The sequence below is a fragment of the Ranitomeya variabilis genome, chromosome 1, assembly GCF_051348905.1.
Source record: "Ranitomeya variabilis isolate aRanVar5 chromosome 1, aRanVar5.hap1, whole genome shotgun sequence".
NCBI lineage: Eukaryota > Metazoa > Chordata > Amphibia > Anura > Dendrobatidae > Ranitomeya > Ranitomeya variabilis.
Genome location: NC_135232.1, coordinates 334,674,478 through 334,962,835, shown reverse-complemented (window position 1 = coordinate 334,962,835; position 288,358 = coordinate 334,674,478). Strand labels below are relative to the sequence as shown.

General features: G+C 44.5%; 2 protein-coding genes across 8 annotated transcripts; both read left to right on the top strand.

The window, feature by feature from the left end:
* Positions 1-79,659: 79,659 nt before the first annotated feature.
* CARMIL3 (capping protein regulator and myosin 1 linker 3) lies at positions 79,660-210,187 on the top strand. Of its 6 annotated transcripts, none has more exons than XM_077299197.1 (40): positions 79,660-80,143; positions 81,292-81,389; positions 92,641-92,691; positions 99,402-99,461; positions 99,986-100,104; positions 106,331-106,431; positions 132,623-132,693; positions 154,010-154,083; positions 154,167-154,242; positions 154,339-154,427; positions 154,896-154,990; positions 157,597-157,683; positions 157,869-157,978; positions 162,660-162,737; positions 162,942-163,018; positions 163,138-163,242; positions 163,791-163,860; positions 164,661-164,742; positions 165,919-166,015; positions 167,050-167,104; positions 178,903-179,075; positions 181,419-181,487; positions 181,575-181,668; positions 188,717-188,812; positions 188,904-189,032; positions 191,872-191,985; positions 192,554-192,726; positions 196,496-196,583; positions 200,201-200,323; positions 202,974-203,037; positions 203,239-203,468; positions 203,549-203,646; positions 203,728-203,983; positions 204,126-204,215; positions 204,346-204,409; positions 204,672-204,754; positions 207,087-207,147; positions 207,589-207,678; positions 208,180-208,272; positions 209,990-210,187. In XM_077299197.1, exons 1-40 carry the CDS (start codon positions 80,104-80,106, stop codon positions 210,031-210,033), a joined length of 3,867 nt encoding a protein of 1,288 aa, XP_077155312.1. In that variant the 5' UTR covers positions 79,660-80,103; the 3' UTR covers positions 210,034-210,187. The 6 variants fall into 6 exon arrangements, 5 of the variants coding, with proteins under 5 accessions (XP_077155312.1, XP_077155317.1, XP_077155307.1 ...); XM_077299202.1 differs by having other exon boundaries at positions 79,663-80,143; positions 203,395-203,468; positions 207,087-207,273; XM_077299192.1 differs by having other exon boundaries at positions 79,663-80,143; positions 207,087-207,273.
* An 18,404-nt stretch (positions 210,188-228,591) lies between these two features.
* MRPL52 (mitochondrial ribosomal protein L52) lies at positions 228,592-255,301 on the top strand. 2 transcript variants are annotated; one of them, XR_013224180.1, is made up of 6 exons: positions 228,592-228,739; positions 244,375-244,480; positions 244,598-244,665; positions 249,151-249,215; positions 251,297-251,413; positions 252,975-253,112. XR_013224180.1 is itself a non-coding variant. In XM_077299186.1 (5 exons), the coding sequence occupies exons 1-5, from the start codon at positions 228,721-228,723 to the stop codon at positions 253,110-253,112; spliced, it is 396 nt and encodes a 131-aa protein (XP_077155301.1). In that variant the 5' UTR covers positions 228,595-228,720; the 3' UTR covers positions 253,113-255,301. The 2 variants fall into 2 exon arrangements, 1 of the variants encoding a protein (XP_077155301.1); XM_077299186.1 differs by lacking the exon at positions 251,297-251,413 and having other exon boundaries at positions 228,595-228,739; positions 252,975-255,301.
* The last annotated feature ends 33,057 nt before the right edge of the window (positions 255,302-288,358 follow it).

The following is a 288,358-nucleotide window of genomic DNA, read 5'->3' as shown; positions in this document are numbered from 1 at the left end:
AGGTTTTGGCGGGCCTTTTGTGCTAGGCTGGGCATTGATTTGTCTTTTTCTTCCGCGTTTCATCCTCAGACAAATGGCCAAACCGAGCGAACTAATCAGACTTTGGAAACTTATTTGAGATGCTTTGTGTCTGCTGATCAGGATGATTGGGTGGCTTCCTTGCCATTGGCCGAGTTTGCCCTTAATAATCGGGCTAGTTCTGCTACCTTGGTTTCACCCTTCTTTTGTAACTCTGGTTTTCATCCTCGTTTTTCTTTGGGGCAGGTTGAGCCTTCTGATTGTCCTGGGGTGGACTCTGTGGTTGACAGGTTGCAGCAAATTTGGGCTCATGTTGTTGACAATTTGGTGTTGTCTCAGGAGGGGGCTCGGCGTTTTGCTAACCGTCGTCGGTGTGTTGGTTCCCGGCTTCTGGTTGGGGATTTCGTCTGGTTGTCTTCCCGTCATGTTCCTATGAAGGTTTCTTCCCCTAAGTTTAAGCCTCGGTTTATTGGCCCTTATAGGATTTCTGAGATTATCAATCCAGTGTCTTTTTGTTTGGCCCTTCCAGCCTCTTTTTCCATCCATAATGTTTTTCATAGATCTTTGTTGCGGAAATATGTGGTGCCCGTTGTTCCCTCTGTTGATCCTCCTGCCCCGGTGTTGATTGATGGGGAGTTGGAGTATGTGGTTGAGAAGATTTTGGATTCTCGTTTTTCGAGGCGGAAGCTTCAGTATCTTGTCAAATGGAAGGGTTATGGCCAGGAGGATAATTCTTGGGTTGTTGCCTCCGATGTTCATGCTGAGGATTTGGTTTGTGCCTTTCATTTGGCTCGTCCGGATCGGCCTGGGGGCTCTGGTGAGGGTTCGGTGACTCCTCCTCAAGGGGGGGGGGGTACTGTTGTGAATTCTGCTCTTGGGCTCCTTCCGGTGGTTATAAGTGGTAGTGCTGCTGTCTCTGGATCGCAGCATTCATCAGGTGTGTCAAGTTTTTGCAATCCTGACTGGGCTATTTAGCCTTGCTTGACCCTTTAGTCAGTGCCAGTTGTCCATTGTTCCTGGAGGATTCACATCCTTGCCTGCTCTCTCCTGCTTGGCTGTTCCTTTCAACAAAGATAAGTTCTGGCCTTGATTTTTGCTGTCCACATGCTGTGGCCTTATTGTTCAGTTCTTTTCCATGTTTTTGTCTTGTCCAGCTTGGTCTGAATAAGGATTTGTTTAGCCAAGCTGGTTTCTCTGGAGATGCAGATATACCCTCCATATCTTTAGTTAGCTGTGGAGATTTTTGTATTTTCTGTGGTGGATATTTTCTAGTGTTTTAATACTGACCGCATAGTACTCTGTCCTATCCTTTCTATTTAGCTAGAAGTGGCCTCCTTTGCTAAATTCTGATTTCAGTCTGTGTATGTTTTTTCCCTCTCCTCTCACAGTCAATATTTGTGGGGGGCTGGCTATCCTTTGGGAATTTTCTCTGAGGCAAGATAGTTTTCCCTTTTCTATCTCTAGGGGTAATTAGTCCTCCGGCTGTGTCGAGATGTCTAGGGAGTGATAGGTACATTCCACGGCTATTTCTAGTTGCGGTGTTAAGTTCAGGGTCTGCGGTCAGTACAGATACCACCTTCTCCAGAGTACGTCTCATGCTGCTCTTAGGCCACCAGATCATAACACTCTCCATAAGGAGAAACATTACCCCTTAGACCCCTATGTAACTATGCTCTTTTATCACCAGAAGATGTATGCAGGACCCTAACCACATGGATGTTAGTGGAGAGATTATCAGAATTCCCATTCATTTGGTTTCTGCCACAAATTTATGAGATGAGAATACTCCTTTAAAGCTATGTATACTATCAGTACATACAGTAGGTGTGAATGCCGCCCAACGATGCCAGGCCTGTATACACCTACAAGAGCATTAGGCAATGGACAGATCATTAATGTGCTTTAACAACAAGCCAACTGGAAGAGGATGATGCACCTTTGAAGTAATCTGCCCTGAAGAAGAGAGAAAAAAGCCATAGGATTTCAATGTGCAGAAGAATGCCCGGGGAGTGTAGACCTAGTAGGAGAAAAAGGTGGCTGGTGTGTCAAGTGCAGAAGAGCGATCAAGAAGATAAGCAATGGAAAAAGTGACCTTTTCTTTCGCCTCTAAGATTTTTGTTCACTTTTGTTAGCATCACTTTCGTTAAATGTGCTGAGCAAAAAAACAAGAAAAAAAATTGAGAACTTGGCTGGATTTGCAGAATATGGTTGGTATGTTACATACAATACCTTTGAATAGTTTTTTTGTATACGTATGTGAGGAGGAAACTGCATGGTAATTGGAGTAGATAAAGGTCAAGTGAGGGTTTCTTCAGTATAGAAGGTATGATTGCATGTTTTACAGCAGGGAGAAAGATACCTATGTACAGGACGAGATCAAATACTATAGTACAGTTCGGAGATGGTAGAGTAATTGCACGAAGCGGAACAAAGTAAATTGGATCAAGCAGACAGGGAGTAATGTTAGATTTTGAGTGGACTAAAAGCGCTAGAAGAAGCTTTACAGATAAATTAGAAGGGTTACTAAATGGCAGGTGTGTTGATATGTCATGTCTGATGCAGGGACATAAGCAGTGAAAGCTGTGGATGGGGAGGAGGAGATGAGCGGTAGGAGTTGAAGTGTTTGTAATCAAGAAAATTGCTGCTTGGAACAAAATTTATCTCGGCTTTTGTAGAGTATTGTTCTCGGAAGGCAGGGACTGAATTTGATGGGCCAACAACAACATATTTGTCTAGAGCAGTGTTCCCCAACTCTGGTCCTCAAGAGCCACCAAGAGCTCATGTTTTCAGGATTTCCTTAGTATTGCACAGGTGATAATTGCATCACCTGGACAGGCAAGCATTCAATCACCTGTGTGATACTAAGGAAATCCTCAAAACATGACCTGTTGGTGGCTCTTGAATTCCGGAGTTGGGGAACACTGGTCTAGAGCAATGTTTTTCAATCCATGTCCTCAAGTACCCATAGCAAGTCAGTATTCGAGGATAACCTACAGCGAGAACACTTAATTTCTGAGGCGGTGCAAGTAATTACATCACCTATACAGTACTAAAGAAACCCTGAGGACATGACCTATTGGGAGTAGCTGAGGATTGGAGTCAAAGGAAATCTGACAGTAGGATCAACCTTAGAAGTTCAGAAAAGCAGAGGAACCAAAACAGCGAATTCTTGGTAAAAAAACTTGTCCCTTATTCCATGTCGATTAAAAAAATGAACTGGAAGACACAGCAGGCAATGTTACGGCCATAATTTGCCTTTACCAAGCCCAGAGAAAAATTCATAGAGCTATTTGAAATTGAATAAAATGATACCTTGATATCTGCGATCCAATGTCTTTTTCTAGAGAAATCCACTTGTTTCTTAATATTTAAATGAGCTATTAAGATCTATGGGCCAGACACTGATCTCCCTGAGATTCTGCCCCTAGAGCTTATTTGATATAAAAAGGGCAAGGAAGGCGGGCTGTCAGTCAGTACATTTCTCAAACTGCTAACACCTCCTTTCATTTAAAATAAGCTTTGGAGGGAAATTCTTGGGGAGAAAAAAATCAATCAGATATCAAGATATAATTTTATTTAACTTTTAATAATAATAATAATAATAATAATAATAATAATAATAACTTTCTATGACCTGCATGGCCATAAAACTGTCTGAGGGGGTCGATACTACTGAAAGATTCCCTTTAAGCACTGGTCTAGGATGACTTTATTCTGGGTAGAATATAGTGTATGATTTGAGGCAACTGGATCAAAAATGCTTTCCACTTAGAGGGCTCTGTGAAAATGATGGTGTAGCTACAACAACTGTGAATAAAACCAATGATATAAGGGCATGACTAATATTTAAAAGGGTTTTCCACTTCTTAGATATTGATGACCTGGTCAAGAGCCCAGTACAATGTGGCCTGTACTCAGACCAAGAATGTTGGATGTGTGAAGCTGGCATAAAGAGATGTGTCATGTGCAGTAATAATCAGTGCTAAATGTGGCAAAGAATTTACCATACTTTTCTTCATACACGATCAGCAGAATGTAGAGGCCATTTATCTTAGGGCTGTTGAAATCCATTCAGTATATTCAGAGGCGTAGCTAGGGTTTTGGTTCTGGGGGCGAAGCTTCTGAGTGGGCCCCTAACCAGGTAACCTTGATTACAACTCGGTGACGCGCCCTTGAAGCGATGGCCGGGGGACCACCACGGTGCAGGAAGACTACTGTACACAAGATGAGGTGCAAACAACAAAGGGTAGATTTATTGGAAGGCAAGGAACGAAGTGAATGAGGAAGATGCAAACAGGGGTATGCAATGGTAAAAGACAATTTACAAGAGTTATAAACTTTATCTTTTCCGTAAAATAGCATGGTGCTCCAACTATTACAGACTCAAAATATGTCTAACCAGCAAATGTAAACAATAAACAAGTGATGATGCTACTCTACGTATAACCTCCCTGGCCTTTACTAAGCAGGCCACACGGCTCCCGTGTACTGACTATTGAAGCCTACACTAGGCCCTAACAGGTGCACCAAACAGGAACAGACTCACAGTGATGTTGGAGGATCGGATCCAGTCCCAGGGGGGCCCCCAGCAGTCTAATATGGTGGTGCGCACAGCTTTCTGTCAGCTCTGTGAAACTTGGTCTTCTCCTTGCTTCTGGATCCTAGGGATGCTCCTGGTAACTGTAAATCCCTTTCTCTGTATCTTCGTGGCTCTCTTGCAGCTATGTCAGGACACAGTTCTTCTCTTTCAGCTATCAGCACAAAAAGTCCTCTCTGCAGCAGCCTCAGTTCACACACGCTGCTCCAGCTCCACACCTGCACTCTGCCAGACTAGTTCACCAGACTAGTTCATCACACTGACTATTGCAGGGGAGAAGCAGAACATTCCATCACGCCAGACAAGGGGGTGCAGCCTCTTAAAGTGACAGCGTGTTCCTTACTGTCCATAACAGCACCACCTCTTACATGCCTCCCTTCTTAAAGATGGTCGTCCTCGGCCATCACAGCATCAGGGTCAAAGTGTAATGCAGGAACGTTCAATGCAGAAACAGCACCTATAGAGGAGGCAATAAAGTTGCAAAAACAGACAGAGCACACTGTTCTAAATATCGGACTGATGGAACCCCTGCATTAGACCTCTGGGATCTCTGAAGCTCTAGGCTGTCAGGCAAGGCTTGACTATCTTCCAGAGGAACACTTGTTGCAGGAGACATTGTGAGCTCTTGTCTGGTCTCGTCCTCGCATGGCGGTACTGGTACATCCATGGGATTACCGTCTCTGTGCGGCTGAGGACCCCCTCCTGTTTCAATAGTGAAGTATATTGTGGCACAACTGCGTCGGTGCACAAGATAGGTTTCCCACACCAGTAGATAAATGATAGATAAGTAACTTGGCACTCAACTTAGTAAATAGTGATGAATTTTATTCAGATGGCAGTCCAAATTAAACGTTTCGGTCAGAAATTAGACCTTCTTCAGTAAACCGACTGCTTTATGTAACAAGGATGGAGGATGTCTCTAATTGTGGAGTAGGTCCTAGATTATGGTTTCAAATGGACCTGTCTGGGAATGGTAATAGCCCAGGTAAGATACCAGGGAAGAGTATCGTGTATGGGCCTGGTGTTCCAGGTTTGGAAAAACACTAGTGTAGGTAGCTTGCTGATAACTAGGTACAGGGTTATATGTCCACTGAGGTATCATAGGAAGTATAGATAACAAAGAGCATAAGGAAGAACTGTCCGCCGCTAGTTGAATGGTATGAATAGATTCAACTAGCGGCGGACACCGCATTGAGGCATACCAGCTATACACCACATATGGGCCACGTTTTATTTCAAGCACGCCCATTCCATCAGACGCCTCTCTATACCTCAAATAGTACCAGTACTACTCAATTGAATTACCTGGCTCTTGCGGCCATAATATATGATACACAGTTCTTCCTTATGCTCTTTGTTATCTATACTTCCTATGATACCTCAGTGGACATATAACCCTGTACCTAGTTGTCAGCAAGCTACCTACACTAGTGTTTTTCCAAACCTGGAACACCAGGCCCATACACGATACTCTTCCCTGGTATCTTACCTGGGCTATTACCATTCCCAGACAGGTCCATTTGAAACCATAATCTAGGACCTACTCCACAATTAGAGACATCCTCCATCCTTGTTACATAAAGTAGTCGGTTTACTGAAGAAGGTCTAATGTCTGACCGAAACGTTTAATTTGGACTGCCATCTGAATAAAAAACATCACTATTTACTAAGTTGAGTGCCAAGTTACTTATCTATCACCCCTCCTGTTTCAGGGACGGTCCACCACTCCCCATCGATTTCACCATCAGGCATGACAGATTCAGGAAGTGGAGTAGCGCCTTCAGGCGACAATGGCGTAGAACATGTGAAGGAACAGATGATTGGCCTCGGGGAGACCAAAACATCCAACACCGCGGAGACACCATCACGTGTTTCTCAACGCAGTGATCCAGAACACTGCCCCCATCCCTTATGGGAAATATGCAAATGCATGTAGGATAGCTGCGGAGACACCATCACGTGTTTCTCGACGCAAGCAGTGAATAGCCAGACCTTTCCCCGGGAGGGAACAACCACGGGAAGGGCAGCATCCAATAACAGAAAACATCCAATACAGGAAAACCACCTATGCCAAGCATGGTATCCATCCACAGACAGCTGTTTCGGGGTGTTTGCCCCTCATCAGTGTGGAGTAGGAATCTGGCTATTAGGAGCAGTGCCTAGTAAAAGGCTGTGAAGGAACAGATGATTGGCCTCGGGGAGACCAAAACATCCAACACCGCGGAGACACCATCACGTGTTTCTCAACGCAGTGATCCAGAACACTGCCCCCATCCCTTATGGGAAATATGCAAATGCATGTAGGATAGCTGCGGAGACACCATCACGTGTTTCTCGACGCAAGCAGTGAATAGCCAGACCTTTCCCCGGGAGGGAACAACCACGGGAAGGGCAGCATCCAATAAAGGAAAACATCCAATACAGGAAAACCACCTATGCCAAGCATGGTATCCATCCACAGACAGCTGTTTCAGGGTGTTTGCCCCTCATCAGTGTGGAGTAGGAATCTGGCTATTAGGAGCAGTGCCTAGTAAAAGGCTGTGAAGGAACAGATGATTGGCCTCGGGGAGACCAAAACATCCAACACCGCGGAGACACCATCACGTGTTTCTCAACGCAGTGATCCAGAACACTGCCCCCATCCCTTATGGGAAATATGCAAATGCATGTAGGATAGCTGCGGAGACACCATCACGTGTTTCTCGACGCAAGCAGTGAATAGCCAGACCTTTCCCCGGGAGGGAACAACCACGGGAAGGGCAGCATCCAATAAAGGAAACTAGGCACTGCTCCTAATAGCCAGATTCCTACTCCACACTGATGAGGGGCAAACACCCCGAAACAGCTGTCTGTGGATGGATACCATGCTTGGCATAGGTGGTTTTCCTGTATTGGATGTTTTCCTTTATTGGATGCTGCCCTTCCCGTGGTTGTTCCCTCCCGGGGAAAGGTCTGGCTATTCACTGCTTGCGTCGAGAAACACGTGATGGTGTCTCCGTAGCTATCCTACATGCATTTGCATATTTCCCATAAGGGATGGGGGCAGTGTTCTGGATCACTGCGTTGAGAAACACGTGATGGTGTCTCCGCGGTGTTGGATGTTTTGGTCTCCCCGAGGCCAATCATCTGTTCCTTCACAGCCTTTTACTAGGCACTGCTCCTAATAGCCAGATTCCTACTCCACACTGATGAGGGGCAAACACCCCGAAACAGCTGTCTGTGGATGGATACCATGCTTGGCATAGGTGGTTTTCCTGTATTGGATGTTTTCCTTTATTGGATGCTGCCCTTCCCGTGGTTGTTCCCTCCCGGGGAAAGGTCTGGCTATTCACTGCTTGCGTCGAGAAACACGTGATGGTGTCTCCGCAGCTATCCTACATGCAATGGCGTAGAACAGACCTCAGACCGGCAAGGCCACAGCATATTTCTGTGAAGTACTCTAGGGGCGGATGCCCCAGTCTCAGTCTGTATCTTGTAGACAGGGCCGTTAGCATACACTTGCTCGATAACTTTGTACGGCTGTACTTCCCATCTCTCACTTATTTTTCCCTTGGGGCATTTCTCTCTGACTAATACTCGGTCTCCAGGTTGGAGGGGTAACTCTTGAGTCGGTTTGTGGCCCGTATGTTCTTTTTCTTGCAGCTGCTGACCCGCCAACCGCCATATCGTTTGCAATCATTGCCGATGCTCTTTCATCCATGAGGTGACAGTTCGCTCCATCAGCTCCTCTGGCTGTTCCAAATTCAGCTCAATGATCTCTCGTCCAGCTCTTCCAAACAACAGTAGATGGGGGGTATAACCCCTGGTGGAGTGGACCCGATTGTTGTAGGTCCAGACCAATTCCGGCAGATAGTCTGGCCAACACGCCTTCTTATCCTCCTCCAACGTTCTCAGCATTTGAAGTAAGGATCGGTTGAAGACTTCACAAGCTCCGTTGCCTTGAGGGTGGTAAGGGGTGGTCCGGGACCGCTTGATGCCATACATACGATACAATTGTTCCATTACCTTGCCTTGGAAACATGCGCCTTGGTCGGAGTGGATGCGCTTTGGGCACCCATACACCCGGATGAAGTCTTGACAGATGGCTCGCGCCGCCGATTCCGCAGTCTGATCTCTAGTCGAAGTGACTACTGCGAACTTAGAGAAATGATCGGTCATCACCAAACAGTATTGCAGCCCCCGGGCCGAGTGTCCCACGAGGAGATAGTCGATCATCAAGACTTCTAGCGGTTCCTTAGTTGGTATGGTTTGGATGGGTGCCCTCTGTTCGGTACTCTTAATGAGGTCACATACTCGATATTGCCGGCAAACCTCTTCCACCACAAACTCCAACCGGGGGCAATACACATACCGCTGTAACCATTGGTAGGTCTTTGTGGGGCCAAAGTGTGCTCCAAATTCGTGGGCTTCTTTAGCTACTTCTTGAGCCATTCTTCCTGGGATGACCACTTGCCACCTTACTTCCATATCTTTTGGCTGTTGCCTCTTACGATATAGCACTGACTCTCGCACTTCCAGTCTATCCCACTGGTGTAACACACTCCTCATTTCAGAGTCCAGATCATCTCTCTCTTGTTTGCCAGGCTTATGCTTTTGAGTTACCCACCATTTCATCTGTCTCAGCCCTTCGTCTTCATCCTGAACGTGTCCCCATTTCTCATTGGTTCTCCCCAGGGACCGGGGTAATGCGCAGGCCTCCCTTCTTGACTGGGCCGCAACCATTGGGGGCTTAAACTTACGAAAGTCTGGGGTTTCTTCCTCTTCGAGTTGCTCATCAAGATCTCCCACTGGAGTCTCCACAGTCACTCTTGACAGCCCATCAGCATTTGCGTTTTCGGTAGCAGAGCGATAACGGATGGTAAAGTCGAACTTGGCTAGGCGAGCCACCCACCGTTGTTCCAAGGCCCCCAATTTAGCATTCTCAAGGTGGGCCAGGGGATTATTGTCTGTTCGAACTTGAACCTTGGTACCTGTCAGGAAGCCTGCAAACTTTTCTGTCATGGCCCACATCAGGGCCAGGAGCTCTAACCGGAAGGAGCTGTAATTGTGAGGGTTTCTTTTGCTGTCTCGCAGGGACCTGCTAGCATACCCGATGATTCTCTCATGTCCATCCTGTATCTGAGAAAGTACTGCACCGAGTCCATGAAGGCTACCATCTGTGTACAACAGGAATGGTTGATCGAAGTCTGCGTAGGCCAAAATCGGGGCTGAGGTAAGGCCTCGTCTTGTCCCTGTGCCCAGGGGATGCACTGGGTCTTCGGCACTCCAGCGGTCCCCCTCAAAAACTCATTAAGAGGACCCACCACCTTTGTGAAGTCTTTAACAAACTGGCGGTAGTACCCAGCGAGTCCCAGGAAGGCCTGGAGTTCTCTCACTGTTCGAGGGACTGGCCACTTCTGGATAGCAGCCATTTTTTCTGGTGAGGGTAGAACTCCATCTTGTGACACTATGTTGCCCAGGTACTCGACCTCTCTCTTGAAGAGGTGGCACTTCTTTGGCTTCACCTTCAGGTTATGAGCCCACAGTCTTCCAAGTACCTGCCCAAGCCGGGCAAGGTGTTCTTCGAATGAGACCAAAAACACAATGATGTCATCCAGATAGATCAGGGTAGCCTCAAAATTTAAGTCTCCCAAACACTTTTCCATCAGCCGTTGAAATGTGCCTGGAGCATTGGAGAGTAGTGTTGAGCGATACCGTCCGATACTTGAAAGTATCGGTATCGGAAAGTATCGGCCGATACCGGCAAAGTATCGGATCCAATCCGATACCGATACCCGATACCAATACAAGTCAATGGGACTCAAGTATCGGACGGTATTCCTGATGGTTCTCAGGGTCTGAAGGAGAGGAAACTCTCTGTCAGGCCCTGGGATCCATATTAATGTGTAAAAGAGAGAATTAAAATAAAAAATATTGCTATACTCACCTCTCCGACGCAGCCTGCACCTTACCGAGGGAAGTGGCAGCGTTCTTTGTTTAAAATTCGCGCTTTTCTTTCCTTACGTGAAGTCCCGGCTTTGTGATTGGTTGCGTCGCAGTCACATGGGCGACGCAACCAATCACAGCAAGCCGTGACGTAATTTCAGGTCCTTAAGGATTTTAAAATTACGTCCCGGCTTTGTGATTGGTTGCGTCGCAGTCACATGGGCGACGCAACCAATCACAAGCCGTGACGTCACGGGAGGCTGGACACGCGCGCATTTTAAAATGCGCGCTTGTCCAACCTCCCGTGACGTCCCGGCTTGTGATTGGTTGCTTCGCGGTCAACCAATCACAAGCCAGGAGGCTGGACACGCGCGCATTTTAAAATGCGCGCTTGTCCAACCTCCCGTGACGTCCCGGCTTGTGATTGGTTGCTTCGCGGTCAACCAATCACAAGCCGGGAGGCTGGACACGCGCGCATTTTAAAATGCGCGTGTCCAGCCTCCCGTGACGTCACGGCTTGTGATTGGTTGCGTCGCCCATGTGACTGCGACGCAACCAATCACAAAGCCGGGACGTAATTTTAAAATCCTTAAGGACCTGAAATTACGTCACGGCTTGCTGTGATTGGTTGCGTCGCCCATGTGACTGCGACGCAACCAATCACAAAGCCGGGACTTCACGTAAGGAAAGAAAAGCGCAAATTTTAAACAAAGAACGCTGCCACTTCCCTCGGTAAGGTGCAGGCTGCGTCGGAGAGGTGAGTATAGCAATATTTTTTATTTTAATTCTCTCTTTTACACATTTTTACATTAATGTTGTTTCGATACCGATACCCGATACCACAAAAGTATCGCATCTCGGTATCGGAATTCCGATACAGCAAATATCGGCTGATACCCGATACTTGCGGTATCGGAATGCTCAACACTATTGGAGAGCCCGAAGGGCATCCGGTCAAACTCAAACAGCCCCATAGGGAGGATGAAGGTGGTTTTCTCTTTGTCTTTCTCTGCCACGGCTACTTGCCAGTATCCGCTTGCTAGGTCCAGGGTGGAGAAGTACTTGGCTTTCCCCAATGCTGTCAAGGATTCCTCGATGCGGGGCAACGGATACGAGTCTCGAACAGTGCAGGCTTTGAGTTTCCTGTAATCTACACAGAACCGGATGGTCCCATCCTTTTTCTTGACGAGCACCACCGGGGCTGCCCAAGGGCTCTGACTACTCTGCACCACTCCTGAATCCAGCATCTGCCTCAGTAATGTTTTCACCTCTTCATACATCTTGGGCGGGATCTGCCGGTATCATTCTCGAATTGGACGAGATTCCCCAGTCGGTATCTCATGCGTGATGGCTTCAGTACATCCGAAATCTTCGGCGTGACGGGCGGCCTGATTTTCCCACAGCATAGTTTCTATTGCTTGCACACGCTCAGGGCCCAGAGCCTTCACATCCACTTCCATTTGATCAAGGATGACCCATCTACAGTGACGCTGCTACCATGAGGCGACTTGAGCTCTTTGGCTCAGGCGGCAGAAGAGAGGGGGCGGCAGATTCTGTAACTTGATTTGCGCTGCTAGGTTTTTTTTTTTGTTTTTTTTTAAACTCCGGGGTCAAGTGACCGCCCCCCCTCCTCCCTCCCGCCCCCCTCCCTGAAGACGTAATACTCACCTTCCTCCAGCGGTGGCTGCAACTGTGTCTCAGCGCCGGCAGTGCGTCCTGTCTTCAGTGGTCACATGGTACCGTCATTAAGGTCATGAATATGCGCATATTCATCACCTTAATCAGCGCTACCATGTGACCGCTGAAGACAGGAAGGAAGACGCTGCAGAGATGCCAGGAAGTTCTGCGCCGCCCGGTGAGAGGTGAGTATGACAGGGAAAAAGTATGGGGGAGCCATGCCCGCAGGGGAGAAGGATGGGGGAGCCAGGCACACAGGGGAGAAGGATGGGGGAGCCATACACGCAGGGGAGAAGGTTGGGGGAGCCACGCACGCAGGGGAGAAGGATGGGGGAGCCACGCACGCAGGGGAGAAGGATGGGGGAGCCACGCACGCAGGGGAGAAGGATGGGGGAGCCACGCACGCAGGGGAGAAGGATGGGGGAGCCACGCACGCAGGGGAGAAGGATGGGGGAGCCACGCACGCAGGGGAGGAGGATGGGGGAGCCACGCACGCAGGGGAGAAGGAAGGGGGAGCCATGCACGCAGGGGAGGAGGATGGGGGAGCCACGCACGCAGGGTGGGAGCATGGGGGAGCCACGCACACAGGGTGGGAGGATGGAGTATAAATATGGAGTATAAATACTAGGCCCTATAGGGGGGACACAGTGTGTATAGAAAGGAGAGGTCAGTGTGAAGAGCATGTACCATAAGAGGGACAGTGTAGGGGTCATATTTTGTGCAGACAATATAGTGAGGGGCAATTTATTATACAGGAGCATTATAATGACACTTATATCTTTAAGGGCATCTTGTGGAGACTTTCTGCAAAAGAGCGGAGAAGATGGAAGTCTGCAGAGACGGCTGTGGATGAGAAAACTCATCATGGGGTCTGGACAAGATGAAGAAATGAAGGAGAATGATTCCAGAGACAACGTCATCTATAAGGTACCTGGATGTAAATGTTATTTTTGATACTGACTAACTCTCATGTTTTTATTTATGTTAGGAGCATTAAAGGGGATGTCCAGGTTTGTAATGAGTCTGCAGTCATTCTATGTGACTGCAGACTTCTGAGTTCTCACAGTGCGCCCTGCACGCTGTCAGGATTCTCTGGTGCTGGTGATTTACATACATGCGGTCACATGCTGACTAGACATGTGTGGCCTCACTCAATGAAAATGAACTGAGTGAGGCCGGGCACGTCTAGTCGGAATGTGGTCAGAAGTATACAAATCACATGCTTGTGCTGACATGACCGTCCACCGGCAAGGGAGAATCCTAAAAGTGTGCAGTGCATTAGTTGTGAGAATTCAGAAGCCTGTGATGTCAGGATTCAGCTCTGCAGGTTCCAGTCGTCACATGGACACGTCACTCATATGCGATTTTCATACTCATGGTCCTGTGACAACGAGCTTCTCTTCTGCTTCTCTCAGTTTTTCACTGAACATTGAGAGCATTAGGGAGAGGAGCTCGTGGGTACATGACTGAGTGTGCAAATCGCATATGTCCTTGGTGGAGGGGGGGGGGGCACCAAAATGAATTCTTGCCCCTGGTGCCAGAAACCCTAGATACACCTCTGCTGGTATGCTACTGTGAGCGGCGATTACCGGGTTCGGTGGAGGGATGTGTGTGCACAGGCAGTGAGACAGGGACTGTGTGTGTGTGTGGGGGGGCGCCATTTTTCCTTTCGCCTCAGGCAGCAGAGAGGCTAGGTTCACCCCTGCCCGTCTACTCCACTCCGGGGATGGCGTCTCTTTGTCCCCTGCAGCAACTGCTAGGGTCCACCCCGCACCTTCTTTCGGTGATGAAGACATCTCCTTCTGACTCACCACTTCACCCTTATGTAGGTACACCAGGGCCAGATCTGTCCCTCGTGGCAAGGTGACCTCCCCGGGGCCCACATTCAAAGCTCTTATGGAGACATGTCCTCGCTGGACCACAGCTATCGTACGAGCTATCATGACTTCTTGGTCCACCCCTCCGCCTACCACAGGCTGAACAACCACTTCCAACCCGTCAAGGTTGCGGTGATTCCCCACTGGAAGGTATACTATAGTTTCTCGCTCGGGAGGTAGGATTACAGGTTCTTTGCCAGAGGCCCTGATGACCCTTACCGTCTGATAAGATGGCACACTCGTCTGCGTCCCACAGACGCGGATCAGTCGTTGAAGGTCTTCTTGAGTGGGCTTATGTGTAGTAGCCTTCTTCCAATATCCAGGTCTCCATTTGGTAAACATAATCTGATCGAGTTCACGTAGGATATTAATTCCCAGTACTACAGGCACATCTTCCTTGATAGGCTCAGGGACTAGCAGGATCCCTTTTCTCCCAACTTCTTGCCCACAGATTCGAATATTCATCCACACGACCTCTGTGACCGGGATCGGTTGTTGGTTGGCAGCAAACAACCGGATCAATGTCTCTTTTTCTGGCTTGGCCAGGTCCTGGAAATGCTGCTTGAAATACGCTTCCAGCATCGTTGTCACTTGTGACCCGGTATCTATCAGGCAATCCACTAGAACTCCATCAAATTCAGCACGTAGGATGGGGCTCCCAGCAATCAAGTGTTCGTTATGATATGGAGCGGCCTCTCTTCTCGCCTCCCCCGCAGAGTGCCGCACTACTGCGGGGGTTGGTAGTTTAATGGCGGCTTCCGCTGACCTTGAGTATAGTTCCAACAGTCTCTGGCAAGGTGCCCCCGTCCTCCACATTCCCAGCATTGGATGCCTCCTCCTCGCCGGGGGGTACCTCGAGTCTGTCCTCGTGCCTCCGATGCCTGATGGGAGGGGGCTTGCTCCCACTGATCCCTTATCGGTCGGGCTGAAGAATGGTTGCATGAGTACGGTGGGTCAGACTGTTGTAGTTCCCCCACTCTTCGCTCCATCTGGGTCAGTTTCTCTTGCACGTTGACAAGGGACCGCTGCAAGTCCTGCACCACCTGGACCAGCACCTCCTGATGGTTTGGGTCCCCACTGGTATTGGCGCCCTGGACACGCATCACCCCAGACGCATAGCTCTTTTCTTTACTTCGGGCCACTGTTTCCGCCAAGATTTGACGAAACGTAAGAGCCGGATCTGCCCGGACCCGTTCTGACAGTGCTCGCCTCAAGGATGTGCTGTGCAGTCCCAGAATGAATTGCTCCCGTAGTATCTGGTCTTTAGAGCCCATGTCGCCAAATCCATCCGCCTCCTTTCTCTGCACCTCTGCTAACACTTCTTGCAGTGCTGTTGCATACTGAGAAATTCCTTCTTCCTCCTGCTGCAGCCTAGAGAAAAATTTGGCGCGAAGGTGTCCGGCGCTAGCAGTCTCGCCGTAGATCTCTTCCAGGAACTTCACTAGCTCCTTCAGGGTACTGCGGGTGAGCTCTGGTTGTAGGCAGACGTTTCTACGGGCTTCTTCCTCTAGGGCAGTTAACGCAATGTCCACTTCGAGGTGTGGGCTGATGTTATAAATCTTCAGGGTGATTTGCAGCCGGGACACCCAGTCAGACAGTGGCATACTCTTGCCGTCAAACTTTCGTAGCACACTAAATATGGTGCCCATAGGGAGTGTCCTTGCAGGGGTTCCACCAATGCCCACGGCATCTCCATTAACATTAGCATTCCCGCCATTGCTGTCGGCTGCCTCCATCTTGGTGACAGTACCCTGCTCGCAGCGCCACTTGAAGCGATGGCCGGGGGACCACTACGGTGTAGGAAGACTACTGTACACAAGATGAGGTGCAAACAACAAAGGGTAGATTTATTGGAAGGCAAGGAACGAAGTGAATGAGGAAGATGCAAACAGGGGTATGCAATGGTAAAAGACAATTTACAAGAGTTATAAACTTTATCTTTTCCGTAAAATAGCACGGTGCTCCAACTATTAGGGTATGTGCACACGTCAGGATTTCTGGCAGAAATTTTCCTGACAAAAACCGGACATTTCTGCCAGAAATCCGCATGCTTTTTTTCGTGTTTTTTGACACGTTTTTGATGCGTTTTTTTCGCGTTTTTTCATGCGTTTTTTCCAAATGCATAGAATTGCGGGAAAAACATGGAAAATCCACAAAATTAATGAACATGCTGCTTTTTTTTACCGCGATGCGTTTTTTTCACGGAAAAAAACGCACCATGTGCACAAAACATGCAGAATGCATTCTAAATGATAGAATGCATAATGCATGCATTTATTGAGTTTTTATAGCGTTTTTATCGCGAAAAAACACGAAAAAACCTGAACGTGTGCACATACCCTCACAGACTCAAAATGTCTAACCAGCAAATGTAAACAATAAACAAGTGATGATGCTACTCTACGTTTAACCTCCCTGGCCTTTACTAAGCAGGCCACACGGCTCCCGTGTACGGACTATTGAAGCCTACACTAGGCCCTAACAGGTGCACCAAACAGGAACAGACTCACGGTGATGTTGGAGAATCAGATCCAGTCCCAGGGGGGCCCCCAGCAGTCTAATATGGTGGTGCACACGGCTTTCTGTCAGCTCCTTGAAACTTTGAAACTTGGTCTTCTCCTTGCTTCTGGATCCTAGGGATGCTCCTGGTAACTGTAAATCCCTTTCTCTATATCTTCGTGGCTCTCTTGCAGCTATGTCAGGACACAGTTCTTCTCTTTCAGCTATCAGCACAAAAAGTCCTCTCTGCAGCAGCCTCAGTTCACACACGCTGCTCCAGCTCCACACCTGCACTCTGCCAGACTAGTTCACCAGACTAGTTCATCACACCGACTATTGCAGGGGAGAAGCAGAACATTCCATCACGCCAGACAAGGGGGTGCAGCCTCTTAAAGTGCGTGTTCCTTACTGTCCATAACAGCACCACCCTCTTACACCCTAATAGTGGAGGAGAACCTCAGCAGATAACCGCACTGTTACTGAAGATAATCTCTCTATAAATACCAACATGGATATTACCGCCATATGGTCAGTGGTAAATACTAGTCCTACAGAACATAGATCACAGCACAGTTACAGATAATGTCTTACCGCTGACGTTCTTTCTGATGGAATCGTTCATTTTTCCCGTCTTTTCCATCTGGCCCAGACCGACATGACAACTTCCAGCCATGACTCGGCTGCAGAAAATACAACAAAGACACATTTCATTTCTCATATTCGAGCCCCATCACCATCTATTCCCAACCTGCACAAACTCCTCATCCTGCTGATACCCCAAATACTGAGCCGCTGCTGCCGTATGTGTCCCTATTACTGCACCTGATACCCCAACACTGAGCCGCTGCTGCCGTATGTGTCCCTATTACTGCCCCTGATACCCCAATACTGAGCCGCTGCTGCCATATGTGTCCCTATTACTGCACCTGATACCCCAATACTGAGCCGCTGCTGCCGTATGTGTCCCTATTACTGCACCTGATACCCCAATACTGAGCCGCTGCTGCCGTGTCTCTATTACTGCACCTGATACCCCAATATTGAGCTGCTGCTGCCGTATGTGTCCCTATTACTGCCCCTGATACCCCAATACTGAGCCGCTGCTGCTGTATGTGTCTCCATTACTGCCCCTGATGCCCCAATACTGAGCCGCTGCTGCCGTATGTGTCCCTGTTGTCCATGATGTCATGATTAAGGGAGCTTAGTCTCCAGAAATGCGTTGAGATTCTTACCAATATGGCTCGTGCTGAAGTCTGTATCCTCTATGCTTAAAAGTTTTGTGAATAAAGAAAACTCTTTTTTACGGATTTGTTGAAGCTGGACATTCTTTTCTTTTTTTGGATTCTACACGCCTGGACACAGCGGGTCCGTGCTCCCGAAGATTGGTTTATGCATCACGGGTGAGCTGGTTTATATTCCTCCTGTCCCTATTACTGCCCTTGATACCCCAATATCAGCGCTCCTTCTCCCATCAATGCAATCAGCTGTATCAGCTTAATGCCGGTACAGCTGATCTTCCGATGATGGTGGGGGGCCCACTGCTGGCACCGCCCCCCCCCCCCCCCGCCTGCTCAGGGGCCCCATAGCGGCTGGACGGCAGAGCAGGGAGATCGATTCTCCCTGCTCTGCTGCAGAAAGTAACTGTATCGGCGCGGTGCGCGCACCAATACAGCTACAGTAGCGTAGCTCAGGGTGGGCCCCCTAAGAGCATCGGGCCCGGGGAGCCCACACCCTCTGCCCCCCAGTAACTACACTTCTGAGTATATTAAAAACTGTCCTGGTCAGAACTCTTTTCACTAGAGAAGATTGAGCCTTTTGAAACTGGATTTTGCCAGCTTCAGCAAATTCTTCCCAAAAAGCTGATGAACCCCAATGACCTCACTTATGGCACCGCTTCCTGTGTGAGAAAGTACTCACACAGCGAGCGGTGCCGTAAGTGAGGTCACCGGGGTTCATCAGGTTTGAACTCCGGTGAACTTTCTCACCGCAGCTCAGCTCTACACAAAGCAGGAGCGATTACACTCATGTCAGTGTGTTCCAGCGGGTGGGGAAAGTGGTCGCATTACTGATGTGACCACTAACCAAATCAGCTGAATCGTCATGGGACAGTATGGATTAGCTTCATGTTGGACAAGTAAGTGATATGGTTGTTTATTATTTTTCTTCTTTTCCAGGGGACATGGGCATTGGAGGATTATCCTCACATCAGGGACAGGTGAGGGATATGGTTGTTTATCATTTTCTGTCTTTTACAGGTGACGTGAGCATCAGTGGATTAGGCTTAAGGTGAATATAACTATGCTTTTTTATTTTGATTTAGAAAAAAAGGTGTATTTCTTTCAAATAAAGGATATTATTTTGGCTGTGTATTTTTAACGATCTAACTAAGGAGTTAGTAATGGGGGCGTTTTATGGACACCTCTCCATTACTAACCCATGGGCTTGATGTCAGCTGACAATACAAAGCAGACGTAAACTCCACAAATATTACTCCACTTGCCTCCGAGAGCGAGGTGCGGATTTGACGCATGTTATTGATGTGCTTTTTCTGGGGTGGCTGCGGGCTATTTTTAGGCTTGTGTGGGCCAATATCCATGGCCGCCCCTTCTCAGTCTGAGAATACCAGGTCCCAGCTGTTTGGTTTAGCTTTGTTGGTTGTCAAATATGAGGGGACCCCATGCAGTTTTTTAAAAGTATTAAAATAATTTTAAAAAAAAACAGCGTGGAACCCCTCTATTCTTGATAACTAGCCATGATAAAGCTAACAGCTAAGAGTTGCAACCGGTAGCTATCAGTTTTGCCTATGCTGGTTGTCAAAAATAGAAGAGACCCCACGTCATTTTTTTTATTTTCAAGTGCCTGCTGATGAATATTCCCATCAACAACGCCTGGTCCAGCTGTTTTCAGCTACAGTAGGCGTAGGCTGATGTTAGTAGTACACTCTCATCAGCCAATGCGTATAACCAGAGGTAACCTTTTTACTGACAGTGTGGGAACTGCAGCTCTCTGATTGGCGGTAGGGTTGAGCGAAACGGATCGGACAAATTCAAAAATCGTCGACTTTCGGCAAAGTCGGGTTTCATGAAACCCGACCCGATCCTAGTGTGGGATCGGCCATGAGGTCGGCGATCTGCGCGCCAAAGTCACGTTTCATATGACGCTTTCAGCGCTATTTTTCAGCCAATGAAGGAGGATGCAGAGTGTGAGCAGCGTGATTACATAGGTCTCGGTCCCCACCATCTTAGAGAAGGGCATGACAGTGATTGGCTTGCTTTCTGTGGCGTCACAGGGGCTATAAAGGGGCGTGCACGGCGACCGCCATCTTACTTCTGCCGATCGTAGCATAGGGAGAGATTGCTGCAGCTTCATCAGAAGAAGGGATATAGTTAGGGAGGGAAGATTAACCCCCAAACTGCCTGTGCTGTAGCGATTTCCACTGTCCAACACCACCTTTTTTTTGCAGGGACAGTGGAGGCTATATTTTTGTGCATCAGCTCTGTAGATTATTAGGCTGCCTTATAAGGCTCCCCGATAGCTGCATTGCTGTTTGCACCGCTGCTGTGCAAACCAACTGCTTTTTTAAAAGCAAAAATCCTGTTGCTTCTTTCTGCACCGTTATCTTGTTTATTTGTCCACACTTTTCTGTGCAGCAGTCCTTTTTATTGCTCCAATACTTGTCCTGAGATCACTATAGGGAGATTGAAATTGTACTACAGTCCTTGTAATTTTTCATATATCTTCCAGCCACTTTCTGCCACTTACATTGTGTTGTTTTATACACTGGGCCTGAGTTTTGGTTCAGTCTCCCCCCAAAAAAAGTGAGATTCAAATTCTCACAAAGTGGATATACTTCAGTCCTGTTAGTTTGTCGTATATCAGCCAGCCACTTTCTGCCACTTACATTGTGTTGTTTTATACACTGGGCCTGAGTTTTGGTTCAGTCTCACCCCAAAAAAAGTGAGATTTAAATTCTCACATAGTGGATATACTTCAGTCCTGTTAGTTTGTCGTATATCAGCCAGCCACTTTCTGCCACTTACATTGTGTTGTTTTATGCACAGGGCCTGAGTTTTGGTTCAGTCTCCCACCAAAAAAAGGGAGATTTAAATTCTCAACAAGTTAATATACACCTTCTGCCTTGTTTTACAGTACCATATAACGGTTGTTATTTTGGTTAGATTTTCCAAAAAATGTGGAAGTCTGGTGGAAGAGCCCGTGGCGGTGGTTGCCAGCTCGTACTGATGGTGGTGGTGGTGCATCTGGTGGTAGTGGCAAAAGCACAATAGCTCCTAAGGCTGGAGGTGTTGAGCCAGCGTCATCATCTGGCTACACAAGGCCTCAAAGGATCCCTTATCTGGGAGTAGGAAAACAGCTTTTAAAGCCGCTTGCCCTGCTGCTAGTGCAGCGCCCCACAGTCCTGGTCGTTGCAGTAATGTCGCTCTGCCACTAAGGGGAGTGATGTTACGTCTGATTACACTAAAGGAGTTTCTCTGACCAGGTAACACTCACACTACACTTCACACTCCGGCCACCAGGTGGGGTGGTTCTATCTAGTAGGCCACTCCTCACACTCTGGTAAAACTGGGGGTTGGACAGGAAGAGAGAGAGAGAAGTAGCTGGGAAGAGCTAGTGAGAGGACCTGTCAGGGATGGGATCCTGGCAGACTCCTAAGAGCAGAACTAACCAGTGAACAACGGGAATACAGTAAAGAGGAATTAGGACCAGAAGGAGTCGTGCTGTTAGACCGAGGCAACATCCTTCTGAGGTGCAAACAGTCGGTGGCCGGAACGCCGAGCAAGTAAGAGACTTTAAGTACTACTGCAAACCACGGCAGGACAGCCAATTATAGGTTGGCTGTCTCACACAAATCACCTAAGCAGACAACGGAGGCAGCTGTGGGAGAGGGGCGACTCTAGGGTCCCGGAAGAACTCCAGGCCTACCCCGTCATACGGGTGCGTCCTACCATATCACCTGGGGAACGGAGAGAACGAACATCAGAGACAGACACAGCAGTTGTGAGGACTATCCCGGGGTGCTCAGCAGGGAAGAACTACAACACCCAGCGCTAGAAGGTAGACACTGATTCCCACCTGTAAAGGGAACTCCTGATGTGCCTTTGGACCGGCCGGTCTCTGACAGCCCTGTTGACAGCGCTCTGGACTGAGGACTCTAAAACCTTCAGTAAAGAGGTAAAGAGACTGCAACCTGGTGTCCTCGTTATTTACTACGACCTACACTGCACCGCAACATCACCACCATCCACATCTATCATTGCGCGCCCCTCAGCAGGGTCACGGACCGGGTCTAGCCACCGTGACAACCCCAGAGCAGAGACTCAGAGGCCCGGTACCGGGTACCCCTCGGCCCTGCGGCAGTGGGGGCGCTGCAAACTTGGCGTCACGAACAGGATCTACTTAAGCCTGAAGAATCAGGTCATGTGTGCCTTGGAACTGTGATTTACTGTGCTTGGACTGTACTTTATTGCAAAGACTGTGCGTCGACAATTGCCGCCAAGAGTTCCCGCCACGATTCGCCATCGCAGTGTGCGGAGGGAGGAGCCACAGCTTCGTGGGCGGAACCGGCCAAAAGAAGCGCGGAACGAGAAAGCGCGTTAACGTGCCGATCCCGGAAGAGGAACCCCGATCTCCAGCAGGTTAGTGGAGGAAGGGCCAGCCATGTCCGAGTCGGGAGGAGCGGAGAAGGAGGCCGCAACCGGGGACGCAGGGGCGCCTCCGGGCCCCGCAGCGGGCGAAGCCGCGGCCCTAATACCACCACCGGCTGCCGCAGAACCCGCTGCCCCCAGCAGTCAGTCGGACACTGCCGCTACCACAAAGGCCATAATGCCCTTCTCTATGCCGTACCTGCCCGGAGCGGCCTGGCTCCCGCGATACTCCGGGGAGTCGCATACATTCACTGACTTTAAGGAAGGGCTCTGCAGCCTGCTCGAGTTCTATCCCCTGACAGAGCCTCAGAAGGTTCATATGATAACCGGCCAACTCTTTGGGGCGGCTCTGAGAGAATTGAAGTCCTGGCCCGCCGAGGATAAAGGAACTGCACAACAGATTTTCGCAAAGCTTAAACCCACCTTCGATACTCGCACTGCTACAGAAATTAAACTGACTTTCTATGGATGCAAACAGAGACCGCAGGATAGCTTACGGGACTATGCCCTTAATCTCCAGGAGGCGATGCGGGCCATTAAGCAGAGTGACCCCGGCAGCATGCAGGATGAGGATAAACTCCTGAAGGAGCGGTTCATTGAGGGGCTCCTGTGCAGTCACCAGCGGGGCCAATTGCACTTCTTGGCCATGCAAAATCCAGACTTGACTTTTGCGCAATTCAAAGATAAGGCTATCCAGGCATTGCAGGAGCGACAGCCCAGCCGTGCAGCACCTCCCCGGCGCCCCGCGCTCACATACCACCAGGAGGTGGCGTCGGATGCTCCAGTCGCCGCCGAGACCGATGCCCAGAGCCTAGAGGACGACTCCCCTGCAGGACTTCGCCTCCAGATGCAGGAGCTAACCAAGAGCGTTGCTGCCCTGGCCCGGACGGTGCAGTCCCTACAGGAGGCCCCCAAGGAGAAGATCCAGTTGGCCTCCAGACCAGAGGATGTCCCTTGGATGCGACAGAGGAGGACTCCGCTGACCAGAGGCCGGAACGACGATCGCTTCCACCAGGACGGACGACCCATCTGCCGCCGCTGTCACCAGGTGGGCCACCTTGCAAGGTACTGTCCTTTAAACGAGCAACCCCTGGGGCAAAGGGCCAACCCCCAGGAGTAGGATGGTAAGGCCCACAGCATTGGAGAACCAAGTACATTGGAGGACGACCAGTTCTCCCTGTAGTGGTTGATGGAATCCCCTTGAACGCTTTGCTGGACACCGGTTCTCAGGTGACGACTATACCTTACGTGCTTTATAGACGATATTGGGAGGACACCGATATTACTGGCCCTGACGATGATTTCACCATAATAGCCAGTAATGGTCAGCCGTTGCCACAAGTGGGGTATAAGGAGGTCACCATCAAGGTGGGGCGGGTGGAATTGAAAGCCCAAGGGATTGTGATTGTTGATATTGACCGTCGAGTATGTAATCCCATGATGACTCTTGGTACTAATGTTATAGAAAATTGTCTTGCAGAAGTTATTGTTTTATTGCAACAGGTGGCAGAAACCGCTGGCCACAGTGAGCAACGTGCCTTGCAGAAGGAAATCAGAGCTCTGATGCAGAGACAGCAGGTAGAGCTGACTGGTGGTGAGATTGGTCGTGTCACTGTGAGTGATTCAAACCCCATCGCGATACCCCCCAGGAGTGAAATGTTAATATGGTGTCGGGCAGCCATAGGGGAAAGGACTACCATGCCTTGGTAGAACCCATATATTCAGACAATAGGCCTACTGTTATGACCCCAATGGCAGAGGGTCTCAAAAGTAAATACCAAGTCTGCAAACAAAAAAAACCAGCTCATAGGGCAGTGGTAACTGGGCTGACCGTATATCTAAACCTAGCACCACAAATAGCAGCAGCCGGGGAACGTGCCTACGTTGGTTCTAGACGTCTCGCGCCAGCCGGAGAACTAACTAACCCTAGAAGGGAAAAGATAGACCTTTCTTGCCTCCAGAGAAAAGACCCCAAAAGTAGGATACAAGCCCCCAACAAATAATAACGGTGAGGTAAGGAGAAAAGACAAACGTAAGAATGAACTAGATATTTAGCAAAGAGAGGCCCACTGACTAATAGCAGAATATAGTAAGATGACTTATACGGTCAGCAAAAACCCTATCAAAATTCCCACACTGGATATTCAAGAACCCCCGAACCGTCTAACGGCCCGGGGGGAGAATACCAGCCCCCTAGAGCTTCCAGCAAAATCAGGAATCACATTTAGTACAAGCTGGACAAAAAATAAGAGCAATGCAAATAACCAAAAAACAAAGAAGCAGGACTTAGCTTAATTTTGCAAGATCCAGGACCAGCAGACAGGAGCAAACAGAAAGGAACTGATTACAACGATGCCAGGCACCAGACTGAGAATTCAGGAAGTTTATATAGCACCACCCCTGGACTAACGACCCAGGTGGGTGCCAAAACTGAAGAAAGACAATCCCAGAGTCATATCACTAGTGACCACAAGAGGGAGCCAAAAAAGTCTAATTCACAACAGTACCCCCCCTTTAAGGAGGGGTCACCGAACCCTCACCAAGACCACCAGGGCGATCTGGATGAGCAGCGTGAAAGGCACGAACTAAATCGGCCGCATGCACATCAGAGGCAACCACCCAGGAATTATCCTCCTGACCATAGCCCTTCCACTTGACCAGATACTGAAGCCTCCGCCTGGAGAGACGAGAATCCAAGATCTTCTCCACTACGTACTCTAACTCGCCCTCAACCAACACCGGAGCAGGAGGCTCAACAGAAGGAACCACAGGTACAACGTACCGCCGCAACAAAGACCTATGGAACACGTTGTGAATGGCAAACGACACCGGAAGATCCAAGCGAAAGGACACAGGATTAAGGATTTCCAATATCTTGTAAGGACCGATGAAACGAGGCTTAAATTTAGGAGAGGAGACCTTCATAGGAACAAATCGAGAAGACAGCCATACCAAATCCCCAACACGAAGTCGGGGACCCACACCGCGGCGGCGGTTGGCAAAACGCTGAGCCTTCTCCTGTGACAACTTTAAGTTGTCCACCACATGATTCCAAATCTGCTGCAACCTATCCTCCACAGAATCCACCCCAGGACAGTCAGAAGGCTCCACATGTCCCGAGGAAAAACGAGGATGGAAACCAGAGTTGAAAAAAAATGGCGAAACCAAAGTAGCGGAACTAGCCCGATTATTAAGGGCAAACTCAGCCAACGGCAAGAAGGTCACCCAATCATCCTGATCTGCAGAAACAAAACACCTCAAATAAGCCTCCAGAGTCTGATTAGTTCGCTCCGTTTGTCCATTAGTCTGAGGATGAAAGGCAGACGAAAACGACAAATCAATGCCCATCTTAGCACAAAAGGATCGCCAGAACCTGGAAACAAACTGGGATCCTCTGTCAGACACAATATTCTCAGGAATGCCGTGTAAACGAACCACATTCTGAAAGAACAAAGGAACCAGATCGGAAGAGGAAGGCAGCTTAGGCAAAGATACCAAATGGACCATCTTGGAAAAGCGATCACATACCACCCAGATGACAGACATGCCCTGAGACACCGGAAGATCTGAAATGAAATCCATGGAAATGTGTGTCCAAGGCCTCTTCGGGACAGGCAAGGGCAAGAGCAACCCGCTGGCACGAGAACAGCAAGGCTTAGTTCGAGCACAAGTCCCACAGGACTGCACAAATGACCGCACATCCCGTGACAAGGAAGGCCACCAAAAGGACCTAGCCACCAAATCTCTGGTGCCAAAAATTCCCGGATGCCGTGCCAACACCGAGGAATGAACCTCGGAAATGACTCTGCTGGTCCACTTATCAGGAACAAACAGTCTGTCAGGTGGACAAGAGTCAGGTCTACCAGCCTGAAATCTCTGCAACACACGTCGCAAATCCGGAGAAATGGCTGACAAGATAACTCCCTCTTTAAGAATACCAACTGGTTCTGCGACTCCAGGAGAGTCCGGCACAAAGCTCCTTGAAAGAGCATCAGCCTTCACATTCTTTGAACCTGGTAAATACGAGACCACAAAGTCAAAACGGGAGAAAAACAATGACCAACGGGCCTGTCTAGGATTCAGGCGTTTAGCAGACTCGAGATACATCAGATTTTTGTGATCAGTCAAGACCACCACACGATGCTTAGCACCCTCGAGCCAATGACACCACTCCTCAAATGCCCACTTCATGGCCAACAACTCCCGATTGCCAACATCATAATTCCGCTCAGCAGGCGAAAACTTCCTAGAGAAAAAAGCACATGGTCTCATTACAGAGCAACCAGGGCCTCTCTGCGACAAAACGGCCCCTGCCCCAATCTCAGAAGCATCCACTTCAACCTGAAAGGGAAGTGAGACATCAGGCTGGCACAAAACAGGCGCCGAAGTAAACCGGCGCTTCAACTCCTGGAAAGCATCCACGGCTGCAGGAGCCCAGTTAGCAACATCAGAACCTTTCTTGGTCATATCCGTCAAAGGTTTAACAACGCTAGAAAAATTAGCGATAAAATGACGGTAGAAGTTAGCAAAACCCAAGAACTTCTGAAGACTCTTAACTGACGTGGGTTGAGTCCAATCATGAATAGCTCGGACCTTGACTGGGTCCATCTCCACCGCAGAAGAAGAAAAAATAAAACCCAAAAAGGGAACCTTCTGTACTCCAAAGAGACACTTTGAGCCCTTAACAAACAAAGCATTCTCACGCAAAACCTGAAACACCATCCTGACCTGCTCTACATGCGAGTCCCAGTCATCAGAAAAAAACAGAATATCATCCAGATAAACAATCATAAGTTTATCCAGATACTTCCGGAAAATATCATGCATAAAGGACTGAAACACTGAAGGAGCATTAGAGAGCCCAAAAGGCATCACCAAGTACTCAAAATGACCTTCGGGCGTATTAAATGCAGTTTTCCATTCATCTCCTTGCTTAATGCGCACAAGGTTGTACGCACCACGAAGATCTATCTTGGTGAACCACTTGGCACCTTTAATCCGGGCAAACAAGTCCGACAACAGAGGCAAAGGATACTGAAATTTAACAGTGATTTTATTCAGAAGCCGATAGTCAATACAAGGTCTCAAAGATCCGTCCTTCTTGGTCACAAAAAAGAATCCCGCACCAAGAGGGGAAGAGGATGGACGGATATGCCCCTTCTCCAGAGATTCCTTGATATACGAATGCATTGCGGTATGCTCAGGTACAGACAGATTAAATAATCTTCCCTTAGGAAATTTACTACCTGGAATCAAATCTATAGCACAGTCACAGTCCCTATGAGGAGGAAGAGCACTGGACCTGGACTCGCTGAATACATCCTGATAATCAGACAAATACTCAGGAACTTCCGAAGGAGTAGAGGAAGCAATAGACACCGGTGGGGAATCACCATGAATTCCCTGACAGCCCCAACTTGACACAGACATTGCCTTCCAATCCAAGACTGGATTATGGGTCTGTAACCATGGCAGACCCAAAACGACCAAATCATGCATTTTATGCAGAACAAGAAAACGAATCACCTCCCGATGTTCAGGAGTCATGCACATGGTTACCTGTGTCCAAAACTGCGGTTTATTTTCCGCCAATGGCGTAGCATCAATACCTCTAAGAGGGATAGGATTTACCAACGGCTCAAGAACAAAACCACAGCGCTTGGCAAATGACAGATCCATAAGACTCAGGGCAGCACCTGAATCCACAAACGCCATAACAGGGTAGGAGGACAATGAGCAAATTAAAGTCACAGACAAAATAAATTTAGGTTGCAAATTACCAATGGCGACAGGACTAACAACCCTTGTTGGGCGTTTAGAGCATGCTGATATAACATGTGTTGAATCACCACAGTAAAAACACAGCCCATTCTGACGTCTATGATTTTTCCGTTCATTTCTAGTCTGAATTCTACCACATTGCATTAAATCAGGTGTTTGTTCAGACAACACCACCAGAGGATTAGCAGTTTTGCGCTCCCGCAAACGCCGGTCAATTTGAATAGCCAGCGCCATGGAATCATTCAGACTTGTAGGAATGGAGAAACCCACCATCACATTCTTAATAGCTTCAGAAAAGCCATTTCTGAAATTTGCGGCCAGAGCACACTCATTCCACTGAGTAAGCACGGACCATTTCCGAAATTTTTGGCAATACACTTCAGCTTCATCCTGGCCCTGAGAAATAGACAGCAAGGCTTTTTCTGCCTGAATTTCAAGATTGGGTTCCTCGTAAAGCAATCCGAGCGCCAGAAAAAACGCATCAATATTTGCCAATGCCGGATCTCCTGGCGCTAGCGAGAAGGCCCAATCCTGAGGGTCGCCCCGTAAGAAAGAGATAACAATTTTAACTTGCTGAGCTGAGTCTCCAGATGAACGGGGTCTCAGAGATAGAAACAATTTACAATTATTTCTGAAATTCCTAAACTTAAATCTGTCTCCAGTGAACAGTTCAGGAATAGGTATTTTAGGTTCAGACATTGGACTACTGGTAACAAAATCTTGTATGCCCTGCACACGAGCAGCAAGCTGGTCCACACTTGTAATCAAGGTCTGGACATTCATGTCTGCAGCAAGCTCAAGCCACTCAGAGGTAAAGGGGAGGAAGAAAGAGAGGAAAAAAAAAAAAAACTCAGAATTTCCTTTCTTATTATCCCACTTCTGCAATGCATTAAACATTCAACTTTGGCCTGGCATACTGTTATGACCCCAATGGCAGAGGGTCTCAAAAGTAAATACCAAGTCTGCAAACACAAAAAAACAGCTCATAGGGCAGTGGTAACTGGGCTGACCGTATATCTAAACCTAGCACCACAAATAGCAGCAGCCGGGGAACGTGCCTACGTTGGTTCTAGACGTCTCGCGCCAGCCGGAGAACTAACTAACCCTAGAAGGGAAAAGATAGACCTTTCTTGCCTCCAGAGAAAAGACCCCAAAAGTAGGATACAAGCCCCCAACAAATAATAACGGTGAGGTAAGGAGAAAAGACAAACGTAAGAATGAACTAGATATTTAGCAAAGAGAGGCCCACTGACTAATAGCAGAATATAGTAAGATGACTTATACGGTCAGCAAAAACCCTATCAAAATTCCCACGCTGGATATTCAAGAACCCCCGAACCGTCTAACGGCCCAGGGGGAGAATACCAGCCCCCTAGAGCTTCCAGCAAAATCAGGAATCACATTTAGTACAAGCTGGACAAAAAATAAGAGCAATGCAAATAACCAAAAAACAAAGAAGCAGGACTTAGCTTAATTTTGCAAGATCCAGGACCAGCAGACAGGAGCAAACAGAAAGGAACTGATTACAACGATGCCAGGCACCAGACTGAGAATTCAGGAAGTTTATATAGCAACACCCCTGGACTAACGACCCAGGTGGGTGCCAAAACTGAAGAAAGACAATCCCAGAGTCATATCACTAGTGACCACAAGAGGGAGCCAAAAAAGTCTAATTCACAACAGCCTACTATTCTGACAGCCCGGGGGGTGGTCGACGTTCGCCAGGGGAGAGTGCCCGTACGTGTCCTCAATTGTGGGGAGGAAGAGGTTCACCTCACCAAGTATGCTACGCTTGCCAAATTGTTCACTGTTAATAATAGTGTGATACAGACACCTGAACCCTTGGTCCCGTCAAACGTGGCGGAGGACAACGGTTCTGCAGAGCACTCGAAAGACTGGTGTCGGGAATTGCATGTGGGCACTGACTCTACCCCATCCCATCAAAAACAGGGGGCCTACAGGGTGGTACACGAGTACGAGCAGGTATTCAGCAAACACCCCTTAGATTTTGGGCAGGTGAAAGGGATCCAACACCATATCCCCACGGGAGATCACCGACCCATAAAAGAGAGATATCGCCCTGTACCCCCAGCTCACTACCAGTGTGCCAAGGACATGTTGCGGGAAATGAAGGAGGCTGGGGTGGTGAGAGACAGCTGTAGCCCCTGGGCAGCTCCGTTAGTCCTTGTTAAAAAGAAAGATGGTACAATGAGAATGTGTGTTGATTACAGGCAGTTGAATCGCATTACACATAAGGACGCATACCCACTGCCCAGGATAGAGGAGTCTCTGGCTGCCTTAAATTCTGCTAACTACTTCTCTACCTTAGATCTCACCAGTGGGTACTGGCAGGTTCCCGTAGCGGAGGCGGACAAAGAGAAGACGGCCTTCACGACACCAATGGGTCTCTGCGAATTCAATTACATGCCCTTCGGATTGTGCAATGCACCCGGGACGTTCCAGAGGATGATGGAGTGCTGCCTGGGACACATGAACTTCGAAACCGTGCTGCTGTATTTGGATGATGTCATTGTCTTCTCTAAGACCTACGAAGACCATCTGAAGCACCTGGCCGAGGTGTTTGAAACCCTGTCCAACTTTGGCTTAAAGGTGAAACCGTCCAAGTGTCATCTGCTGAAACCTAAAGTGCAGTATCTGGGCCATGTGGTGAGCGCTGAAGGAGTGGCCCCAGACCCCGACAAGGTCACGGTGATCAAGGACTGGCCAAAGCCCAGTGACCTTCACGAAGTCCGGCAGTTCCTCGGGCTGGTAGGCTATTACCGGAGGTTCATTAAGGACTTTACCAAGAAGGCTGCACCCTTGCAAAACCTGTTGGTGGGCCAAAAAAAGAGGACCAAGGGGAGGAACACCCCCTTTGAGTGGAACGAGGAGCTGGAGGGATCCTTCACTTGTTTGAAGTCGGCACTGACGGGAGAAGAGGTACTGGCTTACCCCGAATACGACCAACCGTTTGTGCTGTACACAGATGCCAGCAATGTGGGATTAGGAGCCGTACTGTCCCAGGTCCAGAAAGGCAAAGAAAGGGTGATCGCTTACGCCAGCAGGAAACTCCGTCCCACGGAAAGAAACCCTGATAACTACAGTTCCTTTAAGCTGGAATTCCTTGCCATCGTCTGGGCAGTGACAGAGAGGTTCAAACACTACCTGGCCTCCGTGAAATTCACCGTCTTCACGGATAACAATCCGCTAACGCATCTGGATACTGTTATAAATAACAAAATCCCAAATATATTAGATACCTTCAACAGAATAATTTTAGAACAGAATTCCCCTTGTTGTTATATGAGGAACAAAGGTATGCCCACAAGAATAAAATTGAAAAATACTTTATTAAATACCACATATAGTGAACATTAAAATCCACGAAAATAGCCAAACAAGGTGAAATCTCACTAAAAACAATCACAGAGCAAACACGATAACCCATGAACAGAACTTCAGCTGTTATGTTTGTAATGTATAAGAAACACTCCTTCAAAGTAGCGCAATAAATATGTATAAGCCACTGAGACCAATCAGTCCTACACACAAAGTCTCTATGAGAGCCTAGTGAACAGAGTTATGAAATCCCATGTGTGTGTGACAGTATAAAAATTGGCTATAGGACTATGTGCCCAAATGTGACTATGTATTGAAAGGCTACTGCGGCAAAAATAACTAATATATGCAAAGGTTAAGCATTAAAGTGCAACAATGCTACCAGTCTATGGTTGAACTGCAACCTAATAGATACAATATGCTTATGTGTCCTTAAGCTTATATAATCCTGCAGTGCCATTATATGAGTATAAATGCATGACAAGCAAGTCCATATCAGGAGTTAGTTTCAATGAATCTAAGAATGAACTTACATGGAGCTGATGCTGGGATCGTGTGCCTGTGCTGTAACCCCGACAGCACTGTTTCGCCACTCAGGCTTCTTCCATAAAGGGGGACAAGTGTGTTGTGTGTGTAGCAGGCCCTCATTTTAAAAGGCAACCAATTAGCCCACTACCAACAGCTGCTGTCTGCAGCCGCATCTCGGATATCGTCACGGCGCATGCGTCGGATCACAGCCGTCCGCGCAAACTCAGTGACTTCACAGCTACCGTCGTCACCCAATGGGCGGAGCTAGAAGACACAGAACGGCCGAATCAGGGGCATGCGCACTAATCCAAGTCAGCATACTGTGGATTTAACTAATGCTGCAGAAGTAGAGCGTGACTAATAGGAGGCATGGTAAGGGCAAGTTATACAAAGAGGTATGGTATACATACAATACCCTACAAGGGTATCAACATAATGATAAGATTTACCATAAGTATTTGGGGAATCCAATGCATATAAATATATTACTAATAACGTATTATATATCAATAAAATACAAAAAAGCATTATAATCCCAATACATGGCAATTGTTGAACACAATGAATACAGAATTGCAAGATAAATAATACAATACCATACAACATACAATTATGTATTGCCACTATAACTATTCAGAGAACCAAATACTAGTATAAAAACATGACAAAATTGGACAGCAGATAATATATCATATATCAAAAACCTACAGTATACAATAAATTGCAATACACTGTACTATATGCACATATTAACCATATGAATACATATGTATATAATAACTGTGATCTCAATTTTGATTGAAGATGTTTGGTGTAACTGCAGGAATCCATGACCATTAAGCTGACGTCCACAAAAGGCCTTAAGAAAAGACGGGGTGCCACTAACCATATACACCCTAAAGTGTGAAAGTAAAACAATTAGATTAAAAGACAAACAACACACTAAAAACTACATAGGATGGAACCCCGGGATAGACTACATATATACTTATAATTAGAAACTCCTCAATTTGGCCATTACAATAACCAAACAGGCAGACATTAAATTACATGGTAAAAAAAAATAAGGAAAAAATTAGGAAAAAATTAGGAAAAAATAATAATAAGGAATAGGAGACCAAAACAGAACAGGTATCCAAGCAATGGCAAATATCTGGACCATAAAGGAGAGATGGCCAAGGTGGATTTCATGTTCATAGAAATGAACTAAGGCCCATTGTTTCATTGAGTCCTTGTGGGGCAAGGGTACCCAACTGATATATCCACCTACTCTCTTTACGTGCCAGTATTTTGCCTAAGTTGCCGCCTCTATCGTTAAGAATCACCTGATCAATGGCCTGTATTTTTAGGCCAGTGGGGTTGGAATTATGGTGTACCCTAAAGTGTTTAGGCAAGGTTTTGAGCTGACTAGGATCTTTAGCTACCATAGCTTTTTCAATGTCAAGGATGTGTTCTCTTGTTCGTATCTTGAGCTCACGTGTAGTGAGCCCAATATATACCTTTTTACACGGACATTGCGCATGGTATATAACCCCTTTCGAACAACAGGTAAGATGTTTGCGTATCTCATATGACCTGGAACCATCATGATTGACAAAGGAAACACTCCTAATATGATTTTGACAAGCCTTACACTTTCTACATGGGTAAAATCCATTACCACTTGCTGTATACAAACCACCTATGGTCTCCATCCCTGAATAATGGCTATGTACCAGGATATCTTTAAGATTCCTTGCTCTTCTGGGTGTCATGGCTGGATAGTTGGACAAGGTCTTTTTAAGAACGGGGTCACAAAGCAAAATATTCCAATGTTTACGGAGGATTGCTGTTAATTCTGGCCACTGTTTATTAAAATTGGTTATAAACCTGACCTGGTTGTTATTATTTTTATTTTTATTGCGAGATGAACTACCGCCATATAATAATTCCTCCCTCCGGATACTGCATGCCCTGTTATAACCTTTTTTAATCTGTCTTTTGCTGTACCCACGATCTTGAAAGCGCTGTGCTAGGTCACTAGCCTGAGCTTGAAAATTGTCCTCTGTGGCACAGATTTTTTTAACCCTTAAAAATTGTCCAATTGGAATCCCGTCAATGGTTGGTTTGTAATGGGCCGATGACGCATGAAGTAGAGTGTTCGTGGCAGTTGGTTTTCTGAACACATCAGTCACAACCCTGCCATTGGAGGCCACCGTCAAAGTAAGATCCAGGAAATCCAAAGTTCTACCCCATTTATACGTGAGTTTGATGTTATAGGTATTTTGGTTTAACATGTTCATCAAGGTTTTTAGTTGATCTACACTACCCTCCCAAAAGAACAAAACATCGTCGATATAACGACTCCATCCTTGAACCTTATCAATTCCTACCAGTTGGTCATTCTGAAAAATTTCCTTTTCCCAAAAGCCCATAAATAAGTTTGCGTAGGAAGGGGCGCATGTTGCGCCCATGGCCGTTCCTTGCTTTTGAAGAAAAATTGTTTTGTTAAAAATAAAAACATTATGTTCCAAAACAAATTTTAACAAAACCAGGATCAACTCTATTAGGGCTTTATCCAAATTGCTTTGATTTAAATAATACGAAGCCGCATTCAAACCGTCACTATGCCGAATGGATGAATACAGGGCCTCTACATCTGCTGTTACTAAAATGGCCCCCTCGTCCAAGTATATAGAGTCCAGCCTTTGCAGGACAGATGTAGTATCTTTTGTGTAAGATGGGAGTGTCAACACTAGCGGCTGTAGGTAGTAGTCAATGACAGTGCAGATCGACTCACATAAACTCTCCTTACCAGAAACTATCGGTCTTCCAGGGGGGTCACTTGGATCTTTATGTAGTTTCGGCAATAGATAGAATGTGGCCATTTTGGGTTGTAATTTAACGATGTATTCAAGTAGTCGTTTTGGAATAATCCCTTTTTCATATGCTCCTTCTAAGATCTTGATTAATTCTTGTTGGAACTGTGTGGCGGGATTATACGTCATTTTCTTATAGCATGATCTCACAGATAAAATTTTATCTGCTTGCTTCTCATACAAATTCATTGGCCAGATAACAGTATTGCCCCCTTTATCTGCCTGTTTAATGACTATTTTGTCAAGATTCTGCAATTCAGTCAGTGCCAACCATTCTTCCCTATTTAGATTACTATTCCAACCTGGACTATTAGGTAGTGCCTCAATATCTTTTGTTACTAGCTTCGTAAAAACATCGATTGCTGGGCATATACTAAAATTAGGGAATGTTTTAGATTTAGCAATTAGGTGCATAGGAAACTTACCGGCCTCAGCTTGGGCATTTTCCTCAAGCAATTCCTCAAGATCCCTTAAGGCTTCACTTTCCATTTCAGTAGAAGGAGGAGAATCCAAGTCCGCTTTATAATGCATTTTTTGTAGAACTATCTTACGGGCAAAGAGGTGTAGGTCTTTTACCACCGTGAATTTGTCTAATGCAGAGGAAGGTGAGAATGTTAGACCCTTCTCCAACAATTTGATCTGGGTTTCTGATAATATATGTTCTGATAGATTGATTACCTTCATGCGGTCATTAGTCCGTTTAGCCTTCTTTTTAGAAAAGATATCAGCATACTTTGTGTTATTCCCGACTCTTGTCCGCATGAAGTAATCACTTGAACTCTCTGACTCACTACACGAGGCACCACTCTCTGAACCCGATGCTATCTCTTTAGACGCTGCCTCACCAATTGAAGATGTTACTTTGGATCTTTTTTTGGGGAATTGCCATTTATAAATTTTATCCATTTCATAATCTTTGGAGTCTCTTAAATATTTCTTCAATTTTAGTTGGCTGATATCATTCTCCCATTTGTCAATATCCTTCTCTATGGCTTGCATATAGCTCTCCAATTTCTCAGATGTAAGATTCTTTTTCAAACTTCTGTGTACCTCATCGATTTCCTTATCAATCAAATTTAATGATAGTGTATTTTTATCAATTATAATTTTGATGAATTCTAAGGAACAATTAGTGGCTGCTTTTTTCCACCTCTGTATTAGATCAACATCTTCTAAATCAAATGAGGGGTACACTTGCACCCGTAGGCCTCTAGGGATAATATTTTGTTCCACATAATTCTCTAAAGCCGTTTTATTCCACCATGTTTTGAGTTTTCTATGTACAGCATTTTTATATTGCATCGTTAAATCCCGATTTTCGAAGTTACCATCCTGTGCAGTAGAGATTCCCTGCTTGAATAAATCCGTGGCCTTGGACCGCCAGGTTGTTTCCCTAGCTTTAAGGTCCATCTTAAGTAACCAGGATAATCTGTTTGAAAACAGCAGCATATATATAAATAACAAAATCCCAAATATATTAGATACCTTCAACAGAATAATTTTAGAACAGAATTCCCCTTGTTGTTATATGAGGAACAAAGGTATGCCCACAAGAATAAAATTGAAAAATACTTTATTAAATACCACATATAGTGAACATTAAAATCCACGAAAATAGCCAAACAAGGTGAAATCTCACTAAAAACAATCACAGAGCAAACACGATAACCCATGAACAGAACTTCAGCTGTTATGTTTGTAATGTATAAGAAACACTCCTTCAAAGTAGCGCAATAAATATGTATAAGCCACTGAGACCAATCAGTCCTACACACAAAGTCTCTATGAGAGCCTAGTGAACAGAGTTATGAAATCCCATGTGTGTGTGACAGTATAAAAATTGGCTATAGGACTATGTGCCCAAATGTGACTATGTATTGTAAAGGCTACTGCGGCAAAAATAACTAATATATGCAAAGGTTAAGCATTAAAGTGCAACAATGCTACCAGTCTATGGTTGAACTGCAACCTAATAGATACAATATGCTTATGTGTCCTTAAGCTTATATAATCCTGCAGTGCCATTATATGAGTATAAATGCATGACAAGCAAGTGCATATCAGGAGTTAGTTTCAATGAATCTAAGAATGAACTTACATGGAGCTGATGCTGGGATCGTGTGCCTGTGCTGTAACCCCGACAGCACTGTTTCGCCACTCAGGCTTCTTCCATAAAGGGGGACAAGTGTGTTGTGTGTGTAGCAGGCCCTCATTTTGCATCTGGATACTGCCAAACTCGGGGCCTTGGAACAGCGGTGGATGGCCCGGCTGTCCAACTACGATTTCACCATCAAGTACCTGGCAGGACACAAGAATGCCAATGCCGATGCCTTGTCCTGAATGCCCAATTTGCCAGAAATGGGAGAAGACCCGGAGGCACTTGAAGAGGTGGAGCTGCCTGCATTCCATCGCCCCAAAGCCACTCAGAACTCTCATCATGTGAAGAACAGGCACAGGAACCAACCGGATGCCACACTGAATCCCCTGCCCCATCACGGATGGGCGGAAACTCAGGATGGTGACCCCGCGGTCCGTCGGGTGAAAGAGCTCTTGACGCAGGCAGGGTTGCATCCCGGCCCAGATGATCCACAAGAAACCCAACAGCTGTGGAAGGGGAGAAGCAAACTGTTTATCCATGATGGCAAGCTGTGCAGGAGGACCATCGACCCACGTACTCATGAATTGGTGTGGCAGATAGTGGTGCCAAGGCGAGATGCGCCCATGGTTCTGGGAGCCTACCACGATGGAGCCGGACACTTCGGATGGAGGAAGCTAGAGAGGCTACTCCGAGGGAGGTTCTATTGGATTGGCATGAAGAGAGCCATTGAGAAGTGGTGTCGGGAGTGCGGTCCATGTAGCCTGCGCAGGAAGGACCGTGGCAGCCAACGGGCTCCCCTGCAGCCTATCATCACCAAACGGCCGCTCGAACTGGTCGCGCTGGATCATGTGAAGTTGACACCTAGCCGGTCCGGCTATATCTACGCTCTTACCATCGTAGATCACTACTCCAGATTTCTGGTGGTTGTACCTGTCAAGGATCTAACGGCCAGGACTGCCGCCAAGGCCTTCCAGCAGTACTTTTGTAGGCCCCATGGCTACCCGGAGAAGGTACTGACTGATCAGGGACCAGCATTCGAAGCAGAAGTGTTCCAAGAGTTCTGCCAACTGTACGGGTGTAAGAAGATCCGAACCACGCCGTACCATCCTCAAACCAATGGGATGTGCAAAAAGATGAACCAGGTGGTGATCGACTTATTGAAGACCTTGCCCGTAGAGGAACGGAACCTGTGGCCGACAAAGTTGCCTGACTTGGTGGATATCTACAATCACATCCCAGTAAATTCCACCAACTGTACTCCAGCGTACCTAATGAGGGGAAGGCCTAGCCAGCTACCCGTTGATCTGGACATGGGGGTCCTAGTCCCCGAAGATACCTCGCCGGATGCGGATTGGGATGCAGAAAGGCAGCGAAGGTACCGCAAAGTACAGGAGTGCGTGGAAAGAAGTCTCGCCCAGGCTAGGCAAAAACAAGAAAGGGACTACAACCAGCACGCTCCTGCGATTCCCCTGTCACCTGGTGAGCAAGTACTTAAACGAAAGAGGAGACTACACAAGCTCGATGACCAATGGGAAGCAGAACCGTATACCATCCTGCTATCCGATTTCGACAACACGAAGGTCTGTCTCATCAGAAAGGACAGAGGGGAGACCTCGACAGCGGTATCCAGGGATCACCTTAAGGTCTGCCCCGATAAGTTGAGAGAGAGGGACACGGCCCCAGGAATCTCCCCGCCGGTGGAAAAGGAGAAGATGATCCATACCGTCCTTGGTGACTTTCCCCAGTCCTGGACTCAGATAAATCAGGCCATCGTGGTACCTGTTCTAACGTTTCAACAGCCGGACCCACCAGAAACAATGGTGGTACCAGATCATCCGGCCCCGCAACCTCAACAAGCCCTACCTGAAGATGCCATGCCAACCGTTGAACCGGCAAATCCTCCCTCTGCTATCGGTGAGCCTGCCGTACCTACTGTTGCCAGCAGCAGCAGCCCTGAGAGCTTCAGCCTGCCAGTGCTACCCAGACTCACTGAAAGTGTAGCTAGAAGGCAGTACACTACACCAGGGGTAGCAAGTATAGTGGGCCCTGTTAGGCCAGTAGCAACCCCTGTGCTGCGAAGGTCCACACGCAGCACTCAGAATCAAATTCCCCTCCGCTACAAAACTTAGAGATACTAATAAGGGCTGTTATTTAGTTGAAAATGTTTGTGTATATATCTTTTGTTACAGGTTTTAAAATGGACAATAGAGTAATGGACGGTGAATTGCTCCAAAAACTTCTAAAAGGGGACCCCTTTGTTTACCCGGGGTCCCCGCTGTTTCAACCACTGAACTGAGAGTCATAAACTGTGCATGACCTAACTTTCGCAATGTTCAAGAGTCCTCACCTCCCATAAAGGGAAGCACTGCAATGTTTAATTGTTTATGATATTTCACAATTTTGTGTGTTTTCTGTTAACATGTAATGTTGTTCTTGTTTTCCCAGTCCGGGAGTACTGGATTTAACCGGGGGGGAGTGCAGCGCCCCAGAGTCCTGGTCGTTGCAGTAATGTCGCTCTGCCACTAAGGGGAGTGATGTTACGTCTGATTACACTAAAGGAGTTTCTCTGACCAGGTAACACTCACACTACACTTCACACTCCGGCCACCAGGGGGGGTGGTTCTATCTAGTAGGCCACTCCTCACACTCTGGTAAAACTGGGGGTTGGACAGGAAGAGAGAGAGAGAAGTAGCTGGGAAGAGCTAGTGAGAGGACCTGTCAGGGATGGGATCCTGGCAGACTCCTAAGAGCAGAACTAACCAGTGAACAACGGGAATACAGTAAAGAGGAATTAGGACCAGAAGGAGTCGTGCTGTTAGACCGAGGCAACATCCTTCTGAGGCGCAAACAGTCGGTGGCCGGAACGCCGAGCAAGTAAGAGACTTTAAGTACTACTGCAAACCACGGCAGGACAGCCAATTATAGGTTGGCTGTCTCACACAAATCACCTAAGCAGACAACGGAGGCAGCTGTGGGAGAGGGGCGACTCTAGGGTCCCGGAAGAACTCCAGGCCTACCCCGTCATACGGGTGCGTCCTACCATATCACCTGGGGAACGGAGAGAACGAACATCAGAGACAGACACAGCAGTTGTGAGGACTATCCCGGGGTGCTCAGCAGGGAAGAACTACAACACCCAGCGCTAGAAGGTAGACTCTGATTCCCACCTGTAAAGGGAACTCCTGATGTGCCTTTGGACTGGCCGGTCTCTGACAGCCCTGTTGACAGCGCTCTGGACTGAGGACTCTAAAACCTTCAGTAAAGAAGTAAAGAGACTGCAACCTGGTGTCCTCGGTATTTACTACGACCTACACTGCACCGCAACATCACCACCATCCACATCTATCATTGCGCGCCCCTCAGCAGGGTCACGGACCGGGTCTAGCCACCGTGACAACCCCAGAGCAGAGACTCAGAGGCCCGGTACCGGGTACCCCTCGGCCCTGCGGCAGTGGGGGCGCTGCACTAGTGTGCTATCAGAAAGAGTCTTCAGTGCTGCTGGTTCAATACTGACCAAAAAAATGACACGTCTGGCTACCCAAAATGTTGATGATCTAACCTTCATTAAAATTAACCAATCATGGATTTCAAATTATTTTGCCCCACCTTCCCCTGCTGACACGTAGCTTGCCAGAAAAATGTCTTGCTTTTGGCCTCCTCTTACTGACTTCTCCAATTCCTCCATTTGCAGCTGCTGAATGTCCACCATAGGCCATTTTATACCTCCCTAAATGGTCTGACTCCCCCACAGGGCCGTGGTCACCACCTGGCGCAAGCACCCGTGCGAGCGCCGTTAGCCTGGACAGGTGGGTGGGCCCACTCTTGGGCGACGGCACTGGCACAGGGTCCCTCATAGTACAATGAAGTGTCTCTGACGGTGGTGGTGCACAACCAACGTCAGACACACCATCGTAATATGAGGGGCCCTGTGCCAGTACTGCCGCCCATGAGAGAGTGTTCCCCCCCAGCTTGAACAGTGCTCTACCACTTGCAATACTTACCTCTCCCTGCTCCACCACTGTGTAGTCTGTGCTGTTAAATCCTTCAATGGCACTGCCAATACAAATTTGTTGAAATGATAGATGATAGTTAAAATATACAGGGGCCCTGGCCTCCATTTAGACCAGTTAATACTTTGCGCCTACTACCACTGTCTGCTACTCAGCGGAGGAGCCCACCCCTGTACCTAGCTATGCCACCTGTTTATTTATGAACAATTTTTTGGCAGACATTTAGCCCACTTTATTATTTGGGCCTACTAACTGTGTCTGCCACTCATTACAGATTTTCTTCACTGAACAAAGCAATGCCGCCTGTTTAGTCCCGTTACCAATTTTGAACTGCATTTAGTCTACTTTATTTTTTGGGCCTACTAACTGTGTCTGCCACTCATTACAGTTTTCCTCCACTGAACAAAGCAATGCCGCCTGTTTAGTCCTGTTACCAATTTTGAACTGCATTAAGCCTACTTTATTTTTTGGGCCTACTAACTGTGCCTGCCACTCATTACAGTTTTCCTCCACTGAACAAAGCAATGCCGCCTGTTTAGTCCTGTTACCACATTTGAACTGCATTTAGCCTACTTTATTTTTTGGGCCTACTAACTGTATCTGCCACTCATTACAGTTTTCCTCCACTGAACAAAGCAATGCCGCCTGTTTAGTCCTGTTACCACATTTGAACTGCATTTAGCCTACTTTATTATTTGGGCCTACTAACTGTGTCTGCCACTCATTACAGTTTTCCTCCACTGAACAAAGCAATGCCGCCTGTTTAGTCCTGTTACCACATTTGAACTGCATTTAGCCTACTTTATTATTTGGGCCTACTAACTGTGTCTGCCACTCATTACAGTTTTCCTCCACTGAACAAAGCAATGCCGCCTGTTTAGTCCTGTTACCACATTTGAACTGCATTTAGCCTACTTTATTATTTGGGCCTATATTTGTGTTTCCTCCTCATCCTGCCCATTGCCCAGCCACTGCTAGATGAGTCTGCTGGTACATTGAACCAGACCACTACATTCCCCTTGCACTCTACACAGCCAGAATCTGACCCTGCTGAAAGTCAGGTTCCCCTTCCCGGATACTATACCACCTTACACGGGGACAAAGAGGAAGGTGCAGATGAAAGTGCAGGTTCCTTCTTCAGGTGGGGGGGCATACTTGTTGGCGACGTCACTGGCACAGAGCCCCTCATAGTACGTAAAAGTGTCTCTGCCAGTGGGAGGCGCCACCCGCCGTCAAACACACAGCCGTACTATGAGGGGCCCTGTGCCAGTGACGTCGCCAACAAGTATGCCCCCCCACCTGATGAAGGAAACTGCACTTTCATCTGCACCTTCCTACGAACGAGTGGGCCCCCCCTGCTTGCTCAGGATCACAACACTTGCAAAGTTGAAATACTTACCTCTCCCTGCTCCACCGCCGTGACGTATTCCGCGTTTCCTGGGCCCATGAAAATCTTGAGCCAGCCCTACCCCCCCCCACAACTTTAGCCAAATGACCCCCAGTTTTCAATGCCTAACTATTATTATAAAGTAAATTAAGATTGACAAGCTTAAGTAATAAGAATTGATGTTTTTGACATTAAAATGGGCACTGTAGGTGTTTTCCTGTCCTCCACTCACTGCTGACTTTGATTCCCCATTGACTTGCATTGGGTTTCGTGTTTCAGTTGGCCCCCGAATTTTCGCAATAATCGGCCGATTTCACCCAACGCGAAACCCGACTCGATCCGAAAAAAGTAAAAGTCGCTCAACTCTAATTGGCGGTAATGATCTTACCACCGATCAGAGCCGCCAGCATTTCTTGCGCTGTCATGCAGATAACAGCATGGGAAACACTCGATGTTCAGGCTGCCGAACCCAAACAGTAACACGGATTTCCGTGTCAGAACACTAGGTGTTCAGTACAGACCCCGAACTTTACTGTTCGGGTTCGCCCATCTCTAGATGTGTCTAACACTCTGAGGTCTTCTAGGAGTGTATGCAACTCCTTTTAATCCCTTACCGACATCAGGCATACATTTATGCCGTTTCGAGGTCCCCGCCGGAGCCCACATCTTTCTGGGGACATGTCAGCTGTTTTGAACAGCTGACATGTGCCCGCAATAGCCGCGGGTGGAATCGCGATCCACCTGTGGCTATTAACCAGTTAAATGCTGCTGTCAAAACTCTGACAGTGGTATTTAAATCGCACTTCCGGGCCATCGGACCGGAAATACGCACACCGGATTGCGGGTAACCGGTGTGTTGGCATGACAACCTGAGGTCTCCTGGAGACCTCTATGGTTGTCAGTGCCAGCTTGCTGTGAGAGCCACCCAGTGTAATAATTATAGGGGATAACTCAGGAGACTCTTTGCATGGAACAAGACAACTACAGGACACAGTTTTATAAGTGGTAAAGTCTATATTATCACATGGTGATTCAAACAGGAGCAGAGAGAAACTCAAGTCCACAACACTTGGTGTAAATATTAAACGCAGCTTAACAGTCTATAGGGAACTTCAGAGGAAAATGCAATCACGCAGAAAGTCTATGAAACACAATTATTCTTGAGGATACTTGACACGAATAAGTCCTTGTTGTAGTCCAAACACAGATAGATATGCTTATAAGGCAGTTCAAATAATATCTTAGCACAACCAGGGAGGCTTGGGTAATAGTCTCAGGTTTTTGCAGAGCAGCAACAGCTTACATGTCCAGCAAATGCAGATGGAGAAAACGCAAGCAGCAGATGAAGGAGGATTACTGGAAACTGGTGTATGCAGCAGTAACTTAGAGCAGAGTAGCAGGATAACCACACAGGTTCACAGGAGCAGGTATATAGCCAGGGAGTCACCATGTGTCACGAGCTGGATGCAAGGCAGAATTCTCTAGCACAGACTGAAGGCTGGGGTGGAGTTTTATAGCAGGAAGAAACGGTGCACATGAGACCAAAGACGCCATCTTGGAAAAGGGCAGTAATGCACAAAAGGTAATAAAAATGTTTAAAGTCCTGGCATTACTCCCTACTTAGAAGCGGCCTCAGGACGATCCTGGACCTGGGAATCTCTGATGAAAACGAGAAATCTTCTGTTGGGCATTGATGTTTTCCACAGGTTCCCAAGTCTTCCTCAGGGGGATATCCCTGCCATCTTATCAGATATTGGAGCCGATTCCTGGGAATCCTTGAATCAATAATTTCCTGCACCACAAATTGTTCTTGCCCATCAATCACCACAGGCTGCGGAGGTGGCACAACACGTCCCTGGAAGGTATTAGGAGATACAGGCTTTAGTAAAGATACATGAAAAACTGGGTGTACCTTCATAGTCCTAGGCAGCTTCAGCCGGCAGGCCACAGAGCTCACAATACCGTTGATCTTGAAAGGGCCAATGAATTTCTGTCCAAATTTTTGTGAAGGAATGTTTAACTTCAGATTCTTAGTTGCTAACCACACGGAATCTCCTACCTTGAACATGGGTGCAGGTTTACGGAATCTATCAGCCGATCTCTTATAACGTTCTTGAGCTATGGTCAGGGATTCCTTCAGAACCTCCAGATTTTGTCTCATCGCAGTCAGCCTTTCCTCCACTGCCGGAACCGGAGAATTAATTGGAGACCTAGGTAAGATACACGGATGATAACCCAGATAGGCAAAGAAAGGAATGAACTTAGTGGAGGCGCTCTGAGAATTGTTATATGAAAATTCGGCTAAGGGCAGTAACTCCAACCAATCATCTTGGAGATGGCTGACATAGCATCTTAGATATTGTTCCAACGTCTGGTTGGTACGCTCAGTCTGACCATTTGTCTGGGGATGGTAATCGGAAGAGAGACAGACATTAATGTTGAGTGCAGAGCAAAACCCCTTCCAGAATCTTGAAGTGAACTGTACTCCAATGTCAGAGATGATCTCATCCGGGACCCCATGCAGCCAGAAGACATTTTGAATAACCAAGTTCACTGTATCCTTAGCTGAGGGGAGGCCGGTGCACGGAACAAAATGAGCGGCTTTAGTCAGGCGATCAACTACCACCATGATCGTATTCATGCCCCCCGATGTAGGCAGCTCCACAATAAAGTCCATTGATATAGACCCCCAAGGGCGGGACGGAACAGGTAATGGTTGCAGGAGACCCGTAGGTGCCACACGAGAAGTCTTGTAACGAGCACATACCTCGCAAGAGAGAACATAGTCCTTAGTATCCTTCAGGCAAGTTGGCCACCAGAAGAATCGGCTCAGGAACTCTTGTGTCTTCCGTACGCCCCTGTGACCAGCCAACTTGGAGTCATGTACCAACTTGAGGATCTGCAGACGGATGACCTCAGGGACGTAGATACGTCGATCTCTGAACCACATGCCACCCTTAAAGACAAGATTAATATCCACAGGTGGGTTGGCCAGAAATACATCATTGTCATAAGCCTCCCTGCACTCCTTCCACAAGTCCTGATCGTGGATAACTCCGATGAAATTGGCATCAGATAGAATGGTCTTGGACGGGGCTCCAGGTACGGAATCCACAGCATGGATTCGGGATAAAGCATCAGCCTTCCCATTACGAGAACCTGGACGGTACGAGATAACAAAGTTAAATTGATTTAAAAATAAGTTCCAACGAGCCTGACGAGGAGAAAGACATCTAGCGGATCTAAGGAACTCTAGATTGCGATGGTCAGTTAGCACTATGATCTGTTGTGCAGCTCCTTGCAGATGATTCCTCCATTCTTTGAAAGCAATTCCTTGTCTCCCACGTCGTAATTCTTCTCTGCTGAGGTTAGTCTACGGGAAAAGAAAGCACAAGGATGTAGCAGACCCTTCTCTCCAGTTCTTTAGGAGAGAATAGCCCCCAAAGCATTATCAGAAGCGTCCACCTCCACAATGAAAGAAAGTGTTGGATCTGGGTGTATCAACAGCGGTGCTGAGGTGAAACAGATCTTAAGCCGATCAAAAGCTTCTTGAGCCTGTAATGACCACTTAAAGGGCTTTTCCTTCTTTGTCAAGGAAGTAATGGGACGGACAATATCAGAAAAATTTTGAATGAAGCGTCTGTAGAAATTTGCAAAACCAATAAAATGTTGGACCTCCTTAACGTTCTTGGGTACCGGCCAATCAAGGATAGCCTGAATCTTACCAGATTCCATGTTCAGCCCCTGGGGAGAGATGATATAAACTAAGAACTGTATCTCAGAACGATGGAACTCGCATTTCTCCGGCTTAATATACAGATGGTTCTCTTTCAGACATCTTAAAACAGTTTTGACATGTTCTTCATGTTCCTGTAGAGAGTCAGAAAAGATTAGTTTATCGTCCAAATAGATCACCACAAACTGGTCCAACAAATCTCTGAAAATGTCATTAGCAAGGTGTTGAAACGTTGCAGGGGCGTTACAAAGCCCGAAGGGCATCACAAGATATTCAAAGTGTCCATACCGGCATCTGAATGCTGTCTTCCACTCATCCCCTGAACGAATACGCACCAAATTATAAGCCCCAAGAAGATCCAGTTTAGAGAACACCTTAGCATGGCGGACTCTTTCCAGTAATTCGTGAATCAGAGGCAAAGGGTAACGGTTTCGTATGGTTACCTTATTGAGTTCCCGATAGTCAACACAGGGTCTCAGAGTCCCATCTTTCTTCTTTACAAAAAATATAGGTGCCCCTGTTGGTGAGGAAGAAGGACTTATGAAGCCTTTGGCCAGATTTTCATCAATATACTCCTTTAAGGCTTGAAGCTCAGGTGCCGCCAAAGGGTATACGTTACCAAAAGGAATAGCTGCCCCAGGAAGCAGCTCAATGGGACAGTCATAATAACTGTGTGGAGGAAGCTGATCTGCATTCTTCTTGTCACAGATGTCAGAGAACTCTTTATATGCTGAAGGTAAAGTAAATACCTGTACATGTGGTTCCGTAGCCGTGGACTCAGGGACAGCTTCTGTTAACGCTGAGTTGCTCCTTGTTGGAAAGATAATCTCCTTGGTATCATACTGCTGCTGCCGCCTCCTCGCTCGCTCCCGGCCTGTGCTTCTCGTGCGCGCGCATACCATGTTCAGTGCTGCGCGTGTGCACTTCTGATCTTCTGTCGGCATCTCCTCTATGGTCCTGGAGGACTAGTACCCGGAAGTCGGTCCTCCTTATTGTCCTCTCTATGGTTCTGGAGGTCTGTTACCCGGAAGTGCTACCCTGCCTTTAGGTATTTAAACTGCTTCCTGCCGTCCCTCTGTGCCTGGTTATCATTTGTTCCTTCAGGTGTTCCTGGCCGCTCTTAGTCTCTGTGAAGTTCGTTTTCCCTCTGACTTTGGGTTTATCCTGTCTTTCCTGTATCCTGCTAGCCTCTGTGTTCCCTCAGTTCCTACGCCAGTCCCTGCACTGCTGCAGTTTACCCACCAGTCCTGTGTCTCTGCAGTACTCACCTATCCTGTGGTCCTACTACCTCCACCTCTTCTTTGTCTTCTCCCGTCCTGGTACTCCAGTTTCCGTGGCGATAGTCCCTCACAGGCCTGCCCCTAACTCTCCCTGTATAGGGGGCGGTCTATCTGGTCAGCTCGTCCGTGAGGGGTTCGTCGTCGCGGTCTAGAGAGTCCACTTTCCGTTTTCCCTCTTTGAATCGTCACACTCACATTAGGACTGCACTCGGATGACATCTGAGTGCAGCCTGATTCTTACAGCATAACAGTATAACCAGGCCATGGACCCCACTGGTGTCTCTGCCACTCAAAAGGAGTTACTTTTTTTGCGGGAGAACCAGACTAGAATCATGTCCTTTCTCAAGAACATGGAGTCTCGTCTCGCGACGTTACAGTCTACCGACCCTGGTAACGCTACTCAGTTGGCGGCACTTCAGCAAGAGTTAAGTCATCAACGGGACACTCAGTCCCATATTTTGAATTTTATGGCCTCTGTCGATAATCGACTTCTCTCTCTTCAGACTGCTGCTTCTGCTCCTGTACAGGCGTCCGCTCCACAGCCCTCGCCCCGTCTTGCCAGGCCACCTCGGTATGGTGGGGATCCTAAATTATGTCACGGGTTTCTCAACCAGTGTCAACTACACTTTGAATTATCCCCGCTACAGTACCCAACTGACCGAGCTAAGGTGGCTTTTGTGATGTCCCATTTGGAGGGCGAGGCTTTGGCTTGGGTGAACCCTCTTTGGGACCGAGATGATCCAGTGGTTTCTCAACTTGCTCTCTTTTTAGACACCTTCCGCAAGGTGTTTGATGAACCTGGTCGTCTGGTATCGACTACTGAGTCCCTTTTCAACCTTAGTCAGCGGCCCCTTTCTGTATCTCAATATGCCATCCGTTTCCGGACGCTGTCCTCTGATTTAGGTTGGAATAATGAGGCTTTGGTGGGAGCATTTTGGCGAGGTTTGTCTTCTCGTATTAAGGATGAGCTGGCAGGGTGGGATACTCCTTCTGTTTTAGATGACCTTATCTCTTTGGCGACTCGCATTGATTTGCGGTTCCTGGAGTGCTCTCGTGAGGTTGTCAGAGAGAGATCTCCTTGTTTATCCTCCGTTACACGTGGTACTTCTCTTTCCCAAACCACTGCAGCTTTTTCCTCTTCTTCTCCTGAGCCTATGCACGTTGATCGCCTCAGGCCTGCCAAACATCGCCGAAAGGAGAGGCTCGCACAGGGCTTATGCTTTTATTGTGGCAGCGCTTCTCATCTTCTGCGTTCTTGTCCCCAGAAGCCGGGAAACGCCTCCGCCTAGGTCAGGTAAGAGAGGCCTCCCTAGGTAGCCATGATTCCTCTCCACCTTTGATTTTGCCTGTTATTTTACACATGGGTTCCAGTCGCTTCTCTTTTGAGGCTTATGTAGATTCTGGTGCGGCTGGGAATTTTGTTCAACTTGAGCTGGTCGAGAGGCTTGGGATTCCTGTCAGATCCTTGGAGGTTCCTAGGCAAATAGCTTCTGTCGACGGTCAGCCTTTGCGGGAGGTCGTTTCTTCTGTCACAGAGGAGATTGAGATTCAAATTGGAGCTTTACATCGAGAAAAGTTGGCATTTTATGTTTTACCGTCTTTATCCCATGCATTTCTTTTAGGACTCCCCTGGCTAAGAAACCATGAACCTACTCTGAATTGGCGTACTGGGGACGTCCTATCCTGGGGACAGTTTTGTCAAAACAGATGCCTGCTTCCCGTCAAGCCTGCTAGTTTCGCTCCCTCAGCTCCGGAACTAGCGAATCTACCCGCAGCTTATCACTCTTTTTCAGACGTTTTCAACAAAAAGGAAGCAGAGGTCTTACCTCCGCATCGCCCATACGACTGTCCGATAGATCTTGTATCCGGCTCTACTCCTCCTAGAGCTCGTATTTATCCTCTGTCACCCTCCGAGACTCAAGCCATGTCTGAATACGTTCAAGAGAATCTGGCCAGAGGCTTTATACGGAAGTCCTCCTCACCTGCAGGCGCTGGTGTTTTCTTCGTCAAGAAGAAGGACGGTTCCCTTCATCCCTGCATTGATTACCGTGGCCTCAATAACATCACCATTAAAAACAAGTATCCACTTCCTCTCATCCCAGAACTTTTTGATCGTCTGCGTGGAGCACGAATCTTCACTAAACTGGATCTCAGAGGAGCTTACAACTTGATCCGAATTCATTCGGGAGATGAATGGAAGACTGCGTTTAACACCAGAGACGGTCATTATGAGTATTTGGTGATGCCTTTCGGCTTATGTAATGCTCCTGCAGTTTTTCAAGAGTTGGTGAATGATGTTTTTTGGGACCTACTTTACACCTGTGTAGTGGTGTACTTGGACGACATCCTTGTGTTTTCACCGGATCTGCTTTCTCATAGGAGACATGTGCGGCAAGTTCTTCACCGTCTGAGGGAGAATCGTCTGTATGCTAAACTTGAGAAGTGTGCCTTCGAACAGTCGTCCCTGCCGTTCCTGGGCTTCATCATCTCTGATTCTGGTCTGTGTATGGATCCGGCTAAAGTTTCTGCCGTACTCAACTGGCCACGTCCGCTTAGGGTTAATGCGATTCAGCGTTTTGTAGGATTCGCAAATTACTATCGGCAATTTATTCCTCCTTTCTCCTGCTTGTCGACTTCCATCTCTTCTTTGATAAAGAAGGGTGCCAATCCTCATCTTTGGCCAGCAGAGGCTGAAAAGGCTTTTCATTCTCTCAAAGAAGCATTCGCCTCCGCTCCTTTACTCCATCGCCCTAAAGCTAATAAACCCTTCTTCCTAGAGGTTGATGCCTCTGCTGTCGGTGCCGGAGCTGTGCTTTCTCAGAAGTCTTCTACTGGTCGTCTTGTGCCCTGTGGTTTCTTCACCAAGAGTTTCTCTTCTTCTGAAAGAAATTATTCCATTGGCGACAGAGAACTTTTGGCCATTAAATTGGCCTTAGAGGAGTGGAGATATCTGTTGGAAGGAGCCTTACATCCCTTTGTCATCTTTACGGATCATAAGAATTTGGCATACATCCGTTCAGCGCACCGACTGAATCCACGACAGGCCAGGTGGGCCTTGTTCTTTGCCCAATTTGACTTTGAACTTCGCTTCCTGCCTGGAGAAAAGAACTTCAAAGCTGATGCTCTATCCAGGTCCTTCTTGTCGGTGGACACTGAGGAGTCCTCGCACATCATTGACCCCGCTAGAATCATCACACTTGCTCCAGTATCTATGACCTCTTTACCTCCGGGTATGACTTTCGTTTCTGAGAGGAACAGGAGACGTGTGTTACTCTGGGGACATGCTTCCAAGCTAGCGGGACATGTCGGTTTCAAGAAAACTCTTGATCTAATATCTCGTTACTACTGGTGGCCGACTCTTTTGAAGGATATCCAAACTTTTGTGGTCTCTTGTCCTTCCTGTGCCAAGAACAAAGTACCCAGGCGGCTTCTTTCCGGGCTTTTTCTTCCTCTTCCAGTGCCTACCGCTCCGTGGTAACATATCGCAATGGATTTCTTAACTGATCTGCCTCGTTCCTGTGGTTGTACCGTCATCCTCGTGGTTGTGGACTGCTTTTCTAAAATGGCACATTTCATTGCTCTTCCTGGTCTGCCTTCGGCTCCTGAACTGGCGAAGATTTTTGTTCAACATATTTTTAGCATTCATGGTCTTCCACAGCACATTGTTTCTGACCGGGGAGTTCAGTTCACCGCTCGTTTCTGGAGATCTCTCTGTAAGTCATTTTTCTTCGGCCTATCATCCACAGTCCAACGGCCAAGTGGAGCGTACCAATCAGATCCTGGTTACTTATCTCCGGCATTTCTCCAACGCTCATCAAAATGATTGGTCTGACTTACTACCATGGGCCGAGTTTTCTTATAATAACCACACCAGCGAAGCTTCTACCAAATCTCCATTTTTTGTCATCTACGGACAACACCCTGGTCTTCCTCTACCAGTTCCTCCTGTCTCTACTGTGTCGGTGGCAGATCTTCTGTCTAGAGAATTCTCCAGGGTTTGGCAGGAGACCAAGTCTGCTCTCGAACTAGCTCAGCATAGGATGAAGAGGCATGCAGATAAAAGGTGTCTCAATTCTCCTGTGTTCCATCCGGGGGATAAGGTCTGGCTTTCTTCTAGATTTATTCGCCTTAAAATCCCTTTCGAGGTTTTGGCACGTATTAACAACGTTTCTTACAAACTTAAGTTACTTAAGTTACCTGCCTCTCTTCGTATCCATAATTCCTTTCATGTATCTCTCCTTAAGCCTGTAGTTTTTAATCGGTTTCATACCTCGACTCTTTCTTCACCTTCGCCTGTTTCCGCAGACAATGTTTTTGAGGTTAAGGACATTTTGGCCATGAAAAAAATCAGAGGTAGAACTTTGTTTTTGGTCGACTGGAAGGGTTTCGGTCCTGAGGAGAGATCCTGGGAGCCTCGGGAGAATATTCAGGCTCCTCGAATTTTAGCTAAGTTTCTTTCTGGCCTAAAGAGAAGGGAGGGATGTAAAGACGGGGGTACTATCATACCGCTGCTGCCGCCTCCTCGCTCGCTCCCGGCCTCTGCTTCTCGTGCGCGCGCGCATACCAGGTTCAGTGCTGTGCTTGTGCACTTCTGATCTTCTGTCGGCGTCTCCTCTATGGTCCTGGAGGACTAGTACCCGGAAGTCGGTCCTCCTTATTGTCCTCTCTATGGTTCTGGAGGTCTGTTACCCGGAAGTGCTACCCTGCCTTTAGGTATTTAAACTGCTTCCTGCCATCCCTCTGTGCCTGCTTATCATTTGTTCCTTCAGGTGCTCCTGGCCGCTCTTAGTCTCTGTGAAGTTCGTTTTCCCTCTGACTTTGGGTTTATCCTGTCTTTCCTGTATCCTGCTAGCCTCTGCGTTCCCTCAGTTCCTCCGCCAGTCCCTACACTGCTGCAGTTTACCCACCAGTCCTGTGTCTCTGCAGTACTCACCTATCCTGTGGTCCTACTACCTCCGCCTCTTCTTTGTCTTCTCCCGCCCTGGTCCTCCAGCTTCCGTGGCGATAGTCCCTCACGGGCCTGCCCCTAACTCTCCCTGTATAGGGGGCGGTCTATCTGGTCAGCTCGTCCGTGAGGGGTTCGTCGTCGCGGTCTAGAGGGTCCACTTTCCGTTTTCCCTCTTTGAATCGTCACACTCACATTAGGACTGCACTCGGATGACATCTGAGTGCAGCCTGATTCTTACAGCATAACACTTGGTCTCCCAGTTGATAATTGCGTTCTGAAAACGCAACCAAGGAATGCCTAAAATCACAGGAAAATGAGGAGAAGAAATTAGCAAGAAAGAAAGTTGCTCCTGATGATTGGGCTCCAACAAAATTTCAAGGGGTACAGTCTCCTGATCCACAGGCCCAGAGATTAAAGGTGACCCATCCACTGTTTCCATGGTAATTGGAGAGGCTCTTTGCTGAATTTCAATACCATGTTCCTTGGCAAATGCGATATCCATGAAATTGCCACCTGCACCAGAGTCAATCATAGCTGCACTGGAAATCCACTGTCCTGTATACAGGATCATAATAGGGAGAGAACAGTGAGAGTTCTTCTCCTTCAGCTCCTTGGGGGGGTGAAGTCATAGAAAGTGAATGGAACACAGCATTTAAAGGCAGGCTACATTCAGAGACGTCAGATTCATCATCATAGTTGTCATTATCTCCTACCGCTACTAGTACCTTGTTAGGCCTCTTGGGACATTTGGGACAGTTAATTAAAAAGTGGTCAGACTGACCGCAGTAGAAACATAGACTTTCACGAAGGTGATGCTCCCGGCGCTCATTAATCTTGCGCCTCTGAACGGAATCAATTTGCATGGGCACCTCCTCCTCCTCCCGAGAGGTTTTACCTGCAGACTCTTTGGAAGGAAGGGAAAAGTTAGAAATATGGTTATATGCAGCAAACTTCTCCTGCCTACGCTCAGTAAGGCGAATGTCTATGCGCACACAATGCTGTATAAATGTCTCTAGCTCTTGTGGTGACTAGAGTGAGCTAGTTCATCTTTTACAATACTAGACAGACCCCTTTTAAAAATAGGCAATTGTGCATAACTGTCCCAATTGGTATCTACCGCTAATCTCCTGAATTCAGTAGCATACTCAATAACAGAACATTTAGCCTGGCATAAAGACAATAAAGCAGATTCAGCGGTTGCACGGCGATTATGATCATCAAACATTAATGCCATAGCGGCCAAGAAATCATCCAAGTTATTTAACCGTGGGTCACGAGACTCAATCATCAGATTCGCCCAGGCGAGCGCTCGTGAGGTCAGCAGCATTATTACACACAATACTTTGGATCTATCAGTAGGAAAACGGTCAGCATGCACATCAAAATATAGCATACATTGATTCACAAAGCCACGAAATTTGTCGCGATCACCATTAAATCTGAATGGGGGCAACTTAGGTGGGCTAGCTGGTGGCGGTTGCCCAGAGGGTAAAGTCGCTTGTGCAGCTATTTGCGTGCTTATGTCCTGAAAAGCCCGTCCATGCTGGGACTCTATGCCAGCAAGTTTGTTTTCCTGGGCTGCCATGCGGGTGCTTAAGTCCTGCAAAGTTTGTCCAAACACTTGTTGATTGTGTTCAATGCTTCCAAACTTCTTTTGCAGACCTTCCACATCTTTCTGCAGTGATCTAATTATGGAAAACACCTGCTCTAATCTGCTTTCTGCAGTCATTGTTCCAGCAGTCTCCTCTTTTCTGGATAGAGCATCCTGTAATAATTATAGGGGATAACTCAGGAGACTCTTTGCATGGAACAAGACAACTACAGGACACAGTTTTATAAGTGGTAAAGTCTATATTATCACACGGTGATTCAAACAGGTGCAGAGAGAAACTCAAGTCCACAACACTTGGTGTAAATATTAAACGCAGCTTAACAGTCTATAGGGAACTTCAGAGGAAAATGCAATCACGCAGAAAGTCTATGAAACACAATTATACTTGACACGAATAAGTCCTTGTTTTAGTCCAAACACAGATAGCTATGCTTATAAGGCAGTTCAAATAATATCTTAGCACAACCAGGGAGGCCTGGGTAATAGTCTCAGGTTTTTGCAGAGCAGCAACAGCTTACATGTCCAGCAAATGCAGATGGAGAAAACACAAGCAGCAGATGAAGGAGGATTACTGGAAACTGGTGTATGCAGCAGGAACTCAGAGCAGAGTAGCGGGATAACCACACAGGTTCACAGGAGCAGGTATATAGCCAGGGAGTCACCATGGGTCAGGAGCTGGATGCAAGGCAGAATTCTCTAGCACAGACTGAAGGCTGGGGTGGAGTTTTATAGCAGGAAGACACAGTGCACATGAGACCAAAGACGCCATCTTGGAAAAGGGCAGTAATGCACAAAAGGTAATTAAAAGAGTCCTGACACCCAGTGGTCGGCGCTCATAGCAAGTGAGCAATTCTGCTATATAGAGGCGATCTGAACATCGCCTCTATGTAGCAGAGCCGATCGGGTTGTGGTAGCTTCTAGTCTCCTATGGATACTATTGAAGCATGCCAAAAGTTAAAAAAAAGTTTTTAAAAATATGAAAAAAATAAAAAATATATAAAAGTTCAAATAAAACAATAAAAATAAAATCAAACTTACACATATTTGATATTGCCAAGTTCAGAATCGCCCGATCTATCAATAAAAAAAAGGATTAACCTGATCGCTAAACAGCGTAGCAAGAAAAAAGTAAAAATGCCAAAATTAAGTTTTTTTGGTCGCCACGACATTGCATTAAAATAACGGGCGATCAAAATAATAATAATAATAATAATTTTTAATTATATAGCGCCAACATATTCCGCAGCGCTTTACAACTTATAGAGGGGACTTGTACAGACAATAGACATTACAGCATAACAGAAATCACAGTTCAAAACAGATACCAGTAGGAATGAGGGCCTTGCTCGCAAGCTTACAACCTATGAGGAAAAGGGGAGACACGAGAGGTGGATGGTAACAATTGCTTTAGTTATTTGGACCAGCCATAGTGTAAGGCTCAGGTGTTCATGTAAAGCTGCATGAACCAGTTAACAGCCTTTTTTTTTTTTTTTTAATAGGCCACACAGGGATAGTTAGGTTAATGCGTTGAGGTGGTAGGCCAGTCTGAAAAAATGCATTTTAGGGCACGCTTAAAACTGTGGGGATTGGGGATTAATCGTATTAACCTGGGTAGTGCATTCCAAAGAATCGGCGCAGCACGTGTAAAGTCTTGGAGACGGGAATGGGAGGTTCTGATTATTGAGGATGCTAACCTGAGGTCATTAGCGGAGCGGAGGGCACAGGTAGGGTGGTAGACTGAGACCAGAGAGGAGATGTAGGGTGGTGCTGATCCATGGAGCGCTTTGTGGATGAGGGTAGTAGTTTGTACTGGATTCTGGAGTGGATGGGTAGCCAGTGTAATGACTGCACAAGGTAGAGGCATCGGTGTAACAGTTGGTGAGGAATATGATCCTGGCAGCAGCATTCAGGACAGATTGGAGCGGGGAGAGTTTGGTAAGAGGGAGGCCGATTAGTAGAGAGTTACAATAGTCCAGACGAGAATGAATAAGTGAGACAGTAAGAGTTTTTGCAGAGTCGAAAGTAAGAAAAGGGCGAATTCTAGAAATGTTTTTGAAATGCAGATAAGAAGAGCGAGCCAATGATCGGATGTGGGGGGTGAATGAAAGCTCGGAATCAAGGATGACCCCAAGGCAGCGGGCATGTTGCTTTGGAGTAATGATGGAACCGCACACGGAGATGGCAATGTCAGGCAAAGGTAGGTTAGTAGAGGGAGAGAACACGAGGAGTTCAGTTTTTGACAGGTTCAGTTTCAGATAGAGGGAGGACATGATGTTAGAGACAGCAGTAAGACAATCACTGGTGTTTTCTAAGAAGGTCGGCGTGAAAGCAGGAGAAGAGGTGTATAATTGGGTGTCGTCAGCATAGAGATGGTACTGGAAACCAAATCTACTGATTGTTTGTCCAATTGGGGCAGTATACAAAGAGAAGAGGAGGGGGCCTAGGACTGATCCTTGAGGAACCCCAACAGTAAGGGGAAGGTGGGAGAAGGAGGAACCAGCAAAACATACAGTGAAGGATCGGTCAGAGAGATAGGAGGAGAACCAAGAGAGAACGGTGTCCTTGATGCCGATGGAGTGGAGCATAGTGAGGAGGAGCTGATGATCCACAGTGTCGAATGCTGAGGAGAGATCCAAGAGAATTAGCATGGAGTAGTGACCATTAGATTTAGCTGTTAGTAGGTCATTAGAGACTTTAATGAGGGCAGTTTCAGTAGAGTGTAAAGAGCGGAAGTCAGATTGAAGAGGGTCGAGAAGAGAGTTATCTGAGAGATAGCGGGTAAGACGGGAGTGGACCAGGCGTTCGAGGAGTTTAGAGATGAATGGAAGATTAGAGACAGGTCTATAATTAGCGGCACAATTTTGGTCAAGGAAGGGTTTTTTAAGTAATGGATGTATGATGGCATGCTTAAATGAGGAGGGAAAAATACCGCAAGTGAGGGAAAGGTTGAATATTTTTGTCAGGTGAGAGGTGACAGCCGGGGAAAGGGACTGGATCAAAAGATCGTATCTGCACCAAAATGGTATAATTAAAAACGTCAGCTTTGTATGCAAATAATAAGCACTCACCCGACCCGAGATCACGAAAAATAAAGACGCTATAGATATCGGAAAATGGGGCAATATTGTTTTTTTAACAAAGTTTGGATTTTTTTTTCACCACTTAGATAAAAAGGAACCTAGACATGTTTGGTGTCTATGAACTTGTAATGACCTGGAGAATCATAATGGCAGGACAGTTTTAGCATTTAGTGAACCTAGTAAAAAAAGTCAAACAATAAACAAGTGTGGGATTGCACTTTTTTTTTGCAATTTCATCGCACTTGGAATTTTTTTTCCCATTTTCTATTACACGAAATGGTAAAACCAATAGTGTTGTTCAATAGTACAACTTGTCCCACAAAAAACAAGCTTTCATGTGGCCATATTGATGGAAAAATAAAAAAGTTATGGCTCTGGGAAGGAGGGGAGTGAAAAACGAAAATGCAAAACCGAAAAAAGCTCTGGAGGTTAAGAGGTTAATGTCAATGCCGATTCATCCTCAGTGATTTGGAAGTGAAGTGACTGAAGAAATAGATTGTCCTAATCTGTTTTGTGTGGGTTTTTTTTTTTTAGGTATGCTTGAGTTATTTTACACCTTTATCTTTTAGTCCCAGTAATATGATAGAGCAACATTGTTATCCTGAATTAGTTCCGATTAGGGCAATTGCATGTGGTCATCAGCTGGATAAGATAGCTGTCACCCAATTTACAGTATATGGAGAAGGAATAGCTCAAGATTCCAGCTTTGTAATGATCATCACATATTATCAAGGTGTTAGAAGATATTTTGGATATGTGGTATCTATTACACACGTAGAATACTGGGTTGGGATAACCAATAAAGTCACAGGACTCAATGTATGGTGCTATGTTGCCTAAAGTTTAAACCCCAAAAACCCGACTCTACTATATTCTTTTGAGACCTATGTTGTAAAGACTGTATGATAGATCCACTTTGTTGAGGGCCGAAGACAACTCCTTCTAAGGGTAGGTTCACACGAGCATATAAAAAAATTGTCATAGATTAATCTAGAAAACTCGGACAATTTTTTTCTGACTTGTTATGTGTAGGTAATTCTTTTTTTTTTACACTAGCAGATGTTAATAATTTACAAGATTATTTACAGTTTTTGATGTAAAAGAATTAAAATGGATCTGTAAAGTTCGGATGTAATATGAATGGAATCTGTTTTTTTTGTGCACTCATAGATTAGAATGGGTGATTCTCATCCAATGCACATCGCATCGTCCTGACACCATGAGGCTGCCACACTGAGAGTCCCACCGCCGGGAGGAAATTGTCTTTATTTTCCCCGGCAGGCTCAGTCTTTCAGTCATAGGGATGGCGTCAGCACCTTTTCAGTACCGTACTGTGCATAGAGAGTGGTGGCTATAACTGTGCTGATGAGCCGACTGTCAGTCAGTGCCAGGAGTGCGGCCACAGCTACCACTCTCCATACACAATGCGCTGACTGAAACTGTGCCAGCCCTCCCCTATGACTGAAAGACTGAGCCTGCCAGGGGGAATAAATTTAATTTCCTCCCGGCAGTGGGGCTCTCAGTGTGGCAGCCGCATGGTTTCAGATAGCTATTAACCTGCAGATTAACCCCATATCTGTAGGGTTTTTTTATACATGACAGGTTCCCTTTAACTCCCAGGTTATCACCATCAGAGACACAGGCTATGATAGTCTCTCTTGGTTGACGGCACTGTATGTGTAAAACGATTATGCTGTTTTTTATTTGCAATTTTTTTTTGCAATTCACATAAATCTTCCATGTTTCGAATTTGCTGGGACTCGTGTGTTTTATGAAATTCAAGCCGAATTTAATTTGCATAGAATTGATTTGATCATCTCTACCTTTCTTAGAATACAGTCTCTCACGTCAATACCCGGTGCTGCTGCCGGAGTGTGCGGCTGCATGTATTTCTACTGGGTGCATGTATTTCGCCGGGTATTGATGTGAGAGACTCGTGCAAGTTTCTTGCATCACACTCACAAGTGTGACCCCGACCTAAGGAACATGATATTAATAATAGTAATAATAGTAACAACAGCATATTGTAAGATTATACAACTCTCATCGAGCAGGGTAGTAAGGAGATGTATTATCACAATGTCTTAAAAGTTGTCATAACATTTTATGACACTTTTTATACTGTATATGTACAAAGAATACGATACCATACAACTAGTTGGTAGTTGATTCACAAGCCCTAGATTCAGGAAGAAGAAAGCCCAGAGAGTAAAGGAGTTGTCAACGCCAACACAAAGTCATAGTTGAAGCTATGAAATCACTAGCAAGACTGATCTTCTGTCCTGTAGAGGGAGAAGCACAAAGATTTTGACAGGTTTAGAGCAATATAACACAATGAAGGATAATGGAAAATTATGGTAATTTTCCTGGGAATGTACAGCCTGAGTAAGCGTATGGATAACAACTTAGTGGAGTTGTTAGAACAGCTGTAAACAGAGGTGAAACCACTAATGAACTAATCTTATTGAAAAAGCATTACACCGAGCAAGTATTATACAGCCTTTAACTGCTAGCTGTCCATAAATTATAGACTTACAGAGAGGCAGGCTTATTTAAAGGGAACTTGTCACATGGATAATGCTTCCAAAATCACGGGCAACATGACTCAGAGTACATGTATGAGATTTCTATACTTCTGGCCACATTCCGAATAGACATGTCCCGCCTCGCTCAATTCACTTTCATTGAGTGAGGCCACACATGTCTAGTCGGCATGTGACAACATGTGTGCAAATCGCTGGCACCAGAGAATCCTGACAGCATACAGTGCACACTGTGAGAATTCATAAGTCTGCAGTCACATAGAATGACTGCAGACTCATCACAAACTTGGACAACCCCTTTAATGCTCCTAACAACCAAAAATATGAAAATTATTCAGTATCACAAAAAACATTTGCATCCAGGGAACAGATAGATGACTTCGTCTCTAAGTGGAGTGGTTCTCTTTCTTTTCTTCATCTTGTCCAAACCCCATGATGACTTTTCTCACCCACAGCTCGTCTCTGCAGACTTTCATCTTCTCCGGTCTTCTGCAGCACATCACCACACGATGTCCTTAAAAATAGCAGTGTCATTATAATGCTCCTGAACAAAAATATCTGCCCTATGCTGTGCCCCTGAAAAAATAACTGTCCCTCACTATATTCCCCTCACAAAATATGACCCACACACTGTGCCTCTTATGCTCTCCACACTGCCCTTCCTATCAATATTGGACCCCATCTTCACACTGTTCTCTCACACTCTGTCTGCCTGTAAGGCAGCCAGGGTGGTAGTCGTCGCAACGAGCTGTAGTGTTCACACACCCTGGCGCCCCACAAATGAAACATAATGTCCCTTCTGCTGTGTGTGTGTAAAGTGCGTAGCAGAACACTCACGTTAATTGCCAGAGTCCCCTCTGCTTCTGTCATTCCGGCTAAAGGTCCACGGGCCTCACATATGACTCCAGACTCAATGTCCATTCTTAACACTTCAGCTTTACTTTTCAACAAGGTTTTCATTACAGATGCAACACAGTGTACACACAGTGACATTCCTGGGGCTTTCCCTGTCTCCCTGTAATCTCTGTTCTTCCTGGCAATCTCCACCTCGCTGGACAATCCCTGTTCTGTCCGGGAAATCGCTGCCTTGCTGGACAATCCCTGTCCTGTCACGGCAATATCTTCCCCTTCCGTGATGTCCGTGCCTTTAGGTCCACAAGCTTCCTCCCATTCCCCTTGTCCGGTTTCCAAATGAAAAGGTAAAAGGCTTGCCGTCTCAGCTCTGCCTAATCACGGCTGTAGGCCCCGGATCCTCCTTGGAATGTTTACTGTTTAAGATGGTGACCTCTTGCACGCCACTCAGCCTGGGGTCCCTTCTTGCCTCAGCAACTTCATCCCCATGGCTATCTGTCTGCTTTTCACTGCTGCATCACTACTGCCCACTAACCAGGAAGTGCCTTCACTATATCCCACTGTTCTGTACTACACCCATCCATAACTCCTCCCAGCCTGGAAAACCTCTTATACTAACTAAGCCTATTCTCACACTCTCATTCCCTATCTCTAATGTGCCCCCCTATTTTATTCCTAAGAGAATAAAAAGGTAGACAATCATATATACCTTTTCCTAATCCTATGCATAACACATGTACAGTACATATATATTACAGCAACATAACATTCAAGTGACAAGGCTCGTTAAAGGGTTGACATTGACTGTTAGGATTGCTACTTCCAATAGGTTGAACTAGAGTTCTAGTCCTCTTCCTCTCTGAAGAGACAATTTGCATATTTCCCAGAGGAGCATTGCGGCTTTATGTCTCCTCACCTCAACATGCTTAACATGTCTCTCTTCGCAAGGAGAAACGATACTTCTTGGATCCCGGTCAGACGCCTCTCAATCAGCCAAACCAGATCTCCACTTTGCACTGACGAGGGGCAGTACCCCAAAACACAGTGTCTGCAAATTGAGATCTGGTTTGGCTCTTATCTTAAGTCATGCGACAAGGCTCGTTAAAGGGTCGACACTGACTGTTAGGATTGCTACTTCCAATAGGTGGCACTAGAGTTCTAGTCCTCTTCCTCTCTGAAGAGATAATTAGCAACATTACATGAATACATAACCAGTCATAAATGCTATGGAACCGCACACATACAATGTGAATACTGTTCAAAGAGAGGGAGGCATATGATGGCCTCTGTCACCCCTTACACGCTCTATAGAGCTCAGTCTGTATACTGTGCCCCCTCATCATACTCCCCTACTCGACATACTGTCCCCTACTGGCTGTGCCCTTACACTATCCCCCCATGCTACCCCTACACTACTCAGTCTCTATTCTGTGCCCATTCACACTTCCCCAATCCTGTCTCCTTACACTATTCCACTCAATAGTTTCCTCAAATGTTTCCCCCTCCCTCCTCATACTGTCTTCTCTCACATCCCACCTGCTAACCATACTGTCTCCTCATATATTTATCCCCTCACTATCCATACTGCCTCCTCACAAAACCCCCAACTCCCCATGCCTTGTCTGCACACGTCCCATCAACCTCGCTCTCCATACTGTGTCTGCAAACATCCCATCACCGTCGCTCCCTATATTATGCCTGCATACATTTTTCCCCTCGCTATACATACTGTGTCCGCACTCATCCCCCACTCACCATACTGTGTCTGGATCCATACCCCCACTCACTCTCCACATACATTCTCCCCTTCGCTCCCCATACTGCGTTCACACCCATGCTCTTCATACTGTGTCTGCACCAAATCTCCCACTCACCATATTGGGTCTGCATCCACCCTCCATATACATGAAACCCATTTCCCCTCTTGCTCCACATACATTGTCTTCAAATTTCTCCAAACTTCACCACTCTGATCTCCTCACTATCCAACAACCCCAAGAAACTTTTTGACACCTTTCACTCTCTCATCAGGCCAAAAGCTCAAGCTCCTATCACAGACATTTGTGCTGATGACCTGGCCTCCCACTTTATAGAGAAAATAGACAATATCCGTCAGGAAATCCGCTCCCAATCACCAAGTTCAGTGACTCCCATCCCTCCCTGCATCTTCCCTGGCTCACTTTCTGCATTTGATCCCATCACAGAAGAAGAAGTCTCCAGACTCCTCTCTTCTTCTTGTCCGACTACATGCACTACCGACCCCATTCCCTCACATCTCCTCCAGTCTCTCTCTCCAGTCGTCACTACTCACCTAACTACAATCTTTAATCTCTCACTCTCCTCAGGCATTTTCCCGTCCTCCTTCAAACACTCTATCATTACTCTGTTACTAAAGAAACCCACCCTCGACCCATCCTGCACAAACAACTACAGACCGGTCTCCAGTCTCCCCTTCATCTCTAAACTCTTGGAGCACCTAGTCTACTCCCGCCTTACCCGTTACCTCTCCATTCACTCCCTCCTAGACCCTTCACAGTCCGGCTTCCGCCCCCTACACTCGACAGAAACTGCACTCGTCAAAGTGACCAACGACCTTCTGACAGCAAAATGTAACGGTGACCACTCTCTGCTCATTCTTCTCGACCTTTCTGCAGCTTTCAACACTGTTGACCACCCTCTCCTACTCTCTAGACTCCAGTCACTTGGCATTAAGGACACTGCTCTCTCCTGGTTCTCCTCCTATCTTTCTGACCTCTCCTTCAGTGTTCTGTTCTCTGGCTCCACTTCATCTCCTCTTCCTCTCACTGTCGGGGTAGCCCAGGGCTCAGTCCTTGGCCCCCTTCTCTTCTCCCTCTACACGGCCCCAATTGGACAGACCATCAGCAGATTTGGCTTTCAGTACCATCTTTATGCCGATGACACACAACTATACATGTCATCCCCTGGCCTTACTCCTGCTGTACTACAGAACACCACTGACTGTGTGTCCGCAGTCTCCAACATCATGTCCGCTCTCTATCTGAAACTCAACCTCTCCAAAACTGAACTTCTTCTGCTCCCACCATCTACTAACCTCCCTAAATTTGACATGTCCCTCTCCGTGGGTGGCACCATAATAACACCCTGGCAGCAGGCACGCTGTCTGGGTGTTATGTTTGACTCCGATCTCTCCTTCTCATCCCATATACAATCTCTTGCCCGCTCATGCCGCTTACACCTAAAGAACATCTCTAGAATCCGCCCTTTTCTCACTATAGAAACAACAAAAACCCTCACTGTTGCCCTGATCCACTCCCGCCTGGACTACTGCAACTCTCTATTAATTGGCCTCCCCCTCACTCAACTTTCTCCTCTCCAGTCTATCCTTAATGCAGCAGCCAGGGTCATCTATCTAGCTAATCGTTACTCAAACGCGTCCGCTCTTCGCCAGTCATTACACTGGCTGCCCATTCATTACAGGATACAATTCAAAGTACTTGTTCTCACTCACAAAGCTCTCCACAGTGCGGCACCCCCTTACATCTCCTCCCTCATTTCTGTCTATCAGCCTAACCGACCTCTGCGCCCTGCAAGTGACTTTCGACTAACCTCTGCACTAATCCGTACCTCCCACTCCCGACTCCAAGACTTCTCCCGTGCTGCGCCAATCCTCTGGAATGCTCTGCCCCAAGAAATTAGGACCTTCCACAATTTGCATAGTTTTAGGTGCTCCCTCAAAACACATTTGTTCAGAGCGGCCTATCATGTTCCCTAATCAGTTATTTTGTTTGTGTGTAGCCCATTCACTACTTCCATCTATCCCCCAATCCCTGAAGATGGCTGGACCATCATTGTAAATACATCATTGTAAATACACACCTGTACTTTGTATCTCCCCCACCTCATTGTAGATTGTAAGCTCTCACGAGCAGGGTCGTCTTGTGTTGCTTTAATTATTGTATTGTTGTCAACATTGTTACTTATGACTGTTGTGTTTGAAGCTGTTAAACTGTAAAGAGCTACGGAATATGTTGGCGCTATATAAATAAAGATTATTATTATTATTATTAAGGAAAGCTGAACCTGTTGTTGTTTGCATTTTTGTGTCTATATGAGGTCTTAAGGACCGCAAATACGGACACATGCCCGCCCACTGTATTCAGTGGTGGTGTGCACATGTAAAGTGTTTCCCACAAACTATGCGTCCATGTGAAAAACCCGCAGACATGACAGTTTTTCACATGCACCACGGACAAAATATGTGCCACACATGTGCACACTGATGACACATGGATGACATCCGTGTGTCATCCGTGTGACATGTACCAGCACCTAGGAAAAATCGGTACAGTTCGCGCTGTTCCCAGGCGCCGGGTGCTGAAGACAGCTTTGATCATTGTCGCCTGCTCTCTCTGAGATCAACACAACAATAATGGGAGCTGTATGTTGGGTTCATATTAATAGCCTGGGAACGGGCCAAGAATATTGCCCCCCTTTCCAGGTTACCAACATTAGCCCTCAACGGCCCCAGTAATGGCACATCCATACAATGCGCCAAATCTAGCACTTAGCCTCGTGCTTCTCACTGACCCTGGTGCGGGGGCAAGTGAGGAAATGGGGGGGGGGTTGATGTCAGCTTTGTATTGTCAGCTGACATCATGCCCAGGGGTTAGTAATAGAGCGACGCCCTGGTTACTATCCCCATAGTCATATTGTAAAAAAGACACCGCGAGAATAAAATCCTTTAATTGAAATAAACACATCCCACTCTCATTTTCTAATTTTTTACTGTAAAAATTAAAATAATAAAAAAATTTGTCACCTGTCCGACAACAATCCATTTGTCCCACCAAGAAGTCCAACTCTGCTACTTCTGGATTACATGGTTGAGCAGTGGCATGATGCCACTATTGTCTGTTTAGCCTTTGCTGGTTAGAATTTCTAGGGGGGCATTTTGTTTCTGGGGTTCCTCTGTTAACTAACCAGTAAAGGCTAAGCAAACAGCTTTTTTTCTCACTATTGTACACTCTACACCCGATCTTGACCTAAAAAAACAAATCAGAAATGTAGTAATTTTTGCAACTTTATTAATAAAGAGAAACTGAAATATCACATGGTCATAAGTATTCAGACCCTTTGCTCAGTATTGAGAAAAGCACCCTTTTGAGCTAATACAGCCATGTGTCTTCATGGGAATGATGCAACAAGTTTTTCACACCTGAATTTGGGGATCCTTTGCCATTCTTCCTTGCAGATCCTCTCCAGTTCCATCAGGTTGGATGGTTCACTTTTGTGGACAGCCATTTTCAGGTCTCTCCAGAGATGCTCAATTGGGTTTAGGTCAGGGCTCAGGCTAGACCAGTCTAGAATGGTTAGGCTACGTTCACATTTGCGGCCAGCGCCGCAGCGTCGGGCGCCGCAGCGGCGCCGCATGCGACATGCGCCCCTATATTTAACATGGGGGCGCATGGACATGCGGCGCACTTGCGTTTTGCGCCGCATGCGTCGCTGCGGCGCCCGCGTCGGTGCGCAGAGGACGCAGCAAGTTGCATTTTTGCTGCGTCCAAATTCAATGAAAAAAACGACGCATGCGGCGCAAAACGCAGCGTTGTACATGCGTTTTGCTGCGTTTTTGTTTGCGTTGTGCGCTGCGGCGCCGACGCTGCGGCGCACAACGCAAATGTGAACGTAGCCTTACAGAGTTGTTCTGAAGCCACTCCTTTGTTATTTTAGCTGTGTCTTGTTGGAAGGTGAACCTTCGGCCAAGTCTGAGATCCAGAGCACTCCGGAAGAGGTTTTCATCCAGGATTTCTCTGTACTTTCCCGCATTCATGATTCCTTCAATGACAACCAGTCCTCCTGTCCCTGCAGCTGAAAAACACCCCCATAGCATGATGCTGCCACCACGTTTCACTGTTGGGATTATATTAGGCAGGTGATGAGCAGTCCCTGGTTTTCTCCATTCATACCGCTTAGAATTATCACCAAAAAGTTCTATCTTTGTCTCATCAGTCTAGAAGATCTTATTTCTCATAGTCTGGGAGTCATTCATGTGTTTTTTTTTAGCAAACTCTATGCGGGCTTTCATATAGCTCTGACAAAAATTAAGAGATCACTGCAAAATGTTCAGCTTGTCTGATTTTTCTCTTTATAGGTATATTTTTGAGTAAAATGTAAATTGTTCATTTATTCTATGATCTTCTGACAATATGTCTCCGAATTTCCAAGCAATAAATTTTGCATTTTTTTTATGAAAAGGAGAAACGGTCAAAATTTAAAAAAAAATCCCAGTGCTTTCAGACCTCAAATAATGCAAAGAAAACAAGTTCATAATCATTTAGAAACAACAAGGCCGGGATCACACATATGCGATATACGGCCGAGTCTCGTGAAAACCCAGCTCTGGCATCGGCACTCCAGAGCGCAGCGTGCAGCCACACAGCAATACATGGAGCTGCACGCTCCGCTCTAATGTTTTAGCTCAGGAAGAATTCAGAAATCAATACTTTGTGGAATAACCATGATTTTTAATCACAGCTTTCATGCGTTTTGGCATGCTTTCCACCAGTCTTTCACTCTGCTGTTTCACTGTTGGGATTTTAATGAGCAGGTGATGAGCTTGCAGAGCACTAGAAAGGGGAGAACCGTCTGCAGCGTGGGTGAGTGAAGTGACACACCAGGAGCCCTGCCTGTCAGAGCAGGAATCTGGCGTGGTGCTAACAGTACCCCCCCTTTATGCCCCCTCCTCTTCAAGCTTTCAAGAACATTCCAGAGGAGAATCGGAGCATGATTATTCTCCTTAGGCTCCCAGGATCTGCCCTTAGGACCAAGCCCCTTCCAGTCCACAAGGAAGAAGGTCTTGCTTCTCACCCTCTTCATGGCCAAGATGTTCTCCACCTCAAAAACGTCATGCGAGGCCGTTGGCATGGGCGTGGTACTGGGATCCTTGAAGAAAGGGCTCAGGATAACCGGTTTCAGCAGAGAAACATGAAATGAATTTGGAATCTGTAATGAAGGCGGCAAATTCAATTTATAGGAAACCTCGTTGATCCGCTTCAGCACCTTGAATGGTCCGATAAAACGAGGACCCAACATGTAAGAGGGAACCTTTAGTCGGACATACCTGGACGAGAGCCATACCTTATCGCCGGGGCGGAAACATGGAGGATCCGGGCACCTTTTGTCTGCATGTCTCTTCATACTGGTGTAGGATGCTTCTAAAGTGGCTTTGGTATCCTCCCACAACTTTACAAAATCCATGGAGAGGACATCAGCAGCAGGAACATCACAAGGAACAGTCATCGGAAGAGGAAGCTTGGGTTGCCGTCCGAACACAACGTAGAAAGGAGATTCTCCCGAGGCTTCACCAACATGATAGTTGTACGAGAACTCAGCCCAAGGAAGTAATTTCACCCAATCGTTGTGGTGGGCATTGATGAAGTGTCGCAGGTTGTTGCCCAGGATCTGGTTGACATGCTCCACTTGCCCATTGGACTGAGGGTGATAGGACTAGGAGAAGTCCAAGACAATATCCAGATGTTTACAGAGAGCTCGCCAGAATCTGGAGTGAACTGCGAACCTCGATCGGACACAATGTGACGAGGAAATCTGTGCAGGTGGAAAATATGTTTGATGAAGCTGTTGGCCAGTTCAGGAGCAAACAGAAGAGCAGACAATGGAGTAAAATGTGCCATTTTGGAGAAGCAATCCACGACTACCCAGATGATGGTGCAACCCTCGGATACTGGCAAATCTGTAATGAAGCCCATGGCTATGTGCTGCCATGGACCAGATGGCACGGGTAATGGCAGGAGAGAACTGGTAGGAAGTCATCTGGGGACCTTATTGTGGGCACAAATCATACAAGCAGCCACGTAAGCATAAATCTCCATCTTCATTGATGGCCACCAGTAGTGGCGAGAAATCAGCTGTAGTGTCTTCCTTTGTCCCGCGTGACCAGCCACCTTGGATGAGTGGCCCCTTGACAAAACTCACTCCTTCTTGGATTCAGCCACAAGGGAATTAGCGACAGGCTGACTGGAGCTACAGTAACCATCTTGGTTGGTTCAATGATGAATTTAGGATCTTCCTCTTGGTGCTCGGGCAAAAAAGAGTGAGAGGGCATCAGCTCTGACATTCTTGTCGCCTCTCCTCCAAAGCCATCTTAATGGCATGTAGCTCCCGGTCCCTGAAGGAGGAGTTATGCTATGGAGCGGAGAAGGCCTTGGAGAAGAAACCTCAAGACATGTGGCAACCCAAGGAAGACAATCTACAAAGGATGGGTGAGAATACAGTAGGCGAGGGGTGAACTGGTTGTGCAGCGGTTTGGTGGTTGCTTCAGGTTGTAGGCTTGTCGGAAGAGGTAGGTCTTCAGGTTCTTTTTGAAGGTTTACACGGTAGGCGAGAGTCTAATGTGTTGGGGTAGAGAATTCCAGAGTGTGGGGGATGCGCGGGAGAAATCTTGTATGCGATTGTGGGAAGAGGAGATAAGAGGGGAGTATAGAAGAAGATCTTGTGAGGATTGGAGGTTGCGTGCAGGTAAGTACCAGGAGACGAGGTCACAGATGTATGGAAGAAACATGTTGTGGATGGCTTTGTATGTCATGGTTAGGGTTTTGAACTGGAGTCGTTGGGTAATGGGGAGTCAGTGCAGGGATTGACAGAGGGGAGAGGCTGGGGAATAGCGGGGGGACAGGTGGATTAGTCTGGCAGCAGAGTTTAGAATAGATTGGAGGGGTGCGAGAGTGTTAGAGGGGAGGCCACAGAGCAGGAGGTTGAAGTAGTCAATGCGGGAGATGATGAAGACTAGGGTTTTTGCAGATTCTTGGTTGAAGAATTTATGGATCCGGGAAATATTTTTCAGTTGGAGTCAGCAGGAAGTGGAATGGGCTTGGATATCTGAATTGAAGAAGAGATCAGTGTCAAGGATTACCCCAAGGCAGCGAGCTTGTGGGACTGGGGAGAGTGGGCAGCCATTTACTTTAATGGATAGGTCTGTTGGGGGAGTCAAGTGAGATGGGGGAAAGATGATGAATTCTGTTTTGTCCATATTAAGTTTTAGAGATCTAGCAGAGAAGAAGTATGAAATAGCAGACAGACCTTGTGGGATTCTGGTTAGTAGGGTGGTGATATCTGGTCCAGTGATGTAGATCTGTGTGTCGTCGGCATAGAGATGATACTGAAAACCATGGGACTCTATGAGCTGTCCAAGGCTAAAGGTATAGATGGAGAAGAGCAGAGGCCCTAGGACTGAACCTTGTGGGACTCCGATAGATAGGGGGCGAGGAGAGGAGGTGGTGTGCGAGTGGGAGACGCTGAATGGCCGGTCTGTTAGATATGATGAAATCCAAGATAGGGCCAAGTCAGTAATGCCAAGAGATGAGAGGGTCTGTAATAGTAGGGAATGGTCCACTGTGTCAAAGGCAGAGGACAGGTCTAGGAGGAGGAGGACTGAGTAGTGTCGCTTGGCTTTGGCAGTTAATAGGTGATTGGTGACTAGTTAGGGCAGTTTCAGTGGAGTGATGTGGCCGGAAGCCAGATTGAAAGCAGTCGAAGAGGGAGCAGGAAGAGAAGTCTGAGGACAGTTCAAGATGGACGTGTTGTTCCAGTAGTTTTGAGGCATAGGGGAGAAGTGATATGGTGCAATAGCTAGATGCAGAGGATGAGTCAAGAGAGGGCTTTTTGAGGATAGGTGTGATTGAGGCATGTTTAAAGCTTGAGGGGAAAACACCAGTTGTTAGTGATAGGTTGAAGAGATGGGTTAGGGTTGGAATGAAGACTGTGGAGAGGTTTGGGATGAAGTGGGATGGGACTGGGTCAAGTGCACAGGTGGTGAGATGTGATCTTGAGAGTAGAGTGGAAAGTCGATTTTCTGTAATGGTGGAGAAGTTGGTTTTGGAGGAGGAGGGCTGGGCAGTTAGGAGGAAGGTCTCTGGGGGTTGTTGACCAAAACTGTCTCTGATGTTATCAATCTTCTGCTTAAAAAATTAAGCAAAGTTTTCCGCTAAGATGAGTGGAGAGGGAGGGGGTGCTGGGGAATGGAGGAGAGAATTGAGAGTGTTGAATAACTGTTTAGGGTTGTGAGACAGGGAGGACATGAGAGATAAGAAGTAGGTTTGTTTTGCTGCAGCAAGTGTGGCCTTGAAAGTAGTGAGGGACTGTTTGAATGTGATGAAGTGCTCATTGGAGTGGGATCTTTTCCATCTCCGCTCAGCAACCCTGGTAGCCTGACTTAGTTCTTTGGTCAGGCTGGTGTGCCAGGGATGTCTGTTAGTTTTGCAAGCTTTGGTATGTGTGAGAGGGGCAACCGATTCCAGAGCTACAGCTATTGTAGTGTTATATAGAACAGCAGCAGCATCCGCATTGTGTAGGGAATTGCCTGTAAGAGAGAGAAGGGATTCTGACAGTGAGTTTAGATTGAGGTGTGAGTTTGTGGGGTGGGGATTGTGGACAAGGAGTGAAGAGGGAAGAGAATGTGAGTAAGTTGTCAGAAAGAGGGAGTGGTGAGGTTAGATAGGGAGCAGAGGCTGGTGAAGATGAGGTCCAATGTGTGGCCATCTTTGTGAGTGGCTGCAGAAGACCATTGAGCGAGGCCGAACGAGGAAGTGAGAGATAGAAGCTTAGTGGCAGCTGAGAGGGAAGTGTCATTGGGGGTGTTGAAGTCGCCCATGATGATAGTGGGGATGTCCGTGGAAAGGAAATGAAGTAGCAAGGTGGTGAAGTGGTCAAAGAAGGTGGCGGCTGGCCCTGGGGAGCGGTAAATGACAACCAGTTGGAGGTTGGAGGGGGAATAGATGTGCACAGAGTGCACCTGAAAGGAAAGGAGGGTAACAGAGGGTGGCAGTGGGATTGGGGTGAAGGCGCAGTTATCTGACAGAAAACCAGCTCCTCTACCATGCTTGCTGCTGGGGCGGGGGGGGGGGGGGTGGGAAAGGTGGAATCCACCATACGAAAGTGCAGCAGGAGAGGCTGTGTCAGAGGGGGTGAGCCAGGTTTCGGTGACAGCGAGGAAGGAAAGTTTATGATTTATGAAAAGATCATGGATGTAGGAAAGATTGTTGCAGACAGAGCGAGCATTCCATGCTCCTGTTAGTGGGACTAGGGAAGCAGGGGCTGGGCAAATGGGTATAAGGTTAGAGAGGTTACGGAAAGTTGTGATAGAGCTTTGATGGGAGGTATAAATGACTGTGGGAATGTGGTGAGGAGGACCAGGATTTGGAGCAATATCACCAGCAGTGAGGAGGAGCCAAAAAAGTGTTAGCAGGTGGGAGCAGGAGAGAGCATGATGAGACTGTCTGTGTTTGTAGACAGAGGATTGTATGTTGAGGAACAGTTCAGAGGAGGAGGTGAGATGGATGGGGTGGATTGAAGAAGAGATGACCAGCTCCTTACTAGTTGTAGGGATTAGGGTGAGAGTGAAAACTAGCAGAAACATTGTTTACAGTGACTAAGTATCCAGTTACCTTCAGTTCCCTTCTGGTTCAATTCTGGAATTACTATGATACATTTATGTGATACATGGGGCAGATTGACTTCTTGACAGACATGCCATGCAATATATGTGCAACAAAGTGCATTTAGGTGTGAAGCAGAGAGGAGTGGTCCATGCTCATCTTGGTCAGATAATTAAGAAAGCCAGATGTATATGATCAAGGCAGAGTAAACAAGGTCATAAATAACATTGGGGATATTGCAGGGATCAGTTGAAAAGCATAACAAGTTTTGCTACAGTCTGAGATAGGAAAGTTCAGTGTGGAAAGCTGGATGACATACCTGTAGGGAGAATAGTTAAATATACATGCTGATTAGAGTGTTATGATGTCAGATGGCAGGGTACAATCTGTATGCATCATTCTGGAATTAATTCTGAGCATCACACTTCTATGATACACTTATGTGATACACGGGGCATACATGTGAGAAAGAACATAGAAGACTATCTTCTCCGTATGGAGCATCCTGATACGGACCACAAGCGGCTCAGTAACCAGACGAACTGACTCCCGAAGAGTTCTCCCATCAACGGATGTTATAGCCAGAGGGTTTTGGAGTGGACGAACCGGGATTTGGAAGCTATCCACAACAGCCTGGAGGATAAAATTCCCTGCTGCCCCGTAATCCACTTACGCAGTCTCAATAAGTTTGGATTTACCGGTTGTCATGGCCACCATAATAATCAGAGGTTAAAGGTGTCTTTTCGGTCTAGGGAGGCCTCTCCTACCGACCCTAGACGATGGAGTTTCCGAACTTCACCGGAGAGGCACGAATGAAGAGGCCTATGACTCCACAATAGAGGCACTGGCCTTTAGCACAGTGTTCCCTCTGTCGCTGACTGGCAAGGGCAAAGCGGTCGACCTGCATGGGTTCTGGTGAGGCCTCGACAAAAGAGGGTGGAGGAACAAGCGGTCTTTGAAAGGATGGAGCCAGGTGCTGCGATTCTCTTTCACGTGCCACCTCACGGGCGCGCTCCTGGAAATAAAGGTCTATACGGATGGTGAGTGATACCAGGTCGTCGAAGGTAGTTGGTAGGTCACGACCAGCCAGCTCATCCTTAATGTTTCCAGAAAGCCCCTTCCAGAATGTTGCCACCAACGCTTCATTATTCCAACTGAGTTCAGATGCCAGAGTACGGAAGAGTACCTCATATTGTCCCACAGATGAGTTGAACTGGCGTAAGCAGAGAAGGGCAGAACCTGACGAGGTGGTTCGCCAGGGTTCATCAAATACTTTGCGAAAGGCTTCCACGAATACAGACAAATTAGAGATGATAGGGTCCTCTCTCTCTCCCATAATGGATTAATCCACACCAGGGCCTCACCTCAAAGATGCGACATAAGAAATGCTATCTTTGTTTGGTCTGACGGGAATTGATGAGGAAGGAGTTCAAACTGTAGCCGGCACTGATGAATCCGCGGCAGAGCTTAGGATTGACATCAAAGTGTGGTCGAGCTGCGAGTTGGGGACCTGAAGCTCGAACTAAGCAGACTGACTAAGAAGCTACTGGAGACGACACGGCTGCATGAACCCTGGGACGAGCTCCATCTGAAAAGATAAAATCATTACCTAAAAATCCTTGATTTTGAACATTCACCAATGGCTCTTTGAACTAACATTCACAGTGCATAAAACTGCCCCTCCCCTTTTTTTTTTTTATTATATTAATCATAACAAAGGCCTTACAATACCAATTCTGGCCTAATATACCTGGCGAAACAACGGGATCTCCATCTGCCAACTCGCTGAATCTCTGAGTCAAATAAACCCGCCCTGGAGGCTTCTGTGGCTGCCCCGATTCTAAAGGAATGAGTACCAAACTCCGCTGCAGGTAAACCCAAGAATGTCAAAATGCGCCTCATCACTGCCAAGAATTGCTCAGACACCAAAGGAGAACCATTCTCGTGAATAAAAAATTGATCCCCGCTGCTCCTGATATTTTTATAATTGTTAATTAATACCTATGGGCATATTTCACCCAGGAAGGCAAATATAGGAAACCATGTACCCCTCCCTTCCTGATCAGTCTTAGATCTGCATACTCTGATACTCAATCCATTGTCACAAAGTAATGCGTCGTCCTGACGCAATCCGCTTGTTTTGTTATGGGCAGGTGGGAGTATCTCACTGACACGCATGGCACCAAAAAAGGCCATGCCGAACGCTGCCGATAGTAAAGTGCCCTCGTAAACTGAATCGCAAAAAGATTTAGTAGCCTCCACTAAACGAGCTAATAGCTGAAAAGAAACGGGGCACCTGTTTTCTCCTCGAATGTCGCCGTGTCGCCATCCCTTCAGGGCTTGCCCATTCAAAAAATGCTCCGTGGAGTCCACCCAAACCCGCAATTTAAAATGAAATGCCAACCCCGATATGCAGTTCCATGCCACGGCCCCTGACACTCCATTGGCGTACATCAGCATTAAATATGCCATGGTGACGTGTAATCTCGACAAATTGGAAGCACCTACCGGGTTGTCTGCCACCAAAGCACACCACTCATCCTACACCTTACCATAAGCTCTCCACGTAGACGGTCCTACTGATGACCGTATCAAAGGCATTAATTCTCCAGGACATCCCACATCGAGGGCTGATAGCCCAAACCTTCCAAATGTTCCGGGAACTGCAGCCCTAGCTGCCCCTGTAACTCACACCAATGAACAGCATCAAACATATTATTGGTACTCTCTGGCACAGTCCTGGCTCTAAACCATATGTTCAAAGATAGACTTTTTAGAGCAATGACTCTGATTAGCTTGATTACCAGCGGGGAAGAAGATGATAGGTAATTTATCGCATGCACGGCACTGGCGTTCCTCAATTGCAAACGTATCCGCTTATTGCCCGAAAACCGACCCCAATTTTCCATAGCCAGTACTATGGGGAACAGCTCAAGGAGGGTAAAATTCTTTGTCCAACCCGTGGTGAACCGGTGTTCGGGCCATTTGCCACGCATCGTTGGTCACCGAAGCGGACGCTGAAACCAGCAGGTCCAGCTGCTTCAAAAAGCAAGTCCAATATGCCTATATCACACTCTTCCTCCTGAAAACGGGTTTGTCCGTTGTAATTGCCTAAAAAGCGTTTCCATATTACCAGGTCTCCACGCAGTTGTGAAGTAATCCTGATCCTATGGTGGAGTTGTTTAACCCCTCATGTGGCAAGAGCCAACCTGCGGGAAAAGATTCTCCCCATGGGAATAACTCTGCATGCGAAATTTAGGGATCCCAGTAGAGATTGCATCCGGGTAACACTCACTTTTCCAATCGAAAGGCAACCATCAAAGAGCTCTATTAAACCATCAATTTTATCGCTCGGCTACCTGAATTCCATGGCTTCTGAATCAATGACGATGCCTAGGAAAGTGATCACTGACACTGGCCGACTGTTTTCTCCGGGGACAACGGAACCCCGAAGGCGCCATGAGCGTTTTAAACTGCTCAAAAGCCTGGGCACATATCGCCGAATTAGCTGGTCCTACAAACAAAAAATCATCAAGGTAGTGTGTAATGGAAGGGAGGTGCGTGATCCTGCGAACAACCCATTCTATAAATGTACTAAACAATTTGAAATAATAGCATGAAATTGAGCAGCCCATGGGAAGGCATGTGTCATAATAGTAACACCAATCAACCATAGCACCCAGGAGGTGGTAACAATCGGGTGTACTGGTAGTATCCGGAAAGTGGACTCAATATCTGATTTCGCCATAAGGGCTCCATGTCTCGCCCTTCTGAACATGTCAACTGCCCTGTCAAAAGACACGTATGTCACCGTAGTGTCATCACTCGGTATGCCGTCTTTCACTGACCGACCTTTCGGGTAGGACAGATGATGAATTAGCCGGTATTTACCCTGTTCTTTCTTGGGAACTATACTCAAAGGGGAAATTCGTAAATTCGCAAATGGGCGAGTATGGACCGCGAAATCGGGTTAATTTTATCTCCTTGTCTAATTTTTCTTGCAAAATGTCGGGGGATTCCCTTGCTGGTTTTAAATTGGGAGCCAACGAGGGTGCCTTTGAAAAAACGAACGGGATGAGAAAACCGAAGGAAAAACCGAAACAGATTTGCGCTGCTGCTGATTTATTGGGGTATTTGTCTAGCCACAGTCCCATTTTTTCCACGTTCACCGGGGTCACATGGTTCACTCGGGGCGACCATCTTGGGGCTATTTGTTTTTTGAGGGGGTTGCGTACATCTTGCCGCGGCATGAGACCCTCCGCAAATCGAGTTTTTGTATTTACAGAGTCCGTAGAATTTTCTTTGTCCCTCGTTGAAGAGCCAACACATGCCTGGTCTCCAGACAACCACTGAACCAGCATTAGTGCTAGGTCCAGTGATCGTCCTGGGAAATGACTGTGCGGTCCTCCGTGCCATCATCAGGCGTAACCATGAGTCTGTAGCCTTGACTCCCCATCCCAATTGCGGGTTGACGGCCAGGCGGTGGAAATCCTCATTGTATTTCCACCAAGCCGACCACCCTTGTGCCTTGTACGAGCTGTAAATACTGTCTAAGTAAATAAACAATTCGGAACATCTCTGAGGGTGTTTCTCACCCACGACACATCTCAAAATGGCGAAGGCCTGCAGCCAATTATTAATTCTCTTGGCTACTTTGGGTTTCCTTTCGTAAACCTTGTCCCCAGCTCGTTGTTCTTTATTGATCGAATGCTGTTCGGGGGACACAAGGGACCATACCATAACAATGAAATCATTTGCCCAAATTTGTTCCTTTGTGCTGATGTCTAAATGCGACTCTAAGGGTGGGACTCTGCAAAAAAGGCCATCTTTGTAAATTTCTGGGCGAGGGGGGAGGGGATCTGGACACCACCGTGGCTTGTAGCATTTTCAGATTAACGAATATCTTAGTTGTTCCTAAATTTAGGCTATTGGCTGTGTCAGCCATGCTCATGATAACCTTGTCACCATACCAAGCCCCAACATAAAGGTACTCACCAGTTTGTGGACACAACTTTTGATGTCTTTGATCCTGTAGTGCGTCGTTCGTAGCACTTCCGCGTTGACCTATGTCGCGAGGACTCTTCCCTTTGCGGTTCATCCGACGAATCATCTGAAGTAGATGGAGAGTGCCATCGTGATGACTTAGAGCGCCGACTACGACGGCTAGATCGAGATCCACGAAAACAGCGTCTATTCCGACATCTCTAGCGGCGCCTGTCCCTTCTCCTATGATACCCTTCTGAGGAGGATGAAGAAATGCTGCGTGCGTTGTGGCTACCCGCACCCTGTTTGTTAATTCGAGCAGGGGTACCAACACTCTGTATAGGGAAACTAACACTGGCTCCCAACAGCGATAATAGTGCTGGGGTGTCCTGGTGTTCTCCTGTAGCTAATTGTGATGTCGCTGTCTGTTATAAACTGGTGGCCTAGGAGCAGCATGGACGAGCTCTGGAGTAGGTGGCCTCTATACTGACCGCAGACCCTGAACTTAACACATCAACTAGAAGTAGCCGTGGGATGTTCCTGTCACTCCCTAGACACCTCGTCACGGCCAGAGGACTAATTACACCTAAAGAAAGAAACAGGAATACTATCTTGCCTCAGAGAAAATTCCCAAAGGAAAGGCAGCCCCCCACAAATATTGACTGTGAGAGGAGAGGGAAATTACAAACGCAGACTGAAAACAGAATTTAGCAAAGGAGGCCACGCTACCTAGAAAGAAAAGACAGGAAAGAGTACTGTGCGGTCAGTATAAAAAAATACTACAAAATCCACCACAGAGAATACAAAAATCTCCACACCTAACTAAAGGCATGGAGGGTAACTCTGTGACTCCAGAGCTTCCAACTTGGCTGAGTAAATCTTAACACAGACAAAGCTGGACAAGAAAAAACATAGCAATTCACAGACCTATTAAGTCCACCGCATGTGGACTGCAAAAACAGAGCCAGGACTTATCTTTGATGATTTGGACAATCCAGAAGGAGAAACCAAGCAGAGATGTGGATCCCTAGAAAACAATGGACAACTGGCACTCACTAAAGGAAGGAGCCAGACTAAATAGCCCCGTCCAAAGTGGAAGCAGCTGATGACTGTTGTGAAGGACAAACAGCAGCACTACCACTTACAACCACCGGAGGGAGCCTAAGAGCAGAACCCACAACAGAATTCACAACAGCTGTCTGTCCCCCAGTCATTTGGGGTTGTGCTGTAATAAATATAACTGGATAAGGAGGTAATGGTGAACCTCCGTTTCCCCTAGTTGGCTAGTGACAGTTTGGTGAAAAGGCGCTGCAGCCCCCCTAGATGATAGCAAATGCTGTTGTGCGGCTGTGCACCCCTCCAACCCTCTCCCCATGTTTCCATTGGTATCCCCCAATTGCTGTGGAACAGAGGGGTTAACCCCTTGTAAAGTCAATTCCCCTATTCCTGCAGCTCCTGCTTCTTGGGAAGAAGAGGATAAGCCATGTGCCTCCCATCCTATATGCACCTCTCTGTCCTGCACCTTGTGTGTGTTCAGGTAGTGGTTGTTGTGGAACAGTACACCCGGTAGCTATAGCTGGGGAGTGTGTAAAATTACGATGCCCCAGTCCCAGGAGAGCGCTTCCTTCCCCGTGAGACTGCACATCTCTCGCAGCTGGGGTAAGATGGCAGGTGGCTGCAGTTTGTGTCGGAGTGTGCGCAGTTAATCTGCACATGCTTCGATTTGAATTAAGTGGTGGGCTCAAACGCGCTGGAGGCCGGGTTGCTCTGCGAGGTTGTCAGCCATCGGGTGCCGGTGTTTGAGTCTCAGCAGGGAAGGAGCCGCTTCCAGCTAAAAGCGCTGTCAGCCAAGCGCTACCTTCCCTGCAGATTCTGTCTCTCACCGCATCCTGGAGCGGGTCCATGGTGCCGGCTGCCCAACAGGTCCGGGTGACTGGAGAGACTGGATGTTCTGCCGGTCACCTGGTCATCATCATCGCAGGCGGGGACAGACCCTGGAGGCGGGGTCAAGCCTCAACCAGCGTCACTGCATGGGAGACCCATAACAGCCCAGAAAGGAGGCCCAGCAGTCAGGGAACAGCGGCCAATCATGCCGCAGTGTCCCTCAGTCTCCACACCTTAATCCCATAGAAAACTTATGAAGGGAGTTGAAGTTCCGAGTTGCCAAGCGACAGCCTGAAAATCTTAATGATTTAGAGATGATCTGCAAAGAGGAGTGGACCAAAATTCCTACTGACATGTGCGCAAGGCTCATCATCAACTACAAAAAACATCTGACTGCTGTGCTTGTCGACAAGGGTTTTGCCACCAAGTATTAAGTCTTGTTTGCCAGAAGGATCAAAGGACTTATTTCTCACTGCAAAATGCAAATAAATTTATATAATTTATACAATGTGATTTTCTGGATTTTATTTTAGATATTCTATCGCTCAGTGTTAAAATTAACCTACCCTTAAAATTATAGACTGTTCATGTCTTTGTCAGTGGGAAAACTTACAAAATCAGCAAGGGATCAAATACTTATTTCCTTCACTGGATCTATTATCTATCTATTATCTACCTAATCTCACGTACGTGAGCTACTGTTGCTGTTTCCCTTTACCTATAGTTTATGAGTGTCTATTGTTCTTTTACAAGCCTATATATTTTGCCGATTCCTGTAGTGATTTTGGCCTGTGCAGTTAAATAAACCATAGCGCCGAAAATGAGAAATCTACACATCTGCACCACAAAAATGTTATAGGATTTTCTGACAGAGCCTTGTATTTAAAGCCATATTACCACACAAGTACATATTCCCCAAAGCTGCTTTCCTTCAGAAAAGCAGAAGCAGTTAAATGGCACAATGTGCCACCCCCATCTCTCGCTGCTTCCCTTCTTTTCACTGCCTCCCTATCTTACACACACTCTCCCTCTCCATCTATCTTCCTCTCACCATCACACACCAGCAGCACAGACTCTGTCTGTCTCTCTCCCTCTCAAGCTCTCACATACGCAGTTCTGCTGCTGGATCTGCTGCCTTTATCACAACATCCAGAGTGAGAGACTGAGAGAGACAGACAAGAAGGCATAGAAGCCAGCGGACCACCAAGTGATCCATACAGGCAAGCGGGGGACAGCACACCCATTCCACAGACAGCATATGCTTCATATAGGGGCATAGTGTAGAGTGGGTGTACATGGGTGCCAGCACAAAACTGTTGTGTCCATACACTGCGTGATCCTCACCGGGAGGACACAACACAGACAGTCATATATTTCCCTACAGATATAATACATCCTAATATATACAGCCGGTACACTATATAGAAAACTACACAGGTCCGCTCACAGGGGCTGCATGCAGCTGATGTTATGACAGAGCAAGAAATGCAGCAGCCATGAACCAGCTGTGTATGGAGCCCTGCAGAGCACTGCAAGGTGAGACTGGAATATCTATCTATCTATCTATCTATCTATCTATCTATCTATCTATCTATCTATCTATCTATCTACCTACCTACCTACCTATCTATCTATCTATCTATCTACAGTATCTATCTATCATTTATCAATATATTCCATATCTATCTATTATCTATCTATATATCCCATATCTATCTATTATCTATCTATCCATCACCATCGTCCATTCATGTATATTTTTCATTACCTTGTATATTGTATATTCTTTTTTTGTGTCCCTTTATGTAGCTTATCAGTCTCACAGTACATATGATTATCACTATGTTCTATGATTATCCTTGTCTTACATTTAGATGTATATAGATATATATATATTTTTTTAAATAAAAGGTCCAAACCTTAGCACTTGTTAAAGTACTCCACTAAATTTGACACTCAACGGTCGTTTGTTTTTTTATAGACTGGTACTTGTTAGTATTATCCACACCTCTTCAGAGTGCCCCCTGTCCTATCTATCTATCTATCTATCTATCTATCTATCTATCTATCTATCTATCTATCTATTATATATCATCTATCAATTATCTATTTTATATCATCTGTCTATTATCTATCTATCTATCTATCTATCTATCTATATCTATCTATCTATCTATCTATCTATCTATCTATCTATCTATCTATCTATCGATCTATCCATTATATATCATCTATCAATTATCTATTTTATATCATCTGTCTATTATCTATCTATCTATCTATTGATCTGTCTATGGAGCATTGCTATAAGGATTGTGTTGAGTGTCGGCCTCCGTATTATGTACATTAGGAATAACTAGATGGTATGTGTCTGATTTATAATGGCATTGTTAATTACGAAACATATTAACTTGTCTGCTGTGTTCACCCATTTGTGGGAATACAACTGTTGCTGGTAGCGTCCACATTAGCCATTTTCCATCTTACTGTAGCATATACACTGCACGTCTTCTGCATGTACTGCTTTTCTGTAGCATTGGAATGGTTCCCACCTAGCTATATACAAGGCTTACTATCTGTAGCCGGGCAGATATCATATTATAGCTCAGATTTACTGCTATTTTTCCCTTTTCCATTCTAAAGTATTAATATGCTCACTGGATTGTCTCACATTGTCTCCCCAGACAGCATTAGACAGCTGCTGAGCCGGGCTGGAGGAGAGTTTCGTCTCCAGAGAGTGCAACTAGAGACCAGACCAAGAAAGCTAGAAGACAGGATACTGGTGAGTAGCAAATGTGTACGAGTCCCAGCACAGATGTACTTGTCATCTCTGGCTATGGCTTCATATTCTTATACCAATGCAAGAGATTTATTACTCATCCTGAATACATGAATGCATTTCAGTGCTTTAAAATGTTATCTGTAAAACTGCTGTAGAAGTATGAAAGACAATGTCTACAAGCAGGTGTCTACTTGACCTATCTGAGTGTTTATGTACAGTGCCTTGAAAAAGTATTCATACCCCAAGAAGTTTTCCACATTTTTTTCACATTATACCCACAAACTTAAATGTATTTTATTGGGATTTTATGTGATATATGAACACAAAGTGGCAAGTATGTGTGAAGTGTAAAGGAAATAACACATGGTTTTCTAATTATTTAAAAAATATAAATCTGAACATTGTGATGTGCATTGACATTCAGTTCCCTGTAGTCTGATACCCCTGAATAAAATCTTGAGTAACCAATTGCCTTCATAAGTCACATAATTACAAAATTGAGTCCAACTGTGTGTAATTTATTCTCAGTATCACTACAGCTGTCATATCTTCTGTTTGAGAAGATTAGGGATCAAGCATCATGAAAACAAAGGAACCCAACAGACAGGTCAGGGATAAAGTTGTGGAGAAGAGGAAAGAAGTGTTAGGTTATAAAAAATAGCCCATGTTCTGAACATTTCATGGAGCACTGTTCAGTCCATCATCCAAAAATGGAACAAGTACTGCAGAACTGCAAAGCTCCCAAGGCATGGCCATCTATTTAAACTCAAGCAAGGAGAGCACTAATTAGAGAAGCAGCCAAGAGGTCCATTGTCACTCTGGATGAACTGCAGAGATCCACTGCTCATGTGGGAGAATCTGTCCACAGGACAACTATTAGTTTATTAGTATATGTTCCACAATCTTGCCATTGGGGAAAAGTGTCAAGAAGAAGGCCATTTTTGAAAGCAAGCCATAAGAAGTCCCGTTTGCAGTATACAAAAAGTAATGTAGGTGCCACAGATAGCATATGGAAGAAGGTGCTCTGGTCAGATGAGACCAAAGTAGAACTTTTTAGGCTAAATGCAAAATGCAATATGTGGTGAAAAACTAACTCTGCACATCACCCTGAAACACCATTCCCCACCGTTAAACATGGCGATGGCAGCGTCATGCTGTGGGGATGGTTTTCTCCAGCAGGAACAGGGAAGCTGGTAAGAGTTGATGGGAAGATGGATGTAGCTAACACAGGGCAATCCTGGAGGAAAACCAGTTAGAGGATGCAAAAGACTTGAGACCCGGATGTAGGTTCTACTTCCAGCAGGACAATAACCCTAAACATACTGCCAGACCTATAATGGAATGGTTCAGATCAAAGCATATTCATGTGTGTGAATGGCCAAGTCAAAGTAAAAATTCCATTTGGCATCTGTGACAAGACTTGAAAATTACTGTTCACAGACGCTTTCCATCCAATCCCACTGAGCTAGAGCTAGTCTGCAAAGAAGAATGGGCAACAATTGCAGCCTCTAAAGCTGGTAGAGACAGACCCCAAAAGACTTGCAGCAGTAATTGCAGCAAAAGGTGATCCTACAAAGTATTGAATCAGGGGGCTGAATGAAAAATGCACTTCACAATTTTCGGATTTGTATTTTTAAATAATTAAACACCGAAAAAGGATAACCATTCCCAAATGGGTTAAAATACATTTTTATTAAACAATTTAAAAAATACACAATAATAGTAATATAAATTGTCCAATAGGTATGGCACAAGAGGGAATACATAAAAACAGGAACAGAAAAAGGGGTGTGACACCTGGCAAAGCAGTATGTAGACAACACCACAATATTAATATAAATTATCTGCTTCCAAAGGGATATAATGAGTCTATATATATCATGTGTAGTATAAATAAAGTGCATGTGCTATAAATATAATGAAATAAAATAAAACAATTTTATCAAGATACCACAAAATATCCCTTTAGATAGCAGAGACAAAAATAAGACACACTGTGACATGATTCAGACCATAGGTCCTATAAATGCTGTCAAACACAGGTAATAAATGACAGAAAGTCAAATAAAGCAATGCATATTTACCTCAAAATATAGGTGTCCAGGTGCCCACCACTCCTGGACACCTATACTTTGAGGTAAATATGCATTGCTTTATTTGACTTTCATATCACATAAAAGACATTTAAGTTTATGGATATAGCTTGAAAAATGTGGAAAAGTTCAGGGGTATGAATACTTTCTCAAGGCATTGTGTATGTAACATAATGAGAACTTTGACAAATGCTGAATATTCTAGTGCAGCGAGCTTAATCATTTGCATTTCAGATTACTGTATTTTTCGGACTATAAGACGCACCGGACCATAAGATGCACCCAAAAGGAAAATAGGGAAAAAAAATAATGTGTCAAATGGGGGTCCGTCTTTCAGTCCGAATTCAGCTTACCGGGGGGGAGATAGGCACAGGTGCGGGAGTGGTCACAGGGATTGTTCAGTGGTCCAGGCTGGTGTGATGGCCTCTGGGAAATCCCATCCCAGGCTGGTGCGGCAGCGCTTTGTGCTGTGGTGGCAGTGCTCTGTGCTGGGGCTGCAGCGGTGCTCTGTGCTGGGGCTGCAGCGGTGCTCTGTGCTGTGGCGGCAGTGCTCTGTGCTGTGGCGGCGGTGCTGTGTTGTGGTGGTGGCACTCTATGTGCTGGGGCGGCGGCGCTCTGTGCTGGGGCGGCGGCGCTCTGTGCTGGGGCAGCGGCGCTCTGTGCTGCAGGTGGGCTCTGCCGGCATTTTGCCAAAGACTGGAGGCCCCTGCAGTTCCATTGCTGCGATGCGGTGGCCTCCAAGAAAATGGCCGCTACGGGCGGCGCATGCTCAGATTCAGATTTCGGCAACGAGATGTCATCCTGAGTGCTTGCAGACTTGTATCACAACACCAGACAACCCTTTTAAGGACATATATAATATGAATGCCCTAATAGGAGAGTGTCAACCAAGCCGCTACTACCCCTCAAAATGATGTTTCATGTAAGAAAGTATTTTGCATCACTTGTACATGAATAGTATTTGTCTTTTAACAGTTAGGCTTGGGCAAGCACTCATCTGTTTTCAACAGGGAGAGAGGAAAAAGCCACTGCCAGATTCCATTGGCAGCAACTTAATTCTTGTGGGAAAGTCAGGATGCCTCATATACATCATATGATTAGTTGGTTCTGCCGAAATCAGCAAGTTAGGACGCGTTTGTATAGGGTATTTACTTGCTTTAGTTTCAGCATGTTATAACATTTAATGGAAGATGAACTGCATTTTCTAATTTATTTTGATTCTAATCACATACATTTGTTGTATACTATGCAGTCTGATTCTGATCAATGACTAGGGTTAAGGTAAAAAAAATTCCTAATTGGACATTAAATGTGCTGTCCACTACTGGACAACCTTAACTTAATCACTCCAGGGCCTCATTTAAGAGTAGATTCTCACTTCTGGCAGAGGCGCCATTCCAGTGATGTCAGCGCTGCTTTTCCTTGTGGATCACTTGACATTGTTGTGTCACGGATCTGATTGGCTGCAGCCTTTACTATTAAGTTAGGAGAGATGTCTGTTTGGATTAAATATTGATTAGTTACAGCCAATGAACGATCGCTGATTGGCTGCAGCAGACCCATGATGCAACAATGTAATCCACCAGGAACAGCGGAGCCGACATCGCATTGCTTTCTGCTGACCACTCCACAGATAGCCTTTTAGTAGCCTTTCATAAGCTTTTGAATATGATAATCCTACATTTCTTCCCCCTGTCTAAGTGTTATGAGGTATTCTTTAGATGCCCCACACAGTAAATCTTAGGTGGGCACGTATAAGCAAGCTCACAATACGGCCAGAAGTAGACATGTACATGTAGAGTTGGAAGTAAACAAAGTAATGGCGTCCCACCTAATTACTAGTGAGGTCAGGACTGAATCTAGGAGCAAAAGATAGTTCACGGGGCTGTAACAGAATAATGCAGGAGGTCTGCCATTGACCAACCTTTAGGGCTGACACATAGCAAATACAAATGTTGGGCATTGAGCAAAGAAGACATTTCACTCTCTCTCCTTGTAAATTACACACAACTCAGGATCGTCTTTGATTCTTGCTCCTATGTTGGATATCTAGCTGTAATTAGGGCAGCACAGTGGCTCAGTGGTTAGCACTGCACCCTTTCAGCTCTGTGGTCCTGGGTTTGAATCCCACCAAGGACAACACCTGTAAGGAGCTGGTATGTTCTCCCCGTGTTTGTGTGGGTTTCCTCCAGGTTCTCCGGTTTCCTCCCACACTCCAAAGACACACTGATAGGGACTAGACTGTGAGCCCCAATGGGGACAGAGCCAATAATGTTTGTAAAGCGCTGAGGAATTAATGGTGCTATGTAAGTGAGTAAAATAAAGAAATAATTGGCTGCTATGGGCTCACCCTGCGGCTGCTGTGATGTCCTCCAACCTCACCACATTTCTCCAGCATGATGGTATTGTGACCAGCCACTCCTTTCTGGAAGTCATTGTGCTGCATCTGCATGAAGTTTGTTTTTGCCCCGCAAAAAAATACATTACCAAAATGAAAAATTGTGTCATTACTTTATGGAGGTCAAGTAGTTCCTGTTTAGTTTTGTCACTGAAATAAGTGCAGATCAATGTGTTCTATTCACGTGATATGACCAGTAGAATACAGTAGAGAAATCGTCTCCATTTCGATTTCCAAAATGTGAATCACAAACTAAGAAAATCAATTCAGTGTGTGCTAATGGGGGAACTGATGGAAACTCGGACGTATATCTCAAATTAGTTGGATCAATTTTTGAATCTCTATTTATGACTTTTAATCCAATGTTTCCTTGGAGCATGTTCTAATGAGTCCGTATGACTTTTCCCTGATATTACATTACCCTGCATTAAACATTTTCTTTCAAGATTGTAACTGTATCCTTTGTGGGACAGGTTTTTTCAACTCCATTAGTTTTATAAATTGATTTAAATACAGCTAATTTACAGAACTGAAAAATGCCAAGTCCTAAAATTAATGTTTCCCAATTAATACCATATTGTTTTAGGTCCAGCATTCTGTGCTGAGTTTATTGGACTAATCGGACATGCCGTATCCTTTACCGCCCTAGAAAATCGATTGTTCAGGGCTCCTATACACATTAGACTGTTGTTATACGCAGGTTTGATCGACAATATTGAAGTCATTCGACGCTTGTTTCCTGGCCTCTTTAGGGTATGTGCACACGTTCAGTAATTGGCAGCGCTTTGGACGCAGCATATGTCCCCTGCCGGCTATTGAACGCAGGTGAATCTGCATGTGTTCATTGAACCGTGCAGATTCACTGCGTCCAATACATTGTACGAGTGAAATTTATCTTGCAGAGACAAATAAAGATAAATTGACAACCTGCAGTCTGGAAAGACGCGCCACATGTCCGTCTCTGCAGGTAAGCTGTGGTCAGTGTATGCATAGTGGGCATGAGATGTCTTGAAATCCCATCCACTATGCTATAACATCTGGCCGCTACATAAGTATGCAATGTCCAACCCGCATCGTTTACTGACCATGTGCACCTACCCTTACTCCGGCTGAGGAAGAATGATTGGTACAGATAGTCCTCGATATAATGCAGGTCCCATATAGTACATATAGTAAAATGCACTCCCCATGGTCCTTCATAGAGTATAATTCAGCCCCCTCAGAATATACTGCAGCCCCCCATAGAGTATACTGCAGCCCCCCATAGAGTATACTGCAGCCCTCCTCAGAGTATAATGCAGCCCCCCTCAGAGTATAATGCAGCCCCAGGCACACAGTATAATGCAGGCCCCACCCCCACAAATACACACAGTATAGTGCAGCCCTCTTCACACACAGTGTAATGCAACCCCCCAACACACACAGTAAAATGCAGCCCCTCGCACACAGTATAATGCAGGCCCCATCCCTACACAATATAATTCAGCTCCCCCATGAACACACAGTATAGTTCAGCCCCCACACAGTATAATGCATCCCCCCACACACACAGTATAATGCAGCCCCCAGAGTATAAAGCACCAACCTCAGAGTATAATGCAGTACCCTCAGAATATAAAGCAGCCCCCTCAACATATAATGCAGCCCTACACACAGCATAATGCAGCCCCCCCACAAACACACAAAGTATAGTGCAGTCCCCCACACACAGTTTAGTGCAGCCCCCACACAGTATAATGAAGCTCCCTAAGAGTATAATGCAGCCCCACACACACAGTATAATGCAGCCCCTCAGAGTATAAAGCAGCCCACTCAGAGTATAATGCAGCCCCCCACAAACACTATAGTGCAGGCCCCCACACACAGTATAATGTAGCCCCCCACACACAGTATAATGCAGCCCCCCATACACACATTATTACATTATAGTGCAGCCCCCCACAGACACACAGAATAGTGCAGTCCCCCACACACAGTATAGTGCAGTCCCAACACACACACTATAATGCAGACACACACACATTCACACACACAAACATACATATTACACACACTATAATGCAGACACAGACACACAATACTTAACTCTTCTCCTTGTCCCCCTTCTGCTCTGACTTCTGCAGAGCGTCTCATCATCTCACCAGCCCCACTGCTGAAACACGCTGAGTCACAGGCAGGGAGGGAGTAATGGGAGAGGGAGCATCACATGACGCTCTCTCCTCCATCACTGCTTTCAACTTTATCGGCATCTATGATGCCGATAAGTTGAATGTGCGATGCAGGGAGGGGGCAGCTTACTCAGGGGCCCCAATGTGGCCACTGGCTGGGGTCTAATGGAGGAGCGGCTGCCTGGTCTGCCTGCCCCTAAAGCCGGCCCTGTTGGGGCAGTGCAGATCTGTGATGTGATCATATAGCACTTGGCCCAATGTTACACTATGGGGCAGTGCAGATGTGTGATGCATCAGATAGTACTGAGCCTAATGTTATACTATGGGGCAGTGCAAATCTGTGATGTTTATCAGATAGCACTCGGTCCAATGTTATACTATGAGGCAGTGCAGATCTGTGATGTTTATCAGATAGCACTCAGCCCAATGTTATTCTATGGGGCAGTGCAGATCTGTAATGTTTATCAGATAGCACTCAGGCCAATGTTATACTATGGGGCAGTGCAGATCTGTAATGTTTATCAGATAGCACTCAGCCCAATGTTATACTATGGGGCAATGCTGATCTGTGATGTTTTCTCAGATAGCACTGGGCCCAATATTATACTATGGGGCAGTGCTGATCTGTGATGTTTTCTCAGATAGCACTGGACCCAATATTAAACTATGAGGCAGTGCAGATCTGTGATGTTTATCAGATAGCACTCAGCCCAATGTTATACTATGGGGCAGTGCAGATCTGCGATTGTTTTCTCATGCCGATTTGGCATGAGAAAACAATCGGAGCATGTTTCATGTGACTCTGATATTCAGACGATGCGCACCCATACAAGTCTATGGGAACAAGGGCAACATCGGACTGCACTTGGATGACATCCGAGTGCAGTCCAATGTACACTCGCACATAGTCAATGGAGGAATTAAGTCATCCGTCTTCTCTGCAGCTGTGCTGCGATTCTTTCATGTGAGATAATCTCGGATCACACTCAGATGACACTCGGCTCAAACTCTGACAGAGTATCTGGTGGATAGCCATGTGGGGGGAAAAACTGCCTCGGCACCTGGTTGCTGAGCCACTCCATTAATCTCTATCACCCTTTCTTTTGGGCCAGGGTGGGATCCTGGAGCTGAGCTATCCCGAACCTACCAGGGGACACTTCCAGCTCAGGGATCGGTGGGGTCTCCTCGACCTCTTCTGCTAATACCTCTTGGGAAAACCTATCGGGCAGGTATCCCTGACTCGGGTTCTTCGGGTTCCGTGCTCGGAATAACCTTTATCTTGGGAGGGTTAACCCTGGTCTCCCACAAGGACCAAAATAGGGGCAAGTCTCTTCCCAACACAGTTTCATATGGACGAGTCTTCACCACTCCCACCACATGTTTGGTTTCTCCACACGGTGTGGAAAATATAACCTCCGCTGTTGGGTACTCTCAGAGTTCCCCATGGAGACACACCACCCCCAATTTCCGTCCAGTGGGGTTGTCCTCAGCAACAAGGGGCATATGGACCAGAGTCACTAAGCTCCCCGTGTCCAAGAGACCCTCCGTTTGGTACCCATTGATGAGCATCTGGCACAGTTGGGGCTCGCAGTGCCTGTAGTGGCGGTGCAGACTGGCTGGGCATACAGTCACACAGCATGTATACCCACAGTACATGGGTTCAGCTTTCAAGGGGCAGTTGGCAGCCATATGTCCAGGCCCTTGGCATCGCCAACACTTGATAGCTGCGGCACAACTGGACCTTGGGGCCAATTTAGGGGAAACGGGTCTGTTGTCACTCTCACTTCGGGTTACCCCCTCAGTATGGGCTCGGTCCTGATTGGCCCCAGTAGAGGGTCGTGGACTTTTCCCAGGCAACTGGGCTGGGCCCGACGTGACAGCCGAAGTGGAGCAGTGTTCCTTATAAAGTCCAGAGTGGCCATACACTGTTCAATCAGTCCCACCACAGGGTCCAGAGTGCCCGGGTCCACTTGCCCCACACAATGCTGTATGGCTGCTGGTCGACCACTACACTCTCTCCACCATCTGGAAAGGGGTTAAGGTCTCAGGCTGGAGCCATTTTTTTACCAGCTGCAGCAAGTCATATGCCTGAGACCTGGGGGGACGAGACTCCGCAAAAGACCACTGGTACACCCACTGAGCCCGCACATAGGTATTAACACCCTATCGGGCAAGGATCTCACCTCTCAGCTTCTCATAGTCCAGTGCATCGTTCCGACTGAGGTGCAGGTAGGCCTTCTTGGCATGTCCCATGAGGAAGGGGGCCACCACTTCAGCCCCTGGGTCATCGGCAGGCACTCCGGCTCCGCTGTACGTTCAAACATGGTGTGGAAAGCCTCCAAATCGTCCTCAGGACTCATCTTCCTCAGTGTTGACCGCACTTTATACCGGGCCTCCACACGGACGGTAGTCACTGGGGAGGACATCTCTCGCAGAGCCGCAATCTGCTGCTGCTGTAGCTGCTGCTGCTGAAACTCCTGCAACTTCTGCTGTTGTGCTTCATAGATGGCCAACTGTCTTAGTATTTCCTCCATGTTGTCAGCAGGCTTGGGCTGCAGCGTTGCAGGCCTAATAACCAACATGCTTTGGGGTATGCCTTAGTTCATATTGCCTGTATTCTCCAACCAAATGTAGTGCAGCGGTGTCCACACTGTGCAGTGATAAGTCAGTGACCCAGGAAAGTTCAAAGTAAATGTAGTTTAATGTATGTATGTAACTCACAACATAAACAGCACACGGTATCCTCCGGATTGCAGCCAGGAACAAGACAGTGCGTATCCGAGACTGGTTGCCGTGGGTGACTGCACCACCGTGTACTCTGAGGGGTGCCAGGCCTTTTGGCTCCGCTTGGCTCCATATTGCTTCACACAGGTTGACGTTCTGCAGAGCCTCCAGCTCTGCAGGTTTACAAAACAAGAATGACACCCCCAACCCTTCGCTGCAGGTTTTTTTTTACAAGGAACCTCTGGACATGGGCCACTTGTAAGACCTGGCAGGGAGGAAATGGACCGCAGAACTACCATCCTGTAGTCCGCTTCAAATATAAAAGCCCATGGTGGGTTTTCTTAAATCTGCCTTAGGCAAATAGGCAAATAGCTTGCCCAAGACCAACTCTTACTTTTATTTTGCACTGCAATCACAGTTATGCCTGTGACTGCAATACACTCCAGCAGCCTCAATAAGCTTCTGTACACATCCTGGGGGATACATAGCGACCCACACATATAACACTGGTCACTGCTTGACAGTACACAGTGTTATATAATATGATTATTGCTATAAAGTATGAGGGTGAAAACACTGATGGGAGTGCTTCTTTAAGATAGAATATTTTTTTACATTAGCTTGGAGTTATGATTGTTTCTTCATTATTATTATTCCAGTTCCTCTTCAAACAATACTTTTATTGCTTTTTTCAAGGAATTGTTATATATATATATATATATATATATATATATATATATATATATATATATATTACTGTATATACAGTATATAGGTACCATTCTAGCTCCAAACAGTCACTTACTTATGCATAGGAGGAGTTGACATGTGCATCCTACTGAAGTGAATGTGTGCCCAGCTATAGCTTCCAGTAGTGAAATCAGTTGATTTACAGGGGTTTCAGCTACCAGATAAAATAATCTTGTGAGATAATCTCTCAAGGACCCATTTAAAAAAAGGCTATTTGAATGCACCCCTTCTATGCTGTTGGCCATTAGGACGATCTGTCACCAGACATCACAATATTAGCTGCATACATTATGATCTCTTCAATCCATCGATGTTGATGTAAGCAATTTGAAAGCCAATGTCAGAATGGCTGTATAATCCTGATATTAAGATGCAAATTTTATGAGTTAAGCTAAATAGTGAGGGAATCTATGACCACCCAGCCTGCTTGACAGTTGCAGCTTATACTGAGCATTTTGAGATTTCAGCTGGGAGAAGGGACGCTGAGGAGCTATCAATCAATCTAGATAGGTTGAGATTAAGTTCAAACTTTCAGATTACATTACTCACTCTGTTTTGGATTTTCAAAATAAGTTAACCAGCCTCATCAGCTTAATGAGCTCTTATTAATCATATATGCGGGAAGTCTTGCAAATCTTTACAATCCCAGTAGTTACACACCCTCACGGACTACAGACATTGAACATATGGCCGCCTGTAGGTAATAGAAGATGGTAGTGACTGTGGGATGGACGTGCTTTATTCTACTCCGTTCTCTATTGCTGACCCTGGGACCTGTATAGTTGGTTACACGAATCCCGTCTAGTACTGCACATAGTATACACCTACACACATACGCACATGTTTATTCTGCTAATGTGCATTAGTGAATTTGCTCATGTTTTAGTAAAGTGAATACCATACTACAGTTTCTTAGTGACAAGCTGAGAAAATAACTATTAATAGGACCTACCTGATTGTCTTTTCCGAGATAAACAATTCATCGGGGTACCACAAAACAAAGCATGGAAGTTTCCATAGCAACTGATCCATTTAATCGCTTGCATTTTTTTTTTGCCATGGTTGCATACGCTCACATCTTTTAACAAAATCTGTCATATCTATGTATTTCTTCTCAGGTCACAACATGCTGGAGATTCTATATATTCTACATCAAACTGCCAGCAAAGGTGAGTAATCTATGAACTAATGTGGGTTATTAAAAAAGGACTGCTTTTATGAAGAAAATCACTGTTGCATCTCCTTCAAGGGGCGAAATATAAAGAGAAGCTAAAAGGCAGGAGAAGTCTTGGTACTGTGAGCTAGATATCAGTACAGTCCAACAAAATGATCTAAACAGCCTTTTACTAAAAATCACACTTGGTCAGGAAGATGATTGATCACCGACCACAGATTTGTGAATAGCTTGTGACCCTCATCTGTTTAAAACAGGGGATCAAGAAGCCCTACGTAACTCTTGCTTCAAGCAATGAAGAGAAGAAAAGCACCTCCGCACCACTGTAATTCGTTAGACCCTAATGCTTCTAACCTTTCTTAGCTGTTTTTTGCCGCATTTAATCCCCTTTTTTTAAAAAAAATAACCGGGTGCTGCATCCAAAAAACAAGTTATAGGCAAAACATGAGAAAAGCAAAAAAGTGGAGCGCACTCACCGGTGTTGAACTGTCAAACTTTTATTCGGACATAACGTAGAAACAGCAGGGAGGGGTGTGAATACAGACGGACGATGGCCGTTTCGTGCACGTAGCACTTCAACAGGTCCTGACCAGGTCTTGTTTGTCCTCCTAGCCAGGTGGCCTGACCAAAGACATGGTTTACAGTAGATACCTTTCCAAACCTAATTGTTTAGTCCCATGTTAACAGCTATCCACATCTTTTAAGTCCCAAAAATGTTATCTTGGAGATACAATGTACAGCACTTGGCTATATCCACCAGTCCCATAGACAATGTGTGCCTCAATTCCATTATTATGACACCTTTAATAACCTCGTTCTTGGAACAGTGTAGGTTTCAGTGTTTGGACCACCGGCAACCAGCATGTCCTGTGAATATGTGAACTAGGACTATCTCCTTAATGAAGAGTAATCTTATAGTGCTTATCACTATTTTATAGGCAATAAGTTCCTGATCACAATTAGTCTGACTGCTGGGAACCACACCGATCCCAGGAACCAGGGGTTCCGAAGAGCTCCTTATGAATGGAACTGTGGTTTATCATGCATACTGCTTCTTTTCTCATTCTTATGGGAGTGTCAAAGACTGGCTGAGCACAGTGCTTGGTTATCTCTGGTGGTCCTGTTAAGAATAAATGGAGTGACAGTGAGCATAATCGACCACCTCTTCAGAGCCCCGGTTCTTGGGATCAGTTGGGGTCTCGGCAGTTAGAACCCAATGATTGGGAAGTTATTCCCTATCCAATTAATAAGCAATAACTTCCTGATCACAGGGAGTCTGACTGCAGGGAACCACACCAATCCCAAGAAATCTGGGTTCTGAAGAGTCCCTTGTGAATGGATCAGGGGTTTATCATGTGTACTGCCGCTCCTCTCATTCTCATGGGAGTGGTGAACACTGGTCGAGCACAGTGCTTGGTTAGCTCTGGTGGTTCCATTAAGAATAAATTGAGCAGCAAGTGAGCATAATCGTTCACCTCTGCAGAGATCCAGTTCTCGGGATCAGTTGGGGTCTCAGGAAGTTATTCCCTATCCAATTAATAGGTGATAACTTGCAAACTTGAGAATACCCTTTTAAGTGGGCACATACAATGCTTGGACTGTAATGCACTGTGTAAATGTGTATTTTACTGATTAAATCATTATCATGCAATCCCCCTGACCCCTCTAAATCCAAAGAGCACATGTATGCATACAAGCTAATAGTGCTCCGGGACATTGTGCTAGTCTGATCTGTACACGTGCATACAATCTACAAAAGAGAGGAAGAAGGGATCTGGAGGTGGTAGAAGGTGGACATGTGGTCAAACATTGAGATGAGATCCAGAGCGGAGAACGCCCTGATCGACAGTGTCTCTCAAACTCAAATATGCCAGGCAGGGGATTCCATGAGTTTGTACTCTGTCTTATACTACTATAAAAGGAGATGCTCAGGAAACCTGTTATATAGCTTACAAAGAAAAGCTCTTCTTTTTGAAAATCGCAGGACCTTTTTTGGTCACTCATGATGACCTCCATTGTTTGCAGTGATTGAGACATTTTTTGTATTTTATTTGAAGAGATGCCATTGACCGGCGCTCTTAACGCTGGACTTGGTCACAGTGCTTGACCATACTTCCACCTTCTACCACCTCCAGATTCCTTCATCCTCTTTTGTGGACTGTGCGCAGATGTACAGGCCAGTCTAGCAGAATATCACAAAGCACTACTAGCTTGTACCCATACATGTGTTTTTGGGATATCACTGGAGCAGCAATTTAGAGGGGTGGATTACCAGACACATTTTGTAGAGCACGTGTAAACTTTTATACTTTTGATGTTACTTTTTAAGTGAGCAGATACAATCTTACTGCCTGCTGCCACCTGGGAGAGCTTGGATTCCGATCATACATCCATAGCTGGTATTTCTAAAAGTAAGGGAAGCGCTGATGTTTTTAATTTTATTTTGTACTGTCTAAATCATATCTGTACCTAGACCAAACCTGCTCAGATATGAAACAGTCTTAACCCATAAAATAACACAGACAATATCTAATGCACGAGCTATGATCCCTTCTTCCCAGGCAGGTTCCTGTTCTTTAGTATACTTAAGTTATAGTGGTGATATTTTTTACCTATATGATATTCTTCATTGTCTTTAATCTTTTCCCATTGTCTTTAAAACTTGATTGTTTTCTGGCCATCTTGCCTTCTATCTCTATTGTATTCTCTAGCCAAGTCCGCACATTGCAGAAAATTTCCACTGCAGATTTGGCCAGAAATCTGCGGGCATAATCCACATTTGTAACTTGGAGATACAGCTCTGGCAAAAATTAAGAGACCACTGCGAAATGTTCAGTTTGTCTGATTTTTCTCTTTATAGGTATATTTTTGAGTAAAATGTAAATTGTTCATTTATTCTATGATCTTCTGACAACATGTCTCTGAATTTCCAAGCAATAAATTTTGTATTTTTTTTATGAAAAGGAGAAATGGTCAAAAAATTTTTTTTAAAAAAAGCAGTGATTTCAGACCTCAAATAATGTAAAAAAAAAGTTCATAACCATTTGACAAAGTATCTCACACAATCCTTATTGAAAAATTACTAAGTATGGAATGGACAAGGCATCTGTTAGGTGGATTCATAACTGGCTTAGCGATCGGACCCAAAGAGTGGTCATAAATGGCTACACATCCAGTTGGAAGAATGTCTCAAGTGGGGTACCACAGGGCTCTGTCCTGTGCCTGTATTGTTCAATATCTTTATCAATGATTTAGATAAAGGAATTGAGGGAACACTGATTAAATTTGCTGATGACACAAAGCTAGGATGGATAGCTAATACTAGAGAAGAGAGAGAGAGGATTCAAAAAGATATAAATAAACTGGAGCAGTGGGCAGCAACTAACAGAATGGTTTTTAACAGGGAAAAATGCAAAGTACTACATCTGGGCAATAAAAATGAAAAATCATGTACAGAATGGGAGGAATAGGGCTAAGCAATAGCACATGTGAAAAAGACTTGGGTATACTAATAGATCATAAACTGAACATGAGTCAACAGTGTGATACAGCAGCAAAAATGGCAAATGCAATTCTGGGATGTATTAACAGAAGCCTACAGTCTAGATCACGTGAAGTCATTATTGCCCTCTACTCCTCTTTGGTCAGACTACATCTGAAATACTGTGTCTTCTGATTTAATCATACTGCGGGGCTGAGATTTACAGGCAGGGCGGCCGCACAGGCGCAGTCAGCTAGACTGCATATGAGGACAGACGGGCAGCGCTCACTGCGCCTGCCCAAGGCAGAAGAAAAGAGCGCAGGCGCCGGCTCATTTCAAAACAGCGGCGAGGAGGCGGCGCCCGGCGCCAAGAAGAGCTGAGTGACGGCTGTGTGACGTCTGCAGCAGGGGGGAAAGGCCTGCCTCCAGGACTGAAGAAAGGTATTTGGGACAAATTACAAAATTGATTATTTTGGCAGTTACAACAACCAGAACTAAAAGAGCCACCTTGTCAGAATGCAGCATTACTGCTGCACAAGGTGGCTCTTTTAGTTAAAAACGCCTGGGGGGGGGGGGTGACAGGTTCCCTTTAAGCAGGTCTTCTTTGTTTGATGGCTTGTGACTATCCATCATCCTTTTGATTACATTCCAAAGGTTTTCAATGGGGTTCAGGTCTGGAGATTGGGCTGCCCAGGACAGGGTTTTGATGTGGTGGTCTCTTAATTTTTGCCAGAGCTGTACAGTTGAAACCAGAAGTTTGCATACACTATATAAACAGACACATACTGTATGCATGTTTTTCTCAACATCTGACAAGAAATAAGAATAAACCTTTCCTGTTTTAGGCAAATTAGGATTACCATAATTATTAATATTTGCCAAATGCCAGAATGATGAGAGAGAGAATGTTTTAAGGCATTTTTATTACTTACTGCAAAGTCAAAAGTTTACATACATTTCATTAGTATTTGGTACCATTGCCCTTAATCTGAATGGCTTGGGTCAAATGTTTGGGATATCCTTCCACAAGCTTCTCACAATAGTTAGTCGGAATTTGTGCCCATTCCTCCTGACAAAACTGGTGTAACTGATCCAGGTTTGTAGGTCGCCTTGCTTGACCTGCCTTTTCAGTTTTGCCCATAAATTTTCAATAGGATTGAGATCAGGGCTTTGTGATGGCAACTCCAAAACATTGACTTTGTAATCCTTAAGTCACTTTGTTACCATGTTGGGAGTATGCTTCTGGTCATTGTCCATTTGGAAGACCCATTTCCGCCCAAGCTTTAACTTCCTGGCTGATGTCTTGAGATATTGCTTCAGTATTGCCACATAATCTTTTCTCATGATGCCATCTATTTTGTGAAGTGCACCATTCCTTCCTGCAGCAAAACAACCCCACAACATGATGCTGCCACCCCGTGTTTCACATTTGGGATGGTGTTCCTAAGCTTCCAAGCTTCTCCCTTTTTCCTCCAAAAGTCATTCAGCCCAAAATGTTCAGTTTTAGTTTCTTCAAACCAGATGACGTCTCCAAACGTCTTTGTTACTGTTTGCATTTGCAAACATTAGTCTGGCTTTTTAATGTTTCTTTTGGAGTAATGGCTTCTTCCTGGCAGAGTGGCCTTTCAACCCATGTTGATACAGTTCTCGTTTCACTCTGAATATTGACACAATCTTACCAGCTTCTACCATCATCTTCACAAGGTCTTTTGCTTTTGTCAATGGGTTGATATGCACAGGTTGGACCAATGCACGTTCATCTCTGGGACCCAGAACTCATCTTCTTCTTGAGCGGTGTGATGGCTGGACATTCCCATCTTGTTTGTACTTGCGTATAATTGTTTGTACAGGTGAACGAGGCACCTTCGGGTATCTTGAAATTGTATCCAAGGATGAGCCAGACTTGTGCAAGTCCACCATTCTCTTCCTGATATCTTACTTTGCTACACAAAGAAGCAGTGTGTTTCAGGTGTGCATTAAAATACATCCACAGGTGTGTCTCTAATTAACTCAGATGTTGCCAAAAAACTATAAGAAGCTTCCAAACACATGACATCATCATATAGGCAGTCCATAATTGTTTAAAGGCATAGTAATCTTAGTGTATGTAAACTTTTGACTTTGCAGTAAGTAGTAAAAATGCCTTAAAACATTCTCTCTCTCGTTATTCTGGCATTTGGCAAATAATAATAATTATGGTAATCCTAATTGACCTAAAACGGGAAAGGTTTATTCTGATTTCATGTCAGATATTGAGAAAAACATGCATATGTGTCTTTTTATATAGTGTATGTAAACTTCTGGTTTCAACTGCATAATTGTGGATTTTGCTTCGGATTTCACCTTACTACAATACAATGCATATAATAGAGTGAAATTCACAATGGAGATCTTCACAAGAATGAGCACGATGCAGATTTGAATTCCACACCATGCTTTAGGCCACGTGCACACATTCAGTATTTGGTCAGCATTTTACATCAGTATTTGTGAGCCAAAACCAGGAAAGGGTGATAAATACAGAAGTGGTGACGTGTTTCATTTATACTTTTCCTCTGATTGTTGCACTCTTGGTTTTGGCTTACACATACTGATGTAAAATACTGACCAAATACAGAAAGTGGGAAAGTAAAGGGAATCTGTCACCAGGTTTTAGCTATCGAATTTGAGAGGAGCATGATGTAAGGGCACAGACGCTGGTTCTAGTGATGTATCAGTTATTGGATTGCTTGCTGCAGTTATGATAGCACCAATGTTTTCTCTGCTGCAGTTCTAGTATTTCTCTGAATGCGGAGCTCTGTATAAGTGTATAAGTGTACTTTATGCATTGACAGAAAGTGGTGAATCAGTGGGGCGGGGATACACAGAGCAGGAGGACTACATGGCACGAGACAACTAGTCCTCTAATGATGTTCTTCTGCTGATAAAACACTGATTTTATTAATACTACAACAAGCAGCCCAGTAAGTGACACGTCGCTAGACTCAGGGTCTCTACTCCTACATCATGTTGCTCTCAGTTTAGGCGGCAAAAATCTGCTGACAGATTTCCTTTAATTTCCATGTGGACTTTTTCAGCAATGTGTGAATGGGATTTTAAAATCCCCAGTTACTTGTATTATACTATAAAGTGCTGCAGATTTGTGGTGTGGAAATCCGCAGCAAATCCTGAATCCTCTTAGCCTAATAGTGACCTTGACGTTTCCATATTGTTTTTTTTTTTAGATTGAAAGCTCCTTCAGTGTTCTGGAAATACGATCTCTCACAGCTATCAGTCTCAGCCAGGTACTGAATATGTGTAACCATTGTTGAGCAGTGATATTGACCTTCTACTATCCCAATATGTAGCAGGTATAATATTAGTATTATTAGCAAATACCTACAAATAGAAATGTAGTATAGTTCTTCTGAGTCGCTATGTCGCTTTCCCCATGTTCAGGCATTGCAGGAGCTTAGGTATCCATGGTTATGAGTCATAACCATGGATACCTAAGCTCATGCAATCCTGAACATGGGGAAAGCGACATAGCGAATCAGAAGAACTATACTACATTTCTGATTACTATTATTACACCTGGTACATATTGGGATAGGATCTTGGAGATGGGAATACCCATTTAAATTTCCCTATCTTCTACCTCACTACTCCCATCCAGTTCTTTATACGATATGTATCAGATAGAAGGCAAAACTTTTGGATCTGATACATATAGTACTAATGTAAAATTGATCTCATCCTACATTATTTACCACTATTGTCTGTGTTTGCTGTCTTCATGCTGCCATTACCGTTTTCTATCCTCTTGCAGATACTTATTGAAACAGAGAAGGGAAGCTTCCAACTGACCCTCAGCGCTCAGAATACAGATCAGCTGATTAACGGCATCCAGGCCACTCTGTCCAAAATATTTCCCACTCCAGATACAGTGTAAGTCCCCATGTGGAAGTGACATGAGCAGTGGCGTAACTACAAAGTTATGGGCCCCGGTGCGAACTTCCAAATGGGGCCCCCCCCCTACCCCCCCCTACCCCCCCACCTTCCCCCGCCCCCGCAACCCCCCCACCTTCCCCCGCCCCGCTTCCCCTAGATACGCCTCGGACTGTTGCAGGAATCTCCTGCACTGCAACATGGTGTTGGGTGCCAGCACAGCCCGCACAGTGGTATATCCAGCACAGCCCGCACAGTGGTATATCCAGCACAGCCCGCACAGTGGTATATCCAGCACAGACCGCACAGTGGTATATCCAGCACAGACCGCACAGTGGTATATCCAGCACAGACCGCACAGTGGTATATCCAGCACAGACCGCACAGTGGTATATCCAGCACAGCCCTCACAGTGGTATATCCAGCACAGCCCGCACAGGGGTATATACAGCACAGCCCGCACAGGGGTATATACAGCACAGCCCGCACAGGGGTATATACAGCACAGCCAGCACAGGGGGTATATAGAGCACAGCCCTCACAGTGGTATATCCAACACAGACCGCACAGTGGTATATCCAGCACAGACCGCACAGTGGTATATCCAGCACAGACCGCACAGTGGTATATACAGCACAGCCCGCACAGTGTTATATACAGCAGAGCCCGCACAGTGGTTATATACAGCAGAGCCCGCACAGTGTTATATACAGCAGAGCCCGCACAGTGGTATATACAGCAGAGCCCGCACAGTGGTATATCCAGCACAGACCGCACAGTGGTATATCCAGCACAGCCCTCACAGTGGTATATCCAGCACAGCCCGCACAGGGGTATATACAGCACAGCCCGCACAGGGGTATATACAGCACAGCCCGCACAGGGGTATATACAGCACAGCCCGCACAGGGGTATATACAGCACAGCCAGCACAGGGGGTATATAGAGCACAGCCCTCACAGTGGTATATCCAGCACAGACCGCACAGTGGTATATCCAGCACAGCCCGCACAGTGGTATATCCAGCACAGACCGCACAGTGGTATATCCAGCACAGACCGCACAGTGGTATATCCAGCACAGACCGCACAGTGGTATATCCAGCACAGACCGCACAGTGGTATATCCAGCACAGACCGCACAGTGGTATATACAGCACAGCCCGCACAGGGGTATATACAGCAGAGCCCGCACAGTGGTATATACAGCAGAGCCCGCACAGTGGTATATACAGTAGAGCCCGCACAGGGATATATACAGCAGAGCCCGCACAGGGATATATACAGCACAGCCCCCACAGGGGTATATACAGCAGAGCCCGCACAGGGGTATATACAGCAGAGCCCGCACAGGGATATATACAGCACAGCCCCCACAGGGGTATATACAGCAGAGCCCGCACAGGGATATATACAGCACAGCCCCCACAGGGGTATATACAGCACAGCCCGCACAGGGGTATATAGAGCACAGCCCACATCTCATCTCATCCCCCCCCCGATAATGGCCCCACAGTCCGGTTAAAAAGAAAAAAAAAAAAAAACTCTCCTCACCTTTCCTTTTGCCCGCGCTGCTCCTGGCGGCTGCAGTCTGCCCAGGACACTGCAGGTGCGCGATGATATGACGTCATCGCGCACCCTCAGTGTACTGTCAGAGGCAGAGCGGGGAATGATGGGAGAGGAAGCGTCAGGTGACGCTCTCTCCTCCCATCATTGCATTGAACTATACCGGTGTCATAGACGCCGGTATAGTTAAATGCGGCGGCGGCGGCGGCACTGGGGGGGTTCCGGGGGAGGAACAGTGCAGCGGCCCACTACTGGCATCGGCTCTTCTGGCATTTGCCAGAAGTGCCCGATGGCCAGCCTGGCCCTGCTCAGACCTGCCGGCCCGGGGCCCCTGACCTGCGGGGCCCGGTCGCAATGGCGACCGCTGCGACCGCGGTAGTTACGCCCCTGGACATGAGATCCTTGCCTTGTGACAAGCATGGTCTTAATTAGAGCTCAGCGCAGTCGATTGGGAATTCTCTAATTGCAGTTTGCAAGTCGCTGTAGTAAGAATTGAGATGATATGGATAATCTTTCGGCTAACAGATGTAATAAACATTTTGCTGGTATTTTAGATATTAACAACTGCCTACACTGCTTATTGGAGTGATGATTAGGATTGTACCTCTCTATGGTTCTTCAGTAGTGATGAGCGCAAGTAACTAGCACTTAGGCTCATCAGTTATTATTCAGCATTTGTTAGAGAGTCGTAGACGCTGTGTGTGCTGCACAACATTACTTGCTTCTATAATAACCCCATACGGAGAAAGCCACATTCTATTGTATATGAAATAGGAGATATGCAGAGGTATATTAAAACCCCATAGCAGTTTATGGAAGACACCTTGAAGGAAATGTATGATCAGAAAATTACTTATTGTTTACATCAGATATTGTGTTAAATATATATTTTTTTATATTTTACAAGAGCTTTTTATTCATACGACAATCTTTATTAAGAAAACATTTTTTTGCTTTTTTAACAATGGCCTTTGAGGCTATAAAGACTTTTCTGAAGGCTCATTATAATCACAGGTAGGATTATAATGAGAGGTGAAACCTTTATACACAGCTGTTAACACAGGATTACCATGTTCCCCCTGCCTACACAAACTCTGAACTCATTACCTATATAAAAGAAACCTGTCGACACCCTCAACCAATCACACCTCAACCTCTCCACCTCTCCACCATGGCCAAGACCAAAGAGCTGTCTATGGACACCAAGGACAAAATTGTAGACCTTCACAAGGCTGGGATGGGCTACAGGACAATAGGCAAGCAGCTTGGTTAGAAGGCAATAATTACTAGAAAATGGAAGAAAAACAAGATTCTGAGAAAGATTAGGAATCAATCCAGAACTACACAGGAAGACCTGGTCAATTACCTGAAGAGAGCTGAGACCACAGTCTCAAACATTACCATTGATAATACACTACGTCGCTGTTGATTAAAATCCTGCAGGGCCACCAAGGTCCCCCTGCTCATGCCAGCACATATCCAGGCCAGTTTGGAGTTCTCCAATGACCATCTGGATGATCCAGAGGAGGCATGGGAGAAGGTCATGTGGTCAGATGAGACCAAAATAGAACTTTTTGGTATCAACTCCACTCGCCGTGTTTGGCGGAAGAAGGATGAGTACAACCCCAAAAATACCGTCCCAACCTTGAAGCATGGTTGTGGAAACATAATACTTTGGAGGGGGGTTTCTGCAAAGTGCACAGGACGACTGCACTGTATTGATGCGAAGATGGATGGGGTCATTTATTGCAAGATTTTGGCCAACAACCTCCTTCCCTCAGTAAGAGCATTCAAGATGGGTCGTGGTTGGGTCTTCCAGCATGATAATGACCTGAAACACACAGCCAGGGCAACTGTAGAGTGGCTCCATAAGAAGCATTTCAAGGCCCTGGAGTGACCTAGCCAGTCTACAGACCTGAACCCAATAGAAAATCTTTGGAAAGAACTAAAACTCAATGTTGATCAGCAACAGCCCCGGAAACCTGAAAGATCTGGAGAAGAAAACACTCCTGCTGCAGTGTGTGCAAACTTGGTCAAGAACTACAGGAAACATTTGACCTCTCTAAATGCAAACAAATATTTCTGCACCAAATATTAAGTTCTGTTTTTCTATTGTATCAAATATTAATTTCATGCAATAAAATGCAAATTAATTATGTAAAAATCATACAATGTGATTTTCTGTTTTTTATTCGGTCTCTCACAGTTGAGTTTGTTGATGGGAAAACCTGCAAAATCAGCATCAAATACTTATTTTCCTCACTACAGTGGGCACGGAAAGTATTCAGACCCCTTTAAATCTTTCACTCTTTCTTTCATTGCAGCCATTTGGTAAATTCAAAAAAGTTCATTTTCTTCTCATTAATGTACACTCTGCACCCCATCTTGATTGAGAACAAACAGAAATGTAGTAATTTTTACAAATTTATTAAAAAGGAAAAACTGAAATATCACATGGTCATAAGTATTCAGACCCTTTGCTCAGCATTGAGTAGAAGGACCCTTTTGAGCTAGTACAGCCATGAATCTTCTTGGGAATGATGCAACAAGTTTTTCACACCTGGATTGGGGGATCCTCTGCCATTATTCCTTGCAGATCCTCTCCAGTTCCGTCAGGTTGGATGGTGAACGTTGGTGGACCGCCATTTTCAGGTTTCTCCAGAGATGCTCAATTGGGTTTAGGTCAGGGCTCTGGCTGGGCCTGTCAAGAATGGTCACAGAGTTGTTCTGAAGCCACTCCTTTTTATTTTAGCTGTGTGCTTAGGGTCATTGTCTTGTTGGAAGGTGAACCTTCGGTCAAGTCTAAGGTCCAGAGCACTCTGGAAGTGGTTTTCATCCAGGATATCTCTGTATTTGGCCTCATTCATGTTTTCGTCAATGACAACAAGTCGTCCTGTCCCTGCAGATGAAAAACACCCCCATAGCATGATGCTGCCATCACCATCTTTCACTGTTGGGATTGTATTGGGCAGGTGATGAGCAGTGCCTGGTTTTCTCCACACATACTGCTTAGAATTATCACCAAAAAGGTCTATCTTTGTCTCATCAGACCAGAGAATCTTATTTCTCGTAGTCTGGGAGTCCTTAATGTGTTTTTTAGCAAACACTATGCGGGCTTTCATATGTCTTGCACTGAGGAGAGGCTTCCGTCGGGCCACTCTGCAATAAAGGCCTGACTGGTGGAGGGTTGTAGTGATAGTTGACTTTATGGAAATTTCTCCCATCTCCCTGCTGCATCTCTGGAGCTCAGCCACAGTGATCTTGGGGTTCTTCTTTACCTCTCTCACCAAGGCTCTTCTCCCACGATTGCTCAGTTTCGCTGGATGGCCAGGTCTAGGAAGACTTCAGCTGTTCCCAAACTTCTTCCATTTAAGGATTATGGAGGTCACTGTGCTCTTAGGAACCTCGAGTACTGCAGAAATTCTGACCTTGGCCAGATCTGTGCCTTGCTACAATTCTGTCTCTGAGCTCCTTAGACAGTTCTCTTGACCTCATGATTCTCATTTGGTCTAACGTGCACTGTGAGCTGTGAGGTCTTATATAGACATGTGTCTTTCCAAATCAAGTCCTATCAGTTTAATTAAGCACAGCTGGACTCCAATAAAGGAGTAGAACCATCTCAAGGAGAAACACAAGAAAATGGACAAGCGGTGACTTAAATATGAGTGTCTCAGCAAAGGGTCTGATTACTTATGACCATGTCATATTTCAGTTTTTCTTTTTTATTAAATTTGCAAAAATTTCTACATTTCTGTTTTTTTTTCCAGTCAAGATGGGGTGCAGTGTGTACATTAATGAGAAAAAAATGAACTTTTTTGAATTTACCAAATGGCTGCAATGAAACAGAGTGACAAATTTAAAGGGGTCTGAATACTTTCCGTACCCACAGTATATAACATAATCTAAAAATAAAAAACACATTACTAAAAAATACAACAACACAAAACAATTAACAAAAAAACCATTGAATTAAACTGTGTCATTTTTTTATGACGCATTATTTTAAGCTTCCATACAACTAATGGACTGCAGATTGATTTTATTCCGGAAAACACACTATGAAAGTACTTGGTTATTTGATGCCATATATATCCACTGATCCTAAATAGGATTCATAATTCTATATACTTTGATTCAAATACCGTTAAATTCATATCTTAAAAAGTAACTGTTGTTTTAATTTTTATCTAATAAATTACGGTAATAATACACATGAAAATATTAAACTTTGTGCAATATATCTTATCGGGGAAATTTGCTTCATTGTTCTACTGGACTGACGCTTCACTCTCAATTTATGGGTGAAATCTGTATTCAGTGAAGACAGATTTTCACAATACGGAGATAGGAGATGGTGATTGGTGCCCTGTGCCCTTAAAATTCTATAAAGAGGGTAGTGGGAGGAAGAAGGAGGAGATAGAGGCAGATTTCCTTTCTGTTTTCACTGAATACACATTATAGCCTTGAATTGAGAATTTTGAGAATTAAACATCAGTCCTGGCGGAGAAAAAAAACAGATTTCTCTTATAAGATATATTACAAAGTTTCTTATTTTCACGTGTACTATTGATTTAGGAAAAAAATAAATGGATAAAATGACAACTAACATTTACTGACGTACTTTTTCTGTGGTCCTCATTCTGTTTGCTATTATGCACTAGATGTCTGGTCAGGCGACAATATCCCGAGTCTGCAGACAGTTCGCGAAATTCATCTCCAAACTCCGACACTGCTGGGCTTCCCCCGACCCCTGGGATCTGCGGTAAGACATTTTATATATGACGGTATAGATGACGCTTCATTATAAGGCTTCTTTCCTCATCTTTGTGATCTGTTACTGTTGTACGAGTACATTTTATTTACGCGCTTGTCATATTACAAGGAATTTCAATGAGTACAATAATATTAGTAGCAATAGTAGCTTTTCTTTAATTGGCCTGAAAGTCATAATAAAGAATAATGATTATGTAAGTACAGGGGAAGTTTACAGTTGACTACAATTTGGTTCCAGAGGATTCAGAATCTGGACCTGATGCTAATAGATGAGGGCTAGTGATAGTCTCCGGAAGACAACCCCTTTAGGGATTGTTCTGTACCTGCTATATTAGGAAGAAGAGCCGCCCTTGACTAAACACAGAGACCTCTATCATTAATCCAGATTATAAGGAGTTATGTCTGTACATTTCGTGCCAGTATTAGCTCTTGTGAGATGATTAGATGTATTCTGCCGAGGTCTTAGGATCTGCGGGAAATTGACCAAGCTCAATATTTAATTTAATTTTTTTTCCTGATCCAAAAAAACCCTTAGATCTCAAATGTGGAAGATATCAGCAAGTCCAATTGTACAGCCTGAGACAAATATATATATATAGCTTTGTATTGCTATCCAAAATGGTGTGGTGAAAGCCTAACTCATACTATTGATTTACTGTATACAAGGGATTCTGCTATATAAAGGCTCACTTCCAATTTCTAAGGCATTTTACATTACTTATGCAGGATGCCAGTCTAATTCCTTTCTGTTGTCTCAGGGGTATAAGATGGTAAAACTGTTATCCCTGTGGGCATTTGCTCTGTTTAACCCTCAGTTTTTATTTCATCAGTTTTCTGTCATAACCAGAGACTGTTGAATGCTTTCTGGTATATACGTATTGCCTAATATATCTAATGTACAGTACAGATCAAAAGTTTGGACACACCTTCTCATTTAAAGATTTTTCTGTATTTTCATGACTATGAAAATTGTACATTCACACTGAAGGCATCAAAACTATGAATTAACACATGTGGAATTATATACTTAACAAAAAAGTGTGAAGCAACTGAAATTATGTCTTATAGTCTAGGTTCTTCAAAGTAGCCACCTTTTGCTTTGATGACTGCTTTGCACACTCTTGGCATTCTCTTGATGAGCTTCAAGAGGTAGTCACCGGAAATGATCTTCCAACAATCTTGAAGGAGTTCCCAGAGGTGCTTAGCACTTGTTGGCCCTTTTACCTTCACTCTACGGTCCAGCTCACCCCAAACCATCTTGATTGGGTTCAGGTCCGGTGACTGTGGAGGCCAGGTCATCTGGTGTAGCACCCCATCACTCTCCTGCTTTGTCAAATAGCCCTTACACAGCCTGGAGGAGTGTTTGGGGTCATTGTCCTGTTGAAAAATCAATGATGGTCCAACTAAATGCAAACCGAATGGAATAGCATGCCGCTGCAAGATGCTGTGGTAGCCATGCTGGTTCAGTGTGCTTTCAATTTTGAATAAATCCCCAACAGTGTCACCAGCAAAGCACCCCCACACCATCACACCTCCACCTCCATGTTCCTGGTAGGAACCAGACATGTAGAGTCCAACCGTTCACCTTTTCTGCGTCGCACAAACACAAGGTGGTTGGAACCAAAGATCTCAAATTTGGACTCATCAGACCAAAGCACAGATTTCCACTGGTCTAATGTCCATTCCTTGTGTTCTTTAGCCCAAACAAGTCTCTTCTGCTTGTTGCCTGTCCTTAGCAGTGGTTTCCTAGCAGCTATTTTACCATGAAGGTCTGCTGCACAAAGTCTCTTCTTAAAAGTTGTTGTAGAGATGTGTCTGCTGCTAGAACTCTGTGTGGCATTGACCTGGTCTCTAATCTGAGCTGCTGTTAACCTGCGATTTCTGAGGCTGGTGACTCGGATAAACTTATCCTCAGAAGCAGAGGTGACTCTTGGTCTTCCTTTCTTGGGGCGGTCCGCATGTGAGCCAGTTTCTTTGTAGCGCTGGATGGTTTTTGCAACTGCACTTGGGGACACTTTCAAAGTTTTCCCATTTTTTCGGACTGACTGACCTTCATTTCTTAAAGTAATGATGGCCACTAATTATTCTTTACTTAGCTGCGTTTCTCTTGCCATAATACAAATTCTAACAGCCCATTCAGTAGGACTATCAGCTGTGTATCCACCAGACTTCTGCTCAACACAACTGATGGTCCCAACCCCATTATAAGGCAAGAAATCCCACTTATTAAACCTGACAGGGCACACCTGTGAAGTGAAAACCATTTCCGGTGACTACCTCTTGAAGCTCATCAAAAGAATACCAAGAGTGTGCAAAGCAGTCATCAAAGCAAAAGGTGGCTACTTTGAAGAACCTAGAATATAAAACATATTTTAAGTAGTTTCACATTTTTTTGATAAGTATATAATTCCACATGTGTTAGATCATAGTTGTGATGCCTTCAGTGTGAATTTACAATTTTCATAGTCATTAATACAGAAAAATCTTTAAATGAGAAGGTATGTACAAACTTTTGGTTTGTACTGTATGTTAACCCCTTTACACCCAAGGGTGGCTTGCACGGCCGATATTTGCGGTATCGGAATTCCGATACTGAGATCCACGACCAATCACAAGCCGCGACGTCATCTAAGGTCTTTCAAGCGCTCATTCTTAGGAACGGAAGCTGCCAGTTACATCGGTAAGGTCCAGGCTGCGTCGAAGAGGTGAGTATATCAATATTTTTTATTTTTATTCTTTATTTTACACATTAATATGGATCCCAGGGCCTGAAGGAGAGTTTCCTCTCCTTCAGACCCTGGGAACCATACAGGATACCTTCCGATACTTGGTGTCCCATTGACTTGTATTGGTATCGGGTATCGGTATCGGCGATATCCGATACTTTTCGGGTATCGGCCGATACTATCCGATACCGATACTTTCAAGTATCGGACGGTATCGCTCAACACTACTCGTAACATATTGTGCTTCATGTTAGTGGTAAAATATAATTGATATTACCTACGTTTATTTGTGAAAAAAACGGAAATTTGGCGAAAATTTAGAAAATTTTGCAATGTTCCAACTTTGAATTTTTATGCCCTTAAATCACAGAGATATGTCACACAAAATACTTAATAAGTAACATTTCCCACATGTCTACTTTACATCAGCGCAATTTTGGAACCAACTTTTTTTTGCTAGGGAGTTATAAGGGTTAAAAGTTGACCAGCAATTTCTCATTTTTACAACACAATTTTTTTTAGGGACTACATCACATTTGAAGTCACTTTGAGGGGTCTATATGATAGAAAATACCCAAGTGTGACACCATTCTAAAAACTGCACCCCTCAAGGTGCTCAAAACCACATTCAAGAAGTTTATTAACCCTTCAGGTGTTTCACAGGAATTTTTGGAATGTCTAAAAAAATGAACATTTAACTTTTTTCACAAAAATGTACTTTAGCTCCAATTTGTTTTATTTTACCAAGAGTAACAGGAGAAATTGGACCCCAAAAGTTGTTGTACAATTTGTTCTGAGTATGCTGATAACCCATATGTGGGAGTAAACCACTGTTTGGGCGCATGGCACAGCTCAGAAGGGAAGGAGCGCCATTTGACTTTTCAATGCAAAATTGACTGGAATTGAGATAGGACGCCATGTCGCTTTTAGAGAGCCCTTGATGTGCCTAAACATTGAAACCCCCCACATGTGACACCATTTTGGAAAGTAGACCCCCTAAGGAACTTATCTAGATGTGTGGTGAGCACTTAGACCCACCAAGTGCTTCACAGAAGTTTATAATGTAGAGCTGTAAAAATAAAAAATCATATTTTTTCACAAAAATGATATTTTCGCCCCTAATTTTTTATTTTCCCAAAGGTAACAGAAGAAATTCAACCTCAATAGTTGTTGTGCAAATTGTCCTGAGTACGCTGATACCCCATTTGTGGAAGTAAACCACTGTTTGGGTGCATGGCAGAGCTCGGAAGGGAAGGAGCGCCGTTTGACTTTCCAATGCAAAATTGACTGGAATTGAGATGAAACACCATGTCGCATTTGGAGAGCCCCTTATGTGCCTAAACATTGAAACCCCCCAAAAGTGACAACAGTTTGGAAAGTAGACCCCCTAAGGAACTTATCTAGATGTGTGGTGAGCACTTTGAACCCCAAGTGTTTCACTACAGTTTATAACGCAGAGCCGTGAAAATAATTTTTTTTTCCACAAAAATTATTTCTTAGCCCCCAGTTTTGTATTTTCCCAAGGGTAACAGGAGAAATTGGACCCCAAAGGTCGTTGTCCAATTTGTTCTGAAAACGCTGATACCCCATATGTGGAAGAAAACTACTGTTTGGGCGCATGGCAGAGCTTGGAAGGGAAGGAGCGCCATTTGGAATCCAGACTTAGATGGAATGGTCTGCAGGCGTCACATTGCGTTTGCAGAGCCCCTGATGTACCTAAACAGTAGAAACCCCCCACAAGTTACCCCATTTTGGAAACTAGACCCCCAAGGAACTTATCTAGATGTGTTGTGAGAACTTTGAACTCCCAAATGCTTCATTGCAGTTTATAACGCAGAGCCATGAAAATAAAAAAAAAAATTTTCCACAAAATTATTTTTTAGCCCCCAGTTTTGTATTTTCCCAAGGGTAACAGGAGAAATTGGACCCCAAAAGTTGTTGCCCAATTTGTCCTGAGTACACTGATACCCCATATGTAGAGGTAAACCCCTGTTTTGGCGCACGGGAGAGCTCGGAAGGGAAGGAACACTATTTTACTGGTTCAACGCAGAATTGGCTGGAATTGAGATCGGGCGCCATGTCGCGTTTGGAGAGCCCCTGATGTGACTAAACAGTGGAAACCCCTGAATTCTAACTGAAACCATAACCCAAACACACCCCTAACCCTAATCCCAACCCTAACCACACCCCTAACTCCAACACACCCCTAACCCTAATCCCAACCATAACCCTAACCACACCCCTAAACCTGACACACCCCTAACCCTAATCCCAACCGTAAATGTAATCCTAACCCTAACTTTAGTCCCAACCCTAACTTTAGCCCCAACCCTAACCCTAACTTTAGCCCCAACCCTAACCCTAACTTTAGCCCCAACCCTAACTGTAGCCCCAACCCTAACTGTAGCCCTAACCCTAACTGTAGCCCTAACCCTAACTTTAGCCCCAACCTTATCTTTAGCCCCAACCCTAACTTTAGCCCCAACCCTAACTTTAGCCCCAACCCTAACTTTAGCCCTAACCCTAACTGTAGCCCCAACCCTAACCCTAACTTTAGCCCCAATCCTAACCCTAACTTTAGCCCCAACCCTAACCCTAACTGTAGCCTCAATCCTAACCCTAACTGTTGCCTCAACCCTAACCCTAACTGTTGCCCTAACTCTAACTGTAGCCCCAACCCTAACCCTAACTGTAGCCCCAACCCTAACTGTAGCCCTAACCCTAACTTTAGCCCCAACCCTAACCCTAACTTTAGCCCCAACCCTAGCCCTAACCTTAGCCCTAACCCTAACCCTAATGGGAAAATGGAAATAAATACATTTTTTAAATTGTATTATTTTTCCCTAACTAAGGGGGTGATAAAGGGGGGTTTGATTTACTTTTAAAGAGGGGTTTTTAGCAGATTTTTATGATTGGCAGCTGTCACACACTAAAAGACTCTTTTTTTTTTTTTGCAAAAAATAGTTTTTGCATCTCCACATTTTGAGAGCTATAATTTTTCCATATTTTGGTCCACAGAGTCATCTGAGGTCTTGTTTTTTGCGGGACAAGTTGACGTTTTTATTGGTACCATTTTTGGGAATGTGACATTTTTTGATCGCTTTTTATTCCGATTTTTGTGAGCCAAAATGAACAAAAACTATCAATTCGTGAATTTCTTTTGGGGGGGGCGTTTATGCCGTTCCACGTTTGATAAAATTGATAAAGCAGTTTTATTCTTCGAGTCAGTATGATTACAGCGATTCCTCATTTATATCATTTTTTCATATTTTGGCGTTTTTATACGATACAATCTATTTTATATTTTAAAAAAAATTATTTTTGCATGGCTTTATTCTGAGGACTACAACTTTTTTATTTTTTCGTTGATGACACTGTATTGTGGCTCATTTTTTGCAGGACAAGATTACGTTTTCAGCGGTACCATGGTTATTTATATCCGTTATTTTGATCGCGTGTTATTCCAATTTTTTGTTTGGCGGTATGATAATAAAGCGTTGTTTTTTGCCTCTTTTTTTTATTTTTTTTTACGGTGATCACTGAAGGGGTTAACCAGTGGGACAGTTTTATAGGTCGGGTCGTTACGGACACGGCGATACTAAATATGTGTACTTTTATTGTTATTGGAACAATATATATATACATTTTTTCTTTATTTAGAATTTTTTTTTCTTACACGTGTAAATATTTTTTTTTTACTTTGTAACATTGCCCCGGCGGGGACATCATGTTACAGTGACAGATCGCTGATCTGACACTTTGCAGTGCACTGTGTCAGATCAGTGATCACACAGTCACTGAAGGAGGTTTGCAGGCGCCTTGTTGTGAAATTGGATTTTGGGCTCCCCCGGTGGCCACTTGTGGAATTGAACTGGTGTGCTTCATCCTCTCTGTTCACCTGTTTCCATCAGGATGTGGGAGTCGCTATTTAGCCTTGCTCCTCTGTCACTTCCATGCCGGTCATCATTGTAATCAGAAGCCTTTCTGTGCATGTTCCTGCTGCTAGACAACTCCCAGCTAAGTTGGACTTTAGTCCTTGTTTGTTTTTGCATTTCGTTCCAGTTCACAGCTGTAGTTTCGTTTCTGTGTCTGGAAAGCTCTTGTGATCTGAAATTGCCACTCTGATGTTATGAGTTAATACTAGAGTCTTAAAGTAATTTCAGGATGGTGTTTTGATAGGGTTTTCAGCTGACCATGAAAGTGCCCTTTCTGTCTTCCTGCTATCTAGTAAGCGGACCTCAATTTTGCTAAACCTATTTTCATACTACGTTTGTCATTTCATCTAAAATCACCGCCAATATTTGTGGGGGCCTCTGTCTGCCTTTCGGGGAAATTTCTCTAGAGGTGAGCCAGGACTATATTTTCCTCTGCCAGGATTAGTTAGTCCTCCGGCCGGCGCTGGGCGTCTAGGGATAAAACGCAGGCTACGCTACCCGGCTACTGTTAGTTGTGCGACAGGTTTAGTTCATGGTCAGTTTAGTTTCCATCCTTCCAAGAGCTAGTTCTTATGTTTGCTGGGCTATGTTCTCTTGCCATTGAGAACCATAACAGTTTGACCGGCCAAAAAAGGGTTAAATTAATTGACAGAGAAAGGAGAGAAAAGAGAAGTCTGCTGAAGATTTTTTTTTTTTTTTTCCTTCAGTTCTGAGTGTGCTTGTAATTGAATCTCTTGCTAGTCTGCCTATATTGCAGCCTTTCTCTCTCTCTCTCCTTCTAATCCTGGAATGGCTGTGTGTTCACCTGTTTAAAATGGATATTCAGAGTTTAGCTGCAGGTTTGAATAATCTCACCACGAAAGTTCAAAATTTACAAGATTTTGTTGTTCATGTTCCTATATCTGAACCTAGAATTCCTTTGCCTGAATTTTTCTCGGGGAATAGATCTTGCTTTCAAAATTTCAAAAATAATTGCAAGTTGTTTTTGTCCCTGAAATCTCGCTCTGCTGGAGATCCTGCTCAGCAGGTCAGGATTGTGATTTCCTTGCTCCGGGGCGACCCTCAGGATTGGGCTTTTGCATTGGCTCCAGGGGATCCTGCGTTGCTCAATGTGGATGCGTTTTTTCTGGCCTTGGGGTTGCTTTATGAGGAACCTCAGTTAGAACTTCAGGCGGAAAAGGCCTTGATGTCCCTATCTCAGGGGCAAGACGAAGCTGAAATATACTGCCAGAAATTCCGTAAATGGGCTGTGCTTACTCAGTGGAATGAGTGCGCCCTGGCGGCAAATTTCAGAGAGGGTCTCTCTGATGCCATTAAGGATGTTATGGTGGGGTTCCCTGTGCCTGCGGGTCTGAATGAGTCCATGACAATGGCTATCCAGATCGATAGGCGTCTGCGGGAGCGCAAACCTGTGCACCATTTGGCGGTGTCTACTGAGAAGACGCCAGAGAATATGCAATGTGATAGAATTCTGTCCAGAAGTGAACGGCAGAATTTTAGACGAAAAAATGGGTTGTGCTTCTATTGCGGTGATTCAACTCATGTTATATCAGCATGCTCTAAGCGTACTAAGAAGCTTGATAAGTCTGTTTCAATTGGCACTTTACAGTCTAAGTTTATTCTATCTGTGACCCTGATTTGTTCTTTATCATCTATTACCGCGGATGCCTATGTCGACTCTGGCGCCGCTTTGAGTCTTATGCATTGGTCCTTTGCCAAACGCTGTGGGTATGATTTGGAGCCTCTTGAAACTCCTATACCCCTGAAGGGGATTGACTCCACCCCATTGGCTAGCAATAAACCACAATACTGGATACAAGTAACTATGCGGATTAATCCGGATCACCAGGAGATTATTCGCTTTCTTGTGCTGTATAACCTACATGATGTGTTGGTGCTTGGATTGCCATGGCTGCAATCTCATAACCCAGTCCTTGACTGGAAAGCTATGTCTGTGTTAAGCTGGGGATGTAAGGGGACGCATGGGGACGTACCTGTGGTTTCCATTTCATCATCTATTCCCTCTGAGATTCCTGAATTCTTGACTGAATATCGTGACGTTTTTGAAGAACCTAAGCTTGGTTCATTACCTCCGCACCGGGAGTGCGATTGTGCCATAGATTTGATTCCGGGTAGTAAATACCCTAAGGGTCGTTTATTTAATCTGTCTGTGCCTGAACATGCTGCTATGCGAGAATATATAAAGGAGTCCTTGGAAAAGGGACATATTCGTCCTTCGTCATCTCCCTTAGGAGCCGTTTTTTTCTTTGTGGCTAAGAAAGATGGCTCTTTGAGGCCGTGCATTGATTATCGGCTTTTGAATAAAATCACGGTTAAATATCAATATCCGTTGCCACTGCTGACTGATTTGTTTGCTCGCATAAAGGGGGCCAAGTGGTTCTCTAAGATAGATCTCCGTGGGGCGTATAATTTGGTGCGAATTAAGCAGGGGGATGAGTGGAAAACCGCATTTAATACGCCCGAGGGCCACTTTGAGTATTTGGTGATGCCTTTTGGTCTTTCAAATGCCCCTTCAGTCTTTCAGTCCTTTATGCATGACATTTTCCGTGATTATTTGGATAAATTTATGATTGTGTATCTGGATGATATTTTGATTTTTTCGGATGACTGGGACTCTCATGTCCAGCAGGTCAGGAGGGTTTTTCAGGTTTTGCGGTCTAATTCCTTGTGTGTGAAGGGTTCTAAGTGCGTTTTTGGGGTTCAGAAGATTTCCTTTTTGGGATATATTTTTTCCCCCTCTTCCATGGAGATGGATCCTGTCAAGGTTCAGGCTATTTGTGATTGGACGCAACCCTCTTCTCTTAAGAGTCTTCAGAAATTTTTGGGCTTTGCTAACTTTTATCGTCGATTTATTGCTGGTTTTTCTGATGTTGTTAAACCATTGACTGATTTGACTAAGAAGGGTGCTGATGTTGCTGATTGGTCCCCTGCTGCTGTGGAGGCCTTTCGGGAGCTTAAGCGCCGCTTTTCTTCCGCCCCTGTGTTGCGTCAGCCTGATGTTGCTCTTCCTTTTCAGGTTGAGGTCGACGCTTCTGAAATCGGAGCTGGGGCGGTTTTGTCGCAGAGAAGTTCCGATTGCTCCGTGATGAGACCTTGTGCTTTTTTCTCGCGTAAATTTTCGCCCACCGAGCGGAATTATGATGTTGGGAATCGGGAGCTTTTGGCCATGAAGTGGGCTTTTGAGGAGTGGCGTCATTGGCTTGAGGGGGCTAGACATCAGGTGGTGGTATTGACTGACCACAAAAATCTAATTTATCTTGAGTCCGCCAGACGCCTGAATCCTAGACAGGCGCGCTGGTCGTTGTTTTTCTCTCGGTTTGATTTTGTGGTGTCCTACCTGCCGGGTTCTAAGAATGTTAAGGCGGATGCCCTTTCTAGGAGTTTTGAGCCTGACTCCCCTGGTAATTCTGAACCTACAGGTATCCTTAAGGATGGAGTGATATTGTCTGCCATTTCTCCAGACCTGCGGCGGGTCTTGCAGGAGTTTCAGGCGGATAGACCTGATCGTTGCCCACCTGGTAGACTGTTTGTTCCTGATGATTGGACCAGTAAAGTCATTTCTGAGGTTCATTCTTCTGCGTTGGCAGGTCATCCTGGAATCTTTGGTACCAGGGATTTGGTGGCAAGGTCCTTCTGGTGGCCTTCCCTGTCTCGAGATGTGCGAGGCTTTGTGCAGTCTTGTGACGTTTGTGCTCGGGCCAAGCCTTGTTGTTCTCGGGCTAGTGGATTGTTGTTGCCCTTGCCTATCCCGAAGAGGCCCTGGACGCACATCTCGATGGATTTTATTTCGGATCTTCCTGTTTCTCAGAAGATGTCTGTCATCTGGGTGGTGTGTGATCGTTTCTCTAAGATGGTCCATTTGGTTCCCCTGCCTAAGTTGCCTTCTTCTTCCGAGTTGGTTCCTCTGTTTTTTCAGAATGTGGTCCGTTTGCATGGTATTCCGGAGAATATCGTTTCTGACAGAGGTACCCAGTTCGTGTCTAGATTTTGGCGAGCATTCTGTGCTAGGATGGGCATAGATTTGTCTTTCTCGTCTGCTTTCCATCCTCAGACTAATGGCCAGACCGAGCGGACGAATCAGACCTTGGAGACATATTTGAGGTGTTTTGTGTCTGCAGATCAGGATGATTGGGTTGCTTTTTTGCCTTTAGCGGAGTTTGCCCTCAATAATCGGGCCAGCTCTGCCACCTTGGTGTCTCCCTTTTTCTGTAATTCGGGGTTTCATCCTCGATTTTCTTCTGGTCAGGTGGAATCTTCGGATTGTCCTGGAGTGGATGCTGTGGTGGAGAGGTTGCATCAGATTTGGGGGCAGGTAGTGGACAATTTGAAGTTGTCCCAGGAGAAGACTCAGCTTTTTGCCAACCGCCGGCGTCGGGTTTGGTCCTCGGCTTTGTGTTGGGGACTTGGTGTGGTTGTCTTCTCGTTTTGTCCCTATGAGGGTTTCTTCTCCCAAGTTTAAGCCTCGGTTCATCGGCCCGTACAAGATATTGGAGATTCTTAACCCTGTGTCCTTCCGTTTGGACCTCCCTGCATCTTTTTCTATTCATAATGTTTTTCATCGGTCATTATTGCGCAGGTATGAGGTACCGGTTGTGCCTTCCGTTGAGCCTCCTGCTCCGGTGTTGGTTGAGGGCGAGTTGGAGTACGTTGTGGAAAAAATCTTGGACTCCCGTGTTTCCAGACGGAAACTCCAGTATCTGGTCAAATGGAAGGGATACGGTCAGGAGGATAATTCTTGGGTGACTGCCTCTGATGTTCATGCCTCCGATTTGGTCCGTGCCTTTCATAGGGCTCATCCTGATCGCCCTGGTGGTTCTGGTGAGGGTTCGGTGCCCCCTCCTTGAGGGGGGGGTACTGTTGTGAAATTGGATTTTGGGCTCCCCCGGTGGCCACTTGTGGAATTGAACTGGTGTGCTTCATCCTCTCTGTTCACCTGTTTCCATCAGGATGTGGGAGTCGCTATTTAGCCTTGCTCCTCTGTCACTTCCATGCCGGTCATCATTGTAATCAGAAGCCTTTCTGTGCATGTTCCTGCTGCTAGACAACTCCCAGCTAAGTTGGACTTTAGTCCTTGTTTGTTTTTGCATTTCGTTCCAGTTCACAGCTGTAGTTTCGTTTCTGTGTCTGGAAAGCTCTTGTGATCTGAAATTGCCACTCTGATGTTATGAGTTAATACTAGAGTCTTAAAGTAATTTCAGGATGGTGTTTTGATAGGGTTTTCAGCTGACCATGAAAGTGCCCTTTGTTGTGAATTTGGATTCTGGGCTCCCCCGGTGGCTACTGGTGGAATTGAACTTGTGACATCATCTTCCCTGTTCACCTGTTCTGATTAGATCTGGGTGTCGCTATATAACCTGGCTTCTCTGTTAGATGCTTGCCGGTCAACAATGTTATCAGAAGCCTCTCTGTGCTTGTTCCTGCTCCCAGACATCTACTAGATAAGTTGGACATTCATCCATGTTTTGTTTTTGTATTTTGGTTCCAGTTCACAGCTGCAGTTTCGTTACTGTGTCTGGAAAGCTCTTGTTGATCAGGAATTGCCACTCTGGTATTATGAGTTAATGCCAGAGTCCTAAAGTAATTTCTGGATGTGTTTTGTTAGGGTTTTCTACTGACCATGAAAGTATGCTTTCTGTCTTCTGCTATCTAGAAAGCGGACCTCAAATTTGCTAAAACTATTTTCCTGCTGCGTTTGTTGTTTCATCTCATATCACCGCCAATATATGTGGGGGGCTTCTGTCTCCTTTTTTTGGGCATTTCTCTAGAGGTGAGTCAGGTCTTATATTTCCCTCTGCTAGCATTATTTAGTTCTCCGGCCGGCGCTGGGCATATAGGGATAAAAAGTAGGACATGCTACCTGGCTACTTCTAGATGATGCGGTAGGTTTAGTTCATGGTCAGTATAGTTACATCTTCCAAGAGCTTGTTCCTATAGAGGCTTATGCTAGTTCTCTGGCCATGGAGATCATGATAGTTTGACCGGCCCACTAAAGGGTTAAAATCCTTGGCTGAGAAAGGAGAGAAATAAGAAGTCTGCTGAGAGTTTTTTTTTTTTTTTTTTTTTTTTTCCTCTGTGCTCTTAATTGGATCACTTGCCAGTCTGTCTATGCTGCAGTCTTTCTTTTTTTTCTCTCTCCTTATAATCTTTGAATGGCTTTGTGTTCACCTGTTAATAATGGATCTTCAGAGTGTAACTGCAGGTTTGAATAATCTCACCACGAAAGTACAAAATTTGCAAGATTTTATTATTCATGCTCCGGTATCTGAGCCGAGAATTCCTTTGCCGGAATTCTTCTCAGGGAATAGATCTAGCTTTCAGAATTTTAGAAATAATTGTAAGCTATTTTTGTCCCTGAAATCTCGTTCTGCTGGAGACCCTGCACAGCAGGTTGGGATTGTGATTTCCTTGCTCCGCGGCGACCCTCAAGACTGGGCTTTTGCATTGGCACCAGGGGATCCTGCGTTGCGCAATGTGGATGCGTTTTTTTTGGCCTTGGGCTTGCTGTATGAGGAACCTCATTTGGAACTTCAGGCAGAAAAAACTTTGATGTCCCTATCGCAGGGGCAAGATGAAGCTGAAATTTACTGCCAAAGATTCCGTAAATGGTCTGTGCTTACTCAGTGGAATGAGTGTGCCTTGGCGGCTACTTTCAGAGAGGGTCTCTCTGATGCCATTAAGGATGTTATGGTGGGGTTCCCTGTGCCTGCGGGTCTGAATGAGTCCATGACAATGGCCATTCAGATCGATAGGCGTCTGCGGGAGCGCAAACCAGTGCACCATCTGGCGGTGTCCACTGAGAAGACGCCAGAAAGCATGCAGTGTGATAGAATTCTGTCCAGAAGCGAGCGGCAGAATTTTAGACGGAAAAATGGGTTGTGTTTCTATTGTGGGGATTCTACTCATGTTATATCAGCATGCTCTAAACGTACTAAAAAGCTTGATAAATCTGTTTCCATTGGCACTTTACAGTCTAAATTTATTTTGTCTGTGACCCTGATTTGCTCTTTGTCATCTATTACTACTGACGCCTATATCGACTCTGGCGCCGCTTTGAGTCTTATGGATTGGTCCTTTGCCAATCGTTGTGGGTATGATTTAGAGCCTTTGGAAACTCTTATTCCTCTGAAGGGGATTGACTCCACCCCATTGGCTAATAATAAACCACAATACTGGACACAAGTGACTATGTGTATTAATCCGGATCACCAGGAGACTATTCGTTTTCTAGTGCTGTATAATCTACATGAGGATTTGGTGCTGGGATTGCCATGGCTGCAGTCTCACAACCCAGTCCTTGACTGGAGAGCTATGTCTGTGTTGAGCTGGGGATGTAAGGGGACTCATGGGGACGTACCTTTGGTGTCCATTTCATCATCTATCCCCTCTGAAATCCCTGAGTTCCTGTCTGACTATCGTGACGTCTTTGAAGAACCCAAGCTTGGTTCACTACCTCCGCACCGTGAGTGCGATTGTGCTATAGATTTAATTCCGGGTAGTAAATACCCAAAGGGTCGTTTATTTAATCTGTCTGTGCCTGAACATACTGCTATGCGAGAATATATAAAGGAGTCCTTGGAAAAGGGACATATTCGTCCATCGTCATCTCCCTTAGGAGCCGGTTTTTTCTTTGTGTCAAAAAAAGACGGCTCTTTGAGACCATGTATTGATTATCGGCTTTTGAATAAAATCACGGTTAAATATCAATACCCATTGCCGTTGCTGACTGATTTGTTTGCTCGCATAAAGGGGGCCAAGTGGTTCTCTAAGATTGATCTCCGTGGGGCGTATAATTTGGTGCGGATCAGGCAGGGGGATGAGTGGAAAACCGCATTTAATACGCCCGAGGGCCACTTTGAGTATTTGGTGATGCCTTTTGGTCTTTCTAATGCCCCTTCAGTCTTCCAGTCCTTTATGCATGATATTTTCCGCGATTTTTTGGATAAATTTATGATAGTGTATCTGGATGATATTCTGATTTTTTCGGATGACTGGGACTCTCATGTCCGGCAAGTTAAGAGGGTTTTTCAGGTTTTGCGGTCTAATTCTCTGTGTGTCAAGGGTTCTAAGTGCGTTTTTGGGGTTAAGAGAATTTCCTTTTTGGGATATATTTTTTCTCCCTCTTCCATTGAGATGGATCCTGTCAAGGTTCAAGCTATTTGTGATTGGACGCAGCCCTCTTCTCTTAAAAGTCTTCAGAAATTTTTGGGCTTTGCCAACTTTTATCGTCGATTTATTTCTGGTTTTTCGGATGTCGTTAAGCCATTGACCGATTTGACTAGACAGGGTGCTGATGTTGCTAATTGGTCCCCTGATGCTGTGGAGGCCTTTCAGGAGCTTAAGCGCTGTTTTTCTTCTGCCCCTGTGTTGCGTCAGCCTGATGTGACTCTTCCTTTTCAGGTTGAGGTCGACGCTTCTGAGATCGGAGCTGGGGCAGTGTTGTCGCAGAAAAGTTCTGACTGCGCCGTGATGAGGCCTTGTGCCTTCTTTTCCCGTAAATTTTCGCCCGCTGAGCGGAATTATGATGTTGGGAATCGGGAGCTTTTGGCCATGAAGTGGGCGTTTGAGGAGTGGCGCCATTGGCTCGAGGGGGCCAGACATCAGGTGGTGGTATTGACTGACCACAAAAATTTGATTTATCTTGAGACCGCCAGGCGCCTGAATCCTAGACAGGCGCGCTGGTCATTATTTTTTTCTCGGTTTAATTTTGTGGTATCGTACCTACCAGGTTCTAAGAATGTTAAGGCGGATGCCCTTTCTAGGAGTTTTGAGCCTGATTCACCTGGCAACTCTGACCCCACAGGTATTCTTAAGGAGGGAGTTATCTTGTCAGCCGTTTCTCCAGACCTGCGGCGGGCCTTGCAGGAGTTTCAGGCGGATAGACCGGATCGTTGTCCGCCTGATAGGCTGTTTGTTCCTGATGATTGGACCAGTAAAGTCATCTCTGAGGTGCATTCTTCTGCGTTGGCAGGTCATCCTGGAATTTTTGGTACCAGGGATTTGGTGGCAAGATCCTTCTGGTGGCCTTCCCTGTCACGAGATGTGCGAGGCTTTGTGCAGTCTTGTGACGTTTGTGCTCGGGCCAAGCCTTGTTGTTCTCGGGCTAGTGGATTATTGTTGCCCTTGCCTATTCCTAAGAGGCCTTGGACACACATCTCGATGGATTTTATTTCAGATCTGCCTGTTTCTCAAAAGATGTCTGTCATCTGGGTGGTGTGTGACCGTTTTTCTAAGATGGTTCATTTGGTTCCCCTGCCCAAATTGCCTTCTTCTTCCGAGTTGGTGCCCCTGTTTTTTCAAAATGTTGTTCGTTTGCATGGTATTCCTGAGAATATCGTTTCTGACAGAGGAACCCAATTTGTGTCTAGATTTTGGCGGGCATTTTGTGCTAGGATGGGCATAGATTTGTCTTTTTCGTCTGCTTTTCACCCTCAGACTAATGGCCAGACCGAGCGGACTAATCAGACCCTGGAGACATATCTGAGGTGTTTTGTGTCTGCTGACCAGGATGATTGGGTTGCTTTTTTGCCATTGGCGGAGTTCGCCCTCAATAATCGGGCCAGCTCTGCCACCTTGGTTTCCCCGTTTTTCTGTAATTCGGGGTTCCATCCTCGATTTTCCTCCGGTCAGATGGAATCCTCGGATTGTCCTGGAGTGGATGCGGTGGTGGAGAGATTGCATCATATCTGGGGGCAGGTGATGGACAATTTAAAGTTGTCCCAGGAGAAGACTCAGCTTTTTGCCAACCGTCACCGTCGTGTTGGTCCTCGGCTTTGTGTTGGAGATTTGGTGTGGTTGTCTTCTCGTTTTGTCCCTATGAGGGTCTCATCTCCTAAGTTTAAGCCTCGGTTCATCGGTCCGTATAAAATATTGGAGATTCTTAACCCTGTTTCCTTCCGTTTGGACCTCCCTGCATCCTTTTCTATTCATAACGTTTTTCATCGGTCGTTATTGCGCAGGTATGAGGCACCGGTTGTGCCTTCCGTTGAGCCTCCTGCTCCGGTGTTGGTTGAGGGTGAGTTGGAGTACGTTGTGGAAAAAATCCTAGACTCCCGTGTTTCCAGACGGAGACTCCAGTATCTGGTCAAGTGGAAGGGATATGGCCAGGAGGATAATTCTTGGGTCACTGCATCTGATGTTCATGCCTCTGATCTGGTTCGTGCCTTTCATAGGGCCCATCCTGATCGCCCTGGTGGTTCTGGTGAGGGTTCGGTGCCCCCTCCTTGAGGGGGGGGTACTGTTGTGAATTTGGATTCTGGGCTCCCCCGGTGGCTACTGGTGGAATTGAACTTGTGACATCATCTTCCCTGTTCACCTGTTCTGATTAGATCTGGGTGTCGCTATATAACCTGGCTTCTCTGTTAGATGCTTGCCGGTCAACAATGTTATCAGAAGCCTCTCTGTGCTTGTTCCTGCTCCCAGACATCTACTAGATAAGTTGGACATTCATCCATGTTTTGTTTTTGTATTTTGGTTCCAGTTCACAGCTGCAGTTTCGTTACTGTGTCTGGAAAGCTCTTGTTGATCAGGAATTGCCACTCTGGTATTATGAGTTAATGCCAGAGTCCTAAAGTAATTTCTGGATGTGTTTTGTTAGGGTTTTCTACTGACCATGAAAGTATGCTTTCTGTCTTCTGCTATCTAGAAAGCGGACCTCAAATTTGCTAAAACTATTTTCCTGCTGCGTTTGTTGTTTCATCTCATATCACCGCCAATATATGTGGGGGGCTTCTGTCTCCTTTTTTTGGGCATTTCTCTAGAGGTGAGTCAGGTCTTATATTTCCCTCTGCTAGCATTATTTAGTTCTCCGGCCGGCGCTGGGCATATAGGGATAAAAAGTAGGACATGCTACCTGGCTACTTCTAGATGATGCGGTAGGTTTAGTTCATGGTCAGTATAGTTACATCTTCCAAGAGCTTGTTCCTATAGAGGCTTATGCTAGTTCTCTGGCCATGGAGATCATGACAGCCCTTTCTGTCTTCCTGCTATCTAGTAAGCGGACCTCAATTTTGCTAAACCTATTTTCATACTACGTTTGTCATTTCATCTAAAATCACCGCCAATATTTGTGGGGGCCTCTGTCTGCCTTTCGGGGAAATTTCTCTAGAGGTGAGCCAGGACTATATTTTCCTCTGCCAGGATTAGTTAGTCCTCCGGCCGGCGCTGGGCGTCTAGGGATAAAACGCAGGCTACGCTACCCGGCTACTGTTAGTTGTGCGACAGGTTTAGTTCATGGTCAGTTTAGTTTCCATCCTTCCAAGAGCTAGTTCTTATGTTTGCTGGGCTATGTTCTCTTGCCATTGAGAACCATAACAGCGCCTGCTCTGAGCAGGCGCTTGCAAGCCACCTACCTTCAGGACCCGGAAGGCCCCCCGCTGCTATTTTGGATCTGGGGTCTGCAGGGAGGAGGAGGTAGGAGACGCTTGGAGCAACGCGATCACATCGCATTGCTCCGAGGGTCTCAGGGAAGCACGCAGGGAGCCCCCTCCCTGCGCGATGCTTCCCTATGCCGCCGGAACGCTGCGATCATCTTTGATCGCAGTGTGCAGGGGGTTAATGTGCCAGGAGCGGTCCGTGACCGCTTCTGGCACATAGTGCCGGATGTCAGCTGTAATAATCAGCTGACACCTGGCGGCGATCGGCCGCGCTCCCCCTGTGAGTGCGGCCGATCACCTATGACGTAATATTCCTTCCATGGGAAGTAGGGCCCACCCCACATGGACGGAATAGTATGTCTAATGACAGAAAGGGGTTAGGGAACTCTATACAGGTGATATAAAAAGTCTACATGCATCTGTTACGATGCCATTTGTCATGTGAAAAAATCGTAGCAAGAAGAATCATTTCAGAACTTTTTCCAACTTTAATGTCTTCCATAATCTGTACTATTCTATGGAGAAACAAACTGAAATCCTTGTAAGGGGAAAAAGAACAATAACAAAACCATAATTATGCGGTTGCATATTAGGGATGTGGTAATGTTCATAATTAGCCATTCATGTTTTAACTCATTTTAAACAGTAGTCAGTACACCATTACCATAATTTACAGTGATTCTGATTAACCTCATATAAAGCTTAGCTGTTCTAGTATGATTTTCTTACATTTTTAAAATTTGCATTTTACAGGAAAAGTCATGGTACATAAACAGTTTATAACACAGCAAAGGGATCTCATTATTGACAGTAATCAATCAGGAGAAGAGTTTAAACATTTTTCCAAGGCATAAGATATACTATGGAACATTGTAAAGACGGTCATTAAGAAATGGCTTAACCCCTTCACGACCTTTGACATATCCATACATCATGGTAAGGTAGGGGTTCACGATCTTTAACATATGGATACATCATGGCAATCATATACGGCACATGAACTATGCCTGTGCGATGCGATTGACACCGGGAGTTGGCTGTGACTGCCAGGAGCGGTCCCGACTGTTTTTCCCCCTAAAAGCCACAATCAATATCGATCGCAGCATTTAGGAGGCTAAGAAAGGGAGTGGCTCCTTCTTCCTTTCGATCGCCAACCCATGCGAGGACCCGATCGTCGTCATGGCAACCTGAAGTCATCATGATGACCTCCAGGTCAGCCAGCTATGGAAAGCCTGTTAAACCATGCCAAGAGCATGGTCTAAGAGGTTTCTGTCAGTGAACTAGTGACAGGTGTAATGCATTGCAATGCTGGTGCAATGCAATGTATTATATCTGCGATCAAACTGATAAAAGTTAAAGTCCTATAGAGTCGGTAAGCAAAAAAAATTGTAAAAATCTTTTTTAAAAATATCACAAAACAAATTAAAAAATGAAAATAATATTATAATATTATACCAGTAAACAAGTACCGTATATTTATGTAAAAACCAAAATAAACCAAAAAATTACACATATTTCGTATCAACAACCTATAAAACTGTCACATTAGTTAACCCCTTCAGTGAACACTATATAAAAAAAAGTAGACAAACAAATGGCAAACAACTATGCTTTTTCATCATACTGCCGTACTAAAAGTAGAATAAAACGCAATAAAAAAGTTGAATGGAAATAAAAATGGTTTAACTAAAAACGTCATCTTATCTTTCAAAAAATAAGCCACCCTACAACTCTATCAGCAGAGAAGTAAAAAAGCTGTAGCGCTCAGAATATAGCGATGCAAAAACAATATTTTTTCAATAGAATTATTTTTAATGTATAAAAGAGGCAAAACATAAAAAAATTATATAAATGTGGCATCGCTGTAATTGTACCGACCCGAAAAATAAAGCTGCCTTATCACTTTTACCATACCGTGACCAGCATGAAAAAAAAAAATCCACAATTGCTGGTTTTTGTTCATTCTGCTTCCCAAAAATTGGAATAGAATGTGATCAAAAAATGTTATGTGGCGGAAAACGGTACATCTGTAATCGCACCGACCCAAAGAATAAAGCTGCCTTATCACTTATACTGCTCAAGGAACAGTGAAAATAATAAATAAAACCAATTCTTCACCTGCTGTTGATTTGTCTATTCTGCCTCTCGAAGATTGCAGTAAGGCTCATCTCACACTTCTCCTGCATTCTAAGCTGAGCGCTTACACCGGGGTTTTTCATGCAAATCTCTGAAATACGTGATTCAGATGGAACCCCAGATGGAAGATTCCCTATATTGAGGCAGATGAAGACAATGTGGACATCATTTGGCCTTAGCTGAGGCAATGACACCGCTGAACAGAAGCCAGATTAAGTTCAGAGAAACTTTGCTACGCCATTATAGTGAATATATCCCTCAGGGGTTTCATCACCTCATTTGGAAATTTACATGGAAACCCAAATGTAGGTGCTCAGAATACAAGATAAATGTGATATAAAATGTTAAGTAAAATGTTCCCAATAAAAACTTCAACTCAATCCACAAGAAAAATAAGTCCACACTCAGGTCCATCATCTGTCAGTGAAAATATAAGGGTTTCTACATTACTGGTAGTGCAAAGGCTATGGAAAAGCACTATGATTCCTTGCCACCAAAAAGAAATCCAGCAAATTCTACACTCCCAAATCCAAATGCCCCTCTCCCTTCTGATCTCCCGTGTGCCTAAACCACATTTAGCGCCCACATATTTTACATTTCTGTAGCGATGAGAGCCCGCTTATTTTATGGGGCCCATGTCTCCAGAAGCATGAGCTGCACATAATGTACTGCACACTGCAATGTACTGGGCACTACAATGGCAGATTTGCAATTTTCACTCAGCAACATCCACTGCTGCTCGTTTCTGGAAAACACCCATGGAGTCAAAAGCATCATTACGCATGCAGATAAATTCCCAAAGGGGTTTAATTTCCAAAATGGGGTCACTTGAGGACTTGGGGGGGGATTCTACTCTTATGGCACTTAGGGTGTCACACAATGCCTTGGGACTGTGATTGCTAGCCAGGTCCCTAGACCTCGGGGCGCCCTAGTCTATCCCTGTCTCCTGGATAACTACAGAAGGTGAAGATGCTGGGTTCAAATGCCTTGCTATGCTCCTATATCAACCTTTATCTGTCCCCTCCCCCACCCAGGGAGATGGGAAACTAAAGTGTATAGGATAACACTAACCAGACAAACAAGGGAAGATGGACAGGGATAAATTAAAATAACAATCATGCAAAACAAACTCACCAAACAACAAACAACAGACTGGAACACAGTAGAGTTAAATGAAGTAGAAACCAAATAGGAGAGGATGAGGATGTGCACACAAACAAAACTCCAAGCAACAATTTCCTAACAAATATCCAAATGCCAACTCCAACCATGAACTACACCTCCAACTCCACACTAGGCAGTAAGAACTAACACTGGCAATTCCTAAGTGCCAGAGGCAAGCATATATAGCAGAGGGGAGTGGCAAACACTGAAAAGCTGATACAGTCCATGTAGGAATACTCTAGGAGCTTCAACTGAGCACATTAACCCTTTTACTGCCAGCAAAGAAAAAACATGCATTGTTTAATAAGATGGTGAAGTAATTCTAACCAGTGCAAGAGTTTGTGAAACCAGATGCCTTCCCTTCTGAGCCCTGCCATGCACTTAAACAGTGGTTTTCCACCAGATATGGGGTATCTGCGCACTCAGGAGAAATCGCACAACAGATTTTGGGGTCCATTTTCTCCTGTTACCCTTGTGAAATGGAAAAATTGGGGGCTAAATTAACAGTTTGCGGGAAGAATGTATTTTTTCATTTGCACGGCTCAATGTAATAATATTCTTTTAAGCACCTGCGGGTTCCAGGTGCTCACCTTTAGGTAAGTACCTTGAAGGATGTAGTTTGGAAAAATAGGGCCACTTGTGGGGAATTTCCACTGTTTAGGCACATCAGGGGCTCTCTAAATGTGACCTGGAGTCCACTATCTATTTCAGCCAAAATTACTCTCAAAAAGTCAAATGGTACTCCTTCCCTTCTGAGCCATGCCATGCGCTCAAACAGTAGTTTTCCACCACATATGGGGTACTGGTGTACTTAGAAGAAATTTCACAACAAATTGTACAGTGTATTGAACTTGTGGGTTCAAAGAACTCACCACACTTCTACATAAATTCCTTGAATGGTGTAGTTTCCAAAATGGGTTCACTTGTGGGAGTTAATACTGTTTGGGCTTATCTGAGGCTCTGCAAACCTGACATGTCATCTGCTATCTATTTCAGCAAATTTTGTGCTCCAAAATTTGAATGGTGCTCCTTCCCTTCCGAGCCCTGCCGTGTGCTCAAACGGTAGTTTTGCACCAGATATGGGATATCGGTGTATTCAGGAGATATATGCACAACAAATTATATGGTCCAATTTCTCCTGTTACCCTTTTGAAAATGCAAAATATAGGGCTAAAGCATTATTTTTGTGGGGAAAAGTAACATTTTCATTTTTTCCTTCCACATTGCTTAATTCCTATGAAGCACCTGAAGGGTTAATAAACTTCTTGAATGTGGTTTTGGGAACTTAGAGGGGTGCAGTTTTTATAATGGTGTCACATTTGGGTATTTTCTATCACATAATGTAATGCTGCCACAGCGCAGTATCGTGCATCCTATCCCAGGGGGTGCTGGAAAGGGAAGATAGAGCGTCACTAGGTGATGAGAGGTCAGACAAGCCGGGTCAGGAATGGATGTAAAACGCAGTACCAGGGAAAACAACAATACACGTGGTCAGATATAAGCCAAAGAAGCCAGAGCCAGTCGGGAGCAGAGATACCAGAGACGTAAGACAGAAAAACAGGTTACAGGACAAGCCGGGTCAGATACCAAGGTCACAGCACAGGAAGCACACAGCAGGATGAGTGGGGAAGCAGGAATGGGAAGGCAGGGGAACAGAGTTAACGGGCAGAGGACAAATCAGGGTGTAACAGGGTAAGTCGCTCAAGCTGGGGGCAAGAACTATAGCTGACGCTGCCTGCAGGCAACAGTGGACTGAAATATTACAACAGATCCCAAAACGAGGCAAAGAAGGTTAACCCCCGCATGACCAGACTAGGGAGAGAATAGCAAGAAACAAACCCCGGCCTGGATCATGACACATATTTTCCACAAAGTCACTTCAAATGGAATGTGGTCCTTTAAAAAATAGTTTTTTTAAATTTTTGTTGGAAAAATGAGAAATTTTTAACCCTTCTAACATCCTAACAAAAAAAAATTATAGCTAAAAAAGTATGTTAATGTGACGTTGACATGTGGTTAATGTTATTTATTAACTATTTTGTGTGATGTAACTATCTGCTTTAAGGGCATAAAAATTAAAACCTTGAAAATTGCATAATTTTCAATTTTTTGTTAAATTTTCATAAATAAACTCAGATCATACCGACTGAAAATTACCACTAACATGAAGTACAATGTGTCCCGAAAAAACAATCTAAGAATGATAGCATGATAGTGACATTACCTAGAACTGGACATCCCTCAAAAATTTGGAAAAATACAAGAAAAAAATTGGTCCAAGGGCCCTAGAGCAACTTTAAAGAGATTCAGAAATTTGTAGCAAATACTGGTTGTTTACATCATGTGACAACAATCTCCTGTACTCTTCATGTGTCTGGCCTGTGGGATAGGGTGGCAAGAGGGAAGCATTTTCTTAAAAAGAAAGACATGCAAGCCCAGCTATGTTTTGTCAAAAGTATTTGGGAAAATGTTTTCCTGTCTGATGAGACCAATGTTGAACTTTTTGGCCACCATTTCTAAAGGTATGCTTGGCACAAAGTCATCACTGCACATCACCAAAAGAACAGCATACCCACAGTGAAGTATGGTGGAGGCTGCATTATGCTTTGGGGCTGTTTTTAGCAGCTGGAACTGGGGATTTAGTCAATGTAGAGAGAATTATGAATTGCTCCAAATATCAGTCAATTTTACAACAAAACCTTCAGGCCTCTGCTAAAAAGATGAAGAGGAATTTCACCTTGCAGCACAACAACAACCCTTGGTTTCACTAGGAGAAGATTAAAGATTTGACATGGCCAAACTAGAGTCCAGACCTGAATTCAACTGAAAATCTGTCTGTTGACCTGAAGAGGGCACTGTACACAGGAGATGACACCTGAATCTGACAGATTTGGAGCTCTACTTCAATGATGAGTGGATAAAAATTGCCAATTTTAGATCTGTCATGCTGGTAGACTCTTACTCAAAAAGATTGAGTGTTGTTATAACTTCAAAGAGTACTTCAACAAAGTATTAGTTTAAGGGTGTGCATATTTATAAAACCACATTATTTTAGTTCTTTATTTTTATTTTCCACCAGAAAAGAGTTCATTGTATTTTGTAATTGAATCGTACAGATTATAGGTGACTTAACAAGTGGAAAAAGTTCTGGAATGATTCCTCTTCTCATCAGTTCTTTTTAAATACAAAAATCTGGCATTCTAACAGGGGAGTGTAGTTTTTTTTTTTATATCCACTGTATGTGTGTTATCTATATAACTGAATGTGTTCCAGTCTAGGGTTAACACACTTTATTAAATGCTGTAATGGTTAAAATACACTGTGGTTGGCACTGGTGTCGTTCACTATTCAAAGACAGCCAGCTCAGTTTTCTAGTGTAAATGAATGGTATCCAAGAGTTTCATCCCCAGGAGCTATGTCCGTAGGAAAGTGGGATATTTTACAACTGAATTTTTGTTTTCTACCCGCCTGTTACCTCGCTTCTGTCCTACCACTTGCATCATTGTATTCTAAATTTAGCCTTGGCCTTTTTTCTTTTACTGTTCGTGACTCATCTGTAGTATTTTTCCACCTATGGTTTATCAAGTGCTTTGCTTGAAATGTCACACAAAAATGTGTCGTTCAGGACTACAATTTCTCGTATTTTTCGTCTTATTTTGATTTACCTTTTTACCAAAAAGGATAATATCAGGACTCCATAGTATTGTCAGAAAATGACCCACTGTTTAAAGCAGATTTCATCTTGTGCTGTGTGCATTGTGAGCAAGGTCAACAATCAATTCTTACTAGAATACGGATGCAATAAATAGTAACACCTCTATTATAAAGCTGGAGGCATAAAAGACAGAATTGCGCCATTGACAATATGTTAAAGAAGTTGTCCGGTGTTAGGCTACTCTATGTGACTGCAGACTTGTGAATCTCTCACAGTGCGCACACTGTGCACTGTGAGGATTCTCCGGTGCCGAGAGCGGTGGGTGTATGACCAAAAGTATGTGATTTGCATACATGTGCCAACTAGACGTGCGTGGCCTCGCTCAATGCAAGTGTATTGTGTGAGGTTGGACACGTCTTGTCGGAATGTGGCTGGAAGTACACAAACTGCAAACTTGGGGTCACATTACCGCCCGCTCCCAGCACCAGAGAATCCTTACTGTGGACAGAGCGAAGCTCATCCTCCCACTTCTTCTACAATGACATCTGCACATGTCACAGGGAATGGTGACAATTCATCTCGATTTTAGCCATAAACTTACCATTTAGCCACAATATAGAATGTCCGTTGAGTATTGCCCCATGAGTATTTTACAAGGTGCCTAGTAAAATATATGCAAAGGCTGTAGGGGTTTTTTTCCATTTATTTTATAAACTGATGTACAGAGAGGTTTGGACTCCTGAAATCTTTCCTAGTCGCAAAGAAATGTTGTTCTTGCAGGAGTCTCGACTATGCATATGTTTGCCAATCACGACACAAAACCTATTTGATTTATGTTACAGTATAACTGGTTAATGAGCTGCACATTAAGCTTTTTCATTTTGGTGAATAGGGATAATACCACTCAAATAACTAAACCATATTATCCCTGTATCAGGTATATCTTCCAACAAGAGGGAGTAGATGCATTTGCTCAATTTGTGAAGAGCAAATGTGTTTTATAGTTTATTTTGTATTATTCTGAAAGACAAAATATCGAGACATACATTGATTCAATAAATCTATTTCTTAGTATAAGATTAGGGTTTTATATAATGGATAAGACAAGATCAAATAAATTTAAATCTAAAAAAAATAGTATCAGTAATAGTTACTATCTTTTGTTCATCAGGTGGCTTTTCAGAGACATATGCCGCACTTTGTGACTATAATGGCGTTTGTTGCAGAGAAGAGGTTCAGTGGGTAAGTGATGTATAACAACCTTTCATGGAATAAATAAGTGAACCCTTTTTCTCAATGTTGGCAAAATGACTGCAGATATCATCTTGGCTAGCACTGTTAAAAAGGCAATGATACTTATGTGTCATGGTTGACCACCAATCATCCATGCAACCTACAAGTGAATGAATGGATGAATTATTTAATTAATTAAATAGCCTCTATAACATTCGCTCTCTCTATGCTTTAAAAAAGATTCACCTGGGAATGCTACAGCCTGTAAATACATTTACTCCCCCCCTCCATTTCATAATTTTCTACTGTTTAATTTTTCTGTTTTTGAAGGTTACTCTTTTTTTCATGATAAAAATTATGGGGGAATAAACAAAAACATTATTGTTATTATATGTAAGTTGTGTTACCAGCAGCAATGATTTAAGGCCCCACCTAATGATCCAATTAGCTGATAAATGAGCATTTCTCTTCGTTTGCTAATTGGTGGTACAGTATGTTTACATTAGTTTGGTGTTTTTATGAACACTGGTTCAGATGCACATTAGCATTAGCTTAAAAAGGTACCTGTCATATTAAAAATGGCATCTGATCTGCAGGCATGGTGTTATAGAGCAGAGTTGATCTGGTTGATTTACATTTTTGTGGGAAAAGCATGGTAAAGAGAAGAAGAAGCTGAACAAAATTATATATATATATATATATATATATGTTTGATAGAAAAAAATTAGTAAAACTTGTATTTTCTTCATTGAAATCCCTGTTGCTTGTATGCAGATGAGTCCCGTGGGAGGTTCTACTCAGTGTTCATGCAGGGACAGCTGTCAATTACTGAGTAGTTCTGCTCATTTTTTTCCCATTTTTTCCATCAAACATTATATATATATATACGCACACACACACTACCATTCAAAAGTATAGGGTCACCCAGACAATTTTGTTTTCCATGAAAACGCATACTTTTATTAATCAAATGAGCTGCCAAATTAATTTAAAATCTAGTTCAGACATTGACAAGGTTAAAAAAAAAAGATTTTTATTTGAAATAATAATTTTCTCCTTCAAACTTTGCTTTCGTCAAAGAATGCTCCCTTTGCAGCAATTACAGCATTGCAGACCTTTGTCATTCTAGCAGTTAATTTGCTGAGGTAATCTGGAGAAATTTCACTCCATGCTTCTAGAAGCCCCTCCCACAAGTTGGCTTGGCTTGATGGGCACTTGTTGCGTACCATACGGTCAAGCTGATCCCACAACAGCTCAATGGGGCTGAGATCTAGTGACTGCAATAGTTCTTGCATAATTTGGAGGTGTGCTTTGGGTCATTGTCCTGTTGTAGGATGAAATTGGCTCCAATCAAGCGCTGTCCACAGGGTATGGCATGGCATTGCAAAATGGAGTGATAGCCTTCCTTATTCAAAATCCCTTTTACCTTGTACAAATCTCCCACTTTACCAGCACCAAAGCAACCCCAGACCATCACATTACCTCCACCATGCTTGACAGATGGCGTCAGACACTCTTCCAGCATCTTTTCAGTTGTTCTGCGTCTCACAAATGTTCTTCTGTGTGATCCAAACACCTCAAACTTGGATTCGTTTGTCCATAACACTTTTTTCCAATCTTCCTCTGTCCAATGTCTGTGTTCTTTTGCTCATATTAATCTTTTCCTTTTATTAGCCAGTCTCAGATATCGCTTTTTTCTTTGCCATTCTGCCGTGAAGGCCAGCATTCCAGAGTCGCCTCTTCACTGTAGACGTTGACACTGGTGTTTTGCGTGTACTATTTAATGAACCTGCCAGTTGAGGACCTGTGATGCGTCGATTTATCAAACTACAGACTCTAATGTGCTTGTCTTGTTGCTCAATTGTGCAGCGAGGGCCTCCCACTTCTCTTTCTATTCTGGTTAGAGCCTGTTTGTGCTATCCTCTGAAGGGAGTAGTACACACCGTTGTAGGAAATCTTCAGTTTCTTGGCAATTTCTCGCATGGAATAGCCTTCACTTCTAAGAACAAGAATAGACTGTCAAGTTTCACATGAAAGTTCTTTTTTTCTGGCCATTTTGAGAGTGTAATGGAACCAACAAATATAATGCTCCATATTCTCAACTAGCTCAATGGAAGGTCAGGTTTATAGGTTCTCTAATCAGCCAAACTGTTTTCAGCTGTGCTAACATGCTTGCACAAGGGTTTTCAAGGGTATTCTAACCATCCATTAGCCTTCTACGCAGTTAGCAAACACAAAGTACATAAGAACACTGGAGTGATGGTTGTTGGAAATGGGCCTCCATACACCTATGAAAATATTGCATTACAAACCAGACGTTTGCAGCTAGAATAGTCATTTACCACATTAACAATATATAGAGTATATTTCTGAATCATTTAATGTTAGTTTTATTGGAAAAAACTGTGCTTTTCTTTCAAAAATAAGGACATTTCTAAGTGACCCTAAACTTTTGAACATTAGTGTATATATATATATATATATATATATATATATATATATATATACTAGCTGAAGAGCCCGGCGTTGCCTGGGCATAGTAAATATCTGTGGTTAGTTATAGCACCTCACTTCTCTTATTTTCCCATCACGCCTCTCATTTTCCCCATCACATCTTTCATTTTCCCCCTCACATCTCTCATTTTCTCCCTCACACCTCTCATTTTCCCCCTCACTCCTCTTATTTTCCCCCTCACTCCTCTCATTCCCCCCTAAAACTTGTCATTTCGACCTCACATCTGTCATTTTCCGATCACTCCACTATTTTCCCTCACTCCTCTCATTTTGCACTCACACCTTTTCATTTTCACCTCACACCTCTCATTTTCACCTCAGTATATACATGTCTCATCTCCCTTATATATAGTATACACCTGTATGTCATCTCCTGTATATAGTATATACCTGTATGTCATCTCCCCTGTATATAGTATATACCTGCTGTGTGTCATCTCCTCTGTATATAGTATATACCTGTATGTCATCTCCTCCTATATATAGTATATACCTGTATGTAATCTCCTCCTGTATATAGTATATACCTGTGTGTCATCTCACCTATATATAGTATATATCTGTGTCATCTCCTGTATATAGTATATACCTGTATGTCATCTCCTCCTATACATAGCATATACCTGTATGTCATCTCCTCCTGTATATACTATATACCTGTAGGTAATCTGCTCCTGTATATAGTATATACCTGTGTGTCATCTCCTCCTGTATATAGTATATACCTGTCTGTCATCTCCTCCTGTATGTAGTATGTACCTGTATGTCATCTCCTCCTCTATATAGTATATACCTGTGTGTCATCTCTCCTGTATATAGTAAATATCTGTGTGTCATCTCCTCCTGTATATAGTATATACCTGTGTGTCATCTCCCCTGTAAATAGTATATACCTGTGTGTCATCTCCTCCTGTATATAGTATATATCTGTATGTCATCTCCTCCTGTATTCGACCTCGTTCACACGTTATTTGGTCAGTATTTTTACCTCAGTATTTGTAAGCTAAATTGGCAGCCTGATAAATCAGCAGTATATATTAGCTCACACATACACATAATAGACTGGTCATGTGACTGACAGCTGCCGGATTCCTATATGGTACATTTGTTGCTCTTGTAGTTTGTCTGCTTATTAATCAGATTTTTATTTTTGAAGGATAATACCAGACTTGTGTGTGTTTTAGGGCGAGTTTCGTGTGTCAAGTTGTGTGTTGAGTTGCGTGTGGCGACATGCATGTAGCAACTTTTGTGAGATGAGTCTTGTGTGGCGACATGCGTGTAGCAACTTTTTGTGTGTCGAGTTGCATGTGACAGGTTAGTGTAGCAAGTTGTGTGCAGCAAGTTTTGCGCATGGCGAGTTTTGCGCGTGGCGAGTTTTATGTGTGGTGCCTTTTGAGTATGTGCAACTTTTGTGAGGCAACTTTTGCATGTGTTGCAACTTTTGTGCATGTGGCAATTTTTCTGCGTGTGCAAGTTTTGCGTGTGGCGAGTTTTCCATGAGGTGAGTTTTGCACGTGTGGCGAGTTTTGCATGTGGAGAGTTTTGCGCGTGGTGAGTTTTGAGCGGCGACTTTTGTGTTTCGACTTTTATGTGGCGAGGTTGGTGTATGTGTGGTGAAATGTGCGCTGAGGGTAGTATATGTGTTCGAGCACGTGGTAGTGTGTGGCGCATTTTGTGTGTGTGTTCATATCCCCGTGGTGGTGTGGTGATTATCCCATGTCAGGGCCCCACCTTAGCAACTGTACAGTATATACTCTTTGGCGCCATCGCTCTCATTCTTTAAGTCCCCATTGTTCACATCTGGCAGCTGTTAATTTGCCTCCAACACTTTTCCTTTCATTTTTTCCCCATTATGTAGATAGGGGCAAAATTGTTTGGTGAATTGGAAAGCGCGGGGTTAAAATTTCACCTCACAACATAGCTTTGACGCTCTCGGGGTCCAGACGTGTGACTGTGCAAAATTTTGTGCCTGTAGCTGCGACGCCTCCAACACTTTTCCCTTCACTTTTTCCCCATTGTGTAGATAGGGGCAAAATTGTTTGGTGAATTGGAAAGCGCGGGGTTAAAATTTCACCTCACAACATAGCCTATGACGCTCTCGGGGTCCAGACGTGTGACTGTGCAAAATTTTGTGGCTGTAGCTGCGACGGTTCAGATTCCAATCCCGGACATACATACACACATACACACATTCAGCTTTATATAAGCTTTATATAATATATATATATATATATATATATATATATATATATATATATATATATACAGTGGGGCAAAAAAGTATTTAGTCAGTCAGCAATAGTGCAAGTTCCACCACTTAAAAAGATGAGAGGCATCTGTAATTTACATCATAGGTAGACCTCAACTATGGGAGACAAACTGAGAAAAAAAATCCAGAAAATCACATTGTCTGTTTTTTTTATCATTTTATTTGTATATTATGGTGGAAAATAAGTATTTGGTCAGAAACAAAATTTAATCTCAATACTTTGTAATATATCCTTTGTTGGCAATGACAGAGGTCAAACGTTTTCTGTAAGTCTTCACAAGGTTGCCACACACTGTTGTTGGTATGTTGGCCCATTCCTCCATGCAAATCTCCTCTAGAGCAGTGATGTTTTTGGCTTTTCGCTTGGCAACACAGACTTTCAACTCCCTCCAAAGGTTTTCTATAGGGTTGAGATCTGGAGACTGGCTAGGCCACTCCAGGACCTTGAAATGCTTCTTACGAAGCCACTCCTTCGTTGCCCTGGCGGTGTGCTTTGGATCATTGTCATGTTGAAAGACCCAGCCACGTTTCATCTTCAATGCCCTTGCTGATGGAAGGAGGTTTGCACTCAAAATCTCACGATACATGGCCCCATTCATTCTTGCATGTACCCGGATCAGTCGTCCTGGCCCCTTTGCAGAGAAACAGCCCCAAAGCATGATGTTTCCACCACCATGCTTTACAGTAGGTATGGTGTTTGATGGATGCAACTCAGTATTCTTTTTCCTCCAAACACGACAAGTTGTGTTTCTACCAAACAGTTCCAGTTTGGTTTCATCAGACCATAGGACATTCTCCCAAAACTCCTCTGGATCATCCAAATGCTCTCTAGCAAACTTCAGACGGGCCCGGACATGTATTGGCTTAAGCAGTGGGACACGCCTGGCACTGCAGGATCTGAGTCCATGGTGGCGTAGTGTGTTACTTATGGTAGGCCTTGTTACATTGGTCCCAGCTCTCTGCAGTTCATTCACTAGGTCCCCCCGCGTGGTTCTGGGATTTTTGCTCACCGTTCTTGTGATCATTCTGACCCCACGGGGTGGGATTTTGCGTGGAGCCCCAGATCGAGGGAGATTATCAGTGGTCTTGAATGTCTTCCATTTTCTAATTATTGCTCCCACTGTTGATTTCTTCACTCCAAGCTGGTTGGCTATTGCAGATTCAGTCTTCCCAGCCTGGTGCAGGGCTACAATTTTGTTTCTGGTGTCCTTTGACAGCTCTTTGGTCTTCACCATAGTGGAGTTTGGAGTCAGACTGTTTGAGGGTGTGCACAGGTGTCTTTTTATACTGATAACAAGTTTAAACAGGTGCCATTACTACAGGTAATGAGTGGAGGAAAGAGGAGACTCTTAAAGAAGAAGTTACAGGTCTGTGAGAGCCAGAAATCTTGATTGTTTGTTTCTGACCAAATACTTATTTTCCACCATAATATGCAAATAAAATGATAAAAAAACAGACAATGTGATTTTCTGGATTTTTTTTTCTCAGTTTGTCTCCCATAGTTGAGGTCTACCTATGATGTAAATTACAGACACCTCTCATCTTTTTAAGTGGTGGAACTTGCACTATTGCTGACTGACTAAATACTTTTTTGCCCCACTGTATATATATATATATATATATATATATATATATATATATATATATATATATATAAATTTATATATATAATTTTACTCAGCTTCTCCTCTTTACCATGCTGTCCACAGATCAGAATACATGTAGAACGTGACAAGTTCCCTTTAAGTCTCCATTCATTATCTTGTATAACACAATGCATCTCGGAATAGACCCTCGTCCATCACTTATGTCTTCACAATATTTGACTCTGCATCCCTATCCTTATTGCCAGAACCAAACAGTAAGCAGAAGACCCTGCTACTTTTCCTCACAAACAGAACAGCAGGTTCTCTGACAGTGATCTGTATGCGATGTTGTTTCCAATCTGGAGAAAATGGAGCAACTGTCAAACAATGTGAGTGATGAGGGAAGATTTAGATAAAGGAAAGGCTGTCCTGAAAAGACAAACTACTGTTGACAGCTTACTGCACCATTGAAAATCATGGCATGTGAAAATTAGGACAAATTGTCTGCCGGATATTGGATTCTTGCTGAGAAATAAAGCTTGTCCTATTTGTCAATGATTGTGAAAAAATGTTTTTAAGAAGTAGCATGATTTTAACAAATCATCGCACAAAACCATATAACAGCAATATAAGGCTGGGTTTACACTGCGTTATAGCAGTCCGTTAGATAGACTGCGTTACACCGCGGCATAACGTGGTGTAACGCAGTCTGTTAACGCTGCCATTAATCAATATTTCGGGCACATCACCAATGCATGCCAAAATGGGCATGCGCTAGCGATGTGCCGTAATTCTGTGATGGAACCTCGGACGCGGGCTGCAGCGTTTCCGGGTCCGTCACTGGTAGCGCAGATAGAGCATCTGCTAGCTCTATCTACGCTAGCGCGATTGCATTTCGGCACTTGCGTTAACGCAGTCCATTTAACGCATGTGTTGAACGAGCTGCTTTAACGCAGTATGAACCCAGCCTGAGGCATTTTCAAAATGTTGTTATATGGCAGTGTTTAATGTCAATATTGCATCTGTAAAACCCAGACTTCACAGTATTTCTGCATGAATCTTAGGTCATCCTATATACCATTTAGTGATCCATAGTTTGGATCCATAGACCCATAGTTATTCCATTTATGTTATCCATAATACGGAGGTTGGTATCCCCATGAATGGTAATTGCTCTAAGTTGTCAGACATTTCCGGTAGTATAGGAGCCCCTGATGCTGTGCATGGTTTGCTGATGATTACAGTAGTGTTTGCCAGTTTGTAGATGAAGAGAACCAAATCTAATAAATGAGTTAAAAATATTAGACTTTGTAATCCTTATACAGTACAGATCAAAAGTTTGGACACACCTTCTCATTTAAAGATTTTTCTGTATTTTCATGACTATGAAAATTGTACATTCACACTGAAGGCATCAAAACTATGAATTAACACATGTGGAATTAAATACTTAACAAAAAAGTGTGAAACAACTGAAAATATGTCTTATATTCTAGGTTGTTCAAAGTAGCCACCTTTTGCTTTGATGACTGCTTTGCACACTCTTGGCATTCTCTTGATGAGCTTCAAGAGGTAGTCACCGAAAATGACTACCTCTTCTAGAACAATCTATGTGCTTTGGGTCTTTGTTTGCATGACCAAAGCTGTATGACCAAAGTTCTCTTGAGATTTAGTTCATGATCAACACATGTCCTCCTGATATTTTCCACGTTCCTGCTATAATTCAGAAATGATTCTTTCATCAGTGATGGCAAAAGATCCTGGACCAAATGCCGCAAAATAGACCCAAAGCATGATACTACTGCCACTATGTTTCATATGGTATAAGGATTGTTTATTTTATTTTATTTTTTTTATCTTTTTTTTTATTTTTAATGGTTTTAAGATAACATACAAACAAACAAATCAATCATAATGTCAAGTGCTTCTAACAGCTTATTGGAAAATATTGGAATATCAAAGAATATTGCACAAATTTTGCAACTGATGCCATGCTGTGATTTGCTGATGGTTATAGTGTGTGTAGATACTGTTTGATACCATGTTGTAATTTGCTGATGGTTATAGTGTGTGCAGGTACTGTCTGATGCTGTGTTGTAATTTGCTGATGGTTATAGTGTGTGTAGGTACTGTCCGATGCTGTGTTGTAATTTGCTGATGGTTATAGTGTGTGTACGTACTGTCTGATGCCGTGTTGTAATGTGCTGATGGTTATAGTGTGTGTAGGTACTGTCCGATGCTGTGTTGTAATTTGCTGATGGTTATAGTGTCTGTAGGTACTGTCCGATGCCGTGTTGTAATTTGCTGATGGTTATAGTGTGTGTACGTACTGTCTGATGCCGTGTTGTAATGTGCTGATGGTTATAGTGTGTGTAGGTACTGTCCGATGCTGTGTTTTAATTTGCTGATGGTTATAGTGTGTGTAGATACTGTCCGATGCTGTGTGGTAATTTGCTTATGGTTATAGTGTGTGTAGGTACTGTTTGATACCATGTTGTAATTTGCTGATGGTTATAGTGTGTGTAGGTACTGTCCGATGCTGTGTTTTAATTTGCTGATGGTTATAGTGTGTGTAGATACTGTCCGATGCTGTGTGGTAATTTGCTTATGGTTATAGTGTGTGTAGGTACTGTTTGATACCATGTTGTAATTTGCTGATGGTTATAGTGTGTGTAGGTACTGTCCGATGCCGTGTTGTAATTTGCTGATGGTTATAGTGTGTGTAGGTACTGTCCGATGCTGTGTTGTAATTTGCTGATGGTTATAGTGTCTGTAGGTACTGTCCGATGCCGTGTTGTAATTTGCTGATGGTTATAGTGTGTGTAGATACTGTCCGATGCTGTGTTGTAATTTGCTGATGGTTATAGTGTGTGTAGATACTGTCCAATGCTGTGTTGTAATTTGCTGATGGTTATAGTGTGTGTAGATACTGTCCAATGCTGTGTTGTAATTTGCTGATGGTTATAGTGTGTGTAGGTACTGTCTGATGCCGTGTTGTAATTTGCTGATGGTTATAGTGTGTGTAGGTACTGTCCGATGCTGTGTTGTAATTTGCTGATGGTTATAGTGTGTGTACGTACTGTCTGATGCCGTGTTGTAATGTGCTGATGGTTATAGTGTGTGTAGGTACTGTCCGATACTGTGTTGTAATTTGCTGATGGTTATAGTGTGTGTAGGTACTGTCCGATGCTGTGTTTTAATTTGCTGATGGTTATAGTGTGTGTAGATACTGTCCGATGCTGTGTGGTAATTTGCTTATGGTTATAGTGTGTGTAGGTACTGTTTGATACCATGTTGTAATTTGCTGATGGTTATAGTGTGTGTAGGTACTGTCCGATGCTGTGTTGTAATTTGCTGATGGTTATAGTGTGTGTAGGTACTGTCCGATGCTGTGTTTTAATTTGCTGATGGTTATAGTGTGTGTGTAGGTACTGTCCGATGCTGTGTTTTAATTTGCTGATGGTTATAGTGTGTGTAGGTACTGTCCGATACTGTGTTGTAATTTGCTGATGGTTATAGTGTGTGTAGGTACTGTTTGATACCATGTTGTAATTTGCTGATGGTTATAGTGTGTGTAGGTACTGTCCGATGCCGTGTTGTAATTTGCTGATGGTTATAATGTGTGTAGGTACTGTCCGATGCCGTGTTGTAATTTGCTGATGGTTATAGTGTGTGTAGGTACTGTTCGATACCATGTTGTAATTTGCTGATGGTTATAGTGTGTGTAGATACTGTCTGATGCCGTGTTGTAATTTTTTGATGGTTATAGTGTGTGTAGGTACTGTCCGATGCCGTGTTGTAATTTGCTGATGTTATAATGTGTGTAGGTACTGTCCGATGCTGTGTTGTAATTTGCTGATGGTTATAGTGTGTGTACGTACTGTCTGATGCCGTGTTGTAATGTGCTGATGGTTATAGTGTGTGTAGGTACTGTCCGATGCTGTGTTTTAATTTGCTGATGGTTATAGTGTGTGTAGGTACTGTCCGATGCTGTGTTGTAATTTGCTGATGGTTATAGTGTCTGTAGGTACTGTCCGATGCCGTGTTGTAATTTGCTGATGGTTATAGTGTGTGTACGTACTGTCTGATGCCGTGTTGTAATGTGCTGATGGTTATAGTGTGTGTAGGTACTGTCCGATGCTGTGTTTTAATTTGCTGATGGTTATAGTGTGTGTAGATACTGTCCGATGCTGTGTGGTAATTTGCTTATGGTTATAGTGTGTGTAGGTACTGTTTGATACCATGTTGTAATTTGCTGATGGTTATAGTGTGTGTAGGTACTGTCCGATGCTGTGTTTTAATTTGCTGATGGTTATAGTGTGTGTAGATACTGTCCGATGCTGTGTGGTAATTTGCTTATGGTTATAGTGTGTGTAGGTACTGTTTGATACCATGTTGTAATTTGCTGATGGTTATAGTGTGTGTAGGTACTGTCCGATGCCGTGTTGTAATTTGCTGATGGTTATAGTGTGTGTAGGTACTGTCCGATGCTGTGTTGTAATTTGCTGATGGTTATAGTGTCTGTAGGTACTGTCCGATGCCGTGTTGTAATTTGCTGATGGTTATAGTGTGTGTAGATACTGTCCGATGCTGTGTTGTAATTTGCTGATGGTTATAGTGTGTGTAGATACTGTCCAATGCTGTGTTGTAATTTGCTGATGGTTATAGTGTGTGTAGATACTGTCCAATGCTGTGTTGTAATTTGCTGATGGTTATAGTGTGTGTAGGTACTGTCTGATGCCGTGTTGTAATTTGCTGATGGTTATAGTGTGTGTAGGTACTGTCCGATGCTGTGTTGTAATTTGCTGATGGTTATAGTGTGTGTACGTACTGTCTGATGCCGTGTTGTAATGTGCTGATGGTTATAGTGTGTGTAGGTACTGTCCGATACTGTGTTGTAATTTGCTGATGGTTATAGTGTGTGTAGGTACTGTCCGATGCTGTGTTTTAATTTGCTGATGGTTATAGTGTGTGTAGATACTGTCCGATGCTGTGTGGTAATTTGCTTATGGTTATAGTGTGTGTAGGTACTGTTTGATACCATGTTGTAATTTGCTGATGGTTATAGTGTGTGTAGGTACTGTCCGATGCTGTGTTGTAATTTGCTGATGGTTATAGTGTGTGTAGGTACTGTCCGATGCTGTGTTTTAATTTGCTGATGGTTATAGTGTGTGTGTAGGTACTGTCCGATGCTGTGTTTTAATTTGCTGATGGTTATAGTGTGTGTAGGTACTGTCCGATACTGTGTTGTAATTTGCTGATGGTTATAGTGTGTGTAGGTACTGTTTGATACCATGTTGTAATTTGCTGATGGTTATAGTGTGTGTAGGTACTGTCCGATGCCGTGTTGTAATTTGCTGATGGTTATAATGTGTGTAGGTACTGTCCGATGCCGTGTTGTAATTTGCTGATGGTTATAGTGTGTGTAGGTACTGTTCGATACCATGTTGTAATTTGCTGATGGTTATAGTGTGTGTAGATACTGTCTGATGCCGTGTTGTAATTTTTTGATGGTTATAGTGTGTGTAGGTACTGTCCGATGCCGTGTTGTAATTTGCTGATGTTATAATGTGTGTAGGTACTGTCCGATGCTGTGTTGTAATTTGCTGATGGTTATAGTGTGTGTACGTACTGTCTGATGCCGTGTTGTAATGTGCTGATGGTTATAGTGTGTGTAGGTACTGTCCGATGCTGTGTTTTAATTTGCTGATGGTTATAGTGTGTGTAGGTACTGTCCGATGCTGTGTTGTAATTTGCTGATGGTTATAGTGTCTGTAGGTACTGTCCGATGCCGTGTTGTAATTTGCTGATGGTTATAGTGTGTGTACGTACTGTCTGATGCCGTGTTGTAATGTGCTGATGGTTATAGTGTGTGTAGGTACTGTCCGATGCTGTGTTTTAATTTGCTGATGGTTATAGTGTGTGTAGATACTGTCCGATGCTGTGTGGTAATTTGCTTATGGTTATAGTGTGTGTAGGTACTGTTTGATACCATGTTGTAATTTGCTGATGGTTATAGTGTGTGTAGGTACTGTCCGATGCTGTGTTTTAATTTGCTGATGGTTATAGTGTGTGTAGATACTGTCCGATGCTGTGTGGTAATTTGCTTATGGTTATAGTGTGTGTAGGTACTGTTTGATACCATGTTGTAATTTGCTGATGGTTATAGTGTGTGTAGGTACTGTCCGATGCCGTGTTGTAAATTGCTGATGGTTATAGTGTGTGTAGGTACTGTCCGATGCTGTGTTGTAATTTGCTGATGGTTATAGTGTGTGTAGATACTGTCCGATGCTGTGTTGTAATTTGCTGATGGTTATAGTGTGTGTACGTACTGTCTGATGCCGTGTTGTAATGTGCTGATGGTTATAGTGTGTGTAGGTACTGTCCGATGCTGTGTTTTAATTTGCTGATGGTTATAGTGTGTGTAGGTACTGTCCGATGCTGTGTTGTAATTTGCTGATGGTTATAGTGTCTGTAGGTACTGTCCGATGCCGTGTTGTAATTTGCTGATGGTTATAGTGTGTGTACGTACTGTCTGATGCCGTGTTGTAATGTGCTGATGGTTATAGTGTGTGTAGGTACTGTCCGATGCTGTGTTTTAATTTGCTGATGGTTATAGTGTGTGTAGATACTGTCCGATGCTGTGTGGTAAATTGCTTATGGTTATAGTGTGTGTAGGTACTGTTTGATACCATGTTGTAATTTGCTGATGGTTATAGTGTGTGTAGGTACTGTCCGATGCTGTGTTTTAATTTGCTGATGGTTATAGTGTGTGTAGGTACTGTCCGATGCCGTGTTGTAATTTGCTGATGGTTATAGTGTGTGTAGGTACTGTTTGATACCATGTTGTAATTTGCTGATGGTTATAGTGTGTGTAGGTACTGTCCGATGCTGTGTTGTAATTTGCTGATGGTTATAGTGTGTGTAGGTACTGTCTGATGCCGTGTTGTAATTTGCTGATGGTTATAGTGTGTGTAGATACTGTTTGATACCATGTTGTAATTTGCTGATGGTTATAGTGTGTGCAGGTACTGTCTGATGCTGTGTTGTAATTTGCTGATGGTTATAGTGTGTGTAGATACTGTCCGATGCTGTGTTGTAATTTGCTGATGGTTATAGTGTGTGTAGATACTGTCCGATGCTGTGTTGTAATTTGCTGATGGTTATAGTGTGTGTAGGTACTGTCCGATGCTGTGTTGTAATTTGCTGATGGTTATAGTGTGTGTACGTACTGTCTGATGCCGTGTTGTAATTTGCTGATGGTTATAGTGTGTGTAGGTACTGTCCGATGCTGTGTTTTAATTTGCTGATGGTTATAGTGTGTGTAGGTACTGTCCGATGCTGTGTTGTAATTTGCTGATGGTTATAGTGTGTGTACGTACTGTCTGATGCCGTGTTGTAATGTGCTGATGGTTATAGTGTGTGTAGGTACTGTCCGATACTGTGTTGTAATTTGCTGATGGTTATAGTGTGTGTAGGTACTGTCCGATGCTGTGTTTTAATTTGCTGATGGTTATAGTGTGTGTAGATACTGTCCGATGCTGTGTGGTAATTTGCTTATGGTTATAGTGTGTGTAGGTACTGTTTGATACCATGTTGTAATTTGCTGATGGTTATAGTGTGTGTAGGTACTGTCCGATGCTGTGTTGTAATTTGCTGATGGTTATAGTGTGTGTAGGTACTGTCCGATGCTGTGTTTTAATTTGCTGATGGTTATAGTGTGTGTAGGTACTGTCCGATGCTGTGTTTTAATTTGCTGATGGTTATAGTGTGTGTGTAGGTACTGTCCGATGCTGTGTTTTAATTTGCTGATGGTTATAGTGTGTGTAGGTACTGTCCGATACTGTGTTGTAATTTGCTGATGGTTATAGTGTGTGTAGGTACTGTTTGATACCATGTTGTAATTTGCTGATGGTTATAGTGTGTGTAGGTACTGTCCGATGCCGTGTTGTAATTTGCTGATGGTTATAATGTGTGTAGGTACTGTCCGATGCCGTGTTGTAATTTGCTGATGGTTATAGTGTGTGTAGGTACTGTTCGATACCATGTTGTAATTTGCTGATGGTTATAGTGTGTGTAGATACTGTCTGATGCCGTGTTGTAATTTTTTGATGGTTATAGTGTGTGTAGGTACTGTCCGATGCCGTGTTGTAATTTGCTGATGTTATAATGTGTGTAGGTACTGTCCGATGCCGTGTTGTAATTTGCTGATGGTTATAGTGTGTGTAGGTACTGTCCGATGCCGTGTTGTAATTTTTTGATGGTTATAGTATGTGTAGGTACTGTCCGATGCCGTGTTGTAATTTGCTGATGTTATAATGTGTGTAGGTACTGTCCGATGCCGTGTTGTAATTTGCTGATGGTTATAGTGTGTGTAGGTACTGTCTGATGCCGTGTTGTAATTTTTTGATGGTTATAGTATGTGTAGGTACTGTCCGATACCATGTTGTAATTTGCTGATGGTTATAATGTGTGTAGGTACTGTCCGATGCCGTGTTGTAATTTGCTGATGGATATAGTGTGTGTAGGTACTGTTCGATACCATGTTATAATTTGCTGATGGTTATAGTGTGTGTAGATACTGTCTGATGCCGTGTTGTAATTTTTCGATGGTTATAGTGTATGTAGGTACTATCCGATGCCATGTTGTAATTTGCTGATGGTTATAGTGTGTGTAGGTACTGTCCGATGCCGTGTTGTAATTTGCTGATGGTTATAGTGTGTATAGGTACTGTCCGATGCCGTGTTGTAATTTGCTGATGGTTATAGTGTGTGTACGTACTGTCTGATGCCGTGTTGTAATTTGCTGATGGTTATAGTGTGTGTAGGTACTGTCCGATGCTGTGTTGTAATTTGCTGATGGTTATAGTGTGTGTAGGTACTGTCCGATGCTGTGTTGTAATTTGCTGATGGTTATAGTGTGTGTAGGTACTGTTCAAGGTTTTGTTGTAATGTGCTGATGGTTATAGTGTGTGTTCGTACTGTCCGATGCCATGTTGTAATGTGCTGGTGACTGTGTGTATAATTGCTGTCAGCTGCTGTATTATTATTATTATTATTATTTATTATTATAGCGCCATTTATTCCATGGCGCTTTACATGTGAGGAGGGGTATACATAATAAAAACAAGTACAATAATCTTGACCGATACAAGTCACAACTGGAACAGGAGGAGAGAGGACCCTGCCCGCGAGGGCTCACAATCTACAAGGGATGGGTGAGGATACAGTAGGTGAGGATAGAGCTGGTCGTGCAGCAGTTTGGTCGATTGGTGGTTACTGCAGGTTGTAGGCTTGTCGGAAGAGGTGGGTCTTCAGGTTCTTTTTGAAGGTTTCGATGGTAGGCGAGAGTCTGATATGTTGTGGTAGAGAGTTCCAGAGTAGGGGGGATGCACGAGAGAAATCTTGTATGCGATTGTGTGAAGAGGAAATAAGAGGGGAGTAGAGAAGGAGGTCTTGTGAGGATCGGAGGTTGCGTGCAGGAAAGTACCGGGAGACGAGGTCACAGATGTATGGAGGAGACAGGGTGTGGATGGCTTTGTATGTCATGGTTAGGCTTTTGTACTGGAGTCTCTGGGTAATGGGGAGCCAGTGAAGGGATTGACAGAGGGGAGAGGCCGGGGAATAGCGGGGGGACAGGTGGATTAGTCGGGCAGCAGAGTTTAGAATAGATTGGAGGGGTGCGAGAGTGTTAGAGGGGAGGCCACAGAGCAGGAGGTTACAGTAGTCGAGGCGGGAGATGATGAGGGCATGGACTAGGGTTTTTGCAGATTCTTGGTTTAGGAATGTACGGATCCGTGAAATATTTTTGAGTTGGAGGCGGCAGGAAGTGGAAAGGGTTTGGATATGTGGTTTGAAGGAGAGATCAGTGTCAAGGATTACCCCAAGACAGCGGGCTTGTGGGACTGGGGAGAGTGGGCAGCCGTTTACTGTAATGGATAGGTTCGTTGGGGAGGTCGCGTGAGATGGGGGAAAGATGATGAATTCTGTTTTGTCCATGTTAAGTTTTAGAAATCTAGCGGAGAAGAATGATGAAATAGCGGATAGACATTGAGGGATTCTGGCTAGAAGGGTGGTGATATCTGGTCCAGAGATGTAGATCTGTGTGTCATCAGCATAGAGGTGATACTGAAAGCCGTGAGATTCTATGAGCTGTCCCAGGCCAAAGGTGTAAATGGAGAAGAGCAGGGGCCCTAGAACTGAACCTTGCGGGACTCCGACAGATAGCGGGCGAGGTGAGGAGGTGGTGTGTGAGTGGGAGACGCTGAATGTCCGGTCTGTTAGGTATGATGAGATCCAGGATAGGGCCAAGTCTGTGATGCCAAGGGATGAGAGGGTCTGGAGCAACAGGGAATGGTCCACTGTGTCAAAGGCAGAGGACAGGTCCAGGAGGAGGAGGATAAGAGTAGTGCCGCTTGCTCTTGGCGGTTAATAGGTCATTGGTGACCTTAGTTAGGGCAGTTTCAGTAGAGTGGTGTGACCGGAAGCCAGATTGAAAGCGGTCGAAGAGGGAGCAGGAAGATAGATGGGAGGACAGTTCAAGATGGACGTGTTGTTCCAGTAGTTTTGAGGCATAGGGGAGAAGTGATATGGGGCGATAGCTAGATACAGAGGATGGGTCAAGAGAGGGCTTTTTGAGGATAGGTGTGATTGAGGCATGTTTAAAGCTTGAGGGGAAAACACCAGTTGTTAGTGATAGGTTGAAGAGATGGGTTAGGGTTGGGATGAAGATTGTGGTGAGGTTTGGGATGAAGTGGGATGGGATCGGATCAAGTGCGCAGGTGGTGAGATGCGATCTTGAGAGTAGAGTGGAGAGTCTGTCTTCTGTAATGGTGGAGAAGTTGGTTTTGGAGGTGGAGGGCAGGGAAGTCGGGAGGAAGGGTTCTGGGGGTTGTTGACTGAAACTGTCTCTGATGTTCTCAATCTTCTGCTTGAAAAATGAGGCAAAGTCTTCAGCAGAGATGAGTGGGGAGGGAGGAGGCGCTGGGGGGCGGAGGAGAGAATTGAAGGTGTTGAATAACTGTTTGGGGTTGTGGGACAGGGAGGAAATAAGAGATGAGAAGTAGGTTTGTTTTGCTGTGGTGAGTGTGGTCTTGAAGGTAGTGAGGGACTGTTTGAATGCGATGAAGTGCTCATTGGAGTGGGATCTTTTCCATCTCCGCCCTGGAAGCTCGCCTCAGTTCTTTGGTCAGGTGGGTGTGCCAAGGCTGTCTGTTGATTTTGTGAGCTTTGGTATGTGTGAGAGGGGCAACCGATTCCAAGGCTACAGCTATTGTGGTGTTGTATAGAGTGGCGGCGTCATCCGCATTGTGTAGGGAGCTTATGTCTGTGAGAGGGAGGAGGGATTCAGAAAGTGAGTGTAGATCAAGGTGTTTAAGATTTCTGCGAGGGTGTGCAAGTTTGTGGGGTGGGGATTGTAGACAGGGAGTGGAGAGGGAAGAGAATGTGAGCAGGTTGTGGTCAGAAAGAGGAAGAGGTGAGTTAGAGAGGTTAGATAGGGAGCAGAGGCGGGTGAAGATGAGATCCAGTGTGTGACCATCTTTGTGAGTGGCTGTAGAAGACCATTGAGCAAGGCCAAAGGAGGAAGTGAGAGATAGAAGTTTAGTGGCAGCAGAGAGGGAAGTGTCAATGGGGATGTTGAAGTCGCCCATGATGATAGTGGGGATGTCAGCGGCGAGGAAATGGAGTAGCCAGGTGGTGAAGTGGTCAAAGAAGGTGGTGGCTGGCCCTGGGGGACGGTAGATGACAGCCAGTTGGAGGTTGGAGGGGGAGTAAATGCGCACGGAGTGCACCTCAAAGGAAGGGAGGGTAACAGAGGGTGGCAGTGGGATTGGGGCGAAGGAGCAGTTATCTGACAGGAGAAAACCAACTCCTCCGCCGTGCTTGCTGTTGGGGCGAGGGGTGTGGGAGAGGTGGAATCCACCATAGGAGAGCGCGGCTGGAGAGGCTGAGTCAGAGGGGGTGAGCCAGGTTTCAGTGATGCCGAGGAAGGAGAGTTTGTTATTGATAAAGAGGTCATGGATAAATGACAGTTTATTGCAGACAGAGCGTGCGTTCCATAGTGCTCCAGGTAGGGAAATTGGGGGAGTGGGGGCTGGATGAATGGGTATGAGGTTACTGTTGTTGCGAAGACGTGTAGAGGATCGTGGCAGGGGATTAGAAATGAGTGTGGGTATGTGATGAGGAGGGCCAGGATTTGGGGATATGTCACCAGCAATGAGGAGCAGCAGACAGAGCGTTAGAAGGTGTGAGCTGGATAGGTCATGATGTGGCCGTGTGTGCCTGGAGAGAAAGGATTGTATGTGGAGGAACAGTTCTGTGGAGGAGGTGAGGTGGCTGGGGAGGATGGAGGAAGAAATAAATATTTTCTTACCGGGTGGAGAGATTGCAGGAGATAGGAAGAAAGAGAGTAGTATGGGGGTGAATGTTAAAACAAACCGGAACATTATAGTAGTTTTCTATTTCTTTACCTTCCAGTCAATTCCTGTCCAATTCATAGCAGTTAAAAATCTGCAGTTTAAAAGATGCAGTTTCTAAGATGGTCAGACACGTCTGGTCAGACTCATGGCTTTCAATTTATGTGCACCTAAGGGCTCACAGCTGAGAGAGGATGTGGGCGTGTGTGTCCAGAGCACATGTTCACAGTTAAGCCAGGTCATAAAGAGGGGGTGGGGTAGCTTGGCCACTCAGGTATGCAAGGAAGACACGAGAATAGTGAAGTACGTAGGAATAGAAAAAAAATGGGTAAGCAAAGCATGCAAGGTGGGAATTATATGCACTTCATATGGAAAGACATAGCAGAGAAAGCTGAGTAGGATAGCAGCATACCAGGTGAGAATTATATGCACTTCATATGGAAGTGTACAGGTCCTTCTCAAAAAATTAGCATATAGTGTTAAATTTCATTATTTACCATAATGTAATGATTACAATTAAACTTTCATATATTATAGATTCATTATCCACCAACTGAAATTTGTCAGGTCTTTTATTGTTTTAATACTGATGATTTTGGCATACAACTCCTGATAACCCAAAAAACCTGTCTCAATAAATTAGCATATTTCACCCGTCCAATCAAATAAAAGTGTTTTTTAATAACAAACAAAAAAACCATCAAATAATAATGTTCAGTTATGCACTCAATACTTGGTCGGGAATCCTTTGGCAGAAATGTCTGCTTCAATGCGGCGTGGCATGGAGGCAATCAGCCTGTGACACTGCTGAGATGTTATGGAGGCCCAGGATGCTTCAATAGCGGCCTTAAGCTCATCCAGAGTGTTGGGTCTTGCGTCTCTCAACTTTCTCTTCACAATATCCCACAGATTCTCTATGGGGTTTAGGTCAGGAGAGTTGGCAGGCCAATTGAGCACAGTAATACCATGGTCAGTAAACCATTTACCAGTGGTTTTGGCACTGTGAGCAGGTGCCAGGAAGCATGAAGTGCTCCAAAATCTCCTGATAGCTAGCTGCATTGACCCTGCCCTTGATGAAACACAGTGGACCAACACCAGCAGCTGACATGGCACCCCACACCACTGACTGTGGGTACTTGACACTGGACTTCAGGCATTTTGGCATTTCCTTCTCCCCAGTCTTCCTCCAGACTCTGGCACCTTGATTTCCGAATGACATGCAAAATTTGCTTTCATCAGAAAAAAGTACTTGGGACCACTTAGCAACAGTCCAGTGCTGCTTCTCTGTAGCCCAGGTCAGGCGCTTCTGCCGCTGTTTATGGTTCAAAAGTGGCTTTACCTGGGGAATGCGGCACCTGTAGCCCATTTCCTGCACACGCCTGTGTACGGTGGCTCTGGATGTTTCCACACCAGACTCAGTCCACTGCTTCCTCAGGTTCCCCAAGGTCTGGAATCGGTCCTTCTCCACAATCTTCCTCAGGGTCCGGTCACCTCTTCTCGTTGTACAGCGTTTTCTGCCACATTGTTTCCTTCCAACAGACTTACCATTGAGGTGCCTTGATACAGCACTCTGGGAACAGCCTATTTGTTGAGAAATTTCTTTCTGGGTCTTACCCTCTTGCTTGAGGGTGTCAATGATGGCCTTCTTGACATCTGTCAGGTCGCTAGTCTTACCCATGATGGGGGTTTTGAGTAATGAACCAGGCAGGGAGTTTTTAAAAGCCTCAGGTATCATTTGCATGTGTTTAGAGTTAATTAGTTGATTCAGAAGATTAGGGTAATAGGTCGTTTAGAGAACCTTTTCTTGATATGCTAATTTATTGAGACAGGTTTTTTGGGTTATCAGGAGTTGTAGGCCAAAATCATCAGTATTAAAACAATAAAAGACCTGACAAATTTCAGTTGGTGGATAATGAATCTATAATATATGAAAGTTTAATTGTAATCATTACATTATGGTAAATAATGAAATTTAACACTATATGCTAATTTTTTGAGAAGGACCTGTATTGTTGTTTCATCATGATTATAACATGTGTACGTGCTTTCCGCTGCTGTGTTGCATTTTGCTGATGCTTATAATGTGTTTTGCTGCTGTCCAGTGCTGTTTTGTACTTTTCCAATGGTTATAATGTGTGTAGATGCTGTCTAGTGATGTGATGCATTTTGCTGATGGTTCCAGTGTTTGTAGGTGCAGTCCGGCGCTGTGGTATGTTGATTATTCTAATGCGTGTGGATCCTATAGTGCTGCCCGGTGCCGTGGTGGAGTTTTCCATTGCAACCATACTATAGTTTGTTGATAGTTCCAGTATGTGTAGGTACTGTCCGGCTCTGTGTTATGTTGATTATTCTAAAGCGTGTGGATCCGATAGTGCTGCCCGGTGCCATGGTGGAGTGTTCCACCATTATTGCCATATTATATCTTGCTGATGGTTAGAATGTGTGATTTTATTCCCCTATGATAATATTTGCACACTGCTTTTTAGTACTGTACAGTTTATGCAAATTCTCCTGATTTGTTTCTTTGTGTCTTATTTCAGGATGTGGATATGATTTATCACTCTCAGGACAGTCGGGAATTTAACTTGCAAGATTTTAGCCATCTGGAAAGCAGGTCAGGCAAGAGAAGGAAGAAAAAGCCACCAGTACTCACTGGCCAGTATATTGCTCACAATATATCTTTCTGTTCCTCCGCAGGGACCTGGCTCTGGTTGTTGCAGCTCTGGCATATAATCAGTATTTTCTAAGGCTGCAGGCCGCAAATCTCAAATTGGTACATAGTAAATTAATGTTGCAAGTATTTCTGTTTTGTATGTGCTCTTCAAATGAGGATGCCTATATATTCCCTAATTTTCCTTTTCTAATCCAGGGATCGGAGGTGACAGAGCAAATCCTGCATTGCGTGGGCCGATCACAGCACCTAGAGGAGCTAATCCTAGAGGACTGCGGACTGAGAGCGTGAGAGAGGGAGACAGAGAAAGAGGGCTATATAGATGGGACTTCTTAGATAAGGGTAGAGAGGCAGATAGGAAAATATTGGGGGATATTGGAGGAAATCAAAGAAATTAGTAAATGAAAGTTATATATAGAGTTAATAAGTGGGTGAAAAAGAATGTGGGACTACAAGAGGTGGATAATGGGAGTTATTCTATCCAGACCAGGATATGGTGTGTGTATTTAATACTCACAGTGTTTGAAACTATAGTATTGTAAAAGACAAACTCATAATGGGGCATTGTATCTCACTGACACTGAAAATAAGAAAATCCAGCATGGCAGTGACTTAGAAATCGCAAACCGAGATGATGCTAGATGAGCTTTTTATCTGCAGCGGTACAGTACCCATTTCTCCTCTCCTTCCCTCTCTCTCTCACCCCTTATCACTTCTCTCCGTTCCTCCTCTCTCTGTCCCTCTCTCTCCTGCAGTGATTTTGCTCTCCGCTTGGCCTCTGTGTTGTCAGATAATGCTGCCTCCTCTTTGCATTCGCTGAACCTGTCACACAACCCGCTGGAAGACCGAGGTAATCCACCTGGGAAGGTCCAATATTTTCTGTTCCTTTCTGTGTACACAGCACAATACATATAATAATACATTACTACGTCACTTTAGTTGGCCCAATCTTCTATTTAAATTGTTCTTCATTTTGAATTAGTTGCGTGGGGTCCATTGGATCCCAAGCGAGTTTGTTTTCATCATATCTCCACAAATATGGAAGGCAGGTAACCATTAGTTTAGGTATCTTCCTAGCTCAGGTGCTTCTCCTTACTCAATGCATCGGGAGATGCGGTGTCGACTACACGTGCCACAGTGAGGTGTTTGAGATCCAACAGACCCCGTGCGACTAATAGCGTAGTACCTTTCTGAAACTCCTGTCAAAAGTCAATGTCATTTGTGTTTGAGATTTAGTGACTGAAAAACCAAAAACAAATGTGAAAATTGCAAGAAATGCATGTGCAATGAGCACCATAAGAAGATATGCTATTCTAGAGCATTATAATAGCTTGATTTTTTCATAGCAAATACGGTAAATAGATGTTAACATTTTTTGATTATCCTTTAGCCAAGTCAAAACTATTCTTTAATATATGTTGTTTATTTTTCGATATGAAGACTTGGGTCCCATGGAACCCACGCATCTAATGGCGAAAGTATTTAGACGCAACTAACTGAAGTTTTAAATGATTCTCAAAATAATGACTGAATTTCCAAGCTTCATTTTTTTCTTGGGATGCAGTCCATTCATGTTGCCCAAACCACATGCAGTATGGATCAAAACCTGGTTGCACGACTGCAGGCTGGTATGGTTTTTTTCTTATTATAATGTTCCAGCATTTGACTATGGGTGGTCATTTTTGTGCATTGTTATGGACAATGTTATGTAGAAATAGTTGCACATTATAAAGATAATTGGCAGGTAACATCCTACTGGCACCATGGGTACCACCGGTCTAAGGGAAAACATGGCATAAAGACCTGGCCAGGGACCTGCGAGGTGGCCCTTTCCCCATCCGGCTACTCTGTGTACCACTCTAGGTGAATGACAGGTCTCTCTCATGTGTGCACATAAGGATAGCCTTGTCAGTCACCCAGAGTGATGTGGTGAGAAGCCGACTGGGTGCAACACCGGACTGGTCAAGTCTCTACTATAGTCACCGTCTGGAACTTTAAATTATGTTTTCCCTAAAATGCCAGAGCATTTCAGAGAACAACATACGTGGCTGCAATCATGAAACCAGGCTCTTGTTCATGCTGTCTGTGGTTTGGTAACCATGAAATGACTGTCAGCTTATGGTACCCTTGGTGCCAGGCCAGCATGAAGTTATCCGCCTAATTAATTTTATAAAATGCTCCCACTTCTTTATAACATTGTCTCTAATGATGCACAAAATGACCTCTGATTAGCATATGTACCCTCTAGGTGGTCATGCGTTTTTTGGGACCCATAAAAAGAAGGCTCATTACTCCTTGCTATGTTTTGGGTCAATTTCCACTCTCTAAAGGAAAGAGAGCAGAAGCTCACATCACTGTCTTCTCATACAAGAGATAGAGAGGTATATTCACACAATCGTCAGTAAATATATAAACATAAGGCGACTCAAAATCATATTATTAATTTTGGAGGACAAAGAGTCAAAAAATGGCCCAAAAAGTAACATTAAAACATGTTTATTGATAATTCAACTTTGCATAAAAGCACATACATAGCACATATGGAAAAGACTTCATTTTGTGAAATAGTAAATTGTGACTGTGTCCATTGGTGCAACCAATACACCAGGGTCACAGATCAGGGCACGATTGTAATCATAGTATAAATTATATGTTGCAGCAATAAATAACAATGAACTCCATATATATGTGGAGAATTAAATCTGATGCATGGTAGCTAGAGTAAATATTAACAGCTAGTACTGGTGCTGACCGTATTACCATACATACATATGTGCCTTGCAACATATAGGGCATAAGAGTGTAAAAGCTATTTACCCATCAGTGTTCAGGTAAGCCCATCTGGATCCTGGATGTGTACCCCAACGCGCGTTTCGCGTCTGTGTATAACCGCTTCCTCAGGAAGCGGTTATACACAGACGCGAAACGCGCGTTGGGGTACACATCCAGGATCCAGACGGGCTTACCTGAACACTGATGGGTAACTAGCTTTTACACTCTTATGCCCTATATGTTGCAAGGCACATATGTATGTATGGTAATACGGTCAGCACCAGTACTAGATGTTAATATTTACTCTAGCTACCATGCATCAGATTTAATTCTCCACATATATATGGAGTTCATTGTTATTTATTGCTGCAACATATAATTTATACTATGATTACAATCGTGCCCTGATCTGTGAACCTGGTGTATTGGTTGCACCAATGGACACAGTCACAATTTACTATTTCACAAAATGAAGTCTTTTCCATATGTGCTATGTATGTGCTTTTATGCAAAGTTGAATTATCAATAAACATGTTTTAATGTTACTTTTGGGGCCATTTTTTGACTCTTTGTCCTCCAAAATTAATAAGAGATAGAGAGGGTAGAAAAAAGGGCCACCTCTTTTCAGGTAGATAAGTATAAGAAGTACATGCCTAGTTACAGAAAACCTTTTGTTGTCTTCAGGAATCTCTGCTCTCTCCCACCAATTCCTGTATTTTCATGCTGGCCTTCGGAGCCTCAATTTGAGCAAAACGAACATCACGGCTAGAGGTACAATAACATCCGACATCTCACTGCATGTAACAGTGGCACTGTGTTATAATGTCCTACTGTGCTTGCCTAAAGTGTGCTCTTGTTTGTGAGAAACTGGGCGATTGTGGCACTATGCGTGTGATAACCTGGCATGTGCAATGCTCTACATGTACGTACATTATTGTTGGCCTTTCTTTCTGTAGGAGCACTCTCTCTGTGTCAGTCTCTCTGCCAGAATGCTCTTTTCTCCTCCTCGTTGCACTCACTGACCCTCAGTAAGAACCCTGGACTTCTCGGGAGCGAGGAGACCAATGTGAGACTGACCCCTAACCACACCACCCAGATTTCAGCATGCATTTATAACCCTCACTTAATCTGTGATTTGTAGTGTAATTCTTCACTGTCTCTACATGTTATCTGCATGCAGGCCATTCCCTACAATTTGTGTGCCTTTTTCATGCACATCCCTTCATTTTTTTCCAGCCCACTTCTGACTATTTGTTACGCACTGTATCACACTATAAAATCTGGACACATCACATTTCCATCCAATACAACGATCTCGTTTGCTCATTTGTTCCTTTAGCATTTTCATTAATATTTTCACTTATTGTTTCTTCTCTACTGTACTTGCTTTTCTTTAAGGTACATATACAGTATATCATATCCACTCTTAGACATCTCGTAAGGGTCAGATCAGTAGGGCTGATCTCACTCACACATGCAGTAATCTTTCCATTAACGTTAGTACTTAGACCACTTGTTGTAGACCAGGGGTGCGCAATATGTGGTCCGGGGGCCATATGCAGCCCACAATGCCAGCAGCTTACAACAAAGAGTAGTTGGAAGCAGCTGAGGAGCAGGGACTAATGGTGCATGCACTGTGTAGACATCTATGGATGCCTCATACATCAAAAGAATGGGGTCTCTTAACCCATTTGGCACTCCAGAAAAGAGTCTGTGAATTAGACAGGAGGCCTTCCATGTCTGTGGCTCGCTCCACTATAGCTTATGAGAAGTGTGAAACTTTAGGCAGCAAGGACAAACCCTATATGCTCCGTTGTAGACAGCCAAGTGCACGAATGACGTCTTCATCATTACGGTATACGCACAGGTTTTATTGAGGATCTAGAAGCGGATTTTACTAAAAAAATCAGCATAAAATAAGCTTTTGATTGTGATTAATGTGAGCCCAACATATGGCCCATATGACACTGACATAGCTGTATCAATAAATGTAAGAATAGGAGACATAAAGAGTATGAACCTGGCATCATGGATGGAAAAATTAAGGTATCTTGTATCCTGTAAATTAGCAAATAATAGGCATATAACAGTATGAAAAGTGATCCTGAAAACCATCATTAAAAATGCATGTGTACTGAACACTCAGAAGCAGATGGGAAGACACGTGACTTAGTGTAACGTCCATCGTTGATCACCAGAACCACACTTTAATCAAACATGTTCCGTAGTCGGGAAGGGGTAAATGCAATTTGTACAATGTCTTTGATATAACTCAAAATCTACATTGGACAAACGTGGCCATATTAATAAACTGTAACAAAAAATGTCATCAGCTAAATCAAGATTAATAAAGAGCGCACTGTCTAGGATGGCAGGAGAAATGGGTTTAAGTGAAGAACAGTCAGTTGCAAACATAGACAAGTGGGGGCCCAACAGTACCAAATCAAAGTGGGCTACATGGTGCCAGATTTTGTCATCTAGGACCGGGATCTATGGGGTAAAGTTCCTCTTGTGCAGAGTGACATACCAGGTCAGAGTGAGGAGACTTGCACACCATGCATACTCCTCTGGGAAATAAAATATACAAATTGTCTCTTCAGATAGGAAGAGGACTAGAACTCTAGTGCCACCTATTGGAAGTAGCAATCCTAACAGTCAATATCCACCCTTTAATGAGCCATGCCACATGACTTAGGATAAAAGCCAAACCAGAATCTCAATTTGCAGACACTGTGTTTCAGGGTGTTGCCCCTCATCAGTGCAAAGTATGAGAACTGATTTGACTAGGTGAGAGGTTTAAGACTGGGACTAAAGGTACCGTTACACTAAACGACTTACCAACGATCACGACCAGCGATACGACCTGGCCGTGATCGTTGGTAAGTCGTTGTGAGGTCGCTGGGGAGCTGTCACACAGACAGCTCTCTCCAGTGACCAACGATCAGGGGAACGACTTCGGCATCATTGAAACTGTCTTCAACGATGCCGAAGTCCCCCTGCAGCACCCGGATAACCAGGGTAAACATCAGGTTACTAAGTGCAGGGCCGCGCTTAGTAACCTGATATTTACCCTGGTTACCATTGTAAAAGTAAAAAAAAAAAACAGTACATACTCACATTCTGATGTCTGTCACGTCCCCCGGCGTCCACTGGGTTACGCGCTGCTGCTCAGAGCTTCCTGCACTGAATGTGTCAGCGCCGGCAGTAAAGCAGAGCACAGCGGTGACATCACCGCTATGCTCTGCTTTACGGCCGGCGCTGACACAGTCAGTGCAGGAAGCTCTGAGCAGCAGCGCGTAACCCTGTGGACGCCGGGGGACGTGACAGACATCAGAATGTGAGTATGTACTGTTTTTTTTTTAACTTTTACAATGGTAACCAGGGTAAATATCGGGTTACTAAGCGCGGCCCTGCGCTTAGTAACCCGATATTTACCCTGGTTACAAGTGAACACATTGCTGGATCGGCGTCACACACGCCGATCCAGCGATGACAGCGGGTGATCAGCGACGAAATAAAGTTCTGGACTTCTAGCTCCGACCAGCGATATCACAGCGGGATCCAGATTGCTGCTGCGTGTCAAACACAACGAGATCGCTATCCAGGACGCTGCAACGTCACGGATCGTCGTCGTTATCGCTGCAAAGTCGCTTAGTGTGACGGTACCTTTAAGGGGTAATGTATCACCTTGTGGAAAGTGACATCTAGGACTGAAAGCTCTGATTCTTTTTCTCCGCGATGTCTTTTGCATGTTCTGTGGGACAATTCTGCATTCTTTTGTTAGATGACTAAAATCCTGCAATGGTTCTTGCCACTCAATAGCAGGTGGGACCACTTAGTACCATCTCTCTGGGGACCTCATAACAGCATGGTCTACCACTATAGTACACACAACCCTTCAAAGGAACCTGTCAGCTATCCTAAGATGTGTTTTAGTGAGCGACTGTATTACCGATGAAATAATTCTGGAGCATAGTTTCTGAGGACTTTGTGTTGTGGCATTCTTCTGTTATTCCACCTATTAAAAATGGATGAATACATTGACAGCTGAGTGCTACCAGATAGGGGCATGTCCCTAGACAACCTAGCACTATCTTGATCAGTGCTATGGATGGACAGAACCTTTTGACAAGGGGAATGTTAGCATCCAATTGTCATTTTATTCATGCATTTCTAGAAGGAATACTAGAGGAACAGTACAAAGCCAATCTTGGAATAAATGGCTCCTAAATTATTTAATAGGGAATACAATATTTGCTAACAAAAATAACTGTGATGGGTGGTGACATTTTCTCTTTAAAGATAGTAAAAATAAGATAATAAAAAGAAAATGAATGAGAAGAAAGGGAAAAAAATAGGGTAAGCTAGTTAGATGGAATTAGGAGCAAGTAGAATATGGCCAGCTATTAGGCACAGTCTGTAAGGAGAGAACAGACTATGCACAGTACTGCTATTGGACATATGGCTCTACATGTTGCAGTCATTAAAATCAAACACTAAATGAAGCAATGTTTTAGATAATTTAGATTGTAATTAAACTAATTTTCTACCACTTGTGATTGGTCCCAGTTTTTTAGCTGATGACGCTGCCAATTCTAGTGTAGATAGACAGTGGATATTGAAGTTACATTTTAACATCTACCATTACATACACATTAATGAGAAAAAAAACAGAAACAGTGTTGACCTGCAGCCATTCTGGTAATCTGTAGCGAAGCACCTTTTTATCATCTGCAGCTGTCTAATTGGAAGTGTGGCTGTAAATAGAAAATTGAGTTCTATGCCCCTGCAGCCACTATCTTCCAGTCATCAGGGTGGATCAGTGGCAGTGAACAGTCAGCACTCACTAGACAGTGAGCGTGGTGTAATCACATCCACCGCTCTGCAGCGTGTGTGCAGAACAAGCAGTTAGGCAAGGACTGATTACAGCATCAATGCCATCTGGATTGTAAGCGGCTACATGGAGAATATAACTTCATTTTCTCCCTGCAGCTGCACTTACAATAAGGATAGGTAGAGAAGACCGATTTCTCCACATCCGAGAAAAATGGTCCAGTTATTCTAATCAGAGTTTGATCAGAGTGGTATCAGTTTTTCTCGGGCGTGGGGAGTAAAAAATGTTTTTCCACCTTCTCCATTCTGTCTGATTCTAAAAATCACACTATACTAGGATGTTATCCGAGTGCGGTCCGATATATTTCACAGACCCATAACTTGCATTGCCGATTCTGATCCGACACTTAGATAAATATCAGTCATGCCTCTGATTTGTTTTCTGCGGACCACTCGGTCGGAGGAAAATTCGAACATGTGCCCCCTCCCACAGTATTAGGTAAGAGTGCTATCCCTGAAAACCAAAGATAGCACTTGTACAAGAAATGTGCATGAGCCCTTAGACTTCTGTGGATTTTTACAACAGTACTTACCACTATGGCTGCAGGTAAATATAAGTATTGGCCTGTCATACTCTACTACATGCATCACATTACCTTTTCTTACATCTTATCACATTTGATATCTTCTACAGTGTCTTTGCTATTTTTCTTTTTCCCTGCATGATTTCCTATCTTAAATATTTACATTGCTGTATATATATATATATGTGTATATATATATATATATATATATATATATATATATATATATATATATATATATATCCTTCCACTTATTGCTCAGATAACACATTAAACATCTAATTTCCCTGTGTCTCATTGCTTAATAACCACTAAATCTCTGTTTTCTAGGCACTTTACACTTTCTTGTCTCATCCAAATTCGTTGGTTTATTTGGATCTCTCAGGAACAGACTGTGCTGTGGACACTGTAAGAGAACGAAGCCAGTATATAAAGGATGGAAATAAGCCAAGTGTGGGAGTAGTGTTAGGGATATTAGTGGTGCATGATGTGGCTGGGGTTGTGTAGAGCAACTGTTTGGCGAGAGTTGGCTGAGAACTATCAATTAATAATTGTAGAGGAATGAATATACTAAACAAGTTTAAATAACTTGAGAATATTCCTTTTCTTCAGATCTTTGGTGCATTAGCTCTTGGTTGTTGCTCCTGTCTATCACATCTCGATCTCTCTAAGAATTCTCTCTCGCATCGGTGAGCGTCTACTACATTTCTCAGTATCTCCTAGACTATTATTAGCAATAAATTAGACTATGATACTTTACACAAAGAGTGTGATGTGGTTTATCTCAACTATATTTCCTTTCTAACAGAAGAACACCAGAGACATTGCCATCTGTGGAGAAATTTTTTGGCAGCTCATTGTCACTGTCCCATATATCATTAAGTGGAACCAAAGTGCCCCCAGAACTTTTAAGGTAAGAAATTAAGTCTTTCTGTTTTGTGAACCCACTACTGCATTAGATGAGATCTAATAGAAGAAAAGACTAATCACATCTGAAAAATAAAAATTTGGTCTAGATCAATTTCAATTTTTACCAAACGTTCCTACAACTATCTCTGAAATTTACTCTGACCGTAATGTACAGTACAGTATATGATCAGTTTTACTTGGTAGCAAAGTTCCAAAAGTCTCCGATGATATGATATCTACAGCTCCATGTGAATTTGAAAGATATTACTTGTGCAGAACCACCAGATACCAAGCAAAAAATGTTTATTAATAATACAAGAGATGTGTTAAAAAGTGCAGATGGTAAAAAAAAATGCAGCCACCTCGTGACAACACTGATCACTTTGCACTACCCAAGGTTTCGCCAACAATACTGGCTTCTACCGAGGAGTAAAATAGTTTTTTTTTTTTAAAGAACTACCCATATAAAAGATTGACTTAATATTGAAAAACGACATAATAATATAAGATTTTTTTGGCAATTCATCTGCCATGCTTGTTTTCTTTATGCAGAGCCATGCTTCAGGGGCTGTGTTCCAATACTCACCTGCAGGATGTTCACATTGACTTAAGCAGCTGTGAAGTAAGTGCAAGTGTGTCAGATATTGAAACAATACCAAAGTGTTATTCAAAAAGTTCTAGTTGCGTTTTTGCCACACTTTTTTCCCCCGTTTTTGCTGCGGAAGAAACCTAGCGGTTGACAGTACCAGCAAAGTGAATGAGATTTCTGAAATCTGATGCGCATGCTGCTTATTTTTTCAGTGCAGATTTGGACCTTCAAAGCTCCAAATGAATGGCAAAAAACCTAAGTAAAAAAAACGCAGCAAAAAGGCACACAAAAATGCCGCAAAAATGTGTGTTTTTCCAATACTTTGGTTTCTACAGCAGAAAAATCTTCTGCTGCAAATACTAAACCCTAACAAAGATTGTTGACCATGCCAGACCCATCAGGGGTCTCTATAGCTAGCCACTCCAGTTACATGTACTGTATATAGCTAGAAAAAAATGTACAAAATATAAAATAATCAGCAATCGACAGACATTTTTTAAAGTGGAGAACATTATACATTGAGTATGTTTCACTGGCCCTAAACTAGAGAGTTTACACTACATTTCATAGTTTTCTGTGTAGAAAAATAATTGTCATTGATTCTGTATGCCATTTGTGAAGCTCTAGTAAATTAAGGAGATTTGTGAAGCTGCCACATGCGTTTTTGGTTGTTGTCCGGACTCTTCAATAGTTAATGTTTAGTTATTTAGCAAATTTTCGATTCAGGACTCCCAGATTTTTCAAAAGCTAGTATAGCTGAAGGCAGAATTAACTAAATTATACGTTATTCTTTCATTTTCAAGAAATGTGTTACTTTTATGCTATTTTTCTAGCTGCGGTCTGCAGGTGCACAGATATTACAGGAACTTTTCCCTCCAGTCAGCAGTGTTGGGAGTCTGAATATATCTGATAATGGTGAGAAAATATGGTCTGATGTCATTTTTAAAAATTTTAACTCCAAATGCTAAGCCTCATTTTAGAGTGCCATTTCCTATTCTGTAATTTTAATAGACATATATATATATATATATATATATATACATATATATATACGTCAAAAAATTAGAATATCATCAAAAAGTTAATTTATTTCAGTTCCTCAATACAAGACGTGAAACTCATATATTATATAGAGTCATTACAAACAGAGTGATCTAGTTCAAGTGTTTATTTTTGTTAATGTTGATGATTATGGCTTACGGCCAATGAAAACCCAAAAGTCATTATCTCAGTAAATTAGAATAATTAACAAAAAAACACCTGCAAAGCGTTTAAAAAGGTCGGTTTCAGTAGGCTCCACAATCATGGGGAAGACTGCTGACTTGATAGATGTCCAGAAGGCAGTCATTGACACACTGAACAAGGTGGGTAAGCCACAAAAGGTCATTGCTAAAGAAGCTGCATGGGTAGCCTATATGGATCATATACTTGATCTTTCCATTCGCAGTCAGAGATGGGGGCAGTTCACTTTCTTCCCCTCCCTGCACAGTGACCTCTGTTCCATGTAGTTGCTGTAAAGCATGACTCTGATTGCAGTTAAAGGTGTTGTCCATTACTCGTACAACCCTTTCTCAATTGCTATATTTCCCCTATTAGAATAACAATAGTCTATACTTACATCTGCTTCTTTTGCGGTTCCGGTGATGGCAGCTCTGGCTCTCCCGAGGCTTGGGTGACTTTGATATGTCATGTGGGCCCTGCCGCCAATTAGCAGCCTCTTCACTTCCTTCAGACAAAACTGACACCCGGAAGAAAATAGTGCTGTTGCTGCTCTCTGACCTCTTCTGGATGTCACTTACATATGAAGGAAGTGAGAGTGAAGCAGTGATTAGCACCGGATGTAAGTATACGAGAAAGAGTTGTCCGAGAAGTGTATAACCTCTTTATCAGAGTAGAAGAGCAGCTCTGGCAAGATTGCCACCCCCATGACCAAGTGCAGAAAATAAAGATAACAAAATGAAAACAGATGAGCAATGAATATTGTTTCAGTATTTGCTTTTAATTAGTAATAAAATATAGGCCATACATTCCCTCTAACTGCCTGCTTATTCATAGGTCTGTACCATTGATTTGTTTCTTGTGTTCCATTAGGATTAGACTCTCATTTACTCTCCCTTGTCCCTGCTCTGGGCAGAAGTAGACATCTTAAACACCTTTCGCTTGGCAGAAACTTCTCAGTTAAGTCACGGTGAGAATTTATTATACAGTGATGACTATGACACCTGGGGTTTCCACTATTATTGTCAGGTATGCTGAATACTAGGTAAAGTGTACACCTGGAAATGATTGAAACAAACTACCGTAAAACACAAACCTAGCAGTCACATAGTTAGTAAGTGTAGTTGACAGTCTGCAGTGGTTTTAACACGCTCCTGAAACATTTTGACACAATTTATACCTTCCAATTCTCAATGAGTTAGTGAAATGTAAAATAAGGAAACAAAATCCAAGATGACATTAGTGTGCTCATGTTTAAAGGAGTTGCTCGGAGAATATCGGAGCTTATTTTAATTATTAAAAAAGGGTATTAAAAAAAGAAGCAATAGACACCCTCACTTACCACCCTTTTCCCCTGACTCCCGATCTTACACTTCCCCAATCCTTGCCGGTCTCTACTTTCTGGTTCAGTCTTAATAGACAGGAAACCATGGGAAATCTCATTTCAGCCAATCACTGGTTGCACTAGTGACCCGCCTCTGCCAATAATTCACGGTCATTTGCAGCCATTTCCGGTGTGGAACCACAGGACTTGAAAGAAGAGACTGGCTTGGTCTACTTTATCTTATGGGCAACCATTAAACTTATTTAGTGCTATAATAGCAAGTTTCTACTGCCTCCTCCTACTTTTCAAAGGCAATGCAGTCTAAGCTCTCCCAAACTTTTTTATGGTCTAAGTTTAAGAGGAGATAAAATTGATATTGTGTGGAAAAAATCTAGAAGACTGGTTTTGTACCATCATCCCAATGATTGCCCTGACAGTGCAAAGGCAGGACATTGTGGTTGTCAATTGTACCTGTTAACAAATCTACAAAACAACATGTTAGAATGCAAGAGTTGGTGAAAAGAAAGAAGCATTAAAATATAAGATAGTTGCCATATGGGATCTTGTCTCTAAGGTATTCACAAAGTGAAAGTGTTAATGTTTCTGTATTCCCTGCACTTGGACCAGTAACCACTGCAGTTATTAATGAAAGCCTGTTTCTTCTGTAACCTTGCACATAGGGTCCTAGAGGATGTTCTTCAAAGAATTGTGAATGTTCTTCAGGATGAAGACTGTGTGAGTACCACTGATATACCTGACCCAAGTGAAAGGCTGTACAATAGATACATTAATAGCATGGTCCCAATTCTATGGGACTTCACCATGTTTTAAAATCTGTCACTTCGTGTTGACTATTTGCACAATTTTATAATCTTGGATACAGTGGGGAAAATAAGTATTTGATACACTGCCAATTCTGCAACTTTTCCCACCTACAAAGAATGGAGAGATCTGTAATATTTATTGTAGGCACACTTCAACTGTGAGAGGCGAATATAAAAATTAAAACCAGAAAATCACATTCTATGATTTAAAATAAGTAAATTGCATTTTATTGCATGAAATAAGTATTTGATCACCAAGAATTCTGGCTCTCACAGACCTGTTAGTTTTTCTTTAACAATCCCATCTACTCTGCACTCATTACCTGTATAAATTGAACCTGTTTTAACTCGTCACCTGTATAAAAGACACCTGTCCACACACTCAATGACACTCCAACCTTTCCACCATGGCTAAGACCAAAGAGCTTTTTAACGATACCAGGGACAATATTATAGACCTGCACAAGGCTGGGATGGGCTACAGGACAATAGGCAAACAGCTTGGTGAGAAGGCAACAACTGTTAGCACAATTATTAGATAATGGAAGAAACATAAGATGTCAGTCTCGCTCGGTCTAGGGCTCCATGCAAGATCTCGCCTTGGGGTTAAGAATGATTTTGAGAAAGGTCATGAATAAGTCCATAAATACACAGGAGGTCCTGGTCAATGACCTGAAGAGAGCTGGGACCACAGTCTCAAACATTACCGTTAATAAAGCACTATGCCGTCATGGATTAAAATCCTGTAGGGCACTAAAGGTCCCCCTGCTCACCCCAGCACATGTCCAAGCCAGTTTGAAGTTCACCATTGACCATCTGGATGATCCAGAGAAGGTATGGGAGAAGATGATGTGATAAAATGAGACCAAAATAAAACGTTTTGGTATCAACTCCACTCGCCGTGTTTGGATGAAGAAAAAGGATGAATGGGGGCGTGGCCTAGCGAGCTATGTGAGCGGACGTGTGTCGGGTCTCTCTCCCCGCACCGCTCTTAAAACTTACCCTTTAAGGCGCCGCCGAACGCCAAAACCGGGCAGTGCAGCACTGCAGGACCCCAGCGAACGGAGGAGAGCACCGGGGATAGTGAGCGGTGAGGAGCGGCGATGCCACGCCGTAAACAGTCGGCGCCTGCGGCAGGCACGAAAATCCAAGATGGCGCCGTGGCAGAGGAGGACGCAGCCAGGGCCAGCGCTTCATACCGCCGGAGGCTGGAGGTAATAGCCAGGCTGGAGCGGTTCGCCCGCACTGAGGAGGGGGGTGCCCTGCTGCTGGATGCTGAGGGGCCTGGAGAGGAGATCCCGCAGAGGAGGGGAGGACAATCTCAGTGAGGTGGAGGAGCAGCGTTCCCCAGGAAGGATGCAGGAGGTGCACAGTGCTGGCAATATGACACCTGCTGCTAGCCCGGTGCAGTCTAATGATTTTGATGGTGTGGAGCAAGCAAATATGGGGGAACCAACATTGCAGGACATTTTTTCTGTTGTTACATACTGCAAATCTGCCCTGGCTGCGCTGAACATAAGGGTGGATGACTTAAAAGTTGAAATGAAGTCCCTTAACTCTGCTATGCGTAAGGTGGAAAAAAGAGTGGAGGTGGTGGAGGAACGTGTGGACAGTGTGGAGGATCAGACAAACGAACTGCTAAAAAGAGAAAAGAAATATATTCAACGTATTGCAGAATTGGAATTTAAAACAGATGACCTGGAAAACCGTTCCCGAAGGAACAATTTAAGAATAATTGGGGTGCCGGAGAAGGTGGAGGGGAATAATCCCACTGACTACATTGAGGCATGGCTTAAAAACTCGGTGGGCGGTGTAGACCTCACCAACCATTTTGCGGTGGCAGAGATCTGGGGGAGACGTCACTCACTTACTATGTTTCTTTAGGGATATGGGAGGGGATGTTAATATTATAAGTTGGAATGTCAGGGGGTTGGCGGACGCTACTAAGCATGCGGCAATATTTCAGTACCTACTGAAACAGAGGCCCTCGGTGATATGCCTGCAAGAAACCCATTTAGTGACGGAAAAAGTTGATATGTTACAGAAGCGATGGGTACGCAAGGTGTATCACTCGACGTTCTCTAATTATGCAAGAGGGGTGTCAGTTTTGATTCATACGAATACCCCATTTGAAGAAATTGAGGTTAAAATTGACACAGATGGTCAATATGTTCTTTTAGTGTGTAAAATCTTTAATCGTTTGATCTGCATTGTTTCACTATATATACCTCTGCCATACTCTGTCTATCCTACAACAAACAATGAAGTAAATAGTCCCATACAAAAATATTAAAAAATTGTAACAATAGTTTTATTAACAATCATAAAGTAGATACAGACTAACAAAACAAGGTCCAGAAATGATGCAAGTACAGAGGACACAAGCTACTGAAATCGCAATATGGGATAAACAAACGGATCACTAAGTCCTACAAAAAAGTGCTTAGTGCAAGATAAAGTGCCAGGGTATATGCAGCTAAATCCCTATCAGTGCTGAAGTCTCTATGTAAAAATCATGCCATACAGCTGATCAAAAGGAAATAGAGAGGAGAAGTGTGCCGCTCATCTTACCCATGAATATATGCCAGTAGTGTGTCTCCAGCAGCCCTCCAACAACTCCATTGTTTGTTGTAGGATAGGTAGTTTCGGAGTGTCCTTGTGATAGCGATATTGTCCAATGTATAGGGTATATTATCCCGGTACTTGTTTCTAAGATATGCATCAGTGGTATCTGCTCTCTGCCATACTCTGGTAGGAAAATTCAGGATATACTGGAGTTTGAGAGGATGGGTGCTGGGAGATGTAAACAATATAGCCAATGACCACTGGGATAAGAGCAACCACGCTTTGCTGCGCAGAGACGGCAATGATACTCCTTTTGGAAACTGTTGTGAATTCTGCTCTTGGGCTCCCTCCGGTGGTTGTTGGTGGTAGTGCAGTTGTCTTGGGGTTGTAATCTGGGCAGGTGTTTCTGCTGATTGCAGCTCTATTAGGTATTTAGGTGTGCAGGATCCATGAGTCCATGCCAGTTGTCCATTGTACTTGGAGGGATTGCATCTCTCTCTGGCTCCTCATGCCCTGCTGCCAATTCAGCCAAGATAAGTGTCTGGTTTTTTTGTCTCTGTGCACACATGCAGTGTGCTTGCAATTCAGTGCAATTTATTGTGTCTTTGTCCAGCTTAGACTTTGTTTGGATTTTTCAGTCATGCTGGATTCTCAGGAGATGCAGATATACTTTCTATGTCTTTAGTTAGATGTGGAATATTTGTATTATCTGCTGTGGATGTTTTTAGGATTTTAATACTGACCGCTTAGAATTCTGTCCTATCCTTTTCTATTTAGCTAGAAGTGCCTCTTTTGCTAAATCCTGTTTTTCTGCCTGCGTGTGTCTTTCCTCTTATACTCACAGTCAATATTTGTGGGGGGCTGCCTATCCTTTGGGGTTCTGCTCTGAGGCAAGATAGAATTCCCATTTCCATCTATAGGGGTATTTAGTCCTCCGGCTGTGTCGAGATGTCTAGGACGTGTTAGGTACATCCCACGGCTACTTCTAGTTGTGGTGTTAGTTTAGGGTTTGCGGTCAGTACAGGTACCACCTACTCCTGAGAAAGTCTCTCATGCGACTCCAAGGTCACCAGATCATAACAGGAAACTATCTTAGAGAAATAGGGTGGATTGACTTATGGCGGGTTCGCAATGTTAATATATACTCTTGCTCCTGCTATTCGACTACCTACGGCTCTATGTCACGAATTGATATCGCCCTGGGTAATGAGGGGATGAACGAATTGCTAAGCAGGGTGGAATATAGCCCTAGGATTTTATCAGATCATAGCCCGGTTCAGGTTTCTCTGAAGTTGTCGGATCAGGCTGGATCGGAGAGGATGAGTTGGAAAATTCACCCCTCCTGGCTACAACTTTTGGACATGGAAAGGGTGGGGGCAGAGATTGAGGAATTTTTTAAGATTAATGAAGGTAGTGCTGAACGCCATGTAGTGTGGGATACTATGAAAGCGTATTTAAGGGGAATTTTGTTCTGAGACATCTCAAGACATAAGACGAAGACTAGAGTACAGGATTAAGCTGTCTTGGAGGAACTGAAAGCAGCGGAGGTGGCACTGGGTAACCATAGCACTAGGGAGTCTCAGAGCCGTATGAGGATGGCTCAGCAGGATGTAATCGGCTATACTTGAGAAAGGCGGAGAAGTTGCGGGCTTTTCAAAAAGAAACTTTTTATTCAGAAGGGGAAAAGGTGGGACATTTACTTTCGGTAGTGGCTTCCGCACAGAGGGGTTCCTCGCATGTCTACTCCATAAAAACTGAGGATGGAACTCTGGTTACTAGGGGGGAGCAAATCTTGGAAGTTTAGAAAATTCTATGGGAAGTTATATACTTCTAGTGTGGGGAGGGGGTCTGAGGACATGACCAGGTACTTGGAGGGAATTGATCTGCCTAGGTTGAGCAGAGAGGAATGTGAGTTGTTGGAGGAGCCGATTGGGGAGGAAGAATTGGGGGCTGCTTTAGCGGGCGTCGCTGGGGGTAAGGCTCCGGGGGCGGATGGTATTCCAGCTGAGGTCTATAAGATTTTGAAAGAAACTTTGTTGACCAAATTGGCCGATGTGTTCAATAGTTCGTTGGAAAGAGGGGAGCTACCTTTGTCAATGAGAGAGGCTAATTTGGTGGTCATCCCTAAAGCCGACAAGGACTTACAGCTACCAGAATCCTATAGACCAATATCACTTCTGACGGCTGACATTAAAATTTTGGCAAAAGCATTGGCAAATAGGTTGACTCGGGTGATTGACAAACTGGTTCACCCAGATCAGTCAGGCTTTATGCCCAACAAATCAACGGCACTCAATCTGAGAAGGTTGTTTTTAAATTTGCAAATTCCATCCGACAATGTCTGTCAAAGGGTTGTGGTATCTTTAGATGCCCATAAGGCTTTTGATTGCGTGGAGTGGAGGTACCTGTGGTCGGTGCTGGATCGATTGGGGTTTGGACCTAGATTCATCTCTTGGGTGCGGCTGTTGTACTCTTCTCCAGTGGCAAAAATTAGAGTTAATAACGCTCTCTCTGAGACTTTTTCTTTGACTAGGGGAACTAGACAGGGTTGCCCTTTGTCCCCGTTACTTTTTGCCCTGGCGGTGGAGCCCCTGGCTGCCAAAATAAGAGGGTCCCGGGAGGTGAGAGGTTTTATGTACGGGGACTCAGAGGAAAAAATAGCGTTATATGCTGATGATATTTTACTTTTCTTGGAGGATTCTGAGGAGACCCTGGATAGGGCGGAGGCCATCATTGAGGAATTTGGGAGCTATTTGGGACTGAGGATCAATTGGGACAAATCCAATATGATGCTGATAGATGGGGATTTTGGAGATAGTGAAATGAGGGATTCTTCTGCAAAGCTGAGGCTGGTTGATAAATTCAAATATCTTGGGATCCAGATTGCTCTCCCTTTGACTAGTTTTGAGGAACTGAACTTGGTACCACTTTTGCGGAAAATATGCACTGAAATCCAGGCGTGGAAAAAACTACACTTATCGGTAATCGGTAGGGTAAATCTTATAAAGATGATTGTGATGCCGCAACTTCTTTATGTGTTACATAATTCCCCTATCTGGATATCGCAGAATAGATTTCGTAGGATCAGATCCTTGTTTGGAGAGCTGATCTGGGGGGGGGAAAGCCCCAGATTTAAACAGGAAATTTTACAAAGGCTGAAGACGGAGGGTGGGTTGGCGCTCCCTAATCCTTGGTTATACTTTTTGGCATCACAGTGTCAGCATCTTAGGGGATGGGGCGAGGAGTCTGGTTGGGAGCGGGCACCACGTAGTCTGAAGACACTGATGGGGTTGAAAGTATTGAGTGAGGGTCTGGAGGGTGGACATTTCCGGGAGAAAGGTTCTAAATTCTGCACTATTAGGCTTATCCATAAGGTCTGGGACAAAGTAAAGGGAATTAGGGGAGTGAGGGCACTTACTAGGTTCTCACCCATTTGGAATAACTGTTTTCTACAGGATTTCAGACAGATGCCAGGATTCCATGTATGGAAGGAGGCAGGCATTTCTCGGATGGGACAAATTCTACATCGGGGCAAAATTAAGAAGTTCGAGGAACTGCAGGAAGAATTTTTACTGCCAAACTCTGAGGCATATCAGTATAGCCGCATCTCTCATGCGTTTCAGGCACAGTGTAGGAGAGGGCCTGTGGAGATTCAGGTTGACCTTATGCTGGATTTTACCCTTACGGGGGGAGGCACGAAGGGAGCGATCTCGGGAATATATGAGTTCCTTTTATTCTCTTTCTTAGAAGGGCACCCTATTAGAGCTAGAGCGAAATGGGAAAAGGACCTGGGGGTGATTGACAATGATCGTTGGGATTCAATATTGGAATACGTGCCCAGGATCTCGATGAGTGAGCCTGGGAGGTTGTCACAACTATTTGTTATCCATAGGGGTTACAAAACTCCAGACATGTTATTAAAGGCTGGTCTGAGACCCAATTCAGAATGCCCTAGGTGCTCGCAGTCCGAGGCGGGTATCCTCCATATGATGTGGCAATGTCCCAGGCTGTCCTCCTTTTGGATAGTGGTGCTGAGCAAAGTGGGACTGACATATAATTGCTCTATACCGCGAGATCCCTTGGTATGTGTTCTAGGGTACGTAGAAGAGATTGTAACTGACAATTTGTATAAAATGGTTATTGCTAGATTGCTGTTTATTGCGCGTAAACTGATCGCCAGGTTCTGGATTAGGGAAGAGCCACCAACAAGAAGAGACTTCATGATGCAAGTGGATTATATTGTTGCTTTGGAGAAGGGTATCTACTGTAAGAGAAACAAGATGGACCTCTTCAACCGGTTGTGGAATCCTTGGCTTGAGTCAGCTTGATTTAAGTGGCCTTGTTCCTGTGCTTGGACCTCTGGCTCTCTCGGGAGTGTTAATAATAATAATAATAATAATTTTATTTATATAGCGCCAACATATTCCGCAGCGCTTTACAACTTATAGAGGGGACTTATACAGACAATAGACATTACAGCATAACAGAAATCACAGTTCAAAACAGATACCAGTAGGAATGAGGGCCCTGCTCACAAGCTTACAATCTATGAGGAAAAGGGGAGACACGAGAGGTGGATATAGACATAGGTGGACATAGAGTGTTATTGATATGCTATCTTCCTCTTCTTTTCTCTTTTATATATGTACGATGTAGCGGACTGGGGCGGCTCTTGTCAGGTCTCTAAAGGGTGGGAGTTCGGTTCGTGGATAAAATGTTTCCTAAAAAGTTACATTATATATGTTTACTGTTTACAGTAATGCAATTTCCATGTATCATCCTTATTGATCAATAAAAATTTATCTGATTAAAAAAAAAGAAAAAGGATGAATACAACCCCGAAAAACACCATCCCAACAGTGAAGAATTTTGGGGAAATATCATACTTTGGGGTACTTTTCTGCAAAGGAGACAGGACAACTGCTCTGTATTGAAGGGAATAAGGATGGAGTCCTTGTATTGCAAGATCTTGGCCAACAACCTCCTTCCTTCAGTAAGAGCATTGAAGATGGTTTGTGGCTGGATCTTCCAGCATGACAATGACCCGAAACACACAGCCAGGGCAACTAAGGAGTGGCTAAGTAAGAAGCATTTCAAGGTCCTGGAGTGGCCTAGCCAGCTCCAAACTTGAACCCAATAGAACATTTTTGGTGGGAGCTGAAACCCACTGTTGCCCAGTGACAGCCCTAAAACCTAAAAGATGTGGAGAAGATCTGTATGGAGGAGTGGGGCAAAATCACTGCTGCAGTGTGTGCAAACTTGGTCAAAAACTGCAGGAAACGTCTGACTTCTGTAATTGCAAAGGTTTCTGTACCAAATATTAAGTTCTGGTTTTCTATTGTATCAATTACTTATTTTATACAATAAAATGCTAACCAATTATGTAAAGATCATACAATGTGTTTGTCTGGATTTTTTTTTACTTTCCGTCTCTCACAGTTGAAGTGTACCTACAATAAAAATTACTGACCTCTCCATTCTTTGTAGGTGGGGAAACTTGCAAAATCAGCAGTGTATCAAATACTTATTTTCCCCGCTGTATATATCAACTTTTTTAATACAAAATTGAAAATTTGAATTCTATTTAAACCTGCAATTGTGATCATAACACTAGCTACAGATATGTTGCTTTATTTTAAATCTAGGCTGGTTTTTAGATTTTTTACCTTTGTAGCAGTCTATTAAGAATTAATAAATAGTAATATATAAGATGACTATTTGCTTGTGGACACACATTTGTGTGGCTCGTAACAAGACAGGGCTATGACAACTGTGTTATAAGGATGGTTTCAGGTGAACATAATATGAGTGTATTTTTAACTATATTATGACTTCAGAGATCAGGGAGACTGACAGTCTAATGGCCTGAACTAATAGTATACCTTGGTTCTATGATGCTGATACTTTGGGTCATAAGAACTGCAGTTGGACTAATTTGCTGCTACAATACAGTTGTTGCAGTTGTTGGCCCTACCCTCATGAGCCAAGCACCCTCCTAGAAACTAAGCAATGGGAATTCCTGTTCAATAACCAAAAGCAGGGATATTTTGATTAATTGTATATTATTTATATTAATACAGAAAGTATCTGCAGCAGAAGATGGCCAGGTTTTGTCCGTGAAGCAATCGAAAAAGTAGTGAGAACCAGCATCAATGAATGAAACTACAAATTTTTATTTTTATTTTTTTTTGCTAATTTAAAAAGAATACATGGGCTATATATTCAAATACCAAAGACATGTGCAATTATGTTACGCATTTCAAGCTGTTCCAACCCTTAGTCATAAAGACTTCTATAACTAGTTAACTAGACTAAGGGCTGGAACAGCCTGAAACGTGGAACACATTGAATTTCTTTTTCATTTAAAAGAATACATGGGCCACATATGAAAACACCAGAGACATGTACCACTATGTTTCACATTTCAGGTTGTTCCAGCTCTTAGTCGTAGTTAACGTCCAGAAACAGGTAATAATTTATTACCAGCCTTTAATCATAGTAAACTGTGACTAAGGGCTGGAACAGCCAGAGATGCAAAACATTTCTTCTTAATTTATTCTTTAAAATTAAGAAGAAAGTTAAAACTCTTGGTTTCATTCATTGATACTGGCTCTCCCAGTGCAGTGTACTTAACTCCGCACAGTGGACAAGGTGTAGTGATGATGAGCCTACTGCACTTTTAGATGCGCATGATCAATGGTATAAGACAGCTCCCTGTTCCGTAATGGTATTCACTAGTATCTGCATCCTGAGGATGCAAATAACAGTAAAATTAAGACGCCAGGCAGGGTGTGGGTCAGTGGTGCGTGATGCCACTGTTTCCAGCCCTTTGGCTGTCATGCTTCATGAGCCATACAGGAAAAGCCAGAGGGTCACCTATGGCCCACAGATTGCATTTTGTGAAGGTCTGATGCAGATCGATGGCTAGTCCGTCTAGTCCAATCCCACAGAGAAGTTACTTTAGCTCGAGATTATTTTTAAATGTTAATGCTGGACACATTCAGAGGGCTTATGGAGTTCATGCATTGAAAAACAGCTGTTTTGGTGTCACAAAGGGACCTACACAATACTAGTGGCTATGGCTATACTAATGTTATGACTGATCAGTGTATATTTTTTCATAATAATAAATGTTTATATGCTTAATGCTATGTTTAAATTTAATGTTTTAATAATATTTACTGACATAAATCATTTATTTGCTGAAACCATAATACCCCCTTGAGATAAAAGTGAGGGATTAATGATTAAAATATTAGTGTATAAATATTCATAAATTAAAATGATACATCACAGAAAATGTCTGATTACAGAACTGTTCTTTGGTCAAGTAATCACAGATGCACTAGTATCATTGAGACTCGGAGGATCAGGTAATAAGTCTCCTGCCGAGATCCTCAACTAAAACTGTGGTCTGTGATTCATCGCCTTTTTGATGTGAAGTCTGTGATCGGAATGGTGACAGATGTAATTCCAGATTAAGAGATTCTCATGCTTTTCCTTCCAGTGTGCCCGCCATCTCCCAGGGTGAGATTAGAAATATTCCACTGCCTGTAAAGCATGTAAATCATTACTGCAGCTTGTAAATCCTGCCCCTGTGGAGAAAGCAGCTCTCCATATTTACTGAGTCATTCTCACAGTACCATTTGCAGCAGAATTTACCCCTGTATCATATTATATCTAAATAGCTAACAACTGGAATAATTATCATTTTTGGAGGAAAATAAATCAATGTATAATAAGAAGTTGTGCAATTTTGTGTTTCACTTCCTCACCATTTTCCTGACCCCTACCATGCTTCACTGAATGGCAGCACTATCATTAACAGAAAAAAAGACAGGTAGATTTGTGTAATATATATTTATGAAAGGATTTCTCTGCCACATTATTTCTGTGCTTTAAGATGGGCCCACTATGCTCTTAAAATGAAAAGTGTCCTCTACCAGTCTCCCCGTTTTCTGGAGAAAGTCATGTAACCACTGCAGTCAATCAGCTTCCTCAGATGGCTACAGCCTTCATATTTCATTTAAACAGAAGAAGCCACGTCGGCAGAATGTGGAAACTGCAGAAGATCAGTGGCTGCTGATTGGTTGTAGACGTCACATGATGTTGATGCCAGGAGATCATTAGGGGACCCACAGTACCAAGTGCAGAGGAGGTGCTACAATTCAGAAGATGAGTATAGTTATTTAGATTTATTACCCCACCATGGGCTGTTAACAATAACTTTAGGAGTGTCACACCAGGACAGAGAGATGCCCGGTGTGCGACGCAAAGGGAGAGGTGAGGACACATCAAAAGGGGAGCCCTGACAATACGGAATGGGGGGAGATGGTAACCCCTAAACACTCACCTAATGCTGAAACCTGCACTCTCTATCACCCTAGATGGGTCCTTTCCCCCCGTACGCCATCATGTGCCTAAGCCCAGGTCTAGACCTGGATAGTGTGAAGCAAGACACCAGTCTTACTACTATGATAAGACAACACAAGCAAAGAGACAAACGGAAAAAACCCATAAACAAATGTAACTCCACAGGTATCAAAAGGAACACAACAGCTTCTCCAGGAACACCAGCTCCAGAGAAGTAAGGCACAGGATAGAAGCTTTATAGCTGGCACAGGATAGAAGCTAGGACAGGGTTTAAATAATGAAAGAGGAGTAGTCCCAACTCCCAATAAGCACAGATGACACTGGAGTAAATGAAAAACTCAGCAGAGTTAAAACAAGGAATTCACAACCCTTTCCACTCCACAAAAAAACATAAACCTGTTTAACTCATGAATGGCCGTGTAGATACCAAGAGGTTAGTGAGTGATCATCTAACTGCTGTGATCTTCTAATCCCAGATGCACAACAGTCCCATCAGGGTGTGGCACATTCATGACAAGGAGACAATCACTTTAAATAGACTAAATTGATAATAAAGTATGTAAAGATTACAGAAGACAATGGTTAAAATAGTATAAAAAATAGTATAAAACATAGCCATATATTTGTAATCTTTTGTGATGAATGCACCTCTGTGCTCTGAAATATTACAAAGATGTCAATCCTGATTTCAACACACAAGGCATTAAAACAGAACAATATAGAATATAAGGGATTATTTACATCCTGACATGTCCTCTCTGTTTCTCCCAGTGCCTCCAGTCTTTGTCTCTGGCAGACTCTCGCTTGAAGTCCCGCACATGTATTGTTTTGAATGCTCTGGGGAGTAACACATCTCTTCAGGAGCTGGATATCAGCGGTAATGGGATGTCTGACATTGGTGCCAAGATGCTAGGAAAAACCCTGCAGATAAATAGTACATTGCGGTGAGTGTACAGAGATCCTACTTGTATTACTGTTACATTGTCTGGGATACTCTGCAATATAAAGAAACAAAACTATAATACCATGGTTGAAGTATGCATAAAAAAACATAAGAAACCCTACATGAAACAAAAAAGGAAAAATTGCATCTTTTGGAATACTTTATACCATTAACAACCATGCTGGGCATAAACAAATGGTATATTTAGCCCAAATTATTTTATTTCAAATTACAGGGGTTTGGGAATAAGTATTTGATACACTGCCAATTTTGCAAGTTTTCCCAGCTACAAAGAATGGAGAGGTCTGTAATTTTAATCGTAGGTACACTTAAACTGTGAGATACAGAATCTAAAAAAAAAATCCAGAAAATCACATTGTATGATTATTATATAATTAATTTGCATTTATTGCATGAAATAAGTATTTGATACAATAGAAAACCAGAACTTACTATTTGGTACAGAAACCTTTGTTTGCAATTACAGAGATCAGATGTTTCCTGTAGTTCTTGACCAAGTTTATACACACTGCAGCAGGGATTTTGGCCTACTCCTCCATACAGATATTCTCCAGATCTTTCAGGTTTTGGGGCTATCACTGGGAAACATTGAGTTTCAGCAACCATCAAAGATTTTCTATTGGGTTCAGGTCTTGAGACTGTCTTGGAGACTGACCTTGAAATGCTTCTTAGTGAGCCACTCCTTAGTTGCCATAGCTGTGTCTTTAGGGTAATTGTCCTGCTGGAAGACTCTGCCATGACCTATCTTCAATGCTCTTACTGAGGGAAGGAGGTTGTTGGCCAAAATCTAGCAATATATAACCCCATTCATTCTCACTTCAATAAAGTGAAGTTGTCTCCTTTACAGAAAAGCACCCCCAAAGTGAAAGTATGATGTTTCCCCCACCATGCTTTACGGTTGGGACAGTGTTCTTGGGTTGAACTCATTCTTTTCCCTCCAAACACAGCAAGTGGAGTTGATACCAAAAAGTTCTATTTTGGTCTCATCTGACCACATGACCTTCTCCCATTCCCCCCGGATCATCCAGAGGGTCATTGGCGATTTTCAAACGGGCATGGACATGTGCTGGTGTGAGCAGGGGGACCTTACCTGCCCTGCAGGATTTTAATCCATGACAGCATAGTGCATTACTAACAGTAATGTTTGAGACTGTGGTCCCAGCTCTGTTTAGGTTATTGACCAGGTCCTCCCGTGTAGTTCTGGGCTTATTCCTCATCCTTCTCAGAACTACAGACCTCTCCATTCTTTGTAGGATGTAAAACTTCCAAAATCGGCAGTGTATCAAATACTTATTTTCCCCACTATATAAGACACACAAGTCTTTAAAAGTAAAGAAGGCAAAGTGCTGCTTAATATGCAGGGATGCATAAATAGAACATTCCAGTGCATGCAGGTATCATCATAGCATTTTGGGTAACACGATATAATGGTCATAGTGAAAAAGATGTAAAGAGATAGTCCCCTGTATAATAACAATTAGTGATGAGCGAATATACTCGTTACTCGAGATTTCCCGAGCACGCTCAGGTGACCTCCGAGTATTTTTTAGTGCTCTGAGATTTAGTTTTCCTCACCTCAGCTGAATGATTTACATCTGTTAGCCAGCTTGATTACATGTGGGGATTCCCTAGCAACCAGGCAACCCCCACATGTACTTATGCTGGCTAACAGATGTAAATCATTCAGCTGCAGCGAAGAAAACTAAATCTCTAAATCGAGCACTAAAAAATACTCGGAGGTCACCTGAGCGTGCTCGGGAAATCTCGAGTAACGAGTATATTCGCTCATCACTAATAACAATCTCTAGTGTGCAAAAGAGAACATAGATGCTTGCAAGCAGTATGACTGGGTTCAGCACATCCCTGCCTTCCTTAGTTCTAGCGATATTATTCTTTATTGTGTTTATGATACAGTATATGTATAAAGTAGAGCTCTCCTATGGACTGGATTTAAAGTCTTTTTAAGTGAACCTGTCACCAGGTTTGACCGATAAGAGATATGGCCATCACCTATCAGGGCTGATATACAGCATTCTATAATGCTGTATATCTGCCCCCAACCTGACCTGCAAGAGAAGAAAAATAACTTTTCCTATGGGGCGGTCCGGTCCGATGGGTGTCGGTGGTCTTTGTCTGGCGCCTCCCTACTTCTTAGGATCCCCATCCTCCTGCTTGCTCCTACTAGACCAATAACTTCGTTCAGCTATAACGAAATGTCTATATTTGCCTTCAGTATGCTCGGCAATATCAGAACTTTCTACGTTTCTGCTGTACATGCACTGTGTATATAGTGTTTGCTACTACACCATTGCTTTGCTTTCAGGTCAGTTCTATGGGACAGGAATGCTGTTTCAGCTTCTGGATTTATGGATGTAGCTCGAGCTCTTGAGAAGTAAGTTAGCAACAGAACATTGTCACCTACATTTATTTTTCTACTTGTGATTTGTGTCTCACATAATGCAACTCTGATATCACGCAGGAATAGAACCCTACGCTTCATGTCCTTTCCTGTTGGCGACATTTGCCAGGCATACCAGAGACACCCTGAGAGAGCTGAAAGTGCCTGGAGGAAGGTAACAGACAGGAATAGGTTGGATAGATAGATAGATAGATAGATAGATAGATAGATAGATAGATAGATAGATACGCTACCATTATCTATACAACTATTGTTCAAATACACTATGTGGTCAAGTCAGAGCTATAAAAATGATTTTTTTTCCTGGGCAAAGATTTTGTGTGATCTGCCCACATGTGAAAACACATGTAGCTAATCCCCCTGTGCTGAGATATAAACTGCTATACTCTCCACATACCCAACTGCACTATATTACACACATACACAGTACCTATACACATATATAGATACACAAACATACAAGTTGCAGACACATAACATACACATATCCATATGCATTACCCACACATACATAAACAATACACAAAACACACATACTGTACATACACACATTTAGATTCATACATATTGCAAATACATGCATACATTTCGAACACACGTGTACTTATACACATAAATATGAAATATACAAAACACACATACTCATATACATGACCGCGTATCGCCAAGACAGGGTCTTCTCCGTACCCAATCCTCCTAACCCCATACCCTGCCCCATTTACTACTCCGCCTGCCAACTGAAAATTAAAACGAAACACATGAATTTCTTTGGATAAGTTGGCCACAGCGGCCGTTTTATTAAACAAACAATTACATGAATAACAACATGTATACCATTGCTTATGTAAAAAACCTTGAGGGGAGGGTTCTTGGAGCTAGGAAAATCTGGCTCAAAAATAGGCATAAAGCCACCACAAAATTTAAAACCAAACACTTTTTTACCCTCAGCCGTAACCACCAGCTCGAGGGCACCATGTAACCCATTTCGGGCAAACCAAACCCCAAAGCTCCCGAGGTAAACTCCCCGTCCAGAGCCCGTAAACAAAAGCCAGATCAACCCCATAAAACGTCATCATCAACTCTAAGAACCCCACCCCCTGCCACACACGAACAGCCCTGACCACCTCAGGCTCGTGAGTGCCCCACCACCGCCATAGCTCTTTCTATTCCTTCCTGTAGACTGAGAGCCCACAAATCCATACCTATATCATTGAGATGCACTCCATCATCCCTCCAAAAATTGCCAATCCCAGACTCCAGTTCAAAATGTCTCACGGCGATACCCCCGTTCCGGGACACAAAACTCGCCACCGCTCTAATCAGCTTCACCCTGGCCCTGTTAACCCCTTTATGAGAACGTGCATCCCGCCACCGCCGATGAGGCACAATGTCTGACCAAACCGTCAAAACACAGGAAAGGATACCCACAATCTCAAAAAATCGAAACGGATATCCCGAATCAATTCCCTCACTGGTCTTGTTCCCAAATCATTTCCTCCGAGATGAACCACCACTATGTCTGGGGGTCAATCCAGACTAGCGGCGTTAGAAAATTCCGACAACAACCTCCCCCACAACATACCCCGAAAACCCAACCATCTAATAACCACGGCATCTCGGCCAAAACCTAATTGTCTACCATTCGGCCTAGCATCCGCCCGAAGAGCACCCCAGTGAACGAATGAATGTCTGACAATCCAGGCCAGGAGGGGGGTTCGACCTGGAAAACATAACAACAATTAACACCAGGCCATAACTCGCCCCCAGTACCCTTGACTTAATGTCTAACATAAGACAGATAACGAGTCGAACTCCATCTGCCTATTCTCTTGATCACGTCCGAGCCCAAGCCCAAACCATCGGCTTCGGACGCAGCGCCAATTCAAAACGAATGCGACCCAAAATTCTCTGGGTTAACACCCAGCAATCCCAAGCCTTTTTTTAATATAGCCGTAAATTGAAAGCGCGACAAAAAGTCCCCTTTCTGGTGTTGCAACAAAGGGCCTGCCCTCACCGGCCACAAACTCCAGTAAGCTTCCAAACAATGTTGCGGGCACATCCCGCTACCGCCGACTCTTCCCAGCACCACCCGCTTACCCCTACCGAGCTGATCAGTCTTAGAACGCCTGATCCAAAAAACAATACCTCCCGCCCAAAAATCGACATCTTCCGCTAAAAGACCACCCGCCTTATCTTTGTTCGGGGAAACCAACTCCCCCAAACTCAAAGCCCCAAAAAACGCTAAAGAAAAGGCTAGCCGAAAAAGTAACACCTCAAACTGGGAACTACAAATAACACCCAAGACCTCACCCAACCGTTCCAGCATCCCAAAAGAAATGGGCCTACGCTTATCAAAAGACACATTGCCTTTTCAAAAACCCTTCAAAGCCTGCCTTATCACAAAATCCTTTGTCACATCAACCAAGCCTTGCAGCCGAAAACCGAAAGCCAAACCCGCAATGACTTTGTTTAACCTCGACACGGACCATCCCCATTCAGACGCCTTACCTATCGATGCCAACAACGCCATAGTCCTATCACCGTCAGACTCCACCGAGCCGCATTGGACCAACCAATCTTCCCACATATCCCATGCCGCTTCATAATCTGACCATGTCCGGCTCGAAACAGACGCCTGGATCAACCAACCTCCCCGTCCGCAACAATCTGCCACAGATGCGAAGGACATCCCGCTCCTGTAGCCTCTGAATTTGGTGCCAACTCCCGGAATCGTTCCCACTGCAAACGAGACAAAGCATCGGCTATAGAGTTTTGAACATCTGGCACATGCACAGCCGAAATCCAAGCATTCAATTCCAAGCACATCAACACCAACTCCCTGACCAACCTAATCACCGGGGGAAGAAGAAGATAGGCTGTTAATTACTGACACCACGCTCAAGTTATCACAATGAAAGCATACACGTCGGTCCTTAAATTGTCGCCACAAATAAACACTGACACCACGATTGGGAACAACTCCAACAATGCCAAAATCTTGGTAAGCCCGTTTTTCCGCCACTCTTCCGGCCACACCCCGACACTCCATTTACCTCCGCAATAGGCACCGTAACCAACTCCTCCCGCTGCGTCCGTATAAATTTCGCAATCAAAGGCATTCAAATCCTCCTGCTGAATCAACGCCCTGCCGTTATAATTTTCCAAGAAACGCTGCCAAACGAGCAAATCTTCCCTATGCTTTCTACTCAAGCGGATGAAATGATGAGGCGCACGAACTCCCGCCGTCGCTCTGGACAATCTACGGCAAAAATCCTGCCCATAGGCATGGTACGGCACGCACGCAAAATTCAGGCGACCCAGCAACGACTGCAACTCCTTCAACGTCGTTTTACGCAATTTCCTGATTCTAAGCACCTCCTGCTTAAGCAACAACAACTTGTCATCAGGCAACCTACACTCCATTTTTACTGAATCAATAAGAATCCCGAGAAAACTTAAATCCATGCAGGGGCCCTCTGTTTTTTCCTGCGCCAAAGGGACACCGAAATGCCCAGCCACCCATTCCATGGTAGCCAGTAAATTTCCACATACAGCAGAGTCCGGAGGACCCACAAACAAAAAATCATCCAAGTAATGAATGACTGAGGGAACATCAGAAACGTCTCTAACAACCCATTCAAGAAAAGTACTGAAAGTCTCGAACAACGAACAAGAAATCGAGCAGCCCATAGGCAAACACCTGTCTAAATAAAATTCCCCTTTCCAACAGCAACCCAATAAAGGAATGCTCTCCGGGTGCACCGGCAGTAGCTGAAAGGCTGACTCAATATCTGTCTTTGCCAGAAAAGCCCCCGCCCCGTACACACAAACCCACTGCACCGCCGCGTCAAATGACGTGTATACCACAGAGCATAATTCCTCCGCGATGCCATCATTCACAGAGCATCCTTTGGGGTATGACAAATGCTGAATTAAACAAAACTTATTCAGCTCCTTCTTGGGTACCACTCCCAACGGCGAAACAATCACCCCTTCCATGGGCAACGAACTAAACGGCCCCGCCATTCTCCCCAGCTCCGCCTCTTACGCTAACTTATCCGTAACCATATTCGCATGCAAACTCGCTGACCTCAAGTTTTTCGTAGAAAAGGGGACCACATGAGTCGGGCGAGGAATCCTAAAACCTTCAGCAAAACCGTCCCTAATGACCACCGCCTTCAACCGGTCCAGATATCTACTTAGATAGGGGGCCATCTTTTGAAGCCTCACTGGCGTCACCCCCATGACCGCTACCCACTGATGGCTTGCCCCTTGCTTTTTTTAAACATTTTGAAGACCCATGTGAGGCCCCGTTACAATGGGAGCATACGTGCTTGAACTTGCAGGTACTGCCATACTTGCACTGGCCATCATTAAATTGCCAACACGTACCCGCTTTTTCCTTTGCCCCCTGTGACCCCTGTCCTCCTCCTCCCCCTTGTCCTGACTGCTGGCTGCTACCCCCCCCCCCCCCCGCCCCCCTGAAAGGACTGCCCGTACCGCACTGGAGCTATCACCTTCAATCACAATCCAATATCCTTTTGATCCCATTTAATCTCGGACCTAACCGCCTTCCGCTGCCTAAATTGCTCGTCGTAGCCCAGCCAAGCTTGGCCCCCATACGTACGATGTGCTTTCCCAATGGAATCGAGGTAACAAAAAAGGCCCGAGCAATTTTCTGGGAATTTTTCTCCTATCACACTGGCCAAGATAGCAAAAGCCTGTTGCCAATTTACGAACGTCTGCGGAATCAGGCGCCAACGTCTCTTTTCCTCCTTCTTCCCTTTGTCCAAGTGAATTTTTTCCAAAGGGAGGAGGGAGAAAATCTCCACGTATTCGTCCTTCCAAATCCTCTCCTTCACCTCTTTCTTTAAATGGGCACCGAGGGGACCCTCAAAACACACGAAAACCTCCCCTTTCGCCCTATCGTCTAATTTCACCTCATCCCTCCTGCTTTGAACTGACACCGACACCCCAGCTGCCTGCGCCGACGCCGCACCACCAGACCTCACTATCTCGCCAGCGCCCCCACCTGCTGCGTTACCAAAATCCGTCAACCAAGCCCCCGAAGGTGACACCCCCATGATATCTGCCGCACCACCATCCAATCTCCTCAAAATATGCGACATGCCCGCCAAAAGCTCTCTAACCCCAGGGAACCCTGAATTAGCATCCCCTACCCGCTCCACTAACCCCGCTCCACCCGGCACCGGTAAAACACTAGACATATACTCACGAGGCTGCGCGGGTGCTGTGTTCCCACCAGCCGTGTCTCCTGAATCCCGCTGCACACCATCGTCTGGATGATCGCTCCCCGATCCGGAGTCGTCGCTTCCACTTTGCTGCCCCAGGCCCGTGCCCCTGGCCTCCACGTCACCAGGGGGGACCGAGACTGGTGAAACGTTCCATTCGCTTGACCTCCTGGTGGATCGGGACCTATCGGCTGTCAGTAGTCCTCTGCGGTCTCCAGCCGGACTGGCCCCGCCGGCACCCGCAACACGACCTCCACGTCCCGAGCCCTGCTGAAGTGCCGCGTTCAGCTTGCCCGTCGCCCTGCTCTGCCGACCGGTTACACTGCCAGGCCCACCTGAGGACCGTGATCCTGGTGCGCCCGCCTCTGCACGTCCAGCCACGGAATTCCTGGTCCCTGGTGTAACTGCTGGGCTCATCAAAGGCTCTGCCGCCGCTGCCTGCGCTGTACTTCAGCGGGTCCTGGATCCACTAGAGGGCGCTACCACTCCGTCGCGCCCAGGACTATGCCACACTTCCTGATAGAGCCGCCGGGTGGATTCCTGCCGGAGGGGGGAGTGGGTGTGGTGATCGCGCCGCGTCCCACAGCCCCCGCAGGGTCCCCGGAGGGGCTCCGCGGTCTGCGTCTGCCGCGCAGTGCCATGTCGGGCGACAACCTCTCCGGTGGCCTCGTCCTCCTGGTCCTGCTGCCCCGGCTCCCGCTGTCACCAAGCAGCCTGGAGAGCTGCTCCTCCAACCATCCGTCGCTCCTGGACCGTGCTTCCCTGTGCAGCTGCGCTACGAGGCCGTCGACCGATGACATGGTAAGCCCTGCTTGTGTGACAGGTCTTCTCTCCTCCTCAGACACCGCACTAATGAATTCTTCCCGCACTTTTCCAGCCCCCGCCTCCTTGTGCCACCAAAAAACGCCCCCCCATTCAAAAATCCCACCAATCCCGTAACAATCCCTGTTATTATTCAAACTACAAACCCCTCCTCTCGGCAACGCAGTCATGTGGGGGCTTCCATCAAGCTGCGCCCATTACAGCCCCCCCTCTTAACCAATGCACGAAACACACACATATTCATACCCATCATTAATCACTCAAACATACACATTACACATAGATACACACATTTACATTCATAGATATTACAAATACATACGGTACATTCAATTCTAACACACACATACTCATACTCAAGACGCACACATACTCACACACATAAACAACACACACATAAGAAATAGACACACATACTCATACACAAATACATAAAACAATACACAAAACACACACATTCCCTACACACCATTACTCACTCAAACATACACATTACACACATACATGCACACACAAACGTACATTCATACATATTACAAATATATACATATAATTCTAACACACACATACATATATACTGTACATAGACATAAAACACACACACAGTAATATGTACATTGCCTCTCCTGCTGATCGCTTCCACATCCCAGCAGTGGAGAGCATGGTGAGCAGAGGATAGAGCCTGCTCTTTTTTGTCACTTTTTCTGTTTGTGAAACAGTAAATGTGACATGTATAATCAAGTTGCTCTAGAAAGGGCCAACATGCATGCCAACATAAAGGCGTTACACAGATTGGAGTCACATCCAAGTCCTGATGCCTGAAAACCTTTGACACATCAGAGATTTTACATTGCGGTTCATGGATTTTCATGTTTGATCCTGGAAACATGGAGAAGAAAGGATATATTTGCATGAACCATGCAACTGGTCATTAAGAGACATCCAAAACTGTAAATTAGGGCTTCATATAGTAATGTGCTTGGCATGAGCATGCAACAGAATATAGATTCACGTGTTACATAATAATTTTACTAGGCGGTGTAATTTGTATTGAACATGGCCAGCAGTTATACGTATTTATGTTTTATACACTCATTGAATGTCGATAATGAACATCTATTCTCACAGATACATAGCTGTCTCCTTCGAAACTCTCAGACGTTGGCGGTCTCTGACCAAAGAGCCCTTCGACTTCAACAGGGTGTGGCAAGCAGCGCAGAACAGGTAGAGTGTGCTTGCTTTCACCTGCTTCCCCTGCGCTCAACTCTTTATTTTCTTGACAATTCCTCACGCTCTTTTTTTTTTCTTGAACTAGATGCTACATACACTTTCCATGCTGATTCATGACCACATCAATGCTCTGTGCTCCTGTGACCTGGAAACTGTACAAGAAGACATCATATGTGCTAGACAGCTCCTCAGAGATGCCAAGAACTGTCGAGCTGTAGGTGTCTCATTTAGTAGTTACCTGCCACATTTCATGCACCGAAGCTAAAATGACCATGAACATCAATAAAATGAAGACAAAATGTATATACATATTCATACATTTCATAGTAATATCTGGTTCAACCTCGCATTAATTATGGCCCCTTTGGGTTTGACTGGCCATGTTTTTATACTGGGAGGAAATTGTGCTTTAAGATAATTAGCTAAGCAGATAAGCATTGTTTAATATCATAGTCATAGCAAATATGACCTTTTATAAATTATGCATGTGCAGCTCGTTTTACATATTTTTCTAACCAAGTCAGCATTTCATAATAAAAAGTAGAAAATTACTGCAGTAAGCTGGTTTTTCCTGGCTTTAAAAAGAACATTTATTCACAGCTTAATAAAAAGAATTTGGTAGAACAGTTGGTATAAAATACGAGAACATGATAAGATTTCCTCTTTTTTATGCGAAGTCCTTGAAGGAAATGATCAAGAGATAAATTTTTAAAGTCAGGTTTGATTGTTGTCCCATTGTCCTTATTTGCGCCACGTTTTTAACGCATAGGGCCCGAGTCATCAACGTGTTTATGCCGCAATACGCCTTGAAATGTTTTTACGCCAGTCTCGGACAGTTTTGCCAAAATGGGAGGAGTTGAAGCGTAATGAGCCTTGGCAAAGCCTGCCTGGCAAAATCAAGAAATGTTACGCTACGTTACCAGAAACATACTTTAGTCCCTCTTAATGAATGAGCAGCATTTTTCTCTAGCGGTGTTAGGGTTGGCGGAACGGACCGAATATATATTAGAAGTAGTAGGTGCATTCGCAACACGGAGTCCACCGTGCAGGAGAGAACCTGCTGCTAGTAAAGGCGGTACTATATGGCGGTATAAACGAACTCTGTTAATTCAGATTCGCAAGAAAAGAGAACGCTGTGCCCTGTTAACCTCACAGGGTGAACACAGCTACCTAGTAGAGCAGATAGTGGTCATGCAGTCAACATAGCACAGACGCAGCTCCTCTCTGGTGGAGCCGGAATTCTAGTGGCTATACGCCAGCCCTGAATCCACATACACAAAACTCCTCACAGGAGGTGCCGGTATTCTAGGGGCTTATTTCAGCCAAACCCTGACCACATGAAAACATGACCAAACTGGCACTGAGCTCATTACATAGGTTGATATTAGCGCATGGCCAGGCGGCCATGCGAACCTTTTATAGCTTTAGCAGTTAAGGACCTTCCTAGTGGTCCAATAGGAACCGCTTCAGGACCTGCACATATGACCCCCGACCTCCAATGGGAGGTTGTCCCGTGGGCATGCCCAGTATGGGAAAAGCAAGACTTAGTCCCAGAAAGATCTGCTCGCCGCTGTTCAGCGCTGGCTACAAAGGCAAAGCATGGAAGAACAGTATCAGCCTGAGATAGACGCTGGGACCGACATCTCCGCTGAGCAGGCTCAACTGTGGCTAAAGAAGAATGGGAGACCACAGCGGAGATGGTTTGAGATTCCCCCTGTGCAGAGGTGGGAACTCGACACCTAACAAGCGGTCACTTCATTAAGACTGGCATGCAAAGCGCTGGTCTTACTGAATCGGGCCTTGATAAATTTGGCAGATCTTTAGAACTGTCTAGATTTAATTTTTCACTTTTTTAATTGGGTTGCTTTGGTGTTGGTAAAGTGGAAGATTTGTACAAGGTAAAAGGGATTTTGAATAAGGAAGGCTATGACTCCATTTTGCAGTGCCATGCCATACCCTGTGGACAGCGCTTGATTGGAGCCAATTTCATCCTACAACAGGACATTGACCCAAAGCACACCTCTAAATTATGCAAGAACTATTTAGGGAAGAAGTAGGCTGCTGGTATTCTATCTGTAATGGAGTGGACAGCGCAGTCACCAGATCTCAGCCCCCTTGAGCTATTGTGGGAGCAGCTTGACCATATGGTACGAAAAAAGTGCCCATCAAGCCAAGCCAACTTGTGGGAGGAGCTTCTGGAAGCATGGGGTGAAGTTTCTCCAATTACCTCAGCAAATTAACTGCTAGAATGCCAAAGGTCTGCAATGCTATAATTGCTGCAAAGGGAGCATTCTTTGATGAAACCAAAGTTTGAAGGACTAAATTATTATTTCAAATAAAAATCTTTTTTTTGCACCTTGTCAATGTCTGGACTAGATTTTCAATTCATTTGGCAACTCATTTGATTAATAAAAAATGGAAACACAAAATTGATTGGGTGACCCTAAACTTAACTTTTAAACGGTAGTGTATGTGTTTTATTTATCATTGCTTCATTTTAAATGGGGCACAATGATGGAGATTTGAACTTTTATATTTTTTAATATTTTTAAAAATATATTTTTCTACTTTTAACTTGCTTCAATTGTCTCCTTAGGAGACTTAAAATCGTCTGGTCGCTTGTGCTACACATAGCAGGGCTTCAGCCACAGGCTGGCGTTCATTGCAGATCAGCAATGACAAGCACAGGGGACTTCTCGCAACCCATCGGCGCCTCCTGATCAAGTGACCGGGGCACTGAATCGCAGGGTTTGTTGGGCCCTTCTGGTACAATCATGTTAAAGGCCACTGTCAGATGGTTGAGAGCGTCATTTAACAGCCAAGGGTGGATCGTGATTCCACCCGTGGTTGTTAGAGGTACATGACAGCTGATCATGTGCCAGAAAAGATGCAGACTCTGGCGCTGTTCAGTCAGGAAAAAAAACAATGTGTGTGAAATCTCATTGGTTTTGTTGGTACTGTAAAATGCAGCAAAAACGCATCGTACTGCATTTTTATTTAGCTTGCTGTCCTACATTGTGTGAGTCTACTCCATTTGCTCTTCTTTCCTTCAGTTATTACCACGTCTCCTGGAAGCAGGCAGCTGGCTGTCTCCTTCAGGCCCTGCGCAGAGGCTACTTGACACAGTCTCATATGAGCTCTCTCGAGCAGTGGACAGGGAATTGCAGGTATTCACCTTATAAAGATCTATTACCTTCAAGTTGGTGTGACACCCTATGTTGTATTACATTGTCTCATTTGAACTCTTTCGAGCAGTGGACAGAAAATTGCATATACTTAATTTTTAAAGATTTATTATCTTTGTATTTTGGTGGTATACTTTTTTTTAATTTTTGATTGGTGGTTGAAACATCTTTACAAGTATCTGATGGACATTCCTGCCAGTAGATATCATACATGTCCCCATTTTCTAATTCCAGTTCAATTGGAGCAGCATAGAGTATATTTTGTAAATGTGACATCTACTGCTAATATTAATGATCGATGTAAATACTTTTATGCCCCAAAGAAACAACAGTATTGTAGGGGTGACACCTTTACCCCTAAATAGGGTTGTGTTTTTGACCATAAAAAGTATGTACATAATTTTTTCTGGCTAACACGGTACCACAATATAATTTTTATTGGTCATGCTAATATTTAAGATAATTCCAATTAACAATATAATGAAGTGACCGAGTCATTTATTACTTTGAGTGAACCCGGGTCTAATCCACCCTTTCTGACTTTATTCAGAACATTGCAGACACCATGTGGGAGGCTACTCAGGATCTATTCCCGGGAGCAGCGCGGGATGCACAACGCGGAGGAGCAATGCTCTGCAGGCTTCGAGAACAGCATGGACTAAGTCCCCCCCATATACGTGATATGCTTAGACAGGTGGGGAGCGACATACACAGTAAGCTGAGGTGAGTGACAACAGGCAGGAATGGCAGACAAAAGAAAAAGCTAAACATAGTTTGGAATAGCTGTCCTTTCTCAGACCTCATTCACACATCCATGTTTAAACATGTATGTGAAAAAACGGTACAGACGTAATCAGTGTTTTCCACCCGTGTGTTCCATTTTTACCATCAATGTTTTTCCAGTATGGAGATAGAAAGAAACAATAGATTATAATGGGTACGTTTGGTATCCGGGAAAAAAATGGAACACGGAATGTAAAGTAAAACTTGGGAGTAATTGCCAAAACTAGACAGGGGAAACAGAGGCAACCTAATCTGCTGGTAACAGCTCTCCTTGGTCTGTTAGCAGCCCTATTACGGATGGCTTGTATTATGCTCATCGACACGACAGTCCATCTATACATTCGCCTCCGATAACTTCGGCCTGGTAAACAATGCTTGATGCTGGAGGGCAGCTTCAAGAAATCTGAGTTCCCTTCTGCAGCCCTTCTGTTATACCTGGCGTGGAAAAAGGGGCAGTTTCAGTATCAGTAATATATGGTAGGGAATTACTAATACAATTATTTAAAGGGGTTTCAGAAAATCTCTGTCCCGACGCAGAGTTTCTTTAAAAAACAAACTTTCCTTTACTCACCCTCCCCAGGTCCAACGCTGAGTCTCTGCCGCCATTTGTTATTTTCTGCAGCACAGCAATCACATCAATAGCGCTGCAGCCAATATAGACTCCTATACACATTAGATGGTTGGCTGACCCGCCAATATCAGCAGGTTCGTCTTACAGTCTAATGTATATGGGGGCCTCCAAACAGCTTAAGTCGGGGTTGATAAGGATCTGGCACGTCCGATTTTGGAGTGCTCATCCTTTTGCTCTCGGCTAGTTAAGCCACTGCCAGACAAGTCTGGCAGCGGCTCCTTCATAGACAACTCAGTAGCTGGAGACAATAACAGACTCTGGAAGAAATGGCATAACACTCAGCACTGGCAAGGTGAATAAAACATTTTTTTTCTAAGAAACTGCTCCTTAAAATCAGAAAATAAACTTTAGCTTCTCCAAAGGGGAGCTATAATTAAGGTTTCTGAGAATTTTCAAGTATATTTTTTTAATAATAAAAATAGTAACCAATGCTTATTAATAAACAAGTATTATTTCTAGTTAATTTTCACAACAGTTTTCACACAAAAATATTTTGGGACAAATTTTTTGATCAAAATGTACCCAAATACTGATACTCATGACGCGTGGCACATTTATAAAGTGCTCTATACACTTTTGTACAATGTTCGACAATGGCACTCTGCTTAAGCTGCTCCACCGTGCTCCAAAAAAATAAGCAAAAGAAGGAATAGAAGTGTGTGTGTGTGTGTGTGTGAAGTGTGTGAAGATGTGCTAAACGTATCATACAGCATAGTTTCATAGTGTTTACGGTTGAAGAAAAGAAAGTCCATTAAGTTCAACCTATAACCTAACATGTTGATCCAGAGGAAGTAAAAAAACCCAATTAGGTCGGGTTCACACGTCCTATTATTTCCAGTACCGGAAAAATCGGTACTGGGGATGTCTGTGTCCGTGTATGTAATACTTGTGGCACACGTGTGGCAACCGTGTACCACACATGTAACTCATCAGTACCACACTCATGGGCGCCTCAGAAGCAGCAGTACAGTTAGCGCTGTTCGCCAGCGCTGGGTGCTGAAAACCATTGTCATCATTCTCCCCCGCTCTGCCGGCAATCAACTAATAACAGGGACAGCAGACAGTGGCTGAAGGGATTATTACTCCCATCAGCCTACACCTGCTGCCCCTAATAACAGTGAGGGCAGGCGGCGGCTAATGGGAGCATTCATCACCTGCCGCCTGCGCTATAAATAATTAAAAAATACGGCGCAGTTCCCCTGTATTTTTGATAAGCAGCCAGGCAAAACTGACAGCTGGGGGCTGCAGCCCTCAGCTGTCAGCTTCAGCATAGCTGGTTTTCAAAAATAGAGGGGTCAACACGCTGTTTTTTTATTTAATTAGCAAGGCTGATTGTCAAAAATGGCAGGGGACCCCTTGCCGTTTTTTAAAATAATGTATTTAAATTTAAAAACAAACAGCGTTGGATCCCCCTTATTTTTGATAACCAGCCTTGCTTAAGCTGACAGCTGAGGGTTTCAGCCCACATCTTTGAGTTTTGCCTGGCTGGTTATCAAAAATACAGGGAAACACACAACAGATTTTTTATGTATTTATAGCGCAGGCGCCCGATGATGAATACTCTTATAACCTGCTCCTGTTCTTACTGTTATTAGCGGCTGCAGGTGTAGGCTGATGAAAGTAGTAGTCCCATCAGCCACAGCCTGCTCTCATTGTTATCACTTGAGTATAACTCATCATTCTCTGCTGCTTGCACTGATCGTTGACAGAGCAGGGGAGAATGATGAAACCACTAGCTGTACCATTGCTTCTCAGGGACGTGTCACACAAATGACATGTGTCAAGTGTGTCATCCATGTGCATGTGTGAGAAACGTTTTTTAGCCCGTGCTTCCGGTAAAAAATGGACATGTCTACGTGTGGGGCACAAACTGACATATGCACAGACCCACTCACTTGAATGTGTTTACATGTGTAAGTGTCTCTTGTATGTGTGAAAACTGTAACCACAAGTACTGGACACACTGACTTGTGAAACCGGTCTTAAGGTACCTTCACACTAAACGATTTACCAACGATCACGACCAGCGATACGACCTGGCCGTGATCGTTGGTAAGTCGTTATGTGGTCGCTGGGGAGCTGTCACACAGACAGCTCTCTCCAGCGACCAACGATCAGGGGAACGACTTCGGCATCGTTGAAACTGTCTTCAACGATGCCGAAGTCCCCCTGCAGCACCCGGGTAACCAGGGTAAACATCGGGTTACTAAGTGCAGGGCCGCGCTTAGTAACCCGATATTTACCCTGGTTACCATTGTAAAAGTAAAAAAAAAACAAACACTACATACTCACATTCTGATGTCTGTCACGTCCCCCGCCAGCGTCCACAGGGTTAAAACTGCTTTCGGCAGGAGCGCTTGCTAATGCTGCGCTGCTGCCGAGAGCTTCCTGCACTGAATGTGTCAGTGCCGGCAGTAACAGCGGTGAACACATCGCTGGATCGGCATCACACACGCCGATCCAGCGATGACAGCGGGTGATCAGCGACTAAATAAAGTTCTGGACTTCTAGCTCTGACCAGCGATATCACAGCAGGATCCTGATCGCTGCTGCGTGTCAAACACAACGAGATCGCTATCCAGGACGCTGCAACGTCACGGATCGTTGTCGTTCTCGTTGGAAAGTTGCTCAGTGTGAAGGTACCTTTAGGCCGATGCTCATTGCCCCTATAAGGGGAAATTGCTTCCTGATTCCACATACAGCGATCAGACAATAAGCCACTGTGATAAATCTGGTGCCTTTTCAGACCTTCCATTCTGGTCTTTTTACAGTCTTTAATATTAGCCAGGATTAGTAGATCTGCCCTACTATTGTTAAGTAGACAATGACCTCCTTCTGGAAAAGAAATGTATGTGTAATATGCCATAATTATTCAGGCTCTGTACACACAGCGTTTGTGGTTCATGTATAGTTCATGCAAAATCTCATAATGTATACCCTGAAAGCAATCCCCCACCTGTTATACATCACCCATAGACTCTGATGCTACAGAAACATATGCCAATAGGTACGGTATATAATTCTCAGTACAACTGAAATGGTGTTATGTTGTAAAACGGTATCAAATTGTCATTCCAGGGCTGCACAACTGTCCCTCATGACACGGCTCAGTAATTCAGTTTTGGAGCAAGTTCTGCAGGAAATGCAAAGAACACATAGAAAGCTGGTAATTATCCATAATAGGTGATGGGATGGGACAGAACAGTAGACCACTACAGGTCCTTCTCAAAAAATTAGCATATAGTGTTAAATTTCATTATTTACCATAATGTAATGATTACAATTAAACTTTCATATATTATAGATTCATTATCCACCAACTGAAATTTGTCAGGTCTTTTATTGTTTTAATACTGATGATTTTGGCCTACAACTCCTGATAACCCAAAAAACCTGTCTCAATAAATTAGCATATCAAGAAAAGGTTCTCTAAATGACCTATTACCCTAATCTTCTGAATCAACTAATTAACTCTAAACACATGCAAAAGATACCTGAGGCTTTTAAAAACTCCCTGCCTGGTTCATTACTCAAAACCCCCATCATGGGTAAGACTAGCGACCTGACAGATGTCAAGAAGGCCATCATTGACACCCTCAAGCAAGAGGGTAAGACCCAGAAAGAAATTTCTCAACAAATAGGCTGTTCCCAGAGTGCTGTATCAAGGCACCTCAATGGTAAGTCTGTTGGAAGGAAACAATGTGGCAGAAAACGCTGTACAACGAGAAGAGGTGACCGGACCCTGAGGAAGATTGTGGAGAAGGACCGATTCCAGACCTTGGGGAACCTGAGGAAGCAGTGGACTGAGTCTGGTGTGGAAAGGCGTGTGCAGGAAATGGGCTACAGGTGCCGCATTCCCCAGGTAAAGCCACTTTTGAACCATAAACAGCGGCAGAAGCGCCTGACCTGGGCTACAGAGAAGCAGCACTGGACTGTTGCTAAGTGGTCCCAAGTACTTTTTTCTGATGAAAGCAAATTTTGCATGTCATTCGGAAATCAAGGTGCCAGAGTCTGGAGGAAGACTGGGGAGAAGGAAATGCCAAAATGCCTGAAGTCCAGTGTCAAGTACCCACAGTCAGTGATGGTGTGGGGTGCCATGTCAGCTGCTGGTGTTGGTCCACTGTGTTTCATCAAGGGCAGGGTCAATGCAGCTAGCTATCAGGAGATTTTGGAGCACTTCATGCTTCCATCGGCTGAAATGCTTTATGGAGATGAAGATTTCATTTTTCAGCACGACCTGGCACCTGCTCACAGTGCCAAAACCACTGGTAAATGGTTTACTGACCATGGTATTACTGTGCTCAATTGGCCTGCCAACTCTCCTGACCTGAACCCCATAGAGAATCTGTGGGATATTGTGAAGAGAAAGTTGAGAGACGCAAGACCCAACACTCTGGATGAGCTTAAGGCCGCTATTGAAGCATCCTGGGCCTCCATAACATCTCAGCAGTGTCACAGGCTGATTGCCTCCATGCCACGCCGCATTGAAGCAGTCATTTCTGCCAAAGGATTCCCGACCAAGTATTGAGTGCATAACTGAACATTATTATTTGATGTTTTTTTTGTTTGTTATTAAAAAACACTTTTATTTGATTGGACGGGTGAAATATGCTAATTTATTGAGACAGGTTTTTTGGGTTATCAGGAGTTGTAGGTCAAAATCATCAGTATTAAAACAATAAAAGACCTGACAAATTTCAGTTGGTGGATAATGAATCTATAATATATGAAAGTTTAATTGTAATCATTACATTATGGTAAATAATGAAATTTAACACTATATGCTAATTTTTTGAGAAGGACCTGTATATGGAAGCCGATGAAAGGGGTTGTCCACTACTCTGACAGCCCTTTCTATGTTTCCCCCAGTAAAGTAATAACACCGATACTCACCTTGGATGCCGGTGCCGTTTCAGACTTCCTCCGGATGTCTTGATTTGTCCAAAGGAGTGGCCGCAGGGATCACATGACATAACAACATCATGCGAACCCTGTGAGAGCCAGTGTCGACATTGCTGGAACAGCATCGGCACCGAAGGTGAGTATAGCTGTTACTATTTTACTTGGGAGGAAACATAGGGATTGAGAAGAGGTTGTCTGAGTATTGGACAACCCCTTTAATCATATACGAATCTAAAGGATATCTCTACCATCACAACCAATTTTTTTCTATTTTGTTTCAATGCATTTAAATGACAAATTAGGCAACTTTCATTGTAGAGCTATAAAGCCTAAGTGGATGATGATAAAAGGCAGAAAAAAATCAAATTCCTGTGTGGTCTGATCCTGCCATCATACAGTCCCTTACATTCTGCTTATATACTAAATGTATGTCAGTAAGAAGTAGGAGACAGTACAAAAACTGACTGCAAGATCTGACTGCAGAGTTTGTTTGTAGTCTGTTACCATAGAGACACATATATGGGAGCATATGAGCTGTATACACAAAAAGGTATGACATTTTTACTGAAGACCTGAAGTTCTGTCATTTTCCAACTTAGAAACATTGAAAAAGTAAAAGGAACTGGTTGTGAAGATGGACATATGATCTAAACTAACCCCACAGACCAATAGTTGAAGACAAGAACTGTTTAAGACAGGGCAGTACTGAGCATATGTTAGGGTAGATTGGAATCAAAATCCTGCCCATAGTGCTTGTTATCTTTGTTTCATATTCTTTATAGTTTCTCATCTTTACTTAAATCTGTGAACATTTCCTAATACAAATTAGGATTCATTTATTTGTGTATTATCCTTTCCCATCATTATTATGTAATTATAATATTCAGTTCTGTAGAAAAAAATCTTTCCAGGCACACTTTAAAGGGAATGCTTCACCAGGTTTTTGCCATGTAAGCTGAGAGCAGCATAATATACTGGTTCCAGTGATGTGTCACTTACTAGGCTCCTTAGTGTAGTTTTTGATAAAATCATTGTTTTATCAGTTGGAGATCATCATTACGCTACTAGTAACCTGCTGCCAGGTAGTCCTCTATATTCATGAGCTCAGTATAACCCCGCCCCCACCACTGATTGGCTGCTTTCTGTATACATTGTACATGAGCAGAAAGCTGCCCAATCACTGATGTGGGCGGGGTTACATAGAGCTCAACATTCAGAGAACTGCTAGGTCTGCCGCATGTTAAACAGGGATTTTATCAAAATGACAGGAAGCAGCCCAGTAAGTGGCAGAGTGCTGAAATCGGGGTCTCAGTCCCTACATTATGCTGCTCTGAGATGGGGTAGCAGAATCTGGTGGCAGAATTCCTTTAAGTATTGACCTTTAATGGACAAAGCACCAAGGCCCACATTAGTAGATGCCAGTTTTTGTCATAATCTATGCATTAAGAAGTTGTTACATTTCTCAGCATTTATCGAGCTTGAAATGTGTCCTGGATAAGTAGGATTTGTCTTCAAGGTATGGCAGTGATCTCTAAGTTTCAGACTGTTTTATTAAACAGAAAGCTTGAAATTTGTGCAAATTTTGGGCCAATCTTTAACTGTTCATAGCAGGTATGGATTTTCTTTTAGAATGTTTTGTCACTGTCCAAATACACATAATTTATGCAAAAAAAATGAGCAAATTATCCTTACTTTTTGGCCAATGTCTATGGTGTTACCATTTTGACAGTGCCACACCGAAAAATAAACCAAGTCCGTGATCTCAGCTATTAATCACTTACAAGGATAAATCCTAAAAAGAGTGCAGTGTATTTGCAGACGTCGCTACAGACATATGTATACTTCTATTTCTTATGTCTCTTTATTTCAAAAATGTGCCAGGCCCGACATAGATCTCAACTGCAGGCTCTTATGGAAGAGGAGCAGAGGCTTATGGGATATCTGCCACAGACACCTCCCCGGAATAAGCAGGAAACTCATGAGGGAGAGATGTACTCCAGCATTGTGAGTAACAAGGATTCAGATATTAATTATATGTGCTCTATTATAAGTTTGGAGAATTACCGTAAAATTACCGTACTTTTCTGTTCTGAATTTTTCTCTCCTCTTGGATGGTCAAAGGAAGATGAAAATCTCTAAGCCACCAGTTTGCATCCAGTCTATTAAGGACAGAGAATAAATGCTATGACAATGAGACACAGCTATATTAGATACATTACAAAAATCTCATTACTCCTCATTTATTGCTTATGATGCATAAGCTATCAGGATTCCGTTTGCATTTTAACAACTGGCATTTAAATAGGACCTGTCACAAAAATTTGAGTTAAATACCTTCTAAAAATCCCTGAGTGCCCCAATTCTGCCACTCTTGTGTTTTGCACTGCATCATGCCATTGCAGAGATATTCACATTTGTTTCTTCCATAGCGCATATGTGAAATCTCTGCTTGCAGTCCAATGGGGGGGCAGGGTTCTTCAAATTTCCTCTGGCCACTGGCACGTTCCCTCCTTTCTTCCAGATGCTGCAATCACATCTTGGTAGCGTCTGAAGCTGCTTCTAAACAGTGACAGTGATGCTAGTCACTACTCATGGACAGATCGCGGGGCAGAGAAGTCAGATGCTCTGGAGTTAGTTTTCTACATGCTCTCTTGGAACTAAGGGGAAAGACAAAGGCTTAATTCAGGTCATGGTTCGGGGTCAAAATATCAGGAGATAGCAGATCTCAGCAAGAGGACAAGAAAAGGGGAGAGTCAGAACACGGTCCAAAGGATCAGGCAGCAGAAGATCAGAGCTCAGCACAACAGAATCAGGCAAACACTCACCAGGAAGCAAAACTACATTTGGCAGGGATCAGAGGATTACAGTTCAGTTAAGTAGCTGGGCAATCTCCAGAACAGAGAATACCTGGAGAAAAGCCCAGCATCTCCCAAGATTGGACGGCCGAGCTGTCAATCAAAACACCGACAACTCAGCATGACCCAGATTCCATAGGACAGCAAAACACGTCACTCACTGAGCGGAGGAATTGTAACAGGGAGGGGACAAAGCACTTGCCCACAGATCACAATAAGGAAACATGAAATTGTACTGCTAGCAGAGATTTCACATACTGTGGTCCGGAAGAAACAAATGTGAATATCTCTGCACTGGAGTGATGCAAGGCAAAATGGAAAAGAGATGCAGAATCAGGGATTTTTATAACTTTTTAACTCAATATTTTTGAGCAAGTGACAGGTACAACCAATTTACATACAGTATGTACTTATTCTAATCTTCCACTGACTTTACACCTTTAGGACTTTATAAATATTGCTTTCTTTATACATAATAGCAGTAATAATGTTTCCATAGAGGGGAAATTTATGCCTAAAATTTCATTCAGGGGTATACATTTTTATTGTCCAATTTCATAAGACTATGACATTAAAAATATGTTCCATTAGTCTCAATGTGTATAGTGGTATACTTCCCTAAAAATATTGCTTCTTTAGGACTTTTTAGGCGCTTTTCTGGTGGCAGTGTGGTACATTCTGGAGAAACTTAGTTTAATTGTTGTAGTGCAATGCCAAGGAGTCTGATGTATTCATGAGATGCAGAGTGCAGACCCTCAACTCTCCAGCTGCTGAGTTCTGCAGCAGGGTGGCAGGGGAACACCTGCATATCATGGATCGGACTCGGGTCTAACAGTGCTCATATGATGCTGCTGTGATTATACTGCTAGTTTCACAAGAATATACACTTTTTAAACAGAAAATAGACTTTGCTGCAATTAGCTTCATGGACGCCAGCATAACCCTCATGATGGGCAGTCTTTAAAAGTTTTGATCATGTCTCCCTTTTCTCTTCTTTTTTTGGGACTATACAGAATAAGTCCTTTAAATGTTATTTGATTAATCTCATTCTCCAGCCACCCAGCCTGATTGACAGCTCCTCAGCATCCCTCCTCTATGAAGCTGAGATCTCACACTGCTCAGTACAAGCTGCAACTGTCAGTCAGTCTGGGTGAGTTTAGAATAGATACATTTGGAGTGATGAACTCTCTCACTCTTTAGATGCACTCAATAAATGATCATTTACAATATCCGCATTGTGCAGCTATTTTGACATGCATTTTCAAAGTATGTACAGTAGCCTCATCAGGTGTAAATGTTCATAATGTATGCAGTTTGTATTGTGAAATCCTGTGACAGATCATCTTCAAATATAAGCCTATGGTTAACACACATCAATATCAAATTTGTGGGGGTTTGGCTCTTGGTCAGGAATGATCCCTTTAATTAGTCAATTGTTGAAGGTGCCATAGTTGGGATGCTACTGATCTGATATTGATGCGCTACGGATAGGCAATCAATATCAGAGTCCTGAATACATCACTGGAAATCTTTTTTTCTCTGTGCCCTTGCAGCGCCTTACCTAGTGCAGAGCATTACCTTGCGCAGAGCATTACCTAGCACAGAGCATTACCTAGCGCAGACCATTACTTAGTGCAGAGCATTACCAGCAGCAATTTAGTAATGAGAAGATTAATCCTTTTGGCGCATGTAAGAATGTAAGGGATATTGGGGTAAAGATAAATATACTGCTCCTATGGGCATATTCTAATTTTTATTTTATTCTTGTAATAATAAGCAATATTGTATTCTGTCTACAGGATACCATGGTAATAAAGAAACGTCTTCAAGGCAGGAAAATCCGCCCGGTGTCTGCGTTTATCAGTGAGATCTCTCATATGTACTATTTTCTCAAATTCATGCACAACTTCAACTTATACTTCTTCATTCTGTTTGCTTTGTGGAAAACATCCCTTTACTTTTCTCTTTCTGGCTGAAAAAAACGTATTAATTAATATATTTTTTTAATATTAATTAATATGGAATTATAATATTAACTAAATCCATATGCCCCTCATTTGGTAGGTGTGAGTGAGCAGGAATTAAGCCCCAAGACCCTAGATTTGGGTTCCCCTGGCTCTCGTGAACTCAGTTCTCCACCCGCGCTCTCCTCATCTGCTAGCAGTCAGCTCTCTCGCTCTCTAAGCGTATCTCTAGAAGGTCTTTCTGAACTACCCACAGAAGGGAGTAAACTGCAGCACCAGACCCGGGACAGGCCGAAACAACAATCACGTAGGGCCCCAGGAGGAGGCAAGGTAAGTATGATGATATACGTACATTCCTTACATTATATAGTCATCACAAGGATACATGACTATTCCTATTTTTTCCTGAGGTTCGAGGTCCAGCATCTGACACAGAACGCCCTGATCCTGCCATAGATGAAGGCTTGGATGAATTTTTCCATCGGACAGTATTAACACAATCCAATAGGTGTGATGAAGTACTTCTCACACATTCATTTTACCTACAAAGTCAAATGTCATGTGACTTAACCCGTCATATGTTTATCAGCGTGTCTTCAGCTCAACAAAGTGATACAGATGCCCCCCCCAAAAGAAGACGTAGGAGCTTGTTCCACTTCCGCAGAAGCCGGACCCCAAAGAGAGAACGTGACAGAGGGAGACCTGTGCCTCCACCGTCCCCTGGTCCTGACCCTTCAGATCACATAAAACTGGAGAGCTTTTCTATTACGAATGGGACACCAGTCAGCAATGGTGCTGAGCTCCACACTATAGGCGTGAGGGGTTTGCCCGGCAGAGGGACACCAGTAAGTACTTAAAGCTCAATATATCTTTAATCAAGGGAAGACAAAGAGCAGTGAAATAGAATAAATATACCATAAACAGATACATGGACAATAATCAAGAGATCCGTACCATAAAATTATAGATTTCTGTAATTTTTTCTAGTCCCTTGACCACCCACTAGAAGAAGTGCAGCCTGCAAGAGTACGAGGAGTTCCCCTTCCTGGAATGGATGGAGTCCGTCTATGGAAAGAGGTATGTAGTGGGTTAATAATGGACGAGGTCCTAAGAAAAGAAGCCAGTGCTATTGTTGCCATGTACTAATAGTACTCATTATAATATAGTCTATCGATGGTGAACTGAACATTGTGGACCTTGATTTCAGATGGAATCAGCAGGCGGAAATAACTGTGTTCCTGATGACAGGAGGCGTTCCTCTGGGGATGGGGGTAAGTATTTAACTATTCCCATCTTATCCATCCATTCTTTTTTCTAATTCTTACATTCCACATGTTACATTCCATATCTCTGACTTCTTTCTCAGTACCATAAGCAGCTCAATCCATGCTGGCTCTTTGTCTTTTTTCTGGTACTACTCCCAATTTCCCCCCACTTTGTGTGCTTTCTATGTGTATCGGCTCGTCCCTCCTATTCCCTACACCTTCCTGTCCCTTCTCTCTCTGTCTCTCGCTCTCTCTCTCTGTCTCTCAGAGGAGGGTGCTACGTTTGAGGACAGACAGCCTTGTTTCTCCAACGGAGACAGAAACAATCAGAAGAATTTATCAAGAGAAGAGGTAATAACACTATTCTTAGCATTTACGAACCAGGCTGAACAGGGAATTCCATAGTACCAGTTAGAATGTGTATGGACATAGGAACACAGAAATAAGGGAGTTACACATTGCTCTATGAATTACCTATTCGTTGAGATTAGCAACATCTTAACCACTTAACATATGTATACGTTAATGTATATATTGTATACAGTCCTCAACATTGAAACTGCAACACCAAGCAGGAAAAGCAATAGTTATATAAACCACAGGATGGATAGAAATGTTAATGATATGTACATGATGTAAAAATGGAAACAAGTTTTAAATCTTGATTTATTTAGTATTGATATGAGCACCATGCACAGAAATGCAGGCACTTACACACCTTGGCATGTTATTATGATGTTACTATTGGTTGTCTGAGAAATCAAGATCTGCGCTGGCAGCTACTTTTGCAATTGCTAACAAATTGTGTCCCAGATGTGTTCAATGGGTATCACTGCGGTATCTTGTATGCCTCAGTACCGCCCTACTCACTGTGGTCACCGCACAGCTTTTCCTCATGTCAGGCCATCTCACTGAGTTTGCCTCTTGCAACACTCCTCAACACTGCTGCATCTGAATGTTGTTTCCATTTTGCTTTAGGGGTGTGTGGCCAGTTTCTGTGGGTATTTAACCCTGCTGTATCCTGCAGAGATTAGGTTCCCTGGCCTATCCCCTGCTAGTACGGTCTATATTAGGCAGCTCTAACCACTATTCCTTGTCCGAACGTTGGTTCCTAGCCTGCTAGCACCGGTTTATACATATCACAATATTCTCACTCCTGTTATTGACCAGGCCTGTTTACTCACTCTTGTTGACTCTTCCATTCCTGACTCTGGCTTTGTATTGTGAACCCATGCTGCCTGCCCCAACTACGCTTCTGTCTCGCCCTTCTGTACCTTGTACCCATGTAATCACACCAGTCCATCTCCCAGATGTACAGTATGGTGTGGGTTGTCATAATGTATGGTACCTGGAACCCTCTAGACATTATTCCAGATACACTAAAAGCTTAGCATTACATTAGTCATTGAAGCAGTGGTACGGTCAATTCTTAAGTGTCACAGGAGCTGTTTTTCAACATGATGCCACATTTGCTTTATGCTACTGTGACTGTCTTAACAAAAAGAAAAGTCCAGCTCACCATAGTCGTTATCCCTGGAAGCTCGGAGCACAGAAACGCTGTGTCAAGGCGTGAAGAAAGCAAAATAGGAAAAAATATTCCAGCTCAACGAGAAAGTGAAAAACAATGTCTTGAGACTTTATTCACTTCATATCGAAATAGAGGATAAAAACATCAGCACAGGATGATTAAAAACAATCTCTACGCGTTTCAGGTGACAGAGCACCCTTAATCATGATAAGGTGCTCTGTCACCTGAAACGCGTAGAGATTGTTTTTAATCATCCTGTGCTGATGTTTTTATCCTCTATTTCGATATGAAGTGAATAAAGTCTCAAGACATTGTTTTTCACTTTCTCGTTGAGCTGGAATTTTTTTTTCCTATTTTACTGTGACTGTCTACATGACTTAATGTGTTACCGTGGCCTGTTGCGCCTCTGGAGTTATCTCTCATCAACCACATCTGGGATGTCATTAGTTTAAGTTGCAAAGGGAGCTGCCCGCAGCGGATCTTGATGATTTATGTGCCCATGTGCATTCCGCGCATTAGAGCATTCCTAAGACAACCATTAATAATCTAATTGATAGCAGCCAAGGTGTGTAAGTGCAGGTATTTCTGCATGTGATGATCGTCGAGATGTTTTGAAAATATTGTTCCCATTATTCCATCATTTGCATATCACTAACGTATATCGATCTGTGATTTCCATAATTACATGACTTGTTATTGCAATGTAGCAAATTAAACTCGTTACTGTTGTTATGGCAGATGTCGATAATTGAGTTGTCTAGTTTGTATGCTGGATGTTGGATTTTGGTGACTTTAGTTATGGTGGAGCATGGCGTTACATGCATAGTAAAATAACTAATTTCTTCAGGAAATCTAGTGAGAAGAAAGAAAGATTTGAACGGATAGATTAGTTAAGCCTAATGTAGAACACCATGTGCAACTAAGCTGTAGATGTTGGGTCCAATTCCAGTCCAATATAAAGACAAGACTAGGAAAATAATGTTGGCACCAATGGTTCTGCATCTCCCCAGTGTTCATAAACTAAATATTCTCCAACATAGTGACAAACTCTTCTATAGGATGTTTTTTTCTATGATCAATTTGTCCTGGAATAACAGGGTAATATAGACTGTTTACATCCAATTTACTACTCCTTCCCCTCCCTTGTTTTTCCAGGGGGGTCTTACTGATTCCTGCCCCCCTTCTGCAGAGCTACGGCCAGTTGCTGCCCCACGAGGTAGGAAAGTGTCTTGTGGGGGGGGACACGGCGAGACCGAATATTCAGAAGAGACGAGGAAGGAGATCCCAGTGCCCAAACCTCGAATCAGAGAACCTGGGAAAGAGGCGGCCCCCCCAGTGGGAGGTGGGAACTGCCCAGTACTCATTGCACCCACTGCACAGCATACACTGCACCCTCTCACTCACCATAGACCCAAGAGTCTATATTTTTCTAGCTGCATCTGTTTTCGCTTTCATTTCAGTTTATAACTGCACGCTTTGTTCTTTCTGACGTTCCTGATGTTTATTTCTCCATTCCGCATGTGTTTTTAATCCTAATGTTCTCAAACCATTCAGTTTATACTGTTTGCCGTCAATATTCATTCCTCGGGTCCTTCCTGCCCCTTCTCTCTGTTCTCCTTAGTTAAATAACTTAACGCTCCTATTTCTCTGTCACCAGATGGTGCACCCCCGATCCGGCGGCCTCCTCTTAAGCCACAACGCTCTCGAAGAATGCAGTCATGCGACTCAGCTGAGCCAACAAACTCTGGTGAGAGTTACTCTTACCCTACTGTAACAATTATACTTGAAATGTCCATTCTGCACCCACACACTGCCATACAATAGCAACCATAAAGTGTTGAGCTCAGTGTATCCATACTTACAGTGGTATTCCCATCTTAGACATTAATGGTATATCTGTGGAAAATGCTATACATGTCTGATAGGTTTCTAATCATGGGACCTGCACCTATCTCCAGGAGAGGGATTCCTTATTCCATCTGGTGACGCTTACTCACTTGGTCAGCTTTTTTTGTAAATCTCATATTAGTAAATTGACAGAGCCATATACATTCACTGCCATCACTACATTCATTCTCCACTGGAGTAAGCAAATGGCATCCACCTGACATGATGTGTTGGGGGTTGTAATCCTTATTTTAGGGATAGAATAAGAACCTGCAGCCATCAGACACTTATTGCATGTTCGGAAGATAAAGCGTTCCTGCCTACAAACAGCGGTCTAGTCATTAGTTGTTTTGTATTCTAGTGGCTGGCACCCATTTGACAACATTTCAAACAAATGAACAAAAAATGCCTCAGACAGGTGATGCCTTGCACCGTGGAATGCGCCACACGGCTGGTAAGTTAACATACCATAGTCGACAGAATAAAGAGCACCGCCGTTATCTGCACACCATATATTTTTGCATTGTATAGATGGTAATGTTTTTGATGAAGGAAGTCATTATAAAAATTACTTAGAGAAGATATGATGTCCTTATCATTTATAATGACGATATACAACTCAGCCACAAATCAAATAACACATGCAAAACTATATTAGAAAGCGGCATAGTGATCCACTATAGACTATTTAGCCCTATTCACATGAGATTGTATAATTCCATGTTATGGAACAATGCGCTGCACTGTGAGATAACAGCGGCTCCAGCATATCTTAAAACAGGACATTGCAGCTATTCTAATCGTTCCATTATATTAGTAACTCGATTAAATGGATTTTTGCTGAAAATTTCAAAAAAATAACTAGAAAGTGGTCAACCCCTTTAAGCAAGATGTACAGTTCTTGAATTGACACTATATTCAAAACAGAGGAGGCAATGTCAAGTCTGACCTTCATTTTTCAAATCGAGTCAAACTTCATGACGTCCCCCTGCTTTGGAGAACATTTGGCTTTACTGAAAGCAGCTCAAGTGTGATCGTGTAATGCCATTTTAGGTTAAAGGGGTTATCCAGGGATATATAATTTTTTTTACTATATATCTAAGAACTAACAGGAAGGTAGTTACTAATTACCTGCATGTTGTGCCCAATGCCGATCTCTGCCGGCACGGAGCGGTCACATACGTCATGTTGACTGAACAGCGGCTTCTCTTACGCTCCTCTCTGTTAACGGGGAATGACTGCTAATATCATGCTGATTGACAGCCAGCTCCCCGCTGCCTAACTGTGGGAAGTCAGCTGTCAATCGGCATGACGTTGTCAGTCACACCCCATGGACAGAGCAGCCCTGAAGAGGAAGAGCTGCTCGGTTTACTTGTCATCATGACCGCTCTGAGCCGGTCCCTGGTTTATCAGGCAAGGAGAACCAATAAAATTCATCATGGGCAATGCAATGATCCCTTGATACATTGATCACATAAATCAATAACAACAATGATGGAGCAATTGATCACCAATAGTTATAGTATAAACTATTTTGATTTAAATTATATAGGGAAGATAATAAATAACAATTATGACACAGTACAATAGCAATGGGACATAAAGACAAAAAACTAAAAAAACAGACATAAACCCAATAGATAACTGGGCATTTCAGTCATTTGTATCAATAATATAAATATAAGAAAAAATACATGGTCCTGATATGTCCAGAGATTGTATATCTAAATATATGTATATTAAGAAAAATAGAAAATTCTCTGGCTTAGGTATGGGGTTAAGAAGTGCTAATATGACACCAAAGACAACCTTGGAAAATGCCAAATGATGATAATAAAACAATCAAATTGGTAAGCTCACTGGCATTATAATAAAGAAACCATCAGGTTAGGTCACAGTGTCATAGTAGAGTACTGAATCAAGGCACATGGAATCATGTGTAAGTACATAGCTCAATGCAAGTACCTGTAGCCATAGCTAACCGGGGTATATGGCCTGCTAGGACGCACTTCACCTCTGCAGCTTCGCCTCGACTTCAGAAATCTGTCACTCTGCTAGTACAGCAAAATGCTATGCGACGTGTGAACATAGCCTTACTTTTTGTCTTCCTCAGTGTCTTCTATGTAATGTGTATTTTTTCTCCTGTCTTTCTTTTCTATGTCTTATAATAGAAGCCAAAGAGAGAGATGCTAAGAGTCTGCCATCGTCTGCTTGACTCTCAATCATCTGGAAAACTTGAAATGTGACTTACTGGAAATCTGCCTGTGAATCCACCATACACCGTGTGCTCAGCCTGGAAATGGGTGGCACTGAGAGGCCTCTAACTAATGATTGTGCATTTTCAGCACCCAATAAAATGATAAACCTTGGAGACTGTTTCCTTTCTTTCTGTTCACATTTTACATCTGTAGAAAATGCCCTTTTCTGTAGTAACTAAAGGATACTGTGGTTTCTATGCCTTGGGGGTTTATGAGATTTAAGCTACAAACCTTACCAGGGAACCTTCTGGTATGTACTGTATAGATAGTCGCTGAATATTAATGGGATTATCCAGTCACAGCATATCCGCTGTATAGGTCATCAAAATGAGATGGGTGAAAGTGCAACATCCGGACCTTCCACTCATTTGTTATTGGCTCTGGCAGTCTCTGGATATACCTACAGGTGCATCTCACAAAATTAGAATATCCTCAAAAAGTTAATTTATTTCAGTTCTTCAATAAAAACATGAAACTCATACATTATATAGAGTCATTACACACAGAATCATCTATTTCAAGTGTTTATTTCTGTTAATGTTGATGATTATGGCTTATAGCCAGTGAAAACCCAAAAGTCATTATCTTAGTAAATTAGAAGACTTTATAACACCAGCTTGAAAAATGGTTTTAATATCCCAAATGTTGGCCTACTGAAACGTATGTTCAGTAAATGCACTCAATACTTGGTCGGGGCTCCTTTTGCATCAATTACTGCATCAATGTGGCATTGCATGGAGGCGATCAGCCTGTGGCACTGCTGAGGTGTTATGGAAGCCCAGGTTGCTTTTATATCAGTCTTCAGCTCGTCTGCATTGTTGGGTCTGGTGTCTCTCATCTTCCTCTTGACAATACCCCATAGATTCTCTATGGGGTTAAGGTCAGTGAGTTTTCTGGCCAATTAAGCACAGTGATACTGTTGTTTTAAACCAGGTATTGGTACTTTTGGCAGTGTGGACAGGTGCCAAGTCCAAGTGGAGAATGAAATTTCCATCTCCAAAAAGCTTGTCAGCAGAGGAAAGCATGAAGTGCTCTAAAATTTCCTGTTAGACGGCTGCGCTGACTTTGGTCTTCATAAAACACAGTGGACCTACACAAACAGATGACATGGCTCCCCAAACCATCACTGATTGTGGAAACTTTACTATAGACCTCCAGCAGCTTGGATTGTGTGCCTCTCCACTCTTCCTCCAGACTCTGGGACCTTGATTTCCAAATGAAATGCAAAATTTACTTTTATCTGAAAACAACACCTTGGACCACTGAGCAACAGTCCAGTTCTTTTCCTCCTTGTCCCGGGTAAGACGCTTCTGGCATTGTTTATTGGTCATGAGTGGCTTGACACAAGGAATGTGACACTTGTAGCTCATGTCCTGGATACATCTGTGTGTGGTGGCTCTTGAAGCAATGACTCCAGCAGCAGTCCACTCCTTGTGAATCTCCCCCAAAGTTTTGAATTGCTTTTTCTTAACAATCCTTTCAAGGCTGCGGTTATCCCGGTTGCTTGTAGACCTTTTTCTACCACACTTTTTCCTTCCACTCAACTCTCCTTTAATATGCTTGGATAGAGCACTCTGTGAACAGGCAGCTTCTTTAGCAATGACCTTCTGTGTCTTACCCTCCTTGTGGAGTGTGTCAATGACCGCCTTCTGGACATCTGTCAAATCAGCAGTCTTCCCATGATTGTGGAAACTACTGAAACAGACAAAGGGACATTTTTAAACCCTTAGGAAGCCTTTGCAGGAGTTCTTTTTTGTTAATTATTCTAATTTACTGAGATAACTGGGGTTTCATTGGCTGTAAGCCACAATCATCAACATTAACAGAAATAAACACTTGAAATAGATCACTATGATTGTAATGACTCAATATATGAAATTCACTTTTTGTATTGAAGAACTGAAGTAAATTAACTTTTTGATATTCTAAGTTTGTGAGAAGCACCTGTACTTTATACAGCGCAGCTCCATTGAATGTGTAGCGTCAACTCCTATGCCAAAGAATAGAAGCTGTTCTGCAGTACCTGGTAGTGCAGCTTTATTCAATAATCATACCTGGCTGCTATGAGAACAAATCGATTGGTGGAGGTAGTTTCACTATTTTAGTGGCTTAATAACTTTCAGAACTTTGTGAAAAAAAATAATTTGTGGCTTTATTTTCCGAGCCATATCTTTTTTATTTTTATTATGCTTGTTTACATAATGCCATAATATTTCACAGCACTTTAAAGATAGTATCATCGCTGTCCCCATAGGGGCTCACAATCTAAATTCCCTATTAAAATGTCTTTGGAGCGTGGCAGGAAACCCACGCAAACACGGGGAGCACATACCAACTCATAGAAGATGTTGTCCTTGGTGGGATTTAAACCCAGGACCCCGATGCTGCAAAAAAAGCAACAGCACTAACCACTGCACTTACCATGCTGCACATCTTTTCTGTTAATGGAGCTATGTGAAGCCTTATTTTTTGCAGGGCAAACTGGTATTTTTATTGATATCATTTTGAAATAGATACAATGTTTTGGGGAAAAGGGTGGAAATTCAATTTTTTTCAATGCCCAAAATAGGATCAGAACAGAACATTCTCATGCCCTTACGGATCTCATTCTTAGATCCGTGATTTTCAAGTATGTGTGAATGGACCTATAAAACTCTATGAGTCCGTGTGCCATCCGATAAAAAAAATGGAATCAGACACACATTTCACACAAATGTGAGACTGTAGAATAAGGGAATTTACAAGAAAACATTGTCACTCCACATCACACAATGCAGATACAGAATAATATAATAATAATAATAATCTTTATTTTTATATAGCGCTAACATATTACGCAGCGCTTTACAGTTTGCACACATTATCATCGCTGTCCCCGATGGGGCTCACAATCTAAATTCCCTATCAGTATGTCTTTGGTATGTGGGAGGAAACCGGAGTGCCCGGAGGAAACCCACGCAAACACGGAGAGAACATACAAACTCTTTTGCAGATGTTGTCCAAGGTGGGATTAGAACCCAGGACTCCAGCGCTGCAAGGCTGCTGTGCTAACCACTGCGCCACCGTGCTGCCCAATACATTGGGGCACATACCACTGACGTGTCGTCTGATAAGAGCCACTTTCTCTTGTTTCTTCTTCATCTGGTCAGTCCTTCATATTGACATCTCCCAGCCACGACTCGTCTTGTCACGATGATCTTCACAGCCCTGGTAATAACAAGGTCACATACATTGTATACATACATGTGTCTCCCCCTGAATACAGATATGTACCCCACTATTATCATACTATTAGCCACGCATCATTAAAAATATAAAGTGATGAGCAGCACTGTGCCCCTCCATTAACTATAATCTCTGCCTCCCAATAACACACTGGTAAAAAAAATAAAGGGAACACTTAAAACAACAGAATATAACTCCAAGTAAATCAAACTTCTGTGAAATCAAACTGTCCACTTAGGAAGCAACACTGCTTGACAATCAATTTCACATGCTGTTGTGCAAATGGAATAGACAACCAATGGAAATTATTGGCAATTATCAAGACACCCTCAATAAAGGAGTGTTTCTGCAGGTGGGGACCACAGACCACATCTCAGTACCAATGCTTTCTGGCTGATGTTTTTGTCATTTTTGAATGTTGGTTGTGCTTTCACACTCGTGGCATCATGAGACGGACTCTACAACCCACACAAGTGACTCAGGTAGTGCAGCTCATCCAGGATATGCACATTAATGCGAGCTGTGGCAAGAAGGTTTGCTGTGTCTGTCAGTGTAGTGTCCAGAGGCTTGGGGGGCTACCAGGAGACAGGTCAGTACATCAGGAGACGTGGAGGGGGCTGTAGGAGGGCAACAACCCAGCAGCAGGACAGCTACCTCAGCCTTTGTGCGAGAAACAGGAGGAGCACTGCCAGAGCCCTGCAAAATGACCTCCAGCAGGCCACAAATGTGCATGTGTCTGCACAAACGGTTAGAAACCAACTCTATGAGGATGGTCAGAGTGCTCGACGTCCACAGATGGGGGCTGTGCTCACAGCCCAACACCGTGCAGGATGCTTGTAATTTGCCACAGATCACCAGGATTGGCAAATTCGCCACTGGTGCCCTGTGCTCTTCACAGATGAAAGCAGCTTCACACTGAGCACGTGACAGAGTCTGGAGATGCCGTGAAGATCGATCTGCTGCCTGCAACATCCTTCAGCATGACCGGTTTGGCAGTGGGTCAGTAATGGTGTGGGGTGGCATTTCTTTGGAGGGCCGCACAGCCCTCCATGTGCTTGCCAGAGGTCACCTGACTGCCATTAGGTACCGAGATGAGATCCTCAGACCCCTTGTGAGACCATATGCTGGTGCGATTGGCCCTGGGTTCCTCCTAATGCAGGACAATGCCAGACCTCATGTGGCTGAAGTGTGTCAGCAGTTGCTGCAAGATGAAGGCATTGAAGCTATGGACTGGCTCGCCAATTCCCCGGACTTGAACACATCTGGGACATCATGTCTTGCACCATCCACCGTCACGTTGCACCACAGACTGTCCAGAAGTTGGTGGATGCTTTAGTCCAGGTCTTGGAGGAAATCTCTCAGGAGACCATCCATCGCCTCATCAGGAGCATGCCCAGGCATTGTATGGAGGTCATACAGACACGGGGAGGCCACACACACTACTGAGCATAATTTCCTTGCTTTTAGGCATTTCCACTGAAGTTGGATCAGCTTGTAATTTGATTTTCCACTTTGATTTTGAGTATCATTCCAAATCCAGGCCTCCGTGAGATATTAATTTTGATTTACATTGATAATTTGTATGTTTTATTGTTCTCAACGCTTTCCACTATGTAGTGAATAAAGATTTACAACTGAAATATTTTATTCAGTGATATCTAGGATGTGGTATTTTAGTGTTCCCTTTATTTTTTTGAGCAGTGTATAAATTATTCAGTCTGTGACTCTTGCCAATTAACTGTAAGGCTATGTGCACACGGAAAATGTGCAAGGTTTTACAGTACAGGAAAAGTGAATCAGATCAATGAATTCTCATACACACACTGCTTATTTTAGCCTTGCAGATTTGCAGCAGATTAAAATCTGCATAATGTCAATACTTGCAGTGTATTTCACCTATACTAATGGGGAAAAATGCGTAACAAAAGCATGGCAAAAATGTGGAAAAAATTAATTATTTTACGCAACATTCTACCTGCCAACACATTAGGACATGCAGCAGAATTTTCTCCTGCAAATCCAGAACTTGTGCACATAGCCTTACTCACTGTCCTGTGCCCCCATCATTCATTCTAAGTCCTTGATACCAGCATAATGAATTTGGAAGTGGGAGAAGACACTATCAGGTGCTGAGCATCCTCCGCCACCTCCCAATTCATTACAAGTACATGACAGCGTCTTCTCCCACCTTTCAATTCGTTATAAAGGGTCCTATGCACCTTATTGCCTCCTCTCTCAATCTCCAATAAGTTTTAAGTTCGAGATAGCATCATAATGAATTGTTAGATGGGGAGGATGCTATCAGGGGCTTGACATCCTCTTCCGCCACCCAATTCATTTTACATCCATATCTAACATCTTCCTCCATATCCGCCTGTTCATAAGTCCATTATAATTCCCCCTTCCTTCTATACCAATCCCACACGCCTTATTGTCCTCCTCCCCTCCTGAACCCCAACATTGCCCTCTCCATCACTGCCTTCACCACCCCCATCATTGCCCTCCACCACCCCCATCATTGCCCTCTCCACTACCCCAATCATTGCCCTCTCCACCACCTCCATCATTGTCCTCTCCATCATTGCCTTATCTCCATCATTACCCTTTCCAACAATTCTATCATTGCCTTCTCCCCCACCATCCCCATCGTCTTTCCACCACCTCTATCATTGCCTTCTCCCCCCCCATTATTGCTCTCTTCACCACCTCCATCATTGTCCTCTCCATCATTGCCTTATCCCCCACCATCCCCATCATTACCCTTTCCAACACCTCTATCATTGTCTTCTCCCCCACCATCCCATCATTGCCCTTTCCACCATCTCTATCATTGCCTTCTTCCCCACCACCATCATTGCCCTTTCCACCACCTCTATCATTGCTTTCTCTCCCACCACTATCATTGCCCTCTCCATCACTGCCTTATCTCCCACCACCCCATCATTTTCCTTTCCGTCACCTCCATCATTGCCCTTTCCGTCACTTCCATAATTGCCTTCTCCCCTACCATTGCCCTTTCCACCACCACCATCATTGCCCTTTCGCCACCACTCCTGTTGTGAATTCTGCTCTTGGGCTCCCTCCGGTGGTTATAAGTGGTAGCGCTGCTGTTTTTGGATCGCAGCATTCATCAGGTGTGTCCACTTATTGCAATTCTGACTGGGCTATTTAGTCTTGCTTGACCCTTTAGTCAGTGCCAGTTGCCCATTGTTCCTGGAGGATTCACATCCCTGCCTGGTCTCTCCTGCTTTGCTGTTAATTTCAACAAAGATAAGTTCTGGCTTTGTTTTTTGCAGTGCACATGCTGTGGGCCTTATAGTTCTGTTCATTTCCATGTTTTGTCTTGTCCAGCTTGGTCTGTATAAGGATTTGTTCAGCCAAGCTGGTATCTCTGGAGATGCAGATATACCCTCCATATCTTTAGTGAGATGTGGAGATTTAGTATTTTCTGTGGTGGATATTTTCTAGTGTTTTAATACTGACCGCATAGTACTCTGTCCTATCCTTTCTATTTAGCTAGAGCGGCCTCCTTTGCTAAATCCTGATTTCAGTCTGCGTATGTTATTTCCCTCTCCTCACAGTCAATATTTGTGGGGGGCTGTCTATTCTTTGGGGATTTTCTCTGAGGCAAGATAGTTTTCCCGTTTCTATCTCTAGGGGTATTTAGTCCTCCAGCTGTGTCGAGGTGTCTAGGGAGTGTTAGGTACATCCCACGGCTACTTCTAGTTGCGGTGTTAAGTTCAGGGTCTGTGGTCAGTACAGGTACCACCTTCTCCAGAGTACGTCTCATGCTGCTCCTAGGCCACCAGATCATAACAGTACAACTGGCCAACAATGAGTAAATCGCATCTCAGAAGAAGGGAAGGAAAGTGCTGAGCCATTTTTTTTTCTGTAGTCTGTTGTGTCTTTTCTTCCCTCTTTTCCTCTGGGTGGCTCAGGAGTTTGGCGCTGGCATGGATGTTCAGGGATTGGCTTCTCGTGTGGATCAACTTGCTGTTAGAGTACAGGGTATTTCCGATTATATCGTTCAGACTCCGGTTTTAGAGCCTAGAATTCCAACTCCTGATTTATTTTTTGGGGACAGGTCCAAATTTTTGAGCTTTAAAAATAACTGTAAACTGTATTTTGCTCTGAAACCCCGTTCCTCTGGTGATCCCATCCAGCAGGTTAAAATTGTCATCTCTCTGCTGCGTGGTGATCCTCAGGATTTTTCCCTGGAATCTGGGAATCCGGCTTTGCTTAATGTAGACACCTTTTTTCAGGCGCTAGGTTATTGTATGATGAACCTAATTCAGTGGATCATGCTGAGAAGACCTTGTTGGCCCTGTGTCAGGGTCAAGAAGCGGCAGAATCGTATTGCCAGAAATTTAGAAAATGGTCTGTGCTGACTAAATGGAATGAGGATGCCTTGGCGGCAATTTTCAGAAAGGGTCTTTCTGAATCCATTAACCCCTTCATGACCTTGGGTTTTTCGTTTTTCCGTATTCGTTTTTCACTCCCCTCCTTCCCAGAGCCATAACTTTTTTATTTTTCCGTCAATTTGGCCATGTGAGGGCTTATTTTTTGCGGGACGAGTTGTACTTTTGAACGACATCATTGGTTTTACCATGTCGTGTACTAGAAAACGGGAAAAAAATTCCAAGTGCGGTGAAATTGCAAAAAAAGTGCAATCCCACACTTGTTTTTTGCTTGGCTATTTTGCTAGGTTCACTAAATGCTAAAACTGACCTGCTATTATGATTCTCTATGTCAGTACGAGTTCATAGACATCTAACATGACTAGGTTTTTTTTTACCTATGTGGTGAAAAAAAATTCCAAACTTTGCTAAAAAAAAAAAAAAAAATTGCGCCATTTTCCGATACTCGTAGCGTCCCCATTTTTCATGATCTGGGGTCGGTTGAGGGCTTATTTTTTGCGTGCCGAGCTGGCATTTTTAATGATACCATTTCAGTGCAGATACGTTCTTTTGATCGCCCGTTATTGCATTTTAATGCAATGTCGCGGCGACCAAAAAAACGTAATTCTGGCGTTTCGATTTTTTTTCTCGTTACGCCATTTAGCGATAAGGTTAATGCTTTTTTTTTTTATAGATCGGGCGATTCTGAACGCGGCGATACCAAATATGTGTAGGTTTGTTTTTTTTTAAATTGATTTATTTTGATTGGGGCGAAAGGGGGGTGATTTAAACTTTTATGTTTTTTTTATTTTTTTCACATTTTTTTTTACTTTTTTTTTTTTCACTTTTGCCACGCTTCTATAGCCTCCATGGTAGGCTAGAAGCAGGCACAACTCGATCGGCTCTGCTATGTAGCAGCGATCATAAGATCGCTGCTACACAGCAGAATTGCAGGTGTGCTGTGAGCGCCGACCACAGGGTGGCGCTCACAGCCACCGGCGATCAGTAACCATAGAGGTCTCAAGGACCTCTATGGTTACCTTCCTGATGCATCGCCGACCCCCGATCATGTGACGGGGGTCGGCGATGACGTCATATCCGGCCGGGCGGCCGGATGTGGTAGTTAAATGCCGCTGTCTGCGTTTCACAGCGGCATTTAACTAGTTAATAGGCGCGGGCAGATCGCGATTCTGCCCGCGCCTATTGCGGGCACATGTCAGCTGTTCAAAACAGCTGACATGTCCCGGCTTTGATGCGGGCTCACGGCGGAGCCCTGCATCAAAGCAGGGGAGCTGACCTCGGACAGTATAGTATGTCCGAGGTCAGTAAGGGGTTAAAGATGTTATGGTGGGGTTTCCCACGCCTGCTGGTCTGAGTGATTCCAAGTCTCTGGCCATTCAGATTCATCGGCGCTTGCGCGAGCGCAGAGTTGTGATCACTATGGCGTTGTCCCCCGAGCGGAGTCCTGAGCCTATGCAGTGTGATAGGATTTTGTCTAGAGCTGAACGACAAGGATTCAGACGTCAGAATAGGTTGTGTTTTTACTGCGGCGATTCTGCTCATGTTATTTCTGATTGCCCTAAGTGTACAAAGAGAATCGCTAGTTCCGTTACCATCAGTACTGTACAACCTAAATTTCTGTTATCTGTGACCCTGATCTGCTAATTATCGTCATTTTCTGTCATGGCATTTGTGGATTCAGGTGCCGCTTTGAACTTAATTGACTTAGAATTTGCCAGACGTTGTGGTTTCCCCTTGCAGCCTTTGCAGAACCCTATTCCTTTGAGGGGCATTGATGCTACACCGTTGGCTAAAAATAAACCTCAGTTTTGGACACAGCTGACCATGTGCATGGCGCCAGCCCATCAGGAAGTTTGTCGTTTTCTGGTGTTGCATAATTTGCATGATGCTATTGTGCTGGGTTTCCCATGGTTACAGGTGCGTAATCCGGTATTAGATTGGAAATCTATGTCTGTGACTAGTTGGGGTTGTCAGGGGGTTCATGGTGACGTTCCTTTGATGTCAATTTCCTCCTCCCCCTCTTCTGAAATTCCTGAGTTTTTGTCAGATTTCCAGGATGTATTCGATGAGCCCAAATCCAGTTCCCTTCCACCGCATAGGGACTGTGATTGTGCTATTGACTTGATTCCATGCTGTAAGTTCCCTAAGGGCCGACTTTTCAATCTGTCTGTGCCAGAGCATGCCGCCATGCGGATTTATGTCAAGGAGTCTTTGGAGAAGGGGCATATTCGGCCATCTTCATCACCATTGGGAGCGGGATTCTTTTTTGTTGCCAAGAAGGATGGCTCCTTGAGACCCTGTATTATCGCCTTCTTAATAAGATCACGGTCAAATTCCAATACCCTTTACCTTTGCTTTCTGATTTGTTTGCTCGGATTAAGGGGGCTAGTTGGTTTACTAAGATTGACCTTCGAGGGGCATATAATCTTGTTCGTATTAAACAGGGTGACAAATGGAAAACTGCATTTAACATGCCCGAAGGCTATTTTGAATACCTTGTGATGCCTTTCGGGCTTTCTAATGCTCCTTCTGTATTTCAGTCCTTCATGCATGATATTTTCCGCAATTATCTTGATAAATTCATGATTGTGTATTTGGATGATATTTTGATTTTTTCCGATGATTGGGAGTCTCATGTGAAGCAGGTCAGGATGGTATTCCAGATCCTTCGTGATAATGCTTTATTTGTGAAGGGGTCTAAGTGCCTATTTGGAGTTCAGAAGGTCTCTTTTTTGGGTTTTATTTTTTCTCCCTCGTCTATAGAAATGGATCCTGTTAAGGTCCAAGCCATTCATGACTGGATTCAACCCACATCGGTGAAGAGCCTTCAGAAATTTTTGGGCTTTGCTAATTTTTATCGCCGTTTCATTGCCAACTTTTCCAGTGTGGTTAAGCCCCTGACCGATTTGACGAAGAAAGGCGCTGATGTGACGAATTGGTCCTCTCGGCTGTTGAGGCCTTTCAGGAGCTTAAAAGCCGATTTACTTCTGCCCGTGTTGCGTCAGCCGGATGTTTCTCTTCCTTTTCAGGTTGAGGTTGACGCTTCTGAGATTGGGGCAGGGGCCGTTTTGTCTCAGAGGAATTCTGATGGTTCTTTGATGAAACCGTGTGCTTTTTTTTCCAGAAAGTTTTCGCCTGCGGAGAGCAATTATGACGTTGGCAATCGGGAGTTGTTGGCGATGAAGTGGGCATTTGAGGAGTGGCGACATTGGCTTGAGGGAGCCAAGCACCGCGTTGTGGTCTTGACCGATCATAAGAATCTGATTTACCTCGAGTTGGCCAAGCGGCTGAACCCTAGACAGGCTCGATGGTCCCTGTTTTTCTCCCGTTTTGATTTTGTGGTCTCGTATCTTCCGGGATCTAAGAATGTTAAGGCTGATACCCTTTCTAGGAGTTTTTTGCCTGATTCTCCTGGAGTCCTTGAGCCGGTTGGCATTCTTAAAGAAGGGGTGACTCTTTCTGCCATCTCCCCTGATTTGCGGCGGGTGCTTCAGGAATTTCAGGCTGATAAACCTGACCGCTGTCCAGTGGGGAAGCTGTTTGTTCCTGATAGATGGACTAGTAAGGTAATTTCTGAGGTTCATTGTTCAGTGTTGGCTGGTCATCCTGGGATTTTTGGTACCAGAGATTTGGTTGCTAGGTCCTTTTGGTGGCCTTCCTTGTCACGGGATGTGTTCTTTTGTGCAGTCCTGTGGAACTTGTGCCCGGGCTAAGCCTTGCTGTTCCCACGCTAGTGGGTTGCTTTTGCCTTTGCCGGTCCCTGAGAGGCCCTGGACGCATATTTCCATGGATTTTATTTCGGATCTTCCTGTTTCCCAGAAGATGTCTGTTATCTGGGTGGTTTGTGACCGGTTCTCTAAAATGGTCTATTTGGTACCTTTGCCTAAATTGCCATCCTCCTCTGATTTGGTTCCATTGTTTTTTCAGCATGTGGTTCGTTTGCATGGCATTCCGGAGAATATTGTGTCTGACAGAGGTTCCCAGTTTGTTTCTAGGTTTTGGCGGGCCTTTTGTGCTAGGATGGGCATTGATTTGTCTTTTTCTTCGGTGTTCCATCCTCATACAAATGGTCAAACTGAGCGAACTAATCAGACCCTGGAAACCTATTTGAGATGCTTTGTGTCTGCTGATCAGGAAGATTGGGTGGCTTTCTTGCCGTTGGCCGAGTTTGCCCTTAATAATCGGGCTAGTTCGGCTACTTTGGTTTCGCCTTTCTTTTGTAATTTTGGTTTTCATCCTCGTTTTTCTTCGGGGCAGGTTGAGCCTTCCGATTGTCCTGGTGTGGATTCTGTGGTGGACAGGTTACAGCAGATTTGGACTCATGTGGTAGACAATTTGACGTTGTCTCAGGAAAAGGCTCAACGTTTTGCTAACCGCCGTCGGTGTGTTGGTCCTCGGCTTCGGGTGGGGGATTTAGTCTGGTTATCTTCTCGTCATGTTCCTATGAAGGTTTCTTCCCCTAAGTTCAAACCTCGGTTTATTGGTCCTTATAAGATTTCTGAGATTATCAATCCGGTATCTTTTCGTTTGGCCCTTCCAGCCTCTTTTGCCATCCATAATGTTTTCCATAGATCTTTGTTGCAGAGATATGTGGTGCCCGTTGTTCCCTCTGTTGATCCTCCTGCCCCGGTGTTGGTTGAAGGGGAGTTGGAATATGTGGTGGAGAAAATTTTGGATTCTCGTTTTTCGAGGCGGAGGCTTCAGTATCTTGTCAAGTGGATGGGTTATGGCCAGGAGGATAATTCTTGGGTTGTTGCCTCCGATGTCCATGCCGCCGATTTGGTTCGTGCCTTTCACTTGGCTCGTCCTGATCGGCCTGGGGGCTCTGGTGAGGGTTCGGTGACCCCTCCTCAAGGGGGGGTACTGTTGTGAATTCCGCTCTTGGGCTCCCTCCGGTGGTTGTAAGTGGCACTTTTGTGAGTTCTGCTCTTGGGCTCCCTCCGGTGGATTTAAGTGGAACTGCTGCTCCTTGGATTTAGCAGTCAGCAGCTGCTTCCACTGATCGTCTATTCTGGCTCGGCTATTTATCCTGGCTCTATCCTTCAGCCAGTACCAGTTGTCAATGGTTCCTGCTTGGATTCACATCTCTCTTGGATTTCCCTGATATTCTGACCAGTTCAGCAAAGATAAGTCCTTGCTTTGTTCTTTTGCTTTCCATTTTTTGTTGGACTTAATCGTTCAGCACATTCTATGTTTTTTCTAGTCCAGCTTGTCAGTATGGATTTATTCAGTTAAGCTGGAAGCTCTGGGAAGCAGATTTACCCTCCGCACCTTTAGTCAGGTGTGGAGATTTTTGTAAACTCTGTGGTGGATTTTTCTAGTTTTTTAATACTGACCGCACAGTATTCTGTCTTGTTCTATCTAGCTAGATTGGCCTCCTTTGCTACATCCTAGTTTCATTCTGTGTATGTCATTTCCCTCTCCACTCACAGTCAATATTTGTGGGGGGCTGTCTGTCCTTTGGGAATTTTCTCTGAGGCAAGATAGCTTTCCTGTTTCTATCTTTAGGGGTAGTTAGTTCTCCGGCTGTGACGAGGTGTCTAGGGAGTGACAGGAACATCCCACAGCTACTTCTAGTGTTGTGTTAAGCTCAGGAACTGCGGTCAGTACAGGTACCACCTCCTCCAGAGCATGTCCCATGTTGCTCCTAAACCACCAGTTCATAACAGTTCCCGCGCTAGTGGGTTGCTTTTGCCTTTGCCGGTCCCTGAGAGGCCTTGGACGCATATTTCTATGGATTTTATTTCAGATCTTCCGGTTTCCCAGAGGATGTCGGTTATCTGGGTGGTTTGTGACCGGTTTTCTAAGATGGTTCATTTGGTACCTTTGCCTAAATTGCCTTCCTCTTCTGATTTGGTTCTGTTGTTTTCTCAGCATGTGGTTCGTTTGCATGGCATTCCGGAGAATATTGTGTCCGATAGAGGTTCCCAGTTTGTTTCTAGGTTTAGGCGGGCCTTTTGTGCTAGGTTGGGCATTGATTTGTCTTTTTCTTCCGCATTTCATCCTCAGACAAATGGCCAAACTGAGCGAACTAATCAGACTTTGGAAACTTATTTGAGATGCTTTGTGTCTGCTGATCAGGATGATTGGGTGGCTTTCTTGCCATTGGCAGAGTTTGCCCTTAATAATCGGGCTAGTTCTGTGACCTTGGTTTCACCTTTCTTTTGTAATTCTGGTTTTCATCCTCGTTTTTCTTCAGGGCAAGTTGAGCCTTCTGATTGTCCTGGGGTGGACTCTGTGGTTGACAGGTTGCAGCAAATTTGGGCTCATGTGGTGGACAATTTGGTGTTGTCTCAGGAGGAGGCTCAGCGTTTTGCTAACCGTCGTCGGTGTGTTGGTTCCCGGCTTCGGGTTGGGGATTTGGTCTGGTTGTCTTCCCGTCATGTTCCTATGAAGGTTTCTTCCCCTAAGTTCAAGCCTCGGTTTATTGGTCCTTATAGGATTTCTGAGATTATCAATCCAGTGTCTTTTCGTTTGGCCCTTCCAGCCTCTTTTTCCATCCATAATGTTTTTCATAGATCTTTGTTGCGGAAATATGTGGTGCCCGTTGTTCCCTCTGTTGATCCTCCTGCCCCGGTGTTGATTGATGGGGAGTTGGAGTATGTGGTTGAGAAGATTTTGGATTCTCGTTTTTCGAGGCGGAGGCTTCAGTATCTTGTCAAATGGAAGGGTTATGGCCAGGAGGATAATTCTTGGGTTGTTGCCTCCGATGTTCATGCTGACGATTTGGTTCGTGCCTTTCATTTGGCTCGTCCTGATCGGCCTGGGGGCTCTGGTGAGGGTTCGGTGACCCCTCCTCAAGGGGGGGTACTGTTGTGAATTCTGCTCTTGGGCTCCCTCCGGTGGTTATAAGTGGTAGCGCTGCTGTTTTTGGATCGCAGCATTCATCAGGTGTGTCCACTTATTGCAATTCTGACTGGGCTATTTAGTCTTGCTTGACCCTTTAGTCAGTGCCAGTTGCCCATTGTTCCTGGAGGATTCACATCCCTGCCTGGTCTCTCCTGCTTTGATGTTCATTTTAACAAAGATAAGTTCTGGCTTTGTTTTTTGCAGTCCACATGCTGTGGGCCTTATATTTCTGTTCATTTCCATGGTTTGACTTGTCCAGCTTGGTCTGTATAAGGATTTGTTCAGCCAAGCTGGTATCTCTGGAGATGCAGATATACCCTCCATATCTTTAGTGAGATGTGGAGATTTAGTATTTTCTGTGGTGGATATTTTCTAGTGTTTTAATACTGACCGCATAGTACTCTGTCCTATCCTTTCTATTTAGCTAGAGCGGCCTGCTTTGCTAAATCCTGATTTCAGTCTGCGTATGTTATTTCCCTCTCACCTCACAGTCTATATTTGTGGGGGGCTGTCTATCCTTTGGGGATTATCTCTGAGGCAAGATAGTTTTCCCGTTTCTATCTCTAGGGGTATTTAGTCCTCCGGCTGTGTCGAGGTGTCTAGGGAGTGTTAGGTACATCCCACGGCTACTTCTAGTTGCGGTGTTAAGTTCAGGGTCTGCGGTCAGTACAGGTACCACCTTCTCCAGAGTACGTCTCATGCTGCTCCTAGGCCACCAGATCATAACACACTCCCATCATTGCCTTTCAACCACCTCTATCATTGCTTTCTCCCCCACCACCCCATCATTGCCCTCTCCATCAGTGCCTTCTCCCCCACCACCCCATCATTGCCCTTTCCACCACCTCCATCATTGCCCTTTCCGTCACCTCCATCATTGCCTTCTCTCCTACCATTGCCCTTTCCACCACCTCCATCATTGCCCTTCCACCACCTCTATCACTGCTTTCTCCCCACCACTGCCTTTCCACCACCTCTATAATTGCTTTCTCCCCCACCACCCCATCACTGCCTTATCCCCCACCAGCCCATCATTGCCCTTTCCGCCACCTCCATCATTGCCCTCCACCACCTCTATCACTGCTTTCTCCCCACCACTGCCATCATTGCCTTTCCACCACCTCTATCATTGCTTTCTCTCCCACCACCCCATCACTGCCTTATCCCCCACCAGCCCATCATTGCCCTTTCCGCCACCTCCATCATTGCCCTTTCTGTCACCTCCATCATTGCCTTCTCCCCTACCATTTCCATTTCCACCACCTCCATCATTGCCCTTGCACCACCTCTATCATTGCTTTCTCTCCCACCACTCCCATCATTGCCTTTCCACCACCTCTATCATTGCTTTCTCCCCCACCACCCCATCATTGCCCTCTCCATCACTGCCTTATTCCCCACCACCTCATCATTGCCCTTTCCGTCACCTCCATCATTGCCTTCTCCCCTACCATTGCCCTTTCCACCACCTCATCATTGCCCTTTCCACCACCTCCATCATTGCCCTTCCACCACCTCTATCACTGCTTTCTCCCCACCACTCCCTTCATTGCCTTTCCACCACCTTTATCATTGCTTTCTCCTCCACCACCCTTTCATTGCCCTCTCCATCACTGCCTTATCCCCCACCACCCCATCATTGCCCTTTCCGCCACCTCCATCATTGCCCTTTCTGTCACCTCCATCATTGCCTTCTCCCCTACCATTGCCCTTTCCACCACCTCCATCATTGCCCTTCCACCACCTCTATCACTGTTTTCTCCCCACCACTGCCATCATTGCCTTTCCACCACCTCTATCATTGCTTTCTCCCCCACCAGCCCATCATTGCCCTTTCCATCACCTCCATCATTGCCCTTTCCGTCACCTCCATCATTGCCCTTTCCATCACCTCCATCATTGCCTTCTCCCATACCATTGCCATTTCCTCCACCTCCATCATTGCTCTTCCACCACCTTTATCATTGCTTTCTCCCCACCACTCCCATCATTGCCTTTCCACCACCTCTATCATTGCTTTCTCCCCCTCCACCCCATCATTGCCCTCTCTATCACTGCCTTTTTCCCCACCACCTCATCATTGCCCTTTCCGTCACCTCCATCATTGCCTTCTCCCCTACCATTGCCCTTTCCACCACCTCATCATTGCCCTTTCCATCACCTCCATCATTGCCCTTCCACCACCTCTATCACTGCTTTCTCCCCACCACTCCCTTCATTGCCTTTCCACCACCTCTATCATTGCTTTCTCCTCCACCACCCCTTCATTGCCCTCTCCATCACTGCCTTATCCCCCACCACCCCATCATTGCCCTTTCCGCCACCTCTATCATTGCCCTTTCTGTCACCTCCATCATTGCCTTCTCGCCTACCATTGCCCTTTCCACCACCTCCATCATTGCCCTTCCACCACCTCTATCACTGCTTTCTCCCCACCACTGCCATCATTGCCTTACCACCACCTCTATCATTGCTTTCTCCCCCACCACCCCATCACTGCCTTATCCCCCACCAGCCCATCATTGCCCTTTCCGCCACCTCCATCATTGCCCTTTCCGTCACCTCCATCATTGCCTTCTCCCATACCATTTCCACCACACCCATCATTGCCCTTCCACCACCTCTATCATTGCTTTCTCTCCCACCACTCCCATCATTGCCCTTCCACCACCTCTATCATTGCTTTCTCCCCACCACTCCCATCATTGCCTTTCCACCACCTCTATCATTGCTTTCTCCCCCACCACCCCATCATTGCCCTCTCCATCACTGCCTTATTCCCCACCACCTCATCATTGCCCTTTCCATCACCTTCATCATTGCCTTCTCCCCTACCATTGCCCTTTCCACCACCTCTATCATTGCTTTCTCTCCCACCACTCCCTTCATTGCTCTTTCCACCAACACACACGTTCCCTGCAACTGCAGCATTTTTGTCACTGGCAGCTTTCACACACAGTTGTGTGCTGAATGCTGACGTCATTTAGCCACGCGGCTGTGTAAGGGCAGGACGCGGAGGAGGGATCCCTGAAGCTCTGCTCCGCTGCCATCTTCCCCTGTAGGCAGTGGAGCTGCAGGGATCGCTTCCTGCCTGCCACACGAGGGCAATCCTCAGTGCTAGCCGCCCTGCAGGGGCCCCCTCCACCTCAGGGCCCCGATGCAGCCGCACTGGCTCCACATGCGGTATGTCCACCCGAGTTACAGAAGGTAAGGTAGGGACTTTTTAACTAAAGCATATTAGAAAGTTATTAGCCTATTACAATAAACGGCCCAGCCCTTTAATTAACCTGAACATTAAACACCGCAAAGAGAAAAAAAAGACAATTGCATTTTCTTAGTCGCTGCCCTTCCCCCAAAAATGCAATAAAAAAGGATCAAAAGTCGTATGTACCCCAGAATAATAAACTATTCCCCAGCACTGCTCCAACAGCGGGAAATGAGGGGCTCAGAAAGAAAACGGTACAAGCTCGGTAGCTCCTGGAGAATAATATTACCACACAATGAACGCTGCCAAAACAAGAACGAGGGGAAATAAACAATGGCGGAAATGCAGGAGGGGGGTCACAATTTCGCTGTGCTTGGAATTTTTCCCCCTGTTCTCCAGCAAACTGGTGTCATTCCAAACTAGACCTCGTCCTGCAGAAAACTGCGCTGATGATGGAAGGAAAATGTACGGCGAAGAAACAGAAGCACGAAAAAGAAAAAAGCCACTTCTTCGCTAGAGGGTCACGTGACAGGAGGACAGCTGGTACTGTACAGGCATCTGTCAGGCTTCTCCCTGGACAGCTCGGAAAAGGTCGCCACCTAGTGGCCAGGCTTCTTATTGCCTTCCATCACTCAGGAGAAACCTTCCCATGAAGCTGAAGTTGACACTAATGTATTTCCTGCTCAAGGTCAGGGAGAACGCGGCTTGTGCGCATGCGTAGAACGTAAAATGGAGGAGCGCACGTCACTAATCCTCTCCCGTTCCCGCCCACCTCTCGCTCTTCCCATAATACAGCGCATTGTATACACGTTGTATTCATCGCCCGCATTGGTCCAGCTGCGATGTTTCTCCGGCGACTTCTGCTTGTAGCTGATTGGTTCTTCCTGGAGTCACCTGACTGAAGGACGTGACGCGGCCGCACGTCATCTGGAGACGTACAGGGCAAGATGGCGGCGCCCATGTTAGGTGAGCAGTACGGACCTGTATCTGTCAGTGTAGTGCACGGTGGCGTCTAGAATGGAGCTGTGCCCGCCCGGTCCTTCCCGCCGTGTGGTGAGGGGACTCCGGGAGCTGCTCAGACTCCATGGCGGTGGCCTCGGCATAGGGCCTGCACTCAGGGGGCACAGTGAGGAGTGTTACCGGCCTTGTATCTACACACACACACCAATATATATATATATATATATATATATATATATATATATATATATATATATATATATATATATATATGAATAAGCATCAAAAAGTTTAATTTTTTTATTAAATTCTTGTATTTTTAAAAATTACAATTGCTATAGAGCCCCAAACTTCTGCATTTGGCACATCTTAGTTCAGACCCTTCATCAATAATGGCAGGCAAAAGGATCGCCTTGCTGAATGGGGCACTTCTGGGCACACGTAGGGTCTATAAGGACGGACTCCGTACAGAAACTCCGTTTTTGACATTATCGTAGTGAGATAGTTAGAACATGGAGATACTTAAAAAAAAAAAAGTGACTAAATTGCTCACTGTGCAGCGACTGACCAAATCTGTCCTCGGTATACAATGGCTGCCATTTCAAATACTGCTGACCGTCAGGAAATTAGTCCAAGAAAAGTAAAGTTGATCGACACATCCAAAAAAGATAAAATCTTAACATTTTATTCCATGAGAATGAGAGCACCAGAAACGTCAGTGAAGGTTTTTATCTATAGCGGGAATGGACTTGTATGAAGGTTCATGACTTCTGTGCACAAAGTAGTCTATACGGATGTCCTCCATAAAGCAGCGTAATTCTAGTAGGCTTACTGAAGGAATGACTAGAGTGGAGTTGCTGTACAGATGTTTGGTTTCTATGTACCCAGTAGTGTCTATAAGGATGTCCTCCATACAGCAGCTCCATTTTAGTCTTTCCTGTAGTGGGATAGCTAACACTATTTCTATGCACACAGTAGTGTCTAAAAAAACAACTCCATGGTAGTCATCTGACTAAAGGCATGACTAGAATGGAGTAGCTGTAAGTGAAGGTTCTTGATTTCTGTGCACACATTGTAATCCCAGAAAAAATAATATATAACCTTTTGGGGTCCAATTTAATGACAAATCGTTCACAGAAAGACCTCCAGTGAAAAATATGACACATTAAAATATATCCTTTATTAAATATTTTCTAAAGAATCTTAACCAGTGCATTATTCAAAATCATCACCATTATAAAATACATACAATAGAAAAGGCCAAGGTGGTGCCTGGCCCTATACTGCACTGTATGCACCCTACCTACCAGCGGAGGTTGGCACCCTATACCTGCGTAAATGGCACCCCCGCTCACCATCGTCAGTCCCTTCTACCCCTATATAACCCTATGGGGTGGGGTAAGGAAAAATCATTAACATACATGCGGTGTGCCAAAATGGTAGAATCTCTTGTAATTAGGGGTAAGTAATAGGCTGTCCCTGTTATGATCCTACCTGTCTGCAGAGGTTGGCACCCTATTAATTAGCGTAAATGGCATCCCCGCTCCTCGACGGCTATCCCCAATATGTCCCTAATTTTGTAAATTTGAGGACTTCTTCCAACATAAGGTGCTTTAGTGCCTCTTTGTGCAAAAATGGTTACAGTACTACTGGAATTTTCTAAAAGTTCTTGTTAATGGGTCTCCCAAGTGTTCATTCACACATAGCTCATAAATAGAGATACCCCCAGATACATCTATAAGATAAGTAATCTATTTATGATTCTGAGGTATCCAACGATTCTACCCATAACCATATCGAGCGGGGACCTGCCCTAATGTGCTGAGGACTATATCGGGGTGTATCATCTATGAATAATCTGAGTAGTCCCATATGATATATTTATCTACTCCTGATGAACCTTGTGGGTAGAGGGGAAACGTGTCGACTTGTGGTGGACATACTGATGGAGTTGTCATGTATACACTGATGATTTTTGTGGATAGACTAGTGACTGGTTTTGGTTATGGGTAGAATCATTGGATATGTGAGAAATCATATTAAATAGATTACTTATCTTATAGATGTATCACACCCGACAGGATATGAGACATGGTTTACATACAGTAAACTATTTCATATCCGTTAGATTTTTACATATTCCTCACTAATAATGTTAGAAGTGTCTGTGTCAAATTTGGGAGCTCTAGGTGTTAAAATAAAGGGTTAAATCACGGAAAAAACTGACGTGGGCTCTTGCGCAATTTTCTCCGCCAGAGTGGGAGAGCCAGTGACTGAGGGCAGATATTAATAGCCTAGAGAGGGACCATGGTTATTGGCCCCCCCTGGCTAAAAACATCTGCCCCCAGCCACCCCAGAAATGGCCCATCTGTAAGATGCGCCTATTCTGGCACTTAGCCACTCTCTTCCCACTCCCCTGTAGTGGTGGGATATGAGGTAATAAAGGGTTAATGTCTCCTTGCTAATGTAAAGTGACATTAAGCCTGGTTAATAATGGAGAGATGTCAGTAAGACACCTATCCATTATTAATCCAATAGTAATAAAGGGTTAAAAAAAAACACACATTATGAATAAAGTATTTTAACCCCTTTCTGCCAGCTGACGGAATAGTACGTCAGCTGGCAGATCCCCTGCTTTAAGGTGGGCTCCGGCGGCAAGCCCACCTTAAAGCCGCGACATGTCAGCTGTTTTGTACAGCTGACATGTGCGCGCAATGAGCGCGAGCGGAATCGCAATCTGCCCGCGCCCATTAACTAGTTAAATGCCGCCGTCAAGTGCTGACAGCAGCATTTAACTGCTCGCACTGCTGACCCCAGTGACACGATCGGGGGTCAGCAGTGCATCGCCATAACAACCAGAGGTCTCCTTGAGACCTCTATGGTTGTTGATGGCCGATTGCTTTGAGCGCCACCCAGTGGTCGGCGCTCAAAGTACACCTGCCTTTCTGCTACATAGTGGTGATCTGTATGTCACCTCTATGTAGCAGAGCCGATCGAGTTGTGCATGCTTCTAGCCTCCTATGGAGGCTATTGAAGCATGCCAAAATTAAAAAAAAAAAGTGGTTAAAAATATTAAAAAAAATATATAAAAGTTCAAATCACCCCCCTTTTGCCCCAATCAAAATAAAACTATAAAAAAAAAATCAAACCTACACATATTTGGTATCGCCACGTTCAGAATCACCATATCTATCAATAAAAACAAAGGATTAACCTGACCGCTAAATGGCGTAGCGAGAAAAAAAATCAAAATGCCAAAATTACGTTTTTTTTGGTCGCCGCGACATTGCATTAAAATGCAATAACGGGCGATCAAAAGAATGTATCTACACCAAAATGGTATCATTAAAAACGCCAGCTTGGCACGCAAAAAATAAGCCCTCACCCGACCCCAGATCATGAAAATTGGAGACGCTACGGGTATCGGAAAATCGCGCATTTTTTTTTTTTTTTAGCAAAATTTGGAATTTTTTCTCACCATTTAGATAAAAAATAACCTAGACATGTTAGGTGTCTAAGAACTCGTAATGACCAGGAGAATCATAATGGCAGGTCAGTTTTAGCATTTGGTGAACCTAGCAAAAAAGCCAAACAAAAAACAAGTGTGAGATTGCACTTTTTTTGCAATTTCATCACACTTGGATTTTTTTTCCCGTTTTCTGTTACACGGCATGGTAAAACCAATGGTATCGTTCAAAATTACATCTCGTCCCGCAAAAAATAAGCCCTCACATGGCCATATTGACGGAAAAATAAAAAAGTTATGGATCTGGGAAGGAGGGGAGCGAAAAACGAAAGCGAAAAAACGGAAAAAGCTCCGGGGGTGAAGGGATTAATGAAATAAATACACATGGGGTTTTAACATCTTTATTGTACTCTCAATCCAACTGACGACCCTCGATCTTCTGGAAAAAAAAGGAAAACTAAAAAAACAACAATATCCCATACCTGTAGAAAAGCCGCGGAGACACCATCACGTGTTTCTCAACGCAAGCAATGAATAGCCAGGTCTTTCACCCGGAAGGAACAACCACGGGAAGGGCAGCATCCAATAAAGGAAAACCACCTATGCCAAAACATGGTATCCATCCACAGACAGCTGTTTCGGGGTATTTGCCCCTCATCAGTGTGGAGTAGGAAACTGGCTATTAGGAGCAGTGCCTAGTGAATCCCATACCTGTCCGCCATAGAGTCATGTCCCATGATGTAAATCCATCTGAAGGGGTTAAATAATTTTACAACCAGGAGCCTGCTAATGCAGCTGTTGCACCTGGTTGTAAAAACTGGGGACTGAATGGAATGCAGGGGAACGTATCTTCGTAGACTTGCGGTGATGCGCCCCCTGCTGGCATAACCTTATATGAACTCTAGCGTGAGAATGTTTCTGACATACAGTACAGACCAAAAGTTTGGACAGACCTTCTCATTTAAAGATTTTTCTGTATTTTCATGACTATGAAAAGTGTACATTCACACTGAAGGCATCAAAACTATGAATTAACACATGTGGAATTATATACTTAACAAAAAAGTGTGAAACAACTGAAAATATGTCCTATATTCTAGGTTCTTCAAAGTAGCCACCTTTTGCTTTGATGACTGCTTTGCACACTCTTGGCATTCTCTTGATGAACTTCAAGAGGTAGTCACCGGGAATGGTTTTCACTTCACAGGTGTGCTCTGTCAGGTTTAATAAGTGGGATTTCTTGCCTTATAAATGGGGTTGGGACCATCAGTTGTGTTGTGCAGAAGTCTGGTGGATACACAGCTGATAGTCCTACTGAATAGACTATTAGAATTTGTATTATGACAAGAAAAAAGCAGCTAAGTAAAGAAAAATGAGTGGCCATCATTACTTTAAGAAATGAAGGTCAGTAAGCCCGAAAAATTGGGAAAACTTTGAAAGTGTCCCCAAGTGCAGTGGCAAATACCATCAAGCGCTACAAATAAAGTGGCTCACATGAGGACCGCCCCAGGAAAGGAAGACCAAGAGTCACCTCTGCTTCTGAGGATAAGTTTATCCAAGTCACCAGCCTCAGAAATCGCAGGTTAACAGCAGCTCAGATTAGAGACCAGGCCAATGCCACACAGAGTTCTAGCAGCAGACACATCTCTACAACAACTGTTAAGAGGAGACTTTGTGCAGGAGGCCTTCATGGTAAAATAGCTGCTAGGAAACCACTGCTAAGGACAGGCAACAAGCAGAAGAGACTTGTTTGGGCTAAAGAACACAAGGAATGGACATTAGACCAGTGGAAATCTGTGCTTTGGTCTGATGAGTCCAAATTTGAGATCTTTGGTTCCAACCACCGTGTCTTTGTGCGACGCAGAAAAGGTGAATCGATGGATTCTACATGCCTGGTTCCCACCGTGAAGCATGGAGGAGGAGGTGTGATGGTGTGGGGGTGCTTTGCTGGTGACACTGTATTCAATTTTGAAGGCATACTGAACCAGCATGGCTACCACAGCATCTTGCAGCGGCATTCTATTCCATCCGGTTTACGTTTAGTTGGACCATCATTTATTTTTCAACAGGACAATGACCCCAAACACACCTCCAGGCTGTGTAAGGGCTATTTGACCAAGAAGGAGAGTGATGGGGTGCTACGCCAGATGACCTGGCCTCCACAGTCACCAGACCTGAACCCAATCGAGATGGTTTGGGGTGAGCTGGACCGCAGAGTGAAGGCAAAAGGGCCAACAAGTGCTAAGCATCTCTGGGAACTCCTTCAAGATTGTTGGAAGACCATTCCCGGTGACTACCTCTTGAAGCTCATCAAGAGAATGCCAAGAGTGTGCAAAGCAGTCATCAAAGCAAAAGGTGGCTACTTTGAAGAACCTAGAATATAAGACATAATTTCAGTTGTTTCACACTTTTTTGTTAAGTTTTTAATTTCACATGTGTTAATTCATAGTTTTGATGCCTTCAGCGTGAAGGTAAAATTTTCATAGTCATGAAAATACAGAAAATCTTTAAATGAGAAGGTGTGTTCAAACTTTAGGTCTGTACTGTATATAGATAGAGTGAGAGACTGTATATATGTTTTCACGAATATTTGAACCCATGGATCCATTATATGTCCATTTTGCAAGCCGGTGAGAAAATCTAGCCACACGGATTACATACGGAGGTTTAGATGCAGAAAATACGCAGCCACACCTTGACAACAGATGACATACGGACCCCTGTTCAGGGAACATTTCTGCGTATTTGGTCCGTAAAAACAGACCGTATTTTTATATGTTGTGTGTGACTCCAGCCTATTAATCGCCAGAACAGAATTGCTGCATGGAGGTTCATGATTTCTGTGCACAAAGAGTAAAATAAGTAGTGTCTATAAGGACATTCTCAATACAGCAACTCCTTTCTAACTGGCTCACTACAGGAATGAGTAGAATTGTGCAGATGCACAGATGTTAATGAGGGTTTATTAACCACCTAATGTTACATAAACTATTTTGTTGTCAAACTTATTCTTTTACATGTTAGGCTGTGTGCACACGTTCCGGATTTTTCGCCTTTTTTCGCTATAAAAATGCGATAAAACCGCGAAAAAAACCGCTCACATTAAGCATCCTATTAAAACAATGCAATACGCATTTTGTATGCACATGCTGCGTTTTTTTCCTGAGCGGAATCGCATTCTGGAAAAAACGCAGCATGTTCATTAATTTGCGGAATCACGGGGATTCCGCACACATAGGAATGCATTGATCCGCTTACTTCCCACATGGGGCTATGCCCACCATGCGGGAAGTAAGCGGATCATGTGCGGATGGTACCCAGGGTGGAGGAGAGGAGACTCTCCTCCACGGACTGGGCACCATATAATTGTTAAAAAAAAAAAAAAAAGAATTAAAATAAAAAATTGTGATATACTCACCTTCCGATGGCCCCCGGAGTCTTCCCGCCTCTCAGCGGTGCACACGGCGCCTTCAGTTCCCCGGGATGCTGTGTGTGAAGGACCTGCGATGACGTCACGTGACCATGACGTCACGTGACCATGACGTCACCGCAGGTCCTTCGCACACAGCATCCATGGGAACAGAAGCCACCGCGTGCACCGCTGAGGAGATCGGGACGCCGGAAGCTGAGAATAACCATTTTTTTTTTAAATTATTTTTAACACTCTATCTTTTACTATTGATACTGCATAGGCAGCATGAATAGTAAAAAGTTGGTCACACTTGTTAAAAACTCTGTTTGACAAGTGTGACCAACCTGTCAATCAGTTTTCCAAGCGATGCTACAGATCACTTGGAAAACGCTAGCATTCTGCAAGCTAATTACGCTTGCAAAATGCTAGTGTTTAGCGGGAATATGCATGCCAATTCCGCATGCTATATACCCGCAGCAGGAGTTGTGGAATTGCCGTGGAAATTTCCACGGGAATTCTGCAACGTGTGCACTTAGCCTAAAAGTTTTGCATTCCATTTGCTTTTTTTCATTTCTCTGAATGTTCCTTTATTCAATACTGTAGTAGGATTTACACTTTAGTAATACAAAATGTGTTTTAAAGGGGATTTCCACTTTATGGAAAGTGCACACCTAACACTCTTACATACCTAAACTAAGAAACAAGGCAGGTATTCGCTCTCCCCAGGTCCAGTGCCGGCTCCCTGGCTGCAGCAGTGACGTAGAGTTTACAGCGCTCATCGCGACTGCAGCCAATACATAAACTTCGAATTTAGGAATGCAGGTTAGAAATGCATTGTTTATTTTTTTTTTTAAGATGTTCTCTCCCTTGCTCTAAACACATTGTGACCTTTTCAGTGTGTATGTAATTTAAAGATTATAAATAAAAGGAATAATTTTTAATGGTCACCGCGATTTGGAAGCTGGATCGTTTTCTCCTCTTCTCTTATAGAGGTGCATGTTTTCATATACTTACTGATCACCATCTACTGATAAATGCCGTTCTGCTCCTTTTCTGTATCATGTTACCACATTTTAGATTAACAGGATCATACAGTATCTCCTCGGTGGACCAGAAGTTGATTTTCTCGAAGCAGTCCTACAAGACTAAAATAAAAGATCTCATAAGATTACACTGAGAGAGACTTCCGGTCCACACAAAGGATGCTGTATGAGACAGCTGGTTTGTAATGTGGTCACGTGGTGAAGGGAATCTAAATATCGCTGATATCACGCGAAGAAAAAGAGAAAAAAATGTGACTGGATTGCTAGTAGCCCTATGGCCATAGCTTCATAGCTATCAATCTGTCCTATGGTACAGATTATGCCACCACTCTTTCTTAAGCCACCCCCAACATTCATGCTATTGGAAAAGCACTTCACTCCCTACATTTCAGGCCCTTTCAACATAGTGTCATGTAAACCCAGATTGGCCTACCGCCTCAACGCATTAACCTAACGATCCCTGTGTGGCCTATCATAAAAAAACAAAAAAACAAACAAACCCGTAATCAGGTTCCTCGTATCATTTTCTCATACACTTCATGCAGTTAAAAGCACTCTGTGTCTGTACTGCTACATACTTAGGCTGTTAACTGGTTCATGCAGCTTTACATGAACACACGGCCTTACACTATGGCTGGTCCAAATAACTAAAGCAATTGTTACCATCCACCTCTCGTGTCTCCCCTTTTCCTCATAGTTTGTAAGCTTTCGAGCAGGGCCCTCATTCCTCCTGGTATCTATTTTGAACTGTGATTTCTGTTACGCTGTAATGTCTATTGTCTGTACAAGTCCCCTCTATAACTTGTAAAGCGCTGCGGAATATGTTGGCGCTATATAAATAAAATTATTATTATTAAAATTATTATTATTAAACCCCGTCTCTCCCTTCAGACTCCTCCAGCATCAAGTACTATGGAAAAATACATCACTGACCAACTTTCAACTCTCAAAACATACAGTTCCATATAAATGGAATCATTTCACACCTTTCCGTGCCCTCTAACGTATGGTCTCTTGATAAAAAAAAAAAAAGTCACTACCCTTTCATCAGCCACCAACATACAGTCCCATGTTAATAGCATCACTTCCCTTCCTTCAGACCCTCCAGCATACAGTCACATGTAAATCGTCATCACTGTAGTCCAGAGGTGAGTAAAATTATCCACAGGACCCTGGTCCAGTGGCCACTTCATTAGTCTGAAGATCCCTGTGAAACTCCTGCCTGTGTTCATCCCTGACTCCACCTTTGATCAGCTGGCCGGTGTCATTCTGGAGACTAATCAAAAGAGGATCTGGCAAGTTAGTAGGAGGGTTGCAGACATCAAGTTCGGCGACCACAGACTTCTAATGTGGTTGCTGGACCAGAGTTTGGTTAATCTTTTTGCTCAGCTCTAATCTCCTCCCTTCAGCAACCTCCAACATGGTCCAATGTTTCTTAAAAAAAACACTCCCCTCTTGGGGCAGCCTCCTCCGTCAGTGTATCACTCCTCTCAGGCCCTTCCTGCAGTACATCATTCCTCTTACCCCTCTATAAACAACCCATCCTACTTCACATCACACTTTTCAGCTCCTTTACAGTGGGGGAAAGAAGTATTTGATATATTGCCAATTTTACAAGTTTTCCCACCTACTAAAAATGGAGAGGTGTGTCATTTTTATTTCAGGTACACTTCAGCTGTGAGAGAAAGAATCTTAAAAATAAAAAATCCAGAAAATCACATTGTATGATTTTTACCTAATTAATTTGCATTTTATTGCATGAAATAAGTGTTTGATACAATGGTATGTTTCGAGTCATTGTCATGCTGGAAAAAACAACTATAACCTATCTTCAATGCTCTTACTAAGGGAAGGAGGTTGTTGGCCAAAATCTCACGATGCATGACCCCATCCATCCCCCCTTTAATAAGGTGAAGTCGTCTTGACCCCTTTACAGAAAAACACCCCCAAAGTATAATGCTACACAGTTGGGACGGTGTTGTTGGGGTTGTATACTCATCCTTATTCTTCCTCCAAACATGGTGAGTTGAGTTGATACCAAAAAGTTCTATTTTGGTCTCATCTGACCACACGACCTTTTCCCATGCCTTCTCTGGATTATTCAGATGGTCATTTGTGAACTTCAAACCAGGGCTGTGGAGTCGTAGTCTATGTCTATTTTGATGGAGTCGAAATAAAATGGACAGACTCCTAAAATATATAATAAATTGGGTTCAGTAGTTCAATATAATATGCTGTAAATTTTTTCATAAGAATTTGGGAAAGTTATGAAATATCCTATGAATGTGTGTTCTATTCCTGATCTAAGGATCTGGGCTTTTAGTTGAGATCAATCTGTGCTGCACTTTATGTACATGCTGAGTCAGAGGTCTGGCGTACCGACTCCATAGCCCTACTTCAAACGGTCCTGGACAGGGGGACCTTGCGTGCCATGACGTGCTAAAGGTAATGTTTGAGACTGTGGTCCCAGCTCTCTTCAGGTCATTGGCCAGGTCCTCCCATGTAGTTCTGGGCTGATTCCTGATCTTTCTCAGAATCATCCTTACCCCACGTGGTGAGATCTTGCATGGAGCCCCAGACCGAGGAAGATTGACAGTCATCTCGTGTTTCTTGAATTTTCTAATAATTGTGCCAAAAGTTGTTGGCTTCTCACCAACTATTTGCCTATTGTGCTCTAGCCCATCCCAGCCTCATGCAGGTCTTTTGTCCGTGGTGTCTTTAGACAGCTATTTAGTCTTGGCCATGGTGGAGAGGTTGGAATGTGATTGAGTGTGTGGACAGGTGTCTTTTATACAGGTACAGTAACAAGTTCAAACAGGTGCAATTAATGAGTGCAGAGTAGGAGGGATTCTTAAAGACAAACTAAGGCTATGTGCACGCTGCGGATCCGCAGCGGATTTGACGCTTCAGATCTGCAGCAGTTATCCATGTAAACCTATGGAAAACAAAATCCTTAATTTCAGTCCCCTATACATCACTCTGCAGTACATCACTTCTTTTGGCCCTCTGTATGAAGCACCATCCTTTCTGCTCCCTCTACATACACCCCATCATACTTTATATCGCTTCTCTCAACCCCTTTTTATACAGTTACATCCTGCAGTACATTACTCCTCTCAGCCCCCTGTATAAAACCTCATATTGCACTTTATAACTCTTTTCAGCCCCTCTGTATACATCGCATTCTGCAAAACAATGCTCCTTTTGGCCCTTCACTCCTTTCAGCCCCCTGTATATAGTCTCATCATGTACTAGTTCACTCTTCTCAGTACCCCATACACATCCCCATCCTGGCAATTTGGTCAGTCGTATTTCGTGAATCTGTCTAAAACTTCTGTATATACAAAGCTGTCAAGAAAAAATAAAAAGACTTAAAGGGGTTTTTCCTCGAACAAAAGTTAATTTTAATCAATAGATTTTGGAATAATAATAAGTTCCACAATTGCGTGTGTTGAAAGAAAATGTTCCTGTGCGGAGATAAACTTATAAATGTGCCCCTGCTGTGTACTGTGTAATGGCTGTGTCTGACCGTGCAGGAACATGGTCTGATCATACCACAGCTCCTGGCCAGGGGAGGAAGGAAAAGAGAGTATACAGACATTACAGCAGGGGATCACAGCTGATTCTGTGCTATGAAACCGGAGGCACAGCGTGGTCAGAGGAGCAGCAATCGGAAAAGGGGGAGCGTGGACCGGAGCATGACAATGACTTCTTCCATTGTTGAGTATCAGGGACAGGCATGGTGCTTTTTGTGTAGAGGCAAAAATATGAAGGGGGTGAATGGAATATGATGGCCCCACCTTTCATATACCGTGTGACTCCCCCCCCCCCCCCCCTCTTATATTGTCTCCCCTCACCTCACATGCCATATTTCTCCCCCCTCTCATATGTAATATCTCTCCCCTGCCTTCTCGTATGTCATATCTCCTCCCCCCATATGCCGTCTCCCTCTCGTGTGCAGTCTCTCTCCCCTCTCACGTGTGCAGTCTCCCCTCTCTCGTATGCAGTCTCTCTCCCCTCTCTCGTTTGCAGTCTCTCTCCCCTCTCTCGTGTGCAGTCTCTCTCCCCTCTCGTGTGCAGTCTCTCTCCCCTCTCTCGTGTGCAGTCTCTCTCCCCCCTCTCGTGTGCAGTCTCTCTCCACCCCTCTCGTATGCCATCCCCCCTCTCGTATGCCGTCCCCCCTCTCGTATGCCGTCTCTTCCTCCCCCCCCCCCCCCCTTTGTATGCTGTCCCCCCCTCGTATGCGGGGTCTCCCCCTCCCTTTGTATGCTGTCTCTCTCCCCTCTCGTATGCCACTGATCCGTTGATGGTGGCGCTGCCTGGCATTTCAGCATTTTCATTCAAGTGAATGGAAACTGAGCTGAAGACACCAGGCACAGCTGCAACAAAATATATACAGCTATGCCTGATAAACAATGAAGGGGGACTCTGCACTTTTTGGAGCACTGCAGGCTCCCTTCAGTTATTTGATTGTTGGAGTGTTGGGACTCAAACGCCCCACTGGTCAGCTATCAATAGTCTATTCTCAGGGCGCATTCAGACGTCCGTGCAAATTAGTCCGAGATCAGACTGCAATGCATGAACTGGCAGCAGCTCTCCGACCCGAGTGTGACAGCCTGAGTGAGACCCGCAGCCAGTCTGTGCATTGCGCTCCTTTAGGAATGTCAGTCGAGTTATATAAGGTGAGAATAAGGCATGCTTGGCTTGGCTTATTATGCTGTGTCTCCATGGCAAGGATACATTTGGACACTTCAGGAAGAGAACTGTCAGTGGTTGCGCATTGGGGGGCATACACCATTTGACAGGTACTATTTGAAAGGGTATTCCCACCAAAGTAAATGATGGTGTTTTGCTAGAATATACCCTTACTTACTAATCAATAAAGATGGGACTGCCTGGACCCCCACTGGTCAGCCACATGGCTAGTAAGACTGTGATTTTTCCCTGCACAGCTATGCTCCAGTCCACCTGCTGTGTGGGGGAACTACAACATAGTTAATTTGTTCCATCCCTTCTTTTCCCAAATCAGCAGGGGGCCCAGCTAACAGTCTTACTATTTTTGCTTTATTTTTCACACTGCTTCTTCCAGTCATCTTGCACATATAGTATATTTTACATTCACTCTCGAATATAGCCTGGGAACTGTAAAGGTTGTGGAATAACTTTTAAAGATAAACTTTCACTGGATTTTTTAAATTTAACCCTTTCACGAAATTCGGTGTACCTGTACGGCACTATGGGAACTGTCGTACATGTACGGCACCACTAGTTCCAGTCACTGTGCTACATCACGCAGTGAACACGATAAGATGGCTGCTGTCTCCGACGTCAGCCAGGGGGTTGACCAGCCAATCACAGCAATTTTGATAATAAAGATTTTAAAAAAAACCTCAATGTGACACTCTGTTGATTGGGGCTGTCTCAGAGCACCAATCACAGCATTAAAAATGGATGAGGTGATCGCGACGTCACCTCTGTCGATTTTAATCCTTTCAGCGCCGATTGCTTGAACAATAGCTACCGTATTTAGCAATCGGTGCCAAAAGAGTTGATCTTTTTCTCAGATCTGGAATGGAAAGCGTTTGTGTCGATCCTCTGTACCTGAGAAAGAGAAAAATCAATCATGACCAGTGTGATCCTCCTTCGATCCTGTGCTGTCTGTGTGACCGATCTGTGATCACAGCAGCAGTAGTTCCCAAATCCCTGGCCCCGCTCCCTCTGAATCTCCCTCACCCCAATTGCATTTTTGGCTGCTTCCTAAGTGTGCGTTCCCTTGGCTCATTTTTCTGTGCGACATTAACGTGCGCTTGCCATCAGTATCACTGCTGATCAGAATCTGCGCCAATTTTGCATTCCAAAAGTCAGTTGGTACTCCTTCCCTTTCGAGCCCTGCTGTGCTCCCAAACACTTGTTTTTAACCATGTATGGGGTATCTACAGTATATGCTCATTAGAAATAGCACAGCAAATGTTATGGTTCTTTTTTTTTTCCTGTTACCTTTGTGAATACCAAATTTAAGCCTAAAGTAACATTTTTGTGAGGATAAAGTAAAACTTTCATTTTTTCCTTCCACATTTAATTCCTGTAAAGCAGCTGAAGGGTTAATAAACTTGAATGTGGTTTTGAACACTTTGAGGTGTGCAGTTTTTAGAATGGTGTCACTTTGGGTATTTTCTGTCACATAGGCCTCTCAAAGTCACTTCAAATGTGTTGTGGACTCTAAAAAATGGTTTTGTAAATTTTTTTGGGGGAAAAATGAGGAATCGCTGGTCAACTTCTAACCCTTATAACTTCCTAACAACAACAACAACAAAAAATGATGTTTCCAAAATTGTGCTGATGTAAAGTGGACATGTGGGAAATGTTATTTATTATTTGGGATATAACTAATATAGCCATTTAAGGGCATAAAAATTAAGTTTGAAAATTGTAAAATTTTCTTCAAATTTCCTTTATTGTTATTAACACAAAAAAATATTGTCCTAAATTTGCCACCAACATGAAGTTCAATATGTAACGAAAAAACAATCTAAAAAACATGTTGAAGCCAGAGTAATTACCATATAAATTGACACTGGTCAGAATTGTAAAAATTGGCCTGGTCAGAGAGGTGAAAATAGGCGTTGGTGCGAAGCGGTTAAACTGAGTACCTCCTCCAATTGGTGCTTCTCCAATGTTCAGGAGCAGCACCAATTGGAGTTATGTCCCGCTGTAATAATGGTACAAATTTTCCCAAGCGGGTGTTGTCCACACAACTGCTATGTGGCCTCCAGCTTCCCTGCGGAGACGGACATGCGGCGCATCTTTCCAGACCGCAGCTTGTCTATTTATCTTGCGGAGACGCTCAGTCTCCACAAGATAAATATCGCCAGTCCAATGTATTCAATGAACACATGCGGGATCACTTGCGTTCAAAAGCCGGCAGCGCTTTGGACGTAGCGAACATGTGCTGTGTCCAAAGCGCTGCCAATTACTGACTGTGTGGACATAGCCTAAGTGGTGAGAATAAGGATTTTTTTTTTTTTTCATTTTTTACAAATAATAGACATTAAATTCACAGAGAATAACTTCTCTGCTAATTGGATTTCCTGTGCAAACAGGCAAATTTGAATTTTGCCTGATCTGCTCATCTCTAATCATGATATAAAAACAAATTGAAAACCTTTTCTTTTTCTTTAAAAAAAATAAATACACGCAACAAAAAAAACTGATTTTGACTATAGGTCATTTTCTGATCATACATACCTTTTATTGGAGAATTAATACATGACTGCCAGACAATCATTATATATATATATATATATATATATATATATATATATATATATATATATATATATATATATATATATATATATATATATATATATATATATATATATATATATATATATATATAATATATTTTCAAGTTTTGGATAAGGAACACATCCGTTCTGGTGCGACAAGTAAAAAGGCAGCTGGCTAATTTCTAGTGAAGATTCAAAAATGTAAACTGTTCTGTGATTACCAGCCATTTATGCCCCCTTTGCCTACTCCTGCTTTGTGTATTAAGGCCATGGATCAGTAGATGGCGTCAGTGACCTCATCTATAGGTATTACGATGATGGTCATTTCATTTTCCCATTTGACAGGCTCCCTTATATTTATTTTTTGTTTCCAAGTAATAATCTAGTGAAATAAAATGTGATTTTGCATTTTTTCCCTGTATGTTTTCCAGTGCCCCGTCTGCAGTCAGGAGTGTACCATAGACTTGTAATCTACCCATGGAGGCGCAGTCTGCATAGCAGTGCTTTGCTGTGCGCTGCACAGGACTGGAGAATTAAGTAAGTGTTTTGGATCCCTTTATTATATATACATGTAATCCAGCAGTGATATAACACATTTAGTCCTTCTAGGCATTCTGTTTTTCTCTTATGATTTTTTTTTTTTTTTTCTTTTAGGCATGGTTTTGCACGCAGTGGTTCAGAATATGGTCCCTTGACGGATCTTCCAGATTGGAGTTTTGCAGGTAAATGAGTATATTGAAGGGCTGGCATGGAGAATTATCTATACATGACAATTCTTTGCGCTATTTCTATTGTGAGGCAGTGACTGGTGTTACCTGTGTGGGTCACAGTATGTTCTCCCCAGGATGTGCATGGAGGCGTATTGAGGCCATGGGAGGGCATTGCAATCACAGGCGTAGGGAAACCTGCTATCGGCTTTTGTGTTTGAAACAGACTGCAGTATGGTAGTGGCGCAGTTCGTTTCATTCCCAGCCTGGGTTTTTCATGTGGCTGAAGGCCACAGGTTGCTAGTTAAAAACTCTGCAGTATAGGGTTTGGGCGTGTCAGGGTCAGTCTGGTGTTTGTAAGAGTACAGAGCAGGAGGCTCTGAATTTCTCCACCTGTTTGAGGCAACACAGGCCAGCCGAGCCAAACAGCCAAGGCAGCTAAATAGTCTGGCACCCACAGCGTACACAGCGGTGCAGTCGCCCACGGTAATAGGTCTCGGAGGCGGACTGTCTTGTGTCCATTGGTGAACCAGAGGTAGACTGTCCTGTGCCCGGAGGAGGACTGGTGTGTTTATTGACTGTAAACTGGAGGATATGGTTCCCGGCTGTGATCCGGAGGATATTGTGTAAAGCTATGAGTAAAGAGAGATTAACATGGTGGTGCAGATCTCAAGAGGACTGGTGTGTTTAGTGACTGTAAGCTGTGAGTAGCACATTAAGGCTGGTTTCACATTTGCGTAGGGCAGAGCTGCAGAGGGCTGCTTACTTCCTCCGTTAAGCTCCACCCACTGCCGCACCCCTTCCATTCAGCTCCGCCTACATCGGCATGCGTGCTGCATACCTATCTTTAACATTGGGTGCGCGGCCCATGCGAATGTATGCATCGAACACAACATATCGAACACATTCGCATGACCTGAGTACCCAATGTTAAAGATAGGTACGCGGGACGCATGCCGATGAAGAGGGGGAGCTGAATGGAAGAGGTGCGTCAGTGGGCGGGGCTTAACAGGAAGTACGCAGCCCTCCACAGCTCTGCCCTATGCAAATATGAAACCAGCCTAATACAGCGGTGCAGAGATAGACTAGCGTGTTTAGTGACTGTAATCCAGGCTGGGTCACTTCCTCATCACTGCATAAGTGTGCTACCGCTGCACTACACTATACATTATTACATTATTTCCATCCAACACACAACAAGCTACCATATATAGTCGAGTATAAGCCGAGATTTTCAGCCCATTTTTTTGGGGTTGAAAGTCCCCCTCTAGGCTTATACTCGAGTCATAGCCAGGGGTCGGCAGGGGAGGGGGAGCGGGGGCTGTCTAATTCTACTCACCTGCTCCTGGCGCGGTCCCTGCAGGTCCCTGCTTCCCCGGCGCCGCAGCTTCTTCTTGTACTGAGCGGTCACATGGTACCGCTCATTACAGTAATGAATATGCGGCTCCACGTCTCATAGGGGTGGAGCCGCATATTCATTACTGTAATGAGCGGTAACGGTGAACGCTCAATACAGGAAGAAGCTGCGGCGCCGGGGAAGCAGGGACTGCACCGCGCCAGGAGCAGGTGAGTATAACGGGGAGGGGAGCGCAGCGCTGCGCGATATTCTCCTGCTCCTCGTTCCGGCACCACTCCGTCTTCAGCGTCTTCTGCAGTGATGCTTAGGTCAGAGGGCGCGGTGAAGTGGTTAGTGCGCGCCCTCTGCCTGAACGTCAGTGCAGAAGACGCTGAAGATGGAGCGGCGCCGGAACGAAGTCAGGTGAATATTGAAAGTGCCGGGGGCCTGAGCGATGGAGAGGTGAGTTTGTGATTTATTTTTATTTATTTTTTTTTATCGCAGCAACCGTAAATGGGGCAAGTGTCTGCATGGAGCATCTTATGGGGCCATAACGTTTGTGCAGCACTATATGGCGCAAATATCTTTATGGAGCATCTAATGGGGCCATAATTGACATTTGTGGAGCATTATATGGGGCAAGTGTCTGTATGGAGTATCTTATGGGGCCATAATCAAGGTTTGTGCAGTATTATATTGGGCAAATGTGTCTATGGAGCATCTTATGGGGCCATTATTAACCCTTATGCGGGATTATATGGGGCATATTTTAATATGGAGCATCTTATGGGGCCATCATAAACTTTATGGAGCATTATATGGGGCTCCTGATTCAATATGGATATTCAAAAACACTTAACCTACTGATGTCTCAATTAATTTTACTTTTATTGGTATCTATTTTTACTTTTGACATTTACCGGTAGCTGCTGCTTTTTCCACCCTAGGCTTATACTCGAGTCATTAAGTTTTCCCAGTTTTTTGTGTCAAAATTAGGGGGGTCGGCTTATACTCGGGTTTGTAAACTATGAGTAAAATATCTCTAATCTTTGCAGGTTTACTTATTTGCTCATTTTAAAAGGGTTTTCCAGGTTTTTGAACTTGATGCCCCATCAATAGTGTAAGCCAATTTATTAAAGATGTTGTCTGTGTATATAATACTGATTCTATATTCTGAGGACAGGTCACCATTATCGCAGGTGGGGTGAGGGGTTCTGACACTTGGCATCCCCGGTGATCAGCGGTTATGGGATTCGGTGGCAGATGGATATAGACACGGCACTGAACGGCTGCTGACCGCTGGGGGCTGTTGTTGGTTGTCAACTAATTTGATATTGATCACCAATGATGAGGATGTGTCATCAATATAATATATGATTGGTTAGGTCCGGCACCCTTGCAATTAATTGTATGAAAAGGCCGTGACACTCAGTGAGTGGTTTTCATTTTTTACATGGCTCCTCACTGTACACATCATAGTTTATGCAGCAGCTCTGGATGGATAACTGCTTTCATCTGTTCTGCATTTCTTTCGTTTTGTACTCCTGCCATCACGTTACCACCAGAGAGTGCATTTGCCCGCACTTTCTACCTAAAACAACTTCTATTAGTACCCGTACAGTTTAGTTTCACAGAGCATGGGCCAGTGTTCCCAATGAAGGTTGTAGAGATGTGGGAACTTTAAGAAATGTTAAACAGATAAGCAGTGCCCATGTTGCACCTCTTGGCGGCTGCCTCTTCTGCCGCTGAGTACCCAACAAGTGATGTGTTTGCTGCTTTAGAGGAGACACAAATAATTTAGCCAGCAGGTGGCAGCATCGCATAGTGAAGTTGTCTTCTGTGCATATTGAGGAGGGTAAGAGAAATATTCTACACTAGATGGTGGCCCGATTCTAACGTATCGGGTATTTTAGAATATGTATATAGCAGCCACATAGTATATAGCACAGGCCACGTAGTATATAGGAGCCATGTAGTATATAGCAGACAAATACTACGTGGCCTGTGCTATATACTATGTGGCTGCTATATACATACATATTGTAGAATAGCCGATGCGTTAATACAGGCCACGCAGTATATAACAGTGGCCACGCAGTATATAACAGTGGCCACGCAGTATATAACACAGCCCACACAGTATATAGCAGCCACGCAGTATATAACACAGCCCACGTAGTATTTAGCAGTGTGGGCACCATATCCCTGTTAAAAAAATATTTAAAATAAAAAATGGTTATATACTCACCCGGCGAGATCCAGCGAAGCTATGGCGATGCGCGCGCGCCTGCCGCCATCTTCTGTTCTCAGGATGGGAACGGAAGATGGCGGCAGGCGTGAGTGCATCGTCAGACGACGGAAGGTGAGAGTAGCAGGTTTTTTGTTTTTTTTTATTATTTTTAACATTAGATCTTTTTACTATTGATGCCGCATAGGCAGCATCAATAGTAAAAAGTTGGGGACACACAGGGTTAATAGCAGCGGTAACGGAGTGCGTTACACCGCGGCATAACACGGTCCGTTACCGCTGGCATTAACCCTGTGTGAGCGGTGACTGGACGGGAGTATGGAGCGGGCGCCGGGAACTGACTGCAGGGGAGTAGGGAGGGACTAATCGGACTGTGCCCGTCGCTGATTGGTCGCGGCAGCCATGACAGGCAGCTGGCGAGACCAATCAGCGACGCGGGATTTCCGTGACGGAAGTTGCCGACAGAAAGACGGAAGTACCCCTTAGACAATTATATATATAGATGGTGGAAAAGGGATGCATGTAGATATATGGCAGTAGTCTGCACTGTGTATGAGGAGCAGGTGACTGCACGGCACATGGGTGAGGGGGTGAATTTGGAGCCACATGTTTCTATATGGGATAAATGGGTTCCCGGAGAAGAAGCGCAGGGAGACATGTAGATGGTCTCATGTAGTGAGGTGGCCGCACATGTGACTGACACTGCATTATGGAACTTTTGACTATTGCATGTGGAGGCAGGTAGAGCACTTTATGAGGTGCACCGTATACTCTGTTTTTGCATTCCCAGCTGAAAGGGAACAGGGCTTGGTGATCTTCAGGCTTCTGAGATGTTGGTGACTATGCTGCTGTTGGGATTTTTGTCTACACTAATTAATAGATTTTAAGATCTGAATTTCTAATTATCTCCTAACAGATGGGCGAGCGGCTCCACCAATGAAAGGACAGAGCAGGAGAAAGGAGGAGAACAAAGAACTGGCTGTAAGTGCCTCTTCTGTGTACAGGGTCATACATAGTACTTGCCACTCCAGCCACTGTCCACTTTAACGCTTATAGTAGTTGCAAAAATAGGAATCCTTTTAGTTATACCAGATATACAGTATTGGGCAAAAGTTTTGATACAGATGTTCTTACAGTGGTATTTGTTCTTACTGGAATGTGCACATTGTAAATTCAAACTAAAGGCAGCAAAACTACAAAGGAGCATATACGGAAACAAGGAGCAAAGAAACATGAGCGAACAAACCAGAATATCTGTGAAACCTCATCTTTTACTCTGACCATTCCTTTGGCACTATCTCAAGCAGGTTTATTCATTTTATTTATTTATAAGCTTATCTTGTTAGCTCCATTAATTCTCCATTAATATTATGGACTCCATTGGAGCTCACAATCTAAATTCCCTGTCTTTAGGTCTTTGGAGCTTGGAAGGAAACCACCACAAACATTAGGAGAACATACAAACTCCTTGCAGATGCTGTCCTTGGGATATAATCCCAGGATCAGGTGGTCACCTGGAATGGTCTTCCAACAGTCTTGAAGCAGTTCTCAGAGATGCTGAGCACTTGGCTGCTTTTCCTTCGCTCTGCACTCCAGTTCATCCCAGTTGTGTTGAGGTTGGTGTTTTCGAAGGTCATAGTCTGGATGTGTTTTGGGGGTCATTATCCCTCTAATTTCTGAGCAGATGGGATGGCCTGTCATTGTAGAATGCTGTGGTATGCATGCTGGGTAGGTGTGATTTTTAAATTTGAAATAAATCACCAACAGAGTCGTCAGCAAAGCGCCCATTTCCATACCATCACACCACCCCCTTCATTCTTCACAGTGTGCACCACACATGTAGAAACCATCCACTCACCTTTTCTGCATCTGACAGACATGGCAATTGGTACAAAAAATCTAAAATTGTGGCTGATTAGCCCATAGTATGGATTTCCACTGATCTAATGTCCAGTCCTTGTGCTGATTGGCCCCAACTTGTCTTTTTTTCTTCTTGTTTGATGTACACAGTAGTGGCTTCTTTGCAGCAATTTGACCTTAGATGCTTGTTTCTCCTACTCTGCTCTGGACCATTGATGTTGAGATGTGTCCTCTACTTGATGTCTTTCCATCTTTTATGAGGGCTGTTATTTCATGGGCTGTCAATTTGCCATTTCTGAGGCTGGTAACTATAATGAACTTAGCTTTTGCAGCAGGGTTATTCTTGGTCTTTCTTTCCTGGACCAGTTCTCTTGAGTCATTTTCATTATTGTGTTTGATGGTTTTCATGATTGCACTTAAGGAAAACTCCAAGGTTCTAGCAATTTTCCTGACCGACTGACCTTCATGTATTAAAGGATGGACATCATGGTAGCTCATTGGTTAGCACTGTTGCTTTTGCAGTATTGGGGCCCTGGGTTAAAATCCGCAATGATTTTATATGTCTTCCCCACGGGTTTCTTCTGGTTACTCCAGTTTCATCCCACATACTAAAGACATACTGTTAGGGAATTTAGGCTGTGAGCCCCAATGGGAACCATGATGATGTCTGTAAAGCACTGTGGAATATGATGACACTTCTTATTTAGAATAAATAAATAATGATGGACTGTCATTTCTCCTTATTTATTTAGTTGGATGACTCTTTCCATATTTTGGCTTAGGACAGTTCCAGAATATGGCTCAGCACTGTATGGAACTGTGTAAAAACTTTCTGAAGGCCAATGATTCTACAAATGAACTCTTGGCGAGGGATAACTGTTCATTGGAAGACAATCCAGGTGACTACATGATGAGGCTGCTTGAAGGAATGCCACGGGGGTTTAAAGCTGTCATCAACATAAAAGGAAGTACTTTGAGGAACCTAAGATGTAACACATATTCTTTATTATCTCACATGTATTTCTGTACTCCTAGATTCCACATGTGTACGCATGTGGTTTTGCTGCCTTCAAACTGAATCTACAATATGTGCATTCCAATAAGAAAAAGAAAACTATTGCATGAACAAGTGTGTCCATATTGGTAGAACATGTAACCATTGGTAATTGCCATTCTTCTGATATAGCTGTTTGCACCAACAGGTCATAGAGTGATATTGTGACAATACCATGACATAACATGTGTTCCAGGGATGAAACACAGACTTCTGATGTACCTGGTCTAATTTCTGTATTTGGATTGCTCATCCACATAGTAATGTAATAATTTAACCTATTCCTTACTGTAATTTTAAGTATAAAAGATAGTAGGACTTGTATTTAGTGCAGAACCTGAACTTTATATATGGCAGAGCAGTTGATGGTTATACACTCGACATACGAGTGCAATTACCGCCTTGCTGTCAAGTCTTGCAACTTATTGTACCAGCAATCGAGCAATTCAATAAACTAATCACACCAAAACGTCCACAAAAAATTTTCAATTAATTATTTTTTAATGATATAAAAAAAAATTCTTAAGGTTAAAATCACCCCAACCTATTCTTTACACTTACATTTGCATTACATTACATATATTTTTGCATCCTTTAAATTCTAGGTGTAATGGAATGATGCTGGGTGAGGCTAGGTTCAGTGTGTGTTTGGACTCCTAACTAGTGTTGAGCGAACGTGTTCAGATAAAGCGCTATTCGAGCATTCTCGTGTGCTAACCGAGTGTCTTCGGCATGTTCGAGTCCCCGTCTCTACATGTCTCGCGGCTGTTAGACAGCAGCAACATATGCAGGGACTGACTAACAGGCAATCCCTGCATGTGTTGTGGCTGTTGAACAGCCGTGAGACATGCAGACACGGGGACTCAAATATATTTTTTGAGCAAGCTGAAGACACTAGCACCCGAGCATGCCCGGATAACATCTTATCACTGCAAATTCATTCTGCACTGCTCTTAGCCCATGTTGTGAAGGCATCCCTAGCACTCTGTTGACCAGATGAATGCCGTGCCAGTGTTCTCTTTATATCTGCTATGCAAGCATACTATGCAGAAGATATGTGAAAAGAAATAAAAATCCCGTATTATAACACTGAGAACTGTGCATGGTGTAAGAGTCGATGTGGCAGACGTCAGGGAGGTGCACTTGACTCCTATGTCACACAATATTCCCAGATTATGCTCCAGATGTAAACGTGCATTTAGACTGCACAATTAGTGTGTGGACTGCTTGGTTCACATTAATCGTGCAGTCTAAAAAGGCTGCTGATCACCCAAAGAACGAACAAAATGCTCGTCCCTCGAGTAAAATGATCTTTTGGATTCCCCAAAAGATCATCTTTCTTAGGGCATCATCTTCAGTAAACAGGACCTGTGCTGCCGAGAACAATCGCAGCCTATGCTCTAATGTTACGGATCCCTCAGTGAATGTCTGTCTGAAGTTTGGTCTGCCCACGTGGACGGGCTGATAGGGCCACGTTCACATGTTCAGTATTTGGTCAGTATTTTACATCAGTATTTGTAAGCCAAAACCACGTCTGGGTGATAAATGCAGAAGTGGTGACTTGTTTCTATTATACTTTTCCTCTGATTGTTCCTCTCCTGGTTTTGGTTTACACATACTGATGTAAAATACTGACCAAATACTGATAGTGTGAACGTGGCCTTAAATAACTACACTGTAAGTCCTGAGTGAAATATAAACAAAACCCTCAATATAGGACAATATGGTCACCTGCGTAGTTGAGCCATAAATCGTTACACAGCTGGAGGATGATCTGTGTTTAGCTCAGTCGATGGAGTGACTTTCCCCCCTCCCCCTTTTTACAGAGTCGTATTATCATGTTCAGTAAAGAGATGGATGAAGGAATGAAAAAATGGACCGAGAAACAGGAAAGTCTCAAGGAGCAGAAACTCTTGAAACAAAAGAATCAGCTAAAACCAAAGGCTATATATAAGAAAAGTTGAAAATCCGAAAAACTCTTCATATATTAGCTGTTTCTTCTCTTTATTCCTGTTCATTCTTGAATGTTGCAGTTTATTGTTAATATTGTATTTGTCATTATGATGAAATTGAAGTAGTATGAAAAGCTTTATGCAGATTAAAAAGCAAAAAATATTACTCGCTCTGAATACTTTGTCACATTGTATTGCATTATATTTGCTATGATTTCCATGTTAAAGGGATTGTATCACATCTACCATATATACTCGAGTATAAGCCAAGCCGAGACCCCTCATTTTGCCACAAAAAACTGGGAAAACTTAATGACTCGAGTATAAGCCTAGGATGGAAAATGCAGCAGCTACTGGTAAATGTAAAAAAAAAAAAAGATACCAATAAAAGTAAAATTGATTGAGACATCAGTAGGTTAAGTGTTTTTGAATATCCATATTGAATCAGGAGCCCCATATAATGCTCCATACAGTTCATGATGGGCCCCATAAGATGCTCCATACAAAATATGCCCCATATGGGGCCCATCATGAACTGTATGGAGCATTATAAGATGCTCCATATTACAATATGCCCCATATAATGCTGCACAAATGCTGATTATGGCCCCATAAGATGCTCCATACAGACATTTGCCCCATATAATGCTGCACAAATGCTGATTATAGCCCCATAAGATGCTCCATAGACACATTTGCCCCGTATAATGCTGCACAAATGCTGATTATGGCCCCATAAGATGCTCCATACAGATATTTGCCCCATACAATGCTCCATAAGATGCTCCATAGAGATATTTGCCCCATACAATGCTCCACAAATGCTAATTATGGCCCCATAAGATGCTCCATACAGATATTTGCCCCATATAATGCTCCACAAATGCTGATTATGGCCCCATAAGATGCTCCATAGACACATTTGCCCCCATATAATGCTGCACAAATGCTGATTATGGCCCCATAAGATGCTCCATACAGACATTTGCCCAATACAATGCTCCACAAATGCTGATTATGGCCCCATAAGATGCTCCATAGACACATTTGCCCCCATATAATGCTGCACAAATGCTGATTATGGCCCCATAAGATGCTCCATACAGACATTTGCCCAATACAATGCTCCACAAATGCTGATTATGGCCCCATAAGATGCTCCATAGACACATTTGCCCCCATATAATGCTGCACAAATGCTGATTATGGCCCCATAAGAAGCTCCATACAGATATTTGCCCCATATAATGCTGCAAAAATGCTGATTATGGCCCCATAAGATGCTCCATACAGATATTTGCCCCATATAATGCTGCACAAATGCTGATTATGGCCCCATAAGATGCTCCATAGACATATTTGCCCCATATCATGCTGCACAAATGCTGATTATGGCCCCATAAGATGCTCCATACAGACATTTGCCCATATAATGCTCCACAAATGCTGATTATGGCCCCATAAGATGCTCCATAGACACATTTGCCCCTTATGCTATTGCTGCGATAAAAAAAAAAAAAATCACATACTCACCTCTCGTCGCTCAGGCCCTGACACTTGCTATGATCCACCGCTGGGCGCCGCTCCGTCTTCCTCTGCACTGACGATCAGGCAGAGGGCGGAGCGCACACTAATCACATCATCGCGCCCTCTGACCTGAGCATCACTGCAGAGGAAGATGGAGCGGCGCCCAGCGGTGGAACGTGGGACAGATGAATATAGCGCAATGCCCCCGTCATACTCACCTGCTCCTGGCACTGGCTCTGCACGTCCCTGGTGCCGGCAGCTTCTTCCTGTGTTGAGCGGTCACATGGTACCGCTCATTACAGTAATGAATATGCAGCTCCACCCCCTATGGGAGTGGAGTCGGGTCCATATTCATTACTGTAATGAGCGGTACCATGTGACCGCTAAACGCTGGAAGAAGCTGTCAGCGCCCTGAGAACCAGGGACGTGCAGGGACCGCGCCAGGAGCAGGTGAGTATTATTAGACAGCTGCCTCTCCCCCCTCCCCTGCCGACCCCAGGGAATGACTGGAGTATAAGCCGAGAGGGTCAATTTCAGCCTAAAAAAATGGGCTGAAATTCTCAGCTTATACTCGAGTGTATACTGTATGTTTTAATTGTAACCTGAAAGTATTAAAAAAATAAATAAATAAAAATTATTCTTCAAACACAGGCTGGACAGAGATGGTTTAGTGAATCCTGCATTGAGCAGGGGGTTGGACATGATGACCGTGGAAGTTCCTTCCAACTCTAATACTCTGACTCTTTCAGGCTGGTTTCACACTTGCGTTTATTGCCGCTGCGTTTTAGCGCTAAAAAACGCATGCGTTTTTTTTCTATACTTAACATTAAAAACGCATGCGTTTTTTTGCATGCGTTTTGACGCGTTTTTGGCAACGCATGCGTTTTTTTATGCTTGCGTTTTGTTGCAGAAATGCAACCTGTAGTAATTTCTAGCGGCGTTTTTTTGCCGCAAAAAAAGCATGCGTTTTTTCGCGGCAAAAAAATGTATTGCTGTCTATGTAAACGCATGCGTTTTTAAGCACATACGTTTGCATGCGTTTCTATAGAAAAACACAAGAAAAAACAAGAAAACCCTAACCCTAGGGTTACTAGGGATCCTAACCCTAAGGTTAGGATCCCTGGTAACCCTAACCCTAACCCTAGGGAGCCTAACCATTAGGGTTAGGGTTAGGATCCTAACCGTTAGGGTTAGGATCCCTAGGGTTAGGGTTAGGATCCCTAGGGTTAGGGTTAGGATCCCTAGGGTTTGGGTTAGGGTTAGGATCCCTAGGGTTACTAGGGATCCTAACCCTAACCCTAGCTATTTCTGTTTATAGTGGGTTTTCTAGTTGATTTTGATGATTGGCAGCTGTCACACACTTCTCATCATGCGTTTCAAAAACGCAAACGCAGGAAAAAACGCTTGTAAACGTGTCAAAACGCCGCGTTTTTTTTTACCACATGCAAAAACGTATGGGTCTAAAAAAACGCAGCGTTTAAACGTGTTTACATGCGTTTTTGCACCAAATGCGTTTGCGTTAAATATGCTGCGTTTTTAAACGCAAATGTGAAACCAGCCTTAGTATTTTTTCTTGGAAGCAGTCTTCTATGAGGCTGATGCTTCTAGCTGGGAACAGCAGCACAGGAAATTGCAGCAGTGTGTAGTGAGCATGCTCTCCTGTACTTTGATATATTTTGCTTAAACATTACATTAAAGTCTGGTCCTTGTACATCTATCCTTACAATCATCAATATCAAATCAATGGGGTCAAACATCATGTCACCCCGACAGATCAGCTGTTATCAGCTCTCATGGCTGCCAGATGTAAACAGTGTGCAGAGCTGTAACGGAACAGTCATATTCACTTTATACTGGCCTTCTTTGGGTACTTCTGCTTGGCTCCCATTGACCTCATCTCTAGAAAGGCAAGTATCAGCTGCTATGATGTCCTGCTGCCCTCAGGATCACTGCATCTAGCATCTGAGCCTGATCCAAAAAACATCGAAAAGTTTTGGACAGTGTCTTACATGAGCAATGCATTTTTTCCAATCCTCAAAGTGATATCATGTTCCTTCATCAGATATTGATTTGGAAGCCTGTCTGCAGATGTTCTCATAATGTGCAGGCACACGACTAGGAGCACCATTGTGCGGAAGAGGTGCAGTGCTTGTCTATAAATATCCCTTCAATTTCAAATTTTGTGGTTGACAGTTTGGCTTACCAGTGTTGTTTCAGCTTTCCTGCACAATCCCTCTTACACCTCCTGGCAGAGATGCCGACGTGTCCATCCACTCACCCGCTTTGCTCTGGTCCACGCTACTACTGCTTCCTTCCAGGACCTGCACCTGGGAGTGTGCTTTGGGCATGCGCGCGCTCCCTGCTTCCTAAAGGGGCAGCGTGCACACTTCTGTATTGTCACCCAACCAATGGCTGGGAGACATCAGATATTTAAGGCACTCTCCCCTATAGGGAGGTGCCTGAGCAACTTTAGTGTTTACTGTGTCCATTACTGTTTTAGTTGCAAGGTCCCCATATTTGTGCCCTCTGAACATCACCCTAAACCTGTTCTGACAGTACCTAGTCCTGATCTGCCTAGTCCGCTCCTGTACAGTAAATCTCTGCTGTCCAGTCTGAACCTGCACCTGTGATCCCATAAATGAGTCCGTCCTGTCTGTACCTGCTCTGATATCCTTCTGTTAACCAGTTCCTGGCTGTCTTGACTCTCAAAGTCAATCATTGCTTACCTGCCCCTTTTGGGGTCAGCTACGGCTCCCAGGTCTGTCCTGGAGTGGTTCCTGGCATCCATCTGTGGCGCAAGTCTAACCACACCATCAGGGGCTCTAGTGAAGAACCAGGTAGTCATTTAGTTACGCCCCTCCAGGCTCTCTCTAGTCCGTGGCTCAGTGGTTCCACAACAACCAGTCATCAGAAACTGAATGCATATCAGCAACAGAAAAATACCCAAGGTATAAATATAAAGCAGTTGTGAAGAAAGCATTAAGGGTAGTACCTACTGGAAACAGTAGAACAGTTGGTGAAGCCCATACAACCAGATTCTAACTTTCATTTTTCTAATACAGGTTTGAAAATTAAAGGGAATCTGTCACCAGGTTTCTGATGCCTAATCTGAGAGCAGAATAATATAGGGGGCAGCACAGTGGTTAGCATTGTAGCCTTGCAGCGCTGGGGTCCTGAGTTCAAATCCCACCAAGGACTGGAGTTTGTATGTTCTCTCTGTGTTTGCATGGGCTCTCCCGTTTCCGTCCAAAGACATACTGATAGGGAATCTAGATTGTGAGCCCCAATGGAGATAGTGATGATAATGTCTGCGAAGCACTGTTGTATTAATGGTGCTATGTAAGTGAAGAAAATAAATAAATAATAATTTAGAGACATCTGATTCTAGTAATGTTTCATTTACTAGGCTTCTTGCTCTTGCTTCTTGCTCACTGGAGATCATCATTAGAGGAATAGTATCCTTTCTGCCAGGTAGTCCAGCTTATAAATGAGCTCTGTGTAACCAGTGATTGGCAGCTTTCTGCCTATGCACAGTGTACACAGAAATCTGCCAATCAGTGATGTGAGTGAAGATATGCAGAGGTCATAATTTGGAGAACTGGTAGAGCTGCAGCAGGGAAACCAGTAATTTTATCACAACTCCAGCTCAGTACATGATACATATCTACTATCAGAGTCTCTGTCCCAACATCATGCTGCTCCCAGATGGGCTACCAAAGGCGTGGTGAAAGGTTCACTTTACAGAAGCAATGTTACACTGGCCATTTGTTTTTAGGCTGGAGGTTCCAGCATAGATACAGGAACTGCAGACACATACCGCTTAGCGTCCTCCATGCAGCTGTGACCCAGCATTGCTAGCAGCTGTCAGTGGCTGCTGACTACAGCACTTGTAATGGCAGAATGTAAGCTGCCGGCCTCGTGGTCAGTGTTCACCAGAGCTGGGGACATAACTCAGGAGAGCTGTGTCCAGTGTATACAAGAGGAAATGGAGTCAGAACGGTTCATGATTAATTAAAGCTTTTCATCCTGATTACGTTGCATTGAAAGCCACCACAAAGAATATGTCTGTTACAGATGGCTCTGAATGGGAACAGTGGGCCATTCAGCATAAAGGAAGTTTATAGTATGACTTGTCCGTTACATCAAGGGAAATTAATTAACCCTTTGTGGTTGGGTGCAGACAAGTGACACCCAGCTGTGGTCTCCCTCCCACCAACTCTAAACCCTGTTTCTGGCAAGTGGTCATGTCCTTTTTTTTTTTTTTTTTTTTTTTTATTAACATGCTTGCTCCTCTTTATCATGAAGACCATACAAAATGTAATTATCCCTAAATAATGAAGTTACAAATAATCTATAGTTTTATGGGTGAAAGCAGCAAACTATTCTAAAAGAAATTTAAAGGGTTTCTTTTTGTTTCTCTATTCAATATACTTCTACGGTAATGTTCCTGTCCCTCATGTACAAGGACATATTAGGGCTCTGTATGATATAAGGCTTACGTAAATACTCAGCAGTCTGAGTCCATACTCCACTAAAAACATTGCCAATAGGAGCTAAAAGTCCATATTGAAAGTGATTTTCCACTTTTAATTGCCGTTTGGCCCGAAGATCCGCAGGGACCCTATGTAAGTGCTATTTATTTTCTTATAGCATACTTGGTCCATAAGTTATAGATCTGTGTGTATGTGTATATATAGAGCGAGAGAGAGAAAAAAAGCAACCAGCACTCCTAATGTGAACACGTGCACTCTGCAAAACTGCATTATATATACAAAAAAGAACACAGCTGCACATGTGCATGAATCTAGGCCATGTGAAAACAAACATTCAATATAGATTATACTTCTCAAAAATATTTGTTTCACAAATTTTTTCAAAAATATTTTTTTCATAAAACTTACAGTAGATGAAAATGAAGGTTCTTAGCGCATAAATTGGCCAATTCATGTATGCCCATCAACCACGGCAAGGTGACCTCCCTCTGATGGGTCCTACTCTACTGTACATGCCACTTTTGGGCCACCAGCCTACAACCCTACAACAAAACATGTCACTCTCAGGTAAGCCTAAAATTTCTGGGCAGGTAGAGCTGATTACGGCCACCTGCAAGGTCAATGGGAGGAATGCGGAATCAGGCTGGAGGCAGCCAACATCCAGTAACTAAATAGAGAAAAAACCAACCAGCACTCCTAATGTGAACACGTGCACGCTGCAAAACTGCATCATACAAAAAAGAACACAGCAGCACATGTGCATGTATCTAGGCCATGTGAAAACACAAACATTCAATATAGATTATTTGTATTATATATTTTAGAATAAAAACTATTTAGCTTCTTCTTGCTTTGTTTTTGTTTCTTTTCTTTTAAAAGCCAAGACATCTCTATGTTTTTGTTGGAAGGGAAGTGTGAAGAATTGATTATTTTGCAGGACACTGATAGTTTTCAATGTCACCAATATTTTTAAAGAGAATTTGAAACTATTTTTAGTCCCCTTAGGCTTGTATAATATCACTTATAACATTACAAATGTAACAGTCTTCATTAACGACCACTGACCTATATGCACACCATGAGCAGGTGTCAGGTCCTGCATCATGACGTGCTATAGATGTAATGTCTTTAAGCTGTCAATATGTGAAAACACATAGTGACAGCTCTGTGCCGACAGCAGTCACTGACAGCTGACCAGCACGGCTAGAGATGCAGGGACCCTTTACAGCAGTCTCTGATTGCTGTGATCAGTCAGTCAATCTGTCTTACCAATCACAGCAAGTGATCGCTGGGAAGTGCTAAAATATCATCACTTCCCCACATGATCACCACCGGGGCCCGCACAGCTCCTGGCTGATTAATCCAGATACCGTGATCAATAGCGATCGCAACATTTGGAAGGTTGAGAGAGGGAGTGGGCTACCTCGCTCACCTCCATCAGCACCATCGTGACAATATCATGGGGAGCTGATGGTTGTCATGGCTCCCGGGGGTCAAACAATGACCTGGTGTGCCAGGTACAGTGGCCTATTATACACAGCCATAGGCAGGGTGTAATAGGCGATCTGACTGTGTAATCTGACAGGTTTCATGCATTGCAGCACTGGTGCATTGTAATGCATGAGACCAGTGATCAGACTAAGGCCGAGATCACACACAGCGAGATACGGCCGAGTCTCGCAGGTGAAAACCCAGCTCTGCCGCCGACACTGTGGAGCGCAGTGTGCAGCCGCACAGCAATACATGGAGCTGCATGCTCCGCTCCGGACAGCGTCGGACTGGAGCACCTTGGGCCCACCAGAGAAAATCATTCTTGGGGCCCACTATGTAGCTACATAGAAATAGATACAAGACCACCAATTGTGCGGTAAAAAGCGCTAATATCAGGGTATAATATAAGGTAATTCACGTCTTAATTATGTAGCAAGGGTTGGGGTAGCCTCCTTACAGAATATAATTTAGCCCCCTCACAGAATATAATTTAGCCCCCTCATAAAATATAACGCAGTCCCCTCTCATAGAATATAATGCAGCACTCCATAAAATATAATGCAACCCCCTCAGGTATAACGCAGTCCCCACCATAGAATATAATGTAACACCCTCATAGGGTATAATGCAGCCCCCTCATATAGTATAATGCAGCCACCACTAGTGTTGAGCGATACTTTCCGATATCGGAAAGTATCGGTATCGGAAAGTATCGGCCGATACCGTCAAAATATCGGATCCAATCCGATACCGATACCCGATCCCAATGCAAGTCAATGGGACGAAAATATCGGAATTAAAATAAACCCTTTATAAACTTGTAGGTTCATTCTACATGAAGGAAAACAACTAAGAATAATGTAGGATGTATTGGGGGACGTGGCGGAGACATTAAAGGCACAGAGGTTTAGCCCAATGTAATAGAATAGCAGGTTTTTGGTTTTTTTTTATGACGTTCGGCGGTAGAAAGATTTAGACTATGTTAATTTTTTTTTATTTTGTCAGATATTGATGTTTCACTACTTCCACGCCCTTCACCTTCTTTTTTACTTCTCCCACACTTTCTTCTTCATTATCCTCATCATCAGCTTATTTGACATCAACTTCTTCACCTTATTCATCTTCTTCATCTTCTACCTATTATTTTTTTGGTTACATTGTTCATATTCTTTTTATTTTACTATTATCTTCATCATATTCTACTTCTTCATCATATTCTTATTTGTGACAGGCATTCCCGTAGTTGTTATCTATAAAAGTTTGAAGATTACACCTTCCGTTCTGCCTGTCACAAAACAGTTACATTTGTCCGCGTTCAGTTTGGCCTGCAGCATCAGGCTTTATCCAGGGGCACCACGAGGAGGAACGGACTCACCCCCATACACTGCTTAGTCTTCTTCTGCTTATAATTTAGATAATATTTTTTGCTCTGATATTTAGTGTTATGCTTAATGTTCTTCTGCTCTTTGTTCTGCAGCCTCTTGTTCTTCTGCTTCTCGGTCTTCCAGGTCGTCGTCGTCTCCAGGGTCGTCGTCTCCGGGGTCGTCGTCATCGGGGTGGTCTTCAGGGTCGTCGTCTCCGGGGTCGTCGTCATCGGGGTGGTCTTTGGGGTCATCGTCTCCAGGGTCGTCGTCATCACAGTGGTTGTTGTCTCTGGTGTCGTCGTCATCTTAGGGGTGGTCTTCCGGGTCATCGTGTTTAGTCTCTTGAACTTGGAAATGTAGCAGAAGGTACAAGAAGGCTGAGAAAATGCCGAGAACCAGCTGATGGAACTGGAACTCGGATGGCTACCCGAAGGTCCAAGAGCCAATGGAACTACTGGAACCCGGTTACTAAGCAGGAGGTACCCGTGCCTGAAAGCACTACCAAGGACCACCTGACGTTGGTGGAACTCGGATACCCAGAGGGAGGCACCTAAGCCAAAGGCTCTGCCCGGAACCAGCTGACGGTACTGGAACCAGGATGGGGAGCAGAAGGTACAAGAGCAAGTGTCTGCGTGGCTTTTGCAGGACACGATGCCGGCTGCACAGCAGGGGAACAGCTGGCAGTGCTGAACCCCACTGACACATTGGCTGGTGTTTTTCTCTGTGCAGCTAGCAGTACCGGGCCCCAACTGGCGGTGTTGGAGCCCGGGGTCAGCAGGAGGAGGAGATGGAGCAGAGTGTAGGCCGAAGCCTGCACTGGCGGCAGCTTTTGGGTCTGTTGTGCCTGCGTGGCAGTTGCAGGACACGTTGCCGGCTGCACAGCAGGGGAACAGCTGGCGGTGCTGAACCCCACTGACACATTGGCTGGTGTTTTTCTCTGTGCAGCTAGCAGTACCGGGCCCCAACTGGCGGTGTTGGAGCCCAGGGCTCTGCAGGGGGAGCAGAGTGTAGGCCGAAGCCTAATTGAACCAATTTCAAAGGTAACCTTTAACCCCCCCTCAGGGGTTACAAAGTAGAAGAGCCACAGCTTATGCAGCAGTAGTGCTGCACAAGTCAAAGGTTGCTCTTTTAATTTCGCTCCTTGCACACGCTGAATGAAACACGTATAACATTTAGCCCTTTAAACAGTCAAACTGTGTTGGAGGCGCGAGTTCCCTTTGTAATGAGACGCAGCACAGATGTCAAGAATCCCACCTTGGTGCTGGGTGCAGCCTCCTGAGCGTTGTTATTTGCTGTACAGGAGTCTGCGCTGTCGTGTGATCCCTTGGCCTAGCGCTGTTAGCGCTGCCCATGTTCTGGCATCATTTAATGTCGGCCGGTGCGGTTCGCGATGACCATGAATCCCAGCCCCGCAGTGTCTTAACATTGTTAAAACACTGCGGGGCTGGGATTCAGGGCCTGGCGCAGCACATATGTTCGCCTCTGACACTCGGGTCCTTACACCCGCTTCAGACTGTGCGGCGTCATCTGATCCCTTATCGCATGCCACGGCCATGAAGCCGCACAGTCCGCAGAAGGCGGAAGGAGATGAGGGACAGGCGAACTGATGCACTGATCATGCCCGTCAATCACACCCTCGCAGTCCCAATAAATAAGACAACGAGGGGCGTTGTGTGGGTCAGGGCGGCCGCAGAGGCGCAGGCAGCCAAACAATGATGCCAGAAGACGGGCAGCGCTACCAAGGGTGTTGCAGCGTGTCATTACAAAGGAAAGTCACACCACCGGGACGGTTAAATGGTCACACAGAGGACACATTTTAGACGTGTTTTCAGTTCCACATGTGCGAGGAGAATACGTTTATGAGCCACCTTGCACACATGCAGCATTACCGCTGTACAAGGTGGCCTTTAAAACGTACAAACGCCTGGGGGAGGGGGGACAGGTTCCCTTCAATTTCAGTTCTTGTGTCTGCGTGGCTTTTGCAGGACACGATGCCGGCTGCACAGCAGGGGAACAGCTGGCGGTGCTGAACCCCACTGACACATTGGCTGGTGTTTTTCTCTGTGCAGCTAGCAGTACCGGGCCCCAACTGGCGGTGTTGGAGCCCGGGGTCAGCAGGAGGAGGAGATGGAGCAGAGTGTAGGCCGAAGCCTGCACTGGCGGCAGCTTTTGGGTCTGTTGTGCCTGCGTGGCAGTTGCAGGACACGTTGCCGGCTGCACAGCAGGGGAACAGCTGGCGGTGCTGAACCCCACTGACACATTGGCTGGTGTTTTTCTCTGTGCAGCTAGCACATCTGGGCCCCAACTGGCGGTGTTAGAGCCCAGGGTCAGCAGGAGGAGCAGGGGGAGCGGAGTGTAGGCCGAAGCCTGCACTGGAGCAAGTTGAAAGGAAACCTTTAACCCCCCCCCCCCCCCCAGGCGTTTGTAGCTGGAAGAGCCATCGTGTACACCACTAATGCTGGAAAAGGTAAACTTAGCTCTTTTAATTATGGTCCTTGCAGATGCTGAACCTAACACTTATGAAATGTGTCCCCTCACAGCGTTCAACCGTCCGGTAGGTGGAACTTTCCTTTGTCATGTGACGCAGCACAGCCGTCATTTTTACCCCCTTGGCGCCGTGCGCCGCCTCCTCAGCGTTGTTTGAATCTGTCCCGGAGCCTGCGCTGTTAGGTTACCCCTTGGCCATGCACACATTTCGCGCTGCCCGTCTTCTGACATCATTTGCTGTCAGGCTGGCTGCGCCTGTGTGGGTGCGCTGTCCGAGATTCAGCCTCGCGGTGTCGTGTAATGTAATCCCACCGCGGGCCTGGGATCCGTGGCCATGCGCAGTGCATATCCTCACCTCTCACTCCCCTCCCTACGGCTTCTTCAGACTGTGCGGTGTCACGGCCGTGGCATGCTATTAGGGATCAGCTGACAGTCTGACGTCTGAAGAAGCCATAGGGAGATAAGTGAGAGGTGGAGGTTCAGATATGCACTGCGCATGTCCATGGATCCCAGGCCCCCAGTGGGATTAAATCAGAAGACACTGCGAGGCGGGCTCTCTGCCAGCGCGGCCGCACAGGCGCAGCCATCCTGACACCAAATGATGCCAGAAGACGGGCAGCGCTAAGTGTGCCTGGCCACGGGATAACATAACAGCGCAGGCTCCGGGACGGAATCAAACAACGCTGAGGAGCGGGTGCGCGGCGCCGGGGGGGTAGGAATGACGGCTGTGCTGCGTCACATTACGAAGGAAAGTCCCACCTCCGGGACGGTGTTACGGTATCAGTGGACACATTTTATAAGTGTTAAGTTCTGCGTGTGCAAGGTGCTAAACAAAAATAGCTACCTTTTCCTTGTGCAGCATTACTGCTGCACAAGGTGGCTCTTTCAGTAACAAACGCCTTGGGGGGGGGGGGGACAGATTCCCTTACGTTTCAGTTGTTGTGTCAGCGTGGCGGTCGCATGACACATTGCCGGCTACACAGCTGGGGATCAGCTGACGTTACTGAAACCCAATAACACTGGGTCGTATGTTTTGACTGTGCAGACGGCACTTCTGAGCCTCAACTGGCGGTGTTGGAGCCCAGGAATTTAAGTTCAGGTGGTAGAAAGATGAACACAACAGGAGACCTGGATAACGTATACAGTGACCTAATTATTTAATCAGGAGGAGGAGTGGCAAATTCCTGCGAGATCCAGGCCTTGTTCATTTTCAGGAAAGTAAGCCGGTCAACGTTATCGGAGGATAGTCGCATGCGACGGTCAGTTAGTACACCACCTGCAGCACTAAAGACACGTTCCGATAATACACTGGCCGCAGGGCAAGACAGCACCTCCAATGCATACTGGCTTAGCTCTGGCCATGTATCCAGCTTTGAGACCCAAAACTTGAAAGGGGAAGAGCCGTCTGGGAGTACAGCAAGAGGGCAAGACATGTAGTCTGTCACCATCTGACGGAACCGTTGCCTCCTGCTGACTGGAGCCGTCTGTGATGGTGTAGACTTTTGTGGGGGGCACAGAAAACTGTGCCACAGTTGGGCCATACTGGTCTTGCCTTGGGCAGAGGCACTGCTTCTGCTCCCTCTTTGTGCAGAGCCTCCACCACTGCCTGGACGCACTGAGCTGCTTTGGAATGCACTAGCAGCACTTCTCTCAGTTGGAATGGAGAAGATGATGGAATTGACCAGTGTGTCTTGGTACTCCCGCATTTTTCGCTCCCGGTTCAACGGTGTGATGAGGCTTTCTACGTTGTCCCGGTAGCGAGGATCGAGGAGGGTGAACACCCAATAATCAGACATGTTGAGAATGTGGGCGATGCGGCGGTCGTTTCTCAGGCACTGCAGCATGTAATCCACCATGTGCTGCAGACTGCCAACTGCCCAAGAAACGCTGTCCCCTGCTGGAGGCGTGATCTCTGCCTGCTCGTCATCACCCCACCCTCGCTGTACACACTGAGTACTGGACAATTCGGTAACTCCCTCCTCTGGACGGACGTCTTCCTCCTCCATTGACTCCTCCTCATCCTCCTCACAAACTGTCCCCTGCCTACGCGTTTGTGAGGAACCACGTGGCGCTGACTGTCCAGAAGATGATGGAAATGGTGAATCCTCATCCTCCACCTCTTCCACAACATCATCCCTTAGCGCTTGCAGTGATTTTTCAAGCAGGCAGATAAGGGGGACAGTCATGCTGACTAGTGCATCATCTGCACTCGCCATCCGCGTGGAATAATCAAAGGGACGCAAAACCTGGCAGACGTCATTCATAGTGGCCCACTCTGTGGTTGTGAAGTCTGTACGGCGCTGACTGCGACTTTTTTGCGCCTGAAGCAGCTGGTACTCCATTACAGCTTGCTGCTGCTCACACAACCGCTCCAACATATGTAACGTGGAATTCCACCTGGTAGGTAGGTCACATATGATGCGATGTTCCGGCAGGCGGTGTCGGCGCTGCAGAGCCGCAATGCGCGCTTTTGCCGTGCTGGAACGCCGCAAGTGAGCACACTCTAGGCGGACCTTGTGCAGCAGTGCATCAAGATCCGGATAGTCCCTCAAAAAGCTCTGCACGACCAAATTGAGCACATGTGCCAGACATGGGATGTGAGTGAGGTTGCCGAGGCCCAGAGCTGCCACCAGATTTCGGCCATTATCACACACTACCATGCCTGGCTGGAGATTCGCTGGCACAAACCACACATCGCTCTCCTGCTTGATGGCATTCCAGAGCTCCTGCGCTGTGTGGCTACGATTCCCCAAAAAAATTAATTTCAACACGGCCTGTTGACGTTTGGCCACGGCTGTGCTCATGTCGGTCGTAACAGGTACACGTTCATCACGGGTCCATGTGGAGGTGGACTGTGACGGCTCCTGCAGCGATGATTCTGAGGAACTGGTGTAAGAGGAGGAGTCAATGTGTACAGAATGGATTCCTGCAATCCTTGGAGTGGGCAGAACACGTCCTGCGCCACTCGCACGGTCTGTACCCGGCTCAACGACATTAACCCAATGGGCAGTGAGGGAAAGGTATCGCCCCTGTCCATGTTGACTGGTCCACGCATCGGTGGTGAGGTGGACCTTGCTACTGACGGCGTTCAGTAGCGCGTGTTTTATGTGTCCCTCCACATGCTTGTGCAGGGCAGGGACGGCTTGCCTGCTGAAGTAAAAGCGGCTGGGCACATTGTACTGTGGGACTGCCAATGACATCAAGTCACGGAAGCTGTCAGTCTCCACCAGCCTGAATGACAGCATTTCCAGTGACAGAAGTTTGGCAATGCCTGCAGTCAGAGCCTGTGCTCGTGGGTGGTTTGACGAGAAAGGCCGCCTTTTCTCCCATGCCTGTACTACCGATGGCTGTAGACTGGGCTGGGAGTGTGTGGATGACTGGGAAAGTGGTGCTGCGGGTGGAATTACAGCGGGTCTCTGGACAACAGGGCCAGAGGTTCTTCCACGGCGATCCTGGGAGGAAGCCGAACCAGCTGCGTGTGAGCTAGAGGAAGAGGCAACACGAGCTGAAGAGGTGGTAGCTGCCGCTGTTGGTTGGCCTACCTCTTCAGTGTGTTTTTCTAACTCCGCCGGGTGCCTGTTGCGCACATGTTTCCACATGTTGGAGGTATTGAGGTTGCTGACATTTTTCCCTCTTTTGACTTTTTGATGACACACGTTGCATCTGACATAGCAAATGTCATCTGCAACTGTGTCAAAAAAGGACCAGGCACTGCAAGTCTTGGGAGCGCCCTTTTTGGCTTTTGGAAGAGACATGCTCCTAACGGGTGCCAAAGCGGAGGCTGCAGGATCCGCAGTCTTCCCCCTCCCTCTCCCTCTTTGGGCCGTACGGGGAATCTCTTCCTCAGAGCTGCTCCCACCACCTTCCTGTCCCTCACGCCAAGATGGGTCGAGGACCTCATCATCTACACTACCCTCTGCCCCCAACTGCTCCTCCTGGGTAGTCTCAGCAGCAGAGCACGCACCAGTAAGTGGCACCTGAGTGTCATCATCAGCTGATGCGGCCTGCGATGTGGTGACCGGAGCCACTGGCCCACCCGCCTCTTCAGAGGAAGACAGAAAAAGCTGTTGGGCATCACTGCACCCTGCCTCTTCTTCCATTTCTCCAATGCTGCTTGGCTGGCCCCCTGTTTCCAAGCCAAGAGATTCAGAGAACAGAAGTAGAGACGGCTCCTGTCCTGGGCTCTCTGTCTGCCTGGGCAATTTGGCAGGTGGTGAAGAGACAGATGGCTGCTCTCCAGTGCTCTGTGTCTGAGAGGATGTGGCACTAATGGAAGTTGATGCATTAGCTGCCATCCATCCGACAACAGCTTCAATTTGTTCTTGACGCAGCAGCGGTGTACGGCGCTCTGACACAAAGCTGCGCATGAACGACTGTTGCCTGGTGAAAGTGGGTGCTGATGAGTCACCGGTGCCCGCAGCAGGCACAGAATCCCCACGTCCCCTCCCTGCTCCGCGCCCACGCCCACGCCCACGTGCCTTACTCACTGCCTTCTTCATCTTGGTTGACTGATAAAGATAAGCAGAAAAGTACTAACGGATTTGTGTGCTTATTCCTGAGCAACTCCTCCTAACAGGTATAAGAAACACTAATTTTCTAAAGTGTGGACTAGACTTTAATATGAGCTAATGTGGCCTACACAAATGTAAAGTGGTGTAACTGGTGTGTTTGGTGAACTTTATTATTTATTTCTTTTTTGGGGGCTGAACTGACAACAGATAGAGCTGCAGTCACACGGAGACCGTGCAGACAGACGTAAACGGTGCTGCAAGGCCCAAAAACCCTCCTCTACGTTATCCTATGTAGTGTTTTTCCACAAGTTAGCTGGAGACGGGTGGAAAGACACTAATAGGATTTTTTTAAATAAATTAGCAGCAACCTACACTACTTGAAAAAAAAAGAAAATTGATTTGGCGGTATGACGCAGTGAACAACCCTGAGCTGGAGACAACCAGGCTATGGCTGCTCACAGACTACAGGGCGAGCTGCAATCACACGGAGACCGTGCAGACAGCCGTAAACGGCGCTGCAAGGCCCAAAAACCCTCCTCTACTTTATCCTATGTAGTGTTTTTCCACAAATTAGCTGGAGACGGGTGGAAAGACACTAATAGGATTTTTTTAAATAAATTAGCAGCAGACTACACTACTTGAAAAAAAATTAAAATTGATTTGGCGGTATGACGCAGTGAACAACCCTGAGCTGGAGACAACCAGGCTATGGCTGCTCACAGACTACAGGGCGAGCTGCAATCACACGGAGACCGTGCAGACAGCCGTAAACGGCGCTGCAAGGCCCAAAAACCCTCCTCTACTTTATCCTATGTAGTGTTTTTCCACAAATTAGCTGGAGACGGGTGGAAAGACACTAATAGGATTTTTTTGAATAAATTAGCAGCAGACTACACTACTTGAAAAAAAAAAAAAAAAAAAAAAAAGAACAGTATGAGGCAATGAACCACCCTCCCTGAACTGAATACAACCAGCTATGGATGGCCTATGTGGCTGCACTCAGACTAGAGAGTGGGCTGCACTCACACACACACACACACACAGACCTTGCAGATCGCTGTGAAAACAGCGCTACTAGGCAAAAGCAAGGTGAATAGTAGGTGAACACAGCGGTTGCTAAATTAGCCTTTGGAAAGCACAAAGAAGCAAATCGCTATCTCTAAACTGTCCCTCAGTCAGCAAACAGCGTCCTGTCACTAACTGAATTCACAGCAGAGTGATCGCAAAATGGCGCCAGCGACTTTTAAACTGCAGCATGACATCATTTCAGCAGCCAATCACAGCCTTGCCAGTAGTTTCATGCCCTCCATGCTAAACAGGATGTGCCCACACTTGGAATCATTCTCATTGGCTGAATTTCTGCATTTTGAATCTTTGAACTTCCGATTCCGGTATCCGATACGCGGCAAGTATCGGAATCCCGGTATCGGAATTCCGATACCGCAAGTATCGGCCGATACCCGATACTTGCGGTATCGGAATGCTCAACACTAGCCACCACAGAATATAATGTAGTCAACTGAGAGAATGCAGCCCCACCACAGAATATAATGCAGCCCCCCCATAGAGTATACTGTAGCCCCCTCACATAGTATGATGTAGCCCCCCATAATATAATACAGTCCCCTGAGAATAATGCAGTCCCCCCACAGAATATAATATAGCCCCCTCATAAAGTATAATGCAGCCCCTCTCCACCCCCATCATTGTCCTCACCACTTCCATCATTGCCTTCCCCACCACCCCTATCATTCTCCCCCACCACCTGCATCATTGCCTCCTCCCCACCATCTTTGTCCAATTCATCACCTCCATCATCACCTCCATCATTACCTCCATCATTGCCTCCCCCCACCATCATCATTGCCCATCACCTCCATCACTGCCTCCCACCACCACCATTGCCCATCACCTCCATCATTGCCTCTCACCCACCACCATCATTGCCCATCACCTCCATCATTGCCTCCCCCCACCACCATTGCCCATTTCATCACCTCCATCATTGCCTCCCACCATTGCCCATCACCTCCATCATTGCCTCCCCCACCACTATCATTGCCCATCACCTCCATCATTGCCTCCCCATCATTGCCTATCACCTCCATCATTGCGTCCCATACCATCATTACCTATCACCTCCATCATTGCCTCCCCTCACCCTCATTGCCCATCACCTCCATCATTCCCTCCCTCATCATGATTGCCCATTGCCTCCATCATTGTCTCCCCCACCATCATTGCCTCCCTTCACCCTCATTGCCCATCACCTCCATCATTGTCTCCCCCCACCACCATCATTGCCTCCCCACCATCATTGCCTATCACCTCCATCATTGCCTCCCATATCATCATTACCTATCACCTCCATCATTGCCTCCCCCACCATTATTGCCTCTCCTCACCCTCATTGCCCATCACCTCCATCATTCCCTCCCTCATCATGATTGCCCATCGCCTCCATCATTGTCTCCCCACCATCATTGCCCATCACTTCCATCATTGCCTCCCCTCACCTCCATCATTGCCTCCCCACCACCACCATCACTGCCCATCACCTCCATCATTGTCTTCCCTCTCACCATCATTGCCCATCACCTCCATCATTGTCTCCCCCCACCAATATCATTGTCCTTCACCACACACACAGCTCACCCCAGCAGCTCATCACACACACACTCTCTCACACACGCAGGCACACAGCACAGCTCACCTCCCCGCAGCAACAGCTCATCACACACACTCTCACACACACACACTCACACACACACTCTCTCACACACACACACGCAGGCAGGCACCCAGCACAGCTCCCCTCCCCGCAGCAGCTCATTCCAGCAGCCTCGTCCTCGCTGGATTCCTGGAAGCTTTCTGACTGAGACAGCAGCATGCTGGATGATGACGTCATCCAGCTGGGCTGTCTCAGACAGGAAGCAGGACGCCGGGAGGTGAGCTGCTCTGTGAGTCTGTGTGCCTGCGTGTGTATGTGTGCGGTGCTGTGCTGTGTGTGTGTATGTGTGTGTGTGTGTGGGTGTGCGGTACTTTGTGAGTGTGTGTGTGTGTGGTGCAGCTTTACATGCGGGCAGTGTTAGCTGCACCCTGCGGCTAACGCTGCCCGCTATTAAAGAGAAATGGTATTCACGCCTCTCCACGCCCATAGGGGCGTGGGGAAGCGTGAATATTCATTTGGCTTTAGCAGCGGGGACAGGATCCTGTCTCCAGCTGTGGCTACTGGCACAGGGCGGGCCCCCTTGACTCACGGGCCCAATAGCTGCTGGCAAGGGGCCCCTGAAGCAGTGGGGGCCCTAGGCAGCTGCTGGCCAGTATGCCAGCAGGTGTCAAGTGCTTGGGCCCACCGGAGAATCCTCCGGTTCTCCAGTGGGCCAGTCCGAGCTTGGCTCCGGAGTGCCGGCGCCAGAGCAGGGTTTTCACCTGCGAGACTCTGCCGTATCTCGCGTATATGTGATCCCGGCCTAATAAAAGTTAAAGTCCCATAGAAGAACTAAGTAAAAAAGTTAATAAGATTGAAAAAATTATTAAAAACAAAAAAACACAAAATAAAGAACAAAAAAATATTACACCATAAAAACAAATATATGTGAAAACAAAGATAAACAAAACAAATGCACATATTTGGTATCGACACTTCCAGAATGACTCGATCTATAAAACTGTCACACTAGATAACCCATACAGTGAATGCCTTAATAAAAAAAACGCTGGAAAAAAAGTGGAATAAAATGTGTTCTAAAAGACGAATTTAAATAATGATATCGCTGAAAACATCATCTTGTCACAAAAAAAGCCATCATACAGCTCTGTCAGTGAAAAAATAAAAAAGTTATAGCACTCAGAATAGTGATGCAAAAACAATATTTTTCTATAAAAGTTTTTTTATTGTGCAGAAGCAACACTTCATAAAAAAAATTATATAAATATGGTATTGCTGTAATCATACTGACCCGAAGAATAAAGCTGCCTTGTCACTTTTACCACCTGGTGAACGAAATAAAATTTTTTAAAAAAAAAACAATTCCTGAATTGCTGTTTTTTGTTCATTCTGCTTCCCAAAAATCTGAATAGAAAGCGATCAAAAAATGTTATGTGCCCAAAAATAGTACAAATAAAAACATCAACTCGTCCCGCAAAAACAAGCCCTCTCATTACTGTCAGCAGAAATATGGAAAATTATAGCTCTCAAACTATGGGGATGCAAAACTTTATTCTGAAAAAAAAAACATTTTTTTAGTGTGTGACAGCAGCCAAACGTAAAAAAGCAATATAGATCTGATATCCCTGTAATCGCACCACCCAAAGAATAAAGTTGCCTTATAAGTTATACTGCATGAGAAACTGTGTAAAAAATAAATAAAAGCAATTATTGACTTGCTTTTGTTTTGTTCATTCTGTCCCACAAAGATCGCGGTAAGGCTCAGTGCATATTTATACTGTGGTCTACACTGCACTTACACCAATGTTTTCGTGTAAATCTCTGAAATACATGATTTCGGCTGAACCCTCAACAAGATTCTCTACACTGCGTGCAGAATTATTAGGCAAGTTGTATTTTGATCACATGATACTTTTTATACATGTTGTCCTACTCCAAGCTGTTCAGGCTTGAGAGCCAACTACAAATTAAGTAAATCAGGTGATGTGCATCTCTGTAATGAGGAGGGGTGTTGTCTAATGACATCAAAACCCTATATAAGGTGTGCTTAATTATTAGGCAAATTCCTTTCCTTTGGCAAAATGGGTCAGAAGAGAGATTTGACGGGCTCTGAAAAGTCCAAAATTGTGAGATCGCATGTAGAAAAGCCGCGGAGACACCATCACGTGTTTCTCAACGCAAGCAATGAATAGCCAGGTCTTTCACCGGGAAGGAACAACCACGGGAAGGGCAGCATCCAGTAAAGGAAAACCACCTATGCCAAAACATGGTATCCATCCACAGACAGCTGTTTCGGGGTATTTGCCCCTCATCAGTGTGGAGTAGGAAACTGGCTATTAGGAGCAGTGCCTAGTGAAAAGGCTATGAACATAAGGATGAATGACCTGGGGGAGATCAAAACATCCAAAACCGCGAAGACACCATCACGTGTTTCTCAACGCAGTGATCCAGAACACTGCCCCCATCCCTTATGGTAAATATGCAAATGCATGTAGAAAAGCTGCGGAGACACCATCACGTGTTTCTCAACGCAAGCAATGAATAGCCAGGTCTTTCACCGGGAAGGAACAACCACGGGAAGGGCAGCATCCAGTAAAGGAAAACCACCCATGCCAAAACATGGTATCCATCCACAGACAGCTGTTTCGGGGTATTTGCCCCTCATCAGTGTGGAGTAGGAAACTGGCTATTAGGAGCAGTGCCTAGTGAAAAGGCTATGAACATAAGGATGAATGACCTCGGGGAGATCAAAACATCCAACACCGCGGAGACACCATCACGTATTTCTCAACGCAGTGATCCAGAACACTGCCCCCATCCCTTATGGGAAATATGCAAATGCATGTAGAAAAGCCGCGGAGACACCATCACGTGTTTCTCAACGCAAGCAATGAATAGCCAGGTCTTTCACCGGGAAGGAACAACCACGGGAAGGGCAGCATCCAGTAAAGGAAAACCACCTATGCCAAAACATGGTATCCATCCAGACAGCTGTTTCGGGGTATTTTCCCCTCATCGGTGTGGAGTAGGAAACTGGCTATTAGGAGCCCCGAAACAGCTGTCTGTGGATGGATACCATGTTTTGGCATATGTGGTTTTCCTTTACTGGATGCTGCCCGTCCCGTGGTTGTTCCTTCCCGGTGAAAGACCTGGCTATTCATTGCTTGCGTTGAGAAACACGTGATGGTGTCTCCGCGGCTTTTCTACATGCATTTGCATATTTCCCATAAGGGATGGGGGCAGTGTTCTGGATCACTGCGTTGAGAAACACGTGATGGTGTCTCCGCGGTGTTGGATGTTTTGATCTCCCCGAGGTCATTCATCCTTATGTTCATAGCCTTTTCACTAGGCACTGCTCCTAATAGCCAGTTTCCTACTCCACACTGATGAGGGGCAAATACCCCGAAACAGCTGTCTGTGGATGGATACCATGTTTTGGCATAGGTGGTTTTCCTTTACTGGATGCTGCCCTTCCCGTGGTTGTTCCTTCCCGGTGAAAGACCTGGCTATTCATTGCTTGCGTTGAGAAACACGTGATGGTGTCTCCACGGCTTTTCTACATGCATTTGCATATTTCCCATAAGGGATGGGGGCAGTGTTCTGGATCACTGCGTTGAGAAACACGTGATGGTTTCTTCGCGGTTTTGGATGTTTTGATCTCCCCCAGGTCATTCATCCTTATGTTCATAACAAAATTGTGAGATGTCTTGCAGAGGGATGCAGCAGTCTTGAAATTGCCTAAGTTTTGAAGCATGTTCACCGAACAATCAAGCGTTTCATGGCAAATAGCCAACAGGGTCGCAAGAAGCGTGTTGGGCAAAAAAGGCGCAAAATAAGTGCCCATGAATTGAGGAAAATTAAGCGTGAAGCTGCCAAGATGCCATTTGCCACCAGTTTTGCCATATTTCAGAGCTGCAACGTTACCGGAGTAACAAAAAGCACAAGGTGTGCGATACTCAGGGACATGGCCAAGGTAAGGAAGGCTGAAAAACGACCACCTTTGAACAAGAAACATAAGATAAAATGTCAAGACTGGGCCAAGAAATATCTTAAGACTGACTTTTAAAAGGTCTTATGTACTGATGAAATGAGAGTGACTCTTGATGGGCCAGAGGCTGGATCAGTAAAGGGCAGAGAGCTCCACTCCGACTCAGACGCCAGCAAGGTGGAGGTGGGATACTGGTATGGGCTGGTATCATCAAAGATGAACTTGTGGTACCTTTTCGGGTTGAGGATGGAGTGAAGCTCAACTCCCAGACCTACTGCCAGTTTCTGGAAGACAACTTCTTCAAGCAGTGGTCCAGGAAGAAGTCGGTACCGTTCAATAAAAACATGATTTTCATGCAGGACAATGCTCCATCACATGCCTCCAACTACTCCACAGTGTGGCTGGCCAGTAAAGGTCTCAAAGAAGAAAAAATAATGACATGGCCCCCTTGTTCACCTGATCTGAACCCCATAGAGAACGTGTGGTCCCTCATAAAATGTGAGATCTACAGGGAGGGAAAACAGTACACCTCTCGGAACAGTGTCTGGGAGGCTGTGGTGGCTGCTGCACGCAATGTTGATCGTAAACAGATCAAGCAACTGACAGAATCTATGGATGGAAGGCTGTTAGTGTCATCATAAAGAAAGGTGGCTATATTTTGGGGGGTTTTGTTTTTGCATGTTAGAAATGTTTATTTCTAAATATTGTGCAGTCATATTCAGGGCCGGCGTCAGCGGACGGCAGGGTCGGGCAGATGCCGGGGCCCCCTGACTTCTGGGGGCCCCCCGGCCCCCAGGATCCGACGGCAATTTTTTTTTATTTTTTTTTTCTTACTTGGGACTGGCCGCCGACTCGCCGATCCAGAGACAGAGGGGACGGAGGAGACGGAGTCCCCGCTGAAAGCCCCGCCCAGCCATATGTTGCCCGGCCCCTCCACGCGGAACGTCCTTCAGCCGTTGCTTGCTGGACCCGGAAGCGAGCCACTGCTGCACCCCGGCGGAATTCCGGACGCAGAACCCGCCGGCTCGCAGGACACAGGTGGCTCTGTCTGTGTCACAGTCACAGAGCCACCGGCTCCAGACCACGGCCGTCGGCCGTCCACTTGCCCATCTCGATCTCCCCTCGTATCGGCAGGTTCACCGCCGCTGGCCCGCTGCACACCACTGTCACCACACCTGCCCGCCAGAACCAGCAGACAGCAGCCAGTAAGTACTCAATTAACGTCCACTATGTATATACATATGTGTTACTGTGTATATATCATATGTATTTGTATATATGTGTGAGTGTGTGCAGTCATTATACAGTATGGAGCATCATGTGCGGTCATTATACAATATGGAGCATCATGTGCAGTCATTATACAGTATGGAGCATCATGTGCAGCCAGTATACAGTATGGAGCATCATGTGCGGTCATTATACAGTATGGAGCATCATGTGCGGTCATTATACAATATGGAGCATCATGTGCGGTCATTATACAGTATGGAGCATCATGTGCGGTCATTATACAATATGGAGCATCATGTGCGGTCATTATACAGTATGGAGCATCATGTGCGGTCATTATACAGTATGGAGCACTGTGTGGCCATATTTTTTTGTTTATAACTATTGTATATGAAACAGTGTGATCAGCAGTGCTAAATGGGTGTGCTTGGGACGTGGATATGGGTGTGACTAATTATGAATGGGTGTGGTCAGAGGCGTGGCCTAAAATTTGCCGCGGCGCGCTTCGCGCGCCGCAAACTTTGTCCCTCTTTCCCATCTTCAAAAGTTGGGAGGTATGTATAAGGGGCTGACTTATATAAAGCCCCTCTGCTGTATGGTTTTATAGAATTTACAATAGCTATCATTCATGTAAGAAGTGAATTCTGGCATTGTACTATACCTATATTTCTCTGCTGTATCTGTGCATCATGAATTGTGGTGTGTGTTAAAGGGGGGGGGCCACTGAGACTTTTTCGCCCGGGGCCCTCAAAAACCTGGAGCCGGCCCTGGTCATATTGGTTTACCTGGTGAAAATAAACAAGTGAGATGGGAATATATTTGGTTTTTATTAAGATGCCTAATAATTCTGCACAGTAATAGTTACCTGCACAAACAGATATCCTCCTAAGATAGCCAAATCTAAAAAAAAAACACTCCAACTTCCAAAAATATTAAGCTTTGATATTTCCGAGTCTTTTGGGTTGATTGAGAACATAGTTGTTGATCAATAATAAAATAATCCTCTAAAATACAACTTGCCTAATAATTCTGCATGCAGTGTATAATGAGGCAGATTGAAACACTGTGGATGCCATCTGGCTTATGATCTGGATGTTGCCGTTTTTAAAGCGTGCATAAAAATGCGATCAGCCACCATTTTGTGCATCTCTTATAAGATGGACACTGCTGAAAAGAAACCACAGAGTCCAGATAATCTCTGCTTCCTCATTAGTGAATAGATCCCTTGGGGGTTCCATCTGCATGACGTATTTTGTGGATTTAGAGGGAAACCCCGATTTAAGTGCTCAGCGTGGAGCACAGGATAAATGTGAACTGATCCAAAATATTATGTACCACAAAATGCCACCAATAAAAGCTTCTACTCGACCCACAAAATACAAATCCTTACTCCAATTCATTATCTGCTAAAAAACATAATGGGTATCCACTTTAATGGTAGCACAAAGGCTCCAGAAAAGTGATGTGGCTCCAACCAAAACAAATACAGTGAAATCTGAGCTCCCAAATACCCCTCCTCCTGAACCCCACAGTGTGCCTAAAATGGAGTTAGCGTACACATGTTTGGAATTAACATAGTGAAAAGATCCCACTTAATTTAAAGGTTTCATGTTTTCAGAAGCACAAGCTGAGCACAACGTACTGGTCTCGTTGGAGTCAAAATCATCACTACACCTGTCGATAAATTTCCAGAGAGGGGGGGAATTTCCAAAATGTGGTTACTTGAGGGGGGATTTTGCTTTTCTGGCACTTAATAATTCTGTATATGGAGTATGCAAACTATTCTACTAAAATTTTGTTCTCCAAGAGTCAAATTACAGTCCTTCCCTCCCGAGTATCGCCATGTGGTCAAACAGTACTGTACAGCCACAAATTGGGTATTGCCACATTCACAAGATATTGTGTAACAAATGTGATCATTTTTTACCTATTTCTCCTTTTGAAAATGTAAAATCTGGGGCTAAATCAATATTTTAGTGGTAAAAATGTAATTTCTTTCTTCACTGCTCAATGGTATAAAATGTTGTGAAACACGTGTCAATATGCTCACAAGATTGCCTTGTGCAGGCATGTACTACGGAGGACAGAGAAGGAACTTCAATCCAATATTGCAGCCAGCATGCAGCCGGCGGGTAAGATAAGGGTGCATCAAACACCCGAAAACCCCGCCCCTATGGCTAAAGATTGTTCCCTCCAAATTCAGGTGACAGTGTCCCTTTAACAAGAGCAAGAAGAGTGGTGGAGTGTGCCTTTGGCATTCTCACTGCAAAGTGGCGCGTGCTGCTCACCGCTATAAGACTGCACACTGTGGATGAGGTTGTGAAGGCCTGCGTGGTCCTACATAACTATGTACTTTCCAAGGAGCCTGTTTCCGTGGATGATGAGGACTTGGAGACCACCCTGTGGGATTACCACAGCAGCTCTGTACGTTCCGCCGGTTCTGTTTCCAGAATGAGGGACCACTTTGCAGAGTATTTTGTCTCACCTGTGGGCAGGGTGCCATGGCAAGAGAACATTGTGTGAGATCTTTCTTTCATGTCTTGGTGATTAATGTTTGTGTACAAAGTTTTTTTTATTGACACCAACTTTTAATAATTAGTTTCAAAAACTTTGGTATATTTTGGGTAATAAACCGAATGTTATACCTTCTAACGCGTGGTGTGTGTGGTTTTTTTTTACATTTATTAGCATAGTTAAATGAAGGCACTTCACAAAAAAATTGTTTTTAAACCAAACCAAATTTTATTTTACATATTACGACATAATAAACGTTTGTAATACTTTTTTTGTAATACTTTTGTTTATAAAAATTTTTGGGAAACCTTTTTTTTGGGCAAACCTTTCTTTGGTAAAAAAAAAAAAATTAAAACTTTTTTTGGTAAACTTTTTTTTTTTTTTATTGGGTAAACCTTTTTTTTTGGTAAACTTTTTTTTAAAATAAAAATGTAACAGTTCAAATTTTTAAACATACATTACAAATCTGTAAAGTGTGGGGTGGAGATACTAGCGGAGCGGCTGGAAGGTTGGACCACTTCGATAGGTGGGGAAAGCCTACTGGGTTGGGGTGTAGTGGAAGGGGAGGAAAAAACAGGAGGCTGAGCAGGGGAGGGTGGTGTTGGGGTAGGTGGAATACTAAATGGGGAAGGTAAGGTGAACAAGGAAGAAAACATTGGGGAAGACACTTGGATTTGGGGCCGGGATGGGAATTGGGACTGGGTTGGGTATTGCGACTGTATTTGGTATTGGGCCTGGGATGGGAATTGGAACTGTGTTTGGTATTGGGCCTGGGGTGGGAATTGGGATTGGGCTGGGAAAGTTGTAGTGGCTGTGTGGGGAGGTGTGGGGAGGTGTGGGAGTTTGGCCTTGGGACATGACCCGCAGTAGAGCAGCATGGCAGTCGTGCATTACCTGCATCTGCTGGTCAAGAGTAAGCTTTTCCATGCTCCTGAGCATTGATTGGAAAAAAAGGTTGCTTAGAGCTTGACTTGCATCTGAATGCATCCTATCCAAGCGACTGCTGGTTTCATGGCTTGTTTCACTGATGCGTGTTTGCACCATGTTGAACCCAGCAGTCACTTGCTCTCCCAAAATTTTGAAAGAGCTTTGGAAGGATGCATTCAGATGCAAGAACTCAGGAGCATAGCTCCTTTCCGGACCCCTCTGTCGCTGCTGCCACGAACCTAATGGTGGTCTAGAGGTGGCAGGATCAGAGGGGTGTGGTAAAGGGAACGCTACGTCTTGACCAGCAGATTCAAGTAACGAGGGCTGCGATGCTGCTTCAGTGCTTTCGGTGGAAGTGGATGGGGCAGAGGTACCGGAAGGGCCAGACAAGGGGTCAGAGGGTTGGGGTCTACCGACGTGGCCCCCGGTGGCGGACTCCTGAGAGATCGCTCCAGAGGGGTCCAAGGTAGATGCAGGCGCCCGATGACTACAGACGGTGCTGTGAAATAGAGAAAAAAACAATTAATATATTGATAGGGGAAAAGCCCTGACTGAAACCAAACAAGTTATACAGGTAAACATGGTGATTTATTCAATGGGCTGTTGAATACTTACACTCTATTCAGCATACTTTCCCGGAGGAAGGACAGGGCCCGGCCATACTTGTACCGAGTCCTTCTACGTCCTCTAGAGCCACTCGGGGCCTGCATCTCCTGGTTAAACTCCCTCTTGAAGCGATCCCTCAGTGACCGCCAACGCTTCCTAACCCTTTCACCTGTAAAGACAAGAATAAAAGAAAGTGTTAATTACAACACATTCCATTCAGTTCAAAACATAACTGAAAAGTGAATACTTACATTCTTGAGTCCGCTGCCTTGGCTCAAGGTCCTCCCACCTCGGCAAAATGTTGTGGCAAACTTCCTCCCAGAGCCGACGGGTCACATGCGTATCTGAATGCCAGCGGTGAGCCATATTCCACAGCGGCTCCCGATCGCGGACCTCCTCGATGAGGCGGTCCACATCGATCCCAATGATGTCCTCACCGTCTGAGTCGGGAGCACGCTGTGAAAACTTTGAGAAGAAAAAAAAAAAATTAATACACAGAAACACAAAACTATCAAGAGAAAAAAAAACAAAACTCACTGCTCGACGACCGCGGCCGCGATTACGTCGGCTCTGGGAGTGGCTGGGAGGATCTTTATGTGCAGCAGACTGAAAAAAAAAAAAAAAGGATTATGTTTGAGGTAGGCATATGTTGTATGTGTACTGTGATGTATGATGAAGTGTTTTGTATGTGTTGGGTGCTCTGTGAAGCGACTGTTTCGGCACTACTTACACTCTGTGCGCTCGCTCCTTGGATTTCTCCACCCATCTCGTCTCCTTCTGAGAGGCCCTCAGCTGCTTCAGCTTCCTGTGAAAACATAATTAATGCATATAGTGATTAACCAAAATTTTTACTATACCAACAAAAACTTAAAAAATTTAAAATTACCGCAACACACTGTCGCGTTGGAGGAGGGCTCTCAGAAGAAGACATTCTTGATTGCCTTTAGTCTGGGAAGGCGTCTGTGGTCCCTGGTGTCTCTGCAAGTATAAAAAAAACCCTTATAATCTACTCTACACATTGAAATTGAAGCTGTAGGGTTTTAATACTTACATCAGCAAAGCGGCTGTGGTCCCTGGGGCCTTTAGTTTGGGAAGGCGGCTGTGGTCCCTGGTGTTTCTGCAAGTATAAAAGCCCTTATAATCTACTCTACACATTGAAATTGAAGCTGTAGGGTTTTAATACTTACATCAGCAAAGCGGCTGTGGTCCCTGGTGGCTGTGGTCCCTGGGGCCTTTAGTTTGGGAAGGCGGCTGTGGTCCCTGGTGTTTCTGCAAGTATAAAAACCCTTATAATCTACTCTACACATTGAAATTGAAGCTGTAGGGTTTTAATACTTACATCAGCAAAGCGGCTGTGGTCCCTGGGGCCTTTAGTTTGGGAAGGCGGCTGTGGTCCCTGGTGGCTGCGGTTGTGGTCCCTGGTGGCTCTGCAAGTATGACAAATTTATCGTTAGAACCACCACCAAACTCCCTAATGTAAAAGATTTAATAACCACCCTGCTGAAATTATCTGAGCAATGTTCATGCAAGCCAACAGCGAAAGTTTTGAGACATAAACCACCAAAAAAATTTACCCAATGCACACCAGTCTGAGCTGGGTTCCCTACTGTAATAGTATGTGCAAGCTGTAAAACCATGTCCCCCAACCCCCCCCCCCCAAAAAAAAGTATTGATCACATATGTGATTTGAAAAGATCCCTTTAAAAAATAAATTTCCCTTTAAAAAATTTTAGATTACCTTTTAGCGTAAAAAATAAACCCTGAACCAACACAGTATTGCATGTGTGGCCATTTGTACATACATCAGTTTAAAATTTACCTTTGTGAAATGATACTACGGACATTTTTAAGAAAATTTTTATTAATTCTTTTTTTTTTTTTTTTTTACCATCACAATAGGAGCTAAAATGCTCTTTATTTTAAATACAAGTACATCAACTGGAAATGTTTTCAACAATAAAACAAAAAAAAATTTTTAAAGAAAAAACAAAACACACACGCAAGACACACGCTCACACACTGAAACCACATGCTGCACAGACCACACTACTTGGTAAATACATCACAGTAAAAAAAATGCACATCCACTCACCGCACGTGAGTGCACGGACGCATGCACCCGCAATCACCCAGACGCATGCACGAAAGCACACAAGCGCATGCACAACGAATGCACAAGCACAAAAGCACACAGGTGCAGGCATAACGCACGCCCACACACACACACAAAAGCCGTACGCAAAAACACACAGATGCACACACACAAAAGCACACAGCCGGACAAAAACAAAGACGCACAGACACGCACACACACGCATGCACCCACAGAAGTACGCAAAAATGGCAGGGCTCAGGCTGGAGCTGGACGCTGGCAGGACGCTGGCTGGTGCAGGACGATGGCAGGCCTCTGGCTGTATTCAGTTTTAGCTCTGGCTGTATTCAGTACGTCATACAGACACAAACACATGCACACAGACGCACACAAAAATGGCAGTACTAACACTGGCTGGAAGGCTGCAGCTTGAGGTTTTAGAGCTGGCAGGCCTCTGGACGCTGGCTGGCTGGGCAGATGCTGGCAGGCTGGGCAGATGCTGGCTGCTGTCTTCAGGCTGGCTGGCTTGCTGTCTTCAGAATGGCTGTCTTCAGGCTGCTAGGAGTCTCACTGGCACATTTGGGGTTGAAGCCCCAGGCCTGGTTTATATAGATTTGGATGTGTCTGGTGAATTGGCAACAAAATCCTGATTCTGAGCATGCTCAGTGTAAAAAAACGTATTGCATTCTGTCATACGACGTGTCCCGACGCATCCTGCGCCCATAGGCTTCCATTCCAGCCACAGTTACAATCAACGTTTTTTCCAGACGACGTGTCGCCAAATTTCGACGCAACCGTCGCACGACGTACACGACGCGTGACAATGCGTCGCAATGCGTCGCTAATACAAGTCTATGGGAAAAAAACGCATCCTGCGGGAGATTTTGTAGGATGCATTTTTTTCACAAAACGACGCTTTGAGACGTCCGCCGAACAACGCTAGTGTCAAAGTAGCCTTAGAACAAGGCCTCATTCACATATCCGTCTTTCTCACATATGAGAGTGTAGTTCGAGTGCCATCAGTTTTTCTTGCCCATGGAGGAAAAAAAAGTTTCTCTACCTTCTCCTACACGACAGTCCGTGAAAATCAGACCGCACTTGGATGCTATTCGAGTACTGTCCGTTTTTTTAGGTTGGCATTGCCTATTTTGATCCAACTGGACATTTCTCCTCACTTTTGCATCCACACAAAATCATGGACATGTGACTGACCACATAGACTATCACAGGAACAATTGCTAGCGAGTACACAAAAAATGATGTGTGACTGAGGCCTAAAACTAAAGTAGAGGTGCAGAAATATGCCATTTTACAGACATATATACATACACTGTACACCAGTGTAAACCACACATTTTTTACATCTATAGCAATAGTGGAATTCATCTATACATTAGTCACAGCGTGCGGAGGTATAGTGTATGTATTCATGTGAAGGAGTTAAACGTTTAACATTCCTACAGATATAACGGAAATAATCTAGCATCCCTTATGGATCTTTGTTTAAGGGCTCATTCAGACAAGTGTATTTTACATCCATGTCCCGTCTATACATCCGTGTAGCACATGGACCAATTCAAGTCAGTGGGGTAGTTCACACTAGCATTTTTAGGGTTCACTCACACTTGTGTATAAATTGGACAAGTGCAATTCAACTCAGATTGCTCTTGGACCAATGTTATTCAATGAGGCAGTGCAGATCTGCGTATTTTTCTCAGCTGTATTCGGCATGAGAATAAAAATCACAACATGCTGCAATATCACTCCTAAATCTGATGGGTGCGAGAAAAAAATCAGATGTCATAAGGATCATTATTATAAAGATCATCAGTATATCATTCAATTTTTACAGATACATTAAAATTCTGTAACATTGGAAACTGTAAATGGTCCTGTAAATGATTAACCCCTTAACTACCGCCGATACGCCTTTTCACGGTGGCAATTAAGGGTACTTAAACCACAGCGCTGTTAATTAATGGCGCTGTGGAAAAAGTGTATAGCGCCCCCTAGAGTCGGAATTTCTCCTGGGTCTCGGCTACAGGGGGTAGCTGAGACCCCAGAGAACATGATTCGGGTTGGTTTTTACTTACCCCAGTGTTGCGATCACCGTTATTAACAGTATAATGGCGACTGCAAAAAAAAAGTCTGATTCTCTATTTAATTTTGCTCTCCTCTGATATGATCACCCACCTGTACCTCTGGAGTCCAGGAATCCCCCCGTGATGTCCCCCGGTGTCTTCTGGGAGAAAATGGCAGGCGCATGCGCAGTGTACCCTCTGAGATCTGCCGGCCGACACCCGGCAACAATAGGAACATTTTCCTATTGGTTCATTTTGATCACTGTGATAGACACTATCACAGTGATAAAAATTTAAAAAATTGTAAATAAAACCCCCTTTTATCACCCCCTTAGATAGGGAAAAATAATGAAATAAAAAAAATAAATTTATTTCCATTTTTCCATTAGGATTAGAGTTGGGCTAAAGTGAGTTGGGCTAAAGTAAGAGTTAGAGTTGGGCTGAAGTGATTTAGGCTAAAGTTAGGGTTAGGGCTAAGATTAGGGTTAAGGTTAGAGTTAGGATTGGTATTAGGGTTAGGGGTGTGTTAGGGTTAGGTTTGTGGTTAGGGCTATGGCTAGGGTTGGGATTAAGGGTGTGTTGGGGTTAGGTTTGTGATTAGGGTTATGGTTAGGGTTGTGATTAGGGTTAGGGGTGTGTTGTGGTTAGGGTTGTGATTAGGGTTAGGGGTGTGTTGGGATTAGGGTTAGGGGTGTGTTGGGGTTAGGGTTGGGATTAGTGTTAGGGGTATGTTGGGGTTAGGGATGGGATTAGGGTTAGGGGTGTGTTGGAGTTAGGGTTGGAGTTAGAATTGAGGGGTTTCCACTGTATAGGTACATCAGGGGCTCTCCAAACGTGACATGGCGCCACCATTGATTCCAGCCAATTTTGCGTTCAAAAAGTCAAATGGTGCTCCCTCCCTTCTGAGCCCTGCCATGCACCCAAATAGTGGATTTCCTCCACATACGGGGTATCGGTGTACTCAGGAGAAATTGCACAACAAATTTTATGGTCCATTTTCTCCTGATACTCTTGTGAAATTAAAAAAAAATAGTTCCAAAGTAAAGTTTTGGTGAAAAAGGTAAAATGTTCATTTTTTCCTTCCACGTTGCTTTAGCTCTCGTGAAGCACCTGAAGGGTTAATAAACTTCTTGAATGTGGTTTTGCGCACCTAGAGAGGTGCAGTTTTTAGAATGGTGTCACTTTTGGGTATTTTCTGTTATCTTGACCTCCCAAACTCACTTCAAATGTGACGTGGTCCCCAAATAAATGGTTTTGTAAATTTTGTTGGAAAAATGAGAAATCGCTGGTCAACTTTTAACCCTTATAACGTCCTAACAAAAAACTTTTTGTTTCCAAAATTGTGCTGATGTAAAGTAGGCATGTGGGAAATGTTACTTATTAAGTAGTTTGTGTGACACCATTCTCTGATTTAAGGGCACAAAAATTCAAAGTTTGAAGATTGCTACATTTTCAAAATTTTTGCCATATTTCTGTTTTTTTTTCATAAATAAACACAAGTTATATCAAAGAAATGTTACCACTATAATGAAGTACAATAGGTGACACAAAAAAATCTCAGAATCAGTGGGATCCGTTTTGAGCGTTCCAGAGTTATTACCACATAAAGTGACAGTGGTCAGAATTGTAAAAATTGGTCTGGTCATTAAGCAGCAAATTGGCTCTGTCACTAAGGGGTTAATAGCTGCTGAGGAAAAAGATGGATTGTATACGGACAACACACGGATGACGAGTGAGGATAAATAGTCTCAGTCTTCTGCATGAGGATGGGACCGATTAACATTTGTACACAAGTGTGAACGAACCCTGACACACAGACCAATGGACTTCATGTAAAAGAAATCACCGCATGCACTATTCTGATCTGCGTTTTGGATCACATTTGCCCATTATATTCAATAGGTACGTTAAAAAAAATTGGATTCCATATAGACCCCATCCATATGATGTTCGGTTTTTACAGATTCATTGCATTTATTATCATAGAAAACTCTATTAGGTCTTGTAATTTTTTTTAACTATTGATGTATAAAAACAGATGCTTTATGGATGTTAGAACCTGACATACGGATGATATAGTGATTGCATATGGATGATAATATAGATGAAAAATGGATGACTTCCTATATGCTCATCTAATCCCTGCCAAATGCAGAGATGATGAGCCATGATCGCTGCCACCTAAGCAAGTGATGTAGCCTCAGCAGTGCTACTCGCATGTATGATGTGATGACTGAGGCCAGCGATTGGCTGCAGCAGTCATGTGCATGTTGGTGATGTCATTGCTCCAGATAAATATACACAGACCAGTGGAGACTACTAGCATTGACAATGAATGAGACGGTAATGGTTTTTTTTAGTGATGAGCGAATATACTCGTTACTCGAGATGTCTCGATCACGCTCGGGGGTCCTCCGAGTATTTAAGACTGCTCGGAGATTTAGCTTTCATCGCCGCAGCTGAATGATTTACATCTGTTAGCCACTATAAGTACATGTGGGGATTCCCTAGCAACCAGGCAACCCCCACATGTACTTATGCTGGCTAACAGATATAAATCATTCAGCTGCGGCGATGAAAGCTAAATCTCCGAGCAGTCATAAATACTTGGAGGACCCCTGAGCATGCTCGAGAAATCTCGAGTAACGAGTATATTCGCTCATCACTATTTTTTTTTATAACATTTTCTTCTGTCAATTTCATATCTTACTCTCAGACAATCCCACATATTCTGTAGGCGGATTATAATCCCATAAAGGCATTGCTGTGTTCAGCATTACTGTTTGCACTGCATGCACTAAAGAATCAACCGAGAGCTAATAACTTTGTAACAAGTATCTACTAGTGTAAAATAAATACATCCCATCAGTGTCATTGCCTGAGAGGCATTTTTCGGCGAAACTACACCCATGCAAAATTGACTGTAATTTATATGCCAAAAACAATCCCGTTTTGTATGAAAGTAAATAATCACTGCAACATTTCATTCCTGGGTTCATCTTCAGGTTACATATCTATCTAACCAATACAAGAAACAGAAAAATACTTTCAGCATTATTTCGCCGGCTCAGGATGAGTTGTGTTCATTTCATCCTTTGGTCTTGTTTCTTCCTTTATGGAGTCTCTGGATGTCCGCAGACAGTGGATGGCTGGTAAAACCTGACGCAGGGACCAAGATGGAGTAGTGGCTTGCTGTGGTGTTTGGCTGGACACGTGCAGAATCATCAGGGGTTTTATGGTTTCTGCAATATACAATGTACGTTTCATTTTTTC

What these genes read in the sequence shown, in the direction of transcription:
- MRPL52 (XM_077299186.1), top strand. An exon ending in TCCAGATTGGAGTTTTGCAG is followed by an intron (nt 244,666 to 249,150) that starts GTAAATGAGTAT and finishes ATCTCCTAACAG; the next exon opens with ATGGGCGAGCGGCTCCACCA. An exon ending in AGGAGAACAAAGAACTGGCT is followed by an intron (nt 249,216 to 252,974) that starts GTAAGTGCCTCT and finishes CCCTTTTTACAG; the next exon opens with AGTCGTATTATCATGTTCAG.
- CARMIL3 (XM_077299192.1), top strand. Translation starts at nt 80,104, where the DNA reads ATGAACCAGCTGTGTATGGAGCCCTGCAGAGCACTGCAAG. An exon ending in GAGAGATGTACTCCAGCATT is followed by an intron (nt 200,324 to 202,973) that starts GTGAGTAACAAG and finishes TTCTGTCTACAG; the next exon opens with GATACCATGGTAATAAAGAA. An exon ending in GGCGGCCCCCCCAGTGGGAG is followed by an intron (nt 207,274 to 207,588) that starts GTGGGAACTGCC and finishes CTCTGTCACCAG; the next exon opens with ATGGTGCACCCCCGATCCGG.